Source organism: Molothrus aeneus, chromosome 11 (assembly GCF_037042795.1).
Source record: "Molothrus aeneus isolate 106 chromosome 11, BPBGC_Maene_1.0, whole genome shotgun sequence".
Lineage (NCBI taxonomy): Eukaryota > Metazoa > Chordata > Aves > Passeriformes > Icteridae > Molothrus > Molothrus aeneus.
The window spans coordinates 995,711-1,284,068 of NC_089656.1; positions in this window are offsets into that span (position 1 = coordinate 995,711).

A 288,358-nucleotide genomic window follows, 5' to 3' on the forward strand; every position below is an offset into this window, starting at 1 on the left:
GGATGGTTGTGCTTTGTTCCAGCAGTGATTAATGCACATGGATGGACACTTAACACACTCCCATGGAAATCAGCACCATATCCCAGGCCCAGGAAGCCATCAATAACTTCTAACAATATGTGCATTTCCCTCTCCTGTCTCTGAGCACACCAGGGCTCCCAGAGGCAGCCAACGGAGCAAATCCAGTGCAGGAACTATCAAAGGCTGCTGAGCACCAGCACATCACCTCTGAGGCAGGAAATGCAGGGATCCCAGCAGGCTCATGGGGAGAGCTGGGGAGGTGCTGATGCATTGCTCCTGCAGGATTCCCACAGCCCTCCCCATCCCTGCAGACACTGCTCTGATTCACCCCAGTGCTCTCAAGCAGTTTGGACCAAACAAGTGCTGAGCACTGTATTGGAGCAGATCAATACAAATGATCACTCAGGAACAAGCCCTGTTTCAGGAAGGCCAGTGCTGCTGGGCAGACTGACCCGTCCCTCTGCACAGTTCCTGCATCCCAGGGAGCATTCCCAAACTCCAGCTCCATGTGGTGATGCCTCAGCATTTCAGCTCTTGTATTTTCCATCTATTTGTCATCCTGCAGTTCTTTAGTGTATAACTCTGAACTCCACACACAGTGGGAGCTGCTGCTCCCCCATTTGGGGCAGACACAACAATTCCTCTCCAGGCCTGGAATCAAGGACACCTCACTGCCTCAGGCCCCAGAGATGGAAACAAAAGAGAGTGGGGGGAGCAAACTTGGGGTTAATGACTTCATTACCTGGAGCTGTAATTGGGAGATGAACCCCCAATGTGCAGATGGACCAAACCCCTGACCCATTGTCCATTTTGGGTGTAGCCCCTGGGGAGGGCTCTGCCTGCCCAAAATGTACCTGAAGGCCCTTCAATAAATAGAATTGCTTTTTGTTCCCTTCATTCTGTCTGGCCTCTGGTTTTAGGTAGTCCCAAAGAGGCACCAGTGGGAGCAGGACTGGCTCCCCTGGGGGCTCTTCCCACCCCAGGCACTCGCACATGGGCTCCTGCTCTTTCATTCCATCAAGGCTGAGGGGAAAAGCCTTTAAGGAAGCACCTTCCTTCTCTCCCTGCCAAGGCCAAGGCTGGCACAAACACATCCCACTGCTCCCAAAATTCCCCTTCCTGCCCTCTCCTCCTCCCTCCCTGCCCTCAGGGGGCAGCTGCCCCTGCCAGCAGCTCCACAGCACAGCCCCCTCACAGCTCCCTGAGCTTCTCCTGGAGGCTTCACCACTTTCAAATACTCCAGATGGATTTGAGAGTTCTCTCTTTTAAAAGAAGATCCTCAGGTAGATGTGCCAATAAGTTACACTGGAAATAGAAAAGAAAGTGAATTATTGGTATTAGAAAGTTACCTGGGCAGGCTTGACAGAAGAGAATGTAAAATTCAGGAGAGAATTCCCAGGCCTTGCTCATGTGATGGAGCTCAGCCATTCACACACAGCCACCATTTCTTTACCTTCTGGTCACTTCACAAACCTCTATGATTTCATCAACAATGAAACCCCTCATGAAAAGTAAGGCAAAGCCCAGGCCAGCCCAGCTGTTTGCAATGACTGCTGCTTTTCCCAGGAATAAAAACATCAGACTTGCCCTTCTCTGAGTGCACTTCAGGTGGAGGAGGCAGTTCCACAACTGAAGAACATCACCACTGGCTGTAAGCATCTTCAAAACTGTTTATGTGCTTAATTACTCATTTTAATTTATATTCCATCCTCCTGGCAGCTCTGAAGAGCTGTAGACAGGTGTGCTGATCACAGGAGCTGAGGGGCTTCTGAACACCCAGGCATAAATTCCACTCACCAAATCCCCATTCACAACAATTAAAGGCTAATGGGAGTGGGGGAAAAAATTAAAGTAAAAATCACAGCATAAAAATTACTTAGAGACAAAAATGGAGAAGCAAAAGGATATTTTTGACTCTTCTATGCCATGGAACAACACACAGAAATCTTATTTTGCAACCTTAACAGTGAATGAGTAAGATGACAATCAAAATATCTTATAAACCAGAGAGAAGCAGAGATCGATAGCCAGACACTACAAGTGAATCCATATTAACCTTAGGAACTATGACAAAACCTCAATCTACAGCTCTTCAAAAACAAATCCGCAAGGAAAAGCAGGCAGAAAACACAGCAAGTTTCAATGCCCTAAAATCTATCATATCTTTCCATTTTGTAACTCTGGACAATAATTACTATTTTCAAATATTGCACGTTTTAAATCTGTAAATTAATATTTTCTCACATCCTCCAATAGATCCAGTGGACATGTCTGTGCTCTGTTTATATGGAGTGACCATTTGATTCCACTCCTTCCCACCCAAATATCTTTTCCTATCAGATTTTATCTATTTTGGATACTGTGGGTTTGCATTCAGGTGTTTTAAATCCTGAACAGAAACAGCAGCTTTTGCAAGGGGAGATTGTTTGATGGCTGCATTCCACTTCAATCTGTTTTGTGATTGATCCATGCCCAGCACAGTGGCTGCTGTGGGATGGGTGGTGTTTTGGGATCTGAACCTTCCTGGCAGTGTTCAGGGGCAGCCTGGATGGGGCTGGAGCAGCCTGGTCCTTGGAAGGAGTCCCTGTTCCTGTGGAAGGAGTCCCAGATCCTGTGGAAGGTGTCCCTGCTCCTGTGGAAGGTGTCCCTGCTCCTGTGGAAGGAGTCCCTGTTCCTGTGGATGGAGTCCCTGCTCCTGTGGAAGGAGTCCCTGCTCCTGTGGAAAGTGTCCCTGATCCTGTGGAAGGAGTCCCTGCTCCTGTGGAAGGTGTCCCAGGTCTGTGGAAGGAGTCCCTGTTCCTGTGGAAGGTGTCCCTGCTCCTGTGGAAAGTGTCCCTGATCCTGTGGAAGGAGTCCCTGCTCCTGTGGATGGAGTCCCTGATCCTGTGGATGGAGTCCCTGCTCCTGTGGAAGGTGTCCCAGGTCTGTGGAAGGTGTTCCTGCTCCTGTGGAAGGTGTCCCTGATCCTGTGGAAAGTGTCCCTGATCCTGTGGAAGGTGTCCCTGTTTCTGTGGAAGGTGTCCCAGGTCTGTGGATGGAGTCCCTGCTCCTGTGGAAGGTGTCCCTGATCCTGTGGATGGAGTCCCTGATCCTGTGGAAGGAGTCCCTGATCCTGTGGAAGGTGTCCCTGATCCTGTGGAAGGTGTCCCAGGTCTGTGGATGGAGTCCCTGCTCCTGTGGAAGGTGTCCCTGATCCTGTGGATGGAGTCCCTGATCCTGTGGAAGGAGTCCCAGGTCTGTGGAAAGTGTCCCTGCTCCTGTGGAAAGTGTCCCTGCTCCTGTGGAAGGAGTCCCTGTTCCTGTGGAAGGAGTCCCTGCTCCTGTGGAAGGTGTCCCTGCTCCTGTGGAAGGTGTCCCTGATCCTGTGGAAGGAGTCCCAGGTCTGTGGAAAGTGTCCCTGCTCCTGTGGAAGGAGTCCCTGCCCATGCCAGGTCCCTTTCAGGTCCCTTCCAACACAAACCATTCTGTGATTGCAGCTGCAGGCCTGGGAAGAGCAGGCAGAAATATGAAGGGAAATGCTTTTCAGAGGAGGGTGGAACTCAGGAGTTGCCACAACCCACTGCAGGGGCAGAAACTGCTGCTCCTTCTGAAACTCCCCCTGTGCTTCCTCATCTTGGGGCCTGACATGCAGAAAATCCCCCCACTCAACCCATGTCCTTCATGTGGCTGCACTGCTGTGTTTCTGCATGAATAAAGAGCTTCTCTCCCTTCATCAGCGCCAAGCCGGGCAGGGCTGGAGCATCCCCAGCTCTGCAAAGCAGCAGATGCCCCCCAGGAGCAGCAGATGCCCCAGGCAGGAGCTGTGCCCACCTCTGAGGAGGGATTGTTCCAGAAGGAGATGGAGAATGGGCTGGGAACTGAAGTGATGAGTTCTGCTGCTCCTGCCAATGAAACCCCACAGCAGCAGCTCCAGAGGTGACCTGGGTGACACAAAATACCCTGAGGGAGGGAGAGGAGCTGTGCCCAGGTGTGCTCGGTGGCTGTGGCTCCCAGCATGGCAGGAATTGTGCACACCCTGCCCATTGTCCCCCTTCTCTCCAGGAAAAGGAAAAAAAGGAAAGCTGCCTCCCCTGGGCCTGCTCAGGGCCGAGTGGGCAGTCCAGGCTGCAGTATTCAAATACTGCTTTAAAAGTGCCTTGAGAAATTTGCTGTGTGCTTCTAGGAGAGGGGACTTCCTCTCCAAAAAGGCAGATAAAAGTGAGCTGAACCCCTCTGGGAGCTGTGAGGGATCAATGCACTCACTGCTGCAATTTCTGCAGCCATTTGGGAGCTGAGTCCAAGCTGTGCCTCCACCAGCAGCAGCTCTGAGCTGGTGCTGGATGAGAGATTCACCTTCCCATTGCCTTCTCCATTTTCATGTACACACTGAAATACACAGCACTGCATACCTACACAACACTGAAAATAAAGAGAATTATTCAAGCCCTTTTTCCTTTTATTAGTGGAAATGCTGAAGTCTCCTGCTAATGTCTTCTTTTTCAAGCATTTTCAAACAGGATTTTTTTTTTTTTGCTTTTAATCTTCATGAAATTCAGAACAAAGATGAAGAAGTATCTAATGATCATGATTCCTGATGGAAATCCAAACTAAATGGGACCCATGCAACCTGAAGCACAAAGTTGTCTCCTGGTGTGTAATAGTGAAATTTCAGTGGCATGAGTGAAGGTTTGTCACTTATATTTGAACTCAGAATTTGGTCACACATTTTTTTCAAAGCAGTGCAACTAAGCCTGTTTTTATGAAGCTGCTATACATGAGACAGCTGCCATTTTTTGAGGCAAAAAAGAAAATCAATACAGCATGGAACAAACGAAGACTTGCACATTCTCTTGTTATCGAGGTTTTATACCTCTCCTCTTTTCTACTTCTTTTGAAATTGCTCCCACTTGCATCATAATATTCTTCATGACACAAAAAAATTATATTCTCTTTTTCCCCAAAGTTCTGTTTAGTAGTAAACACCTCCAAGAGTTCCTCAGTTTTGAAGAAAACAGTGTCTAAGTGACACGCCTTGGTTAAAATATGTCACGATCAAAGATTAAGTCCTCACCATGAAAAAAGCAGTTCTTTGTAAGATGCTTAGGAGGATAAAACTTTTTGTGTGACAGATGTCACAATAAAAGAAAGTAAAACTGTAAGATCCAGAAACATATAACAGTATTTTATTCTTGCAGTCACTGATGATAAACGGGGGAGGAAAAGGAAATAACTTACACACGTTTATCTTGACACACCAGCTTGGGTGCATACAACATTTTAAGCACTCAAAATTTAAAGAAAAGAAATAAATAATCTTATCAGGCCTGTATCAAATGGATTTGTCAATGCTTAGATGAGTTATATTACAAATTACTGGTTCAGATTAACACGTCTCCTGAGATTTACTTGTGTACCTGCAAGGCCCAAGGAGGGAAATATTTTATTTTCCCATATGCAGCTGTGGCACAACAGTGCTAATTCTGCCACACTTCACTGTGCCCAAACCCTGCTGCCTGACACCCCCCAGATGGTTTTTCATGTCAGCACAGAGGCTGCACCAAGGTGAGCTTGTGGCCACAGCCCTGAACTCCCATCCTTGTCCTTCCCACAGCCCAGCTCCCAGCTCCTTCTCTCCCGCTGTGCCTCCAGCAGGGCTGGCTGTGCACAGGGGAGCCCCCGAGCCAGGCACCCCCTGCACCTCCCGAGGCTGTCCAGGGCTGCTGAGTGAGTGCACTGAGAGAGGGAAAGCCCAGGGGCTCAGCAGGGCCAGGGGGATGGAGGGGACATCAGGGGGACCCTGACAGCCTCAGGGCTCAGCTCTGCTGGCTGCACGCACCCGGGACGAACTCAGCTCCTAATGACAAAATCACAGTTACACAAATGTTATCCAAGTCCTTACAGCCTATAGCACATGTGTGCCAACAAGGAAAAAATGCAATAAGAATTTTCTAAATTATGAATTTCAAACCTTCTTTTATATATCTCTTTAGAACAGGGGGGAAAAGCTGAACTAATAGCAGCAAAAGCACAGTATTCCAGTGCAATACACTGGCAACACTTGTGCCTTCCTTTTTAAAGGCTAACTTTGCATTTGCCTATCAGCTTTGCAGAAAAAAATTTAGAATAAGAATACATTAATATATTATAGACTATATTATAGAATATACTAACAGTAAGAATACTCTTAATATCCTTATATTCTAATATTCTTAAATTATTATTGTGTTCTCTCCTCTTAGCTGCTGCAATGGAACCATTGGCCTTGCCCTGTTTTGCAGAGAGATGCAAGATGCTCTTCCATCAGAGCAGACACATCCTGAGCCTTCTCCTACAATGGAAGTGGCCCACACTAAGAATATTCAATACTTTTCCCACCACATAACCCCTGACAACAAAATGTTCTTACTCTGAATACAAAAACAAAAATTTAAAATATTTAAGGGGTTTTTGCCTTTATAGCAGCAATCCACCCTGTTGCTATAAAGAACTGCCAAAGGCAGAAGAACTACATGCTTTTTCTTACACACACAGCACCAGCTCCACGATGGAAGGAATAAAACCCTCCTAAGCAGCCCTGCCACCTCTCACCCCACCTGTACCCCCTGCCCCAGGCACTCCTGGAGCTAACTCTTGCATGGAGGCTTTTTGCAGACAGCCACAGCCTCTTCAATGTTTGACTTGTTAAAACAAAACCTGCCTGGCACAGGTCTGCAAAGCTGCTGTGCTCAGCTCACAGCCAACCAGACAGGTGAAAAGAAGAATCTTTCCCTGGGAAAACCCAAGGAAAAGCTGCTCATTCACAAGGAGCCACTGCACATTTTGCCCTCTCCCTATGGCACATGCAGAAACTGCACAACTAAATAACTTTTCATCTAAGGAATTTTTCCTTTGGAGTCAGACAAAACTCTTAAAGCAATTTTTAGCGTGAAAGCACCCAGGACCACAGCAAAGGACAGCCTGACCCTAATCCTTGAAACCTAACCTAAGATCATGTGGTTTATCCCTTTTTCACCATGGAATTAGACACATTTCCGGTCATGGCATGTGTGTAACTTTATTTGCACTTTTATATTTCACATTCTAAACACAAGATGACTTTTCCACCCACTGGACTCTCTTCTCCCTGGTCAGAGTGTGGGCAGCATTGCAGGAGGATTTCTTGGAGAAGCAGGACAAGGCAGGGTGTTCATGGCCAGAGGGGCTGACCCATCAGGTACCCTACATCAGGGATTTCAGCTGCCCCTTGGGGTTTATCAGTGTCCCAAGGCCTGACCCACCCACAGCAGCTCGAGGTCTGTGACACATCCTCAGCACAAGGCTGAAAGCAACAGCAGACTCTGACTGATTAACACACTAATTACTCCTCAGGAATCTCATGGAAAACATGCAGAACCAAAGCTCAGACCTCACCCAATCTGCACTTTTTGCAACCACATAAAACATCCTTCTAGGGACAGCTCGACCCCAAATCCTAGCAAGCTAAAATAGTTCTCCAGCAAGTTTTAAAGTCTGGATGAGTGCTTTGAAAAAAAACACCCCTAAAAAGCAGGAGAGAGGTGCTGTTTGTTTCCAATCCTATTGACTGCAGCCTTTTTTTCCTCTCTCCATGATAAATTGATGTGTCTGTCTCTCATTCCTAGCCCTGTTCACATGAACAGTGAACTTGTCAGGAACAGGGAATGCATCATTGAAGAGCTGTTGTTTTCCTGTGAGACACCTAAAATCCTGTCAATCCACAGATGGGCAAACAGAACCAAGCACTCCTCAGATCCAGGGGGAAGAAAAACAACAAAAACAAAAAGCCACCCTCTATGTTGAGATTCAGAGCAAATACAGAATAAACATTAAAAATTCCTCTAAATCATACCCAAAAATCTGGTGATCTTCTACTGAAACAGTTGAAATACAGCCTGTATTTCTCTCCAGTTTAGGACAAAAAGAAAGATTTGCCTGACTACCTGGAGAACAAATTTTTCAGATGTCAGAATTTAAGAAAAACAATCATTCTATTTCTGTTAAAACTCTTGAAATCACGACTACAAGGATGCCTGCCTTTAAAAGCCCCGTGGTTAAACCCCTTTTGTCTTAGTGCAGAAGTCACCTTTGGAACATAAAACAAATGTTTTCCATTTTTCAGCAGCTGAATAGGGTTTTTTCCCACCTCTCATCCATTCTCCTGCTCTTTGAATGCCTTGAAATGCAACTTTGGTCAACTTCTCCTTTTCAGTGATTTACACACATTTCATTTCCTGATGTGCTTTATTCCTGCTGCTCACCTGAGGCAGACACACAATAGCTCCTCTCTTTTCAAATATTGCTGGTGATTAACTGAAGGATTAGATTTCTGCCTCTGTAACGATTTCATTTGAAAAATCTATTTGTGTGTTCAGACCCCAGTGCTTGGGGAATGGTTTGCCTTGCTGGGGAACAGATGTGAGGAGAGAGCACTGACAGCCCAATTTCTTCATCAATATTAAAGGAGCTGGTACAGAGTGGCTGCATTCCTCAGGTGCACATAAAATGCATTTCTCACTGAATTCTGGAGATCAGAACAACTGAAAATAAACAACACTGGGGTCTTTCAGCTGGAGCCAAATGGAGAGCAGCTCCAGAGCCCCCAGGCTCCAGCACTGCTGCAGGGCAGGCCTCAGTGCACTGTCACAAGCCTCTCCTCTGGGTTATCTCCTAAATTTGCCCAGGGCAGTCTCGAGAATTGTTCCCACCCTGGGAATATTTCAAGCAGTAAAGCAGAACACCCCTGGGCCCTGTGCGTTGGGGGAGAGTGTGGGATGGCCTTCCCCAGTGCCACCAGCACAGCAGGGACCGTGTCCAGCGGGGCCTCTCTTCAGTTAAATCATTTCAATTTAACCAGAGGAAAACTTCTTCACAAAAGGAAAGTCATACCACACGTATCCAGTAACATGGTGTCCACACCTGACCTCTAACACCCCCAGTTTTCCCAATGAGGCAGAAGATTCCTTTCCATCCCTCAAATCCAGCTGCTCCCCTTCCTCTCCTGTGCCATGAAAAGCACACCCAGAGCCCATAGAAAATTTCACAGGAAAACACGGTTCAGAGAAATGATGGTTTCTAACTCCTCCTGACATCCCTGTAAGAACAGGTATGAGATCTCCCTCAAATCTGGGACAACCTAATGTAAATCAGGATGTAAATCTGTTTTCCTTGAAATCCAAACTTTTTGAATTTACACTCACAGGCAGGGCCACTGCTTTAGTTGAAATATAATTGCCAACATTCAAAACAGCTTCACCATTACTCTGAAAGTAACAATTACAAGGGTAATAGTATAAGTGGTTTATTTTAATATTATTTTCACAATGCAGAACAATTAATAAGCTAATTTTTGAACCATTGCACTCCTCCCTTAGTGAGGAGACTGTGGTGCCATTATGTCAGAGATAATTCTGTTTGCATTGTTACTGAAGTTAGATTTAAGTAATATCAAACAACCAATTGACAGAAAAAGCCCACACTTTTGTGCATAGAACATATGCAAACTTATTTATCATATGAATAAATAAAAATCAGAATGTAATTTTGATGAATTATATCTTCAGAATATACTTAATGTGAAATGAAAAAGATGAATCAACATTTAATTAGCTTTGGATGCCTTTTCACAAAACAGCTGATAAAAATTCTCTCCTCCTTCCCTCCCACGAAAGCTTAAAATGATTAAAACATTTTTGGACACTTGGTGGTTTGATCGAAATCTCCCAAAAGGCTCTCCAGTGTCTCCTTTATTTCCTGTACTTTACATCCAGAACAACAACAGAAAATAAAATATTACCAGCTGAACTAACAGAAGTTAACAGCCTTGCTGTAAATTCCAAGAAAATTTTGAGAACAATTCTTTCCTTAAGGACCTCAGTCCTCCACCATCTTAGGTTTGTCAAATTTGTCATATTTGTCAAAGTATTGATTTTTTCTAATAATAAATAATAACAATTAGCACATTAGCTAATGACCAAACTAAAAGTGAGGAAGTAAGAATCCAGCAGAGTTTTTGTTCTGTTTAAGCTCTCATAGATTGCCTAAAACCAGGACTAGTTTGGGCCCCATCCCAAATCATCCCCAGGCTCTGACTAAAGCCAAGCTCAGCTGGCTGCAGCAGGGTGGTTTCATTCCAGGGAAGGGCCAGGGCTGCAGGCACAAGGTGAGGCCATGGGGAGCCAAAAGCTGCTTCCAAAAGGGATAAAGTTGACAGAAATTCCAGTTCCCTGCCAGGCAGTGCCAGATCCCAAACTTAGCACAGAACAATTACATTGCTGGTCCCCACAGCACGCAGAAAACAAAGGATTCTTTTACCTGCTTCTGCCTTATGTGTTTCTGAATTTATATCCACAAACTAAAGCACTTAGATTTATTTTCTCTTTGCACTCTCTTCTGTTCATTTCCATTTTCATCCATTTTCCATTTTACTGACTTAGCCAAGTCACAAAAAACTTTCATTTACAACCACTAAATATATTAACACTTCTCTTCTTCTCCCCCAATCTAAAGAATACCAGATTCTCTCTTTTGGACACTCACCTCTTAGATGAAGGTCAGTTCTAACATTGTCTTATCCACAAGCTGCAAAAATCAAAAAAAGCCAAATATAACAACATTTTCCAGAAAAGTATCACAGCCAAATAACCCTCAGAGAGAGGAGAAAATGCTCTGTCAGGCAATTTGGGATTTGAAGGGGAGTTTTGACATAGTTCTTATGACAGTGTTATCTCCAGATTTTGAAATAGAACTTGATAGATACAGTAAAACTTTGTGTTGTGGTAACAAAACAGAAAGGCACCAGATCTCATCACCTTCTTAACAACCTCGAATTTTCTAGTTGCTGGTTCTATTTTCATTTACCATCTTTAATTGAGAAATAACCTAGAAAAAGTCCTCAAAATAAATTCTCTGGCAAGAAAGAGAAAATTAACCCACCCACCCTACTGGGTGGCAAAGGCTGTGTTTTGGAAACCTCTTCTGATCTCACATAGTCATAAAATCAGATTTTGAACTGTGAGTGGTAGGAGGTCCTACATTGGGAGAAAAACACCTTCCAATTTGGAATGCACTCATTTAGCTGTGCTTCAAAATTTAAACCAAATTTTGCTAATGATTGAAATCCTTGAGCACCTTTTAAATATTCTGATTTAGGTGTGAGGTCACACAACTAGGAATACTTTAAAAATACATCAGATTTGAGATTAAGTCCCACTAAAAGTGAAAAATAGTTCACAAACACACACCCATGATGGCAGCCAAGAAAACCATGCCTGCAGGAAATCTGAAAGGCACAAAGAGTTCTTTCTGCTAAAGTTAGAGAGCCTGCAAAGTTTCAAATAACTTCAGCTTCACATTTTTGATAGAAATTATTCTGATTGAAAGCAGCACAAAAAAGTTGCACACAAAATAATCAGCAAACAAATGTTCAGAGAGATTAGGGCATGTATCAAAGGCAACTTGGACAAAGGGGAGAGAGAAAGATGCATCTGACTCCATCATCAGAAGGCTAAAGAATTACTTTATTATACTCTACTATGTACATTGTATCTAAACTGAATCTGCCCTGCCCTCACTCTTGCTCACAGCTGCTCACCCTGCACTCATCCCTGGTTCTCTGGTGACTGTCCCGTGCCAGTCCCACACACACACACACCTGGCCCTGATAGGCAAGGGAACCAAACATCCTCACTGTGGGTACGCAATCCCCATATTGCATTCTACTTCAGCACACCACAGGCACATGTGTAGGGCCATGAGGAGGCGTTCTCGTGTGGAAGAGTTTTGGATTGATGTGATGTGGGATGGGAGGGTGCCTCACTGTGTTACTATGAATATGTACAGGTGTATGAGGGGGTGAGTGAGATGGCAGCTCCTGTTAGGATGATTGTCAGGGCAGATCACTTGAAGAGTGCGATCACAATGGTTAACTCTGCTATGAGGTTTGTTCTTGGGGGCAGGGCTATGTTTGTTAGGTTGGCTAATAGTCATCAGGTGGCTATCAGTGGTAGAAGGGGTTGGAGTGTGAGTAGAAGGATTCGGCTGTGGGTTCCTTCGTAGTCGGTATTAGCTTTATAGTAGTTCATTCGTAGTAGGTACTATCGTTGGTAGTTGGTATAAGTGAGATAAGAATTGTGTTTTCCCTCTTCTCTGCTTGTCTCACAGCTTCTCTCTGCTCAGAGGGCATGTGAATACCACAAGCATGTAAGAGAAAAGATTTGTTAGTTTCAACTTTTATTATTACAATTTTTAAAAGAAGTATATGACTAAAAGAAGAGTAAAATGAAGGAGGGCATGTTGGATTTCCATTGCAGCTGGGGATATCCCATCCCTGAAGTGCCCAAGGCCAGGTTGGACACTGGGGCTGGAGCAGCCTGGCACAGTGGGAGGTGTCCCTGCCATGGCAGGGGTGGCACTGGAGGGGCTTTAAGGTCCCTGCCAGCCCAAACCACGCTGGGATTCTGTGGCTCCCCCAGAGCCCATGGTCAGGGCAGCAGATTTTCCTCCAGTGCAGAGGGAAGGGAAGGGCTCTGGGGCTGCTGGAGCAGGGAGGAGGATGAGGGGTGCAGGGGCTCTGCCACAGGACCCGCACCCAGCCACAGCCAGGACAGGGGAAAAACAACCCAAGAAAACAGCAGCAGCTTCTTACTCTGTGTCAGAATCATCACCTCAGTGTCCAAGGCAGGCAGGCTCTCCAAATGCAGCAGTGCTGCAATATCTCCTCCAAGTTCCAAAAGCAGTGAAGTGTCTCAGACTGAATCCAGTCAGTCAGGGCAAGCACAGGAGAGCCAAGCAGAGCAGGGCTTGGGCTGGAGAGCTGTGCTCAGCTCCCCAGGCATGGGCTGCCTGCACCCTTGGGACTGCAGCCTCGGAATCCCTTCCCTTGAACAGGGGTTTTGTTCTCTCCCTGCCAGGGAAGATTTTGCTTTTGGTTCCCTTCCTGCCATTGCTGTGGCTGTCCCTGCCAGCGGCTCTGTGCACCCACAGTTGCAAACCTCCTGGTTTTGCAGGAGGTTTAGGACATGAATAATGACATTAATTAAAAAAAAATAGATTAGTTAGGTGCATGATAATATTTGTTTGCAACAAAGACTTAGAAAGGACTGGGTTAGAAGGGATCTCAAAGCCTATCCAGTGCCATGGCAGGGACACCTTCCACTGCCCCAGGCTGCTCCCAGTCCCAGTGTCCAACCTGGCCTGGGACACTGCCAGGGATAATCACACATTTTAACACACACGGGCAAGATGTTTCAAATTATCCACCAAGAAATTGTTATTCAGAAATGGCAAAAATCCACAAGAAGCTTGAAATTCTTCTAAGGTGAAGAACAAGGAAATCTGACAGGCTTGGGGTTCATTTGTCTTTATTGTCATTTATTGTCATTTAGCAAACAAATCCTGCAAAGACGTTCTTCCAGGAGTCCTGAAGCAGAGCTCTTCTGGTTTCTTTGATTGTTTTATTTTGATTGTTTCTCTGTAGTCTATTAATACAACCCAGAAGTTTCACCAGGAAATAATCCTTAACAGCCTTTACCTGATGAGAGTGAAAATTGCACAGAACTGGAACATCCCAGTTTCTGCCATTTCTTCCAAAATGCCTGCCTGTTTTATTGCAAGGCACTCTTCAGTTGTGTAGGGTGTTTTCAAGGCCATTTTAAAGACTTAAACACAAAGGGAATTTTTGCTACTAAGGAAAAAAAAAAAAGTAAAAAATAAAAGAGAAAGAAACAGTACATGAAAATCTAACCCCACCTTTCATTCCAGGCATTTTCCATGCACAGAAACCCTGAGAATCCCTTGAAAGATGACACACAACCCAACAGAGAAAAAATATGACTCTGTGACTCTTCAAAAGCACATGGCCTTTATTTTCCTTTGCAGAAGTCTGTGTTCTTGACCTGGACAAAAGTTTTTGAAAGCTGACAAATCAGATTTGGCAAGATTCAGATGCTCAGTGTGTACTACTGCCTAAGCAATAGCAGAGGAAAGAATGGTAATCTAAAAAAAGGCACTGGATTAACAAAAGTTGATGGAGAAATGTTACACTGTGGAAGATGAAAATGCAGAAAATGAAATGTATGAATTATTTAGGTGAATGAGCAGTTGCTAAAAAACCACAAAGTTCAATTAATTCTAAAACTGTTTCTATTCTTGTGGAAATTTCATTTTTAGGCTACAGGATTTCAAAGCTTTTTAAGGCAAGGACATTCACTTGCTGTACGTAATGCAAGACTGAGTGAGGAACCCAGAAATTGCACGACTACACAAAATACAAATTTTGGATTTGGCAGAGGAAACTTCCTCTACTTGTTCTACATTCCTCAGTCTCTGACTTCTTTGTGGTCCTTTTTTTCTCTCTGTGTTTATGTAGAAGAGAATGTGTATATATAAATATGTATATCTGTAAATTTATATGCACACAGATATATTTTGATATATGTATAAACATTCATTGATTCATAATGACTGAACACTTTACAACTTGTGCACAATGGGCACAAACTTCATTAAACAACATTGACCCATATCCTACAAGTCCACCAACACACAGCTTCAGTAAAGATGAAACCATTCATGACAAGGCCAAACAGAAAACCTGTCCAAGTCTGGCTGGTGCCACTATTTCAGGATGAATGGAGCAAAAATCCTGTTGAGCTCCTGCAGAGCAGAACTCAGCAACTTCCAGTGAGCTCCGCTGTGTCTCAGGCTGTGCCAAATTTGACATGATGTGCCGTGATGTGAGGGCTGTAATGACAATTAAAGGATAGCACAGTGCTTGCCAAGGGCTGCTGTAGGAACTGTCCCACCTGATCTCTGCTGTGTGTTTATAAATTGTGCAAGAGGCTCTTTACTATGAACACGTGCTTGGGAAAGTGCCCAAACCACCCAGCCCCAAAAACCCTCCTGGTGCAAGGCTGTGGAGCTGCATCAATCTCTGCTTGAGCAGATCAGTGCAATCCATTTGTGCTCCTGAGGCAATTTAGCCCAAAATGTCCAGGCTCCAGAGGATGTGGGTGCCTGTTCCTGCAGGGAGAGGGAGCAGCCCCTGCAGCCCCTCTGGCCAGGAGGGTGTGGAGCTCCTTCCCCAGGCAGGGGCTCTTTCTTTGGTCACACCAAGGAACTAAGGGTGCAGAATTGGGGTGGGACCAGAAGCAGTGATTTGGGATGTGGTTTAAATCAGTAGGAGAGTTGCTCACACTTTTAGCAGCACAGTGTAAATCAGGGCTGGTTTTTAGAAGCTCTTTTCTAAGCTAGAACAGCCCCTGGGACTAGCTGGGTTCTTAAAGCGGGGCTGAACAGTTTAATCCAGCACTCCAGGCTCACAGGCTGCTGGCAGACTTGCATATTATAGTGTAACAGAAATAACCAGGAGTTTCAGCAGCAATCCTGCCAAATTTCCTTTAGCCCTTCAGCAATGCCACCAAAAGTGATGAAATTTGTGCAACAAATGGGTGGCACTTTAAATATTAATATTTCTTTAAAAATTACTTTGATAATGTACACTGCTGATTAATTACTTCAAGATTCAAATTTTTAATCTCCACTTGGACATCAGGATAAGTTCTCTTCTGTTTAAAAACAAATTCCATCTCTAATTTCAACGTGGAAGTTTCAATAAAGGAAACCACTGGCAAGCAGTGATCCAGGAACAATTTTTCAACAAGTGTTTTAATTTTGCTGACAGGTTTTCAGGTGGGGTGAAAAGGCACATCCTCATCAGACACCATCCCACAAGGCTCCCAGTTCAAGGCCAGCTTTGACTTTTTGACTTTTCCAAACTATTAGTGCAAGGTGCAACTCTGCAGTGGAGGCCATGCGAAGGCTGAAGGACAAAGCAGGTTTGGCAAGGGTTACCTGTGCTCTGCAGCCTCGTGCAGGATCCCAGGAAAAGGCACAGCTCTTGGCTTTACTCAGCCTCCTTCAGCCCCTGAGTGCTGAATGGGAAGCACCAAGGAGTCCAGGCTGACATGAAAGGTGCAAAAGGCAGCTCTGGAGCAGCAGCCTCCAGTTGTGCTGCAGGAGATGCTGGATGGCAGCTCTGGGAAGGCGTTTGCCACACCAGCAAACAGGGCAGGGGCTGGTGACGCTTTTGCCCCACCTGTGGGGATCCCGATTGCTGACTACAGAGGAGTTTTGCTTCTGGCAGAGGCAGAAGCATCTCCACACCCACAGAGCACGAGGGACTTCTCCCAGGATGGAAGGAGTCACAGAACAATTATCCCAGTCTCTGATTACATTAATAACCTACAAGTTGGCTTTGCTCTGAGGAGCACACCTCTCCCTCATTGCCTGTAACCACCCAAAGCTCTTTGGGTGATTACAAAGTCAGACAGCAGGTTTGTGCCTGGCTCAGCTGTGGAGCAGTTCCCAGCCAGGCTGCAGGGTTTGGATATCTCTGGGTACCCCTCTCACATCCCTGTGCCAGCGTGGGGAGGCTGCTGCATCCAGGCCCTCGCTGACTGCAGATGGCAAAAGCCTTTTCCTGCAGTGCCTCCTCCTGAGCTGAGTCTGAGCTGGGAAATGTGGAACAAAGGACCAGTCCTGCTGCTGATTAAAGAGCTGGGATTGAACTGGTAGGAAGTTTGCACATCTGGTTCTTTGTCTCCATTTCTGCTGCTTGTACTATTGCAGAGATTATGCACTCTGTGAGTCACAGTGTAACTTCTAATATTAACAGCCTGATTTCCCACAGTTGCTGGGGTTTTTTTTCCTCTAGAAGCATGAATTACAAAAGATTTCTCCTTCTCCTTCACTTTTGAAAGCAATTAAAAACAAACTATTTAACAAATCACTAACTGCCAAGAAGTGTTCAAATTAGGTCTTTTCATAGCCTTCTTACTTTTGATTTGGAACAGAACCAATTGGCTTTGAGATTTCTCCTCAAAAAGATACTTCTGCTAACATTTCAGTCTATTGAAAGTCGGAAAACAAAAGAACTTTTAATGTTTTACAGTATGGCTTCAACGAGCTAGAAGAATTTCTAAAGATGTACGTTTACACCAGGTACTGTTTGGATTTAATTCCAATGTCATGTTCCTAGATTCTAAAACATAGATGAAGGTTTGCTAATATCATTCTTTCCTGATTATTCAAATAAAGGTTGATGCAGAACAGAGGCAGCAAAAAAAAAAAAAAAAAAAAAGAATGGAAGGGGAAAAAAGAATCACTCCCTGTTTCTTAATAGTGTGGATAAGATGGATTTGTATGTTTTGGCTTTCGGTAGCAGAAGCAGAATTGCTCTATAAATGTCAGTTTGGGCAGCAAGATCCAGCAAACAGCTCCCCTACCCCCACCACTTAATTCTGATTATTGCCAGACAGAACTGACTCCTTCCAAGCAGCACTTGGAGAATGGTCCCATTGTGCAGGGGCAGAGGGGCTCCTGCTCCAGTGGAAAATCTTCTCTCCCAACAGCTGCTTGCAGTTAACTGCAGCCCAACCTAAAGCCTTTAAAGTCTGCTCCTTGTTTAGTCTTGGATGCATGGGAATGGCTCTGGGGAGATTAACCTGTTGTGGGCTGCTGGGACAGTGCTGTGGAACTGAGAGCTGAGCAGGCTGCACCTCCAGCACAGGGCTCCCAAACCCTGCGAGTGAAATTTCTGCCCTCTCTGCCTTCCACAGCACTCAGAGCTAATGAAAGGTTCAAATTGCCAGAGCTAAGTCAGCAGATGCCTATCCAAAACCATTGAGACAACCCTTAAAAATCCCCACACATAATATAGAGATTTTGATATGAAAGCATGGGAACTGGAAGAAAGAAAAAAAAAAAGTGAATTCTTTTAGTTCTCTCTTTTCTCCCCCAACAAAATAAAAGGCTGCCTTGACCAGTTTTCATTCCTTTTGATTTTAAGCTTTTCCTTGCAGACAAATACCAATAGTTGCTTAGGATTATTTCTAAGAAGAAAAACAGAAGATTTCTTGCCAACAGTACTTCTCTCCTGTTGATTCTTACAAACCTTAAACAAGGAATAATATCACTGCTCAAACTGCTCCCTGCCACTTGGCTGAACTGTGAGCACACCCAGGAGGAGGCACGAAGGTTTGGCTGGAATTGAAACGTGCTGCAGCTGCTGCTGGGACACTGCAAAGGGAGGTGGGAGAGGAGGAAATGCTCACACACACAGGGGAGCTGCAGCTGAGCTGCAGAATGGAGCCTCCAATGCCACCTCACTGCCACCAGCAAGGTGTGGTTTTTCACCAGGACCGAGCTCAGCTCAGACACTGGGGTGTCAGTGACCCCAGTTCCAGGTTAGAAGCCCCAGTGCTCCTTGCCTTAGGCAAGTGCAGGCTGCTCTGGGAAATGTTCAGCACAAGTGACTGCCCCCAGCAGGGGTGGCAGCGTTCAGGGGGACAACAACACCTGAGGACTCTGCTCCTCCAGCATAACCTCCACAGCTATCTCCAGATGGGAAGGAACAAGAGGTTCAGTGTGATTCAGTTGTTCCTCTGCCATCTCTTTCCATATTCATAAGTAAAGCTTTTCAAATTATGTATTTTTACCAAGCAGATCTCATGTGGCCCAATATCCCTAAAAGTTTAGGCACACTCTTGTTACTGTAATAATTTACAAACTATTTTGAGCAAGCAGTTGCAAACAAACAGAAAGTTCCATTTGCTGAGTTTGCAGACTCCTCCTGTGACAAATAAGGAAAGCTGGCTGAGTCTAGCAGGACTATTTCAATTCTTACACTGTAGTATTCCATTGATTGGAGCATTCTTCAGTGCTCACTCCCATCCTCTCCACTACAGCCAGCAGGTAAAGTGGCACAGATGTTTTATTAGATTTGACCAGGTTACAGGGGAATGTTCTCTTCCTCTGCTCCTCTCTCCAGCAGAGCTCTGTAACACACTCAGCCAGGTTTACCAGCCACTGCTGCCCTAGCTTTAGGTTCAAGGTGATCTGGAGTTATTCTGCATTGCTTGTTCTTCCTGAGAATTATTGAATGGGTCAGGAAATTGCCCTGAGTACCTACAAGCCCTCTCCTTACAGTTTGAACATTCTCTTTTGCAGCCTGACATCTGCAGGCACAAAGCTCTGGGGTGCTGGGACCTTTGGGAGAGGCTGAGCCACGCTCAGAGCACACAGCCCAGGGAGCACTGGGGGCAGGCACAGATACTGGGTGTCCACCCTGAGAGCAGAGATGCTGGGTGCCCTGAGAGCAGAGATACTGGGTGCCCATCCTGAGAGCAGAGATGTTGGGTGCCCACCCTGAGAGCAGAGATACTGGGTGCCCTGAGAGCAGAGATGCTGGATGCCCACCCTGAGAGCAGAGATTGCTGGGTGCCCACCCTGAGAGCAGAGATTCTGGGTGCCCACTCTGAGAGCAGAGATTGCTGGGTGCCCTGAGAGCAGAGATGCTGGGTGCCCTGAGAGCAGAGATACTGGGTGCCCACCCTGAGAGCAGAGATGCTGGGTGCCCTGAGAACAGAGATGCTGGGTGCCCACCCTGAGAGCAGAGATGCTGGGTGCCCACCCTGAGAGCAGAGATGTTGGGTGCCCACCCTGAGAGCAGAGATACTGGGTGCCCACCCTGAGAGCAGAGATGCTGGGTGCCCACCCTGAGAGCAGAGATGCTGGGTGCCCACCCTGAGAGCAGAGATTGCTGGGTGCCCACCCTGAGAGCAGAGATGCTGGGTGCCCTGAGAGCAGAGATTGCTGGGTGCCCACCCTGAGAGCAGAGATGCTGGGTGCCCTGAGAGCAGAGATGCTGGGTGCCCACCCTGAGAGCAGAGATTCTGGGTGCCCACCCTGAGAGCAGAGATGCTGGGTGCCCATCCTGAGAGCAGAGATGCTGGGTGCCCACCCTGAGAGCAGGGCTGGCCTGAACTGCAGCCCCCAGCCACCTGCTCAATGAGGAGCTGGCTTTTTGGGCTGCCAAAATAGCCCCAGGTGGGAGGCACGTGCCTCAAAGTCTAACACAGATGTGTGCTGAGCTCTTCTTTCCTCTCTCTTCAGTCATAGCTGAGCACATTTTAAGCTCAACCCCCAGATTTTAAATTTACTTTTTTATTTCTCACACAATTAACCAATGGAAATTTGTATGGGTTACAAAACCCCCGACACAGCACCAAACAAGAAGGACATGTGCACATTTGGGTGTGCCTTTAGGCAGAAAGAGAAATCCCCATTTCTCCTGGGAGTTCAAATAATGCCCCAAAATTGGGTTCAGGTGCTCAGCATGGGCTACCATTAATGCAGAACACTGCATCCTCCAAAGGAATGAATGGCCTTCAAATAGAGTAAAAGTGAAGGAAGTGGTGTCTGATCCAAGAACCAGCACCAGCCACCACCCAGCAGAATGAGGGGAACATCACAAGCCAAGATTACCCCACTTACACAGAGATGGGCTCCAAGGCTGTGGGTAAAAGGCCTAACAGATTTAATTAGAGGGAGCTTTTTCTGAGTACAGTGGGGAAGATTTGAAGGATTGGCCTTCAGCATGACAAAGAGCTGAAATACATCATCAACCCAGGGCACAAGCAAATGAATTGTTCCCAGAAATTTCCTTCCAAGGGATAATACTAAGGATGAGACAGAGGTTTTCTTTAGTTTTCCTTGGACAGTCAGGCTGATGTCAGGCTGCCCCAATGGCAGCTCAACTACCAATTTATTTTCCACAGGCTTTCATACCCCAAGAACACATAAAATCAATTAATTGAGGGCCTGGAGGTCCTGTGAGATCAATGCAAAGGTATCTGCTGACTCCCCTGAGTTTTACAGCTGGTTCTTCAATTCCTTGGCTGCTCCACAGTGAATGTTGTTTACAAGGCAGGACATATTTTTAGTTTATAAATGCAGCTCTTCTCAATATGACATAATTTTGGAACATTTACATGGGGGGAAAAAAACCCAGTGCACTAAATCACTGCAACATCTCCACAGAAGAACAAGATGGATGTCTTAACATATTCCCCTTACCTTGGTGTTGTAGTAATGAACACTTCATTTCAAACACAACCCTTGTTCTTAGGAAACATTTGGCATTGTGGTTAATGGAATTAGGGTTTATTTTAATATAAATAATCTAAATATAAATAATCTAAATAAAAATGATATAAATATAAACATTAGGATAAAATTGGATGCATAAATAAAAATAGAAATATGAATATAAATATAAATTTATATATAGCAAGTGAGGATGCCCTGATTTATTTCACGTGCACAAATTGGTCCAACCCTGTTTCTCCAATGTTTGTGGAGGGATTAATTAGAAAAAGAGGTGGTGGATTCAGAGGAACCTGGTGGATTCAGAGGAACCTGGACAGCCCCACAGCCGGCAGAGGTTGCAGAACATCCTCTAGAGACTCCTGACAGGACATTCCTGGCAGCCTTGGCACCTCTGCTGCTGCCCTGTGGCTGCAGCCAAGCACCTTCACATCCTCTGAAGCTGAGGGGCCCAGAACTGCTCAGAGTGCTCCAGGTGAGGCCACAGCAGTGCTGGCAACAGCAGGGTGATCATTACCTCAGAATGCTTCCAAAACAGAAAGGGCTCTCTAGGATGCAGTTCAATATTATTACAGTGTGTATTTTCATGGCATTTTCCATCACTTTTCTCATTTATCTCATTCTTCCCCCTGTGACAGAACTGCATATTCTATTAAAAACAGTGGGAAAGATCAATAGAGGTTGAAAAATCCTAAAAGCTTGGAGTTTTTGTGCAACTTCTGTGCAAGAATTTTAGCTGGATTTATCTGAATTTTTGAAAAGATTATGGGACTCTTAAGATTGCTCTTATCCTTATAGAGTTACCTCTGCCCATGGATGATCAGAGAAACTTGTAGATTGAAATTTTTCACACCACTCAGATGTAAATTGTGGCAATCAGGGAAATATTCTGAATGCTAAAAGGAATTTTAGTTAGGACAGCTCTGTGAAGCCCAGCAGCCGCCTTGCTCAGGGTGCCCTGCAGGTGAGAGCAGCCTCAGCCCTGGCTCAGTGCCCACATGTGCTCCCTGCCCAAAAACCACCAAAAATTCACCATCAGCTCAACTCAAGCCCTCCTGGGTACCAAGGAGCTGTGGTGTCTCAAAGCTTTGCCAGTGCCACACACAGAGAGTGTCCAACATCTGGGTGATCCCAGCTGTGCCCCAAACCCAGCCTGGCCCTGGCTGGGCTCCCTTTCCAAAGACTCCCATGAACAAGAAGCATTTTCTCCCTTCACCCCTCAAAACCCTCACAGAATTCATTTCAATTGCTGTGTGAAATGGAATCAGGGTGTAAGAGGTCACTCACAGAAAGATGATTTTTGCTTGCAGGATCTCTTTCCATTATGCTAATTCCAAACCTAAGGTCCATGACCATTATTAGCCCACACTTTTTATTCCTGTAATGCTGTGCAGCAGGGTATTAAAGAGCCTGCCAGCTAACATTGTCAGTCTGGGCAAGTAAAATAACTAAAAAAGCATCTTTAATAATGCTATAGTGATCAAAATTCTGGTCAGGACTGTAGAATATATGCAGTCACTAGAGCAGCATCAAGCCATTCAGCAAATCTTTAGTTTTTCTCATCTCTCTGCCCCTGTGTTGGTTTGGGGCTTTCATCTTGAGACCTTTTGATTTTTTTGTTGTTGTTGTTGTTGTTGTTGTTTTGCTTTGGATTTTAGTTCTGTTTGTTTTTAATGAATCCTTTTTTCTAAGAATTGTAAAAAACTCTAAATTTGTTTCTCAGCTCACATTATTTAAAGGAACAGAGTTTAGTTGCACTCTGGGCCTGTAAATAAGTGACAACCAAATTACTACAAAAAGGCTTTCAGATAACATCCCTACAAATATAAATTCTCAGTTTTAAATTCTCTTTGACTGAAACTTAGTCCATATTTTCTTAAAATAAAGCATTTGCTTAAGCTTCAATTCTGTATCAGGCAGTGACAGAGAATTCTGCAAGTGTAAGGTTTGTCCCTTATCCAGGGCTTCTTTCAGGATTAGAGGCCTAAATTAGCAACTCCAATATCAAAGTTGCAGCTGCTCAATTCCATTTCTATGGGAGTTACTCACCTGAAGTGCAAATCCATGCTGGGAGGCAGCTCCAGTGGAAGAATGTCCACCAATGCTTCCAGCTCCATGGAATCCTCAAAGACAGGGACAGGCAGGCTGTGAGGAACGTGTCTGCACACAAAAAGTGTCTGCTTTCATCCTCAGACACAGCTTTGGGTAATCTTGAAAAATGTGGAAATAGCCTAATGAATTGTGGTTTGTTATCCTGGGATTTAACTGCTCAGAAGTGGTAAAATATCAATTAACATTTGCAGGGCTGATTGTGTGTGTTGGCCCTTTGTTCCCCCTCTGCTGGCCTGAGGCAATCCGAAGGCAAGAACAATTTCCCAAGTTAGGAAGAGGGATGGAACACATTAGTAATAAGGTCAAGATTAGAAAGATTGGAATAGAAAGAAAAGATTGCTAAGAGAGCTTGCAAAAAAAAAAAAAAAATCCATGCACCAAATATCACCATTATCTGCTGAACACAGCAATGCACTTTGGGTGGTTGAATTTTGGTTTGTGACAGTGAGTTAGAAAGGAATACACCAAAATATAATTTTCTTAAAAGGCATCAAGAGAGGGAATTATACAGATCAGTCTGTGGCATCTCAGGAATTTAACTTGGACACAAATATATTTAAATAGAGTGGCACCAGCCGTATCCCAGTGCAAGACAAGGTGAGAAATTATTAAAGAGTATGAAAAAAGCCATCTTCCCTTCCAGTTTGAGTGAAATGTCTCCTAAACTAAATGAAGGAAGGAAGGAAGGGATAAAGCCCTTGGATAAGTTCAGATTTCAGAACAAGTATCTTTGATGGCTTAGGGAGCTGAAGTTCTGGAAATCGTTGTTCAGAGTATCCCATGGCTGTGAGAACCCACGAGGGCTCATCCTGACCAAGAGCAGGAGAAATCCCAATGCTGTCACCTCATCCTCCCTCAGGCAGGGTCCCTCCTGCCTGCTCCTCTGGCTCCAAGCTCAGGAAGCACTCATTAATGGGGATAACGAGCACTAATAAAACATGTTTAAGAAAAGTGATTGGGGAATGCCCAGGTTCTTCAGCACTGAGCTGGATTTTGAACCCTGACAAAATCACAAAAGCCAAATTTATGAACAACTCTCTGCAGCCATCACAACGGGCCACACCCCACACCACTGATTCCTGCTGGAAAAGAACATTCCCTTGCCATGCAGCCCCTGGGAGTGGGGTTAAGGAGCATTACAGCCAAACCAGGACTCTCCTGAAACCCATGGTCTTGTCTGGCACCTGCCCTCCCTGTGAGATAATTCTGCTTCACTCTGCTTGTGACAGAGCAAATGTCTCCTCAATCTCTTGGAGAAATCAGAGCGTGTACCAGGATGGCTCAGCCTGGCCTGTGCAGCCTTTCAGGGATGCTTTCCTCTCACAGCTGGGGAGACCAGCACTGAGAGGGCATTAAAAGCTCCTTTCCCCTGCTGTAATACCATGATCTCTAATAGGGACTCATGCAGAAATTAATCTGCTAAACTTATAATCAAGTTAAATCTACGCAAGAAAACCCCAGAGGGCTCACAAACTGCTAAAACCTGATTTTCCTGGGGCTCCCTTCCTAATTGCTGAGGTGTTCCTACAATAAACCTTTCCTTGCTAGGAACACTGAAAACCAATTATGAAGACAGACACTGTACTCATTCCTCCCTGATATTTTACAAGTTTGTGGTTTGGGTTTTTTTCCCATCCCACAGATTTACAGAGTTGTCCTTGTGAAGATAAAAAGGCAGGATGAGTACCTGAGACCATTTGTTTTGGTTGAGAAAATAAAACCCACTAAATTCCAAATACATGATTAAAGAGAGATGTAAGGAGACAGGTGAGAAAGGGATGCTTTAGGTTTGAAAACCAGTTCAAGCTGACAGATCCACATGCAGGATTGCCATGCAAGTGTGTGACACCTTCCCTTGCACTAAGTTCCTGAGGGACATATGGGGGTTTTACAGGGCTTTAAAAATTTATTTATAATAAATTTACTGTTTACTGACGCAGTCTGAAAGGTTTCTGACAGCAATCCTTCAGTTTATTTACACAATCAATAGCAATCTAACTTACCAATATATACTTTCAATCCTCCTTATCCATTCTTCCAGAAATCAAAGTCTTCAGGTTTCGCTTACACCAAGTTTTTCTCCTGAAAACTCTGGAAGCTCTCAACTAATTAGCATTGATGTAAGGCTGTCTTGTTTCTGTAAATGATTTACAAGATGTGCTCTGATTGTTCTTCAGTACCTGATGCATTCCCTTCTACTCAACCCCATTTAATGCATTTCAATAAAGGCACGAAATTATCTCCCCAGGAATGTGACTCAGCCAACAATGTCACGCACTGTAACACTGAAAGTTTTTGCTCCATTCTGCCTTGCTTAATTATAAATGTTTTTTTTCTAATGGATGCATTTTGGAGACTAATGAAGAGAAGGGATTCATTTCTCACAGAGGGTGACAGCAATCATCCTTAGGTGTTGAGCAGACATCTATAAAACCAGCTAGCAACAACAGGACTGTGAAAAGTTTATAGGAGAGTCTTTTACAGATTATTGTCTGTTGTAGCTGCCTGTTTAAAAGATTCCTCGCCTCAGATGTATTCCAGGCAGCCTTTTGAGGACAGAGAGGTTTTCTCACTGTCACAAGCACACAGATCTGACACACAACTTCCTGGCCAGCACATGGAGCAAAAGATGTTTTGGCAGAGGTGACCCTTTGAAACAAGGAAGAGCTTAAACAAAACCACCCTAAAAGCAGATCTGGTGATGGTGGCCAGATGTAAAATGGCATCCTGAAGCTGAAGGATCACTTTTGTCTGAATTTGGCAAAAATAAAAAGGCTTAAATTTTTAAAAAAATATACCAATAAGTGAAAGAGAAAGGAACTTGTAGAGGCAAGGTCTCTTCTACCTTCAAAAAGAAATTGTTCATGGTTTTGAAGGATCAAATGCTGGATCCAGCAGCAATGCTGGGAACCTGTGAACTGAAGTTTCCTGGGGGATGGATTTGGTTACAAAACCTTGCTTTGGACAACTGCTCTAACCAAGATTGTTGTTAGCAGGTCTAAAATCCAGAGGGAAATAAGGAATAACCAATTCCCTGGACTAAAACTGGCTGAACAGAATTTAAAAACTTCAGACCAGCAAATTCATGGTTTTAAACCTGGTTTAACACATTCTAGAATCATGATTATTAAAGTTACCATGGCCCATGTTGCCAGGGATAATAGTGCTTTATGTCCTGTGCCTGTGTTCCCAAATCCTGAGCTAATCCTCATGCCATGCCTTGATCCTGTTTTATCAGCAAGAAGCATGCTTCAGAATTAAATGTATTTGCCAAATCTGAATCTGTCACCACCAGCAGATCATCTGTCTGTCACAAAAAAAACCCATAAATCTTACAGTGAATATTTCTAGAGCATAAACTTGATACAAAAATGAATTAAAAAATTTTAAAAAGACATTTAGGCTGGAGCACCCGCTACTAGGTCACTTCCACCTTACATTCAGTAATTGCTGGTTTACAGGTACAGATCATGCTGGGGACAAAATCCACATTTATTTACTCTTTGAAATGTGTTTTTAACATGTATTGATCAAGGCATCTCCCTTCCTGAAGCAGGAGGGCTTAGACTATAACAAAAGTACATATTTATATCCTGGCAATGCCCTATCACTGCAGAGAGAACAGCAAATAACCAGCTCTCAAATCTCCAAGAACAAGAACTGGTGGGGTTTACAGGCAAAGCTCTTAGGAGAAGTCAGGGAACAAGAGAAACCTCAAATCCCAGAGCAGAGCACAGCGTGACCAGAAAGCAGCACATCCATATCCAGGACACAACCCAACAATCCCTTGTCAGGAGGCTCAGGAGAAGCAAATGCTTCTGCTGATAGGGCACAGGAGAGCCAAGGCACAGCTTTGCCTTAGGAACAGCAAGACAACGAGGGACCAGCTCCATTTCCACCCCAGCACCCCAAAAGTGTCACCATGGGGTGCCCAATCACTGATAAATCCCTACCCTGCAACTGCAAATAATGTACTGTAAAGTTATTGCTATGGCCTCAAATACATATTTATGAAGGAAAGTAAAGAAAATAATACATCATCAGTTTTCAAGAGGTTTTATAGCAACCCCTTATCCCATTAACCTCTGGTAATTTATAACAAGCTGTCATATCATTAACACAATAAGTCAATAATTGCTGCCACTACATTTCCAGCACTGTACTCACAGTGTTCCCCACTTCAGCAAGAGGGATGATTAATGAAGCTTTTGCACAGCCTCTGATACTTGTATTTATCTTTCAGCAAACACTGAGTTCAGTTGATCACAGCACATGGGAAATGACTTTCTTTTGCATCAGTTGCCAAGAGAACCAGGATGGCCATACCTGGAAAGTTATTTCATTTCATACTAGAAGGGAAAAGGAGAATAAGAATCAAATGCTTGCCAAGGTCTTTTTAAACTCACATTTTCCTCATATAACTGTTTTCTGTCAAAACAAACCTTCATTCAAAAATGAAACTAGCTCTCTTCACTGGAGAAATAACCTTCACTATGCAAATCAATTCACTTTCCCAACCTTGCAAACAAATGCTCCCAGAAAGAACAGAAATAGTGAGAATCCTATTAGCAGCTTTGCTGCTCCTTGCACCCAAACCCCCAATAGCTGCAACAAAAGCATCAGGAGCAGAGCAGAGCCCATGCTGAGCACTTGGGAAAGCCAAAGTGGAATCAGTGTTATAGCTCAGATCACCCAGGGCTCACTTCAATGAACAGAAGAGTCAAGCGAGTCACAGCTTCTCCCCACCTGCCCGTCCCAGCAGAAAGGGAAATTCAGGAACTCTGCAAAATAAAAATTGATAAGCTAAACAAATACTGAGATTTCCTTATTGCAGCTTTTCTCCTTTTCCTTCAAGGGCTGAATTTTTAAGTCAATTGAGAGACAGATCTGTTTTTCATAAAGCTGTCACTTTTATTTTGTATTTTGGGGGGTATTTTATGTTGCTGTGAAATTGCCCAGCTTCATTGCTCCAAAGGAATGATGCACTATTCCTAAATTCAGATTCTCATGTTCAAACAGCAGCCCTGCCACAAACCAAGTCATGCCAGTGCTTTAAGCAAAGCAGCCCTCCAGAATGAGCCCTTCCTCATGTTTGAGGAAATTCAGAATATGTCATTAGGGTCTGCTGCAAGGAGCTCAGATGCATAATAAAGAGCCAGACCCATCAATGCCATGAACAAGGAAGGCATGAAAGCACATGTGTGAGCACTCCCAAATTCACTGGCACACCAGGCTTTTCTGCAACAGGAAACGTCAGCTTGAAAAAAGCTGTAGGTATGAGAATATCTCATTAATAGCTTCCTTCTTTACTGGGACATTTAGCATTTTAAAAAACATTGTATAAGCAACAATCAGATTTTACACCCTGGTGTTCAAATATCAAGAGGAAACAAACTCAGGTTTAAAATTTAAATATGATTGTTACTGTGCAGGTGCTGGTGAAATGCAGATCTTTGAAGGAAAAGAACATCACCTACATGAACATTATTTCCCCCTTTGTTGACTGTTCTCTGGAGAATTCCTACAAAGTTTTTATTCAAACGTCTATGAAACACTGATTTTAACAGAACAAAAACTGAACCCCCAAATCACCCACCTCAGAAGCAGCGGTTCAAAATTCCTGCCTAGAGGCCAAAGGTTATTGATCTATTTAGTGACAACATTCATGTGCACACACATGCATTAGAGAAGATCCTTTTCCAAGGCATTGAATACAGTATCCTAGGCATTTGAGTATTTCTTTGACAGACTTTAAAGTACACCAAATTTACATTCTATAAATGCTATTAGAACATTCAAAACATCTGACATTTCTGCAGAAACACATTAATGAGATACTCCAGAGACTAAGATTCCTGTTAAATCAGTCCCCTCAAAGAAAATTCTACATTAAATACATAACAAATACTGTCTCACACAGAAGAAAAATAGAAAAACAATGCTTAAGTGGAAAGCATTTTATTCATTTGCTTTCAAACCCATTTTCTAAACATTATTATTTGTATCAGTAATGTTTTATAACTCACTGTGAATAAAAGCTGCATTTATTGTTTATTCAAAGGTAGTTTTCAAACACTTTTGATCGTCCTTGTAGGGCCTCAGATCAGTCCTGCCAGGAGTGGATCTGAGGGTGCTGCAAATGGACGGGAAGGATGAGAGAGTCACTGCAAGCCTTAAATCCAGCACTGACACTTGGCTGAGCCCTGGGCAGCAAACAAAATGTATTTCCAGGTCAGAAACTCTGCAGCCTCTCTCACCTGCTGAGCATTGCTGCAAATTGCTCCCTTCCACAGAGATGAGACCTGAGAGCAGGGCAGGAAAGGGAAGCAAAGGCACCAAGTGGCCCAGCTGCACCCTGGTGGAGGGTTCCAAAAACCCCAACTCCAAACAGAAATGAGAGCTCCAGCTGAGGTGGGGCTCAGGTCAGGAGAGCAGAGAGTGAGGAGTCAATTCCTCAGAGGGGAGGGAGAGGCCAAATCCCCAAGGCAGCCCCAGGGCAGCCCTGGCTGTGCTGTGGGTCACTGGGAGCCCAAACACACACCCAGGGCTCGCTGCTTCTCCCAGGCAGCCCCAGCAGCTGCAGGAAACCCCAACTGCTCCACCAGCCTGGACCAGAAGCTCCCAGTGGAGCTGTGTCACCTGCTGCTCCAAGAAAGACTCCCGAGGTGGGGCTGCACCCAGAACATCCAGAGACCTTTTCTGTCACATTTTCTGGTCACCTCTGCACAGGGAAGACCCGATAACGTGTTCCTTGTTGCACAGAAAACCCACTTCATGCACTCATCCCTGAGAGTCCTGGCCCAAGCTGGGGAGAGTATTTCTTTTAAGCTGTAATTTAGAACCCCTCCAGTGTCTGATTGTGGGCAGATGTGAACATGTGGCTATCAGGGCCCCATCACTTGTACTCATGCAAATAAAAGAAAATTTTATACCTGTCAGGTGTTGGCTGTTTCTCAGAAGAAAATCAGCATGTTGTCCCAAACTCAAGGAAGATATTTTAAACCCATTCTATCTCAATTAGCCAGACCATTCTGACACCCACAACAGGTCTGACACAGAAACAAAAAGGGTCTATTTTCACACTGGAGGAGACAAGCTTCCCCTCACACCACCTGTGAGGGTGGTGAGCACTGCAGAACAAGTTTGCTCTCATTTCCAATAACATGCAAAGAACTTTGAAACAATTTATAAAAATAAGACAATTCATGTTCATTTTTTCTTATAAAAATAGCATCTCTAAACATCTTGCCACTGCCTATGAGAAGAATGCATGAAAAATATGCAAAAAGTAGGATGGAAAAACAGCATTAGGCATTGGAACTGTACCCCCCAATTCTGACAGTTCTACTTCACTCCAACCAGTCTGTTCCACAAAGTCAGCCCAGAGTGCAAAATCCAGTGGGAAGTAAAATTAATGTCTCTCATGGCATTGGGACTGGAGATAAAAATAGATAGATAGATAGATAGATAGATAGATAGATAGATAGATAGATAGATAGACACATATATATAAATAGATACATATATATATTTAATAAAAGAAGTAATTTAAGTAAGAGTGTTTAGATGTTATCAAGTCTAGTTTCTCTCAGCTTGGAAACCTGGATGTTTTGTGTTCTTTTTAAACTCACTACAACATATCTGTACTGACAAAGAAAGGAAAAATCCCAGAATTTCCCTAATGCAGTTATGCTATAAATCAAAGCAATACAAGAGCCCTTTTCCTCCTAGAATGTCTGTGTCAGCCCTGCTCCACCCCTCACCTTCCACACCTCTCCTGAAGCCCCAGGACAAAGCCCTCTGCAGTAACTGGAAGGTACCAGGAGGTACCTTGGAGGACAAAGCCCTCTGCAGTAACTGGAAGGTACCAGGAGGTACCTTGGAGGACAAAGCCCTCTGCAGTAACTGGAGGTACCGAATTCCCACTTTTGGGAAGGAGGGGCATTGCCATCCCTGCCCCGAGGCTCTCCCTGTGGCTGTGCCCCTTCCCTGCTCTGCCTGGTAGCACCAGACTGGAGCCAGGCTGCCCCAATGACCCTGAGCTAAGGGCAGGGCTTGTGCAGCTGCTCAAGAACAAACTGGCACCTTATTAGAAGCTCTTTTGCTGAGAATTGTGTGCATTTAGCATCACCTTGTGAAGCTTCTCTGCCCCTCCCAGCCTTTCACCATTTTCCATGCCCGCTTTTGGGGCTAAGGTCATCATGGGACTGCCTTAATTATCTGCCAGCACTCAGCACTGGGATGCCCACCCACACATTGCACTTTCAGTGCAGGGCCACAGGATTTCTGTTTTGCTTTTTTTCAGCTTTACAGAGCAAAACAACATGAGTGTTTGCACCTTGCAAATATTATAACCTGATAGAGAATATCCCTCTGCTGGAAGCTGCCAGCTTTTCTCCCCCAGACCTCTACCACACTTCTGAGCCCACTTCAGAAAGTGTTCTGTGTTGGTGTGGATCATGGTTTTGTACAATGGCCACAAAAACTGTGTTTATGCAAACAGAAGGAATTTGCCAGGTAGAGGTAAAATATGGCACAGAGCAGGGTCTATTTCTGTCTTTTCCCACTAGCAGAGCCCACATTTCCTGGGCAGAATGACAGCTTCCTTCAACACCAGCCAGCCTGAGTTTTTAATAGGGAACTGTAATAGCTGTTAACCCCCAGGTCACCTTCCAAGCAAGGAATCCATAAACTGCTTTCAAAAATAACAAAATCATGCTTGAACAGGATTGTGTACTCGACATAGCAATGCTCTGATATAAAATAACTGCTACTTAAAATAGACTATTTCTCCACTTAACTAATAATTATTAATTAGATATTTAGTATTTCACTTTATGGCAGCAAGCCCCAAAACCTAAGCCGTCATTTGAGAGCAGCATCAAATACCCTTCCAGATATTTGGGGGAAAATCTACTTATTGTGTGAAAAATATTTGCTTTTTCTTTTCTTTTTATAACTGTTCCCCTTTCAGATATCATAAGCAGGAAGCTTGAAAGGCAGCACAGTATGTGAATTATCTTGAAAAGAGGCTGTCATCTTAGGTTTATGGAAATGGAGTAAATCTGCAGCTTAAACAGAACGAGAATAATGACTTCCTTTATATTCCTTCAGCATAGCCTTAAGAGCAAACACAAATCATCTGGGTGATATTTCAAAATCAAACTGAAATACAGGCTATATGTTGCAGCCATCATATACAGAGAGGCTGGTGCTGTTCTCTGAAAACGTGATTAACCAGGTTCAACAAGTGAGCAAAGAGCCAGTTAAACAAATACAGCTTTCCCTGCAGGTTCTACTTGCTCAGCTGGGCTATTTTCACCTCGGATTAGAATTGCCATTTCCATGTCACAGCTCAGCAAAGGCACCAGGTTTCAGGGCAGGCACAGCCAGCAGGGCTCCAGAATTCAGGAGCTGACAGCTACTAAACCAAACCTCTGGTGGCTGCCAGAATTGTCTGCTTAATTGGGATAGAATTGGTTTAAAATATCTTCCTTTTATTTGGGACAACACGATGATTTTCTTCTGACAAACTGGCAGTCAACACCTGACACCACCTCAGGGACTGGACAGGGCAGGGCCCCTCTTGCTTTAAGGACTGGGACCTGAAATCTCCAAAAGAGGCTCAGTACTGAGCACATGGCTGAACTAAGGATGAGTCTTGTGCTGCTTTTCCGAAAAAAACCCAAAAGCTTTAGTGCAGTTCAGCTGCACAAAAACTACAGAACAAACCTGGGATTACAGCTATTAGGAACACATCTTGATCTTTAGGAAATAAAAAAGCTGTCAGGTGCAAAGATACACAGAATAAGGTACCTGACAGCCAGTGGTGCCTCCCTGTCCCCCAGGACACTGGGGCCTCCCATCACCAAACATTCAGGACAAGCAGGAGACAACACGAATTCCCTCCCCAGTGGTTGTCCCTTTTGTTGTCATAGCAGCAAGGCTTCTGGTCCTTGCAAACTTGGACTTGTTGCTCCAAAATAAACATAAATAACATATCTGCTGCAAATACAAAAGAGTTGACAAATAGCTGCTTAATGAACCACATCCAGCAGTTCATAATTCCCCATTAAGAGCCTAATAAAAACCACTTATCTCAAAGTGGCTTCACTGCCTGATAAAGACATAACCAGAATTCTTCTGGTAAACTCGAAAGCTTCACCACCCTCAAGGTATCCCACAGTGGTGGGATTGTACATACAGCACCAATTCTGAAAAATGCCATTTAAAATGTGCTTTCAAGAGAACACTTCCTGCCATTTTAAAGATGACACAGAGAGCATTTCTCATTATTTCCCATGCAAGGAGAGAATTTGCATTGCTTGAGGTGATTTCCACTTTGAAAAACTTTTAAATCACTGAGGAGCTGTCCCCAGACAAAGATTTTTACATCTTTGGGTAACTGCTTTCCCTTTGAGAGTTTTCTTGTTATTGTGTAATTCCCCTTTTGAAGATTTGCATATTGATGATGGAGTGCCTTTGAAGATTTCCACATTGTTGGGACAGGAGCAGCCCTCAGAAAAAAGCTCCCATCCTGGAAGATCTACCTCCAAAATAATGTGTACCAACAGCATATTACCCTCTCAAAAACTGTTTCATTACAGTCTTCATTTAGTGACACAGAATGCTCTTAATGCACACAAAGATCTCACTTTGTAAAGCTCCTGGAACACAGATCACAAAAATCCTGAGTTCTTTGTCTCCAGAAGTTCTGACAGGAATTACCAAAGAGAAAACAGGGAGCTGACAAAGTGTTACCAATTTTCTCCTGCCAGACAATAATGGTGTCACTCCTGCAGCAGTGCTGGTGGGGAGAGGAAAGGTCCCATGTGGGCTGGACCTGGAGCTCTGTGCTGGGATCCTTCAGGACAGCTGCACTACAAGCCCCTCATTTAGGTAATACTGCCCTAAAACAAGCAAATGGTGAGTTTTGGTTGTATTTGCTTTTGTTCTTTTTTTAAGGCACTTTTTTACTTAGTCAAACCAACCCCTTCTAAACCACCAGATTTTAGCAAAAAATGCAACAAAGTAATTTGGCAAGCTTGACTTAACAACCAAACTACACCCAAAACCCAATTTGCAAGATGCTTTCCAGTTCCAATTAAGCATGAGTGTCCACTAGCACTTCCAAGTGGAAGAACAGCCAGGAAAAAAACTGGTTTTCAGTATTTCATTATGTAGCTAACATTCTGCACACAGCAGTTAAATCTTCTGGCTTGCTCTATATGCCAACAAATAGAGCAGTTAGTGGTGTAAGAAACTTTCTTCATATACTCTCGTGGAATTCTGAAGTATTCATTTAAGAAAATGCAAGAGAATTCCCAATCAATTACAAAAATATTAATTCCATGTATGTATCAATGCATTGAGCCAGCCTCAAGTCAGCAAAGCCTGAAATAAGCCAAAGTTGGTGACAGGACAATCTTCTGAAGAACCCTCAGTATGCTGAGGTCCAAAATAGCTCAGCTGATGTCAGAGCCACATTTTCAAAGCCTTCTGAAAACCAAATCTGGATGTTTTCATTAACAGAAATGAGGTTTGCAGCCATTGGCTCTGTTGGATATGGAGAACCTGGAGTTTCTCTTTCCACACCTCCTGAAATAATAGAGAATTCAGCCACTGTCCTATTGAGAGGAGAAGAAGGACAAAAGCCACTAATGCAGAACTGGAGACGGGAGGAAGTGGGAGGAGGAATAGCTCCATCAAGAAAAGGAGGGATTGAGAGAGTTTGATCTCTTGATTCAGGAGAAAATGAGGATTACGATCTCAACTGAAGCAAATATCCTGGGCAGGTTTATTCATAGTGATTTTCAATAAATCACCACAGTTGTAAGTTAATTGCTATGAAAAATAACATTATTTTTCCCATGCATGGCCATGAGATGGCTTTGTCACTGTAAGCATGAGCTTGGCTGTCAGGGATAATTTCCTGAAAGCCTCTGAAGGTTTCCTTTGGCAATACAAAAGCAGTCATTCTTAGGGAGCAGGGCAGGGCAAGGGAAGGCAGAGAAATGAGCATTAACAGCCTCCATTCATCAGCAGGAAGCTGCTAAAGGCTGGCAGTGATTAATCAGATTAAGTAACTATTGACCAGCCACAATTAAAAAATATTTAGTGGCCTGCTCTAGAAAGCTGGAAGGAAATATTTCATCTGCTCTCATATAAATTCGTTTCCTTGCTTTAATGCAGCGTGTTTCACCTTTAAGCCTAAAATCTGGATTTTTTAGTACTATCCCCTCAAGTTCATGGCAAATTATTTAAATAATATGATTTGAAGACCCCAGCCCATCACAACCTTGAAATGGACTCTTTGAAGAGGTATTCCTGTGGGAAGTTTCAGTCTCTTTTTCCTCCAGCATCTTGAACTTCCATCATTCCTTACCCAGATATTTCCTCATATTTCAAACTAACACAGCACATAACATTAGTTTTAAATGGCTGTCCACCAAAGCTGAGATCTCTACATAATTTCTGACAAACCAGAAATTCATTTTCTAATAAAGCATCAAATCAAGGTAAAGCACAACAAGAACTCCTGGAAATGCTCCACAGAGCTCCAGTTCCTCTTACTTGGACCTCATCAGTCAGTCAGAAAGCAGATTTCTGTTTCTAACAAAATGCTCCTCTTCCAAGAAAAGAAACACCAAAAAACCTGCCAAAAAAATAAAAACAAACAAAAAACCAAACCAAAACCAACCACCCCACAAAGAAAAACAACAACAAAAAAACCCCAAAAAAACCAAACCCAGCCAAAAAAAAAAAAAAAAAACAAAAAAACCACCAAACCTATCAAAAATACTTACCAAAATCAACCCCTCCCCCCGAAAAAAAGAAACCGCACACGCAAAAAAATTCCAAAAAAAGCCAAAAAAAATTCCACACATAAACAACCAACCAACAAACCCCACAAGAAAAAACCCCTCAACAATCTGAAAATACACATTTCATATAACTTTGGCCCTGATAGTCAGTTGAGGTGGCAAAAAGAACCTTGTTTTTCTGTTATAGTTTTATTCAAATTTTATTTCCAGCACAATTCCCCAGTGGGGACACGGACCTGTCCTGGGTAACCTGAGGTTCTGCTGCAGCCCAACAACCCACAGGACAAAGCTTCTCAAAGCTCCTCAAACACCTGGGCAGCTGTAAGCAGCACCTCCGGACAATTCCCAGGCACAGACAGGGGTAAAAAACCCCAAACCCACAAATACCAACAAACACAAGGCCAAAGAAGTGTCACCCAACCCTTTAATACTCCACTTATGTCAGGGGAAGGAGAAAAGCAACCTGAATGCATCCTAAAGGCTCCTCCTGACTCCCCAAATCCAAACCATTATCCCCAGTGCAACACCTCACAGAAATCACTGCTCACTGCAACCCAAACCCATCCTTCCAGAAAGATCAAAATTCATATTTTGGCACGTGCTGACCTCTGAGCACAGCAACACAGCTCCCTAAAGCTCCACAGGTACTCCTGCCATGAAACACTACAGCCTTAAAAAGGGACCAGTTTACACTTTAACCACTGGCTCAGTGTTCTATGGCAGCAGGTTCAACAGTGCCTGCCCCCTCACAGAGGATCATAATGGCATCTTCTGGCTATTAATTGCTGTTAGTCACATCCAAGGCACAATGGATCACTCACATGAGTGCCAGAGAGCCTAAAAGATGTGAAATTAGGTTTCACTCACTCCAGCAAGGTTTGCAAATGGTACACTCTTTAAGATTCACCATTAGTTCCAAAGCAGACATTGTACTTCTAAACAGAGGTTATGGGTTAAAGCACCCAGTGACTGAGACTGCTCTGAGATATTGCCAGGACACATCAGCTGCTTCACAGTTAACAACAAATGTGGGGACAGGCTTCAACTGGCCAGGAAAGCTGGACATTCTTCCAGAATGCCCCTGAATTGCTCCAGGCTGGGCCAGAGGGGCTGGAAAGGCACCCAGAGGAAAAAGAGCTGGGGGTGCAGTGACAGGGCTGGGCCAGAGGCTGATGGCTGTGCCAGCCTGGGGTGACACAGCCCAGGGCAGGGACTGTCCCCTGTGCTGGGCACCTCGGGGCTGTGTCCAGCCCTGGGCCCTCACAAAGAGGGACATGGAGGGGCTGGGGGTGTCCAGAGCAGGGAACAGAGCTGGGCAGGGGCTGCAGAATCCCCGAGGGAGCTGGAAGGGGCTGAGCCTGGAGCAAAGGAGGCTCAGGGGCCCTTGTGGCTCTGCACAGCTCCTGCCAGGAGGGCACAGCCGGGGGGCCGGGCTGTGCTCCAGGAACAGGGACAGGAGCAGAGGGAACGGCCTCAGGCTGGGCCAGGGCAGCTCAGGGGGGATTCTGGGAACAATTTCCTCACAGAAAGGGTTCTCCAGCCTGGCACAGCTGCCCAGGGCAGGGGTGGAGGCCCCATCCCTAAAGGGATTTAAAATCCATATGGAGGTGGCACTTGGGACATGGGTTAGTGGTGGCCTTGGCAGTGCCGGGTTGATTTAAGATCATGAAGTCATTTTCCAACCTAAGCAACTCTATGATTGCCACAGAAATCCCCTCAGTGCCTGTCCCAGGCAGAGCCCCTGCTGCAGGCAGAGCACCCTGGCTGTCCCTGCTGGCAGTGTCCCTGCACAGACAGAAAGGAAGCAGCTGGAGCTCTCTGCACTGGGATCAGCAGCACAAGGAGCCTCCTCAGCTCTCCAGATCCCACAGGGCATGCATCAGGTAGGTATCCATCTTCTCTTTAGGGTACAGCTCTGGGATGCCCCTTCTGCTTCAAGTCTCCTCACATACACTCCTGTGACAGGACATGCTGTGTTTTGGATTAGTTATTGTCACAGAGAATGTTTTAAGTAATGAAACCTGGAAACAGTTTTACAATTTGTTATCCTGAATACATCCAGAAATTATGTCCCAGCTTGCCCAGCTTTCCTTCCATGCTCAGCATTGCTTTGACAGAACCAGAATTTCATGTCCATTTTTCATAATTTTGAGTGAAGCATGTCCCAGAAATGTTTCTTGGGGTCACAGTGGAACTTGCACAGGGATCAGTGACAAAATCACTACAGGCAAAGTGCTCCACTGTGGGGAACATGAAATTCCTCAGCTTTTTGTCTGTTCTGGAAGAAACAACTGAACTGTGAGCATGCAAGGTTCTCTATTACAAATGTAGGCATTTGGCTACGAAACACTGATGAGTTTGTAGGTAAGTTTGATACAACCACATTTTTCATGGAATTGAGACATTTTTTGGCTCTTCTATTTCACTAAAGATACCCAAACAAACTCACAAAAGGCTTCATTTCCAGCAAATATTCCAGCCAGCAACTGAAGTGAACATTGCAAGACCCAGCCCTTAGTTCATGCTTAAAAAAAATTCTTTGGTATAAATATGGATTTAATTATTTTCACCTTGCTTCCTTGTTCCCTTTAGAAATACAAGGCCATGCAGTTAATTATTCACACAAAAATCTCCTCTCCACACAATTACAGAATAATAATTAGGTTTGTTCAGACATTTGCTTTTTCAGAGTTTACAGACCAGTAAGAAATGAAAATATTTGAAGTGAAATTAGTTTTGTGCTGACAACTCATAAATTACGGGGCCTTCATTTTGAGTTTGGATGACAGAGCACCTAACCTTTCTACATTCCTATTCCAAGGCAGAATCATCTTGAAAATCCAGCCCGGGCAGTGAATTGCCTCTTCCACTGAAAATCAGGTGACTTTCATCGCTTGGGACTGAGGCACAGCTTAACAAACTATTACAGAATGATATCTTTGGTTTTAAATTAAATGTCAAGCACAGTTATACAGTGGTGGAGTAGCCTGGGCTGTCTGGCAAAAGTGCAACATATTGCATGCAGAACGTCAGGAGATAAGATGGAGAAACGCAGCCAAGCAGAAAAGCTGAGCTGCACAGGGATGAGCCAGAACAGGGACAGACAGGCCCTAGCACTCCAATTTCCCTCAGTGCTGCTGTCACTCAGCCCCTCCGAGCCCAGGCACAGGAGAGGGGATGAGCTCAGAGGGGTTTGCATGGCAAAGGAAAGATTCAGATACAAAAGGAGGAAGATTCACATTTTGCTACTGAACAAATTGTTAAGGGAAAAAAAAAACCCAGAAAAATTAATTTGCACACAACTGACCTAATGTTCCAATATATGAAAATTTTTGTAGCATGTGTGGGTTTTTGGGGTTTGTTTTTTGTGGTTTTCTTTTTTTGTTTGTTTGGTTTGGGATTTTTTTTTTTTTTGTGTTTGGGTTTGGTTGGGGTTTTTTTTTTGTTTTTATTTTGGTTGGGTTTTTTGTTGTTGTTGGTTTTTATGGTTTTTTTTTCAATCTGTAGCATGCCTTCAGCATAAGGCAAGGAAAGGCACAAGTGCCTTTGTCTACAGATATGAACACTGCCTTTAGAAACCCAAAACTTCATTATGCTACTTCTTCGTGGTTAGATCTTAAAGCCCTTTTCCAACCTAAGCAATAAGTTGATTCCCAGAAAAATGTGCTCAGTGCTTCTGTGTTCCCAGGAGTCCCCTCTGCAGGCTCCAGGGGAGCTCAGCCTGACCCACCAGACCCCAGACTGTGCTGGTGTCTGTTCCCTGGGGTCACCTGGGGGCTGCAGGGACCTCTGTGAGGAGGAATGGGGCTGTCCCATGTCACACACATTTACAGGTTAGACATAAGCTCACAAACACCTTTCCCTACTGAGGACATATCCCTGTCCTGGCTGCCCTTGGCTCACCCAGAGCCTGAGAGGATGAATGCTGCCTGGCTCCTGCTCCCTTCCAGCAGCACTGCCAGTCCCCAGGAGGGGAGGACATATCCCTGTCCTCTTCTGAGGACATATCCCTGTCCCCTTGGCTCACCCAGAGCCTGAGGGGATGAATGCTGCCTGGCTCCTGCTCCCTTCCAGCAGCCCTGCCAGTCCCCAGGGTGTCCCCACAGACAGCAGAAAGTGAACCCTCACTTCCTCACATGGGGCACCATTGCAGAGACTGAGAGCACGGACCCCACTGTGCCAGCAGAGCAAAGCTGTTTATTACACAGCTTACCACTATTTAGAGGTCACTGCATTCCTACAAAATTCTCTGCTCTGACCCTTTGTCCTGGTCCCCTTTAGAAACACAATATTCTGATTATTCTTCTTAAGCGAATAATGTCCTTTGTTATCTCTTCCACCAGGGAAGTCCTTGTTGCATCTTCCTTGGTCAAAGTGGTCAATGTTAGAGGGACAGAGTGACCAGACATGGTGTCTTCACTTCTGTTCCTGCCTTGAGTTTATCTCTCCCTCAGCTTTCACTGTACCAGGGCCGCAAGGTCTGTGCTGCTGCCCAGCTCAGCTTCTGCAGCTGTCTGATCTCTGACAATGCCAGTGCCACCACAGCACAGGGACACTGCCCAGCAGCAAGGGAGAGAACGAGACACAACCCTGGAAACACCCAAAGGACCAGGGGAGAGCCCTGTTATCCATCAGAGAAGATACAGTTTGTACAACCACAGAATGGTTTGGGTTGGAAGGGACCTTAAAGCCCACCCAGTGCCACCCCATCCATGCAAGGGACACCTTCCACTGTCCCAGGCTGCTCCCAGCCCCAGTGTCCAACCTGGCCTTGGGCACTGCCAGGGATCCAGGGGCAGCCCCAGCTGCTCTGGGCACCCTGTGCCAGGGCCTGCCCACCCTGCCAGGGAACAATTCCTCATTGCCAAGATCCCATCCAGCCCTGCCCTCTGGCACTGGCAGCCATTCCCTGGCTCCTGTCCCTCCAGCCCTTGGCAATTGTCTCTCTCCATCTTTCCTGCAGCTCCTTCAGGCCCTGCAAGGCCACCCTGAGCTCAGCCCAAAGCTTCTCCTGTGCAGGTGAACAATGCCAGCTGTGCCAGCCTTACAGGCTCCAGGAGAGCTGCATTATCCCTTGGATAGGAAACAGATTTTATACAACATGAGGCAAAGCTGGCACTGAGGTAGTGGCAACACCTCACCTGATCAATGGTTGCTGTCTCTTGTCACCCATCACCAGCAGAACCAGGGTGTTTATGTCACCACTGAAAGCTCCACTGCACAGTGGGAACAGCTGTATTTTGGCTGCTTTATGGCATTTAGATTTTCCAGCCTTTGCTAAATCTTGTTGCATAGGTGTGCCAGTAAGTGATCGAGAGCTTCAAATAACAATCAATAATCCATCCTCCTGATAGGCTGCCTCTATCACAACTTGTGACATCTGAAGCTGTCACATGAGATGTTTTATGCAAAGATAGAGAGAGATTCTGAAAGGAAGTTAAAAACCTGGTGTCATTCTCTTGGCTTGTGCCAGTGGGTGCAATGGGGGATTTAATCAGCCCACCAAATAAAAATGAAGGCTTCATGTGGTCGTGACTGATCCACACAGAATTCATTCTCAAGAGGCAACAGAGCAGTTTAAAAGTTTGAACCATACAGCTTTTATAGGTACAGTTAATTTGTGACTTTTTACTACGAAAACATTTTAAACACCTGTCATTTTTAACTTATGAAGTTATTATCAGGTTCAGCTAACAACAGAATACTGCATATTACTGCAGCAATTAGTAACCCATTTTCTCAAAAGGCTGAATTTTTAAAGAACATGACAATAAGCCCTTTCATCTTCTTAAACTTTCAGGATCCAACATTGACAATTTCATTTCCAAAAGTCACAGGTGACAACCTGCTGCCCCCTCACCTGTGCCTGACACAGCTGCCACTGCCCTGAGGATGCTCAGCCAGGTGCTGAGCTGTTGCTTGTTCAACCACTGCAGCTTCTAACTGGAGTCAGTAGCTATGAAATTTTCAGGCTTGAGCTCAAGTTAATTATATATTTCATGAAGAAAAGCTGATAAAGAACTCTTAGAACTCTGATTCCACTTAGCAGCAAACCAAGAAACACTTTGCACTGCCAACCATCCCTCCACTGGGTGGTTTTATGTTCACATCCTATGATGACTTTATTTTAACCCCTCCTGGTCTCATCAGCTTCAGTAAAACATTTGCCTGTATTATAGATATTTGAGCAGGACATTTGCCTTACTCTGCTTTAGGCATCCTGGCTTACATTTACAGCCATAAATGATAGCCCATATATAATTTACTGCATAACACACACTGCTGTCTAATTAGATTGACCTGTGTAAATTAGATCTATAAAGTCTATGTCTGGCTGTTATAAACATTTTAGAGCTATTATCATAACAGTCTTGATTTTTCAGAAAATGCTCAAACCCAGGAACTTTTCTACAAACCCCCACTGGAACTGCCAAACCAGAAGGAATGGCACTGACTTTCAGTGAGGGTTGTGTGCATCGTGGAGCAGCCACCTGAAAATTGTGGAGAAAGCCCAGGTCACCTTTGGGGACATGCCTTGAAGGGATGTGCTATTCAATGACATTACAATAGAAGTGATGTGATACCCAATGTCAATAAAGGGGAAGGAAGCTCTTTTCCTGGGACTGGAAAGAGAGCTGAAGTCAGCAGCAGGTTGACTTCCTACTCACCAGAAGGTTTCTCTTCCCACTGCTCACCAAGGAGAACAAGCCTTGGAAGAGATCCCAAGCACTTTCTGAGAAACATTTAATTGAATAACTCCTTCTGACACAAGGGGCTCACATAATTGACAAATAAGAGGGATGGGAGCGAGACTGAGAATTGATATTTGTGCCTGCTGTCTATACCTAAAAGCATTACTTTAAAACTGTGGCACAAGCATTAAAACCAAGCAAATGTATGTGAAAGTCAACCCATCTTAATTCTGAAATACTTTGAGGCAACCTCTGAGGATCTTCTGATAACAAACCATGATCTTTCTCTTGGCAAGGGGGGATCATGCTTGCAGGAAACTTTTGTGCATCAGGGAACACCAGGAGATCACTACAAAGGGAACATCAGGCCCTGCACAAATATTTCAGGATCAATGAATTTTCTGAAGCAATCAGAATATATTTAACAAAAAAAATTCATCCAGTCCCTTCAGGCAGGCCTTTTTGCTTCAAGGGAGAAGGAAATTATCAGTTGTAAAAGAATAATAAATCTAAATAAACCACTGCTAAACAGGAGGAGTCCATGGGCAGGGACACCTCCCACTGTCCCAGGCTGCTCCCAGCCCCAGTGTCCAGCCTGGCCTTGGGCACTGCCAGGGATCCAGGGGCAGCCCCAGCTGCTCTGGGCACCCTGTGCCAGGGCCTGCCCACCCTGCCAGGAACAATTTCTCCCAAATATCCAATCTAGATGTACTCTCTGTCAGTTTGAAGCCATTCCCCCTTGTTCTGTTGCTCCAGGCCCTTACAGAAAGTTTCTCTGGATCTTCCCTTGGGGCTCCTTCAGGCCCTGCAATGAAGTTCAGGACAGGTTATCACACACTGGCTCAGCTCTGTCCTCCCTCCATTTTAAATTCTCCTGTGCTGTTGTTCTTCAGCTGAGCACATCAAGAGGCTGCAGGAAGTATCTGCATCTGCTTATTCTCGCTCCCAAAAGGGGTGAAAAATTTAACACACTGCTCTGAGAAACTGAAATGCTGAAAAAATGCTACATAAATCCAATTTTTCTACCTACTTTTATTTCCCCCCCCAAAAGTCAATATAATGATTTTTCTTGAAGCAAACATAGCCCGGGCAGTTAGGGGATAAAGACTTTACCCTTTTTAAGTTAACACCATTCAACTACTATCTCCCTAATAACTCCTGGCTATAGCAGTGACTCCTAGATATATTCACTTAATCCCACTTTATCCAGCAGCCTTGGCAGGGAAATGCAGGCCTGTCCTAAAGACACACGGTGGTAAACAAGATCAATAACTCCTCATTTCTCACAGGAGCCAGTGGCAGGGCACACCACAGTCAGACTTTATTTACATGTGAAGCACTGACTGCAACCATGAGGACTCTGGATGTGCTAATGATCCTGCCAGTGCTGCACAGCCCCAGTGGAACCTCAACACACATCCTGTTAGTCCATCATCTGATTATTGCATCCACCAAGAGTAAAACAAGTATTAGAGAGACTGGAAATGAAAACATTTCACAGAATAGCAAGATGCAGCTGTTGTTCAAGTCTAAAAACATAGCCTAAGTGTACCATAAATTCATTATTTTCTCCTATAAATCTAGAGTTGAAGATTTTAGTAAAGCTTTTCTGTGCTCTAAAGATTACATTTTACATTTACAACTTTATTACATGACTGTGTATTTGAGCTTGCAGGGTGCAGATTGGTATGATGGCACAAGAAAGTTGTTTCACTGTAGGAAAAGGTTCAAAAGGGCTCCTCCTCACATGTTAATCCCAAAATCACTTCCCACATGTAAACAAAGGAATCCACAATATTTAATCTGCCCCAAGAAACAGCAAGTGACACAAAAGTGGTTCCTAGAAAAAAGGAAAGGTTCTACAGTAAAATTTAGTGAGGATGTAATTATTCCAGTATCTTTTGTTTAATTTACTTCAAGATGAAGCCCATAGTGGGAAGAAACTGGTGTTTAAAACCCATTTTCCCTAAAGAAAATCCCTTACAGGAACTTGAGAACAGTTTAAAACTGTGCTGACAGTTTTTAGAAGCTGGATTGATTACATGCAGGGACTTCAAACATCCAGAAGTTGCTACTACTGATGTAGATTTTTAAATTATTTTATTATTGACTCATTGTTCAATTAAAACATCTTTACTCTGCATTTTCAGCCTGAAAATAAAAGCCACTTGGGAGCCACAGCATGTTTGGAAGCTAACAATTAGCAACAACAAACTTTTCAAGTGTCTATACCCAAGTCTTGTTTTCAATTAAGAAATCCTTAATGAGGCAGGTTCAGGGTTTTTTGTTTGGTTGGTTTGTTGTTGTTTCAGTTTGATTTTAGGGACACTTTTCCTCCCACCACTGCTATCCCACTCACCACCAGAACATTAGGCTGGACCACATTTCTGCAGAGAAAGTTCAGCTACTCTGAGGACTAATTACAATTTTCAGGCTGAAAATAAGTTTATGTTATTCTCAGTAAACAGCTTTTCATTCTTTAGGGATCACATATCATTACAGTGCTACATCAAAAGGTTAAAATCCAAGCACGCTGCTGGAAAGTTTAAGTGGTGTCCTGAAAAGCCACTGTCATTATTTATAATGGCTGCCCCAGCTGCAAAGGGTGGTGGATGGCACAAATTAAATGTTTGCTGATAGAAAAACCTTCTGAGATGAAAACAAAGCAAACAACAAACTACAGATGGTTAGCCAAGAATTAATTGAGTGTGCCCAGGACTGAGGCAGGAAGGCTCATACCCCTCACTCTACAGATTGCCCACAAGTTGGAGATTTCTGTTTCTCAGGGATGCCCAGGTGTGAACCCCTTTGTGCCATGTAAGCAGGATGCATTCTGCCAGCTCTGCCTCTTGATTTCCTTTGGGGTGCACATGTAACTGCCTCATTAGTGGCCATTTGTAGCTGTGTCCTTTGCAATCGCTCTCGTATCCAGCACAGTTCAGAGCTGCTGCAGGAACAGCAGCAAGGCTGGGCTAGCACAGGGACCTGCTGGGGAGCAGCAGCACAGGCCTGATCTCCTCCAGGGAAGGCAGCACAGGCACTCATCTGTGGGCTGGGCGATGATATGGGGTGCAACTAAACAGAAATGGCCAAGGACTGCAGTTATCATGCTACACAGAGATAAAATCCACCAATCACCTCATCTTTACTTGCAAAATGAAGTAGAACAGACCCATCTTCAGCCATAGTTTTACACCAATGGAGGCAAAAGAAATCCCAAAGCCAAAAAATACCCACATTTTTCTCTGTTTTCCTCTAGTTCTTTAACTCTCCTGGAAATGAAAGAGAAAATGATGATCTGGAGTATATTCAGACACTGAAGAGCAATCCAATCCCAACTGGGTTGAACTTCAGCTTCTATTAGTTCCATAGAGAGAGCAATCGATTTAAATACCTCTTCACCTCTAACAAATGCATTCAAGGCATAATTTATTTGATGAACTGTTCCCCTATCTGAGGGATGCATTCCTAAAAGAGGTATTTAAAACAAACCAAACACCCTCACACCAAACAACACCAAACAAGCATGGGGCGTATGGGAAAAAGCAATTCTAATTATTTCCCTTAACATTCTGCTCCAATCTCTCTTTTCCTTATTATCTGCTTAACATTTAAGCATCCTTAAAGCACCATAAGACTGCTCTGTTTTAGCAACAGGCTCCTTAGACATTGGGAAATGTTCCGGGGAAACCTCGAGTGTGTTTTGACACACTGAGCCAGATAAAATGATTCTGCCACTTGTTTACAGCACAAGTGACAATATTATTTCAGAGTCCTAGCAGAAGTGATAGACAACTGGTAGCCTCGAGGGAGCTCACAGACTTGCAGGCAGCGCAGCATTTTGGCACCACCCTCCAAGCTGTGGACACGACTGTCACCTCCCTGATGGCTCTCAGCCACTGCAGGCTCCATTCAGGCCTCCCACCACTGCTCCGAAGTTACCCATGCTCTGCCACTTTGAGCTACTCACCCTTTTTGGTGTGTTTTTTACTCTTAAATCAGCCATATTATTTTTTATGCTCTGTTTAGCGTTATCCCAGCATGGTAGGAGATTTGGGCTTGTTCATGCAACAGGCAGGGTGTTTGGGATGGTTTACATCCCAAAACCACAGAGTTACTGGAGCAACTCTGTGCAGGTTACTGCTGCCTCTCCAGAGAAACTTAACTCCTGCATTTCAGACTCACTTTGGGGTTTGTGTGTGTGGTTTGAAAAAGGAAAATAAACCAAATTACTTTTGAGCTTTTGAAGTTCCATTTGCACAGCCCAGCATCTCAGAATTTGAACAATGAAATAAATAATTAAAACATTTATATTTCATAGCACAAAGGGAAAGCAAAGATCTGGAACCCCATTGGAAGGCCTCCAAGTCAAATATGAGAAAGAACTATTCACAAAATAAGTATTATTCCTATACTCTTGCAAAGTCTTATAAATTGTTTCTTTCTGGAAATAGCAGTGGAGCAGAGGTAGAGGTAGAGCAGCAATGCAATGACTCATGCCATTTTCTGCAGTGATTCATGACATTTCTGAGAATTCAGCTGCAGCTGAGGCCCTCCATTCCACAAATGCAAATTGCACAAACGTAAATCTGACCTGAACCTCCACACAGCAGGTGTGTCCCACCTGGAATACACGAGATGCTTGCAAAACAAGGACTTCTGAACTCAGCTGGAAAAACTTGAATTACTAGAGTTTCTTTACTTTAAAAAGGAAAAAAACCTTTTATAATTCCTAGAAACAAGAGCCATTTTTGTCTCGCGCTAATCATTGTGAAAGGTGGCAATTTAAAATGCAAACATTGGAGCACATTTCCATTGCTGCCCTGAAATGTGACAGAAGATAGCATTTGTTTTTCAGAGAGCTCACAGACACACTTGACTATATTTTTCATAATTTTTAATTTCTTTTTTTAAACAAAGAAGAAACATTCTCCCTCAACTCCCTCACATGCAGACCCAGTGTCACATTGATACCCAGAGCCATGCCAGTCCTTACTCCTGTGAGTTGGACACCTTTTCCCATCTGAAAACCATGGGTGGTTCTTTAGATCCCACAGGCAGGAGTGGATTTTCAAAGGGCTTTATTGGAGCACCTAAACCATGTCGGGCAGATTTAGAAAATACTCAGCAATCAACAGCTCTTGTTTACAATAGTTGACAGTTAATGAGCCTGGAGATATGATGAAAATATTTTGAAAATTGACCAGGTCCTTACATTTGGACCATTCTCTGTCCTTTGCACCAGGTGCCCTTGCAGCTCCTCAGCAGCTGAGCTGTCTCTCTGTGCTGCTTCCTCTCCTTGGAAGCTTTTGCCATGGAACTTCAGTCAGCTTGGAGTCATCCGCGAGCCAAGGAGGGGGGATCCAGGCTCACATCTTGCAGTTCTGTCACGTCCTGGTGTTCTTTCACTCGTCAGTACCTCCCTGACACTTCACAGATATCCCCTGGCTTCTCCCCAGGATGATCTCATGGACCTACCATGGAGCTAAAAGCTGATGTATTTCGCAGGTCATGTTTGGTGCCACTGCCCTCGGGCAGGAAACATGGACAGAGGAATTAACTCTTGTTGTGGGTTTGATTTACCAGGACATTTTAGTGAGGCTGAGATGTGAGTTAGGGCAAGGCAAAGGAGTATGAGAAGCAGGACCAGACCAGGATAAAGAACTGTGGGATATTTACAGTCTCTCCCTCAACCTTGCTGCAATGGTTCTTTATGAGAGACTATGCCTCAAATTAAAACTATATTTATATTTTCCTTTCCTTCCTGTGCTGCCCACATGTGCTCACTCGTGTACCCAGCACTATGTGAGTTCTACCAAAGCCTTACAGAACCACAGTCATGGAAGGAAACAGAACTGAAGGTCATAAATTGAAAAATAACATAAATCTAAATGAAACCAATTCAGAAATACAATGAGTAAAAGGAATTTCTGAGCTGGAAGGACCTATTTTTGTTAATACAGAGTTTCTAACCTGTGGCAGGAGGTGGGGTGTCAGATAAGGTGGGGAACAGGACAGGCTATGATCTGTGGGTTGGAACAAAGATTTCAAACCATTACTACTAATGAGCTACTCACACTCTTGAGACACATTCATCATTTAACCATGACTTAGAAGGTAGATTATATTTAAATCACCTCTATCTTCACAGTAACTAAGGAAGGAAAATAGTTGGATTTTTTCAATCACTATTAGGTGCCACAAACAAAAGCAACACAATCACAACCAAATAATATATAAAATATTCTGGTTTAAACACACAAATTAAGAAAATATTTGGAGCTGTCAACAGAGAATTTAATCTGAAAATGCTTCAGATGTTTCCATCTTCTGCCTGCTCCAAAACTATGGCATTCCAAGGAATTCTTTGCTTCAACACTTCTTAATGGTTAAAAAGCACAGTTTAGGAAATAAAAGTTTGTAAAAGAACTTGTAAAATTTTCAGAATGCAAATTTCAAACAGTGGCTAAAATTACATAGAACAGTGATTTTAAAAACATTCTTTTCCCTCACTTGTCTGTCATTCTGTAAGGAACAGGGACAAAAGGGGAAAACCAAAAAAATCAAAAGCATTAACTACCACATGCAGCATTCAGCTGATTAAGAACATAAGAAGCCCTCACCATTTTCTGAAACCTTTCCATTTTTTCATCTCTTTCATCCTTCAAAGCCAAATCCAGACTTCTCTGAGGTTAAAGCAATCCTGCCAAAACAAGCTCAAGCCAACTTTAGTGAGGTATGTTTGGGAGCAGGAAGTGCACTGCGGCATTTCCAGAATTCTGAGTGTCTGGAACGTGTGTTCAGGCTGGAAACCCCATTTCAATGTGTGTAACAGGCAAGGAAGGCCTCAAATCCCACAGGATTCCTTTCCTGATGAGCCTTTTCAACGTATAACACATTCTCTCAGCTACATTTACAGGAATAATACCAGAGCACAATAAGAAGCTTAAATTAATTGCTGCTGTTACTGTTAAAAACAAAGATCTCTCCAACTTACCCAACTCCAGCTACAAGAAAATCTTCCCTGTTTTGTGAATCAAGTAACATTGTTTGATATCTTTTCTATCCTTTAGTCATTAAGGATGCACAGATCAAAGCTGGCTTCTAATTATTTTTTAAAACTCAGAGCACTCAAGGGAAGAGTTGTTAAAGATCCCAAATGTCCCGAGCCAGCATTCCTGCTGCCACACTGGGCTCTCTCAGAAGAGGATTCACACATTTTAACATTCCCCTGTTGTACCAAGAGCTCTTCCTCAGGACAATATGACCTAAACTTGGTGTGATGTGGTTTGCCCCTGCCACCATGCCACAGGGATCCATCCCAATCATGTCCAGGATGGAGCTGCAGCCTGGGCATGGCCCCTTCCCTCTCTCCTGGTGGTGCTGCAGCTTCCAGAAACATCAAACATGCCAAGTTAACCTGTGTTCCACAGCTCCTTCATCTGTCAAAGGTGTTGTTTGGGAGCAGATACACGAAACTACAATGGATAGACCTAATGAAAACAGATTGTCCTGAGGTCACACCGGTATTTAGCCTGGAAAGAGAGAAAAATACCAATACAGGATGAAGGATGTTTGAGCACTCAATACCAACATAACCTCCAGTTCAAATTTTCATCCAAGTGTGTTCCTGCCTATATCCAGAGTTTTCCTGTTCCATTCCAATGCCCTATGAAGGAAATTCACTCCAACAACTGGTCTGGAAGAGTTTAGCACTAGAACTCAGGAGCAGTGCTCAGAGAGGGGCAGGGAGGTGCAGGTGGAGCTGTGTCCATCCTCCCCGGGGATCACAGGAGCTTCCCAGGGACACACAGGAGAGCAGCCCTGGCAAGTCCTGGAGATACACACCTTCAAACCCTAGGATGGCTGGGTTTGGAAGAGACAGAGATCATCCATCCCACCCCTGCCATGGCAGGGACACCTCCCACTGTCCCAGGCTGCTCCCAGCCCCAGTGTCCAGCCTGGCCTTGGGCACTGCCAGGGATCCAGGGGCAGCCCCAGCTGCTCTGGGCACCCTGTGCCAGGGCCTGCCCACCCTGTCAGGGAACAATTCCTCATTGCCAAGATCCCATCCAGCCCTGCCCTCTGGCACTGGGAGCCATTCCCCCTTGTCCTGTCATTAATGTGGCACCAGGAACAAGTTGGGTTTTCAGACCTTGGTGAAGAAAATTAGATCTTTTTCAGATAAAATACTGTAAATTACCTGTACTGATGTGCAGAGAATCAATGCTTTTGGAATCATTATATTTCACACTTGTAGAGAATCTTGGATCTCTTCAGGTATTTCAATTTATTCTGGGGTACAACTCCAGTATCTGACTTGCCAAATTGTGCTGAAATATGTGTAAAATATGACCTTTTCAGATTGTATCTGATCTCCATAAAGATTGCAGAGGAGACTGCTTCCCCTTGTTAAGGGACTTTAATTCCCTGCTTTGTTATTTATTTCCCTATAGTGGAAAAAAAATCCAGTTTAAAAGAAAAAAAAAAAACAGCAAAAACATTTTACTACTTACACTGTAGAAAAATAATCTTATAGTAGAAAATATTCAGCATTTATTAATCTTCATTTTACATATTTACATGTTATTTCATCAAAATGTTTGGTAAAAACTAATGCCAAATATTATAATAGGTTTAAAATGTATTGTGCTCATTTTTCCAGAAATTGTCAAGGTAAAATTAACTTGAAGAAAAATCTGGAATATCAATAATAGGGGCTCAAGACCAAGTCTAACAAAAAAACCTGAACACCATAACATTGAACTCAACAGGTATAAAGACAGAAGATCAAAACCACAAAACTGGCTTGGTTTTAATCCAGACTTAATTAAAAAATTGTCATTGACCAAAAGTTATTTTTAATTTCTTCTGGCTAAACACAAGGCAAGATTTCCAGTTTCTCTAAGTACACATTTCAATATGACCATATGATAAAAACTGTACAGAAATTATACTAAAACTTTATCAATATTTTGTGGCTTTATACAATTTTAAACTTTTATTTTAAAATTTGCATCAGTTCTGAAATATGTCCTTTTTTTGTTCTAGTCAAAATAAAGACAGCCCTCATCCTTCCACAGAAGGATTTTGAGTATCTTTCCCTCAGCTATAATCAACAGGTCCTACACTGAAATTAATTAAAATAATCTTTATGTTTTGGTCAAATGGTTCTTCTTCCAAATAAAATTCCATAGAATTTCTAAATAAGATGAGATTGCAATGTTGCCACAACCAGTCATGGATTTGCACCCACCCTGTGTGTGTCTACAACAGAAATTATGGAAAGATGAAATGAAATTTAACTTTAAAAAGTAACCAGGAAGAAAAGAATCTGGTTTTACTTGATAAAAAAAGGCTACAATGAAAACTTAGAGTGGGCTATTAAATAAAAGGTTCTGCAGGATATGATGAAAAGCACAATGAGGGTCACTGCTTTTCATTTTTGCAACAGCACCTATATTCTGCACATGAATATATTTAATGTATTTTAAGCAGATTAGAGGAGGTGATGAGTGGAAGCAAGACAAAAGTTTATCAGCTGTTTAATTATAAAAAAGTTGCAGACCAAAGCGATCATGAGGAAAGTAGAAAAAAAAATCTACTGCCCTTTTTAGAAAAATCTAAAGGACCACAGGCTCCAGGGCAGGCAGGGTTTTCCACACCTGGCTGGGGGTAAATGGGTTGGTCTCTGTCACCACTTTTCTGCCACGGGATGCAAAAGAGCAAACCCATTTCATTGGCAACATCCTGCTCTCCAAAATTGCCTGTTCCCTTCTAAACTCCTGCTCCCAACAGTCACCAACAGCTCCGAGTGCATCTTACATGCAGGAAAACAGAGCTAACAGTGCCTATGAATAAATAAATCATGGCATGCTAAAGCTGAGAAATTCTCCCTAAAATGCAGCAGAAATCCCTGGTGGGGGGAATCAAACAGTCTTTGGAGCGTGTCTGCTCATTCCCAACCCTGCCACTCGTGCCAGCATCATTCCAGGGCAGACTTTTCTCCAGCTACTCAGTTTAACTTCTCTTAATAAATAAGATGTCCTAGAGCACAGGAATCTGCAATTCCCAAAGGAGGAATAAAACAGGGGGTGGAAGGGAAAGAAAAGATCAGTTTCATCCAACACGTCTTCAAAGTCTCGTAACCTGGTTTCTATTTGCTAAAAATGGAAAGCTGAAGCTGCTTCTGAGACAGTTATAAAAGTATAATGTATCAGTTTCCCTGGGCTCTCTTGTTCATTAAAGGCTGGGATTTTTTTCCTCCCTCTCCTGTAAGAAAACTGCCCTACTGCAAAGGGCATTAGAAATAAAGACGGTATTTCAGCTGAAGACAGAGTGAGTAAGAAAGCTTTCCTAATTACGTTGCTGATTACTTGAGCAGTCCTCCATCTGACAATACAATTATACCAAAGAGAGGAGAATATCTTCATTACACTGAAAAAAAGGAGAAAGTGTGGTTTTTCCAGCTTTGAAATTTATGGATTATGAGCCAGACATATAAAACTTTACTTGAACTCCAAAAGTCCAGATAAACTTTCTGAAAACACCAATTTTTCTCTTACACAAATATCCGTGCTACATAATTCATATTTTATGTTCTTTGTAGGAACTCCACCTACAGGGACAAGCTAATCTCAAACTGGAGCAGTAACATTGGCTCTAGGCTTTGGTACTGGTTCCATTCCAGGGTCTCCTCTAGCAGATTTCTATTTATATCATGCAGAAGTCAACAAAAAAGTCAATGATCCTGCCACATCTGGCCGTGCCAGAGGTGCAACATAGCTCAGCATCCCAGAAACACTTCAGCTGCTTAAAAGCAAAGGCAAAGAAAACCCCAGATCAAGTCCCAGCTGTAAACTGGAACTCCTTAAAAAGCTGCTGTGCTAACACCAGGCTGGTGATGACTGCCATCCTGGTGATAAATCATCATCTTCTGACCTCTAACCTTCAAAATAGTATTCATTCTTCAAGCACTCCTTGTCACCCTGTTTTGCAGATGGGTGACTGGGCAGGGTGGGAGTCAGTGCCTCCCTTTGCTGCTGGCAGTGGAAAATCCCCTCTGGTTCCAGTTCCATAACTCACTGATGTGTCTGGTAATGCAGCACCAGGCTGGCTACAGCCAGGACACCCCTGATCATCCCACACAGCTCCCAGTGTCTGCCTAGGTATGGGTTGTATGAGCACAAGACAAGGACAGGCATCCTTCAAGCATGAAAAACAGGGAAAACAGCATTCATCAACAGTTCAGCCCCAAAGAGCAGCTTCCCCCAGCACTGAGGGTGCTGCTGTGCTGCAGGGAACAGCTCAGCTGCCAGTGCTGGGTGTCAAACCCCAGGCAGTGCCTCAGTGGCCTTCAGGAGTGGGGGTTTTATCTGGTTTTGCAGCACATTAAGTTCCTATGTTTATACAGAATATACTGACACTCTTTCCAGCTGCCCCCACAGCCCTCAGCTCCAGCCCTGCACCCCACAGTGACCCCACCCTTCCTTGAGGAACTCCTCACTTTCAGCCATCTCATCATTCCATGTGATGCAAACAAAAGAGAAAAGAGAGCTCAGATACTCCAAGGCCCCTTATCAGTGAATTCTGACTTCAAACCCTCATCATAAACCAGCACTGGATAGACCTTCAAGTAATGACCCAGCAGACCACACCGTTCCCATCTTTAACTGCCATGTCCTTTCCACACTAACTCATTCAATTACTTTAAGATTAAAAGCACAACAATTAGCTGCCATTTAATGCTTTCAATTAATGCTATTTTATGAACAAAGGTATATGAGTAGTGGGACTGAGGAACAATTAAACTTGCTCATTACAGAGCACTGCAAGCTTGTTTACTGGAACTGTGTTAAGCAATCTTTCCTTTCTGCTTTAAAAATAAAAAGACTCATTTACATCACCCCCAACGGTCCAATTTCAAGCACACTTTTTAAGGCTAAGATTTTGAGGAATAAAGCACATATTGCACTAATAGTCCTATGGCTCTGAGGATGCAAATAACAGGCACATTCTTTTGGTACCAGGGCAGGCATGTTTCCACCCTAATTGCCTCCAAAAGGACAAACAACAATCTTAACTTCAGGAAAATATCATTCCACTCTTTTTTTCCAGGTACTGGGTCTATATTAGGAAATAAAAAGCTCAAATTCTAGTATCCAGCCCTCAAAGCAATAAGTGCAAGTATCTCAAGCTCAACAGCCAAGAAAATTCTCTTTGAGTATCTCTCCATTCCCCAGCACCCCTCATCTATCCCTGGGACACTCTCTAAAAGAGGCAAATATAAATGAATATATACATAAATAAAAGATCTATATAATACACATCACTATGTCAAAGAGCAAGGACAGACTGTTTTATTTAAGAGATAAAAGCTCCTTGACCAACTTACCTGAGGGAGCTCCTTTCTTCATGGACAGACCCCCACTAGAGCCCATGCTTTCCTCCCCCAGCTTTCTAAAGGGAAAGCTCAGCCCTGTCCCACACAGGTGACGCTCCCAGTGCCACCAGCTGCTCTCACTGTGCTTTCCCTGGTGAGGTGCAGGGGATGGGAACAGGGTTATGCATCACTACTGATCTCACCTGGACTCAAAACCCAAGGTAACGTCTCGTGCCAAAACATTTCTACCTCAAAGTCTTCCAATATTCAGAAGATTCAAACTACAAGTTCTCTGCAAGGCTGTTACCAGCTCAGATTGTGCAAGGAATTTCTTCGTTCTTGTGCAATACTCAAATTTCACAAACAAGCAGAGAACCACATATGGTCTCTCTACATGGAAATTGTGTCTTTCACTATCGTCACAATCAATGCTCCATCCCTGGATGGATTGGAAGCAAGAGGCAGACACTCCATCTCTTAAATCTAATTTATTTTAATGAAAAAGAAAGCTACACCCATTTGAGACATTAAAAGAAGTGTGGCTTTGTAGCCTTGTGGTTACTGTGTTCTGTGAAATGTGAAACCTGAGTTTCCAGCTATATCTTAAAGGCTCTACGGCAGGGTACAACCAGGGTTGTATGGCAATCAGGTGTGGTAGAACCCCAGAAATTGCCTCCCAGGAAGACACCCTTGGCTTGCATCAGCACTGTCCTCCTCTTTACACATTTTGCCCTAATTCTGCACAGCAACAAAACCTGGGGAGCTCTTCCCATGGAGAAACCTTCATTGCTGCAGTAGGAAGGAGAATTAAATGCAAATGTCCCATTCCAGAGAGTGAAGATTGTAACCAGTATGATTTGACATAAAATCTGGTTGCAGCAGCATTTTCCAAGATGGCATCACTTGTTGGAGGATTTTTTAAACAGACATGGCTCTTCTAAAGAAATACAGATTTTTATTTTCATCATCCCCTCTGGTGCCTGAATCTCCCTTAGATTCATCTTAAATGTTGCCAGTTCAGCTCTGCATGTTCTGAGCCTGGCAGGAGCTCAGTGACTCCTCCTGGCTAGTTCTAAACAGCCTATTTGGATTAAATATTTGGAGTTCCTACCTACACATATCCATCCATTTGGGAAGCAAAAAAAGGTCTCTTGACTTGGAGAGATTTCTACCAGCACGCCCAAGACTTCAGCCAGAACTGAGGGTGCCAGCATCCATTATTCAGCTCAGTGCTTTGTCAGAAATCAAAGTTACAGGGCCAGTTGCCACAAAGAACTGAAATCAATAGGATGGAATCTGTTCCTTTTCAGAGGACTGAACTCCAGTTAGTCTGAACTTCAGAACAGGCAGATTCTGAGTGAACAAGTACAAATAAATGCTGAAATCTCAGAAGATTGATAAGGACACATTCTCCATCCCACTGCAATTGAGGAGCTGTGGAGTTGTGACACCGGTTGGGGCCCTGTGCAGGACTGAGGTAAATCCAGGATAATAACCTGAGCCTTTAAACCTTGCTGCACATCCATGGATAAAAATAGCTCCATGTTCATAAAGAAAACTTTAGAAATGTGGAAAAAGCACTTCAGGTTTTCCTTTGCATGTGTCAGGGTGATGTGTTGTGATGGACACAAACTGAGAGTGAGCACTCAGATGGAGAGTAGAAGCAGAGGTGTGTTCCTTTCTGCTGTCTGCTCCCCATGGGCTGATCCCACAGGCTCAAAAGAGGGAGGGAAACATTCAGGGATGTTTACAATGCTGTGCAACTCCTTCAGTACCCATGGGCACAGCCCTGCTCCCTGGTGTGCACAGATTAAACCTCATTTACTGTGGCAGGGATGGGCACCAAGGACACCCTGCATGGACCAGCCCGACCCAGAGGAGCTGCCAGAACCATCCCATGGATGCAGCAGCTCCAGTCCTGCTTCCCAGTGCACAGCAGCTCATTTCAGCCTCCTCAGCTCCTAATCCAGGCATTCTGCACAGGTGCTCTTCGTCAGCCACTTCCCACATTTTTACATTGGCATTTTGTTGGTCAGTCCCTTAAAAATTTGTTCCAAGGATTTGGAGTGGGCTAAGGATGATCCCACTTACATTCAGTGGCATTCCTGTGCCCCCAGCCTGCCTTGGCATGAATCCCCCCTTGCTGCCCATCCTTTTGAGCCAGCAAAGCAAGGGAGTGGAATTCAACTGAAAACCTGATCAGATTATCCACTGAGCTCTTTCCAGCAGTGAGATAATAAGAGTCTGGAAAGAAGTTGGAGCAGTCTTTATCTTATGGGTATTTCAAAGGTGTTCCACAATTTTTCAGGCTTCAGGTGTTTTTGATGTATTTTGCTGTACCATTTTGTAGTTTCTTGACTCCAAAACCTATCCAGATATTATATAGAGCCTCTTTTACAATGTAATAAAACAACTGAAATTTTCATTTACATGAACAAAAGGGTTCTGAAGCTGGTTTAGAGAAATCTAAAGTTTATCAGTAAAAAGTTTTCTGCTTCTGTACTTCTTTCTTTAGGGCTCAAGTTTGCAAATGGATTGCATAGACCTGCTCAGCTTTCAGCACTTAGCACAAGGGTTTAAAACAAATGGCATTGCTTATGAGACAGAACAGAAGCAAATATTTGTGAGGTGAGGATTTACAGTGGCTTGTTTTCAAATGAAAAGGTTTTTGCTTTATTATTAAGTCTTTTGAATATTTAGTTTTGTAGTAAAGATACAGAGCATATGAAATGCAAGGTAATGCAGCATGTGATTAAGATGGGATTTGGATTTCATTCCAATGAGCTATACAATTTAGGCATTCTTATTCTAAGAGCCCAATTAGATATATTTCACACAAACAACAACAACCTATTTCACTTAGTGGCAACTTGTTTGTGAGCAGCTTACAGTTGAACTGCACTGATCATTTTCAGTCATTAATTTAGTCTATTCCAAGCATATTTATTCCTACAAACATTTTCTTTCCCCTGGTAAGTTTTTTTATTCATAACAGAAGAAAAGTGATCTGAAGAAACAGCTCACAGAGCCACATCCTGATATGATAGTCAGCAACATGAATTTCAAATTACTTTCTGTGAGAGTTCACTGCTGGATAATAGAGCCAGAAACTCCACAAAAATCTCCTGCCAATCCATCATGTAGGGAATGTATTCAGAAACTCCAGATAGGGAGCAATAAAAAGCCTTAAGATGGGGGAAAAATTCTGTCTCCTAACAACATACTGATGTTAACATAACAAAACCTGCTTTTCCCGGCAAGTCCATGTAAACAAGCACCTAAGCCATGTATTTTTCCAGGCAAATGCCCCAGGCTGTGCCAGGAGCCTCCCTTGTCACAGCAGCTCCCACAATGGGAGGCCAGGCAGGAGCCTCCACGCGGAATTTTGGCCTTTCCTTGGTTCTCCCCTTGGCTTTTGGTCTCCCAGCCCCGGGAAAAGAGGTGCTGGGAATCTTTGGTGGCTTTCAGGGAAGGGGTGGGAGGTGAGACAGGCGGGCTGACGGAGCACGGCCGCTTTGCTGGCTGTTTTCTGAGCCCCCGGCCGGCTCTGAACCGCGCCGGGCTCTCTGGAGCTCTCCGCGCTCCCTGCAGGCCCGTTCCGGGATCAGCACGGCCAGAGCCCCTCACACTCGGGATTTCTCCCTTCCTGCAGCGCTGCTGAGTGCTCAGAGAGGGGAATATTGCAGCTCCTGCACAGTCCCATCCCCCAGCACATGAGGGAAATGTGGCTCCCATTACAGCGGGCTCTAGTCCCGGCGCATTCCTGGCTGCAGACCCGCCTCCTCCCATCTGAGGCCGGGACCAGGAAACTCCTCAGATGGCCCTGATCAGCGCAAAGCTCCGTCTGACCCTCAGCACAAAAGTTCCCTGTCAGCCCCAGCCCAAAGCCCTCTGTGAGCCCCAGCCCAAAGCTCCCTTTCAGCCCCAGCCCAAAGCTCTGTGTGACCCTCAGCACAAAAGTTCCTTGTCAGCCCCAGTCCAAAGCTCTCTGTGAGCCCCAGCCCAAAGCTCCCTGTCAGCCCCAGTCCAAAGTTCTGTGTGAGCCCCAGTCCAAAGCTCCCTTTCAGCCCCCGCCCAAAGTTCCCTGTGAGCCCCCACCCAAAGCTCTGTGTGAGCCCCACCCCAATGCTCCCTGCCACCCTCAGCCCCAGCCCGAAGTTCCCTGTGAGCCCCAGCCCAAAGCTCCCTGTGAGCCCCAGCCCAAAGCTCTGTGTGAGCCCCAGCCCAAAGCTCCCTGCCATCCTCAGCCCCAGCCCAAAGCTCCGTGTGACCCTCAGCCCAAAGTTCTGTGTGAGCCCCAGACCAAAGCTCCCTGTGAGCCCCAGCCCAAAGCTCCCTGTGAGCCCCAGCCCAAAGCTCCCTGTGAGCCCCAGTCCAAAGCTCCATGAGCCCCAGCCCAAAGCTCTGTGTGAGCCCCAGTCCAAAGCTCTCTGTCAGCCCCAGCCCAAAGCTCTGTGTGAGCCCCAGCCCAAAGCTCTCTGCCAGCCCCAACCCAAAGCTCTGTGTGAGCCCCAGCCCAAAGCTCTCTGCCAGCCCCAGCCCAAAGCTCCCTGTGAGCCCCAGTCCAAAGCTCCATGAACCCCAGTCCAAAGCTCCCTGTGAGCCCCAGCCTAAAGCTCTCTGTGAGCCCCAGCCTAAAGCTCTCTGTGAGCCCCAGCCCAAAGTTCCCTGTCAGCCCCAGCCCAAAGCTCTGTGTGAGCCCCAGCCCAAAGCCCTTTCTCAGCCCCAGCCCAAAGTTCTGTGTGAGCCCCAGTGCAAAGTTCCCTGTCAGCCCCAGCCCAAAGCTCTGTGTGAGCCCCAGTCCAAAGCTCCCTGTGAGCCCCCACCCAAAGCTCTGTGTGAGCCCCAGTGCAAAGTTCCCTGTCAGCCCCAGCCCAAAGCTCCCTGTGAGCCCCAGCCCAAAGCTCTGTGTCAGCCCCAGCCCAAAGCTCCTTGTCAGCCCCAGCCCAAAGCTCCCTTTCAGCCCCAGCCCAAAGCTCCTTGTCAGCCCCAGCCCAAAGCTCCCTTTCAGCCCCAGCCCAAAGTTCCATTTCAGCCCCAGCCCTGGCGTGTTTCCAGAGGCAAACTCTTGGACTGCGTGTTTTTCATTGCAGCTCACACCTGGTATTTGTTTAGCCCTGGAAGACACTGACTGGATTCCAGTAGAAGGAAAACACTTCTCCTTTGAAGGCCCTGGTGTAATTTATTTCACTATTTCTGGCTGGTTCCTGAGAAACGTGATCCATGAGTGAAAGACTGAAATAAGTTTGCTCCAATTTATCTGGATTTCCATTATGAAGTGTGGCACAGAAGGAGCAGGATTTCCAACTCATTCTGCTGTCTGTGTGTCAGCCAGGAAAAGCCATGGCCCCATGCAGATGGATCTGAGCAGCCCTGCCGTGGGGAGGCACTCAGGAAGGGAAGGGGCTAGCAGTGTTCCCAAAATAGCTCAGGGAAGTTATTAACATCTGTAAATTATGCTCCTGTTTCCCTGACAGCAGCAGCTTTGCTTGAGGATCTCGATGTCGCTGCCAGCGTAAGAACTTTAAGTGCCTGTTGCAGTGATCCCTTCCCAAAAACACATCAGTCACTAAAATAGGAGAGGTCTGAGCTCCCAGGTCAGAGCTTTTATAAAAATATACATGAAACAGCCTCCTGAGCCTCTTAATTCTGTGGAGCTGCAGCCTTTTATTAAAAAAAAAAAAATAGGGCTGGATGAAAATAAAGATGTTTCCAACATCAAAAATGCACATCAGCTCTGTTCCTGCAAATTGTTTCAGAAGTGAATATCCTGGTGATAAAACAAACCAGCATATGATGAACAAAAAAAAAACCTGCCCCTGATAATTATCAAATACCCCTGAGCAGCTCCTTTGAGAACCTTCCCACAAAGCACTTGCCCTTCTCCCCTCAGTGTGTAGAGGGGGAACTTTTTTACTTTTTTAAAACAAAACCAAAATCAGTAGCTCAAATGTGCACACAAGCAGGCATTGCCCCAGGAAACAATTTTTTTATAAAAGCAAAACCCACCAATATATTTTTTAAAAAACAGGGCAATAGGCACCATGAGAGACTGATAGGATTTGAGATCCAGAATTCCAGTGTTTCCCCAGGGAAGGGCACAGAGAGCATCCCTGTAGATGGGCAAGATGTCCCATGGACAAAGGCAGCACCTCAGCAGGAGAATCCTGTGTTTCCAGTGTAAAGAGGTCAGACAGACACATTTTCTACAAACTTTCTGCATTTTAATGTGTTCTCCATTAGCATTTTGGGATGATTTGTCTGCTATGGAAATAATTCATTTTTATGAAATTTGACATCTGTGATGAGAGGAATCTCCTTTATAGGCTTTAGATACTGATACACAGTTACATTTCTGTGGAAGAAAAACTGAGGGAAACTAAGGAATTTACATGTTAAATCTGCTTACACAAATCTCTCTGCCTGCTGAAACAATTAATCAGCAGTGGCTTTTCTCACATATGAATGAGAAAGGATGCAAAGTCTGGAGCACTCAGTCTGGAGCCATAAGCAGCCTGCATATTTGAATTCCTTTTATTAATTGCTTTGTTGTGACACTTACCCCAGGAAAATACTTTGTCAGTTGCCTCTGTTGTAATTTGGTATCAAATCCACTCAATACTTTTTTTCCTTCTTTTTAAAAAAAATCTTTTGTCAGGACCAAGACCAAGTTGTTTCTAATTTAGTGCTGTATGTCATTTGCAACAGAATCCTTCAAGTTTCCTCTCTTAATTCATGACACCTGGTTTTTGTTATTTTAAAGACAGCCAAGGACACTGGGGCATTCACTCCACATATTGTAAAAACTTTAAAAGGGTGGCACACAGATGTATATAAACAGAGGCAGAGAGTCTATTCTGTTCCTGAAAAAATATAATTTTAAAAGAGTTGGGAATGTGAGTGTGTGTCACATTGAAAAGGTGCTTTTTGTGTTTCTTTTTCTCCTTGCTCTGTGGTGTCAGGTCACAATTTAACATGGCTCTCACAAACATAGAAAAAATAATTTCAGCTGAATTTCTGGGGTCAGTGAGGGGTAAGAATCCCACTAGGAAGCAGCTGGGAGCCATTCCTGCCCCTGGCTCTGATGTTGCCAGAGTCCCCCTGAAAACTGCACATCTGGAATTTGAAAAGCCATCAAATTTAGTGGGACTAAATTCTTCTAAATTCATCAGTGATTTTAAGGTGAAGGTTTAAAAGTGTGTCAAGCAAATATTGGGATTGGCCATGTCATTCATTTTACATTTTTTAATTATTCATGTCGAGGTCCCAGAATGAGCCCAGAGGATTTAGGAGAGCCTGGCAGAGGAAAGCCCCATCCTCCCCACAGAGAGATGCTGGTCACACATGTCCTGTCCAGTTTCACACTGCATGCCCTGTGTCCCTCCTAGGGCATTCTGTAGTTCATTTCAGCTGCTTTTAGAATTAGAATCACTGGGAGGAAAGGGAGGTGGCAGGCAATGCCACCTGCTGTGCCCCACTGTCCCATCATGGGATGTAACCCCATTCCCTCAGCATTCCCAGCGGGACCCATGCCAGAGGCCATGTGAGAACATCAGGGATGTGGGATGCCCTGTCTGACAGCAATAAACACACAAGACTGTCATGGGTGGACAGAATAATTTTGGAGAATTGAAGACATCTAATTGCAGTGTTACAGACTTTGATGCATTATTAGAAACAATATTCTGTGGCAATAAATCATTTTGCCCTCATCCAGCAAACGCCACCGCACCTCAATAAATCACTTGAAACACACCACTGTACAAAATTCTGAAGTGACAGAGTGGACATTTCCTGGGGTTTTGTTGCAGATGGTCACATCCTGCATTTCTGTGTCACTCCAAACACTTCCCAGCTTTGCAGCCCTTTGCTGGCCTCACCTTGGGCTGCATCTCCTGCATGGCTGGGTCAGAACAGCAACAGACCCACACCATTTAAAGGTCCTTTGTTTTCTTTTGTTATTTATTTTCTTTTATTATTGCTTCCTAAATAACAGGATTAAACAGAATCCCTGATGCTTGTGGCTTTCCTTATGAAAGGATTGTGGATTTCCTTATGAAAGTCCTTAGGGAAAGCCTTGAAGAAGGAAAAGAAATATAAATGATTCAATCATTTGAAGGTTTGGCCTTTCTTTGCTTGACCGTGGTTTCACCCATCCCTTGCAAAGGGCTGAGCTCCATCATTCCAGCTTCCTGTCCCATTCTGAGATTCTTAATCTGATTTTATGAGCACTACAGCATTAATATACCGTTGCTTGTGTTAATTTTCCCTTCAGTCACTACCTACAACATATGGCCATTATTTTCACACTGGCAATATTCAACAGAGGTAGAATTTGAAGTCCTAATTTAGGTATTTAAAGCTTGAAAGTGTATTTAACTTCAAACTTCATTAGTAGGCCCCTGGCCCTCAGTGAGTGACTGAAAATCAAAGTGGCTGGGTCAGGGATCAAGTTTCAGAAGTCAATTTTCCAAATACTGTTCTTCAGAGAGCGATACATCGGTATTAAAATGACAATTTGGACAATAGCCAAAGCCTCAGCTATTCTGAGTCCCACAAAAATGTTAGTTTATGCAAATCTCCAATAGCTTCAGTGCAGGAATGCAAACTTATATCAGCAGCTAAGAAATTAGAGAGAGACAAGGTTTATTGTGCTATCTGAGATACTTCCTTTCAAATTCTTGAGCAAGGAGTGTAACCACCTTCATCCCTAACATGGGCCCAGGCTGGTGAAGGGAAGATTTTGAGAAGCAGAGAATAAGATGAATATTAAAGACATCTTACATTCTCAAGTGTTTTCCTATATTTCTCCCACTTTCTGCATAAAAACAATTGTGTGCTATGTAAAACCCCTTTAAATTATGGGTGAGTTGGTTATATAAGACTCCTGTAAAATGTACATAAAAAGCATAAAAGAAAAGAGAAAAATTCAAGTATAACAATTTTTCCTTTAAAGATCTCAGGCCAATAATTTCTGACAATATTCTGCAAAATCCATGTTGGGATAGCCAAAGTAAAATTGATGATCGCTAGAAAAGGCCAAAATCTCTTAAAAATTTATTGTGAATCAAGGAACTGAATTTGTGACCCATTACAAAACCTGGTTTTCTCAAAATATTCATCATCCAGGCACTGAAAATCAGGCAGCTGAAATAATTCTGAAAGTTTTTTCTGAAAATCAAAAGCATCTAAACTGTCAGATGACTTTTGACAATCTGCAAAACATAAAAATACCTTACATAAGCTGTTACTTTTTATTATTGCTTTTCCAGTAATTAAACTTGAAAGGGTATGAGGTACAGTCTAAAATGCAAAAAGAACAAAATTCATTATGGAACTACAAACAGACATGCCAAACCCAGAGAATTTTGCCCTTTTTCCTTAGCTAACTATTAAAATATATTTAAATAGCTTTAATTATTCATATTGTTCTTTCAATGATTGAGAAAAACTTATTTCAACCAAGTTTTTTTTAATGGAAGGTAAAACAAACTCGGGTACTTTTCACTCCAGGAGTTGCCAGCTGCTGGTGGGTGAGATCACATCAACCCCCAGCAGAGGAGCACAGGGCAGACATTCCTTCTACAGACACATGTATTGAAATTCTGTTTGTTTTGCAGTTTCATTTCCCAGAACTAAATATTTGAGAGATGTTTGTGTTGGTTTCTAAACAGCTCACAAAGGCCAGGCCTTGAAGGTTTCCAAATGGAGCCACAAAGCTTGTTGGTGATATTAATGTGTCATTTATTTTTCTTGTAAATAGTTATTATTTTTTGTCCTAGACAAATATTTGGATACAAAGTCTGCAATGCTTTTTTGTTGTGTTGTTTGATACTTTTAGCATTAGAATAACAGACCATGCAAGAAAATCAGCCAGGACTATCAAAATATCAAAATAATTGCAGTCACTGGATGATAAATTTGCCTCTGGTCTGATGTATAAAGGACACATCCAAATGTTTCATATTCAGGGATATTATTTGAACAAAAATCACAGAATTGGCTGCCTCAAGATATGTAACACTTACCTGTCCAAACCTTTATCTCTTCAGGAATTCTGAAGTGGGTTCAAGCTCACACAGGATTCGGAGAGAACAGGCCTGGAAATGCTTGAGAACCAATATTTTAATGATGAAGGTGTTAGCCAGCATCTTGCCACTGTCATTGCAATTTTTCCTGGCTATGATCCAGTTATTGAACAGATTAATGAGAAACCCAAATCAGTTGGTGTTGTGCAGACTTAAACACACTTTCTCCAGCAGAAAGCAGGACAAGCAGTTCTGAACTATCAATTACTGTTAGACTTCCTTCATAGGGCTGCTCATGGAAATAGTAGAAACACATTAACTCATCAAAACCCAAACTTTGCACAGAACTTTCTGGTAGCCATAAAAACTCCTGAAGAGGAGAATTTCCCAGTGTATAACTCAGTGCCAAGACAGGACTAATTTTGAGGTACATGGGTGCATCAGTTGTTTGAATGCCAGCTCCATCCCAGTGCTGGAGTCAGACCAAACAACACACAGTAAACAAGAGAGCTGGATTTATTATTTCTATGATGCCATAAAGAGATGTTCTGCCTCCAATTTTTAAAAGATATTCTGGATGGTCAGAAGCACCTCTCTGTTGATATCAAGTTCCTTCAGTGATGTTAAAAGGAGGGAAAATAAATTCTTATTTTATATATACATATATATATATATTACCTACACATTTAATAAATGCTTGCACACCACAAAGAAAAGCAGCATCAGCACACTGACTGGATCTACAGAAACACCAGGGGCAGCAGAAAGGGTTTTAGCTCTCAAGTTCCCAAGTCTCTCAGTAGTGTAAGAGCTGAACTCAGAAGGGGATGGGATGTAAGGACGGAGGTTCAAACCAGAGGATCATCTGCTCCATCATCCTGTCTGTAACACCAGCAAAAACAAACACCTAGACCTGTGTACAGCAGACACATGGTGGGACATTTTCTCTATTTTCCCTATGGTATTTTCTCCCTATCCACCATTATTTGCATTTTCACCAGCAAGCGGCTGTTTCCTCTGTATTTGGCAAGTCTCTGTGTTTGTACCAGCCATGAGCTTCTCTTGAGGCCAAGCTCTCAGCACCCAGAGCATCCTGTGCTGCAGTTCTGCACAGCTCACCCACACATGGTGTGAACAAGTTGCTGGTTGGCTCTGATGTGTTTTTAACCCCTTTGTTCCTCTTTCCTGCTCATAAAAAGCTCTGAACAGTCAATCTCCACAGTGATCAATCCATGGGACACGTCCCTATCTCCCTCCCCAGTCCCAGTCATCTCTCCTGAGGCTGAAGTGCTCCAGCCAGCTTAATTGTTCACAGCCCCTGAGCCATCTCCTGCTTTTGATCATCCCTGTTTCCTTTTCCTGACCCTTTTCCAGCTGTGTGGGATCATTTTTGATGTGGCAGAGCCACACACAGAATTCAAGATGCTGATGAGTCCCAGACTTATAGAGCTGTGTCAAGAGGCTCCTCTGCTCTGTTCCCTGTGCCTTCCTCAATATATAATATCTGACCTCCTTTTTATCTATTACTCTAATAGATAAATCTATTGAATTGTCTGTCCTGAATTTCCATAGATTTACCTTGTTACCGAGAGGTATTGGGCAATATTTTCACTTCATGTATGATGTTTTCACCCCTGTTAACCAAAATGGTCTCATCTACATTTAATTTTGTGTGGTATCTCAAAGCCAAATCACAGAAGCCCTCACAAGATCTTTCTGCATCTCTCTGAAACCAGCCCTCATTAGGCAGGAAAGTCCTACTACTATAGACTGAAGACAGTTTTACCAAGAGGAGTTAAGATGGTAGTTGTTACAGCCATCCTAAAAACTGGAATGAGATGCTGGTTAATAAAGATAATTTAAGGATGTTCACCAGGAAGACAGAGCCAGTTGAAAGCACGTGGAAAAATCTGAAGTACATTGAAATAAAAGAAGCAAAGTTTCTTCCTTTTGTTCTTCTATTTGTAAGGAAAAAATGTAATTTTCACAGTGGACTAAAGCACTGATACTTCTTCTGTTAGGTGGAAGTTTTCCACCAGTTATTTTTCCAGTGACAACCCATTTTCATTTCCCATCCTTGTCAGGAGACTGGAAAAGTTGTATGTGGACATGACAGTCTGGTCAGAGAGAGTAAACCAGATAAACTTTCCCAGGAATTGTTCTGGAGAGTTTTCAGAAGGCTGAGAGAAAGAATTAAAACAATCTTGCAGCTGGTGCCTTGAACAGTTCTTTTCTCATAAGATGTTTACCAAAGGGTGTCTTCTTAATTAGCCAATTGTGTAATGGGGTGTTGATTAAGTGACCAATCAGGTCCACCTGTATCAGAATGGTGTATAAAAGAATGGGTTTCTAATAAACTCAGATTCAGCCTTCTGAAGAGATCTAGAGTCTGTGTGTCACCTCACCCCCATTCCTGACTCAAGTGGGACAGGTCTACAGCTCTTTCAAAAAGCTTATGACCAAAAAACCCCTAAAGAAACAAACCACAACACACACAAAAGCCCCTTTAGATGAGGGTAGCTCCAAATTCTTTTAAAAATTAATGCACTTGCCACTGTTGTTTCCTTCCCAGCCCTAGGGCAGCCTGGGAGGCTGCAGAAAGTGCAGTGCCGGTGGTGCAGGAAGCAAAGGTCACTCTGCTGCAGACCCCTGTGCCTTCCCTCTGCAGGCTGGGCAATCTGAGCTGAGCAAGCAGTGAATGTCTTCAGGCTCTAGCAGCTGAGACAGGAGCTGCCTGGCAGCACTCAGCTCTGAGAATGCTTTAAAGGTGTTTCCATTCCCCTTCAGCACCAGGCTGGGTTCAGCTTCCACCAGCACCAGCTCTCTCTTGGGACCACAGAGCAGAGTTTTAATAAACTACTGAGTGTCCTGCTCAAGCACAGCCACACTTTGTACAGCAAACCTGGAAATCTGGTGTGTTATCAACTCCCACATACCATTAAAATGCAAATCTACCTTTGTGCCTCATCACTGCTGTCCCACAGGTCACAGGCCTTGAAGCCAACAAGAACCAACCAATACCCTGCAACCCCAAATATTAATGTTGGATGGATAATTTAATAATTGCTGTCTGCATCAGCATTGCAAGGGAATGCTGCCATCATCGTCCTGAGCCAAGGGAGGGCTTGGGGGAAACTCCTCTGAGGTGTGATCAGATTTGTTCCAGGTGATTGTAGCTGATATAGTTTATTTAATAAAATATCTCCTGTATGGTCAAACAGGTAAAAATATGTCAGTGCAGTTAGAAGAACAGAAAAAGGAGGAATCCTTTTATAGCAAAATTTCTCTAGAAGCAAATATCCCACTGAAATATAACTGAGTATTCTGCCAGTGGGCACAATTCTGGATCATTAAACAGACAGAAATTAAACATCTCTAGCTAAAATTGAGCTTATTGTCTCTCCCAGCAAACCTTTTCCCTGAAGATTTCAAACAGATGAAAATGTGACCAGCAGCCAGGGATCACAGTGTGTTTGTACAAAAGAGATGAGGATATTCTGCAGCCTTAAATAATTTTACTAAATAGATGAAGATGGAAAATAAAGAATTAGAACCACTGTGAACAGCCTGAAAACATCTTACCTGTTTGAGAGGATCCTAATGACAGACACAGTCATTAGTTAAATTAGATTAAGGTACCAAGGACATCTCATGCATGATTTTATTGCTTACAACCAAATAGAAGTTTAACTGACAACCTGTCACTAAATTAGGCCAGTAGAGAATAAAACCCCAGCATGTGATGACACAAAATATTATTGTCTGATGAAGGGGAGAAAGGAAAGAAAATAATAAATTAAAAAAAAACAACTAGTAAAAGCAAATTAAGCAGCCCCAAGTGCAGAAGCAGCCTCATGTCCTACGCTGCCTTTGGAAATCAAACTAATTTTTAGTTAGGGAAGAGTAATGTGTAAATTCTCCTGTTCTGGATTTGTATCTAAAGCAGCAGAGTCTTCTCTGCTTTTAGGGTGGAGCTGGAGCTCCTACCACAGACCCTCCCAGGTGCCAGGAGCAGCTCATTGTTCCCTTTCTGCATCCCTTTTTCCCTTGGGGCCCCTCTGGGCATGAGACAATGCCACTTCCTCCCAAAGAGACAGAGAGAGACACTAAAGACAAATCCCTCGTTTGATAAATGATTAAACTGTTACAAAGGAATTATTATATTGATACAGAATGGAATGATTTCACCTTTTCACTACAAGGTTTAGTGGCCTTGGTGGTGCTTGGTCACGGGTTGGAGTCAGTCTTGGGGCTCTTTCCCAGCCTGAATGACTCTGGGCTTCTCTAGACTCAGAGTGTGTTTGTAATTCACACACCCAGAGCTTTTGGGAGTGCAGTCAACAAATCACCAATCCACAGCTCCCAAAGCACATAAAATAAAATAATAAAATATGAATAATAAAAACTTACATATTGTTTACCCAATTTGTTTTCAGTAAATTTCTCACACAAAATTTTTACCTTTTTCTGTGAAAAAACCCCAGCAGAGCTAAGGCTGCTGCAGTGCTTTGACTGCCAGCTCTGTATTACAGCACAGGCTTGGAACATTAGGAAGGGTTTAAGAGCTCTTGCAAAGATCACAGTATTAAGAATATAGTGAAAAAGGATTAATTTTGTACTATCTCTATGCTCTTTAAACTGTTTTTAATCAGTCACACTTTCTGTTCTTTCCATGAACCTGTGAAAGAAAAAGCCATCACAATTCTAATTAGTAATATTAGTATTGTGTTTTGTAATGCACGTTCCACATTCTCATGGCCAGAATGCCCCAGAGCTCCTGTTCTCCAAGAAATCACAATTCATTTAATCACTCTGAAATTACAGACCACCACTTCAGCCCACTGGAAAAACATCCCTGGGCTTTGAGAGCAGACACTGCATAAGAGATCAGGGAAATCCCAACAGAGCAATGTGCTCACAGTGGCTGGGACAGGAGCTGACATCAGTTCCACCAAATGTCACCTAAGTTTAAGAAACTAATTAAGAAATCAGAAATGTTCTACATACCCCCTCAGGAGTGCTCAAAAATTATTCTTCTGCAGTATTGGGATGAATTACTTCAGATATGTGCAAGTATACACCAAAAAATTACTTGTTCCAAGCAATAAATTATGCAGAATTATCAATCCATTGATAGAAAAGACCTTCAACCCAGATATGATGTCCAATTGTCCCTTCAGAACAAATCAAGCAAAGATGCTGAACTCCTGGGTAGAATTTAAAAACCAAGCAGCAGGAGTGTGTGTGCTGCTATACAATAATTTCATGTTTGCTAAGTAAAATCCTGTCTCCTCCTGACAAATTAATTCTTTGAAGTGTGCAAAGGAAGATGATGGCAACTGTGTTTCTTTGTTTTAGTATTGAATTCAGTTCAAGTCTCACTGAGCTTATCTTGGTGATTTTTACTGTTTTCTGACATTCCTGGTGCCCAGAACCTGACTTTGGAGAAACCAGTGTGGCCCCTGGCAAACCCATCACTGCAGGTATTCAGGGGAGCTCCCCTTGGATCTTGGTGCTGCATCAATTCATTAAAGCTTCTCGAGGTCCAAGCTGATTTTACCAGGTCCCTTGCCAGTCTCCAAAGCCTTTGTGGGTCACACAGGGGGCTCTGGGGGGCATCAGCTGCTGCTGAGCTGCAGGCACAGAGCTGCAGGCACAGAGCTGCAGGCACAGAGCTGCAGGCACAGAGCTGCCTCTGGGGCCTCCCTGTGTGCTCCCAGCACCAAGGGGCCTGATGAGGGCTGCAATCAATGCACTGCAGCTCCTCCCTGGTGCCTGCTGCAGCATCCCTGCCCCAGGGCAGCAGCAGGGATAAATGAGAGCTGTGGAGGTTCTGTGTGAGCAGCACTCACTGAGCAATCTCACCTCCTTGTTGTTTCATCATGGGCACTACTGAGAAATCTGTCTGATAACCACACCACCCCATATCTGCCTTTTCCCACTAGTTCCACCCCATGATATAGCTCTGCACAGGAAAATGCTGCCTCGTGGCAGCATTTCAGTTCAGTGTAACACACAGCTGAGGCTGGTGGTCTGTTCTAGCTGGAGGTTTTGTCCTGCCAGAATGTCAGGATTTTGGCCATTTACCCAGGAGTTCCCAGTGAAAATTCACTCTTCAGAAAAGTCACAATGACATATCCAGAATGCACTGGATTAGACATGAGGTGTAACCCCAAAATAGGTCAGTCCCAGCAGATGATGTGGATTTGCTGGTGATCCCAGGCAGCAGAGTGGGAGGTTCCCCAGAGCACGGTGTGGAAGCTGCAGTTCAGAGCAGGTGGCGTGTCCTGCCCGTGTGACAGCTGCCACCGCGCGTGTCAGCGCTGCCACCCCCCCGACAGTGACAGTGACAGTGACAGTGACAGTGACCGCCCCGCAGTGACAGCAGATAAAAGGGGTGCTGAAGATAATGCCTGTACTTAGCAGTGTGTGGAGACACTGGGAATTCTGCTTCTCCAGGCAGCCCCCAGTGCTTTGGTCCTTTTGTGCAAAGAACATTTTTTAGTAATCCATATCCGTTCATCTAATGCCACTCTGCCATCAGCTCTGTTTAGCTTCCAAGACATAGAAGCAAGAAAGAGACTGAAAGAAAATAAAACATAAATCCTTTATGTTGCCAAATTACCAATGGATGGCAAATCTCTGTATTTCAAAGACTGTCGCAGACATCCTTGTGTGAAAATATTTTCTTTAGGATTTTCCTGCTAATGTAAACAACAAATGTAAACAATGGTTATCTGCTGCTGTGGAATGCAACAGGTCCACCTGTGATTGGCCCCTCTTGGATGTTTATAATTAATGGCCAATCAAGGACCGAGCTATCTCAGAGTCCAAGAGAGCTGCCTTTGTTATCATTCTTTTCTTTTCTATTCTTAGCTTAGTTAGCATCTGAGGAAACCTGTCCTTCTTTTTCTTTTTAGTGTAGTTATAATGTAATATATATATATATATATATTGTAAAATAATAAATCAAGCCTTCTGGTCATGGAGTCAACATTCTCGTCTCTTCCCTCATCCAAGAACCCCTGTGAACACAGTCACAGAAGACACTAAGAATAATTAAGTACACTGTAAAAATGTCTGGCTGTTTCTACAGGGAGAGTTTTAATTTTGTGTTCAAACAAAGGAATTTCAGGCTATTTAAAAGGGCCTGGAGTGACAGGACAAGGGGGAAAGGGTTCAAACTGCCAGAGGGCAGGGCTGGATGGGATCTTGGCAATGAGGAATTGTTCCCTGGCAGGGTGGGCAGGCCCTGGCACAGGGTGCCCAGAGCAGCTGGGGCTGCCCCTGCATCCCTGGCAGTGCCCAAGGCCAGGCTGGACACTGGGGCTGGAGCAGCCTGGGACAGTGGAAGGTGTCCCTGCCATGGCAGGCGTGGCACTGGGTGGGATTTAAGGTCCCTTCCAGCCTAAAGAATCTTCACAGAGCCACCAAAGGAGGTCCAGGTCAAGAGTAATTAGGGAAAGACCAATAACACAGATCCAGTAACTGCTGTGAATTCAAACAGTAAAATGTCAGGATTTGAAAACCCCACCTCTGCAGTAAGAGCCCCCTGTGTGTTTGCAGATCTGTTCCTGCCCAGTCATTAGGAATTTCTCCAACACAAATGCAAAGACACAATGCAGGAAAGATCAGTTCATATCCAGAGTTACTTGATTTGCTTTGCTTTACTGCAATCAAGTTGAAAGCATTTAAAAACATCAGAAAATAAAATAGAAAATCTTATTCACTGGGCAGTGAGCACCTACGTTCAGCAGCTTTAGCACCACTCAGGCTTAACTGAAAAGTGATTAAGGTCTTGTTGCCATCATAAACTCAGTCTTACAGCTTTAAATAAAACGTTTGACTCCAGTAGCCTCTTAATGAAACCAGCAATTTCCTACAGAATGGAGCCATAAACGTGACAACTTTCCCTGCATTTTGAAAGATTATTGAAATAAAGCAGAAAAAATTAGGTTTTGTGGGTATCCAATATGACACTGACTGCTAAATAGAGAGGTTAAGTTTGCATAGAATACAGTGCTTCTTTCTCAGAAACACTTCAATTTAAGGAATTGAACTGGAATTCCATGCAGTGTCCATGTAAATAGCCTGATGAAGAGGTTTAAGAAGCCTGATACTTTTATAAATATTTTTAAGAAATTTTCCAAAATTTAGCTCATTATTCATACTAAAAGGAATACCACAGGGAATTATAGGAATGAATTTTTGAGGCCTCAGCCTTTCTTTCTGCTTCTGCTTCATATAGGAAGCAATGATTCCATCTAAAATAGTGAAAAATGGTAATTTCACATAAATATTAATGTACAGATATATGCTATGATATATCTCACTATATGCACTCAGTGAGTTAATGGAATTAGCTGAATTTGTCAATACTGTTACTGACTACAGACAACACCAAAACAAGCAGAGTTTTAAAATGACACCATACCATGTAAGAGTCAGCTGTTTTGTGAGGCACCTTTTAGTGCTCTGTGATTTATCATACTGCAAGAGGCAAATTCCCATAAAATCAAAACCTCTAGAACTGTTTTGGTTCAAGCCACCTATACAAATAAGTCAAATGTCTGCCATTTAACAGTGGGGATCTCTGATTTTAGACAAGATAAGTGATGGCACTAGGCACTAACAGACTCTGTTAAAAACCATTAAAAATCACACACTTTTATTCTCAGGTTGGCACCTACACAGGTCTGTGATCTCCCTGGTACCTTCCTTACCTGCATTCATCACCTGGGTCACTGCAAGGCCTCAAAACCTGTCCAGTCTTTGCATTGTTCCAGTACCAAATCATGCCCTGCTGTGACATTTCTCCTCACTCCACATAAATCAGGCAGAGGTTTGGCCTGACAGGGCTCAGATCCCCCTGTCTTGTGCAATCACTTTTATCAGCACTCCCCGCTCCTGCGGGCAGGGAAGGAGCTGCCCGTGCTCCCATGCCCCACTTAGTGCTCCTTGTGTCTGCCTGCAGAGCATCGACCTGCTGCACTCCTCCTTCCCTCTCCTCTGTGGATAAAAGAATGAACTTTCTCTATCTGACACACACATGCTCTCCCAGAATAAAAAATCTGCAGTGGCAGGCCAAGTACCCTTGCCAAGGATAAATAAAGGAGCTGGTTATGCTCCTGCCACATCAGAGAGCTGCTGGGAAAGACATCATTGCTCCCCTTTTCACACCCTCAGTTAAACCTCTGCAGCCTCCCCTACCACAGCGAGTGCAGGAGTCATCCTGTGAGTTTTCCTGGATGCTTTTGACAGCTCTGGCACTGCACAGTCAGCAGAGCAGCTCTCTGGAAAGCTGCAGTGCTGCCTCACAAGCAGCAAAGGTGGACATTCATCTTGGCTCCAATTTTCTTTGGTGCACAGGTTACAGTCCTGCTTTAAAGCTATAGAAATGTGAAGGGAAAAAAATAAATACAAGACTTTGATCATATTTAAAGCTGGCAGCATTTGCTGTGAGAGCTGAGTTCACTCTTAGGAAAATGGGTGCAGTTACCTGGGGCCAAAATCTGTTTATCACTGCTCTGCTGTGGGCACTGCTCCTCAGGCAGAGCAGCTCTGTCCATACTCATTTGAGCAAGGCTTTCCCTGTGTTTGAAGCACTGGACTTGTATTTCACGAGCCATTTTTAGCAGTTATGGAAGCATCTTGGGACTCTCAGACATTTTACAGCCCCATTACAGTTCATATCCAACAGCTGCATAGGCAAAAGTAGCTCCTGATTTAAAGGGCTTAAGCATTTTCCTCAGCCAAACAGGGATCAACAAGTTGGATGGGGTTTCACTAAAAATACTTGTCTGGCTATAGAGCAGATACAAACATATGTTGTTTGTCTGCAGCTAATTTATCCTCTCACTTCTGTAATGTTCCGAGCTCCCACCGGGCGAGGAACAGCCAGGGAGAAGTTAAATCATAATCACATGAGTAAATTATCAGTGACACCTCAAAGCAGTTGCAAACTGCCCTATGGTTTCAATGAACTCAGCTGCCTCGTGTCTGCATTAGTCAGGCAGCACCAATCAGTAAATTATTGCTGAGGCAAACACCATAAATCTTCATTGACCAACAGTGATGGGGAATTTCCTGCAACGTCCCCTAACTGATCCCTGCCCTGGGATTTCATACCCCTGGATGGGAAGCACAGCACTGGAGCCGTGCTCTGTCTGTGCCCATTTCCTGCTCCTGGAAATCCATCAGCCCCTTGGTATCTCTGTTGGTGCTTGCAGACAGAGCCCAGCTTATGCACAAAAGATTAGTGGGAGCTCTTCCCAAGAAATGCCAGCACAGTGCTGATGAACACAGAGGTTTACAAAGCTCACACTCAGAGCCCTGGCCCAGCAACAAGGCAGTAAAACACTGCAAAATCCAGGTTTGGCCCCCTGCCATCTGAAAGTTCCAGGGGACATGAGGAGCAACTCACCACACTTAGCACAGCTTAACACTTGTTCTTACCACATTTCTGGCACATTCGGTGGCACAGCCTCTGCTGGGAGTTTCTGACTTCTCAGAATAATTTTGGGGAGGGTGAAATTATAGCTCATATGGTTGATCCAAAGTCGCAGCTATTGCTGGATCTGAAGATTTATCAGAAAGAAGATAAAGTGCTGAATGTCTGCCTACCCTTACAGATAATATATAATATGTAAAAAAAAAGTACCTACTACTCCTAGGGCTCGGGTTATTTACCAACTGAGCACTTTCAAAGGCCCTTCCGAGGGATAAGTAATTCCCAGCACTCCCACTATGGCCTGATACATAATGTATAAGGTTATAGGAAATGTGTATTCATGAGACTTGTTTGGCTTTTGTCAAAAAGAACTGTGAAAAATTATGATGGAACAATTTTCATTTCTGACACATTGTTTTTATAGCTCATTCATGCCTGGGAATTGAGGGCTTTAGAATTGTGTCTGCTGCAGATGTTGCAGAGAGGAGAGGAGCTGCAGAGCTCCTTCCTCGCTGCTTTGTTGCTGCCAGTGACAGGAGACCTAAAGGAAATACTTTTCCTGACATGAAACAGGAAGAGTAAATCCCCAGGCTGCTCTCCCACTTTGCTGTGTTAGGAAAGCCATGGCACAGGGCATTGGGGAGCACATGAAAAGAAGTGTGTTTTTTCACCAGAACTGGCAGGAAAATTTAAATTTCAATAGAGGACCCTGGAATTGTTTACAACGATAATGGTAACAATGATAACAATAATTATAATGATTTTAAAATTTAGGTAAAATATCATAGAGCTCAGTAGGCCTGGCAAACAAAGGAATATTTTCTTTTTAGACAGAACTTTTACTCAACTGCCTTCAATATGCACACTTACCCTTTTCACTGTATTTCCTTCATCCAGACATTTTTGTCTCTGGTTGCAACTGGCAGCATGACAAATTCAGTGGCAATTAAGGAACACAAAAATCTTTTAAAAAATCCAACTTCTCCTTTAGAAGAAAATAAAAATAAGAAGACAACAAAAAGCAGAGAACCCATTTAAATTCAGAGTTAGTTGTCAGATAGCTCAGATAGCTTTGAACCTTTTGTGGGGGTAGAAGTTCTGAAGAAAGGAACAGCACTGGAAACCTTTCAGCTTTGGTCCCTGCCTGAGCCAGGCATGACCACAGTGGAATTTGAGAACTTCCCTGCCCATGAGTTTTGCCAAGATTGCTGTAACCAGACACAATTTATTTCACTGGAAAATGGAAATATCCCTCCTTTCCCTCTAATGCATGGTGTAACTATAACATTTAGTATAGTTTATTTGCTCCACTCTTTGATTTTGATTTCAGCAGGTATGAAGCCCCCAGCCCAGCTCTGGTGTCTCAGAGCAGCTCAGCCTGAGTGGCCCCAGCTGCAGCAGCCACTGCCCCTCCTGCAGGGCTCCAGCAGGACCAGCCCCACCAGAAGCTCCTGGCCTGACTTCCCCTGCAGGAGCTGCTCAGTGAGGTCCCAGCTGGCTCTCAGGGCTGCTGCAGAGCCCAAAGAGCAGGGAGGGCTTTGTCTCCCTAAAGGATTGCTTGGGCCACTTTTCCTCTTTCCAACAGGCATTGCTTTCCCTGGATCAATGCACTGAATATGAAACAGGGTATTTTATGTATCACTCCAAGTGGCTTCTCATCCATGAGCCCCAATCCTGTCTCCTGGCTGCCCCTACCCTGTCCAAGGGAGGATCTGACATTCCTTTCTCCCAGCCCCAGCCATGCTGTACCCCACAAGCACAGCCAGCTGGTTCATCTCCTCACTGCCCCAAGCCCTCCCACGCAGGGCAGCAATTCTCCTGTCACCCCCCAAAGCCCTGCATTTCGTATCATGAATGTGATCCCAGCAGCTCTTCTACTCCCAGACAACTCACTCCTCCTACACAATTGTCCATTCTCCTTCCTGCTGCTGATTTCAACTTTAGCATGAGCAAACTTCTCTGCTGTGTTCCCACCTTGGGTTCACACCACTGAAAAAAGGACTTTTGTGCTCCCAAGCCCTTTATTTCAAGAACTCTGTGTCTACTCTCATGCAGAGCTCTCCCTGGCTCCCCATCTGTCTCTGAATTCACCATTTAGATTTGGTCAGCTGAAGGAACATTTGCCCCCAGTGCAGCCAAACCAGCTTCCCAGGGATAGGCACACCAGAAAGTTTCTGCCTCATCTTAGAGATCAGATCAATCTACTCTGAACTGCTTTGCATGGCTTTGTACACCACTGTCTTCCCCTCCATTTCCTTCAGTGTTTGTTCTTTAACAACACCTGGCCAGTCAATCCCTCCCTCCTTTTTAATATAAAATATTAATTCTCTACTTTCTGCTTCTGCATCATATCTAGTGATAGCCATATCTTTATACACATTGCTACCAATGTGTATAAATTGCTACCAACCCTTTTACTCTCCTGTCCAAGTGCTGGATTATGCATTATCCTCCTTCCTCAAACCCCAGGAAAACACTGTTTCTTTGATTTTGCCTTTTTTATTATTATTTTTTTCTTTTTTTTTTTACTTTTCTTTTTTTTTTTTTTTGGCTTTGTCTCCTGCCAAAGCAAATTCCTGCCTAGTTACAGCCAGGAGAAGATGGATGTCAGGATGTAGTTCCTTGCACTGATAAAAAGGGATCTTGTGAACACCTGTCCAGAACCAAAGGGCTCCTCTCCTCTCCTCTCCTCTCCTCTCCTCTCCTCTCCTCTCCTCTCCTCTCCTCTCCTCTCCTCTCCTCTCCTCTCCTCTCCTCTCCTCTCCTCTCCTCTCCTCTCCTCTCCTCTCCTCTCCTCTCCTCTCCTCTCCTCTCCTCTCCTCTCCTCTCCTCTCCTCTCCTCTCCTCTCCTCTCTTTTTTGTTTCCTTGTGTTCCCTAGAATGTTATCTCTTAATTCAAGAGGTTAATAAAGCAGGACAGTTTTTTATTCTCCTGGCTGAGAGGGATCTTTTCATCTCTGAATTTTGAAAATGTGAAAAAGACACAGCAATGAGAGAACTTGGAGGGAGATTACTGTGCCAGCTTTTTCTCATCTGCTGCCTCAGGCACTCTGATGTTTATAAAGAAACAAAAGTGGAAATATTAAGTTTCAAGAGAGCAGTGACAAAGCCTAGGAACTATTTCTGTAATGGCACGGTTCAGGAGGCACAAAGACATTGAGTCTTAGCTAAACAGAAATCTGGGGAGTCAAAGACATCTTAATTAAAAGTTCAGTGTAAACAGTGCAATTATTAACCTTCCCAAGGAAGAGGCAATAAACAAAGGGAGCTGTTCTGGACCTGCCTGTGTGGTGCTTGGATTCATTGCTCTGCACCAGCCAAGCTGGGCTGCTCACAGAAAACTACACAAAATTAGCTGGCTCTGCATCACTGTGCTTGCTGTAATGCTCTAGGAATTAATTTTTAAGTGAAAAACTAGAGAAGTTTTTTTTAAGCTTTGCTTTGTTAGAGACAGAAAGCAAAGGCAATCACTAGTCCACTGCCATTTCCATGCTCTTAGCTCATATATTCAGTTTATGGAGATAATTACTGCATGATTATTGAATTCCTTTAAAAATTAATAAAATCATTCTAAATGAGCCTTACTCAATGACTGTTTCACTTTATAACCTGCCACCACTGATTCTCTTGCTGTTCTTTTTGTATTCAATAGCTTTCAATTTTACAATCAGGTTTTATCAAATTCAAAGGTTGGTCCTTTTATATTATTATTATTTTTGACTAATACATTGGCATACATCATTCTCTTAAAGCAATACAAAGCTATAAAGATGTAAAATTCTTTGGGGAAATCCAGTCTGGAAACAATCATTTAAAAAAAAATCTATTTTATCAATTGTTTCAATTATTTTTGACTAATACATTGGCATACATCATTCTCTTAAAGCAACACAAAGCTACAAAGATATAAAATTCTTTGTGGAAATCCAGTCTGGAAAGAACTCCTTTTAAAAAAATCTATTTCATCAATTGTTTCAATTTCTAGTTAAAACCTGAGTAGATTTTAGGAGACTTTTGCCAGATCACAGCAAAGTGTTTGCACTGATAGTCACAAAGTTCAAAACCATAAAAGTCAAATTGTTGTTTTTCCATTTGGTGCAAAAAGAATCAACAGCAGGGCAACAATATAGCCAGTGAGATCTACACTTTGTTTGATTTAAAAATTAAAAATCTCTCTGAACTGCTCCTAAAGGCTGATAATAACACAGACACAACTCTAGCAATATCTACATTTTTCACACTAAATTCCCACTGGCTGGAGTCTAAGCTGCAGCACAACTGCAGGGCTGCAAGGATGAGTTTGGAGCCTGGGCCAGTTGTGCTGGAGAAGAGAAAGTGCCCGAGGGCCCAGGGAGCTCCGTGGAAGCAGCACAAAGACATCAGCAGCTGAGTGTCATCGCTCTCAGCTGTCCCTGCCAGCTGTGACATCTGTGACATCTGTGCTGGGGCTGGGAACAATCCCCTGGCCCTCTTAACTGGATGCTCTTTTCAGGGAACATTATTAACCAGGAGAAAACCAACCCAGAAACAAACCTGACACAACATTAATTGAAGCCTAGTGATTTATGTTTGTTTTCTTTTCATCCAGACCAATTCAATACCTTTCTGAATCTTTTATGATGCTTGTTATAGCCTTTACACCAGATTTATTTCCTGTGCTATCCTCTGAATCATCCCAAATGCAGATGTATTTGTTTTTAAAGATTTTGCTGAGACGTGGAAATATTTTTCCCTTTCTGTAAAGGCTCCATAAGCATTCTCTTAAATTATTCTTTGCACAAGCATACAATGACAGCTTCTGCTATTACAGAGTTCAGACAGGTTAATTTTTATCTGCTCCTGTGGTAGTAAAGGGAGAAAGTACAAAACATCATCTCCTCCTTCTCTTCCAAAGGCTGGGAGGACAGAGAAACTGTTCAGCATTCCTGTGCAGCTGGAGAACGATCCCTTGGGAGAGCACCAAGGACAGAGGGGTCTCTGAGGTGATGTGGTGGCATCTCATCCTTCAGCTGAATTGGAAAAAACTATTCTGCAAGATATATTGGAAAAAACTATTTCTGCAAGATCTGTCAGGTCTATAATTTCCCAATCACCTCTCCTAAAGCTTGGTTCAGTAGGTGTTTATGAATGACTGATTGCTCAGCTCCAGTGGCAGTTCCTTTGATGCAGGTTTTGTTGTATTTCTCTGAGGTTGTTTATGTAAAGAAACTAAGAAATTTTTCTAGTAGATAAAATTAAATAATGGCAAATATTAAAAATATCCTGTGCCTGGCCCTGTCTCATCAGCTTTAAGATGAGGAAGCACTTTTTATGTCAGTTTGATGTTTCAGAGGAGACAGGTTGTCTTCTTGAGAGCTTCTTGCTAAAGACATAATGCTTTTCAAATTAATTGTCTACAATTTCTTCATTTTACAGCAGGAATATCATAATGCATAGATAAAGCATAGCTTATTTAATTATACTAACTGGAGATGAGCACAGAAAATATTCTTTAACTTTTCTGGTGTATCCAGTCCCAAAATACTCAGGAACTGCCCCTCAGTGACACAGAGGTGCCACCAACATCAACTTTGTGATGAGACACAACCTTTCCCTGAGCACTGAAGTGTTCCCTTGGTTCAGAACAAGACTCAGAGTATGGAAATCTCTTCAGTTTGAGTTTTCATGGAGATGCTGTTTGCTGCTGGACAAGCAGCCCTCAGGACAGCTGAGAACAAAACCAGTTCAGGTAACACTTCCAGGAGAGCAGGTGAGGTGCCCTGCGTGGGCAGGCTCACACAGAAATACCCTAAAAAAGGGAGAAACAGCCAGCAAAAAGTGTAACACAATTCAGGAGAAGCTGCAAATGCTGCACTGTGGCACCAGTTGATGCCTAACCGCAGAGTGGGGAGCAGCAGGGGAGGATGCAGAGCAGCTCAGGGGCGCGTGACGAGGGGTGACACCAGGAGCAGGAGCAGCAATCCCGGTGCTGCCCCTGCCCAGCACGTGGCAGACCTCAGCTCTTTTCTCCCTGAAGGAATGCTCAGGACCTGGGATGAGCTCAGGTGGTGCTGGCAAAGCCAAGGCTGTGGTTTTGATCCCTGGTTGTGCCATTCACTGGAGATGGACTCCATGATCCTTGTGGGACCCTCCCAACCCGGAATATTCTGTGAACTCCATGAGGATAAGCTGCCAGGGAGGGCATGGAGCCACCATCTCTGGGAGTGTCCAGGAGGGGTCTGGATGTGGCCATGGGGATGTGGATTTGGGGTGATCATGGCCCTGCTGGGCTGATGCTTGGACTGAAGGATCTCTAAGGTCTCTTCCAGCTTTGGTGACTCCGTGCTCAGATCTGGGCACCAAAAACCACAGAGGGAATGCAGTGAGGCTGACCTAAAGTGATAATGCATTTTCCACAATTCTAATCCCAAATTGCTGCTCAGGCTGTTTCCCACAGCAGACTGAACTGTTATTATACAATATATAATAGGATGCCCATTGCTGCTGTGCTCCAGAACACAGCATTTTTAATAAACACAGGCTTTGGACAACAGGCTTGGCCTTTCAAATGTCTACCAGAGTGAACAGGCAGAAAAGCCAAAGAGGGTAACAAAAAGCCCAGCATTTTGCAAAACAGCTGAAAGCTTTGGTTATTTAATAAAATGTTGCTTCACAGTATATTCTGTGGATGTGCAGACACAGGTAGTGCCTCATGATACAAAGTTTGATTGAAATCCTATGTTCTACACAAAACCCCCACATTCCTCTTCTCCAAAATAAAAGGTTTATAATCAGAAGGTAATCAGAGAATGAAATCATGTCAGTAGGATTTGCAGATTCCTCTCATGTCTACAATGAGGAAATACAGCTGGAGAGGGGAGACAGAGGAAACAGAAGTTCTAAAACATGCAGAGCACCTTTTGTTCCTTTCTGCAACCTCTTTGGGTTCTTTCAAACCCTCTTTTGAAATAAATTAAGTGGATCCACAGGAGTACTTTAGCTCCCCAAAGGATGTTTTCAGTACAATATGTTCTACCCTCATGAGTCACCCTGTGCAACCCACAAAGCCCTGCTCTGGTGGTTCAGATGTTGGACATCCCTCTAATTTATCTTTCAAGAAATGCTTCAAACTGTTTACGGTTTTGTGGTTTTATTTGCAAGCCCACATTTTGCTGCTGCAATCCCTTCCAGGCAAAAGGAGGAGCACAGGCCGCCAGAAAATCTCTGAATTTCCTTGCACTTGGTGGGAGCTGAGGGCAGCAGGAACCTCCACGGCTGCCAGGGATGCAGCTGGGAGGAAGGCCCTGCACTCCCAGCTTGCACACTGGGTGTAAGCCCTTTTCTCACAGCTACTCCTGAATTCACAGAGTAGGAGGGTAGGAGTATAAAGCCTTTTAAATTATTAACATTTTCAAAGCCAATATAACTAACAGAAACAGTCCTTCTTTTGTTTTCACCATCAAAATAATATATTTTCACATTATTCCTCTAAACTACGCACAGTCAGTGTGTAAAATATATTGAATAGAACGGTGGAACATGTAGACTGCAATAAAAACCATCTTAGGTACAAATTAACTCAATATTTATCTCATCTAATATGCAAATCAAGACAATGTATTCTCATTAACATCAGCTCTGCTCCCTTTAAGCTAAAGCTAAATCTCCAGCCAGAGCAGGGAGAAAAAAATGATCTGTGGCTGTGTGTGAAGCCAATGAGGGGGTGCTCATGGGCAGCTCAGCTGAGGCCAGCAATGCCCACAGCCCAGCAAGGACACACACCTGGGGCACCTCAGCACTCATAAAACACCAGCCCAGAAGGGCTGAGCTCCAGATACCTTCTAAAGGCAAATGGAGAAGCACACATTGAGCAGAAGCAGGTTTGACACAGCCCTTGCTGTGAAGCTGGGAAGCAGCAAGAGGGGTTTCCAGGAGAAAGAACATTTTATAAGCTCAGAAATATTTCACTCACTGCAACCAGTGCATCGGCTCTGTGGAGTAACTCTTATTAAACCTGGTTTAAAAGCACACGGGTTTCTGTTCAGAATTATAAGAAAACCCAGCCAAAACAACCTTAAAAAAATCAACCAAAAAGAAAAACAAACAAACAAAAAAAGAAAAGAACAAAAAACAACAACAAAAAAACCAACAACAAACCCAAGAAAACATAAGAATCCCCACTAAAAGTGCACTTCCAATGAATGGTGCTGCCCCCTCCAGCCTCCAAAGATGAATGTGATGGCTTGGTTGCTCTGCTAAAGAGGACAACATAATGTTATTTATTAGCCAGTTTTAATCCATCATTGTCCTTAACGATTGCCTTTGATTAGCAGTCTGAATTCTCCCACTTGCACACAGCCGAGGCAATGAGCAGTGTGGCTCCCAGCAGCCTTGGGGAACTGGAAGGTGGAAATGTTGTGATTCAGGACTGTTCTTACTTTCCACGTGTTGCTGAGAGCCTGACGGGTCAGCAGCAGTGGGAGCTGAGCAGGGACAGCAGAGGTCACGCTGCAGAACACGGAGAAGACAGCGCTGGCTGAAGGGAAGGGGAGCAAAACCTCTGCAGCAGCTTCTGCAGAGAGCTCTGCCTCTGTCAGGGTAACACCAGAGGAGCCCCTCTCCCTGAGGGCTGTTACCCCCAGCGAGGGATGAGCAAAGCCCGAGGGGCCTGGCTGGGAGGGCAGGGACACCGGCAGGGCTGAGCCTGTCCCCGCTGGGGCAGCTGCAGGGCTGGCCAGGGAGGGACACAGGCAGAGCTCTACTTGAGAGAGGACCCAAATCCAGCTGGTCTAGAAGCCTTCAAACATCTCCATGGGCTGCTCCCAGGGTGGATTGGCCAGAGGACACAGCTGGGCCAAGGGCTGGCCAGGGGCTGTGACACCCAGGGGGATGTGGCACGTCCAGGGTCAGTGCTGCATCTCCCACCGTGCCACAGAGGCTGCCACACCACCAGCAGATGTGTGTCCCAAAGTTTCAACCCTGAAACCAGAACTGAACCCACGCAACCTGTAATTCAGTGGCAGTGACTGATCTGTCCCGCTCCAGCTTTTTTGTTCTTATCAACCTCCCACCTGCTTTACTACTACTACTACTACTACTATTATTATTATTATTATTATTATTACTACTACCACCATTATTATTATTAGCAACAACAGGCATTTGCAGCTCAGGTCCTGGGCTTGTTCACCCCTTACACCCTCCAGAGCTGGGAAGCTCAGCAAAGCTACCCCCAGGAAAAGCATTTGGAAATGCAGCTTTTTCCATATTGTCCATGCAATGAGAGCACCTTCCACATCCTCAGCTAGGGCTGGGCATTGCTGCTCTGTTTTACAGCCAGGGCAAGCCCAGTTCCTGCACACAAACCTGGGCAGTCACTCCAGTTTATCCCCCAGGAGCAGCACAGGGGTGTGGGGCACATCACCAGCTCTCCCTGTTTATTGGGAAGCTGTCAGGAACACAGAGCACCAGGACCAAGAAGAACGAAAAAAAAGCCATGTACAGCTTTAAACCCAGCAGCATTTTAAAAACCTGACAGTGCTTTTATGGTTTATAAATCCATTTTGTTTTATTTTCCTTCGTCCTATTTGTGGCAGACTCATGTACTGCTACTAAAAATTCTTTTCAACTCCAGTGTTTTCCCTGTGCAGTATAATCTTGAGGGGGGAAAAAAATCACTTTTCACATTACTGAAAAGACATCTAGTGCATTTTATAGTCTCCAGCACCTGGGAAAAAAACATAACAATTGAGTGATATGACATTTTTGGGAGAACATGAAGGCAATCTCTAAATGAGATTTGAGCTCTTAGGCAGCTTTAGCACACTCTGATACTAATCTGGATCAGATCTTACTTCCAGGAGTGATGGGAATTCAAAGCTAGGGCCACTTTCCAATTATAACAAGGTAACAGGCTGCTTTTTCCAGGTAACTGGGAGATATGCACAGGTCCTGACCCTCCAACATCAAGCTTTTCAGGTAAAAACCTCCATTTAGATCTGTTTTCTAATGTAGTCCAAGTTTTGATTTCCCCCCTGCCCCTGTAAGCCCCCAGGCAGTGTCAGAAATTGCCTGTCCCAGCAGATCCCCTGCCCTGGCCCTGTCTCAGAGCTGTGCCTGCTCCCTGAGGCCTCTCTGGGGTCACCACAAACCCTTGGCCAGGCTCCTGTCCCAGCTCTGGGAGCTCTCTGCTGGCTCCTACAGCATTTCCACCCTCTGACATTCTGGGGATCCATCCCTGTGCTGTGTCAGGAGGAAATCCCCCTTTCAGGACTGCAGTGACCCCACAGTTCTCTCCATGGCCACTGCCCTGGTGCCCACCGCGGTGCCCATGGCCAGGAGCCCTGTGCTCCTCACAGCAGGAGAACATCCCAATGCCATCTTCAATCTGGAGGAGCAGAGCACTGTCTCCTGTGAAAACCTCCCCTTTTTACACCTGGCTTTTACCTCTGGAAATGTCTCTTTAACTCATCAAATGTTGAACCCATCCCCTGGCTCTGGAGAGGGAGCCTGGTGTCTACCCAGGGTTGCACTTTAGAGCTCTGTGCTGAAGGACACGAGACAAGGCACCTGGAAAAGCAGGAAAAAGCAAACCAGGCTTCTCTCCTGGCAGATGAAATCCAGCCACACTTACAGTAGCATACAGAACACATCCAATGCAGTCAGGCATCTAAAAAATGTGTGACAGCAGTTTGGGAGCAATGCAGAAATGCAGGTGTCCTGTGGAATGAAGCCAGAAAGAGAAAAAAACCCCAGCAAAACAACCCACGAGTTCCTCAGTTCAAAGAAAAACACTGGATTTCTTGAGGAATCCAAAGTTTCAATTTGTTATTTTGTTTTTGGGTTTTGTTTTGTTTTGTTTTGTTTTTTTCCTGATGTCCAAGTAAACTCTGGAAATTTGTATTTACCTCCTGAGTTTTCCAGTTTTTCAAAGTCTGTGTTTTCAGCTGCACAACTTCCAATTTGCTTTGGAAGTGAAGTTTTTTTTTGTTTTTTTAGATACTAAAATCAGCCCTACTGAGCAGCAACAATAATGAGGATGTCTTTATATAAACCCAGATTTCTTTGTGACAGACATGATGGAAATTAGCAGTTGATATGCATGTAACATTGTGTGTATTGGCATTAAGGATGCCCAAATCAATGTGCAAATAGGGAATATTTGTATACAAACAATCACACTTGTTGGCTTAGGAAAATGACAGGCAAATAACTGAGAGATCTATTTTCCTGACCTTATAAAAATCACAGAGATTTCAGAAGACAATTTCTCTTCTGGATTCTTTTTGTTTAGTGTATGACAAGAGTAATAGCTTACAAGAAATGAACTGATCAAGCTACTTGCCTGTAAAGAAGATTTCCTGTGTAATTAAGGGAAGTCTCCTATGCTCAGATATCACCCTATTAAATGTGACATGAAATGTAACCAATAAATAATTAAGTCTCTGATTAGTTATAAATAAAAGATCAACAATATGATATTTTAAGAGCCACAATCAATTATCAGTATTAACTGGTAATTACTTAGAGATTAACACATTTAAAAATTAAACTAAAAGTTCAAACAGAAAAAAAAATCTATTTGGAAAGGGCATGATGAAGGAATTTCTCCCATCTTGTGCAATCTGTGACTTGTATCCCATATATTTCATTCCTGGGTGAGCATTTGTTGGCTTGGCTGAAGTGATGAGCTCTGCATGGCAGGAATGACAGGATGCAGTGTCCAGCTCCCCACATCCATGAACCCTGGCACAAGGAATGCCCTTCACAGGAGGCAACGTTTCGGTACCTACAAATACTTGTCAGTGATGCAAAATGGCTCCTTTCTCATTAACTGCTGTCACAACTACACCAGCAGCTCTGAGGTGTCTTCCTGAGCAAACTGTTCAATAGCCAGAGATCAGAGATGCTCCAGACATCCCCTCCCTCCTGGCACAAAGGCACAAAGAGCTGGAGGTCACTGCTGATTTTGTGTTCCTGGGGATCCACAGCAGCAAGGTCCAGCTCTGGTGTTTGTTTCAATGAGGGGGAGCACATGGAGAAATCTCTGTCACCGTGATCTTTTCTGAAAAATCCCTTCACCAGGATTTCTTCTCCTGGCAGGATGAGAAGCCTCAGCTTCTCCATGTTTTGCTGCTTTGGAATGTGATTTGGAGAATTGTTTACCCAGCATGTGAATTGTTTTAATTTAATGACCAATCCCAGTCCAGCTGGGTCAGGACTCTGATCAGTCATGGGTTTTTATTGTCATTCTTTTCTAAGCCTTTTCTCTATTCCTTTTAGTATAATTTTAGTGTATCATTTTCTTTTAATATAATACCATAAAATAATAAATCAGCCTTCTGAGAACTTGGAGTCAGATTCTCATCTCTCACCTCATCCTGGGGACCCTCACAACACCACCACAACAATCCCACTGCTGCAGATGAGTTAATTGTTGTATTCCACTGAAAATTTGTGTTTGGTTGCTCTGGAAAACCAAGTTCCAGCATCCATGGACTCCTGCATATTCAAGTGTTGGGTGAAATATCCAACAAACCAAAATATGCATTTTAGTTTGCAAGAAAACAAATGAAATTATTAATTAAGTACTTTCATAATGCATTTGTTCAATCTACTCATAACATGCAACAAAACCTTAACTTCTGTTATTTTCCTATACTAACAAAACTTAACCTAAACGAAGGTGTTTGGATCTATCTGCTTGTCTTACATGAATTAACACAAAATGACACACACACACATAATTACCACTCTCTTTTCTCCCTAGCTCTGCAATCAAAGGAAAAAAAGCCCAAAAGAGATGCAAAACCCCAGTACAGGGTGTCAGGCATGGTGATAGTCCAGCTGTTGGCCTCCCATGCTCCACATCTAAATTGCACAGCACCAGGAAAAGGCAGCAGCATCAGCCACAGAACAGGAGAGTTTCAAGTTAGATGGACTGTGGGCTGGAATTATATTGAAATTATTTTTAAAAATAAAATTTTATGAATGGCTCTTTTCAGGAAGAAATGTTCTTTTCTCTCAGTAGCTGAAATAAATTCAGACATCAACATCTGCAGTAATGGATGCAGACAAATGAACACTATGTACTAACAGCCTCCAACAGAACTGATTTCAGCTGAACCTAATGCACAATAATTCACCACATAATTATCTAAATCACAGGATCAAAACCCAGGGAGAAGAAATAGTAACTTTTAGGAAAAATAAATACATACGCAACAACACGCACAAAGGGTGCCTTAGCATTCTCCCATCTAAGGACATGACCTAATGAATTCCATCCTAATGATAGGCAATACTTCCTCCAAGAAAAAACTTCTTTGCATAATGAGATGTTGGAATTTATGCTCCTTTTAGCTGAGACAAAAATGTCCCATGAAGGCAGCTGGAGTTTCAGCACTGCCACGAGTTGCCAACATCCACACCGTTGACTCTAAATGTGCTCAGCTCTTTTGAGTGGATTCTGTGTATTGATCCTGGTGCTCAGAGGCTCTGGTGCTATGTATAGCACACATGGAATGTGGTCTTCCTCAGTGCTATTTCTGCACACAGCTGCTGAGCAGAACTAATACATTTAACTGATAAATACATCAAAGGGAGCGTGTCTAAAGCAATAAACATCTTCTGTGGTGGTGGTGTTTATGCACTGCAGGAGGTGTTTTGCTGAGCACTGTGGCCCTTTGATGCACTTACCATTATTCTAATGAAAGCATTAGTTGATCTGATTGCTTTTTAAACACCACTGCTGTCCACCATGGCTCCATTAGACAAAGCTGTGTTCATTAACAGAATGAAGGGCTTTTCCTTTAGGCCTGGCTGGGTTTGTTGGAAGCATGGCTGTCACACCACAAATCCAGCTCTTCTGTTCTCCTGAACTCCTTGTTCTAAGGTTACTGCTGGGAATCAACAAATTTGTGTTTCTACACCTTACACCAGCAGGCTGACCCTGAGCATTCCTGTCATTACAAAAGATTAATCAGTGCACAGAAAGAAACTCATTTGTGTATTTATCTCCCTGAAAGAATTCCCATAGTTTCCAATCATTTCTGATTATTAAAGCTCAATATAAATACAAGCCTGGTAATATGTTTCTGATCAAACTCTAAATGTTGCAAACCAGCCTCAGCACACCAATGTAAGCAGTGAGTGTGTGTCCCCACAAACACCTGCTCACGCATAACATTTGGTGATCAAATATTCATGCTCAGACTTCTAAAATTCCAGTGCTCTGCTCATAGTCAGGACTTCAGGAATGACACCTTCAGCTTCTGAGGAAGGAAGTTTAGACCTAACAAAGTACTTTGCGTTCTGAAATTCTGAAATTCCCTAGGTTTTTCTTAGAAGTCTTGAATGTTGGCCTGAGCAAGCGTCTTGTTCTGGAAATGATCTTTGTAAGGAACAGCAGATCATCCCTCCTGAAGGATGTGGATGAAGAGCACTGGAACAGGTTGCTCAGAGGCTGGATATTCATGCATGGCTGTTTGAGAGCTGCAGGCTGGTTGAAGCTGTGCTTGACCTCATGGAGTGGCTGTGACAGGGCCCCTTCAAGCAGGAGGCTGGACCAGAGCACTCCAGAGGTCCCCGCTGTGACAACGATGGAGTCAGAGCAGCCATCCAGTGCCACTTCAACCAAAACCAGATTTTCACACATGCAGTAATGCAAACCAGCTTCAGACGATGCTCCAGGAATATCCTGGTTCTTCTGTTGTTTTCCAACAGGCACAAGTGAGCCAGTGCAGAAAGACAAACAGCACAGAGCAGGAAGAGACAAAAGCACGGAATTAAGAAAATCCACCTGAATCAATGCCTTGAGTGTGTTCCAAAAAAAATCTTGTAAAAGCATTTCTTGGGGTGGTCAACTTTTCAGGGATGACTGTGATTTCAATGCATGTCTACAGGCATAAATACACCAGAGATAGCAAAGACAGTTTTGGCAGAAGCAACGCTCTCCCTCACTGAAGTTTGGAAATTACTTTCACTAGGTTAGAAACAAGCTGAGTTGAAATTAATTCTTAATGCTGGAGACTGGTAATTGACAGCAGCATGAATGGAATTTATTGCCACAAGAGCTCTAAATACTTAGAATGACAATACTTAAAACTTTTTTTTAAGACAAATTGAAACACTCAAAAGACAACATAATTGAACATCCTGATGTCCAGGCCAATGTGAATTTAAAAGCATGTTTTGCAAAATAGATTCATTGCTTAGGAGAGCAACACAAACAACTTTATATTTACAATCACTGATTTGGAAGAAGTACAAAGAATTCTAAATATTTCCTGGTTAGACAGTAAATTTTAAAAGATTGTGAGGAAGGGTTAATGCACGCCAGACAAATCCTGCCAGTCTGGTTTCAAGATACTCTGGAATTACTCCTTATGTGTATCACTGAGAAGTTAATGGGGGGGATTATTGTGGCCAATTAGGAAAGTGCTGCTTCACGTGGGTAGTTTTCAAGGAAAGTTTGCCAGAAATTCTCCAGACAGTTTCTAACTGTTCTGGAAATGTGAAGAGTACTGAAAATGCACCCAGTGCCAATAACACATTTTCCTTGCTGTGTGCTTGGAACAAATGTCACCACCTGATATTTGTCAGGAAGCCTTAGGTCAGTTGTGGTTGCAGCAATCCCAGTGCCCCAGACTCCCTCTTTTCTCCATTAAACTATTTCTAGGTGAACACGGAAAACATCCCATGAAGCATATGGGAATTTCAGAATTCAGTTTTATTTAGAAATCTAGATAGATAGGAACTCAGTGACTGAGTTTTCCTTAAAAGAGGATCCAACTCTTTGCAATTGCCTGTGATTTGTGTCCTGCAAATGATGAAACAACAGAGGAAACACTAATTCATGGATCCAACGCAATGGCGCCAGAAGCTAGTGGCTGTTCATGAACAAAAATGTGCTGCTGGAAAAGGAAGGTGTCAAAGGCAAATTAAACTGTAAATCAGAGCAAAAACAAGGCAAAGTCAGCCATGCTGAAAAAAGCAGTTTTGCAGCTTGGGTTGCTATATCACTTAAAAAAGTCCAAGTCTGACTTGCTTTGGCTGGGCTCCAGGCTTGACCAGGTTTGCAGAGGGGTCCCAGCCTGCTCCCAGGTCTCTTGAAGCAGGAGTTGGATGAAGAGGAGAAAGGGGAGCACAAGGTCCTAGTGCTCCCTGTGAGGAAACACCAGAGTGCCATCCATCCATCCATCCATCCATCCATCCATCCATCCATCCATCCATCCATCCATCCATCATCCATCCATCCATCCATCATCCATCATCCATCCATCCATCCATCCATCCATCCATCCATCCATCCATCCATCCATCATCCATCCATCCATCCATCCATCCATCCATCCATCCATCCATCCATCATCCACCCATCCATCCATCCATCCATCCATCCGTCATCCATCATCCATCCATCATCCATCCATCCATCCATCCATCCATCCATCCATCCATCCATCATCCATCCATCCATCCATCCATCCATCCATCCATCCATCCATCCATCCATCCATCATCCATCCATCCATCCATCCATCCATCCATCCATCCATCCATCATCCATCCATCCATCCATCCATCCATCCATCCATCCATCCATCCATCATCCATCCATCCATCATCCATCCATCCATCCATCCATCCATCCATCCATCCATCCACCCATCATCCATCCATCCATCCATCCATCCATCCATCCATCCATCCATCCATCCATCCATCATCCATCCATCCATCATCCATCCATCCATCCATCCATCCATCCATCCATCCATCATCCATCCATCCCCTCAGACCAGAAGCCCTCCTCCTCCTCCTGGGGCAGCCCCTCAGCTCTTGCCCAGGCAGAGCCCCTGGCAGGGCCTGGGTTTGGGGCCAGCCCTGGGGAGCACAGGGGACAGAACCTGGGGGTGCCCCACGCTCTCAGCTGGGTCCCCATCCAGGCCAGCCTAGAGTGACAGAATGGCAGGACAGTTCAGCTTGTGTCTGATGGGATGTGCCATAGGCCTCTCTGCATTGCTCAGCACCAGGAAGGAAAAAAAAAACCTCTAAAACAACCCATAAGACTTCTGTGTGAGGAGGAATGTGGATTTTCTTCTTCAATATTGCAGTTGCTTGGTGGGGTTACATATGACTCAAAGCAGCATGTCCAAGGTAAAGCTGGTTGAGCATTCACCAGAAAAGGAATTCTCTTGGGTTGCTCCAGTCAAAATGTTTTAGAAGAACTTAATAGTTTGGGTTCCTTTTCTATCAGAAGTGCTTTCCTGCTGCACACTGGAGTTTCCAGGAAGATATGTCCCAGACACACAGCTCCATCCCAGGAGCAGAAGTCCTGCTGTCCCTGCAGCCAGGCCAGCCCCAGGCAGGTCCCTGTGCCCAGACCCCAGTTCCTGCTGGGACTGAGGGCTCGGCTGATGCCATGTGGGACCCCATGGAAGGATGTGGCTGCAGGTTCCTTGCTGGGCCCTTTGTTGTGGTGGCTGCTTCAATGCATTAATCTTCTCCAGCCAACTGTGTCTTGCATTATCAATTTCTCATTAACATATCCCCTTTTTCCTGAGTGTTGGGGTTGTTTTTTTAATGCAAGGATTAGTGCAGCTGTGTCTCATCAGACCTCTTGTGTCTTTTTCTGGGACTTTGTAAGGGACCCTGATTAAAGACTGTCTCAGCTGTTGTTCTCTTCTGCATTTTTCCTTCTGTGTTGCCACTGAATAGTAAGAATCTCATTGTTCCCTTTTATAATTATGTTAGTGTTTGGGCACTTTAAAGGAAAAGAAAGTATTTTTTACTGAATCCTTCCTTCCCTTCTCACCACCCCCCTTCACATTTTGGAAATGCACAGCATGGTTTCAGAAGCCTCAGCAGACAAAGTGGTTCTGGGTTCTCCATGAACATCTGCTGATCTCATTGTTTTCACAGATTAATCCTCCTTAATTGAGCTGTAGCTTTGAACAGAGCCTCCATTCACAAGGAACGAGCTGCCCACCTCTCACTGTGCTGCCTTTTTTGTCTGTAGGTGCAAGTAAAGACAAGCTTACAAAAAGATCATAAAATTAAAGCCATTAGAGTGACCATTGCTGAATAAACCTACTGGCCAGGTCGATGAAATGCAACCTGAAGAAAAGCCATCTAAAAAAGTCTGAAAATTCTCCTATTCTTAGCAAAAACTATCCTTAGTTTTATTTTTAACTGACTTGTTGACTTACAGCCTTCTCCTGCTGAATACAGTTATCTAATAAGCAGAAGGTAGTGCCCATACAATAGACTTTTAAAGCTATACATTTATGGATATGCATATTTTTCTTAAATGGCATTTTCATATTGAAGCAGCTCTCCAAATTCAGGAATTTTGTGCAATGGTGTTTTTAAAACCTCAGAAGCAGTTTAGGGATCTTTGTCCTTTATATGCACAGACTATCTGGATTGCTCCTGAGAACCACATAACAAAACTTCCCCTTTTTTGTAAGTGACTACTCGTAAAACACAGACATTTTAATTCAATGTCATCACATAATACTTTATAACTTCAGAAAAGAAAATTAGGAAATATATTTGTAATACAAACTGCTAACTACTTTCAGCTGGCAACACTGTGTCCTTGCATAAAAATCATCCTATTACATTCCATGACGGTGCATGAAATGTAAAGCTCATGGCTCCTATAAGAGACAAAAGGTTGAAAAAAAATAAATACCAAAATGATTTGTGTTGCCACAAGAAATAAGGCTAACATTTGCTTTCCTTGATCCTTCTGGTCCCCTCTCTATTACAAGGTAGAATGCAAAATTTTATGTAGTCTTTGCAGATATTTCTATTTGCCCAACCTCTCAGAAAGACTAGATAATTCCTAGAAAAGCATTTTAATTTGATAAACCTAAGAACAGGAGATTGAAAGAGATCATGTAAAGAGGGCTAAAAACAGGGTTCATTTATACTTCAGGGATGAGAACGTGTTAATGTCAATGAGCAGTTAACAGTGCATCTGGCCCTATACAGAAATAACAGTTCCACAGAACTCTAGCCAGGAATTGTATCAATTATGTAGGATCTGAACGTGAATGGAAGGCAAGGAACAGATTTCCAGTGCTCTGGCATGCTCACAGTGTAACATCTCACTTGCTGCTTCCTTCCATCCTTGTGGCCAAATTTCCCCCTCAGGGATGTGGGAAATATCTGAATGAACTTGGGCACCACCTGAAGAGTTCAGCTTATCCACACTGACATGATTTGCTCTTTTGATGCACACAAAAAATCTCTCCAGAAGAATTTGGCAGGTGTTTTGAGCAAGATAATGATTTATTTACTTATCCTTAACAGGTTAAGAAATCCTTTTAACGCACAAAGTTTTCATTGGAAATTTCTCCTTTGCATGTACCAAACAAGAAATTTTCCTTGCAAATGGACAGTGATGCACCAGTGTTCTGAAATACATCAAAGAAACCACCACTGAAACAAGAGATGGTTTATCCAGGAGAGAAGATGGGAGCCGTGATTTGCTCTGTTCCTGGAAACAGCGAGCCAAGAACAAAATGCCAATGGAAAATAATTTTATTCGTGGCCCTTACAACATTCAGCCTCTTTTTGTACACTTAGATTCATATTTTCCTTCATTTTGCACTACATAATTGCCCCATGGGCCACCTATTGCCCTTGATGTCGGAGGGAGTGGTGTGCCCAAACTGAGGACAATCTATTGCTCCTCAGATCTACAGCTGGCTTTTTTCCAGCTATTTCTGAGGCTTGGCCATAAATTCATGGGAAAAAGCCTTGAAATTTACTATCTTGTCCTGAGATACCTGTGAAATGTATGATAGTTTTTACAATTCATAAAGTAAAATAGGGATGATTTACAGCGCTCTGCAATGGCTGGTGACAGCCAAGGACACCCACAGCACGCTGCTCCTGTAGCACAGCCAGAAAAATGCTGCTGGCTCTCCTAAAAAGGAGCCCAGCCCTCCAGAAAGGGATCCCAGCTATTCCAGAGAGGGAGCCCAGCGCTCCTGAAAGGGATCCCAGCTATTCCAGAGAGGGAGCCCAGCGCTCCTGAATGGGAGCCCAGCCCTCCTGGAAGGGATCCCAGCCTGTCCAGAGAGGGAGCCCAGCCCTCCTGAAAGGGAGCCCAGCCCTCCTGAAAGGGATCCCAGCCTGTCCAGGAAGGGATCCCAGCCCTTCCATAAAGGGATCCCAGCCTGTCCAGAAAGGGATCCCAGCCCTTCCATAAAGGGATCCCAGCCTGTCCATAAAGGGACCCCAGCCTGTCCATAAAGGGATCCCAGCTTGTCCAGAAAGGGATCCCAGCCTGTCCAGAGAGGGAGCCCAGCCCTCCTGGAAGAGAACCCAGCCTGTCCAGAAAGGGATCCCAGCCTGTCCAGAAAGGGATCCCAGCCTGTCCAGAAAGGGACCCCAGCCTGTCCATAAAGGGATCCCAGCCTGTCCAGAAAGGGATTCCAGCCTGTCCAGAAAGGGATCCCAGCCTGTCTTTAAAGGGATCCCAGCCTGTCCAGAAAGGGATCCCAGCCTGTCCTTAAAGGGATCCCAGCCTGTCCTTAAAGGGATCCCATCCTGTCCATAAAGGGATCCCAGCCTGTCCAGAAAGGGATCCCAGCCTGTCCATAACAGGATCCCAGCCTGTCCATAAAGGGATCCCAGCCTGTCCAGAAAGGGATCCCAGCCCTTCCATAAAGGGACTCCAGCCTGTCCAGAAAGGGATCCCAGCCTGTCCATAATGGGATCCCAGCCTGTCCAGAAAGGGATCCCTGTCTGTCCAGAAAGGGATCCCAGCCTGTCCAGAGAGGGATCCCAGCCTGTCCATAACAGGATCCCATCCTGTCCATAAAGGGATCCCAGCCTGTCCAGAAAGGGATCCCAGCCCTTCCATAAAGGGACTCCAGCCTGTCCAGAAAGGGATCCCAGCCTGTCCATAAAGGGATCCCAGCCCTCCCAGTGCCCCTGTGGCTGTGGGAGCGGTCCCTGGAGGTGGGGATGGTGTTTCACATCCGTGGTTATTCCTCTCCCTGCTCCCCACAGCCCTGGGAGCTGGCAGGCTGTGCACAAGTCAAGGATTTACCTTCTGTTCCCTCGCCCTCCTGAGGACCAGCACAAGGGCTCACAAACTGGGCTGGAGCTGCAGTGTGAGGCTTTTCCGGAGATCCCCCTCATGCTGCTGCTGGTAAATCCCAATTCACTGCTCAGCCCAGGGAAAGGGGCCCTGTTGGGAGCAGGAACAATCCCAGATTCCCCCATCCATGTCCCAGGGGCTGTAAAATCCCTACACCTACTGCCTCCTGCAAGCTGCATTTCTTTCCTGACCTGAGAATGAAGTGCCTGCTCTTTCCCTGCAGAAATAGTTTTTGTGAGGGACCAGTGGATAGCTATAACTCAGGTTTTATTGGATCCAAACTGCCACAGCCCAGCACCCTGCCCTTATTTATGGCACCAGGGGAATAAACTCCCTTGCCATCCTCCCATGACGTTGCCCCCAGGCTGTGCAGACATTAACCAGACTGCCCAGGCATCTGCCAGCTGCAGGAGCAAGAGAGGCTGACCCAGCCAGAGACTGTGTGCTCCTCTTTCCATGCTGTGCCCCTGGGAAAGAGGAACAAAGCAGGGCCATTTCAACAAAGTTTTTGGGAATCTGGCTGCCCATAATGGCAAAGGAAGGAGCTGCAGGGAGTTCTTCCTGCTTCCTGAGGGATCCCAGGGAATCAGGGCTCCTTGGCAGGGTCACAGCTGGAGGAATGACCAGCCCTACCTTAGGCAAACTATTTTTACCCACTGTTCACTGCATATACTTCCTGTCTGCCATATATTATATTATATTATATTATATTATATTATTTTTTTTATTTTATTTTATTTTTGGCTGTGCATACCCCAATGTCTTCAGGACCCCACTCTTTCCTCCAAGCAGCTATTTCCAATCTGATGAAGAAATGCTACATTGAAACTCCTTCAGGGGAACTTATTAAAAGGATTTCATTTCAGACACAAACCACAGAATTGTTACAAATAATTTCATGTAGTTTACAAATCCACTGACAAGGCTGTGCTTTGAGAACTGAATTCATCCCAGCACCTAAATAAGGTTGAGTTTTCAGCAAACAAATTTGGCTGTTGCAGTCACAGCTGCCCCAGGAGCTGCACGTCACCCCCAACCTCACCAGATGAGCAAAAATTCTTCCTGTTCACTGCCTTCCTTGGCTCGAGGAAGGAAGGATAAAGGGGTTTGAATGGTCACCTAAAATTTATTTTATCTAGGATTATCACAGCAGCACATTACCTCTACATGCAAAAGGAATTTCCAGTCCCAAGACCAGAACTGCCACATGCCAGCATTAGCTCACTCCAGACAAAGAGAGCTGCCCAACATTTCCTCTCTGTTTCTCCATTTGTAAAAAAAAATAAAATAAAATAGTGAAACAAACAACCTTCACTTAAAGCCTTCCCTCCAATTAAGCAACGCAAGGGTTAAACAGATAATATTTTAGTGAGCTTTGAAAACAATGTCTGAGGATCTAATGCTCTCTTTCCTCGACAGATGGCTCAGAAGAAATCTGGGAAGCCTCACCCATGGAAAAAATTACTAGCCTTAAGAACAATTCATATAACATATCTGAACACATGGCTGCCTTTCAACACTTATGCTTAAACTGGGAACAGGATTCAAAAGGCACCATCCCTGAGGAGCTTTTGTCTCTGCAAAGATCCCACGTGGTGGCTCTTCCCCCTCTCCTCAGCACAGGTCTGCCACGCTGTTCACTGAGAGAGGGACTGAAATAAACCCAGCTTCTCCATTACCTTGTAAACTGTTGAAATACTGCTTGGTAATTTCACAGATAAGAACTTACTACCATGAATGAATAGCACCCAAGTATTATGAATATTGGCAGAGTAGATGAAGTTTTTTCAACAAAACCAGCTTGGGGGGAAAATGGACATAAAAAATGTCTCAGTTTACTAGTCAAAATAAAAAAAAAAATTTAAAAATTGAAGCTTCCTGAAACTAATATTTAATCAAAATTAAATTCAGGTTTACATTTAAACAAAATTATTTCAACATAAACAGCATAAAAATATTTCCATTTAATGTCTTGTTCATTGCTAAATAAAATTCTCTTACAAATTCTCACAAATACAAAGCACCAATGACAGTCTGCCCAAGGGCGAAGCATTTGGGTATTTTCAGTAATCCAAGCCTTATCTTCTAATTGCCCTCACCCTTAAACTTTTCCAGTCACTGTGCCATGCCCAGGTGTGGTGCAGCCTCCCCCATCCCACCTCATGTCCCAAACCCCTATTGATCCTTCAGCCCCTTAAAACTATGGAGCAACTATTTGCTGTTCATGAGCTGACTGCTGTGTGTCCCCAGCTGCTGATCTTTGGTGGCCCTGTGAGTGTGGGGTGACCCCAGCACAGCTGTCCCTGGCTGCAGATCACCCCTGTGTGCCCCACAAAGGTGTGGCTGTGCTGCCACAGCACCAGGGCAGCAAACCCTGAGGGACAGGGGTGCCAAAGCAGGGCTCCTGCAGCTCCTGTGGGGACACTGGCCTGTGGGGACACTGTCCTGCCCACTGTCCTGTGGGGACACTGTCCTGCTGGGGACACTGGCCTGTGGGGACACTGGCCTGCCCACTGTCCTGTGGGGACACTGTCCTGCTGGGGACACTGGCCTGTGGGGACACTGGCCTGCCCACTGTCCTGTGGGGACACTGTCCTGCTGGGGACAGTGGCCTGTGGGCACATTGCCCTGTGGGGACACTGTCCTGTGGGGACACTGTCCTGTGGGCACATTGTCCTGTGGGGACACTCTCCTGTGGGGACACTGTCCTGTGGGCACATTGCCCTGTGGGGACACTGTCCTGTGGGCACACTGTCCTGTGGGCACATTGCCCTGTGGGGACACTGTCCTGTGGGCACATTGTCCTGTGGGGACACTGGCCTGTGGGCACATTGTCCTGTGGGCACATTGTCCTGTGGGGACACTGGCCTGTGGGCACACTGTCCTGTGGGCACATTGTCCTGTGGGGACACTGGCCTGTGGGCACATTGTCCTGTGGGCACATTGCCCTGTGGGCACATTGCCCTGTGGGGACACTGTCCTGCCCACTGTCCTGCCAGGAGGGCCCCGTGCTGCTCACCAGCCCTGAGGAGCCCCTGGAGCCCCCCCAGCTCCCCCAGCCCCTGCAGGAGCCCCCGGTGTCTGTGCCCCCCCAGCAGTGAGGTGACACCTGGGGTGACCCTGCTGAGCCCCCAGTGCCACCATAACCACAGCAGGAACCCCCTGGGACCCTGCTGAGTGCCCCACGCCACGGGGCCACCCCAGAGCCCTGTCACAGCCACTGCCACCCCCTGGGGACACCAGCACTGCTGCAGCTGGGCTCTCCTTCACAGCCCTGAACATCCCTGAACATCCCTGTGTGCTGCCACACACCCCATCCCTGTCCCTGTCACACACCCCATCCCTGTGTGCTGCCACACACCCCATCCCTGTGTGCTGCCACACACCCCATGCCTGTCCCTCACACCCCATCCCTGTGTGCTGCCACACACCCCATCCCTGTGCCTGTCACACACCCCATGCCTGTCCCTCACACCCCATCCCTGTCCCTGTCACACACCCCATCCCTGTCCCTGTCACACACCCCATGCCTGTCCCTCACACCCCATCCCTGTCCCTGTCACACACCCCATGCCTGTCCCTCACACCCCATCCCTGTGTGCTGCCACACACCCCATCCCTGTCCCTGTCACACACCCCATGCCTGTGTGCTGCCACACACCCCATCCCTGTCCCTGTCACACACCCCATCCCTGTCCCTGTCACACACCCCATGCCTGTCCCTCACACCCCATCCCTGTCCCTGTCACACACACCCCATCCCTGTGCCTGTCACACACACCCCATCCCTGTCCCTGTCACACACACCCCATCCCTGTCCCTGTCCCACACACCCCATCCCTGTGTGCTGCCACACACACCCCATCCCTGTCCCTATCACACACCCCATGCCTGTCCCTCACAGCCCATCCCTATCCCTGTCCCTGTCCCCCTGACCCCACTCCTGTCCTGCACTCTCAGTGCCCTGGGTTTGATTTCCTTCATTTCCACCCCTGCAGGGCCACGCAGAGGCACTGGGCTCTCGCACTCCAGCCTCCCAGTCCTGCTGGTTTTTCAGGAATGCTGCTGCAGGATGGGATGAGGGAAGCTAAGGGGACTCTGCTGCCCTTGCCCTCCCCACAGCATGCTTTGGCCAGGTGGCTGCACTGCTCCTCGAGGGGACTCTTCCAGGAACAAGGAGACAAGGATGTTTGTAGTGATAGCATAGCAAATAAAACAGGGAGATCTGGGATCAGGAAACTCCCAACCTGTGCTTTAATAACCCTGCTGTAGACATAACACCCTGTTCTGGACCCTAAGTGCACAGGCAGCTGATATAATATCAGATTTATACTCTTATTATTACTAAAACTGCACTGGGTGACATCCATGTGTTCAGCCTTATAGAGAATTCCCATTCCTTCCCTCACTCTGGCCCACTCCCCACATTTTCTGCCAGTCTTCCCCAGATGTGGCCTAATTAGGATGAACCTAGAGTGCTTGATTTATATTTATTTCCCTCTCTTATCTCTTTTATTCATGGCTTTACCTTTATCAAAGTGTTACTATCATTTGGAGACTCTCATCAAATCTTGATTTCCTAAGGACCACCTAAAGTGGTTTTCAGCTCTTCTCATCACAATGTCTTTTTGGGGTGATATCATTTTCTCTGGCTACTGTCTTGTCAGCTAAATTCTTTCAGGACAGATTGAAATCTTCAGCTCCCTTTAGGAAAAGGGTTAGGATATAAGATTCCTTAAGTGCTTTTGTGTGTGCCAATGAGTGAAATAATGGCAAAGCACCTTCAGCAGAGCTTCACTCCCCTCCTAGAGCCCTTTGTTACCCACCAGAACACCAGGAGGTTCCATCCCAGCTCTTGGCTGTCCCCAGCATGGTTGATAGCAGACCTTGGAGCAGGTGATGATTGTGACAATAAATGACACAAATGATGGATGTAGAATAGAGGGGACCCCTCAGTGCCCCTGCTCTTGGCTACAGAGCTCCTTCTTTCCATGTGCTGAGCAGCAGCAGCAGCTCCCATTCCCTGGCAGTGAGAACCATCCCCCAGCATCAGCTTCCTCTGGCTGGGCACGTTGCCTCCTCCCCCTTCCCTTCCTCCTTGGTCTCCAGCAGCTCAGCATGCTCTGCCAGCTCCTTCTTTTCCATATCCTGACTTCCCAAAAGTTTGTGCTGAGGTAGCTGCTTTCAGTCCCCAGGCACTGTGGGGCAGCACAGAGCAAGCCAGGGGAGCTGCAGCTCAGAGGCCAGAGCAGCCCTCCATCCCCTGTGCTGTACACACAGAGCTCAATGACACACAAATATGCATTGTAAATGGATTTTCTCCCTTCTGCTACCCTTGCACAGCATGAGAAAACCCCCCAAGGAACCCATTTACCTCTACTTTGGCACATCCCTATCACCCAAACCTCTCCAGACAACATTTTTCCATGACAAACACCAGTCTGGCCACCATACACCCCATTTTTCTTACCAAGGTCCCCTTTTTCTTCTTTTTAGTCCTTCAATATTGGACTTGTGGCATTTCTGAGTAGCTTGAGAACACAAAGTCACCTCTCACACAGCAATATTGTAATGGCTGTAGGGCTGAACTGTGTTGGCACCTGGTCTGTCAGCTGGTGCCAGGAAACAGTGACCTGAAAAAACCTCCTCTGTAAACCTCCTACAGGATCAGGGGGGATGGATAAGTCTTCTCTTTTCACTAATTTTCTAACAAAAATAGCCAATGGGAAGCATTTATTGCCACAATTCAACCTGCCACATCACGAGCTGATTGCTCCTCGTTCTTCTGAGGCTATCAGAAAACCATTCATTTTTCTTCTGGCATTTCCAAGTGAATAAAAGGACCATCACAAAAGAACAATGACAACATGAAAAGGAGTAGCCAGCATCAAAATTGAATCCCTGGTTTAATTTTGCAAGACTCATCGAAAGGAATCATCTCTTGTTCCCAGTATTGCTGTTTCTTCAGCCAAAACCAAGGGCAAAGGTCTGGGGTGGCAGCCAGGGGCTGCAGGAACAGAAACCAGACTCTGCTGTGGGCACTTCTAACAATAAACACCTCAAAGCAAAGGGAGACACGAGGGCACATAAATCCAGAGAATAAACAATCCCTGGCCTTTGGTTATTCCTCTGACTCTCCCATATTCAGAAAAACACCTCCATCCTCTCCCTGGGGATTAGGCTGGTAGGAATTCCCCAGTGTAGAACAGGGCATTCTGCACTAATCTGCCTGGGAGGGACATGCAGCTCACATCACTAATCTGGGGCAAACAATCAGCTCTGCACCAAGCAGCTGAGGGCTGCAGGGTCCTGGGTTAGCCCACATGGCCTTCTAATAAACACACAGCCAATCTGTGCTTAATGAGTTAGGGCGACCTCTGAAGTACAAAGTTGCCTCTCAGTGGTCTAGTGCAGATTTCAGTGCAATTAAAAATCTGTAAATCACAGGAAAGTTAGAAAAACACAAATTGCTATGCACAGTCAAAGAACCAGATCCTCTTGTACTAGAAACCACATTTACATTTACATTATTTTACATTTATGTGATTTATTTCATTCCTTAGCCATATCATGAGCCTATAAAAACCTTTTCATTAAATTAATGCTCTATGTCTCTTTTACCATGATGTGCCTGATTAAAATGCCACTATATAGTTTTCCCCCCTTTCTTAAAGCCCTAATCCCATAATACTTTATAAAGATCTTATGTGGAGATTGAGCTCTTTTTCCCCCCAAACCTTTCATCTTATTCAGTTTGATTAGGGTCATGGGGCCAGGCTCATCCCAAGCATAATTCCACCAGAGTCAAAAGAGCCTCTCCACTGATCAGAGCAGACCACAGAAGCAAACATTTGGTGCCCTACATTTGGAAACACAAAAGGATAATGTTGTCTTTATTCCCTTTTCAGTCTGAACCACATTTTGATAAATCATTGGAGATGCTAATGAGTCTGACAGCCTTTTCCAAGAGTAAATACTCCAGCTAGAACACACTCCTCAAATCATCTCCCTGCTCTTCATCCTTTCTCCAAACCTTCCAGCCACTGCAGTGAAGGCTTTGGATGTTTGCTGCTTCAGCTCTCAGGATGGAAATGATCTCCTGCAAGTCATTTGAACCAATCCATCTGAGACAAGCAGCTGGCATCTCCCTCTGTATTTAAAAGGCAGAATTCACCAGTAGCATCTTAAAGATCTTTGTCTCCCTACCAAGCTGCAACTTCACAGTAACTTACCCCTGGTTAAAATTGTCCAGTTCTACCTGTACCAATTCTGCTAGCTGTCATTTGAAATAAAGTCACCTAAGGACAAAAGTCACTGAACTATTCAAGGTCAGCAATTTTGTTTTGTTTTTTTTTCATTTTCCCACCCAGAAACATTCGCAAAGTGCTGTAAATTCTGTCTTGCTTAACAAGGAGGCCTCGTACTCAGGGGCTTCACTGAAAATCCAGGGCTCTTCCTCATTTGGGATGAAAATGAAAAAAAATGGCAGCTTAAAGGAAGAAGGGATAAGAAAACTGTGAAAGTCCTTGGAGCTGCACTGTGTCTGAACTGCAAATATTTATAATTTTTATGTCATCCTATAAAACCTGGACGTTGCAATCCATTCTATTTAACATCCTCTTTTAGGAGGTTGATGGCCCCCATTCACTTCACAAACTCCAGGTTTACTGCTTTCCCATTCTGCTAATAATAAAAAGGTGCCACAGATAATTAAAAACAAACTCAGTTCCAGCACTCATTAAAGAAGAAAATATGAACTTCTGAAAAGCTGTCATATACAATAAAGCAGTGTTATCTGCCTAGAATTACTACATTGATTTCAAATGGATAAGTCTGGAGACCAAATCCACCAAAATGCAGTTAAATTAATTGCTGTTTTACAAGGGAGAGCTTAAAAATGGAGTAATTAATTGACCTAGTGCTTGTGACAATTTCCCTGTAGTTAACGATCACTCCTGCAGAAGATGAAAAACCAGCCCTGTTTCATTTGAAAAGAGGTGAATCAAATCAGGGCAAACCAACACTGCCAGTGTTTCTGTGACAGGGGAATTGTACAGGAGAAAATAAAGAATATCCATGAAATGGGATAAATTCCAAACTCACTTTTGTCTTTGCAACTTCACTGCACCCAGCAGCATCATTTCAAATTAGGACTGGGGTTTTCCCAGTGCCCCAACATTGGGAATATTTAGCCCTGGGCTCCCAGTTACCTGGGTAGTGTAATTTGAAATTAATCGAAAAAGTCATTTTAGTAGTGGCGATTCAGAAAAATACATGTGTTTATTCACTATAGGGACATTTTATTTACTTGTTCATTACTCTGAAACAGATTGTGCAAAATACCTTGAAACAGGGTTTATTAACGTAGCTGCAATTGCCTGATTTGTCATGCACAGATTCCGAATAATTTAAACTAATTCTAAAAAAAAGCCCCAGACAAGCAAACCAGAGATTGCACTCATATTCCAAAGACCCCTAGAGCCTGTGAAAATATCCAGGCACATTGTGTAAGGGCTGCTTGGAATGAACAAAAGGCACAGAGGGAATACTGGGATCCATTGGGATTTGGGAGGAGGAACACGTGGGTGGCAGTGCCCCACAGAAGGAATCAAATAGTGACAAATTACGACCAGGGCACCACCTAGAGAAAGGGAACTGCAGCCCTAAATGTGGGGATTTCCATGGCAATGCAGGGTCAGGAAAAGGGGAAACACCCCATGCACAGGATGTGGGCACACAAAGCTCCGTGACAGAACAGAGACCTGTGTCCTGTCCCTCCCCTTCCTGGGGACCCCCAACACCCAGCTGGGAGTTTGGCTGCCCTCAGAACTGACTGATTCTGGAAAATGGGCAATGACTGCAGTGCAGCTCTTCCTAGGGTGTGATTATTCCAAAGCAGCAGAAGCTGGGCTGTTCCCTTCCCTCAGTGTTACCCAAACTCTTGCTCGCTGCAGCTCCTGCTCCCTCACTGCTGCTCCCTGCCCCCTGCTCCTCTGGGTTTTCTGTCACTCATCGAGTATTGGATGGCTCACAGGAGTTCTGTGCCACCTACAAAGTTGGGCATTTCAGTGTCCACTTCAGTCTCCAGATCATCAGGGAAAGAAACAAATCTATTTTTGACTTGTGCCAGAGGGCAGGGCTGGATGGGATCTTGGCAATGAGGAATTGTTCCCTGGCAGGGTGGGCAGGCCCTGGCACAGGGTGCCCAGAGCAGCTGGGGCTGCCCCTGCATCCCTGGCAGTGCCCAAGGCCAGGCTGGACACTGGGGCTGGAGCAGCCTGGGACAGTGGGAGGTGTCCCTGCCATGGCAGGGGTGGCACTGGGTGGGATTTAAGGTCCCTTCCCACCCAAACCCTTCTGTGATCCTCATCTTGCCTTAGCCAGCCCTGGTAGCAGGACATGGACTCTTCCCAAACCAAGCACTGACCATTGCAGTCCTTGTTTCATCCACATCGAGGGCAATTGATTTTTTTACTTTTATTCAACCTTTGGTGCATAAACTCACAACCTTTTAAAACTGCAACTATATTACATGCCCACTGAATCCTTTTCATTGTTATCCCTTATGGAGATCTTCATCCAACTCCAGCAGCCACAGCAGAGAATTTCCCCCAACAGAAGCAAACAGAGCACATTTATTCCTGTGCTCAGTGATTTCAGCCTGTAGGTGAACCCCTCAGCTCCCCAGGGGCTGAAGTTGTGTTTATCAGTCCTTTGTCCCTCTCTGGGACCCCACCTCGAGCCTGCCTTGAAGCCTCAACGTGAGTTCCAAAAATATTAGGGCTGGGATCAACATGGGTGGCAATTCTGGTTTGGAGCCAGCTTTGACAGAAAATTCCAGAAATACAGCTTTGTAAAATGCCTCCTCATATTTGTGAAAGAAAGTAGGAGCAGACCAATCTTTGTTTAATGTAATTTTTCTTACAGTTTATAAGCACCAAAAGATTTCAGATCAAAAGTGGACCCTAATGAAGAATAAAAATCTCACAGGTATGAGAAAAATTCAAGATGTGAACACCTTGTAAATGTGGGGGAAATTCTCTAGATGCTATGGGTTTACCCCTTAAAAATAGTTCTATTTCTATGAACAATGGCATTGGAAATTCTCCCAGTTTCTATGAGTCTTTTTAGTGCTGTGTCAAGGATTTTGATGACATTCTGATTCAGTGTTCAAGGAATATCAGTGTGTGGCTTTTTTGTAATGTAATTCAATATATTTGACTACTAGTGACTCATTAATATGAAATATCATAAAAGTCTCTTAAAATAAGTGTAATTTGGGGGTCTTGGTAGATGTTTGGGGGTTTATTGATTTTGATTTTTAAAAAAGTTAAAGTCCACAAATATGTGAAAAAATGTATGAAAACATCCCAAAGTACACTAGGACTTATATTTTCATGTTTAAATATTCTGTAATTCATTTAATTCATTCCTCCCTTCCACACCCATTTATGACATTATGCCAGTGGATTTTACTTGCAGAGAGTTAGTACAAAATCTGGATACAATGTGATGCTTTTTGGTGGGCAATGGTTGTGGAATACTCAGCACCAGATCAGATCATTCAATCAAACACGAACCTCAGAGATTGCTCCAGCTCAGGATTAATTGCACCCACTTGAGGCAGGCAAAATATATTTTGGCATTGCTTCTGACAGATGAAAATAAAACAAACACTGAGGATCAGCTTGCAGCTAACAATATGCAAAATTAAAGAATATAACAATTTTAAACTTTTATGGGAGTGCTGATTAGCTTTTGTTCTAAAAGCTGCAAGGAGATTTTGCTGTTAATCTCGTACTGATCCAGCCAGCAAAGAGAAGCAGGAGCCTCAGGAGCCTCCCCTCACCCAGGATCACAGACACTGCATCAATGCTGCCCTGCAAAAACGCCTTTTGTTTTAATTGGCCAGAAGTAGAACAGTAAGAAACTCAAATTATCTCCAAAGGCATCGATGACTGTGTAAGCTGATTATAATAGTGTGTCCTATGCATTTTCCATTTGAAGGTTAAATTCTCAATTAATTTTTCAGCTTGTTGCCATCTCAGCTGAGTGTGGTTGCTAATTGCAGTGAAACAATAGTTTCCAAAAGCTTTGAATTCATGTGCTGGATTTCAGACACAGCCAGAGATCCCTGAGAGTGCTGCAGCACAAACCAGAACCACTGCAAAAACCCCAAATTCAAACACTAACACAACTCCTCAGATTAATATTTTAATTTTTTTTTAAATTCTGGAAATTTAAAGATTTATTATTCTTGGTTATGTTTATCCCACATTTTTCAGGCTCATTTATTTTTCCTCTTGAAAGTGAAAAACTTCAATAGCCAACACCTTAAATACTCTTAAACCCAACATCTTAAATATTCTTAAACCCAACATCTTAAATACTCTTAAACCCAACATCTTAAATACTCTTAAACCCAACATCTTAAATACTCTTCCATAAAATGTGTAGAGAATAAAGACAATGCACAAAGTAATATTTCAAAGTTGAGTACCTGAATGAATTTTATCGACAGTAATAGGCTTAAAAATCTAATCTACTGTAAACCCAGAATTAATGAGCATGCTACTGATGAAGAATATTCCAGAACATACTTTTCTTTGTTAAAAGCCTTTTAATCGCTGCCTACTGCACTTTTCACTGTTTTGTGCCAGTGAGCATCATAAATGGGTGGTATTTCTTCTCTTGGTATTAATTTCTTTTTTCTCTTGGTATTACAAAATTCCAAGTACCCATAAAAATATTTATATTCTCTACAGATTCCAGCTCCTTCTCACCCCACATTTCATCCAGGGCAGAAGCAGCTCTGGACCATGAGAACTCCAGGGTTGTTCTGTCCCTCTCTGAGGTTTTGCTGAGCCTGAATAAATACATCCTTTGGTTCATAAATGTCAACAGGGAGCAGTGACAAAACAGCTTCAAACCTGAGGTCATCCTAGGAAGAAAGATTATTTTTGAGAAAGCACAAATTCTGATGGAACCCTCCCTGCTAAGGCTGGAGCCCAGAAGAAAAGCAGCCAACTTAATTCAAATATCTTACTAAAGCCAAAAAATAACATTTCCATGGCAGCACAACTAAATTCTTTCAAAAGCTACAGGTACAAGTGAGGCAGCTTGGAATTTTTATCAACCAAGGAAAACAGTGACAGAGGTGAGGCCTAAGAATCCAAGAGCAACACCTGGCCCAGGTGAGCCAGGCTGGTCCTGCAGCTCCCGAGCTCCCAGCTCTGCCTGCTCAGAACAATTCTCAGAGCTCTCACCTGCAGAGAGCTGCAGCCCCTGAAGTGGACTCTGTCCACTTTTAAATCAAATTACAGGTGAACAGACTGCAAACTACAAAACAAACAGCATTTTAATATACTTAAGTACATTTCTCAGGAGCTCCCCAGAGCACAGGTGCAGAACTCTGAAATCACCTCCCAAAGAGATCCTGGGAGTCAAAACGGGTAAACTGAGGCACAGAAGGCCTGGAGGGATTTGGGGTGGACCGAGATGGAAAGCTCTGCCTGAGGGTGGCGTCTCCCAAGTTCCAAAGGGTCATTGCAGCCCAAAATTTGTCCCCTCTGTCCCCTGGGCACCGAGGCAGCCAAAGCTCCACACACACTCACCCCAAATGCCACTTCCAGTAGACATAAGGAAATTACAGCTAAAAAACATCCAATAAATGAATGTGTAGAGGGCTGTTAATTAACCTAGGGACCCTTCAGCTATGCTGCATCTTTTGAGAGGAGTTGGGGGCTTTTTTAGGTTCTGAACTACATAATTTCCTTACATTTAGACAATGTGCACCAAATTCTGATGCTAAGTGTTAATGAAGACATTCACACTTTTTTGAAGCTGACATCTTTATTATTCGTTTATTTACTCAAATACATTGATGAGGCAAAAAAACCCCATAATCACAAGTAAAGAGTACAAAAGAAGGAGGAAAAAACTCTAGGAGATAAAAAACCATTTAAAAGATTGCAAGGCAGGAAGAGTGGGAAAATTTACCTAAAAATAGTATATCACATGAGGTAAATTTTATATCCAAAGGTGGATTCAAATTTTTGATTTCACATCACCTAAGGATTGAGTTTGCTCTTACATCCCACGTGCCCTCCTGTATAGCTGTGGAAAGGCTCCTCAGTGTCAGGCCATTAATCTTGTGACCCTTAAAACATTTCTTGGTTTAAAACTGTGAAGAAAGACCTTCACTCAAGCACAGTTGCAATCAATGGAGAAAGCATTAATCACCTGAGAAGTGGTGTTCTGAGACTCGTGAAATTGAAATGAATCACAATATGAAAAAATGCAATTAGTTTTGAGGGCTTTGTTTTGTTAACATTCACTCACTCAATCTGCTCTCCCTGCTTGTGTGTTTTGGGGGAGGGAGGGGTTCCAGGGCTGGTTTGGGGCTGCTGCCTGCTCCATCCATCCTGCCCTGACCAATTCCCTCTTCCCACCCTTATCTTCCCTCCCAGCCCCTCAGCTCCATCCCACACACAAACAAGCCTTAATTTCCCCGTGGCACACCAGGATGATTATCTGTCCTTCTGTGAGTGATTTTTTTTTTTGTTTGAAGAGGCTCTGCTTTCCTCAGAGACCCACTAAGACAAGCATTCAACCTTGGAATAAATAAAGAATTCACTTGCTGACTATTTATTGACCTATTAGCTTTGAAAGGCTTGTTTATCTAATAGGTCTGGATCCTGCAAAGGACTCCATAAATTGGTGTTCAGAGGAATGTGCCAGTGAACCAGTTTGCAAGTACAGTTTGGGACAAGATTAAAAGGCAGCTGATGATTTCTGGGGGGAGCAAAGCAGCTCAGGCTGGACAGAAAATCAGCATTGACTTCCCAGCAGCCAGACCAGAGCAGCACATGGGACACCAGTCAAGTGTATTATTGAGTCTGGATAGCTGGATAAATATGGGCTGCCAGAGCTACACAGATGTGATGCCCTGACAGACATATTGGAAAACCACTTGCAGAAAACGTTCAAATTTTTACCAGTGGTACTGATGGTAAATAACACAAAAGTTTTATGCAAAGGGAGAGCTCAATTATTTTGAACAAAGCATTGCTTTACATCCCAGTAAGTCACAAACTTGTTGACCCGAGGAAGGTGTTGGGTTTTGTCTGGAGCAGAACCATCAGGCCATAGTCAGAAAGCAGAATTTTTGCTTTCTGTTGTGGTGTGATGTTGTTGGGACCATGTGATGAGTTCCTGGCTCCCTTCCACGATCCCTGGCTCCTGACAGACAGGGCTTTCCTGCCAGCTTTCCCTGGGGCTCCAGAAGGGATTTCAATGGGCACAGCCTGTCCCTACCAAACTTCCAGGAGTTCTGCCCACAGGGATCTGCTGGCAGATCCATCCCTGCCCCAGGGATCTGCTGGCAGATCCAGCCCTGCCCCAGGGATCTGCTGGCAGATCCAGCCCTGCCCCAGGGATCTGCTGGCAGCCCCCAGAGCACAGGAGCAGCTCAGCAGCTCTGGCAGGAGCAGCCCAGGAACTCCTCAGGACTCCCTGAGTGAACAGCAAACCCTGCCTGGGCCTGAGGAGCACAGGAGAATTTCCTTGGCCAGGAAATAAACACCTCTGAAGAAATGCATCGATTGCAAATACAGATTGAGCAAATGATGCCCTCAGCTGGGAGCTCTAAGGGCTGCTGGCCAGCACACTGGCACCAGATTTCCAGGTGGGGAGGTACAGGAACCTCTTGTCAGAATCCTGAGCTCTCAAAGGCACCAGAGCTGTGGCCACCTGCACCACCCCTCCAACCCCAAAGCAGCAAAGAAGCAAAATAACCAACAACAACAAAAGGAAAGAAATTATTTCTGTCACTATTAAATTAGTCTGCCCACAGACCTGGAATAACCTAAATTCCACAGGAAGACAAGAAGATCTTTGGAATAAGATGAAACTTCAGCCAAATGCCAGAAAATTGTGGTGACACCACCAAGGCCAGAAACCCCTTCAGTTCCCCCAGGCACAGGAGCTGTGGGGGTGGCTGGGTTGGTTTTGGGGGATTTGTCCCCTCCCACTATAGGACTTAAAACTGATTGCACCAAAATAAACATTACAGGTGGCTTAAATCTGAAAGCCAAAAATGGAGAGTACCATAAATGATGAACATAGAAAGGATAAATTAGGAATGAATGTTCTTTGCTGTCTAGTAGAAAAATTCAGATTTGATGACAAACATGGCAAACACCTTCCACTGGAACAAAATTCATTAATTTGGGGGGGTTAGAGTGGTAAAAGTGGCTTTTGAAGCAGTTTCGGTATCTGTAATGTTCATTTGCCTGAACATCTCAGGTTCTACACAGAAAATTTCAATGAAAATGTAAAAATACATAATTTTGTTAGTTCTCCTCCTGGCAAGGCCTTCTACCATACAGGGACTAAACTTCCTCTCTGCTACAAAATTAACTAAAGAAACTCCAGCTGAATGCTGCAGTCATTTTTCATCCTAATCTTCTGTGCAGAACTTTCCTCATGGCTCAAACTCCAGGGTGTCAATTGGAAACCCTCCTCTGTGAACAGCCTTGGTTTAATGGGACAGAGATCTGACTGTGAGCTCCAAACACAGAGCCCCTGTTCTGCTACAAATGTTGTCACCTGATGCTTTTGAAAGCCATTAATTTAAAAACATTTAGATTTCATTTCTTTAGAAGAGGCAAATTAGCACACATGCAGCTATAGAAGTACTTTTGCTATAGAGATCAAAGCAGTATTTACAAAATAATGTACATATTTGTCCTCATTTTTTGATAAACATCCTTTTTTTTTTTTAGGTGGTGCTCAATAAATTCTTACCCTCCTGTGGCTGTACTGCAAATCCCTCCCTTTCATTCAAGGTCTGTGTACTAACCTGGATATTGCTGTCAGAGCTTACCAGGGATTTATAGAAGGCCACATTACATTGCTACAGAGCTGCAGTTTCTAATTTCATTTACACATCACAAAGTCCCCTGTGCTAAAGAGCAGCAGAGAGAACTAGAGGCCAAATCTGGTCACTGAACTAAATGTTTCTCTTCTGCTAATTATTTTCAAATGACATGTAATGGAAATAATTTATTTGTTGGCCTTTTTTTGTCTCATTAGCAACACTTGTAATTTCAATTAGGTTAATTAAGTAAAGTTCCACCAGCCAGGCAGCCTCAATCTTTTATTCCTTGCAAATTCTGCTCCTTCTCTGACGAGTCAAGCAGAGTTTTGTTGTTGGGGTGGTGACAGTTGTTTTGTTAAACAGAGGGATTTGCAAAAGCCTGGTGGGGACAATTCAGCCATCAAATGAGAAATGCAATTCAGAAGAAGGAAAAGGTAAAAGGTGTGAGGAGAAGAAAACCACAGGGGAAGAAATGATGCAAGGGGTCACCAAAAAGAGGAAATTGCTCATGGTGGTTCTGCTGGGTGAAGGATGCTGGGTCTTACATGAACCAAAAACTAACTTTTAGCAAGATATTTTGTTTAAATTGAGGGCAGACTGGATCCTGTAGCACAAACAATTCCAGCTCTGACTTGAAAAAGAAAAAAATCTTTCATTCTTTTCATTTCTTTCTCTGAATAACTTATAGTGCTAACAAGTTTTGTCCTCTGAATTTGTTACTCCACATCCCATTTGGTAAGAACTGCCACTGCATGGGAAGGCACCAAAGATCAGCTGGAAAGAGAAGCAAGGGGCTGCTTTAGGCTGCAGGTCCCAAACCTCAGCTGCAGAGAGAAATAATCCCACTGCTGGCCACAGAGCTGGGGGAAGCTCAGTGTTACTTTGATATGTGACATTATTGCACATACACACATGAGTAACAAGCACAAAAACAAAAATAAAGAGCAATAATACTTAGATAGTGAGTAGATACTTTGTTTAGAGGTTTTTTTCAGATTAATACCTGGTATAACAGGGATTTCACCAAAGCCACCTTCAAACAGGGATTTAAGCAGCAAAGTCTATTTGTGTGCAGCTCTATAATGAGTGTACAGCAGCAGTTTATGCTTTTTAAGGTCACACTTTCACACTGGAAACCCTACAGCAGATCCGACAGGTTGATGTGATTAAAGCAGAATAATAAGGATAATAATTTAAAAAATAATAGCCTATGCACTGCTCTGGGTGAGTGCAAAAATTTAGTCTTGAATACAAGCCCTGCACACTGTTACAAAAGTTCTTGTTAAAGATGTTAAAGATCTTAAAGTGTTTTTCAAGAACTGCTTATTGACTGGCTTCCACAAAATACCAAATTCTGTACAACTCTGCACAAAAACAAATTTTACTTTTGAAGAAAATGTTGGAACAAAGAGGCACTTATTCCTTTGGCTCTTTTCTTCCACCGTGAAAGCTGTAGCCATGCAAATATCCAGCTGCCATTATTTTTAATAAGCACTTACATGGGGATAACTTGGTACTGCTGAGAAACTTCAGACTGCTCTTGGAACAGATGGAAGCTTTACAGTACCTGAACATTGCTAAATACTGTTCTTAATACTGATCTGAATTTTAATTCTTATTTTCATAGCAACCACGTAAACCTGAATTAATTCTATTCTACTCAGTGACAAATTACCAGGCCAGCATTCTGCTTTTATTTATCTTGAGTTTTTTATCCATTTCAAAATTGACAAACCTCCACTGAAGACTATGCTTATCTAAGACATGGATGATTTAACAAAATAAATAATAAGAACTGATATTTTATCTTAGCAGCTCCTGAAAATTTTCTAAACATTCTTAGGATGAGACATCAATTCCATTTTCATCACCTCCTCTTGAAGCATAAGAGCATCACAGTGCAATTATTTGCTTTCTTAGTGGTATTTTCTCTTCTGTCACAGTGTTGTGGTAAGTTCAGACACTCAGGAATAAGGAATTTTAAATCCAGAGGAAAATCAGTGATGAAGTTGTGGTGAGGGGGGACATTCTGGAACCATCCCATCCTCCAGACAGAGCCTCAGCACTGTGGGTGCATCCCAGCAGGACAGGATGGCCGTGGATAATCCTTTCTTTGGGATCCATTCCAAATGTACAACATCATGTAACTCAACTTGGAGCAGAACTGTAGCCCTGGGGATTATCTCAAGGGATTTGATTGAAATTCACTTTTCTAGAGAAACTCCTCAGCGTGCTTTGGGAACCAAACATAAGCCAGCCTTATTTCCCACACCTCTCCCCTTGTATTTCTCTGTGCTCCTAACAGTCTGGCATTAAATGCTCTACAAAGGAGGAATAGCAACCTAGACATGGGATTTTTAATTTTGCTAATGCTCAGTCACAGCCCAAAAGACCAAAAATGCTTGATTTGATGCCACTGCATCCTCACTGAGCTTTTCCAAGGACTGTGCCCTGCAGAATATAATGGACTTCTAACACATTTGTTAGAAATGTAGAAAATTCCAGGATTTTTCCTCTGTGCTTTGTGGAAAACCATATTCCAACATAGGGGGAAAGGACTGGGGGTGTTATCCTTCCTTACCCCCCGTTTTCAGTGCAACATGGAGTGGTTTCATAGGTGCATTAATGCACTGCTACTCCCCTTTGACAAAAGCAGAGCAGTCATTGAACAAACAAATAATGTGCCAGTACTTGTGAAACAGAACTGCCTATGGTACCTGCGAAACAAGCATGATAAAAACCAATTCTCTCCTAAAAAATATTCTAAACTGCATCATTTCTCTATTTTCAAGTCATTCTAACCCTGACTACAAATACAGGGACCAGATATTTATGTCACACAAAACACCAGGGGACATTTATTCCTTAGACTGATGCTGGCTGGTTCAGGAGAGTCTTAGCTCTGCTAAAAATCTGAAATTAGGTTAGACCCTACAAAAGCTTGGACCAGCTGATAAGGATGTAGATAAACACACAAATAAAAAACCAACAAATGCTGAGCCTCAGCTCAAAAGTTCCAAGAATATTTGAGCATCTCATTTAGCTATAAATTAAAAATTTAGATTTTTAACTCCTTCTTCCACTCTGCTTTGCTGGTCTCTCAACAGCAGACGGCTCAAACAGAAGATACAACTCCTGGATCCTGTTGTCACTTACCCACCTGTCCTCAGAGACCTCTGAAATGACTGTAGGACAAAACCCTTTGGCCTTTATCAAGTGGTCTGAAATCTGCACATGAGCAGAGATTAATCAATGTCTTTCTTAAGCCCATGTCATTAAAATACTCAGCCATTTCTTGCTCTCCTTATCAAATGTTAATTATTGACACACAAATACTTCCAGCCAGAGATGCTCTTCAGGATGCCTCAGGGTTGATTCACTCAATATTCCTTTTGGTAAGCAATATTTCAGTGGAATGCTTATTATCTTAGGATAATTAGGAATTTCAATTATTTTGATAATAGAATTTTTAATTATTTTCATAAGAATTTGATTTCCTTTGAATGGCACCTGAACAAAGTAGGTTTGGATTTGTTATATTTATGACTTCTTAAAGGTTTTATTCTCATGTCAATAAGGCTTAAAACTTTCCCATTATCTGCTGTTCTGACACTGAACTTCTGAAAAATGTTAAATGGTTTTAACAATGCCAAATAAGTGCATTCTCACAAAAACATACACAAAAGCAGTAATTTTTAATGGTATTATTATGTAAAAACATCACACTACTCATCAACATTTTAAGAGCTCATTGAAATAATGAAGTGGCTCCAGTTATTTCCATTAAAAGGTTTATAAATAATATCTGCTGTTTGGTGCATTAGGAGAGCATAGCTGGGTAATAATTGAAATGTCAATACATCTTCCTGGTGAAAGTCTCCACTTCTGAAAGCAGCACCTGGCTTCCTGTAGGGAGGACATGGAATTCCCACCTGCAGGGAGGACATGGAATTCCCACCTCGTGCTCCTTTCCACTGCTCCTGATTTGAACAGTGGAGCAAAGCAGTTCTCGCCATTCCCACTCAATTGCTTCTCTATTAAAGAAAACCACATGCGAGGAAAAAAATAACTATTTCCCACTCACTCACATAAATGCAAGCTCTTTAAAGGCACACACAACCTTAGAGCCCTTTTGCCTGATTTTTCTTCCCTTTTTCATTTTGACTCAATGGCAGTCTAAGCAAGGGGGAGCAAACAAGGCAAAGATAGCTCAGACATGAAGCTGCTCCAACAGCATAATAAGAAATGATGAAGTGTCAGGTCCATCACCTCTATTGTTGTGAGCAGGCTCCTCATTATGCGGAAATCTTTCCTTACAAAGAGTTTTCAGTTACATAACAGGATTTTTCATGAGCAATTTAGGAGCTGACATTGTGGAGAAAAAGAGGAGCTTTCAGAGGCTGCTGTCTCTGGCTGTTCCCTGATGCACCTTCTCATTTTCATTGAACGCATTCTCCTTCAGAGCCCCTTGGAAGCCTTGTGGAATCTGACTGGTTATGGAACTGGAATGGTGATTGTTTTCTGTCAGAGACCCGGGGACAAAGAAAAAAATCTGGGATGGAACTTTCCACAGCAAATCTGAGAGAGCAGGAAACAAAAGAAGTTTAATGCCACACACCAAGCTGCCTTGCTGTCCCATCAGTGTCCTTCTGCAGCCAGCTGGATGGTGAGGATTTTTATGGTAAAAACACATTGACCTTCATCCTCCTCAGCTCCTCCTCTTTGCCCAGCTGACCCAAAGCTCTGTCTGCTGCTACTGAAGAGTTGATGAAGTCCTGGTTTTCACCTCTTTCTCCTGGAGCCAAACCCCCAGGTGTTGATGAGTCAGAGGATGTCCTGCAGGAAAGACAGTGAGAGATTTTTGCTATGAAAACCAGGTCTGATTGAAGTCTTCTTCAGTCTCAGCCATGCTGAGCAGATAAGGGCATTTTGCTCCCTGAAAACTGATGAGATTTTTCAAAATATGCCAAAATGAAGTACCCTGTATTTTTTTGATACCTAATCAAAGTCGCACATCAAAGTTTGTGAAGGCGATGAATGCATAAGGAGGGGAAAGAGGGTTTATTATTTAATAGAGTATAAAAGTATCTTAAGTCTTTCTCTACATCACAATCTGTCAGATGGTTTTAAAAAGGAGATCTTACGTGGCTGACGTCCTGATCAAAATTTCAGAATGCCATTTAATCATGAATGTCTGCAATGGCACAACACAGAGACCACACAGGTAGATTTAATTGCTATTATTGCTGCATTTCTGTTCTTCGAGTGGGATTCATAACATGAAAAGTCACAACAGAAAAATTCATCAGGACCCAGCACACTGGTGTGAGTCCAGTCCTCACTGCTGTTGATAAGACAAAAATTTGGTTTCAAGTATTCTTATGCAAATTTCCTCTGCATGAAAGAGTTTTCAATGAATGTAAATCTGGCACTGCTATCAGTGTAAGTGGCCTGAAATGCATCTTCCCCACCTAGGAAACAGATGGCACCACAATGGCACGGATGGGAATGGAGAAGAAAGGAAAACAAGAAGAAAGCAAAAGAGATTTGGGTAGAAAACTGGGGATTTGAAGAGAGGCAGAAGCCCTTGGCAAACAGAGCTTGGTGTTTGACGCCAAGGCATGGAAGAGCAGGGAATTTGTGCTGCAGCACAGCCCTGGGGCTGGGACTGCACAGGAGCAGTTTCAGGTGCTCTCACACACACCTGGCACACCTTGAGCTGCCCCCAGCACATCCCTCACCCACCTTCCCTGCAGTCCTGCTCCAGGGCTGGCCTGAGCCCGGGCAGTGCCTGGCACGGGGGCACTCGGGGTCTGCAGCCCTCCCCAGGCTGCAAAGGGCCCTTCCCTTCAGAGCTGAGCACACGGGAGCTGGGTTTGGGTCATCTGAGCTGTGTACCCCAAGAAGTGTCCAGAAGCACCCAAGAAGTGCCCAGAAGCACCCAAGAAGTGCCCAGAAGCACCCCAAGAAGTGCCCAGAAGCACCCAAGAAGTGCCCAGAAGCACCCCAAGAAGTGCCCAGAAGCACCCAAGAAGTGCCCAGAAGCACCCCAAGAAGTGATGCTTCCCCAGTCCCACCACCCCTCTGTGCTGTGCTCCTGCCAACAGAGGAGGGGTGGAGCAGAGGGAGCTGCACCCAGATCTGGACAAAGTTTTCATTAGTTCAATGGCTTTATAAATAAATTACAAGTGAAAATGTCAGGACTATCAATGAAATGTATTCCATCTTTTTATTTTTAAGAAATGTAGAGGTTTTTTCCTCCTCCAAACTAATTAGGCTGATAACCCATGCTGCAAGGTGCAGCTGTTTTCCTGACACCTCGAGTTCAGCTGACTCTGAACTCCATTTTGTTGAACCCTGTCCACACTTGTTTCAATGGCAACAGCCTGCAAACACAGAAAAATACCCACTTTAATTAACTTTTACTCCTTTCCAGGGGGTGTTAAAAGAAAACCAAGAGCTATTACAGAGACAAAGTGAGCGAGCCTTGCAGGCAGTGAAGGCTATTACATTCAATTGTTTGGCAACACTTCTATTCAAGACTAACAATTTCAGAGACTTATGTTCTTAATAGAGCAGGCTAAAACTCTTCTGATGAACAATTTGCCATCAAAAACTGCTGATTTTCTGGATCAAAACGTTCTCTGGGAATGTTTATTCCACTAAAACTTGTGACAAGCAGGCAGGCTGGCTGGAGGGCTGGCAGCTTGGCTTGGAAGGCTGCCTGGGAGCTGGGCTGGCAGAGAGAGGCAGGCTGCCTGCCCAGCATGTCCTGCCCGGAGCTGCTCCCCTCCTCTCACAGGTCAGACACATTATGCATTATAATCATTTTTATTAGCGAATTTGTCAACATTTCTAAGCAGAAAACACAATAGATCAATTCAATGCAGCATGTTTCAAAACATACTTTGGTACATTTGGCATGAAGATTCTCTTTTTTCTTTTTTTTTTTTTTTTGAAAAGTAGCTTAAATATTTTCTAGTGTGAGAGAGATACTTACATCTTTTGTTCTAATTCAAAGCAATAATAAAAACCCCAAGTGAAACACTGGAGCCTCAGCAGAATGGGAGCTCCTGGTTTCAGCCCCACAAAAAACTCCATGTTCCCAAACAAAAGCATGTTAAGCTATGGTCTTTCTACAGACAGAATTTGAAGACAGCTGCTGCACAATATTACCTTTACTTTTCCAATAATGCAAGGAATTGATTAATTTGTCAAAGCTTAAGGATTTATGGAAAGGGTTACTCTCTCTTCTTATTCATTCTAAGCTGATCTATTCTTTTAAAAAGTGAACTGTTACCATTAAAATCACCATAGCTGACACTGGCAGGACTTGGAAAACCTAAATTCTGGTTGGGGAGATAAAAGGCCTTGCTTTCTAAGCTTATATTATATCCCTTATTTAATTAAACTGTCAGGAAAAATCTTCTATCTCCAAAATCCTGACCACACTTCAAATTATAATAATTATAACTTGAATTCGTGAAGAACTTGTAGATGTTGCCCTTACTAGAATAATCACTCTTAAAATTTCCAATGAACTAAAAGATTATTCAATTATGGCTTAATTTTCTTGCAAGCTTTCAGGGAAAGTCTGGTTTGGGGCGGGGGGGGGGGGGGTTGGTTTGGTTTCTTTTGTTTTGTTTTGGGTTTTTTTGTTTTTTGGCACTGGAACCACATATAGGTGTTGGACATTCTCTCACATGAGATGTATTTAAGCTTTATTGTTCTGTCCAGGCCACAGCCATGAACACACAGAACAGAACCCAGAGAATTCACAGGTTTGCTACCCAAGATATTTTACACCACTGGTGAATAGTTTCTACCAGAAATAAAATGTCTTTTAGCAGTTCAAATCCACCACTATGAACATCTCCACAAACATTCAGCAGCAGCAGTAGAAACCTGGGTCTGAAGAACTAAAAGCTGACTTAGAACTGGTGAACATCTGTTTGTTTGGGGCTCTTTCTGTTCTGAGAACCCCTGGTTTCCATGATCCCCAGAAGTCACTGTTTGTGTTCAGAGCATTTAAAAATAACTTCTCCCTTGCCCCACGCAGCAGCTTTGCTCCCTGCACTGCAAACACTAAATTTAGCACTAAATGAACTCACGTGGGGATGGAAAGGTGACACAAGCACAGTGACAGCAGCAGGACATATAGATTAGGGAGTATTTATAGACCAAAAAACCCAATAAACCCTTGCCAATATTGCCTGACCCACGAGAAAAGGACAAACCTGAAATTTCTCTATGTTTCTCACATAAAAACTGAAATAAATTCCACCCCTGCAGTACCCAATTACCATGGAAAATACAAAATGCACTGCTGATACAATGGCTCTGCTGTGTGAGAAATATCAAAAAGGTCAGGAATAACAGAAATAAAACACCTGCTTGACAGAACTCCCATTGCAAGGAGTGGTGTTGGTGATTGACACAGGTGATGCACACAGCTCAACTTAGAGCCATAAAAATTACAAGAGAAAGAACTCCTAAATTAGGCATTAAAGCCTGCAGGTAAAAAGGTAAATATTCTATTCCCTCTTAGTGTCACCTTCCTTTGAGTCAATATTGATTCAAGCTTCCTATCACAACTGTATTGTTTTATAAAATGAAGCCAGTCTGGAGTTAATCACAACCAGGCTTTCAAAACCTGAAGAAGAAGTGTCATGAACATTTCAAACACTGAAAGAGTCCATAAAACCCAGTTTGTGCTGGGTTTCCACCACATTAAATAGCCTTGATTTCCCAGTAGGAACCGATGTGTGACTTCTCTGGGCACTCTTCAACAGCTTCCATGGGATGCAAACACGAAACCTCAGCTCCCTGTTTCAGTTCAGGACAACAGGACAGGCCCCTCCAGCCATCCCACCTTGTTGCCAGGAGTGTCAGCCCAGCAGAGGGGCTCCTGGGCCCCACCTGGCAGATAAAGAACGAGTTTCTGGTCAGCAAAGCAAAACCCCACTGAGCTGCTCTGCCAACCTTTCAGTAGAGCACATGGCATGGCCAACGTGTGCTTTGTGAATGAAGCTCAACCACAATTACAGGGTGAGGCCTCAGCCTCTCGTGGGAGGTTTTTCTGTGGGTTTAACCACTGCAGGAAAACAAGATGTGACAGAGCTGACTTACCTTCCCCTGGTGGGAACTTTTCCTCAGGCAGACACAGGATTTCTCCAAAGCACCAGAAGGCCAAATGCTCCTTTCTTCACCCACGTGAGGGAAGAGATGATATTTGAGATTTTTGGACTAAAGAAAGCAGAATTTTCCTAAAGGCACCCACTTTAAAAACTGTTAAGCTTCTCCTCCTCCCCACTCCATCCCCCAGCACCTTTTTCCACCTAAGGATCTCCAGCCACCTGCAGCAGACCCTCCCCTCATCGAAATCCCCATAGTCCCTACAAACACCACCTCAGCTGATATCAATCACCCTAGTCCATCCAAACACAACCTGAGCTGATAGAAATCACCATGGTCCATATAAACAAACAGGATTCTGAACTTGCTATCAAATGTAGATCTCCCACTAAACTTACCCAGTTTTAAATCTTGTCCTGGAAAACTCAGAAATTATTTGGAAAATTTGTTAGATCAAGGTGTCTAACAATGCTCCATAAGTTTAAAATTCTGTGCTTTGCAAAACAATTCCCAGCCATAAGGAGAGTTTCACAAGTGACCTTTGGTGAGAGGAGTTCATTAGAACTCAGTGGCTGAGTTACCTGGGAGATTCTCTCCCCTGCAGCTTTAAAAGTGAGGGGTTTCTGCCCTGAACACCATTAGCTGAGGAGCTACAGAGCCTTTAAATGTTGGGAATGACATGAAGGAAACAAAACCAATCAGATTTAGCACTCAGGGCAGCCCACAGGGCAGTGCCAGCTTTCAGAACTGAGACTGTGAACTTCTAGATTTGTACTGTTTAAACTGCACAGGGAGCTCTTGTGGGTCTCTGTCTTCTCTTAATCAAATACAAGTTTTACTGGCTCATTACTGCCAATTAGGAAAGATTTGCCTTTAAAAATTTATTGAATGCTGATGAAGAACAACACAAACTCTTAGGAAGCACAATATTAGTTAGATGTCAGACTCTAGAGTAAACTCAGAGAATGCATAAACAAGAATAAATATTCAAGTTTTCCATCAACTGTGTGAGATCATCAGAGTCTCTACACTTTGCTTATCACTGAGGAAGCATTTTCTTTAACCCACAGGTTCAGGGCTCTGACCTGAACTCCTTTCCCTAGGAAGCAAGGAGCACATGGAGGATTCAGGGATGTTCCCCTGAATTGCTGGAGTCATCATCACATTTCAAAGTCAACCTCTAATCAAACCTCACCCAGAATCACAGAATCATGGAATGGTTTGGACTGGGAGGGGACCTTAACTCCCACCCAGTGCCACCCCTGCCATGGCAGGGACACCTCCCACTGTCCCAGGCTGCTCCCAGCCCCAGTGTCCAACCTGGCCTTGGGCACTGCCAGGGATCCAGGGGCAGCCACAGCTGCTCTGGGCACCCTGTGCCAGGGCCTGCCCACCCTGCCAGGGAACAATTCCTCATTGCCAAGATCCCATCCAGCCCTGCCCTCTGGCACTGGGAGCCATTCCCTGGCTCCTGCCCATCCAGCCCTGCCCTCTGGCACTGGCAGCCATTCCCTGGCTCCTGTGCCCCTTTGCAGGCTCCTGTAAGGGTCCCTCAGGCCTGCCTGGCACAGGGCATTTTTCTGATTACAGCTGCCTTGCTCACCTGTAGAAAACACCCACATACACTCATACTCACATACAAAATGCCTACATTAAAATACCTGTGACCCTAAAATCCTTAAAGGCAGATTTCCCTCCTTCATGATCTTTGAACAAGCTTCTCTGTCCCATTAACAGCATTGTTTCATTTTCTAACGGTGTTTCTTCCATGGAGGGTCTTTTGTTGCTGTTGGGTTTGTTTTGGTTTAAAAAACAAAAACAACTCAAGCCCAGTTACAGTTATGACTAAACATCATTAAACTGGTCTTGTTTCTGGCATTGCGAGTGCTTGGGTTAAAATAAAGTATGGCCTGTTGAAGCCCATTGTATCTGAAGGACCCCCAATGTTCACAGCTCAGGCTTTTAACACACAAATTCTCAAACTCACATAGAATTATTTTATTTACACATTACCTAAAATGCACCTTTGGCATCTTAGACTGGATTTTGTTGCTGTATAGCACACAGTGACAGAGAGAGTTGACCAATTATTTCCCAGATAACCGGAGAAAAAACTTTCCTTTTTTTTTTTTTTTTGCCCACCCAAACATGTTTTTATTCCCCCATCCCTCGCCAGTCCCTGACTTTTAGAAGTCTCATTAAAAGGAACAACTCAGGAACTTTCTGAGAATCCATTTTCCATGCTGGGAAAAAAAAAAAAAAACACTCTACTTTTAGAAATCAGATTTGGAAAAAAGATAACCTAGAAATGTAGTTATGGATGCCACTTTTGTCTGTAAAATTCTTCAGGCACAAGGAAACTTCCAGGCAGAAGTTAAGCCCAGAACAAGGAGCAGCCCAGCAGATAGGTCAGGACATGACCACACTTTCTGGCAGGAATTAGAAGCAGCATTCCAACATTTGAAGCCTCAATCAGTAGGTATATTGACTTTCTGTGGCTTTTATTATCTGCCTTTTCACTGATAGATAAATGAAATTAAAGACTTATTTTATCTTGATGCAGAATGAAAACAATTTAGGGCTTATCAGAAATCTTAGGTTTCAGCCATCAAGTATTCTCTGAATTACATGCTGACAGGATGATGTGAGTATTGCTTATTATCTTTATACTTTTTTAAGTTAACACTTTCTACAAAAATATTGTCATAAACCAAACAACCAAAACAAAATAATAAAAATTTTAAAATCCGACTTCCCTATGTATATATGATTAATCTGCATACACATCCTGAAACCCTCGCTGGGAAAAAAATCATTAAATCTTCCTAACTTAGAAAAGCAGTGCCAGCAATGTTGATGAACACATGTGCAGATGTGTAGTTCTTGTTCATAAGGGCCATTTCCAAAATCAAATCCATGCCCTGGGCTGAGCCAAGGAGTTTCTTTCCTTTATCCAACATCATCACCCTCCCAATATTAGTGACAAGTCATACCAAGATTCCTGGCGACACTAAAGGGCTTCTCAAGAGCAGCCCACAATTTATAAGAGCATTAAGCTGATCTTTAGAGTGTTTGTGGAGTGCAAATGCAAATGGGGCTGTTGCTAATGTCTCATAATGTCCCATATTTCAGCTGGCAGCCCCAGCCTGTGAATTTCCCATGCACCACAAACGCTCTGTGCTAATGAAAATGAGGCAGAGGAAGCTCATAAGTCTCTTGTTTGTGTTCCAGCACGAAACCAACTCTCAGCATTTGCAAAACCCCCAGAAGCACAGCCACTAAGATGTATTTATCATCAAGGAGTGTTATTTGTTCCATAATTTAACACTGAAGCTGCATTTCTAAGGGCAGGCCCCGTTTTTTTCAGTGGTTGCCTCCCCTGCTGCAGCTCCCTCTGAAAGGGAATCTGTTTCTCTGAAGTGTCACATCCCACAGCACAGCTGGGATGGAAACCTTCCTGACATTCTCAGGAAAAACAGAAGAGGCAAAGAAAGGGGTGAAAATCCCTACCAAAAGGTTCCTTATCTACATAAAGAAATAATATACATGGCCTGAAAAACCTTATGTGTCTATACAAACCCCTCAGGTAACCCTGGAGCTCCAAGGAAAAGACTTTCTAATATTGAAACATCAGTGTGGAGCATTGTCATTCATGGCAGTGGGGAAGGCTGGTTACCTTGACCTTTCTGAGGTTTTTACTATGTTTTAAATTCTCTTTCAAGCAATGACTGTTCCATTGAGCAGTAGCTGGAAAGTCAAAAAGTACACAAGAAATAATGTGCATAGGAACACCCAGCTCTGGCTGCAGATGTGTCTCCCCACATTCCCTGGGACTCATCCTCAGTGGCTTTGTACAGGCTTTAAATAGCAGAATCAATGTCCTCCAAACCAATTTTAGCTTCAAAATTTTCCACAGTTTCCTGGCTACTCTCTGCCTAATCTGCTCCCTGTGTCGAGCTGGTGATTCAGTTCAGACCTCCCAGGGTATGAACAGGAGAGAAAACCCTGCTGTGGAATCAGGGGTGGATATGCATTTCTAAGGAGTTTATATTCAGAAGGAAAAAAAAAAAAATCATCCTTTAAGCCATCCTTTGATCAATTTATTCTCCAAGCACTCTGAGTAAATTTATCTGACCTTCCTGTTAATTTTGTCAAACAATATTTTCATGACAATGGCTGTGCTCTTCTGATTATTTCATCCTCTGGAGTCAAATCTTGTGATCTTCCTGCAGAAAAGTCTCATATGGGATTCCAAAAGTGTTTGGAATCCCATAAGCATTCCAGAATTCTACTTAAAATAAAAGGAGAAGCTGCATCACAAACATTACCATAGAAACAAAGTGCCACAGACAGAGTTATTAGTGAGAATGGAAAGGAAAAGCTAATTCATAAAGATAACTCCCAGTCTTCAGTCTGTAACAGACACAATTCTAATAGAATAGAGACAGGTTTCATTAAGCACTGAACAAACCATCAGAATAATATTACTATGTCCTTTATTTAACCAGGGGCCACCATAATTGAGATGAAGCTCAAATAAAGAGCCTGACTCTGCAGCCTTCATAGGCATTCATGCCCTGCTTGAATTTGTCACATCTTTTCATATCAGCCCTGATTTCCTTTCACCCAACCACCCCACCATTGTGTGCATGGCATCCTCTCCATTCACTGCAAATGAAAATGTGATCCCAATAAGTCACCAGGACTGGGAGCAGCAGACCTTATCCCTTATCTAGAAGCTATTTTTCACCAAGGCAGCACTGTGCTCTCTTTGTTTTAATCTCCTTGGTATATTAAAAAATATCTTGCTTTCCTCAAGGAGGAGAAACAACTCCTAGCCCATAATAGTCTGAGATGCAGACACGTCCAAATTAAGGGCACAGGGGCTGTGATGAAGCCTTGTCCTCCCTCCTGCAGCTTTTCCCATCTGCAGCTTTGGAGAAACAACAGCTCAAAGGAAGAACTGGGATCAAGACCCAGACTAAATTCTGCTCCTGTTTCAGATTGTGCTCTGCCTCGAACATCTTCAGGATGCCAAAAATTCATCCCAATAAACACCTTGCCCCTGAGCCTTGCTGCAAATTCCAGGAACCTCCAGATCCCCAGTCCTCTGCAGAGGCTTCACTTTATTTCTTTAGCATCCTGCTCTTGACCTTGATGTTCATGTGCTGATAACTGATCTCCAAACCCATCAAATAATGATTTTTTTCTTATAACTGGGCCTTCAAAGCTTGAATTTCCAAACTAAAGTACTATCTTGGTGTGACTAGGATAACATATTTAAAAATCAGAACAAAACAAATCCACAACAGAGGAATATTCTCCATTTACTTTTATTTGTGCTGACAAAGTCAATTTTAACTTGGGAATGCACATTTGAAAGACTCTAATGGACCAGAAAGTTCAGCTGTGGATTGGATTTATCTGAATGCATTAGATACAAACTGATTAATATATAATAGATGTATAATATAAATTTACCATTTCTTAAGTATTTAATTACTTCTAGTCATTGACAAAAAAACATTCAACTTCTCAATAACAGCAGAACTAAAAAATCTCTTTGATTTAATAATGCTGGTGGACAAATCTTTCTGTTCCCATCCACTGTTAAACAAGTGTTTTATCACTGGATAAATGAAAAAATAATATGAAGAAATCAAGGAAAAAAGAGCAATATGCACTATTTTCTACTTTTGGGAAAGGTAATTCTTCAATCTTGAACACTTCAAATTTGTATTTGTACGTAATTTTTTTTTTCTCTTGGAGATTCTTTTCAAATAATTCTTGTTTGGTACAAGCAAGTTTAAAAGAAGGGCAAAATGAAGACCTGTTTATAATGGTTCAAATTTCATCCCACAATGGCCCCCATAACAGGTAATCCCTCAGACACTGTCATTTCAAGGTGCTTATAAATAGGAACAGGGAGAGCCAAAGCCCTTTTGGCTTTTTTGTTTGTTTGTTTGTTTTTAACTCCCCCACCAGCCCATGGTTTGATCATCACTGTACCAGAAGACAACACCCTGTAAAGCACATTTTCCTTTTGGGAGCCTGCAAGTTCAGGACTTTTTAGAAAAAGAGAGGCAGCTGAGGCCCTGATTCTCCAGACTGGCTCTTTTAGCACCTCTGGCTACGTGAAGTTATAAACAGAGATGAGTTCCCCAAACCTTTTACTGTAGCAACACTTCCACAGTGATTTAAAAATAAAATAAAAATAAAATCATAAAAGTTCCCAAGTAAAACACAGATGTGCAATACTCAAATTCTTGTATAGTCTTGAAGTGCCTGGGAATGAAATTTTTATTGCTCTCCATTAGATCTTGTATAACATTGCTGGTGTCTGCAGAGGACCCCATTAGATCTTTCTCCCACTCATGCTGAGAGCACAGCAATGGAAACCTCCAGGGCTGGGACAGAGAAGTGCCCTGGCCAGACCCTGTTTGCAGTGCCCAGAGACCTACCTCATCACCAACTCTCTAAAACTGAAACAGCAGACGGGAAAAATCATGTATGGAAAAATGAGAACAGCACAAAGTGATGCTTTGTGATGAAACCTTTATTTATGCTGTAGGTGTGTGAAGCACCACTGATATCAATGATATTTTTTCTCCTTTTCCTTCATAGCTATGTATATTCATATATTAAACTCTGAGCAAGCTGAGAACAGCTGGGTGGTTAAAGAGGGTCAGTGTTCATGGAGCAGGAGCAGTTTGAGATCTTTGGGCAGGGCTGGCCAGCAGCAGACAGACTGCAGGACAGCTGAGCAGACAGACTGCAGGACACCTGAACAGACAGACTGCAGGACAGCTGAGCAGACAGACTGCAGACAACAGAGCAGACAGACTGCAGGACACCTGAACAGACAGACTGCAGGACACCTGAACAGACAGACTGCAGACAACAGAGCAGACAGACTGCAGGACACCTGAACAGACAGACTGCAGACAACAGAGCAGACAGACTGCAGGACACCTGAACAGACAGACTGCAGGACACCTGAACAGACAGACTGCAGGACACCTGAACAGACAGACTGCAGGACAGCTGAGCAGACAGACTGCAGGACACCTGAACAGACAGACTGCAGGACAGCTGAGCAGACAGACTGCAGGACACCTGAACAGACAGACTGCAGGACACCTGAGCAGCCAGACTGCAGGACAGCTGAACAGACAGACTGCAGGACACCTGAACAGACAGACTGCAGGACAGCTGAGCAGCCAGACTGCAGGACAGCTGAACAGACAGACTGCAGGACAGCTGAGCAGACAGACTGCAGGACAGCTGAGCAGGCAGAGCTCCTTGGCATGCTGGCTGGGATGCGAGTGCAGCAGGGCTCCCAGGATGTTCCACACCTGCCTTAAACCCATCCAGCCCTGGCACACAGCTCTTGTCCCCTCTGTGTCCCCTCCCCACCGTGGGTGGCACAGCAGGACTGGCACTGCCCCAGGGCACACCTTGAACACCAAAACCAAACCAGCCCTGGGGGAAAAAAATATAAATATCAATGTCAGGGCCCACTCTTCTCAACCTGGGGGGTCCCAGCACAGCTTTAGTCCCACTAAGGCCAGCGGTTCAGGGAGCACAGCTTTCCTCATTTCTGCCAAAAAGCAAAGTGGGGAAGTGAACATGAAAAAACCCCAACGTTCTGGTTCCTTACCATGCTGCCAGGGGATTTTTAATGGCTAAATGTTGAGTTTTTTCTCTGTGCCACAGCACTCTCCCCACACTCACCTTCCTTTAAAAAGCTGAGAAACACAATTATGTTACTATTTCTTAAGACTTTGAGTCATAGAAGAAAACTCACATCAAAGTTTCACAAATCCGTGGGATATTTTGAACAAAAGCCTCCAATTTTATGCCGTTCCTTCTCATTTCTGTTGTCAGATGTAGCGTGGCATTAGGCTTAAAAGGTAGACAGTGCAGGCAACACGGGAAGCAAGAAAAGCAATTAAATTTTGTGTGTTTACAAGTGAAAGTCTGCTGTAAATAACCATGTCAAGGAGATCTTGCTGTGGGTAGGTGGGATCTGAATATTGAGAACTAACTGGAAGAAATGGCAATCAGAAACAGACTGCACAGGGCAGAGCTGGAATGAGAAAAAACTAGATTTAGCCAAGCTGGGGGATGCAAAAAAATAATAAAAAAAACAACAAAAAGCAAAGAAACACTGATAAGATGAATTGGAGAAGGTAGAAGGTGATGGGACAGGAGAAGAGATGACCATTCTGTGGTTTTTTCTGCTGCTCTGGATTTCCTCTACATTTGTTTGATATTCTGCAGATGTTTGATTGCTCATTTATGAAGTCAGGTGCAGCAGTCTGCTCCACACTGACCCTGGAGCAGTCAGGCTGGAGGAGCTGCCAGCTCCAGCAGGAGTTTTACTCTCCAGGAGGAGAAGTGTGCACACACCCTGCCAAGCCTGAGGAGAAGAGCAAAGCAACCCCCACGGCTGGTCCTGCACAGAGCTCGAGGATTCCCACAGGCCTGGGGGCATTTCCTCCTAAGGCTCCTCATCCAGAGATATTCCTTTCTCCCAGGCCATGGCCAGGGGTGAAGATCCTGTTACCTTGCCAGTCTCCACCACCCCAGCAGGGGGAATGTCAGGATGTAAACATGTACAAATGTCAGATGTAAATGTGTACAAATGTCAGATGTAAATATGTACAAATGTCAGATGTAAACATGTACAAATGTCAGATGTAAACATGTACAAATGGTAAATGTAAATGTGTGCACACATCAGTGTGCAATGCTGACAGGACTCCTGTGAAACCCTCAAGGAGAAGTCCCAGCAGAGTTAAATCCAATTGTTCTATCATTCCCATTCTTCTTCTCCCTTTGGAGAAGAGAGCATCTGATCAGGGACGAGAGTGGACTTTTTAAGGGTAAGGAAAATATAAAGTAATATGAAATATCCAGTGCCAAAAGGAGCCAGACTGCAAGTTCTGTACTGATAGTCTGGCTTGGCATTTAGAGATAATACAATAACACAAACAGCAGCATTCATTGCTAAATGTTTTGTCAGTAGACTCATTTAAAATGAGCACATTTTACTTTTTTTTTTTAATACTCATAAAGGCTTTCATACATAAAAGACCCTTCCAGTTCTACTCCAATCTTGCACTGCCTGATAAAAAAATCTCACCACAAGAGAGAGTTGGCCATAGCTCATTCTCTAATCATTGCCTGGCATTAAGAGTAGTGAGAAATCAATTATAATCACTGCTAAATAAGGGGGTCACCATCAATATGCTCAGAGCCTTGACAGAAATGTGTTAAGAGCTCAATTGTTAAATATCATTTCATAAGGATATCTTTCCTGTGATCTGTATAAATGTGGGAAGCTGACGGGAGAAGGAAAATAATTGCTGTATGAAAGTGTAAAATGATGACTAGAAACTAGGTTTATTTAACAATGCCCCACATGGCATCATCCCTGCAGTTAAGGTACTGTCCACAGCTGAAGAGGGAAGATCACTGGCAGCTTTGCAGTCAATCTGATGAGGCTGCAAATACAAATAATCCAGCAATTTTGGGGTCCAGCATAAACACCCAAGAGTTTTAAGGCATCACAGAATTTTGGCTGGGTCAGCTTCATGGACAAGTGTCCATTTGGCTATTTCAACTTGAGCTTTTATTTTCAAAAGTTTCATTAAAATAGAGACTGTTTTCACCCTATAATTACACACAAATATCAACTGCTGCTGAATAAAAAGGGCAGCTGAAAAGCACAAAATGCTTTTTTCCTTTTCCCTCTCTCGCCCTCCCTCCTCAGCCTCTGTCTCGTGTTACATTTGTTGTTAAGTCTCCTCATAGATGTCAGACTCTAATCTTCTCCCTTCTGGAACATTCACCCTGAAATCCATATGACTTCACTGGTAAATTCTGGTTTAGTTCATCCTACTGTTTACAAAGCCTTTAAACAAAGGCCATCTGACAATAATTCTACAATACAAAAAACTGTGCCAGGTGCCAACAGTACCATCACTAGGAAAATAAATCAGGTTATTTCAATACCCATCTTAGATTTTTGCTGATATTCTATTAGAAATTTGAAGTCTTGAAGCTGTCTGCATCCAAATATGCGCCTTCAGAAGAAAACAACAAACCCTAAGGAATTCTAAAGAAATGTAACCCAAGGGCTTTGTTTCACTTTGTTTCACTTCAAATTTTTGTCCACCATACCCTGAGAAGTGTTGGCAGAGTTTGGGGCTTTTGGGGCTTGGTTTTATATTTCCAACTATGCATCCAGGTTATAAGAGGCAGTAGCAAAAGAGAAGTGCCTTATTTTAAGGAACAGGAATTCCCTGTATATCTCCATGGACAGCTGACCCACAGGAATGATGAGAAAGCCTGGATCATAAGGGCAGTTTCTTTTCCTGCCCCTCCCAGTGAATATTTTTCCTCAATATGTGCCCCAGTGCATCCACACTGAGTGTTCCCCCCTCCTGGTGTTCTATTGATGCCATGCACACAGCTCCTGCTCAAACTCAGCTCCTCACCTTTCCCAGGCATCCTCTGAAGAGAAATCCCAGTTCAGAACAACCTAAAGGTGCTTTCTCATACTCCCAAATGACAGAAATACTTCCCTCAGCCCTGCTCCTCCACTCCCACGTACATTCTTGATGTCTTGAGCTACAACTTCATTTATAGAAGACCCACCCTCCAAAGCTGGCAACTGAACTGTGGAGAGCAGCTCCAAAGGTCTCCTGAGAGAAGCAGGGCTGAAGCAGCAGAAGCTGTCCTGCTCTTTGAATTCTGCCTCTTGAACAATCAGCATCTGGAAGCACTAATTCACACAAGCTCCTCCTGCATGAAGGAACAGCAGAACACTTCTGTGCTGGCTGGAACCTCAGCAGGGAGGCTCTGGCTGGGTTTATTCTGCACCCTGGGTGTGTGAGAGGCACTGGTGCAGTGCTCTGTGCAGCAGGACGCTCCAGATGAGTCAGGAGGCAGGGCAGAGGTGCCACAGAGCCACACTAAAGCACTCACTGCTGGCTTTCCTTGGATTGCTTTCCAGCCATCTGTATCTCATCTCTACAGACAAGAATTGTCTCATCTGCCCTTGACAAGACATAAATTAAGACATGCTGCAAACACAAATTCTATTTAAATAATGGCAGAGATTCTCATTTCAAAGGACATTCCAAAGCCATCCTCCCTTACAAAACATTAGCATATGCTTCTTAAGTGCTCCTGAAATAAAATTTGTATCACCACAGTCACATGGCATTACTCTGCCTGCAAAAGCTGCTCTCAGCTGCCTCCCAGTTAAGGCTTGAACCAGAATTTCCTTGCTGCAAGTGTTTTCTCTCTAAGGTGGATAATTTTACCTCTCACTCCTCCCAAAAAATTACAAGACAATCTAAAAACATCCTCCACTCCTGCTTGTGTTGTGAGAATCTCTTTTACACCAGCCCTCCTTCCAAACAGGAAAGCAGCATCAATTCCATAAACAGAGGAGAACAAAGTTCCTGGGTTCTTCTCAATAAATAAATACAAGGTTTGATTTTTCATCAACCTTAAAAATAGTATTATTTTTAGCATGCTTATTAAAACAGCGAATTAGCAGAACAAAAATGAAGGAATTATGTGCACATAATAATTTTTTGTTTACAAGCCCTAATTAATACCAGGAAATCTTGACAAGTTATTGTGTCTCAGCTTGCAGAGCTCTTGACCTTGGCCCTGCAATGTCAAAACCACCATCCCCAGAAGAACATGAGCTTTTGTATTTGGCTTTAAATTACCCAGCGTTTCACCTTCCCAGGATACTGCTGTCTTGATTAAATAAAGATATTCACATTCATAATATTACTTTAAGAGGCAGGGATAAACCAAACCATTTCTATACTTTCAGACTAGTCTCTATTCCACTGAAATTCCAATTATAGCTCATGTGGGCTCGAATTAAACTTCTATTTCCCCACCAGCTCTTTAGGAGAGGTTCTGTTTCCATACGTTGCAGAATTATGCAACCATAATTAGTTTAAATCTTAAATAAATAGGCTTAATTTCTGAGTCTCAAAAGCAAGCAAGAGCACAATATTTACCACACTGTTCAGCAATCAATGGAAATAAGCTCAGATTCTGGTGACTGATTTAGAACTCTGACAATTCCATAAAAAAATAGGATATTCACTTAAAATAGGCAATGTCCCTTGGTTTTTTGTGCTAAACATCAATATGCAGTGGACCTGCCACAAAAACAGCAATGCTGAACAGAGAACCCCCCTGAATTGAGGTGAGTGGTTGGAAAAGAGCCTTGCTATTTAAATATGATAAAAAGGAGCAGGACAAAGGGGAAGGAGCAGGTGATAAGTACAAAAGTAGTTAAGACAGGCTCCATTTGGGAACATAAAATCATATTTCTTTAGAAACAATGTGATTTTGTGCTGCAGATTCAGCCTGGATGGGGGACTTCTGCAGGAGTCAGAGTTAATAAACAGGAGTCTTTCATTGGGAACAACAACCATGGAGCCTCAAGAGCTCAGGAGATGAGAACTGTTCTCCTTTATCTACCACACATCCCACGGGTTTCTGCAGATCCACATAAAACTCCTGCATTTCCTGAGCTGCTCCACTGCCAGGGCTCTGCCCATATTGATTAGGGATAAAACTTTGCAAGGACAGCCAGCAGAATTCAGCAAACATAAATCAAATCAGCAGGGCTGCTTCTGATCCAGGGAAAGATTCCTACTGAGCCCACTTTGCCACTAATAGGGCCCCGTGTCAGCCAGACAATGCCTTGATTTCATGCTCATATAATGAATAAAGACATCAAATTCAGTCCTTCCTGGGCCAGAGCTGCTGCCTCAGCACACCTTTGCCACTCCAGAATCTGGGGTGATAAATTTACCTTCAGACATCGTTTTTCCTAAATAGCCATTGTGTAAAAACACCACCAACATCTGGAATATTTAATTGCCATCACGTTGATCCATAAAGTCCCTGCAATACCAAGGTTCGGTTTCAAATGTATCAGCACAAAGAGTGAGAAGTTTATTCCAAACTTGACTGGTGAGCAGGGCATGGCTTTGAGGACACTCCAAACAGCAGAAGGAAGGTCTCAGAGATGCTGGACTGCTCCAGTTGCAAAGTGAATGTTCCTGGTGAGCAGCTCTCCCCAGGAGCACACACAGAACAAGCCCAGGGCAGGGGAGGACTCTACCACACTTCCCACCACTCTTCCTAAGTCCACTCAGACACTTAGACACAGAAACAGCTCTTTCTTTAATGATAATGACCTCAACTCAACAAATCACAGTTATTTCACCAAAAAAAAAAAAAAAATTAAGCAAGGCACCAGATAGAACAAATAACTGCTCATCTTGCTGGGAACTTCAATGTCCAAACCTCTGCCTTTTCTAACCTGGGCTCACTGTTTTGCTGTTGAACAACTTAGTTTTCATTTTTATCCTTTTAGTCCAGATGGATTGCAGACTTGGCTAACAACATAAACCTGGTTAATCAACTTTCATGCCATATTTATGTTGCAACAGGGAGGTTTTACTGCAGTCTGCAGTTTACCAATGCATACTGTGGAACACAGCCAGTGCTTTATGTACCCTTCAAACTGCAAGCTGGAGTCCACTTTGCCATCAGTGACCCCAAATCAGCTACTGACAACCAGCTCTTGTCTTTGCTGAACACAGATTCAGTTAAATTTAATTAAACAAAACAAAAAAGAAAACAAAAAAAGAAAAGAAAACAAAAACCAACCAAGCCAAACAAACAAAAAACCAAACCCCATCCCTCCAGGAATTATATTTCACTAATGAAAATTATGAATTTTCAAACCTACCCATTTTCTTGTGACAGAGAAACCAGTTAAAAGTCAAGAAATGTCTATTTCCTAATTCATTTGTTTTGCCATCACTACCCCCTCCTTACAGCAAGTTTTTGGCCAAATAAAGAACTCCCTTTTACAGAGGCTGTTACTCTATTTGTCATGTTTTGATGGTGCTGCTTTGGTTTTACTGCAGTTATTTTCCCCAGCAAGCTGAAGGGCTTGCAAGGAAAAAAAAAAAACTGTCAAAACCCGTTCTGGAATCCTGTGTTTCCTAAATCACTCGTGGACATTTATGGCAGCAAGGAACTTGGTAATTAAAACTCCCATTCCATGGCTGCTCAGAAAAGTCAAGGCTCTGATACAAACGACAATTAACAGCCCATACTTGAACCACAGCAATTACACAGAGCTGGCAATTAACATTATTACTCATAAATTATAATGGGCAATGTGTTTTGCCTAACATGAGCAAGGAGGAGAAGAGGGGGAATGACTCATGTTGCAGTTCTGCTGCTCCCCCATCAACCTGGCCTGGCTCAGCCCGGCTGTCCCACCCTCCAAAGGCCACTCAGGGGGGTTGGACCCATCCAATCCAATCCAATCCAATCCAATCCAATCCAATCCAATCCAATCCAATCCAATCCAATCCAATCAGCTTTGCCCTCAATGGCTCTCTTCACCCACATGTGAAACCTGGACAACACCAACTTCTCCCAAATGGTCTTTGGAGTTCGTTTTCCTTCCTTTTTTTTTTTTTATTTTTAACAGGTGGTTTAGCTTTAGCAAGGTGTTGTGGTTTTGTTTTGTTTTGTTTATTTTATACAATGCAGCTTAGCATAAATCAAGTTCCTATGGAGATTCTGTGTAGTATACAACTTTGATGGTTTTTAGGTTAATAACAGTAAAATATTTGAAGATTTAATGCAATACAAGGTTATTTATCATAAACCAAACATAGTTTATTTCATTAGCTTGAAATACAGAGGCAATTGATATTGCCACCATTGGCACTGCAGATTTTTCTCCCAGGAAGAAGCATTCTGCCATTGCTAATGATAAAAAATAAAAGCAGCATCCTATTTCTAGTTTTAAAATAGTTGTTTCATGGGAGGCTATACATTCATAATCAGGACTAAGTATTATTTGCAGGTGTACTGGATTAATTCGATTTTAAGGAAAATGGGAAGGCACAAAAAGCCAAAAATTTGGGGTGGTGACATCAACTGAATTGCCTGAAAATCTGGAAACTCCAGTGGGCTCCAGCAGCAGGGGTTTGGCAGAGAGCAGACAAATACAATGTACTTTTAGTCACAAGGTTCTGAACCGTGAGAGAGAGGGACACACTCTTATCTACAAATTGCTTAAACCCCTTCCTACAGTAGCAGTTCCTGAAATTTCATTTTCCTATTCTTTTCCTTCCTCCATCAATTTCTTATGTTGCACTTTTTTAAGCCAGTTGAGGCCAGGTCATAGTATCTCACTAGCTAATATGAAATTTAGAATATTTTACTGTCATTACAGTAAAATTTGGCCTTTCAGATTTCAAAGATGCACCCGTTTATACCAAACCTGTCATTTTCATAGCTGGATTACTTTTATTGTATTATGTTTCAGTTAATACCTTTCAAGTACAATTAATTCCTTTATAAAGCCTCTAAAAAATTAATTTAAAAAATGTTTCTCAGAGTTACAGTCCAGTCTGAGACACAAACCCAGCTGCTGCTGGTGGCTCCTTGGTGCAGGTTCTCAGGCTGCCACGGTGTTCAGAACTGCTACAATTTTAAGGAAATTTGAGTCATTTTGGGGCAGTAATGCAATGTCCAATCCCTCTGACATAAGCAATAACCCTGGAAAGCTTGAAAAGGATGAAAGCAGTGATGATTTAATCAAGGAGGAAGGTCTGCTTTGCACAAATCCCGTGCTGAGCCCAGAGGTGACAGGTTCAGGACACTGGGACTGGGCTGAAGGCACAGCCCTGCTCCCTCTCCAGCTGTGACTCAGGGAAAGGGGCAAAAATCCTCATCACAGCCAAAATCTCCACTGCAGCATCTTTGTGTGCTTCATTCAGGACCAAAACAAGGACATTCAATATGCATTTATTACTAAAACAAAAGGTGCTTTTATCAGAGTTTGAGTGATGATTCCAGAACAAGTTGGACACCACATCCACACGGAGCAGCACCTTTGTTCAGGGTATGAAACCACACCAGTTCAGCCCCAAACAGGAACAAGATCACTAAATAGTTCCTCAGATCCCTTACCTTCCCTGCCAGCCACCCTGTCCTGCTTTGCTGTGTTTCTGTCGCTGCTGCTTTTTCCCCCAATGGAGTTCCACCCTTCTTCTGTGTCTCTCTCCTTAAAAACACAACCAAAAACAATCTCTCTTTCTTAACTGAAAATTTGCTATTTCCACATCATTTCATTCTTCCACCTCATAACAAACCTGAGCATTGCTCTTCTTCTTTTGTCATTGGTTGAGACATTCAGCTGCTTGCACCAAAGAACCTGAATTTGGGCAAACCCAGCCAAAGACTCATCTCAGTGACAACTTAAATGTTATCAGTGCACCCTTACTAAACTTAGCAGCATAAGTGTGGTTCAGCAAGGACTCAAGTTCAACTGCAAAAATAATCTCCTTAGATTCATTTCATCCTTGTTTGTGAAAGTGAAAAAAATCACCTGCATGCTCTTTTTGGGAGCTGCTTAGTGTTCAGCTGTGGGGAGTGGGTGAGAGACTTCCAGTTCCAGACCAGCAATATTTCCAAGACCAGGATCTACAGAATTGTTCAGCTTTTGGTAGAGGCATCCCTGCTGTCAGTTTTCATTTTTTACTGATCCATTAATCCTAAGAAATCCTATTAGAAGTAATAGAAAACACTGCCTTGCAAGCCCCTATTCTCTTATGCTCCAACATCCTCATTTCCACAACTGCCTAATTGCATCATTTCACACCAAATTCTTTACAACCTTCCTGTAGTAAGAATTCTCTTTTCCTCTATAAATGGAAATACTGGATTTAACCAATATTGAAGAGAATAGGTTCCCTCATGGCTTGGTAAGGAATGAGAAGCATTGGTTTAAAGTTTCAGCAGAGTTTCAGCCATGAAGAATGGTAAATGGCAGGACAGAAACCCAAAGGCTGCATCTACAAGCCTTAGTGGAATAGTGGCCTTACTGGCAGTCTTTCTTCTGCTAAAAATCACTTTTCTAGAACTGAACCAATAAGATCTATCTTCAGTATTGTGTATATTTTAAATTCTCATTTCTTTTGTCTTTTCTTTGATATTTTTATTAGTTCTGCTGAGCTATTTCTATAATTATGACAAATATAATATAATATACTTTGTGTACCTGAATGGGAAAGGAGAGGTACAGAGCTTCCCAAATCATATGTATATCTATGGAACTCTTGAATTTGTAAGATGAAAAAAACCCCAAACTGTAAATTTACAAGGGTTTCTCCAGTGATCCTCATTGCACAACATAACTAGAATCATGAACAAATTAAAACCTTAACTCATATGCCCAGGCTCCATCACATTAACTATTCTAAACACCCAGATCCACAGTATTAGAAGTTTTCTCCTCCTCCTGTCTGAAAAAAAAAAAAAAGGATCAATCCAACAAAGCAGCCATTCAAGGAGGAAACTGGAGCTTTTCAAAGTGTGGTTCTTGAGGCAACATTATATTAAGCCAGACAACACTACAGATACAGTTTCTTTAAAATATCCTCTGTGAGTCTTCATGCAAAGATTTCCCCTGAAATCACAGGAGTTCTGTATGGCTTCAGACCAGCCTGAGGGCTGAACTTTTTAATGGCAGAAAAATACTACAGGAGAATAAAAGCAAATGTGATTTGATTCATCTGAGCATCAAACCCACGGGCCCTGCGTGTCTGGGTGGGGTTTGATGCACAGGCACACTCAGATCCTGAGATTTGGATCAGCAGGTTTAGCATCTCATGTTAGAAGGAAAGAGAATTAGAACCAGAAAAAAAAACTACTCATCCCTAGTGCTGAGGACTAAGTACAACATTTTGGGTGTTTGATAAGGCAGGGGAATTCATAATTAAACATCTCATAAGTAGGAATATTAGTTGCTTCAGAGGAAATGGGCTGCCATGGGAATCAACAAAGAACATCAACAGGAGATGCTGAGATGCCTCTTAAAATCCCCTGCCCCTTCAGAAGCTAAATAATTTATTGGTGATGCAACAGAACCATCAGTTTCAAAAAAGACTCAGAAGTTTGCCAGACTGTTTTTAACCAAGCACCAGTAATAATAATGAAAGTATTGATTCCCTTTTATTAATAACTCAGGATAAGGGCAGAGTGCAGAATATTCATCTCAACTTCCAACAAGCACCCAGCTCTAGGCAGAATGCACTGGACTCTGAGTAGTTCTCAGGTTTTGATGTTGAACATTCTGCTGTTGTACTGATGGAAATATTCTCCTTTTTGTATCACATTTCTGACTGATCCACAAGCTTTGGCATAACACAAACCAGCTGCAAATGGGCCAGACCAAAGCTTACACAGCTACCCATGACAGCTTTTCCTACTAATATGTCAATAGTCATAAACCAAAGAATTTCAGCTATTTACAACCACTTCTTATCTAAAGCAGTTTCAATCAAATTGGTGTTGTTTAAATCATTGATTTATTTAAAACAAATTTAGCCATGACTGTTAAATCTGTCTCCAAGTTATTTTACCATGTTTTATGTAGTCCTTCCCTTGACATCAGTGTCACTGATAGGCTCTAACTGTATGTTTAGGATTCTGAGACCACAAAGTTTTCCATTTTCAGCTATTTGTCTCCTCTTTATTTTGGGTCCATCTTTTTTGAGAACATCACACAGGCCTTAAGAAATACAACATAAGCCATTTTCAAATACAAACTCTGTGTTTTACAAATCCAGCCTATGGGGATGGGGAGGGTTTTCCTGACTTTTCCCTGCTTCTGCCCACCCCCGGGTCTTGGTATTCCACAGCAATCCCAGCCTCCAGCCCCTTTGGAACTATCAGCACTTCCATTACCTGTCCCTGACATGGATCACAGGTAGGCAGCCAGGATTTCTGTCACCCTTTTAACCAACCAGCTCAACTAGAAAAGAAAATCACACTCCAAACCTCTGCTTCATTGCAAAGTGATGAAACTTTCCAGAGGATTACAGCCCCAGAGCCTATAATAACTCTTCCACTATTGCTGCTGGTATTCCATCCCATTGTTTTCCTCCTGGTAGGATGTACAATTCACAGCACTGGGACTACTTTGAAGGAAGCATCTGTTCATAGCAGGGTCTCCACAAAGCCAGTGGTCACTTTTAGTCCTTTCTATGTCCTAGGTTTTTATTATCTATCTTTCTAGCTAACAAGAAGGGAAAATCAAATTGGAAAAGGAGTAAAACCCAATTTTTTAGGATTTAAGCCACCATTAAATAACAGAAATGAGGAGCTAGTCTTCCATTGAAGTGGAAAGTCCCCTGTTCCATATTCTCACAGCAGCACTTTTGAACCTGTCCCTAAAGCACAGCTTGCTCTCCTCAGCATCAGACACAGCTGATTACATATCAAAAGACACTTCCAAGGAGCCCTAAATTATGCCAGAATTTTTACAGCCCATCTCTTCTCAGCATCAAACACATGAATGTCATGAAGAGACCCACAAGTTTAAGACACTTAGCTTGCTAGGGAAAAAAAAAAAGAAAAAATAGAGGTGGCCACACCTAAGTTGAGGCAAGAGCTGGGTAATTGAGACAGGAAAAGGATGAACTTTTAAGAACTTACCTACAGCTATGGAGGGCATTGTCTCACTGTTTGCCAGGCAATAGTGATATTGAGGGGGGTGATTTTTTGGGATTCAAATGTTGTTAAAGGTTTCATAGCTGTAGTAGCACATAATGCTGGCTTCTGTTTGTGACTCAAGAGAAGAATCTCACTTTGGGTCAGAAGCAGCCTTGCCAAATGTTGGTGTTGTTCGGGTGTGGGAGGTGAGCTCTCTAAACACGCGGTGGGAAGAAGCTAAAATTCAGCCAGGAAACCTCTCTCCTGGATTTTAAAGCCTGAGGAGCACAGAGTGTTTCCTGACAAGCCACACACCACATTTCCTGGGATGTTGTGCAGTTTCCCTGGCACAGCCCACCTGGAACACAGTGGATTTACAGCTGTAGAGAACCCTGGATTGCACAGCCCTTGCAGAGCAACCAGAGAGCTCTGCACAACCCCTGAGTGTTCCTTCTTAGGAAGGAACTGAAATTTAGGATATTTGAATGCCTTGCAAAGCATAGCCTTCCTCCTAAGCCTGCCTCGTGTATCTTTACAGCTGATGCTGCAGCCAAAGGCTGGGGTCCCTCCCCTCCCTGGGAGGGGCAGAGCAGAGCAGAGCAGAGCTGGCTTTTGAAACAGAACTCCATCCCAAAGCCTCCATTCCCTCGGGACAGCGATTGCCAATTGGCCTTAACCACAGCTGTGGAGTCTCCCTGTTCTATATGCTCAGGCTGTGAATGATTGCTCAGTAGTTTTCTTTCACCTCTCTGTTCACGAGATGCAGCAGTGAGGGAAGGCAAGGAAATCCTGCTTTCACTAGAAGAAAATTATTTTAAGTTGTATCAAGGTTCATCCACATAAATTTAATGTTATGAATATTTTTCACATGAGACTGTCCCCTGCTCATTCCTGTTCTCCCCTCAACTGAAAAACAACAGCAGGCAGAGGGCCAAAGGGCTTCAAACCCCAAGTTTTACTGTGACATGGCATCAGTTCTCATATCTGTATAAGAAAAAAAACATAGAATATTTTTCAGAATACATCATTTTCTCATTCATTTTTTTTTTCCTTAGCTGAAGAGCTTCCATGGACAAGCAGCCTTAAAATAGGTACTTTAAAAGAGACACACACACACCTTGGTGTGTGTTTGTAGCTCCATAAATGAGCACAGATTTTCTTTTACCCTGACTGTTAATGGCCAGCATAGGGCTGGTAACAATAAATACACAGCAATGCTCAGGAAAGCAACAAGGACATTAAGAATTTCTATATGTGGAAAAAGAAGTCATAAAAAGGGATTTGAAGTCCTCATACCAGAACCTTAAAGTATGGACTTAATTTGCTTCAAAGGGATTTGTTGTCTAAATAAAGCCTAAAGCATCTAACTATGTAGAGCTTCTAAAATACTTGGAATCTCTGATCAGTAAATAATGTGGGTAACCAGACCTCTGCTCAATTTTTTCTCTTTTTCCATATTTATACAGGATTTACTAGAGACTTTTTGATTCCTAAAATTGCTCAGCATCATAAATGGTTTCAGAAATGGGCCCTCCTCCCAAAAAAAAAACAACTCACAAACACTTCAGTACAAAATAAGCAACATTTTCAAAAATACCCATTCTACTCATATTATCTATAAATTACAGAAATATTGGCTTCATGTTCCCATGAAATGCACAAAATTGTGCAAGAATGAAAAATCATGTCTGAATTCCACACACTCCCAAACTCTCTAGTATTAGCAAATACATTTGCTAATTTGGATGTTTGAAAGAAGAAAGTGATTATGAATTAATTGAAAAGTGGGTTTAGGAACCCCCAGTTGTCCAGGCCTTGTGTTTTGCATCATTAATCTATTTATTAAAGACAAATACCTGTGAATACGTGTAACTCATGTGGCACTCATGGAAACTGTAATAGAACTCATGTGCTGTGATTTCCTGTATAGACCATGATTCATTCTGGACCAAAACCAACTTAAATACTTTCTGCTTTCAGTTAAAAGAGCTTTTTGGCACAAGATGTTCAAACTGATTAGTTTTACTGCACCTCTAACCCTTTTCCTCAAAACAAAAAGCCCTCAAAATGCAAGATGCCACCTACAAACTTAAATCTAATTAAAAAGCAAGACCATCACCAATGAAGCTCCAACAGCAAAGTTTATATTTCACTGAAGGTCCCAATGCTAAGAGTTGTGGACTCCTCACATGGCCAAATACTCAGTACAGAATTTAACAAGTATTCAGCTGCAGAGGGGTTATTGCACTCAGCCAAAAGCAAAAAGACAAAATGTAATAATTTGGCAGGGAACACACTCCATTTGTACCTCATGGCACTGAATGTTATTAAAAATGTTTTAACAACCACCTCCACCAGATTGCTTCTGAAAGCAGACTAGAGAGCAGCATAAAACCTTTACATTTTTACACCCAGTCAACATTTAGGATCCCACACCCTCACATTTTTAAACTAAATATTCAGAACTCTTCCCTGGTCTAAAGCCCATTTAAAACTTAGGAGCTGCTCTCTCAGCTCCCAGGAGGAGTCGTGGAGGGTCAGGAGCCATGAACCCCCAAAATTTGTTTCTATCATTACATGGTCAGTGAGCAATGTTGCAAGGGGACCCTCAAAATTGTATTACCATGTCACAGATGAGAAAACAAATACATGGGGGTGCTGTGGATGAAAATCCATAGAAGGAAAAAAGCCCCAAGAGACAGAGACCTATTGGCAAACCCATCCTTTACTTGAACTGATTGCTGGTTTTGTTGATATTTATTGTTACAAACACTGTCCTCACCACAAACAGACACATTCCATTACTCCAGCTTTCCACAGGAAGATCCATGTGCAACCCAAATCTCTCAAGGTTTTGTCTACTAAAAACTAACCCCAACATTGGAGGAATTATTTAATCTTTCATGTAGAACTTTCTAGTTTTCTAGTTTCTCTGTCCCCTCTGATTACTTAAATAATACATTGTTTTATCTTTGTCAACATTTATGTTTCTTCTTAGTATCAAAGGAAGCTGAAATCCAGGGATTTCTAGGAAAGATTTTTTGTTCTTATATAAGCACCTGTGCAGCCCCAGGTTTCAGCTGTAGCCCTGCTGCTTTGATTTTTCACATTAGATTAATAAATAAATGGAATATTTTCCTATTTGTAGTTGGCAAATCTCTCCTGAGATGTGCAGCCACCCTGATGCACAAAGGAAACAAAAGAATTGGAAGTTTATTGTAAACAGGCTCTGACTTTGGACTTGTGCATTCTCTCAGGTTTTAGGACTGCAATTGAACCCCTTGGAATCAATAAAATTTTAATGATTACATTACAGTGAACTAGTAAAAATACATATAATTTGAAACAGATACCTATCAATCTTTAGAGTCTTCATTTCCACCTATTTGTTGTACTTTGTAAATAGACTTAAGTGGAAAAACTAAATTCTGGGTTTAGTAACAATTCAGTAATGTATTGTCCCTATTTAGAGATAGTTTTAAAAGGACTTGAAATTTTTAAAATACAACTAATACAAATAAAATCATATCTTCTTACTAATATAAGTCAAAGGCAACTTCTCTTGCACCATTTATATCTTAGATATGCTCTGCATGCTTCTGTATTGGAACAAGCAGCAAAAATGCCCAAGGAGGCATTTGGATTTTCCCCCATTTGCACAGAGTTAAAATTCTTTGCAGCCTTTATAATTTTTCAATAGCACTTAAAATATTATTTATAGCACCATTAAGAAAATTCATGGCAAGCTTACTTGATAAGTTCACAGTCACAGCTTTGGTTTGGGGTTGGCAAACCTTGTCAAAATCCAGCATTCCTAATTTCATGTGAGGATCTATATTCTACAAGAGTTTCTCAATAAAATTGGTAATCATCAGGGTCTTCCCATTTCAACTATCAAAAACCCAATCCATTTTTAAGAATTACAAAAGCTGGTATTAAAAATAAGTATCAAAGTACTTAAGATGGAAACTCAAGAGTGTTTTGTGCTTGTGAAAGCAAATCAGAACAGGACAGGGCTTCTACACTGGGAGAAACTCCTTGATCTCCAGAAGAGAGAGCCAAGGGTTCTCCCAGACCACATGAGGCATGGCTGAGATGATGATCTTCCATTGTGAGATTCCTTCTGCTGTGGCTGAAGAGCAGTGAGCAGATTGCAGTGCTGGATTTACACAGCTGGATTTGCTGGGTGTGGGAGCACAACACCGTGGGCACTTCCCTGCCCCAACAAAACACAGCAGCCACTGCTTGGTGCCCCTGCCCTCCCTGGCAGGGGCTGCTCACTTGTTGGGAAGGGTCCTTGGCCGGGGATGGTCTGAAAATGCCTCAGCTTGGTGTCAGAAAAAGACTAAAAACACCTTTTTCATTGAGTTTTCAAACTCTTCACATTATTTTTATACACATCGCAATTTGGGCTAGCTCTATGTCCTATTTGACTATTCCATGTACATGAAAGGCAAACAAAACAGTAAAAAAAACCAACAAAGCAACATTGTTACCTTCATTTTCAAATACCTTTGAACACTGACTTTTAGCCTGTACTCCTAAACCTAAATTGGAGCTGAGGAAATGTTGCTAGGTACTCAGAGGGCTTCCTGCTTTGCTTTGCTAAGGACACGACTTTACTCAGGCTTTGGAGACACACTGACAGTCTGACATATATCCCAGTGTTTGGACTGTCTGAGGCATTGTAGTACCATAAATGAAATAAAATTTCTCCTCCTGCATTTCATAAAAAGACCTTTGTTTATGCCACTCTCATCACCATTATTTGTAAGCCATATTACTTGCTACATTACTGGCCCAGAAATAACTCCCTAAGAAAGAAATGAGCCCACTTTTCTAGAGAAGAGCTTCCAGAAGCTTTATCTTACCATTTCCTCACATCATTTGATATGCTTGGCTGGACCTCTGAGTAAAAATAAATTATCACTTGAAGTTTGAAGGTGTACTTTGGTAGCGGATTAAAATTCATGCCTCTTTTCATTTGATTACTGCTTCAGGCTTTCTTTTTAGGCAGCTTCAAAAGGGGGAATTTATATATATATATATATATATATATATATATATATATATATAGTGCTGAGCTGCCTTTTTAAGCTGGACAAATATGAGGTACGATGTGCTTCAAGGGAAACAAAAAAGAAGCACATTAAAAACTGTCACTTGTATGAAGAAAATAACTCCTGAAATAGACATTTCCATGTTTTCAGGACAAATTCATCACAATCAGGAGCAGACTTCTTAAATATTCTTCTTAAGTTTGCTGGGAAAGTAAGGCATCTATAGCAAAAAATCCCAACTGCTTTCAAGTTTAAACATAATTTTACTAAACATCTAACTCATTATTAGGATTTAATGACTTATGAAGCCTAAACAGTTATAGATTTTATCAACAGAAAATTTATGATTTCATCCTGATTCAGCAGAATTACCCAGAAATGCTTACAGTCTTCAAGTTTGTTCCTAATGTAATTCTGTGCATAATGTTGAGTCATCCAAGCCTACAGAGAGAAATTTGATCAAGAGAATTGGGACATAGTTTAGATAACTTCTGGAATCTTAATTTGTTTTGTTGGTGGTTGGAGTTTTCACTGTCATAGAGCTCCTGTCCTGCTTCTGACCCCACAGGGGGGTCAGGCTGGAAGGGCCCACGGGGGCTGCTCTGGTGGCACCTCCCTGCTCCAGCAGGGCCATCCCAGAGCCCAGGGCACAGCAGTGTGTCCGTGTGGCTCTGCAGTACCCCCAGGCAGGAGCCTGCACAGCCTCTGTGCACCACCTGCTCAGGGCTGGGCACTGCCCAGGGCAGGAGCTCTGGGCATGGGCAGGGGCAGCTCCTGGGCTCAGGCCCTGCCCGTGGCTCTGGGGCCATGGCTGGGCCCGGAGCAGAGCCTGGGCCCTGCTCTGCCCCTCCCTGCACACGGGGACACCCAGGGCTGAGGGCCCCTCTCAGCTGGGGCTCCTCTCCAGGCTGAGCAGCCCCAGCTCCCTCAGCCTTTCCTGGGCACCGAGATGCTCCAGGCCCTTGCTCAGCTCCAGGAGCTCCTGGCCCTGCTGTGCTGAGGATCCACAGCTGCACACAGCACCCAGAGGTGCCTCCAGGGCTGGGCACAGGGGCAGGATCCCCCCTGACCTGCTGCCAAGGCTCTTCCCCATGTCCCCAGGGCACCCTTGGCCTCCTTGGCCCCAGGACACTCTGCTGGCTCAGGGACAGCTCTGTGTCCCCAGCACCCCCAGGACACTCTGCTGGCTCAGGGACAGCTCTGTGTCCCCAGCACCCCCAGGGCACTCTGCTGGCTCAGGGACAGCTCTGTGTCCCCAGCACCCCCAGGGCACTCTGCTGGCTCAGGGACAGCTCTGTGTCCCCAGCACCCCCAGGGCACTCTGCTGGCTCAGGGACAGCTCTGTGTCCCCAGCACCCCCAGGGCACTCTGCTGGCTCAGGGACAGCTCTGTGTCCCCAGCACCCCCAGGGCACTCTGCTGGCTCAGGGACAGCTCTGTGTCCCCAGCACCCCCAGGACACTCTGCTGACAAGTCTGTAGAGATGCTTTGCAGTCAAATCAGTCATCCAAAGCAAATGAAAAGGCAGAAGAGCTTTGTTCTGCTGTTTACTGCACTTTTACATAAAATAACAGGAGATCATTCTTTAGCTTGCAATCCAAGAGTGGCAAGAGAAGGTTAAGTATCTATCAGACATTTTATAAGATTTTTCAGGTGTGGCTGGGGGAGTGGTGTCACTAGCCTAGCACTGAACTGCTGAGGAACAGATTTGCTTGACCAGGTTTTATGATGTGCTGCAGATTGTTTGCAGCATTATCAAACCCACAGCATTACATAACGTGCAGCCTGCTCGGAGGGAATGGAGCATCAGAGTGAAGAGATGCGACAGCAAATCATGGAAAGGGAAATTCTTTGATGTGTCTTATTTGTCTCTGTTCTCTAGGAATAGAAATGCAGTGTCACTTATTTGAAGTATCTGGGTTATAAATAAATTTTCTACAAGAATCTTAAACAAATGGAAAATGAAGCTGTTGACTGTAATAAAAGGAAAGTGAGAGTTCATGGTGATTCCTGTGCAGGAGCTGACAGCAGAGCTGTCTGTGCTGCTGCTGCAGACAGGGTATGCAGAGAGATGCTCCTGCATGGAATCTTAGCAGGAAAATGGTGTAAATAAAGATATATTGCTTCCAGTTTAGACTTGTGATTAGTTCTATGATTAAGGATCAAGTTCGAGGATCTTTTCTCTCTGTTTTTGCTGCCGTTTTCTCTGTTGTTTGGTTTTTGGTTTGTTTTTTTGTTTGTTGCTTGTTTTTTGCCCAAGTTTCTGTGTCTTCCACAGGGGTTTCTTTGCTCCCACAGCTGGTTCTGGGTGTGCCCGAGGCTGGCACACAGAGTCCGTGCTCTCACACGAGTACAGCCCTGTGTCAGTGCTGTGCTCCCCGGAGTGCACTGCAGCTGGGGCAGGCTGCTCCCACACCAGGGCTCTCCGGGGCAGGGCTGGGTCAGCTCTCTCACCTTGGGGCACCACAGGCAGTTTGCCTTCGCAGGAGCCCCCTGCCTGTGCTTGGCAATTGTTCACTGTGCACCCAAACATTGTAAGAGCCTTGTCTGCTGTAGCCCTGAAGGGCTTAAATTCCCTGAAATTATTGAAAATCAGTCCTTTTGAGGACACACAGTCAGAGAAGAGCAAGTTTATATTTTGGGTTTTAACAACAAAAAAAAAAAAAAAAAGACCAAAAATTCTGGCAGTGCTAAATGGGTGCTCTGAAATTATTGACATTGTTTTCATCTTTTCTTTGGCAACACAAGTTAATGCCGTTGTAGAAAATAAAGGTCATGTCAGATGAGCTACTCACCCATGGAATTCATAAACTGTTTATGGGTTGAAATTTTGTTGTACAGGCTTTCACTTTTAAGTGCTTTTCTTTCTGCTTTAAAAAAAATACAAAGTTTCAAAGGCCATGATCTTTTTTTCTCTTTCAGGAAATAAAAAAAAGGGAAAAAAAACTCCCTGGCAGACACTGTTAATGATGCTAAATGTCTTTGCAAATGTAATCCTCATCTTAGTTTTGTTCTCATTTAATTGAATTAGGAAGGCATAACAAACTGAAAAAGGTTACTTTCATGGCCTTAACTTTGCATAATAGCTGAGGTGGGATCTGTGTTTCTCTTGTAATATTTTTCTGTGTATGTTACTTGTACTTTACAAAGGACAATTCCTCTGCTTAGGAATTTTAATTCATATTCATGTGCTTGCTTTGCATCCTAATTTTAATCAGTGTTAATTAAAATATATTTTCTTTGTGCTCCTTTTCCTAATCTTAACCTACTAGCACTCATATGGGCTGTTAAACAATGGGAAGTCCTTTTGAAAAATGTCTTTTGCAGCCATAGAATGTTTCTGAAAATTGAGATGAAGTTGTTGTTTGTCTTTGCTGCACACCTGCTGAATGGGCAGAGATGCTCAGGGTACCTGAGCTGTGTCAGGCTGAGCTCAGGATTAGAGACAAACAAATATCCTCCTGTCTGAGGCTCGTGGCAAGCAGACCAGTTGAAAAGAATGTGACTTAATTAAGGCATAACTTTTACAGTTTAATTCACACAGAACTATCTGGCAGAAGTTCATACAGCACAGATCATAATGCCTCAGTAATTTTTGTCAAGTAGAAGAGCAGTGTTATCCTCACAGGCTGTTACTGGGACCGCTGTGCTCTTGTCTTGTGTGAATTTTTGAGTCCTGGCTCATATGAAATTTCAGAGTTCTGTTCTGTTAAGCAATAGAATATCCACATTATTTTCCTCCTTAAAGGGAAATCCTCTCTCAAAACCTTTTCCATTGTAGTTGCACAGGGAGCTGTGCAGAATGTGTAGCAAACGTGCACATATTTTACCCTGCATCTGGATTCTTGCCCTATAGACCAAATCCCAGCAATTATATGGGGAACTACTTTTTCCAGAACCAAACAATAGCAGAAGAAAAAGAATCTTAATTCTCAGGTGGTTCATATAACACCCCCAGCAAAGCAGGATAGGATCTCACAGGGTGAGAGGTGGCACTGCTGCTGGAGGGCTGGGTTTAGGGGGTCAGGGATGTTCCACCTTCTGTTGGCTCACAATACCAGGGTCTTTTTAAATTCCTTTGCCAAGCTCTGTATGGAACACTTAAGAAATGTCACTGGAGCCTTCTTCCACAAGGCTAAAGAGGTGTTTTATTAATTCTCTTTCCCCCTTTCTGAGTTAGCTGTTACATTTCTGAGTCTTGGCTGGCTTGGAGCTGTGCTGGGGCTGTGCTGGAGGGCACACCTGGAACTTTACATGCTGGAAAGGAACTGCTCCTGATCCTACACACTGTTGTACCTCACCCTAGGGAAAAAATTCAACATCCTTCTTTTCCAATCAGGTTCTGAGGGCTGTCTGGTTAATCCTAAAATTTCAAGCAGTATTTACAACTGTGGATCAGATACATTCATAGGAGACTGAGCCTAGATCCTTGCAAAACAGAATTCCAGGTAACATTTGAATAGGAATTGGACTATTGAGCACCTTTTTTCTTATTTTTACATAAAACCACACATGCACACAGATATTTAAGAGCAGGAAGCTCCCAGTGATTGATATGTGCTTGCAGGGATTTATGCTGGGTAGATTAAACTTCCATAAAAGGTTCCTTTTTTCACTTTAATATTGAACATTGAATGACAGTTGTGCTGCTAGCCAAAAGACACAGTTTGCTTATATTCCATTGCTTATTTACAATCAATCAATCAATCAATCAATCAATCCTAATTTTTAAATTTGTTGCTTCAAGTGTTGTCCCTCTTATTTTTAAACCACATGCATCATAAATATACATAGTGATGATAATGAAACCGTCCTAAAGAGTGTTAAAATATTCAAGGCATGGCCATTGGCTTTGCTTTTTGCTTTCCTGTTCTCTCAGCCTTTATTTCTTTCTCTCTCTTGCTATCTTTACTGTGCACCAGCCTTTCCTCAGAACACTTTGGGTTCTGTACAGACTATCACAATCTGAATTTCAAAATAATAGTTCCAGCCGTGGTCTGTGTGTGTGGGAGGAGGGGGAGGAAATGATCCTGGGTGCTGTTGCTAAAGTGAGCTGCAGTTTTGGGGATATTGGCATCACTGGAGAGTTCTGAGGCTGAATATAGGAAAGAAAAGTGTTCCAAATTACTGGCCCAAGCAGATGCAGAGATTAAACCCTTTTATTTAAGCCTGAGCAAAGCTGACTTTCAAAGCAAAGCTGTATAACAGGGCTTGGGAAAGGTGCAGATCGATTCCCATCACTTTCTGTATATATCAAAACCAGAGAAAAATGAGGAATGTGATTTATGGATTTTTGTTTTATTGTAATGGATGACTTTTTCTCTCTATTTAAAATTTCTACCACCTCCCCATCTATTTTTTTTTTTTTTGCTTAACTTTGCTGACACTGTCAGTCACTCTAGAATTAGGTGTATTCTGAGATTTTCTTAGACAATGACACTAAAATCCCCAGCCTAACACCCCATGCCTGAATGGAGTTTCCAAACACGATTTGAGAACTTTGTACAGAATTCTTGGTTTGTTGTGTAGTTGTCTTTTGGGTATTTTTCTTGTTACTGGAACATCTTATTAACTTCTCTAAAGAAATACTTGATTGCTAGTAGTTGTGTGGCCATTCAGAAACGTGCAGGGAAACAGGAGCCCTTTTGGAAAAGACCTACAAGTGTTATGATGGGAATAAAGAACTGGTCTTATTTGAGCAGATAGAAAGGTGTTGACTTGTTTAGGTAGCAAAATAAAGGTTGAGAGGGGAAATGACTGCTGTTTCTGAAAATCCACATGCAATAAACTTTGGGAGAAGGATTACTTTAATCTAAAAATAATAATCCTATGAGATAAACCTATAAAAATTAAGCAGAAATACAGTTATACTGGAAATCAGAATGTGCTTCAATTGCTGTTAGAAACATGAAGCTCTGGAATAGCTTTCTATGCTATTTTAAAAGAAACAATCCAACTTAATATTCCCAATGTATTTATACTTTAGAAATGAAAATTTTAGCTATTCAGAAATTTTTTTACTCATAAATGTTGTGCTTTTTCTACTCTTCCAGCCAACACAATTCAAACGGCTCCAAACTAAAGAAAGAATCTTTACACTTTAATTTGTCATCGTGGAAGCTTTGTGAGAGTATCCAAGTAGGAATGCAAATTTTGGAAAACTGAGGGAAGGGATTTATGCTCTATTTAGCATTAAATAATGAGATGAGTTTACTTATTGGATACTCAGATCCAAACATTAGTTTTCTAATCTAAATTTAAAATTTTAAGTTTTTTTTTTATTTTGATCTTTATATTTTTTTGGAAGATTTTTTAACCAGATTTTCTTATGGTCAGCAATTGTGAAACCAAGACAATGGAGGAATTTTTTGTGGATATGTGGAGTATTCTTTTGATTTGTTTTAGGGGTTTTTTTTTGCAGGAAGTTGGATTCTAATGTTCATCCTTTACTGAATCTTCTTTCAATAAATTATGAGTTGCTTCATCAGATTGGGGTGATGATGATCTGTCAATATTATCCTTTGTTGGAAAGCTAAGGAATTGTCAGCACAGCACCTTTGTCATTGGATAAGGAGCTTTAAAATGTTTGTCACAGGTATTTGTCGAGCTTTCAGGTGAAAGTAGTTGAAAATATCTTGGTATTTTGGGAGTTGTCTCTCTCACAAGAAAGGGATTTCAGTGGGATTTGGCGGTGTGACTGCTGGTGCCTCTTTCACAAAGATGAAATACGTGTGTCAAAGTTGTTAAGAATATTTCTTTGTCCAGTTTCCCAAACCCAAAAATGTTTATTAATCTCCGGTTAAGAACGAGACAATGATCTGATGAGGCTGGACTGTGTGAATGGAGCTCATTGCCACTTTAAATTCCTTTAAATTCCTGGCAGTGTGGTAAACCAGGTAAAGACCTGGACTAGGAGGGGATCAGGCTGAAAGGGACTGCCTGGTGTTGCACCTGCCTTTGTCCCATCTGCATTCAATTCCCCTGCTGAAGCACCAAGGAGGAAAAAGTCACTACAACATAAGAGCAGTGAGAAGACAAAAACATTCCTTATTAGAGCTGAAATAACAGGAGAGGCAGGAGAGGCTTCCAAGTCTCTTGTTTATGCTATAAAAAAAAAAAGGGTAGTAAATAGTGTTTGTTTTGCTTCTGAAAGCACCAGGAGTCATTTCCTAGAGATTTATTCTCCTGAATTGTTGTTGTTGTCACCCTTTTTGCAGGTGCACTGAAATGCAGTGATGTGCTCTCCTGGGTGTGGCTATGTTAGAGGATCAAGAGATAAGAATTTTGGTTTTAAGTCCCAGCATCTCATATCACAGCTCAGTTCTGCTCTAACAATCAGAGTGGGAAGATGATCAGTGAAAGTTAATAGACAATCAAACTGCACTTTATTAATTCTCCATCAATTCCACCCATTCCTGCTGGTAGGACCTTACCCCTGTAACTCTCAGGAGGTGGCACTTGTGACAGGCCAGCCCCCAGCTGAGCAGCAGAGTCACAGGGACAAGCAGGACAAGGTGGTGGCACTGCCACCTTTGGAAGTGGATTTAGTGGTGCTGTTGCCAGTAGACACAGAGATAAAACATTGGAGAGAGTGAAATAAATTCTTGTGTTCACAAGTACAGGAAAGCACAGGCTCTTGAATCCCTGGGAGACTCCAGCTGTCCCAAAATCTGTTGGATAATAGGCTTGGGTGCAGGAGAAGAGAATTTCTTAAGGCAGGTGAATGCTGAGGTGAGTACAAGAAATGTTCTGCTCAATCTCCTCCTCAAAAACAAGGGAAAACTGGCCCAAGACATCAAGGGCACAGCAATCCTTCCCTGCAGGAAACACAGGATTGGAGCTTTAAATCCTTTCAGACAACGTCAGAAAAAGATCACGAGCCTGGATTTTAGGAAAGCGAATTTTGGCTTACTCAGGGATCATCTTGGCAGGCTTAGTGGAAGGCTGCCCTGAGAGTCAGAGGGACACAGGACAGCTGCTTGGTATTTATTCACAGACAGCTCCTCAGAGCACAGAAACAGGCAACTGCAGAGTTCAGAAAGTCAAGCAAGCACAGAAGGAGGCCAGCACAGCTGAGTGAGGAGCTCAGACTCAAAAGGAGGAGGCACAGGGAAAGTGGAAGCACTGCTGGGTTACCCTGGAGGAACACAGAGACGTGTCCTTGGCATGCAGGGAGAGAATTTGGAAATTCAAAGCTCGGCTGGAGCTGAAAGAAGAGAGGGCAGTGAAGGCAACCATGATGTTTCACAGAAGTGCACTGAGAGCAAAGAGGAAGGATGAAAAGCCATGGGCCAGTTGCTGTAGCTGGACATTCAGCTGGCCCACAGCTGGACTGGGTGATCTTTGTGGGGATTGTCTGGCCTACACAATTTGGGGTGAGCTTTTAGCCAGCACCTCCTGCTGGGGAGTCCTTGTGGAAGGAGACCAGCACTGTGACAAAAGGGGCATCACTGCATGGTTTTCACTTTTTCACAGAAATTTGAAGCCAGCTCTTGCAGAGAGCCTAGCAAATGAGTGGATGTACTCTAAATATGTGAGGTGTGTATTAAAAAAAAGATTTATCAAGGTTAAATCTCTTGGTGCAGAGATACCATTCTCAAGGTCATGCACCAAAAGAGAGGAGTTCAGTGCTTTTTGAGCCAGGGAAAGGAGGTTTGTCTTGTAATGTGACAACTGCAATCCAGCAGCACACAGGGACAGTTTCTGGATTTTCCCCAGAGCTCTTCACCTCCAGCAACCCAGAGAAGGTCTCATTTAACGACCATCTGCATGGTGCTACTAGATTAACCTTTTAAATTGTTATTTATGCCATAAAATAATACATTAAGGTCTTCATTTTACCTCTTTCTTCCCCCTGCCTTTTACTGCAATTTGCACCTGTGCAAACTGGGATGATTTCTTTTTATAGTTACAAAAATCTCAGTTCCTCTACCAAAGATCACAGAAGTCAAAAGAAATCTTTAATGAGCTCAGTGGAGTAGGCCCTAAATGACTGCCTGATGTAGAGAGCAGAGAATTTTATTGGGCCTAGTAAAATTAATTTATTCATTTTAAATGCCCGTCTTAGCAGTTTCTTAGGATTTCCTTGTTGTTGATTTTTGGGTCTTGTCAATATTTTGTCCTGGTTGAACCTTTCTAAAAAATGGCTCCACACCACTGGCTTTTCCCTGGAAAGCATTGTTATTTTTCTTTTACTCAGAAAAAAGCAGTGTGTCTGGAGAAAATACCAGCACAACTTTCTTTCTCATCTGTCAGTTCTGTCTCATTACTCCTGGGATAATGTATTAGTCAGGAGCAAGTTGTCTCCCTGTTCTGCTATTCAACATTTATAAAATCAGAACATTAAATGACTCTGGTGTTATCCCAAAGCCTCGTCTGCTTTGGATCTCTCAATTTCAGAGGCTTTTGTGTTTGTTCTGAACTTATTTGCACAAGCCAGCATAGAGAGCTGATTCTAGATTTGTGATGCCTGCTCATGTATTCCATGGCTGCAGCACTGGGAATTTCATTTGGCCAGACCTGGAATTGTTGCAGTAAATGCCTGCACATATAAGCTATATGTTATTGTATTTTATAAGTAGTTATCAATGAAACAACTGAAGGTCACACATCATTTTGAAGATGAAGGGAAAATAATACCAAGATTCCCTGCTAGACAAAAGAATTGGTCTCAGCTAAATTAAATGAGCATTTTTGTGTGCTGTTTGCAGCTGTAAAACAACAGGGTCAGGCATCTTGTCCATGAAAACAACTCCTTTTCTCTGGACTTTGTAGGTGGTAACACCTGTCAGGTGATTCTGTTGAAGGCAGATTATTTTCCTGAGAATTGAAACACGGTAATTACCAAGGTATTTTTTAATTTTATTTTTAAATGATGCTGTTGGGAATTTCTGAAGGCATATATCCATTTAAGGTGGGGGTTTATAATTGCAATTAGATATACAGCAGTGGGAATTCTGCACAGGTCTCTCACTGTGGGGCTGTTGCACCTCATCTCTTGAAAAGAAAATGCTTTGAAGACACTCTCAGAACTTCTGCCCCAGTGTCTCACTAAATATTTTCCTGGAAGCATACCAGCAGTAAAACCAGACAAAATGAAGTTTGCCATATAGCCAAAGAGGTCCAGGATGCACTATTGAGAACTCCAGTTATATTTCTGTTCCTTTGCTGAGGATGGAAGGTATCTGTGCCACCTATAAGTGATTCCAATGAAGATCTTGTAAATTTGGAGTCCTTTAAATTAGAGACAATCCTCCTGTCTGCTTGAACCAGTAATGAATGGAGGTAGAAGCTGATATTGACTTTATTTATTTAATTTATCTAGGGGGTGGTTTTGGTAGAACACAGAAAGAAACAGCTCTACATAGTGATATAATGTTGGTGTGAAATTCTAAAGTCTGCTTCTGAAAAATGTTGTAAAACTGCTGAATGTTAAAATTCCATCTGCTCTGCTGAAAAAAAAGCATAATATTTGTATTAGCTGCCATTAAAAGTAATATTGCATAAAAAACTTCTGAAAGTATAATTCACCTAGAATTTTTATAACAATTTGCCTTCCTAATCTATTTACCAGTTGCCAGTCCTTCAGGATTTTTCACCTCTTTTGCTTCTGATGGACCTAATTCTTAGCTGAATGTGCATGAATTTCTACTGATCAGACCTGTCTGCTTTTCCAGATGTTTCCAAAACATAATTGTGACACTGGGGCTTCATTTTGTTCTGAGAGAATTTGGTTTCTGACTCTGGTTCTCAGTTGCCTTGCCAGTGCTCTGTGCCCCTCTGGGATGTGTGTTTGAAGTAGGTAGGGTAGAGACCAAACATTTCTGAAACATAATCCTGTGTGTTCTTTTTGTGTAAGAGCTGATGGGAGGAGTCACTATTACACAGACTCATCTATGGAAAGTTTTTTTGATAGAGTGAGATAGTCTGGTAAATTCAGAGGAACAAAACTACTCAGGGCACCTGCTGGAGCAGCTCTAGGGGAAGGACCTGGGGGTGCTGGGGACACAGAGCTGTCCCTGAGCCAGCAGAGTGCCCTGGGGCCAAGGAGGCCAAGGGTGCCCTGGGGACATGGGGAAGAGCCTTGGCAGCAGGTCAGGGGGGATCCTGCCCCTGTGCCCAGCCCTGGAGGCACCTCTGGGTGCTGTGTGCAGCTGTGGATCCTCAGCACAGCAGGGCCAGGAGCTCCTGGAGCTGAGCAAGGGCCTGGAGCATCTCGGTGCCCAGGAAAGGCTGAGGGAGCTGGGGCTGCTCAGCCTGGAGAGGAGCCCCAGCTGAGAGGGGCCCTCAGCCCTGGGTGTCCCCGTGTGCAGGGAGGGGCAGAGCAGGGCCCAGGCTCTGCTCCGGGCCCAGCCATGGCCCCAGAGCCACGGGCAGGGCCTGAGCCCAGGAGCTGCCCCTGCCCATGCCCAGAGCTCCTGCCCTGGGCAGTGCCCAGCCCTGAGCAGGTGGTGCACAGAGGCTGTGCAGGCTCCTGCCTGGGGGTACTGCAGAGCCACACGGACACACTGCTGTGCCCTGGGCTCTGGGATGGCCCTGCTGGAGCAGGGAGGTGCCACCAGAGCAGCCCCGGTGGGCCCTTCCAGCCTCCCCCATCCTGGGATTCTGTGATTCTAACATTTGCTGACCGAAATTTCATTCCCAGTACTGGTGGAATTCTGTTCCAAACTCCTCATTCCAGTTCACACTGCCTGCAGCTCTTCAGGACACAGAAGGGTCCAAGCACAGCCCAGGACACAGAGCCAAGGCTCTGGGAAGAGCAGGATGATGTTGGCTGCCTGGCAAGCCCTACTCTGCATCACCCCACTGCCTTGTCTGTCCTTTCTCCTCATTCACTGGAGGCATTTGTCTGCTGAGCAAATCGAGGCTGACAGGGAAGGTCACTGTGCCCAATTGTGAGTCTCAGCATACAAATGTGCCTTTGGCTCCCCAAACAGTGACCGTGTCCTATTATTGATAAAGCCTTGAAAAGACTCTAATGCATCTTCATTTCAGAAAACAACTGCCTTCAAGGTTGCTCTGAGAAAATAAGCAGCCACAATGCTGAAGAATTCTCCAAGTTGGCATTCTCCCGAAGATTAAAAGATAATAACACTTCTATTAGAATCACTCTGCTACGCTGTATTGATCTCATCAGGGAGGCCACTGCAGGTCTAATATGAACAGAGCAGTTTTAGAATTAATCACGGGAGTTTTTATTATGGTTCATAGGGCTCCTCATTCAAATGGCATCGTTTGCAATATTTATGGCCCAGATTGGTTGCCATTATTAAGTGCAAGTGTGCCACATGGTGTCTGGCCTGCTGTGTTAAAACACAAAGTCATTCTTCAAAAGTAAATCTTATCTAAACTATGCACAAAAAGCCAATTACTTTTTGATTTACATTTTAATTTCACATTCAGCTTTCCCCTTATATACAAACCTCTTACTTAATCTTTGTTTTGGATTAACTAGCACAGGCATACAAGGTACACTCCATAGTTTTAAGTAGACTCTTACAGCATATTAATGCACTCTGCTCAAAAAGATCTATTTGGTCAGTGACAAGGCACACTCACAGTGTGAGAGAAGCAAATGAAAAGCTGGAAGAAATAGAGCACCCTGCAAAGTGGACTGGCCACTGATCTTCAAGATAAAACACACTCATTAAGACTCTCAACTTAGACTGTGCACTTGGAAATGAAAAAGGTGTTTGTCAGTGTCAGAACAAGTCCTCAGTGACCAGATCCAGTAGTGATTTAAGGTAGAGCTATTTCATTTCTATGTTCCCTACTTTGCTGGTTTGTTTTTTTAATCTTCTTTGCCACCGCTTCAGCCAAGCTCAGGCTTCAGTCCTGCTCATTCCTGTTTGCCTGATCCCACCTGCACTTTCCTGCCACGAGGGTGACAGAAGTTGAATCTCAGCAAAGGTGAATGAGCAAATACAATCCTGATGCTAAGTTATTAAATTAATTAAAGTCCTGGGAAACTATGAGAGGGGGGTACTTTTTGGTTTTGGTTTGTTTCTTTTAAACCAGAAAGAACTTTAGAGAGTCTGATAAAGTATGTTGAATTTTTTTGTCCTTAATTCTATCGAGTTTTTAGTGAATTTTGGGCAAGAAAACTGCACTCACCTTTACAAGGCCATATAGGGAATGTCCAGAACAATTTCCCATTAAACCTAATCATTAATCTATAATAAAATGAATAAGAATTGCTTGTATAAACATCTCTGTTGACTTTAAAATCCCTCATATTCTCTTAATTCTATTTGAAAACAAACCATTATTATGACATTCATTTAATTTGAGGGACTAATTATATGTGGCAAGCACACACCTAAATGCTTTGAAGGGTGGAAAAACATTTAATGAACTTAGAGAAAATTGTATTTATCTGCTTAGTCAATGCAATAAAACAGGTCTTCTCGTGTTTTTTTCTCCTCACAGCACAAGGCAGAAAGCAGCAATAGAGAAAAGACAAAATAAAAATGAATTGGCAGAAGCCTCCCAGTTTATTAAGAATGAAAGGGATATTCACTTACAAGGATAGACATTGTCTTAGGTTGCAAATGCAAGATGTGGCCGGGGGTGTGTATTCTATTGCCAGCTGTTAGAGGTGGGGCTGTTATCTGCTGTTAATGGGGCAGCTGTTAAAACCAGGTGGGGCAGTTTGCTTTATCTCTCCCTTGACCATCCTCCCTCCAGGAGATATCTTCTGCTAATGGGCCATTGAGAGTCCCTGCATGACTGATGAAATTACATCATCCCACTGGGAGATGCTCCACCCAGGGGGAGGAGCCAAGCATTCCTACCCAGATATAATCTGAGATTTTGGGACACCACGACAGCCTTTCCACTGGATTCCCAGAGAGAGACCAGGCCCATCTACAGCACCTCTGGAGCTTCAGAGGAAAACTCCACCCTTGTGCAGGATCCCTGCTCCAACAGAACCAGACCGGGTGCTGCAGGAGGGCTGAGCCACCACTGAATGGGACTGTGCCATCCACAGGGCGTCAGCTCCTATTCTGACTCTGGCAGTGTTGTTTTATATTAGTGCATTTAAATTTTTTTAATTTTTCCTAATAAAGAACTGCTTTTCCTACTCTCATATCTTTGCCTGATAGCCCCTTAATTTCAAAATTATACTAATTCAGAGGGAGGGGGTTTACACTTCCCATTTCAAGGGAGGCTCCTGCTTTCCTTACTAGACACTTGTCTTTTTAAACCAAGATATTCATTTACAAGGGATATATATTTATAAGGGATATTTACTTATAAGGGATGTAAAAGCTCTTAATTAGGTAGAAAAATCAATGCCAAGTTGTGCTGAGAATCATCTGCTCTGCAGTCCCCACCTGATCCCAGCATTCCCTGTCTCAGAGTGACTTTAACCATGGGATCATACACTTCAGTACACACGCACATTTATTTTCATCCTGCACCTATTCCAACACAGTCAATTCCCATAAATAGCTCTCCCACTGAATTCTTTGCTAACAGAGACACCAACACACCTAATTTCAGCCTGATAGCCAACATCAGTTTATCACAACATGCTAGAAGAGCTGTTTGCTTCTGCTTTCTGTATATTCTGCATTTAGTGTGGAAAATAAATATATTCATATTCATAACTTTGTTGATCACTGCACTTTAAACCAAACAAAATCAGAACCAAGGCTAGAATTCACCCCTTTCCTCTCACAGCATTCTAGGAATCCACTTATGCTCTTATTTTGATAGCTAGTGAAAAATAAATGTTTGGAGTTTTGTTTTGGGGTTTTTTTTAAAGCAACTACCTATCTACTGTGCAGCAGAGCTCTGCAAATGAACTCTTGGATCACAGCACCACCTTATCTACTCCTCTTTACCAGCCAAATAACATATTGACTATCATTCTCACCTCTGACAGATCTAACCCAAGTCTTCTAGAGTGAAAGATTAGGAAGTTAATCCATTTTGAAGCCTTGCTGCAAGATATTAATGCTTTCAAAAACAAAAGTGATGGATGAATATTATTCAGGTCAAATAAAATCACAGTTCTAAGAAGAGCTAGCCAGGTTTCAGTTCCAAGAAACAATGCATGATAAAACCAACCCATGAGATAGGGCATCAAATGGGAATTCAAACACATTTATTCCTAGTTTAGGGAGATATTTTAACTTCATAATTGATTTGATACTAGAATGCAGGTTTCAGCAAGTCTATTCAAAATTTACTATAGGATGCTGTGGCAGAGATAGCTCTGATACCATCTCTGTTTTCAGTATCCTTCTTTAATTTCATTTTCAGTAATTTGCAGCCTCTCCTGCATGTATATTCCTACACACACCATGTGTTTGTATATCCTGATACACACACACATAAATGCAGTCCCTTTTCCACCACTAAATCCAGATTTCATACCTAGATATTCACACATATGAAAATACAGCCTTCTGAAATCCTCCAAGTGCTGCATTTAACACCTCAAGTTCATATTTCAGGCTCTATTGAATTTATGTATTTTTTTAAGTGAAATTGCCTATGCAATACTGTTCAAGTGGTTGTCATTAATTATACACTTGTATTTATGTCATAATTTAGTGTGCACTTGAGAACAGTAATTCAGATTCACTTAGATTTGGTTCCCCAGCTAAAGGGAATGAGACTAATTGATACAATAATAGGGTAAATCTTTGGCTGGCCAAGATGGGAATCCCCAAACAGAAATAACCAGAAGACCTCTCCAGAGGGTATCAGGAAAGGCTGAATACATAGAAACTCTCTGAAAATATAAAGCAGGGCAGCATGGGGCAAATCACCCAGTTCCATCCAAGATTCAAGCATTCTCTGTGCTTTTACATGTATTTAAGGTGTCCAGTGGAGATTTAAGGTGTACAGTACCTGGGGGCCTGCTGTGCTTCCTGCAGCCTCCTAAGGAAGAAGGGAAAACAGGGAAGGAAGAAGGCAGGAGTTCCTACAGAACTGACAGAAGAAATACTACCAGCCAAATATTTCTCTTGCACCAAATTTTAAACAGTGTTGCCTTGAAATTAAATATATTTCATTAAAAAATAAAGAAATCTGCAACCAAAAAGCCCAACCTAAAGTTTGACTCCTAGAAGAGGCATCTATAGAACTAAAGAACAGGTATGTTCCATTTTCCCTTGAGGTTATTCTCTAGATAAAATGGTAAGGAACTGTAGAACAATTAAAGAAGCCTCTCTTCAAAATCCTTCCTTAATTTTCTATTTGTTTCTATGACCCACTGCCTCAGAAATTCTGAGTCAATTCTGATAACTCTGTTCTCTAGAATGATTTTCAAATGACCAACCAAAAATCTGTTTCAGTCAGAAGCTGATAGGCAAAATCCACCCCTCACAGACATGTTTTTATTTTAGTGTTAAAGTAAAATAAAGTAAAATAATTTTTACTGAAAGAAGAAGGAACTTAAGAGTAGCAGCTGTTTAAGTATGGCAGATAAACACAGCGGACACAAGACAACATAAAACAGCACAAGGTTATTGTTCCATGGGGTTGTTGGTTAGAGGCAGGGACAACACAAACTCTCAGAAATCCACAAAACAGCAGCAACAGTTTATTATGGAAGGTTCTTTATCTAGGGGGTTTGAAACTCCCTGCTTTAAACAGCTTGGCTGGGATCTGGGTTAAACAGCTGCTTGGCTGGGGTCTCTCTCTGCACTGATCTCTGGGCACTGGTGTCTCTACATCTAGGCTTGACCAGCCTTGGCTGAGGCTTCCCTGTACAGGTGTGAATCCAGCCCATCCAGGGATTTGTGCTGTGACAGATTATGAACTTCCTTCTGGCAAAATGGTGACTTAACACAAGTCCACAGGTAACAGCATCCTCCTATGAGGAATGACTGACAGCACAATGGTGTTTAAGAAGGAACAGATTCAAGAAACATTTCAAACCCTCAGCAAAGCTTGTTAGCTCAAGTCTCGTGGCAGAATAACCCAGAATCCCAGTCCAAACAGAGTCACAAAATTCAGAACAAATGTCTTTCCCAACCTTCAGCTTTGCAGCCACCACAGGAGCGAGCGTGGTTTGCTCAGTGCCCCACGCCCTCCGTGGGTCCCGTGGGGCACAGGCTGCACCTGCAGCTGGCACAGAGTCCCAGGAGATCAGAGCTGCTGCTGGCACTGCCAGACAGCAGTGATGGGCAGTGACAGTAGCAGGGGCATGGGGATGTGGCCGTGCCATGCTTGGGTATGTCACCTGACAGTGCCAGCTTCAGCAGCCCTGCAGCTGCCACCTGCTCAGCCTGGCATGGCACAGCCACCTGGGCAGCCATGGCAGCCCAGGGACACAGGCACAGGAGCACAGGCACAGGGACACAGGCTCAGGGACAGGGACACAGGCATGGGGACAGGGACACAGGGACAGGGACATGGGCACGGGGACAGGCACACAGGCATGGGGACAGGGACACAGGGACAAGGACACAGGCATGGGGACAGGGACATGGTCAGGGAGACAGGGACACAGGGACAAGGACACAGGCATGGGGACAGGCACACAGGGACAGGGACATGGGCACGGGGACAGGGACATGGGCAGGGAGACAGGGACACAGGGACACAGGCATGGGGACAGGGACACAGGAACAAGGACACAGGCATGGGGACAGGGACACAGGGACAGGGACACAGGCACGGGGACATGGGCAGGGAGGCAGGGACACAGGGACAGGGACACAGGGACAGGCACTGCCCAGCTGCCCTTTGCCCTCCCCAGCATCACCCCCCTCTCCTAGGGTGCTTCCAGGTCCCACAACAGACACACTGGAAATACACATGGACATACAAAGAGCTAAGGTTAAATCTCACATGCAGAGTTAATCCTCATTCTCTTCCCAATTCTGTTTCAAAGCAAATACAAAATACAGCACTACAGAGCATCATGTGCACACAGCACATTACTCCATGAGTTATTTTGTTTTAATTTTGGGGGGAAAAACCCAAATATAAAGTTGGCTTCAAAGCCAAAGGCCACTTTTATATTTGGAAGAAATCCCCGGAATAAGTTGTCTCCAGTCAACTGACGATGCACCATTTCAGAAAAATAATTTTAAACTGTCAGTGATCTGCTTATTACATGCTTGACTAATTCCTTGAACAGAGGAAAGCCCCACATGACTGCAGAACAGATAGAGGAGAGGGATGATATATGGACTCTCCTTCCATAGAATCCAGTTGCTGGTTCCTATAAATATGAAAATATATTTTTGTGATACTAGCAATGGCAAAACATGACTTAGCCTCCTGGTCTGTTTGAAAATGCAAAGATTTTTTCACAGTGAGAAGAAGCCTGGAATGTGCCTTGGATGCAAAGATGAACTAATGCCTCAAATCCCTGCAGTGCAAGTCTGATTATAAATTTCTAACTCCCATCTAGGGTTTTAATATGGCAGAGATTCACTGGGAATACATGGACTGAGATTCATTTTCATTTTCCTACTGGGAGGTGTTTACTGCAAAGAAGCTCAACTTTTTGTATTGTACATTGATATTCTCCCTAATTATTTTTATACCCCACGCCCTCATGAATTCCCTGTGATCTCTGTCGAGGGACCACATCTAAAACCCAGCCATCTTAATCTTTTAGATCAAAGTGTGGACTGAACAGACTCAAAGTCAAATTATGGGATAAACTATTTTCAAAGCTAGAATCATAAATAATAGGCAGGAAATGAGTAGCAGTGGGAGATTACAGGGCACCTTTCAACTGAATTACAGGAGATTTTGTGTGGAGTGCTCCTTGTTAACTGAGCCATGGGTGAGGACCACCTGGTTTAGTGCCCAGATAACAGCACATCTTTAGAGGGGGGAGTGGAGTACTTGGGGATGGGCTGGGGTTAGTTAGACTTTACAAACTCACAGAAAGTTTCCAATCCCTAAATGGGAGTTAGAAATTTATAAACACATTTACACTATGGGGAATGGAGACCTTAGATCACCATTGCTTCCAAGGCACATTCCAGGATTTTTCTCACTGTGAAGACCCTTTGCATTTTCAAAAATGTTTTCCTCAGCTTGGCTTGGAAGCTGGATACACATTTATTTAGGCTGCCTGGCTGCCTCTTCACCTTCCAGTGCAGAAATGCACATGCAAAGCTGTTGGACTGCTCAGGAAAGCCTTCCTGCAGCTCCATGGCCAGGAGCAGAGCCCAGGTCAGGGCAGCACAGGAACTGCCCACCACCTCCCACACTGACCAGAGCATCAGGGGACAGCACCCCTTGCACCTGCAGTAAGGCACTCTCCACCCAAACTGCTCAGCAATCTCTCCCCAGCTTTCCCAACCCCACAGGTGTGCCCAGCAGAACTCAGCTTTGGCTGATCCGAGACCACCAAACCCACCACCTTCAGTATTTATCCCAGCTGAACCTTGGGATGTTTGACACCCAACACACTCAGTCCTCACCACCTGTAGTAGAGCTGCACTGTTCCTACCAGATACAGCCTTGGTGCTGCTGCTGGAATTATTAGATCTTTATAATCTCCCCAATTTACTCCCAAACCATCCCTATTTCAGAAGCAAAGAGCATCTACTAACACACATTTCTAATCACAAGAGATGGGAAAATTGTTCTGTTCCACCTCCAGTTCCTGACAAGGGCATCACACCTTCTGAATTTCAGCTGCTCCTGTTTATCTGGCATGATGAGAGGCACTCACACCCCAGAAATGCTGGGCCTAGGCAGTGCCTAGCTGCATATGTCAAATTATCCACTGCCAATTCAGACTGGTTCAATTCCTTCCATCAGCAATGGTGAATCACTTCTCTTAGCATATGGCTACACATCACGTATCTAACTCTGCTTCTGCCCTCTGAAAAATTATCTGAGGCAGGATTTCCTGAAGTTTTAGACATGGAGAAATTCAGCAGTGAAAATTATTGATGCTTACCATTATCTGTTTGCATACAGAGTCGGCAGGCTGGGCAGGGGATGTTCACATAGCAGTGCTGGATTAGTATTTTTAAACTCTTTCTATTATTGATTTAACCACTTGAAGCTGCTGGAAGCAGAGTTCCTGTCACAGCTGTTAATGCAAGAGGCATTAGGGAAAATCCCTACTGTGGAGGTGTGCAAAAATGTTCACACATTAATGGCGAGATCTCGCTTTTCATCAGCATCACGTACAACCCCAAATCCCCATTTTCATTCTGCTCAGCTAGATAAGAAACATGAAAGGGGAGAAGTTTGGGTTGTTTTGTTTTTTTCTCATTTCCTTTAGTCCTTTCTAAAGAGCAGGATCCTGCAGTCTACCCAAACTGAGCAGCACGTCTTTGCCTCAAGTTGTTCCATTAAAGCTGATGCAGCCACTTGCAGAGCAGGGCTATTCAGAGAGAGCAGTGGTATCAGTGCAGCTCCACATGATCACAAGGCCATTAAGTTCCTTAAAAAAGGAAGAAAATGGCTTTGTCAGAAGCTGAAATGGACTGGACTATGCAACACTGTTAAAAACTACTTTTGGCCAAGGCAGTGAGCAAATTAGTTTCTTGATTTTAAATAAAAATTAAGGTAACTGACTTCCAGACAACATGAATCAAGGAAAAAAAATCCACTTAAAATTAAGTTTTGTCTTCTCTGCAGCTGAAAATTCATTCTGATTGAGGCAGGAGATGGGTTCATGGTTTAAAAGCCAGTCTAGAAGTTCCACACTTGCCATGCCTTACTTTGAACAGTTCCTCTCTTAATTAACCTAAAATAACTCCTGTGCAGAGAAGCTCTTACATGGCTCACAAAGGAAACACTCCAAAAACGCTAATGATTTTCAAATTCATTGATAAGTATTATGTTCTTCACTTATTTTTCATGTTCCTGCATCTCTATTCTGAGTGATTGTTTCATTGATGCCAACAAAAATTAGCACATTATTGCCATGAATCAAGTCTTTTCATTGCCTTGACAATGCTGCCCTTCAGTTCTGTAAACACTTGAAAATTAAAAAGCTCCAAACTATAAACAATAGGTCTAAAAAACCCTCCCACCGCCCAAATCCAAACATATTTCACTTGTGCAAAATATGAAAGCAAGGTAACTCTCATTGTACTCTTCCAGTGCCTTGAGGGATCCTACAAGGGGGATGAAGAGGAACTTTGGACAAGGGCTGGAGGAAGGGAGCCAGGGAATGGCTGCCAGTGCCAGAGGGCAGGGCTGGATGGGATCTTGGCAATGAGGAATTGTTCCCTGGCAGGGTGGGCAGGCCCTGGCACAGGGTGCCCAGAGCAGCTGGGGCTGCCCCTGGATCCCTGGCAGTGCCCAAGGCCAGGTTGGACACTGGGGCTGGAGCAGCCTGGGACAGTGGGAGGTGTCCCTGCCATGGCAGGGGTGGCACTGGGTGGGCTTTAAGGTCCCTTCCAACCCAAACCCTTCTGTTATTCTACAGATAATTGCAAAACCCCATTTCAAAATACCTCTGTGTACTGAATGTTTGGGTGTGTCTGTGCACTGATTAATGTGCTGAGCTGCTTCACCTGCCCCAGCACCATCTGCAGCTCTGTTGGTTCAAAGACCACTCAAAGCATCCCTATCATGGAACAAGGGGCAGTTCATCTCCTGAAAACAGACTCCAGCTTAGCAAAGCTGAAAAGTACAGGGGAAACGCTGGAACAATTTGCTTTTTATAAACATTCTACTCTGGATTTAAATACAAAATTAAATACAAAATTAAATACAAAATTCTGTGGTTCATTGCTAAGGTGCTAGCATGCTCCTCTTAAACCCACTTGGTCTGTGGGTCCAACTGATATGTAAAATAGGCCCATTGCTGCTTACAAATCCACATCTGGCAAAACTGTGAGTTAGAGAATGATTTTCTATTTGAATTGAAAATAGACAAGAAGAAAAAATAAAATTAATCAGGGCAGAAATGAGATAATTGCCCAAATTCAGCTACTACTCAATGAATTTATTATAACTTTGGTCTGGAGAATTTCTAAAAGTGCAAAGTTACAGCACCAGTGAAAGACCAAAATTGGGGATGTTTCAACAGTACTGCTCAGAAAACAGAGCTTCTGAACAGCAGCAGGGCTTGGATTTCTGATGCAGGAGAGAGGCACCAAACCCCTGGCTCTCTGGGAGTGCTGCACTTTGACAGTCCCATGCTTGATTATACTCATTTTCTACTTCAGCAAGCAGCAAAATTTTATGAGAACCACCCCCATAGATGTTTGTTCCCTGACAATCTGGTGTACAGTTACAGAAGTTGCTAAATATGATTATTGCCTGGGAAGCAAGGAGAAAACAGAAATATTTGAACCCAGTATGCTAATCCCAGTGATTCCCCTCTGCCCCCCACCAGCAGCAATGCCATACAAGGCACTGCCACTCAAACCCCACAAACAGGGAAGCACAAACCAGTAAATTAAGTTAATGAGCAGAAAATAATTTAGCTATATTTGAAGATAGCACATGGATAACATTGCTTTCTGTCTTGCTCCAACAGAAGGTGGGGTTTTGTCTCTTTTAAGCAGAGGGCAGAAGGTTTGTAATTACCCAGCTGCAAATGGGGCACAAGTGTCTGCTCCTGTTGGAACCCAAAGCTCAGTCACAAATGCCTCAAAACACACAGGATACAAAATCATTTTTGGTGCAATGCCTACATTCATTATTTCTGTGTCTCTGTTTCAGTCTGTTCTTATCCTGTACACAAGATTATTCCCTTTTTTTCCTGCTTGGCCCCTCAGAGTGATTTAACTGGGAGCACAGCACTGTCCCCCCTGCCCTGATTCCCCCCAGTTATTTTTGATAAATCTGAGGCATTCAACCCCTGCATCAGGCAGGTATGTCTGTCAGGGCTCCTTTTCCCTGCTGCATGGAATTGCATCCTTTCATTAGCAAATGTTGCCAAACAAAGCAGTTCTCCAACAACTTCTCATTTCCAGGCATATTATAGGGTTACATCTTCGACCAGCTTTACTGTTATAGATTTAGATTGAATCTGCCTCACTAAGTTGTCCCATTCTGGGCTGATGACAAAACCTGAGCTATCCATATGCCTAATTGCACTCATAAATGGAGCTCTTAGCAGGCTGTGGTGGTGATGGTGCTACAGTTGCTGTTTATGGAATTGTTCTCTAATTCCCTTTTTTCCTAAGCTGAAATATTTTTTTCCTGGGACTTGCACACATTCTGATGGAGAATGGTATTTTTCATGAAATGTACTTGGCCTGGAAACAGCAGCAGAAGGGAGAGGAAATGCAAGTGAGAAATAATCAAATGAGGGAAAGAAAAGGTAGCTGTGTACCCAGCCTGGGAGGAAATCATCCCAAGCATGACAGCAGCCACAGCCAAACCCCACAAAAGGGGCAGCAAAGCTCCAAGCACCCAAGGAGCCATCTGGGCTCATTCATCTCATCACAAACTCCTTGCAGACAAACATCACCTGCCCAACTCCCTGCTGGGGCATCTCTGCTCAGGCCAGGGGCAGCACCCAGGAGTGGCTGGAGCTGGGCCAGGGCAGGCTCAGGCTGCAGAGCAGGGCAAGGTTCTGCTTCCCCCAGAGGCTGCTGGGCACTGCCCAGGCTGCCCAGGGAATGGGCACAGCCCCGAGGCTGCCGGAGCTCCAGGAGCCTTTGGGCACCAGGGAGGGACAGGGGGGATTGTTGGGGGTCTGGGCAGGGCCAGGGGCTGCATCCATCATCCTGGGGGGATTGTTGGGGGTCTGGGCAGGGCCAGGGGCTGCATCCATCATCCTGGGGGGATTGTTGGGGGTCTGGGCAGGGCCAGGGGCTGCATCCATCATCCTGGGGGGATTGTTGGGGGTCTGGGCAGGGCCAGGGGCTGCATCCATCATCCTGGGGGGATTGTTGGGGGTCTGGGCAGGGCCAGGGGCTGCATCCATCATCCTGGGGGGATTGTTGGGGGTCTGGGCAGGGCCAGGGGCTGCATCCATCATCCTGGGGGGATTGTTGGGGGTCTGGGCAGGGCCAGGGGCTGCATCCATCATCCTGGGGGGATTGTTGGGGGTCTGGGCAGGGCCAGGGGCTGCATCCATCATCCTGGTGGATGTTCCAGCTCAGGACATTCTATGCTTCAAATGATCTTCACTCATAAAGTGGTTCCTTTAAGGTAAATTATCCACATTGGGATAATTCAATGGGGAAATATACAAATTTATATGGGCACCAAAACTTTCAGGCCATATAATTTGTGCTTTCTTAATATTCATTGACATGAAGATCCCCCTTGTTGCTTGCTTTTTGAGTCTTTTCCCTGGTGTACACACAAGCTGTGAAATCGCCCAGGAAATTCCTTAAAGCAACATTTGGACTGATGCTTTGAAACTACATTCCCATTTCAAACAGGACTCAAATAAGTTTAAAATGGCAACAAAAGTTTAAAAAATAAGGAAATCAATGAGTCACTTAAACTATTGTGGGTCAGATTAACATAAAACTTAACAGAAAACATAAAATCAATAACTGGAAATTCAATTCTTGGTTTGGGTAGGGGAAGGCAATCTGGGAAGATACTATTTCTCACTAACTGAAGTGGGAATGACAGAGTGGCTTAAATCACTTTATGAGAATTATTTCCTAAACACTCTTGTGAAAGAGCTCGAACCCTTGAAAAGCAGTCTTCAAATCAAAATTCTTACTGAATTGCTTCACCTGATTAGAATGACGCTTTCAAAGCTTTCAAAATATTTAAAAAATCCAAACAACATGGTCCTTTCTTTGTCTCTCTGCTGTCCTGGCTCCTTCCTCCTCACTAGAGCAATATGGAATTCTATCAGTGTGGGTGTAAATACGTTCCTTAGGGGTGATGAATTCCTACAGCACTAATGGTCTTTGGAAGATTTCTGAAACTATGGCTGTGGCAGAGACTCTGAGAGCATCCTCTCCCCCAGTACCACTCTGCCAGAGGGCATTGGCCAGTCCTGTTCTGCAAGTTTAAACAGTAATTTTATCCCAACTCCCCTTTTCAGGGTATCCCAGCCCACTGACAGGATGGTTATCCTGATGGTTGCAGGCTGGTTCAAGGCCTCAGCCTGTCACTGCCACTGGGAGCAGCCCAAGGACGGGATCCCAGCAAGCCCTGGGTGCCTCAGGGAGAGCTCTGTGCTCATTTATAAGCTGGTCAATGGGCTTAAAGGCACTCAGACATGCATTAAAATCTGTCTGAGACAGGAACTTGAAGTTAATTTTCAATTGATTCTGTCTTGCAAATGCCACTTAAGTAAGAACCTCAGTCTTTTTCTTTTCCCCCCTTTTTTCTTCTTCCTCCAGAAGGCAGAAGCTTAATTAGGAGGATGCCATTCTGCTTTGCTTCTCCCAAAGAATGTAGCTGCCACATTCCAATAATCATTTGCACATGTGGACCATACTTGAAGGGACTTGAAGAATTTAATTCCCTACAAAAGAATGATGTAATACAGTTCACAAGCTAGACTGTAAAACCAGTAAGTCTCATTGTTCATCTATGCCTATTTCACCTCGTAGATTTAATGCATTTCTACTGAGAAAGAACAGGTTAGGGAGAGTCAATTCCACAATTTTAATACATAAGCAAAAAAATAGAAAAATTGCTACAGCCTGAGAGGTGGAACCGTACCGATTTTGCTGTTTTTCACAGGAGTGCAGTATCAATTCTGTTTGCAATTATTTTGCATTACTAATCAGCTCATTACCAGTCAGTCAGACAATGTTAGTTTATGCTACAATACACTCGTGGGTCATTTGCCAATAGCAATAAAATTTCACAACATACCAGGTGAAATTTCGTGTCACTCACGGTACCTGAGGAGGCTCATCTGCAGAGCTGCTTTAGTGGGGATGAGAAAGCTACCAGAGCCAGTAAAACCATGGTGCACATGAGGAAATATGACATTTAAAAAGGAGGAAATGTCTGCTGGAGAGGAAATTCAGCAGCTGAAAAGCAACAAGGAACATCCAGTCAAAGGGGCTTAAATTGAGTAACTATTCAAGCAGCAGTGTGGCTTTAGTAGGAATAATATATAGCTTAAATTTGGGTTCATAACATGCAAAACTCAGGCACAGCCACTGGAATTGTTTTATTTAATCAAAATACCAAGACTGTTAGCAGTAAAAATGTGGCCTGTGACACTTCAAGGGCCACATGGCTACAGCACATTACAAAAATGTAAGCAGTGTGGTTGGGAAACTTTAAACTTTCTTCATAAATGTATGATCCTTACATGCAGTTGGGTTTGGAAGCTTCAGGAACATTTTAAATATGCTGGAATTTTCTATTTTGTATTCCTGCAGTATTATTTTCTCCATAAGTATGGAGCTTTCAGTACAAAGCTATTCTTTAGAATGCAAAGAAGCAAGTAAAAATTGGTATATTGGGTCCTTCCTTATTTCTACAATCCATAAAACTTATGAAAAACCAGTCTCTTGAAATTTATTTCAACCAATGACACAGAATATGAAGTGGGAGGACAAACAGTCCCCTGCACAACTCTATTAGAAAATAAAATTTATGTATATATGTAAATACTCCCCCCTAAGTATCATTTAGCATTGCAGAGTCCTTTCAGCATGAGGTTCGTATTTAGAATTTTCAAGAAGAATTATTTTCAAAGTTGACAGTAAAACTTCTTTGTTCTCTTCCATGTATGTTGAAAATCTGAATTACTTGCTTCAGTATGTATTACTTTTACTTCAACATTTCTAATTTGGTTCCTAGTATGATAAGTATCTTTTGAGAAGCAATTATTCTATATTTCTCCTTATTACCTGCTCAGTTTTATTTATTCCTCTATACTGAATTTGCTTTGTAAATGAACCTCATTGCTGTAGGACTTTGTAGTTTTCCAAATAATTTGTCTTTATGAGAATACTGTGAGTCAGAAAGGTGCTAATACAGAGATTAAGGTAAACAATGAGCACCAGACTATCCAAGACACCTCAAGTAAAAGGGCAACGTGCACTTCCCAGTGAGTAGAAGTACATGAAAACCAGGAGTCACATGAAAACCAAGAACTTTCAGTAATGTTAATACCCAAAATGTCCCGAGGCAGGTTTGAACTCCCAAAACGTCAAACACACACACACAAATCTGGAGCCCTGAGACTCAGCAGACAAATTCTTCCCTTTTTCCCCAACCATGTGCCTTTGCAGGGGCCATCCTGCTCCTGAGGGACTCTTTCCCATGTTCTGAGTGAAGATCAGGGTTTAGTGGGCAGCACTTAGAGCTGCCAAAGCCAAGCCCTGGAAGTTCCAAACCTCTGCTGAGAAGAACAGGGAACATGTTTCTAGAAAAGCCCCACAAGCACATGTTTCAACAAATTAAATAATTTCTTTCTCTGGCTTGGTCCTAAATGTATTTCTGCATGTCCATTCAGGTAAGGTTTCCAGAGTGGTTCAAGCTAAGGCTCACTCCCAAGCAGATGAAGATGGATATTCATCAGGGGCATCAATGTGGGCCCAGCCCAGGCTGTGTCAGCTTGTTAGAACCACAGCAGCTGCCTGCCAGGAGCTGTGGAGCTATTATGGGAGTGTGTAACAACTTCAGGTTTCATACTAAAGTGCCATGTCTTTATTTCAGTCCTCCTCTCAGCTCTTTTATTTCTTTTCCAGGCTCTCCATTTCCCTATCCTGAATGAGGTGTGCTGAGGAACATCCTCAGTTTTCCATCAAACGAAGCAATTTGGATGCCAAAACCATTCACCCAGGTTCCGAGAAGCCTCAAAAGAAGATGCAGATCACACCTTTTCCATCTGACACTGGGCTATTTTGGCCTTCAGACTGAGGCACTCAACAGAAGAGCTGCAGACTGATGTTTCTCATCTTGTGTTTCTTTGGAATTTCTGGTCATGTTCCTGCTGCTATTAAGATGTACTTTTATTGTGCCCTGTAAGACTGCAACTGCATGCTTTACAATACTGTTATATATTTTAATATTGTGATATTATCTGCTAGATATCATCCTTATTAGACACTAGACAGAGCATTTATCACACTTAAATGCTTCGCAGTTCCCAACCCTGAGTGTATTTTTATTAATGTATACAGGTGATAAGAAATACAAAGTACAGCAGAAATTCAACTGAGAACCTACATTACCACCCATTTCAGAGTTCCTAATATTTGTATCCATTGTGATAGGTGATTTGCCCTGAAATGAAATGTTTATCTTGGCTAGCTCTACCTCACAGCAGTAGCCCTTCTGAATGCTTCTTGAAAACACTTACAGATATTATCTGGCTCTTATTCCTCCTTCCCCTGTTAGATTCTAAACACAGATTTGTTCTTCCAATTCCGTGCTCGGCGTGGGCAGGCTGCTGGTGTGAGGAATTCTTGTCCTGCCTGTTGTACCCTGCACAGGGCACCCTGGTGTGTTCCTAACCCCGGCTCCATTCAGCGCTGAGGAGCTCCCTGAAACAGCCCAGCTCCCCCAGGAGAGGGGAGCAGGATAGGGAACAGGGATTTTAAACTTGTTTATGCTCAAGAGGCACAGAGAGAGTCAATAAACAATCCACTGAAGCCTCATATAACATTGTCCCTCTTCCTTTTAGGCAATAGACTGGGATTCCATCTTTGCAAGAACTTAAACATTCAATGGCCCTGCTGCATAAAAATGCCTTTCAAAGGCTCCCTGCAATGTGAGGGCTGAACTATTACATTTATTGTGGAAATACATCTGTTTGCTAATGCTAGTGGGCTAGAACACCCTCACCAACTATGCCTAAGAAAAGAAGACTTTTTTCCACACAGAATTTCACAGTAAATAGTACATTTGTAATTTTCAGATTTTACTCTTTTGGACTTGGTTTCTCTCTCCATCTCCCTTGGACTGTAAATTTGGAGTACACATGTAGAATTTAAAAGGCACAGGATACACCAGGCACGGTTTCTCACTCGTCTTCCCAAGTTCCTGCTTGTATGACACAGTCTTGGATTTTCCATAGCACCACAGGAATAAAGCAGTACAAAAAAACCCACCAGAAAAATTAAATTCATTCCAGATCTATGAAAAAGCTCATTTTAACTTTATCATAATTCATTAACTGGAAACTGAAAGTTGATCAGGTGCAACTTTAGCCTGATCCATGATGTCTTACATGGTCAAAAACAATATTCTCCTAATCAAAATAAAGACTAAACTCAGCAAACAAACTCCCCCGGGCCTGGCATTTCCCTCTGCTGTAAGCCTGCCTTGGGGTAAAAAAGGGAAAAAATAACTTTGTGTTGAGAGGTGTCCACGTGGTGACTCAGTTTTAAATAAATTGCACTGTCACAGCAGCCTCAGCAGTGCGAACCCTCAGCAGGGACAGCACGGCTGGGGACAAAGGGACAGGCTGTGATCACACACCAAGCACACCCCGAAGGGCTGGAATGGAGATGGAGCAGATTACATTGGCAATTCCCAAAACATTCAGCCATGCATCCCCCAGGTCCCTCATACCGAGCTGCCATGGGACAAGGAAGAGCTCCCAGGACAGGAATAAGGTTTAGGTTTTTCCAGGGGCAGGAAGAGCGCTGCAGCAGCCTGGGCCAGTCAGCAACAGCCCCAGGGATCAGGGGAAAGGCTGCACGGGGAGCAAAGCTCCTGAGAATCACCAAGGGTAGTGGGCATGGAACTGCAGAAAGCCCTCCCAGTCCCCCCCGAATGTGAATGCCCTTGGCATTCAAACAGATCATTCAGTGTTCCAGAAGGACAAAAGGAGAAAGCAAAGTCTTAGAAATTAGAAGGGAAAAAGCTACTGGATATCCATCTGCAGTCACATCCCAAAGGCTGTTTATGGTTTGTTCCCCCATCCACAAAAGACTCTGGATTCCCTGGACACACAGAAAGTGCAGAGAAGGGCAGCAAGGACAAGGGAAGGTGGGGAAGTTTCAGTGTTTTGCAAAACAGCTACATGTGTATGTGTGAATGTATGTCCAGAATTAACACATATATCTCACTTCCTCACACTGAAGTTAAGTGGCATATTGTGCCCCTGGATTTTAGGAATGTTAAAAAAAATCCAAAAATCCATTAAATTAGCAAACCAAAAATCTGTCAAGTGCCCTTAAACACAGGCACACAGAAAATCCAGTGCTGAAAGACAACACACCAGAGTCTGGGAGGCCTTTCTGGGGAATCATCACTCCATCTGTATCCTAGCCTCCCACAAGAGAGGAGGAGGCTGTGAGAGGGCAGGAAGCCTTTGGTGGAACACACAGCTGGCACAGCTACAAATGCATCCAGTTCCCCAAGTGCCAATCCACACAATCCTTATTGTTCCTCCTTAATTCATTTTGTCAGAACTCAAGAAAGCCACTCACACAATTAAGGGTGGTTTCACATTTCCCATTCTGTTTTCATTTACCATTCATATGTTCACATATCTGTGCAGGCAGGGCTGCCCACTCCTTCCCCAAATAAAGAGGAAAAATGGGAGGTCTCAAGCAATTAGCTGAGGTACTCTGCCAGTGCTTAAATGAACCATCTGTTCCAAGGTATGCAAGAGCAGCATGCCTGGAGCCATGAGGCAGCTCTGCAGAAGCCAGCCCTGCTCTGGAAAGGTTCTGCCTGCAGGTGTTTCAGAATTGAACCCAAAAAGGGCACCAGCATCAGCTTCATCTGCCACACACAGATGAGGCTCAGCCAGAGGCTCCTTTGGCTTGTGGGGATCTGGGGTTTAGCAGAGTGGGGATGGAAATGAACACACAGAACACCCAGAACAGGGTGGGGAAAGCCACTCCAAAAAGTTTCCTGAATGTATTGTGCAAAAGGAGATGAAAAATTAAAGGTCAAGACAGTGGAATTAACAATATTTCACCATGGCACAAAGGAATTCTTGAATGAAGAAATTTGGCCTTTGCTGCTCAACTACAGCTTTTATCTGGGATGGAAGGGGCAAGCCAAGGGAAGGAGACTGGGGCTTTGTCTCCCCAAAACCAGACCCAAAGCATCCAGTTCCAGGAGTGGTTGATTAGTACATGGCTGACATGTGTGCATGCCAAGGCTGAACATGATCATTAGAACTGTTTATTAGACAAAAGGCTACTAGGAGAATGATAATTAATCACTTGGCATTGATTGAAATTCTTGATGAAATGAAGCATGAGCTGTTGAAAAATAATTGAATGTAATCACAAAATCCATGAATCATTCATAGAAAGCACATTTATTAAACCAGAATTCATAAGTAAGATATTTTGTCTGGCTCTTTTTCTCCTCTTTGGATCCTGTCCTGTTGGATGAACAGGCAGCTGTTCCTCCAGCACAGCTCCACAGAGCAGACAACAGGGAAACATCCCATGCAAGAGCAGAACAGCAATTCTGATATCTGATTTCTTACCACACTCAAGGAGCTTTTGTAAACCAAAAACCTAAAACCTGCTATTTGCCATGAGAATTCAGGAAAACCAAATTGGTTTTATACTAAAAAAACATTATAATCTTAGCAGCCTTCAAAAGGAGTGAGCAAAATTTTCATTCTATAGGCAAAAAAATTAGAATTAAATCAGGATATATCTGGCTACTCTTTCTCAATACCAATTTCTAAGGAAAAATAAATAACACAATGTCACAATTTCAAAAGTCTTGGCAGAAGTGTCGCTTTAGACACAGAAATTCAGTTGCTGGTGGTTTTATTTAAATTTTAAATCTATCATTAACGAAGCACCAAGCCAAGATGAATAAAGCTCCCAGTAGAAAAAAAAATCGCTGACCATATTATCATAGAACAGATATTTAAGACCTGGGATTGGGTTCAAAGGGAACCTCATTTTCTGAAGATTGCAATCAAATAATTTTAAATGAATTCTGCTTTTAAATTTCCTAAGTAACAATCAGTGCAACCATTAAATGAATTGAATTCCCCCTAACACTGATTGATATTCAAGTAAATATGAACTTCACCCTGAGAGAAGCTAAAATATTTATATAACAGGCAAAATTGTACCAGTTAATCCCAAATGTTAGATTATATAAAAATATATCTTTAATCATGTAACTTTACATTTAGCAAACTAAAAAGTCCAACGTTTTAATAGAATTTCAAAGAGAATTTGTTTCTACTCACTGCCTAAAATTAAACAAAAATCCAAACTGTGAACAGACAAGGTGCTGATTTATGTGTTAAACCACAAAAACCTGTATCAGAATGTCTGAAGTACACAAATAGTTCTGCTGCAGGGGATGATTTTTACCAGAAAAATCCTACTTATCCTGCTTCTCCCAATCCTTGAGAGCAGGAGCAGCACACAAAGCCAGGAAAACAATTCCTCCTACAAACACTGAAGGCACAACTGAGATCATGGGTGGGACTCAGGCTGGCAGCGACTGAAACCATCTTCAGCTCTGACATTTCTCCTGCATGGAGAAGCACCTTGTCCATGGGACACAGGCACCCACAGGGAGTGAGACAAAGCCCTCAACTGCCCCCACTCATGGCCAGCCCAAGCAGGAAGGGTAAATCCCACAGCACAACCTCTGACATCCACCAACACCAATTTATCATGCACCAGAATGCAGAGAACTGCCCTGGTACTGCTGCAAAAGCCCTGTGCAAAAATCCCTGTGAACAACAAAATATGGTCATTGTAAGGGCCAGCTGAAGGAGTGGGAAGGAGGGAAAAGCACATCTGGACAAGCCTGTGGCAGCATCCTCCTCTCTGCCACGGGATATCTGCCCTGCTCCAAGGCAGGGATGGGACCAAGAACACCCCCAGCACTGAGATCAACTGCTGGGCTCTCACAGTCCCTGGCTGGTCTCTTACAGGGCCATTTTCCTCTGCCAGAGCAAAAAGATCTACACTTAAAAGGAGAAAGACTTTAAAAGGTCCCGAGCTTACACATTCCAAAGGAAAAAGCATTGGGCAGGTTTTAATTTTCCATTAAATACAAACCCTACCTCTGTAAATTCATTGCAAATTCAGCTGAACCCTACAGAGGTAGCAGTAACCTACTAAAACAAACTTTTGGAGCAAAATCTGATTTTTGCATCATTATATTTCTGCTGCTGAGCTGCACACCCCCTCACATACCCTCTCTGACATGCACATAAACTCTTAAACAGGCAAATATTACCATGACATTATTTGAATAGGATGCTCAGCATAGATCTAAATTAATTCTCAATATGTGACACCCAGGGAACGTAACAAGTTAATTTTTATTGACACAGGTTTTCCTCCAACAATCAATGGAATGGTGACACTGAACTCATTTCAGGGAGACCTGAGGGGACACTCCTCCTTTTATGGCATCACCAAAAGAGCCACGATGGCAGCAGCTGCTGGGATTTGGGTGCTTTTCAGCCTTTTCTGGGAGCAGAGTGATGTGACACGGGGACTTTTGCCCCCCTGACAGAGCATCTCCAGCAGGACACGACGGGCATGGGCTCAGCCTGTGTGCTGCAGATAAAGACAATACAAATGCAAGCTCCAGGAATAACCTCGTGGAGAATTTTATCAAACAGACTTTGTTTCCATGCATTATTTATCCACATCTACATTTCAGTGAAAATGGCCTCATTTGAGTTAATTGATGCTTTCCTAGGGGTATTTGTTAGAAATCAGTACTGCACATCCCCTGGTTTATGTTATATTTGTAGCTTTGTGTCATCACAGGTACCCAATAATTATAAGTTCAGCTATTTAAGGCAAATAAATAGCAAATAAAGACTTCATTTACTTGTTTCAATCATCAAATAAATGTTGTGGGCGGTTTTTTGCAGAATTCTGAGTAAAAAATGTATTGCTCTTTTGGTCCTTCTCCTGCTATTATTTCTGAACCAGTGCATTTATTTAAGATGGAGTGTCCCACAGTGTTAAAAAAACAAAATGAGATAGCTAAGAAATTAAAAATTTAACTTGTGAAAGATGCTGCTATAACTGGAATTCATAAGGATTTAATAAAAGTCTTCATAAAGTTCTTCTAGTATTACAACAGCAATTATTCCTCCTCTTCCTCCTCAGTGATCTCCCCTTCACTTGCACAGCGTATTATTAAACAAAGCAGCCCAGTTTTGTAGGGAAAAGGCCCTGAGAGGCCCCCTTGTCCAGGCTTAATGGACCCTGTGCCACCCCACTGCTTCACCCTTCTCAAGTTCCCTTCCTGCCCCACCACATGCCAAAGATTAAAGTTTTTCCCCAGGTTTTGAATTCATTCAAGGCAGACACGAAGGTGCAAAGGGATTCATTCCCATTTCTGGCCAATTGTATCTGATTCCCCTCAAGAAAAAAGCCTCAGCAATGTCCAGCATGGCTCAGTTGAGCCAATTTATTATCTCTGGTCATGTAGCAGGGGAAAGGAGGCAGCACTGATGATGCTTAAGGAATGATTCTTGCAAAATTAGAGTTCCTAAATGTCAAATTGAGGCCAGACAGAAGTAAAAATATAAATCCATGCTTGCAGCTTTTGAGAACCCCGTATGGGAATGAAGTGATGGACTCACATGTGCCTGGTGCCCATGGCTGTGCCCTGATTTCACAGCCTGCTGCCCTGGATACTGCAGGGGCCTTTAGCTTCACTGGCAAGAGCCAGGAAATCTGGGGGTGTGGGTGGGGGTTTGGCTACCCTGTGAGGACACAGGAGGGAACAGGGGCACACAGAGCACAGCCCCTTTGTGGGATAACCCTGGGATGGGGCACACAGAGCACAGCCCCTTCTCCAGGGGGATCCAGAACCCAGGAATGGGGCACACAGAGCACAGCCCCTTTGTGGGATAACCCTGGGATGGGGCACACAGAGCACAGCCCCTTCTCCAGGGGGATCCAGAACCCAGGAATGGGGCACACAGAGCACAGCCCCTTTGGGGGATAACCCTGGAATGGGGGCACACAGAGCACAGCCCTGGAATGGGGCACACAGAGCACAGCCCCTTTGGGGACAGCCCTGGGATGGGGGCACACAGAGCACAGCCCTGGGATGGGGCACACAGAGCACAGCCCCTTTGGGGGATAACCCTGGAATGGGGGCACACAGAGCACAGCCCTGGGATGGGGCACACAGAGCACAGCCCTGGGATGGGGCACACAGAGCACAGCCCTGGAATGGGGCACACAGAGCACAGACCTTTGGGGGATAACCCTGGAATGGGGCACACAGAGCTGCCCTGAGCAGGGAGGAGAAGCTCAGGAGGAAGGAGGGAGGGAGGGGTTTTATTTGCATTTAGTTGCAGCCAACCCTTAGTGCAGGGCACAGGGCCTGGGTACATTGGTACATTGTGTGTGGTTTCACTGCAGGGTCACAGGGGGTTAATCCAGTCTGGAGATTTAATGCTTGAAGAGCACTCTGGTAAGAGATGGCAAGGGTGCAATGGCTCCTCATGATCCTGCATGGGGCAGAATCCTCTGCATTTGTTTCCAGCCTGCCCTCCCTACAGCAAACATGCTGCCTTTGCCTACCTTGCAGCTTTTGCCCTCCTCCCCTCTCTTCAAGCTCCCAGAGCTGTGGAATTCTGGAAGGATGCTTCCCAGTACAGCACCATCTTCTCCCTCATGCTCTAAAATGCAGCATTCTCAGTGCAGAAAAAAATGCTGTTGTTTCCAGCCTGACAATGGACATTTGGACATGAAAGGATCTGCTGGAGCACCACACAATACCTCCTGTGAAAGCTTCTTGCATTTCCCTGTCAATAAGATGACAAACCCCCGTGTGTGCTTCCAGCCCCAGCCTGTCACAGTGAGGGTGGCTGCCACAAACCTCCCTGGTCCCCTGGCCTGTCAGGACCAGGCTGGCAAAAAGCAAAAGGAGCGGGAATGTTGGTGCTGCCCACAAAAAGAACTTAAATAAGGGGTGAAAACAACAAACAAGAGAAGCTGGGCACAGCAGGAGGGGCAGGATCCAAAGACCTGAAACACAAGGAAAAATACATACACTTGGGAGTGGAACATTCTAGTACTGCAACCATATAGGGGAAACAAGTAACCAAAGGGAAAGAAAAACTTGGACAAATTATACATACATATATATATATATATATATATATATATATATACACGTTATATATATAACATAGCACTAAAGGCTTACAGGGGAACTCTCAGGCTCACCCTAAGTTAAACAAATGATTCCTAGGGCTTGAAACTAATGCCTTGAAACCAATTTTGGGGTAAAATCCAGCTGATTTTGAGTCACAGCTGGGCCAGTTTCCACATCAGCTTATCTGCTTTGTCTTCACACCACCCTGAACTGTTCTATACCTGTTACTTTCCATACAGAGCAAAGATTCAAAGCAGTTCAGTGTTTGTATCTCTGAAAGGGATAAAGGGATGAGGTTCATGATAAACCCCACGTTTCACCTGCACACAAGGCAGGGACAGGCTGTGCTGCTTTGCCTTTCAGGCTGTGTCTAAGCCTTGCAGGGAGCTTTTCCTTTCCTGGTCTGAGACCGGAACACCACAGAACACTGTCCCACTGCAAAAATGCTATCCTGCTTTATCAGGACTTGTTATCCCTTGCCCTTTTGAAGGCTGGAGCAGCTCTCAGCTGCTGCCAGGGTGCTCTGCCCAAGCACAAGGCAGGATTCTGCCTGTGGTGGTGGGAATGGAGCCAGGAAGGACCTTCCACGCAGCCTTCCCACAGCTCCTGTGCTGCACTGCCACTCCAGGTGCTGAAGGAGCTGGATCCCTGCCTCCTGCAGCTGGGAATGCTGCTGCCTCCTGGGCAGGGCATCACCTCTGGGTGAAGGGGAGCAATTCTGGACCCAGGGATGGAATAAAGGAATTGTACTGCTGCTGAAGATTATCTGCATTCCCTTTAGCTCCAGTGAGGATTCAGTACCATCTTTAGGGACTCCTACAAACTGGGAAAGTATCTCATTTTACAGAGCTGATTCTGGTCATACTGAAACATTTATCAAGGGGGTGAGGAAACAAAGAAGTGGCCCCTGCATTCACAAGTATAACAAACATTTCTCTTCTCTAAACAGGGGCAAAAGCTTCCACCAGGCTCACCACATCAGTATCCAGGGGGTTACTGCTTCCTCTCCTTTTTATTTTGAAGGACAGAAATGGAAAATAGTCTTCTTACAGTCCACAGAGTCCAAATCAGAAAAATAAGTTCAATACTATTCATACAGCTGCATATTTGCCTCAAAAAGTGGAGAATGCATTCCTGATAATGGCAAATCAGAAATAGAAAATAAAAAGTCTAATTCTGAACTTGTTCCCTTTATAAATAAATTGCAAGAAGATAATGCATTTCTCCTATATTTTCTAGTGGAAGCGATGCTGCTCCCAGCAAAGCAATGAAAGCTGCAATATTAAACTTGCTGCTTACTCATCAATTTTCATGTGAGAGTCTCATTGGCAAGAGGCCCAGGCACAGAGAGGATGCTATTGTAATCACTATTCCTACCCCAAACAATGTTGACTATTTAATTATTAAAGTATTTCTTTCTAAGTAGTTATTTTCAACCACTAGGTCTGACAGAACTGAGAGAACTCCTCTGTGCACAGGTTTGCTCAGAAAAAGGTTGATCACTGAAAAATAACTTCAATTTTCATGTTTTAAGCTGGCTGTGTCCTTAAATACAAATTCAGTTCCTGTGCCAGCAAGAAGCTGATATGAAGCATTGAACTTGTTATCAGGCAATGAAAAAGCTGAAGTTCCACATCTCGTTCCCAATTTCAGTCATATTTTCTCTCATGTTGCATTTTTCATTCCCCAGTTAAGTGAGGCAAACAGTATTGAGAGTATTCACAAAGGTTTGGAAAACTATTTCTGCCTATTGTGAAAATAGGCATTTGTTTTTGCCTGACAACCCTGTGTGGCTTGGTGATAGGCAGGAGAAAAGAGAATTAAATACACAAGCATGCTATTAATAGACAAAAAAGTTTGCTTTCAGTGCTTTCTGTACCTGCCAGGTAATTTTTAATCTGGGATCCATGCATGTAGTCAACATGGAAAGGGAAGTTTGCAAGCATCTAAAAATGCTTTACACTTGCTCATGTCCTGCTGCCTGGGTCAGTGTTGAGGTGCTGCCCCTGCTCTGGGTGACAGCAAAAGGCTCTAAACCTGAGCAGGACATGCAGAATGCCAGGGACCTCCATAACAATACAGATCTATGGCCAAGAGCTCAGGCTGCAGTGCCTCTGTAGTGTGAGAATCTTATTCCTTCAGTGCAGTCAAGTATTAAATTAGTTCAGCCTCTGAAGGTAGTGGCCACTGTCTTTACAAGAAAATATGTCATTTCAGCAAACTCCACTGTTGCCAAAGAGCCTCATTTATCCTGATATTAATCTGGAATAGACTCCTCATTTCAGGCCTCCCTGGACTGAGCAATTCCAGTAACTAACTCAGCTCCTGAACCATTTTGGGTGTTTGGGGGTGTTTCAGCAACAGCTGAGCAATGTCCAAAGCTCACAGCATTTTAACAACTCTCACTCAGCTGCGCTGCAGCAACAACCAGAGTATGAAATAAAAGCTCTAGGCACTCTTATTAGCACATATATTATAATTACTACATTTGCAAAGGGTTTAAGCTTATCTCAAGCTGTCAACTCGTGCCTTTTGTGTTGTTGTGCATTCTGCTGTGTGAGCCTGTGCAGTTGGGCAGTGCCAGGCACACAACATCAATCCTGAATAAACAGGAGGTCACAGCACTCACGTCCTCAGAGCTATTACAGAAATTGCAGGCTTCATCCCATCTCAAATCCCAGTGCTCACTTAAAAGCTCCAACCATATAATTAAATGTAGGGCAGCTTAAAAGTGGACAATTCTTTTCAGGCTTTGCACAGTGCTCCTCGGTGAAGCCTTCAGCAATTCTGCTCTTTTATCTCCCAGGGCTGACAGATGGTTGTCAAAACCAGGGGCTTGCTGGCAAAAAGTTTTAAGGCAGAGAAAAAGGTACAACAGTGTAGGAGGAGATACTTAAAAGAGAATAAATCTCTAGCTTGCTTTCTTCAAAGCTAGAATCCCTCCCCTGCCTCAGACACACTGAGGATGAGTTTAACCCAGGGTAACTCTTCTGTACTCTAATGGCCTTACACCAATGAGTATTTTGACCCAAACTGCTTGAAGACATGCCTGGAAAAATAACCTTCTGTTTTGCTCACAGAGGGAAATCTTTCTTGTCACTCCCTGCAGCTCCCATGTCTTAAGTTGAGTGTAGAAACTCTCCCCAGTTCCCTTCAGCCCCAGCAGCCACTCCTCAAAGGGCAGCCTGCCTGAGCCCGTCCTTTGCTCTCATGTGCATTGCTGTGGGTGTTGGGAGATCCTGCCCTTGGGCTCCTGCCATGTTCCTCTTCTCCTCACAGCACAGAGACCAGCACAGAACACGAATTCCCTGCCTTGGGGCAGGTGTGCTCACACAGGGCTCCACCTCCACTGCCTGCTGCCAAAGCTCAGGGGCACACAGAGTACTCAGGGTAGGTCCTGCAAGGAAAACTCTTCCTGGGACATGGAGGGGACAGGGGCACACCAAGGAGGAAAATGGAAGCCTGGCTCAGGAACAGACACACTGGGGTGTGGCTTCACAAAGCACAGCCCAGCTGGTTCCTCACATTGCTCCTTCTCAACCCAGACCTGTTTTCATCTCAATGGAACTTGCCTTTTGTCCACTTAGCACAACTAAACCAACTCTATACAATAAATGAAATCATATTCATTTGCCATTCTTCAATATATAAATTTAAGTATGTTTAATACTTTTAGTCATTAAACTGTTCTTGAAATTGCTTTAGTGTGAACAGACTACACTCATTTAAATTCCCTTTTACAGTAACCTATACTCTCTTATCTTTCAAAGGAAAAACCCCAATGTGTTCTTAGTGTTAAGTATTCAGATATTCATTATCAATCTATTCTAGGAGACATCTACACATCTTTTGCTGTGAAATCAAATAATAATTTAATTACTGAAGATTAAAGACTGCCTAATCTAGCTGTAATTTTTTTTAGTCAGTGTAAAAACCAGTGAGACACTGCACCATTAAATCAGAGAATCCAATCCATGGCAATAACTCAGAAACATCTTTCAAACTGAAACAAAGAAAAACATTTAAGTGGACACCTAAATGTCACATATTGAGACAAGTTTTCTATTTCAGATGTTTTATCATTATGTAGTAGGAAAAATGCATTTTCTACCCAGTTTAGCATTCAGCTAATTTTCAGGCCAAAGAAAAAAAAAAGACAAAACCAAACATACCCAAACCACAAAGGTCCCTTGTACTGGACAATTTCCATTTCCACAAGGAATTTCCATGTAACTCCAGTACTTAAGACATTTAGGGGCAACAGATTATCCAAGGTAAGAGCTACAACCGAGAAAAGAATCCACATTTAGGCACTTGTTTCTCACTCCCCTTTGCTCTCTCCTTTTTTGCAGTTCATGGCTCTCCTTCCCCTTTTTGCAGTTCATGGCTCTCCTTCCCCAGCACTTTCACTGCAGCCAAATCTGCTCTGGATCCTGTGCTACCACAGTGACTAACCCACATTACTTCTGTATTATTTAAAGCAAATTCCATGTGTTCCACATATATGGGCACGATGCAAATCTCCCATGTCATCAGCAGGATGATTTAACCCAAATTCACACCAACTGCAGCTTGATTTTTTTATTCTTGATACAAATGCCTCTTATTCATGCAAAGAGATCAAATTTGAGGAAGACTCCATTCCCCACATCTGTGTCCAGGACTTTCCAGAGATGTGTGCAAACAAGGAATAAATCTGTGCAGCATTTATCTCACTCTCAGAGTAGCCTGACAGTCTGGATCTGTCCATCATAAGCCAGCACAGCAGGCTCTCCATTGCCCAGAATTCCTGAAAATCCTGGAGAGTCAAGTCCAGAGTCCAGTCCAATTGTTGGCAGCAGGACAAACTCACCTGCCAGTGCCAGGGGAATGCTGAGTAATAGAGAGAGGAACATTTTATCCTGCCTCTGCAGCAGGTTTGGACAATTTTATTACTTTAGAATTAGATTCCATCTCCCTGCTCTCCTCTTTTTTTTCTTTTTTTTCTTTTTTTTCTTTTTTTTTTTTCACATCAGTACCAAAACACAACTCAGAGTTTTCAGCCTCCTTGGGTACGGCAGAGTTGCACAGCCTGTGCCACAAGTGGGACACCTGAGGTGACACCTCCTGCCTTCAGCCTCTGGGACAGAGATGAGACATGGGATATGGGGTTGGAGCAGTGATTTCTGCTGGCTCCAGAGGAAAAGAGCCAATTTCTGGCTCTCCACAAGTGGAGCAACTCCATTCCCCACCTCCCAGCAGCCCACAGACACAGCTGGCACTCTGCTGTCTGCCACCCTCCCTTCCTCAGTCACACATTCAATTGAACTGAATAAGCTCGTGTTCTCTGCATTCCCAACTGGGAGTGCTTTCTTCTTCCAGACACCTACAATTGTACATAATTCCAGTCATAATTCTGAGCAGCCCTTCCTGATAACAAACAAGCCCCAGGAATATTACCATGAAGACATCCTGTGCACTGAGCTCCAGATCTGCTCCTGACCACACTCCCACTGCTAGAGGGGGAGAGCAGAGCTGGAGCTGGGGCAGCTCAGTCAGGCCAAAGGGGAACAGGCAGTTATTGATGCTATTACACAGCAAATACTGAAACCTTGAGAGGAATGCAGGTCAAAGGTAGGACCTGTAAAGCAGGACCAGTGGGTTCTGCTCACCCCTCAGATGAACAGAACTTTATCTGTCAGGATCTCTGCTGCTCACAGTGACCCCAAGAAGAGTTCCAAAGTCTCTTTTCCCAGCCCAGTGCTTGAAGAAGCACTCAGGGCTCTTCATTTCTCGGTCTCAAGGTTGTTCATTGTTCCTTATCTATAAAATTCTTTCTCCTGCCCAGCTGAGGTCTGTCCAGCAGGACAGTTCCAGGCACTCTGCCTGCCCCCAGGGCAGGGTTATGTCTTTATACTAAAAACTACCTGTACAATGTTTACAATTCCTTCCCAATACCCATCACCTGTGTTAGACACTGAGCTTCTACTCTAAACCAATCCAAAAGTGCCACCATCACAGCAGAAGATGGAGGCCAAGAAGAAGAAGGAGAAAGGCTGGACATGCCCAGATCCCTCCATCTTTCCCCCTGAACCCCCATACCAAAACCCCAAAATCTACTTTTCTACCCCGTGATAACTTCACTATTATTCTACTTAACTGTCATGGTTTGCAAATCTCAGGTTGATAATTTGCTCCACGGGTCATGATCAAACCCAAACAGGGGCATCCTGGGGTCTGTGCCAGGGTCTCTGAGCGCCCTGGCAGGGTCTGGGCTGCTCAGGACAGCCAGGGGGATGTCCTGGCTCCTGACATTTGTCAGTAGTAAATTATCTGTACACTCAGCAAACACCCTGGGCAGGCCTTTCAGAAAGCAGCTCCTCCTTTAATAAAGCAATTAACCAAATTTAAACCATCACCCATCCCTTCCAAGTTATTTTTGCCACTGGAGACATAAATGATGAAAACTTCCCAGCGCTGTTTGCAAATACTGAGCTTGAATTTTCAAGTTAGGCACCAGTCCATGGAAACAAACCAGTGCAGAACAGAAATCCTTGTGATGTATCCAAACATCCTGCAGGCAGCAGGTGTCCTCTCAACTGGTGTAGCATCATTCACACACTTACAAGAAAAAACCTTCTCATGTAGTGGATATGGGCAACAATTTAAAAGAGTGGTTCTGTCACTGCTCACATGCTGTTCACCCTGCACTTATAGCCACAGGCACCTGGGAAAGCTCGGAAAGCTCAGTATTTGGGAATATAAGTGAGCTGGAAGCTGGGTAAGCCAGAAGTAACAGCTGATATTAATCTTCATTCTGATTCCCAGGGAATTAATACTGAAGAATGTGTATTACTAAGATTTGCTAATTTGGGATTTCTTCTTTTCTTGGTTCTTCATTGTTCTTCAAATATCTTTGGAAAAAGACATATTCTTCCTGTCAGAATTAACATCTTTGTTTCAGCACAGAGCTGAAATTATCACAAGGGGAGTAAATTAAAGTCTTAGATTTTTGAAAACCAGAAGGGAAAACCAGAATTTAGTAGCAAGAGACAGATCCCTTCTTGCCTCCCTCACCTTTATTTATTTCTTTAAGAGAGAGCAGAATCTCTCATAGTCTGTCTTTCCTGTTGTATTTACAGAACAGGGTTGGTGTCTCCAGACTCATTCCTTTGGCATTCTCCTTGGGACACACTACAGCTGGCAGGATAGAAATCTCATTAGGAAAATATTTCATCTTATGGAAATGAAAAGTCAGATGCATAGAAGCACAAACATGAGCTGTATCTGTATTCCAGCAGCCAAGCAAGCTTCAAGGAAACCTCTGAACCAGAGTAACAAAGGTAAATGAAAACTAGAAAATGGATTTAGGAACCAATATTTATTTTTTAAGAGCTCCTGAGATTCTTTTTGAAGACAAAGCAGCATTTTAATTTAAATTAATAATTAACATCTTGCATGTGACAACTCTCTCCAAAATCCGGGCTGTGTGGTAGAGCCCAGTTATGTTTCCTCTGACTGCTGCTATCACTTAATCTCTTGGAATCTTCTTCAAAACACTGGGAATTGATGATCTCAGAAAACTGGTTTAGCATTAAGTGTCAACAGCAGAAAGATTAAATTATGATTAGGTAAACATAAACAAATCATAGACTCTGCAGCAGTGGCTGCTGTGCCTGCCTGCCAATTTGCAATCAATTTTTCAGTAATCTCCCTGGGCCTTTTTGCAATTTTCCTGACACACACCTGGCGTGGTCTGCAGCCCTGAGCCTGCTGGGCACTGCTTGTGTCACCTCCAACAAATTCCACGTGCTTTTCCTGCTAGCATCAACTCCAAGGGAATCCTGAGAGCACCCCAGGTCCCACTGATCTGCACAGGTGTCAAAGCCAGCATCAAAGCCAGGTGAAAAGGACTGCAGTTTCTCCAGGAGGAAGGAATTATGCAAGCCCTTCCCATGGACTCCATTCCAGCAGGACATGAGGTGTATATTACAAACTATTCAGTGTTCATTCCTCAAAAAATAAGTGTTGGGGAAGATGAAACAGGAAAGCCTTATAAATATGATTGTCTGGCAAAAGACTTTGAGAATATGGAAACTATAAGCAAGACTGAAATGAAAGCAAGCTTTGAGATCCCTCAGTTACTGAAAAACTGGAAAACAATGGCATGGCCAGCTGAAGGTGATCCCCTTTTGATGGAACAACACCCTCTGCTTGCAGACAGGCCCAAGGGTCAGAGCAGACCCTACAGCTTGGCAGAAGGGGCCCAAAGAGGAGTTTATAGGGTTTAAAATGTAACCCAGTGTGGTAATGTAGTGATTCTTATAGGCTGTATGGAAATGCTATAGGATTTGTATATTGTACTAGATTGGTTAGTGAGAATTAGAATATTCAACATAGAAGATGATTTATTGTATTGTAACAGGAACCTCACTCTCCTCCTCTTTTACTCTCTTATGCTTTTGCTCTCTCACCCTCTCATCCTCTCTCCCCCTCTCTTCTCTCAGTCCTGCTCTGAGCTGTGTTTGGCAGCTCCCAGCAGGGCCCTGCCCCAGGCCCTTTGCAATAAACCCCAAGTTCCAGACCTGGCTGCAGAGATCTCTCGTGTCCGTCTGTCCCGACCGTGCAACCCCCGATGCTCCAACAAATCAGGAGTGGAATTTTGATGGTGCAAAACCCCACTGAATTTTTCCTATTCTGTATATATGGTGCAAACAGAATTGTTGCCAGCTGCATTATTGATTTTATACCTAGCACAGCATCATGGAATGGTTTAGGGACCCCACTCCAGGGGCACAGCAAAGGGAAAGCTTCATGGAAGCCTCTCAGGAAAAGTAAAAGAGAAAACTACAGAAATTTAGTGACCCTAAACAACTGCACTGGAAGAAAGGATCCATTCTGAAAGCTGGGAGGATGATTTCCATGGAGTCTCAATTTAATCTATTTTCATTTTCTGTGGTCTACTTCCATTCCTTTTGCTTAGAGCCCCAGACAGTTCAGTAGTTTCTGTTTCTCAACACCAAGGAAAAAAATTCTATAATTCTACTTTAAAGTTCTGGTAAAATTGTGTTTCAATCATCACAGGGAAAAACTTAATTTATTCCCAGGCCAAAAGGAGCACAGGATGCACTCAGAGTGCATTAAAGTTCCATAAAATGGGCTCCATATTCAGCTCTGCAGGAGCCTATTGATCATTGCCAATAAATGACCATTAACTGAGTCTCCAATTAATTCTTCAATGCAGCAAAAGCAAGTGTTCTTGTCACCACAAGAGAAGAATCCTCCTGCACCCCTCCATCTAAAAAGCAGAGCACAAAAGATTGGCCACAAATTATATTTGAAGAATAAAGGAAAATATCTACTTCCAACAGAGAAGAATTTCTATTTTTTGTTCAAAAGATTATCCACCAAATTTCTGTTACAAGTATTAATACAGCCCAGTATGGCCAGTAATAAAATTATTCTTATAGAAGAGAATTTTTAAAAATATATTTAAAATCAAAGTGAAAATACACAAAATTAAAAAAATTATTTTCAAACTATTAAAAATGTGGAAAAAGAAAAGTCAAAGTCGAGATTCCATTGATCAGCCAACACTTGTGAGGTTTTTGCTTCAATAAGTCTGTGGATGCCACCACCCTGAGAGTTTTAAGAAGCCACCAAAGTGTCCTGCTCAAATGAACATTAACCTTAGTCCAGCTGTGCCTCACCATGGCCAAGCTGGGCTCATGTCAGTCACTGCTGCAAATCAAAATCTTCATGGACCCTTCCCAGCACAAAACACAGCAGAGAATATAGGAAGTTCAGTATAAAGATCAAATTAGGAAATTCACACTACTGAATTATTGAACATTCCTCTTTAACACTGTGCAGTCACCCAGGACAGGGGGATGGATTGGAGAGCACAGACAACCACCACTGCTTTATTTCTGATATTAAAGAATAACTTTAAATACTCAGAAGAAAAGAAACACTGGAAATGGAACAACCTTCAGTATTTGGAGTTAAGTAATATTAAGTGACAAACTCAGTACTTATCATTCTTTTTCCCCTGCTCTAATACCAGTGTGACTGACATTTTTCCATTTCCACAGCGTCAAGTCTGTAATACTTAAAATATCTTGTGAAATACAACGCTCAACTTTGTCAAGTCCTGAGTTATCAGCATACAGGGAAAATAATGCCTGTGTCATCAGCAACCTTGTGTATCACCCAAGGGTAAAACATCCTGCATTCTTCCCTTTCTCCACCTGCTTGATAAATTAAAAAACACAGGCACTGCTCATCAGTTTCCCAGAATTATTTCTCTCTCCTCTATGGACTTGCTCAAGAGTGAGAGTGAGTCTGAGGTATTTGTGTGCTGCAGACCAACCTGCCCCAGCTGGATCCACTCAGACCCCTCTTGCCATGGGACACATGGCAGGCACAGAGCAGCACCAGCTGTTTTTTCACAGCAGAGTCAAAAAGGTTCCTCTGCAAGCTAACAGATAATTCCACCCACTTTTCCCTGGGAAAAAAGAGTGACAATGCCACCCCTGCTAAAGGCTGCTTTCCCAGGCCTAAGCGCTTTATGCTGCATTTTCCCTCACCTTCTGTCAGAGGATGCAGATGGCTGGGACAACAGGAGGAGGGGAAAAAATTAAAAAGAAAATGAAAAGAAAAATATAATTTTCCTCCCCAAAATTCTCGTGTGACCTTCATGTAGAGGGAGAGGCCTGTGGGAGGCTTGTGCAGCACAGACCAGGGCCACACAGCCTCCCCTGCAGCTCAAGCCTGAACTGCCCTGGGGCAGGGGCACCCTGGACAGTGGGAAGAATTTCTCCCTAGGAAGGGTTGGAATGAACTCCCAGGAGGGTTTGCAGTGCCCATCCCTGCAGGTGTCCCAGGAAGGGCTGGAGGTGGCACTCGGGGCTCTGGGCTGGGGACAGGGTGGGCATCGGGCACAGCTGGGACTCCATGGGCTCCAAGGTTTTCTCTAATTGAAACAATTCTGTGATCCTGGAACACAGCCACGAGCCTGAAGCCTGAAAATGTTTCTCTCACATGGAAACAGGATTTGGTCCCTAGAAGGGCTGAGTACACTGAGCTCCTGGAGATTCAAATCACAAATAACTGAGGCCAGCCTTTCTCCTTCTTCTCCTCCTTCAGCTTCTGCTTCTGCTTCTTCTTCTGCTTCTGCTGCTTCTTCTGCTTCTTCTTCTGCTGCTGCTTCTTCTTCTGCCTCTTTCTTCTCCTTCTTCTTCTCCTCCTCCTTCTTCTTCTTTGTCTTCTTGTTTTTTGTCTTCTTCCTCCTCTACACCTTTTTTTTTTTTGTTTGATTTTGGGGTTTCCTGTCTTTGTTTCTTTTTTTTTTTTAATGTATAGTGCTGCTTTAGGCCTGTTTTCCCTCATTTGCACACAAATTCTACTTCTCTGCAGTACTATTCACTACAATTTGCCATCCAATGACAAAGAAACTGTCAAGCCACCTGATACGAGTAGAAGTTCTCCTAAACCTGTTTTAAAACTTTCTTAAAGTTAAGTTTTAAAACATTTAAAAACTAAATAGCCTAATAACATTTTCTTCCTTTGAGTCTCCATTCCCCATGAACACCCTCAACCTCTTCTCCTCCCATGTACCTCAGGATGTGTCCCCTGTTCAGAGCAGAAAATCACAAATGGGAAAGGGAGTCTTGTGCACCTTAAACTGTGACCAAAATTATTCCCTTTTTTCCCTCACTCCCTTTCCACCAAGTGCAGCTGGAAGTGTGTCCTAAAGGTACAATTGCTTCAGGAAAAATAATTCCTTGTGCTGTTCACACACGTTGGGCACAGCTACCTCCACTGAGGTTTATTTCTGCCTGACAAGGGAAGGTGAAGCACATCCTCAGAACAAGCATCCTCTCAGAGGCTGCCTCTGGGCCCCTGAGTGCTGCATTGCCAGACCTGAGTGCCACAGCCATCCTGGGGACACCAGGGGCTGATTGCCACCGAGATGAAAGGAGCTGATGTGACAGTGCTCGTTTCAGCACACCCAGAAATGCATTTTAAGAAGATTGGTAGGAAAAGGAGCACCCTGAAACATCATGGGAGAAATTAAATACTCCTCTCCCAGCAACATTTGGTAAATAATAATGAAAGCTTAATTACAAAGTAATTATTACTACTAAAATAAAAAAATAGAAAAGTACCATGTCTGTTTCAAAGGTCCAGGTGTTATAATTTTCCCTTACTCAATTCAGATTGCTTTAATTTTTGTTAGCTGACAACCTAACACAGCTTCAATGCTTGTAGTGCATTGATAAAGATTTTTGCAGCAGTTACAAAGAGTCCATCCTATCCAGACTCCAGGCATGCTCACATCAACAGAACTGGCCTTTGTTCCAGAACAGCTCTTCACTGCTTAATCAGAAATCTGCAAAAATTTATGAACAAAACATTTCACAGGACATCTGCATTTGGAAAGTGGTTTTCCAGCTTTTACACAACAGATTCTGTTTCCTGCATGGTTTTATTTCATTAGAACCAGAGTGGTTTGGGTTGGAAGGACCTTACCATGAGATCATCTCATTCCAACCCTGCCAGAGACTTCCACCAGACCAGCTTGCTCAGAGACCCATCCAGCCTTTGACAGCTCAGTTTCCCACATTTTTCTATAAACTATCTATAGTTTCACAACATAAATGCAAGTTATAAAGGGGTTTTTTTAAAGACTGTGCACAGAACAAGGATCCCCCACATGGCACACTGCAATGCACACCTATTCTGTTTATTGCTTCCAGCCCAGCCAAGGATTTTCCAAGAGGAAAGAAGGTGACAAATTGCCAGTGAAAGCCCAAGATAATCTTTTCAGTAATTCCTTAAACAAAACATTAAATTTTTTTTTCAAGTAGACGGAAAGATGTCAAAGTTCATAAAGGTGTATCACAATGTCAGGTGAGAACAGGAGAACAAATTGTAGACAAAAGGAATCCAAAAGGAAACCTGAACTAAATCCCCTGTCCTGTGGCTCAGCAGCTGCCTGTCCTCACCAAGTGACATTTCAGTTCTGCTTTAGCTGGGAGAGGCAAGGGAGGAGTGAGGCACACATGAAATGGAGCAGGAACTCCTCAGCCTGGCTTGCAGCCCTTGGCTGCACCAACTGAAGAGCCAAAAGCATCGGCCTCGATCGGGGGTGCAGGAGGCAGCTCCTCCCCTGTCTGCAGGAGCACAGCATCCCTGGCACTCTGCAAGCACCAAGAGCTGGGAAAACAAGGAAAATCTTCCGAGCCTCAGCCCTGCTGAGCCCCCAAAGCCTCCCAAAGCTTCTGGGGCCCAGCAGCTGTGCAGTGAGTTTATCTCATTGCAGTGAGTCTCAGGGGAGCACGTTTCATTTCAGTCCCTGAAGTTAACACCATTAGAAGATACATTTCCTTGATGATTAAAAATTAACCACAGAAGTATTTCAAAGCTTTTGAAATAACTCTGAACTAATGAAGGACTAATTGCTTCACTACATGTCTTCATATAATAATGTATAAAAAATTGGTGTCAACTGTCTTATGTCAACTCCTGCATCAGTTAATTACATGTTTGCCATCAGTCATCCACAGCCACAATTAAAACAGGAGAATATTGTTATAATTAGTTTTCTGGTTTGAAGCAAGAGACAACTGAAGGAACTGTTAAAACTTGGTTTACCTTTTTTTGTTGCTAAGTTGCCACAGTCATTAGCATTATTTTAGGAATCAGCTCCATGGGCAGCTGGCTGAAGGGAATTAAATCTCTGAGCCTTGATTCACCTTGAGAAAACTCTTGGACTTTACAAATGAAAGTTCACAAATTCCAATTTGTTCTCTTTTAGCTTTTGAAATATCATGAGCAACATCTAGTTATTTATCAGATTAAATACACTGAAATTTCTTGTGGCAAAAAGTCTAACACATGAAATTAGCACTGCCTCTGCTATTGTGGAAATAAAGACCAAATAGGAGGAGAGGAGGAACCTTCATCCCCCCTGACAGATGGGGGGAAATCTGCATATCAGAAGTTTGAAATCAGATGTAGCAACTGCCCAAATGCTATTGTGGAAATAAAGACCAAATATGAGGAGAGGAGGAACCTTCATCCCCCCTGACAGATGGGGGGAAATCTGCATATCAGAAGTTTGAAATCAGATGTAGCAACTGCCCAAATGCCATTTGAGCCCTACATTGTGAGCAAATTCCACGGGAACAGCACCACTGAATTCCCTGAGTTTCTTACACAAAAAAATTAGCTTGATTTTAAAAGCTGGTTTGCTTTGTTGGATTTTGGTTTGGTTTTTTGTTTTTTGGTTTTTTTTTTAACCAAGTATTAATACATCACAGCATCTCTATCTCTGCAGCTTCCTGAATACAAGTAAGCAATTTCAAGGGAAAAAAGCCCTGGTCTGTTAGAATTAGAGCTGCTGCTCTCTGGCTCCAGACTGAGGTTACTGCTCCAGCAAGGCTGAAGTCAAACCCAGCTGACATCAAACAGGTAAAGGGAGACAGAGAGAACAGCAGGAGCTGTTCCAGAGTCAAGGGAGATGGCGAGACACCATCTTGAACTTTGAAACATTCCCCCCAACCTTCCAGAGAATGAAATTCTTACAACAGAATAGAACACAGCACAAGGACAAAGGGGATAAACATCAGCAGGCAGAGCCTGTCTCACATTTTACCCCATCCCCAGCTGAAATCCAGGAAGAGCAGTTTGATCACCACGTGCACAGGGAGAGCCTGGTGGGTGCTGGTTCTGCCATAGCACAGCCTGACCATTCCAGCACTGCATGCTGGGCCATTCCCCCACCTCCTGAAGCACAGCAGCTGCTCCGGTGCCATTTCTTGTTGAAAATGAGTTTGAAACTTTCAAAAAGGATGAAAAAAAATCATCAGAGTGTGGGGAATGTCAGAATGAGGCCAGGGGAAATCCCTGATGTGACTGAGCACACGACAGCCTCAGACACTCGCGTCCCTCAGCCCTCTCCTGGTCATTGCCTAACATGTTCCTGTGGAGGTAAGGCTTCAAAATCACAAACATGATTAGAAAAGTTGTTTAAAGCGCTCCTCTCAGCCTTCCCTCATGTTTTAAAAAGCTTCTCTGAAGAGAAGGGTTTAAAAAATCATGAAGAAGCTTTAAACACTAAACATTGTCTCTATTTAGAGTTACAAATTATTCATTTTGCCTTCAGAACTGTACATTCACTGTGAAGGTACAGTACATAAATCAGTTAGAAATAATGCTCTCACTCTGTGAGGTTGCAATTCAGTAATTTGAATCACTTTTAGGAAAATGCACCAGTTTTTGTTAGTAGGGCCCCAAAGAAAATGCCATAAAATTTGTATGTAAAGATCCATAGCCCTGGCTGGGATTTGTGCTTGCCATGGAGCACTGGGGGTGCTGATTCCCCAAGGGAGCAGGGGCAATCCTGCTTTTGATTCTGCTGTTGAGGATGGGACAGTCCAGGATGGAATTTCACACAAAATTCATTGATGACAATTCTCTGTTGGAAGGATCTAAACAGAGGAAATTTCTTGGATAAAAACCTCTGATGGCTGATGTTGCAACAGTGGAGCTGAGGAGAGTTTTGACATCTTCATTTATGAACCCAAAGTCAGATGATTCTTCTTTTTCTCTCCCTTTTTTTGTATTTTTTTTCTTTTTTAGCATGCAAGTCATAGAAGTTGTGCCAACAAGAACTGCCAAAAAAGTGTGCTGAACCAGTACAGGCTCTACAGAGAGCCCTGGAAACTGTAAATACATTAATCAAAATGGGTTTTTTATGCTGAGAATATATAATTGAGGCAGGGGAGAACAGAAAAAATGAATGTCTTTGCTCACTGCTTGACAAGTTAAGAACCTCATGCCACCACGGCCAAAAAGCCAGAGATGCATCAATCTTTATTTAAAAAGAAAAGACACTATTGCAATGTTTATAAAACTGAAGAGATGTTAATAGCTTATGCCATTGGGTTGCAAAGAGGAATAAAAGAGATTTAAAGCCAAAGAACCAGAGCTGCAGTGTCACTGAAGCCCCAGGGATTCGCAGCCTGGGCCATGCCCTGCTCCAGGGCTGCAGGGCAGCTGCAAGGGCTCCCAGTGCCTCCCAGTGCCACTGCATCCCTGCTGCTGGGGGAAAGCCAAATCGGGAGCAGAATGAACATCAAAGCTTGTGCTCTGGAGCCAGGGCAATAAACCACATTAAACTGCATCCAGCACTTCCACCAGCAAAACTTCCTTGGATTGCAGGGCCTCACCCCATCTACTAGCTCTCAGTAACTTGAATTTTACTTGAATTTAATAAATGTCTGAATGAAGAAAGAGAGAAACAAATACACACAGAGAGATTTAATAAATTAAGCTGGAAACATCCCCAAATTAATGCAGTTCACAGAAGTGGGAGAAAAAAAAATAGAGAAAATACATCAATCATTTAATGTTATGTATAAGAACAGTGAGATGGAGTTGTGTAAAAATAGATCTAACATGGATCATTCAACTACCCAGCTTAAAAATGTTATGTATAAGAACAATGAGATGGAGTTGTGTAAAAATAGATCTAACATGGATCATTCAACTACCCAGCTTAAAAATCCTAATAATAAATACAATAGTTATCCCAACTTGCCCTGCTTTTAATTGGTAAGTCCTTTCAAGTAAACATCACCAAACAGGCAATAGAATTTCCTCTGTATTTCTTCTGAGAACAGTTTCAAAGAGCTGTTTATTGCTAAGGAACAATTTGGTGACTAGAGATCAAAATATACAATAAAATTAAAAATTATGATTAGGTAAAAGACAAATATACACTATCTTAAAGGTCATCTTTTGCCCACCAAAAAAGAAGAAATCCCATAAAAACCAAGCCTGCCCTATATTTTGTATTTATTTACATACCTGACTGCATCTGCTGTCAGAATTATCCTTTACAAGTAAAAGTCCTTGGTGTCAAGGCTACATCAAAATGTCAAATTTGATGTCAATTTTGAATGTCAAAAAAATGCTACAAATATTAAATGCTGATTTTCATGTCCTCCTATCAAAACTAAAAATATCATCAGTAAATATATAGTTTGAGATTTATCAGTCCAGTCCTGGTCCTGTCTGCAGGAGTTACAGGACAAATCCTCATCCTCCTGACTTCATTCAGGATTTGGAGGTTGATTGCAGTGGGAACAGGGGGCCACAATTTCTTTACTCCAGTTTTACTGATAGTCTTTGCATACACAGGATTTGGCCTGTATTTCAAACTTCCAACTGCTCCAGTGCTCAGGACAGTTCATTTAAGGTACATGAGCCCAGCACCAACATTCTTCCAACTTTTGGCTTGATCCTCTGCAGTAAGATGCTCAATTCCTCATGGGAACAAGGTTTCTTTTGCCTCCTAATTTAGAGAGATGCAAGGCCCTGCTGTGAGCTCAACCCTCTGTGTGCCCATAGTGGGGCCCTGGCACTTCCTGCAGCAGGAAAATAACCCCAAAACCAGCCCACAACTGCAGCTCTGCATCATCCCCTATTCCAGTAATTCACCCTCATCCTCCCCCTTAATAAATAAATTACAAACTGCAGAGAACCTGAATAGGAAATAACAAAGTGAACACTACACTACTTAAGGGACATTTCTTCATATACATTTAAGGTTACTGTGAGACCAGACACGGGTGGCACCAGGACAGTCCCAGTTTATTTGACTAACAAATTCTCCTCTGAACAGCAAGGCAGATTTGCTTCCAGCAGAGACACATTTAAGTAAGCCTTGATGTGACATAGCTGTTGCCCTCAGGTGCAATTCCTTAACCTTTCTGAACTGCAGGATGTGAGGCTGGGATCGCTATTCTGCAATTAAAATAATTGCAAAATAGCGTGTGTGCACAAAGAAGTGGCTCAGGGTTACAAGGGCAGGCTAAGATTTTTCTAATTCTTAACCTTTAAGACCTAACTTTCAAATAACTTGTAAGGCTGCAGAGCAGTTTTTTAACCTTGATATTAGGAAGATAAAAGACTTTTCCTAATATGTACTTAGAGTTGGCAGAATACCTCTATCCAAGCTTATCTGCTGCAGCCCTGATTGGAGATGAGATGTTGTCCATTATTTGAACACTGCTGTATCCTGCAGATAAGTGTTGGCAAAAGTGAGCAGACCCAGCTCCAGGTCCCAGCTGAATTTTGAGATGAGGGCTCTGGAGCACAAAGCCCAGAAGGGGCTGGGACAGGTCCTGTTGACAAGTGTCAGACATGGATTAAAGGCACCACCCCCAGCCACCTGCTGCCTCACTTCCAAACTTTGGGTTTCCAGAACTTCTGCTTCTTCCAAGGGCTTGATAACCTCTCCAAGGAGTGAAAAGGAGATGCCTTAGGCTTGGCAACAGGCAGCAGGAATGAGGACAATCTGCCATTCCTGCTCTGAGCTGCTTTTGCTGCTGAATTCCCGCTCAGGCGGCACTGGGGGAATGGCAAAGGAGCTGCAGCTCCTGCTCCTGCACAGGTGGGAGGAGAGGGGCACCGTGCACATCCCACACAGCTACAGAGTCAGCAACAGAGCCACAAAGGGGGGCTGTGGTGTTTATTCCCTCCCAGGAAGGGAACAGAGCTCCGTTTTAATTCTCAGGCTGGAGCAGCTGAGTGAGGTGAACATTGAAGAGCAGAGCTAAGGAGTGCCAGGGCTCTCCTCAGCCACACACATCCCCATCTCCCATCTCCCTCACTGGGGCTGTGCTGGGGCAAACAGCACACTCAGAGAGCCAGGATGGGAATGGTCCAGTAGAAAATAACCCATCAAAAACCAAAACCAGTCAGGCACCTCCCTGATTTGTACAACAGCTCTCCTTGCACTACCAGCGAGGGCAGAGACTCTGTGAGAAGGAAGGGAGAGCAGGGCCAGGGCTGCCAGAACTTCCATCAGGAGTTATTTGTCCCAGTGGATCTGGTAATCCTGTCTGGAACCATTATATTTCAACAATATTCCTTAAAGAACATAATTTTGATGGGTTTTTCTCATGATGAGTCAGGACCAAACTCCTGATTGTAAGTTTGCTTTCACCTGTGCTTTTAGACCTGGAATGGTTATATTCAACCCTAAATATCCCAGAACAGTCTCAAACCAAGCACACCATCTCAAAAAAATCTGGTTAGGAGACCTTTCCCACCTCTACCTGCTTAACATCAAGAAATGTATTTTTTTATAAAATGTTTTGAGGGTATATATGTATAAAATAAACCATAGAGGAGTTTTCGGAATTATCATCTCACCATCCTAGATGTGTAGAAGTTAAAGAAACTTCTTAATTCCCCTCTCAGACATAATTTTTGGAAGTACCCTCTGTTTTGGCAGTTCTAATCTTGCTTGGGGTGTGTGCTGGCAGCCCTTGAGCAGGTCACTGTGGGATCAGAGTGCTGGGATTTCCAGCAATGCAAACAAACAGGGCCAGGGGCTGCTGTCCCTGCCCTCCCCGGGCAAACAGACATAAGGTCAGGCACTCCTGGTTCCAGCCCCAGCCCCAAGGAGTGCAGGAGGTAAATCTGCCTTCAGCTGCCCCAGCCCCAGCTCTGAGCCTGGCTCTGGGGCCCTTCCCTGCTGCAGCTGCCAGAGCAGACAGCTCAGTGTGGCTGTGGCTGTGCATGGCTGTGCTCTCAGCTCAGAGTGGCTGTGGCTGTGCATGGCTGTGCTCTCAGCTCAGAGTGGCTGTGCTCTCAGTGTGGCTGTGCTCTCAGTGTGGCTGTGGCTGTGCATGGCTGTGCTCTCAGTGTGGCTGTGCTCTCAGTGTGGCTGTGGCTGTGCATGACTGTGCTCTCAGCTCAGAGTGGCTGTGGCTGTGCTCTCAGTGTGGCTGTAGCTGTGCTCTCAGTGTGGCTGTAGCTGTGCTCTCAGTGTGGCTGTGCTCTCAGTGTGGCTGTGCTCTCAGTGTGGCTCTGGCTGTGCCCTCAGTGTTGCTGTAGCTGTGCTCTCAGTGTGGCTCTGGCTGTGCCCAGTGTGGCTGTGCCCTCAGTGTGGCTGTGCCCAGTGTGGCTGTGGCTGTGCCCTCAGTGTGGCTGTGCCCAGTGTGGCTGTGGCTGTGCTCTCAGTGTGGCTGTGCTCTCAGTGTGGCTGTGGCTGTGCTCTCAGTGTGGCTGTGCTCTCAGTGTGGCTGTGCTCTCAGTGTGGCTGTGGCTGTGCTCTCAGTGTGGCTGTGCTCTCAGTGTGGCTGTAGCTGTGCTCTCAGTGTGGCTGTGCCCTCAGTGTGGCTCTGGCTGTGCCCTCAGTGTAGCTGTGCTCTCAGTGTGGCTCTGGCTGTGCCCTCAGTGTGGCTGTAGCTGTGCTCTCAGTGTGGCTGTGGCTGTGCTCTCAGTGTGGCTGTGGCTGTGCTCTCAGTGTGGCTGTGGCTGTGCCCTCAGTGTGGCTGTGCCCTCAGTGTGGCTGTGCCCTCAGTGTGGCTGTGCTCTCAGTGTGGCTGTGGCTGTGCTCTCAGTGTTGCTGTCGCTGTGCTCTCAGTGTTGCTGTCGCTGTGCTCTCCCAAAGGCACAAACACAGCCGGGCCCCTCTGGTCTTGGTCCCTTCTTGTAGGAGCATCGGGGGTTGCATGGTCAGGACAGACGGACACGAGAGATCTCTGCAGCCAGGTCAGGAACTTGGGGTTTATTGCAAAGGGCCTGGGGCAGGGCCCTGCTGGGAGCTGCCAAACACAGCTCAGAGCAGGACTGAGAGAAGAGAGGGGGAGAGAGGGTGAGAGTGCGGAGTTCCTGTTACAATACAATGAATCTTCTTCTGTGTTGAATATTCTGATTCTCACTAACCAATCTAGTACAATATACAAATCCTATAGCATTTCCATACAGCCTATAAGAATCACTACATTACCACACTGTGTTACATTTTAAACCCTATAAACTCCTCTTTGGGCCCCTTCTGCCAAGCTGTAGGGTCTGCTCTGACCCTTGGAGCTGTCTGCAAGCAGAGGGTGTTGTTCCATCAAAAGGGGATCACCTTCAGCTGGCCACACCATTGTTTTCCAGTTGTTCAGTAACTGAGGGATCTCAAAGCTTGCTTTCATTTCAATCTCGCTTATAGTTTCTATATTCTCAAAATCTTTTGCCAGACAATCATATTGATAAGGCTTTCCTGTTTCATCTTCCCCAACACCTCCTCCCTGCTCAGAGCTGAGCTGACCCTTCCTGACACTCTGGGTGTGTTTCCTTCCAACACTGCAAGGGACGAGAACTCTGCAGTGGGTCTGAGAGGTTCAAGATAAGTTCATTAAGCCAATTTGTTAATCATCCCCATGAACTGTGCTCTCATTTCTTACAAGGATTTGTGTAATAGATTTTATAAAAGCTTAATGAAAATCTAATTAGAGCCAAAAGTCTTAGAAAGATTTCATTATTTTTTTCCTTCTTTCTCCTACTCGTCCTATTTTTTCCTCCCTTTTAATTATGAATTGGAGGCATGGACAAAAAGGGACAGTAAAGGATGGGACAGTAGCAAAGAACACTGCAGATTAAATTTCAAACTTTCAGCATTTTTTTTTCATATTCATGTGCATCCACAGCAGGAAAGTTGATAAAATTTGTGCTGTTTCTCTGCACTGATATTGCACTGCAGGGATGGCTGTGATGGGAGATACTCACACCAGACTCTCACAGCTCTTCTTCAAACAGGTCAGTGTTCCCCCCAATGAACTCGCTGAATAAATAAAAATGTCACTTTTCAAAGATGCATTTCAAGGATGCCACTCCACAGCTCACTCTGGCCTCAGCAGCTGAGGATCAGTCCCTTCCAAAAGCATCTCAGTCATTCCCCCTTTTCTCCAGCCACAGACTCTGCCCCAGGTTTTAGGGGGGAAATCCAAGCAAGCAGACCCAGCCTGAGGATCCCAAACTCACAGCTGTGGGACACACACCATACAAACCACCAAACTGGGTGAGCTGGGGTACCAGGAGGTGTCCCTGCCCATGGCAGGGGGGGGAACAAAATGACTTTAAGATGCCTCCTAACCCAACCATGCTGTGATTCTGTTTGAACAGGTAATTCTATATAATGGAAAGAGACAAAGCTGGTGATTTCACCTCAAAAAAAAAAAAAAAAAAAAAAAAAAAAAGAATCAGTGACAAATTCAGTCTTTAAGACATTGATTTTGCAAAACACCAGTATTTTGCAACTGATTTAAGTATCAGCTCACAACATGATTCACCAATGCACATGTGTATGCCAGGAGATACAATTACTTCAAATATTTGCAGATTCATGTAAATACGGAGAGTTCCATATAACATGGGTTCTATAACATAATTCTATGTGTCATTGTACCCAAAAATAAAAGCACAAAGTGACTCTTTTCTAACTCTTTCCTCTTTCCCTTCATACCTTTATTTCTAAACATGAAAACACAGATTATTTAAAAACACAAACTGATTTGGGACTTTTGGGGTTATTTTTTCCCCTCTATGACACACTACATCTCTATGACACAGAGTTTTGTCACTTGTTTTATTTTCTTTGGAAGATTTTCTCCCCACCTCCCTGAAAAAGCAAGGTTTTCAACAAGTTTTTATGATTAAGAAGCTACAAAGTAGACTCTTCAAAATATCCAAACATGCATTTATAATACAAATACAGCAACCTTAATATTGCTTATTATTAAATATAAGAAATTAGAGAGAAAACTTTACACCCCCCTAAACAGTATGCAGGATGTCAAAGACCCTGAGGGACCAAAATAATTAAATCAATTTGTCCTATGATTCAATAGAAAAAAAATGACAAATAGTTTCAGCTGAAAGGAACAAACAAATGCACAGACAGGGAACCAAATCCTGAGGTCTTTGTTCAGTCTTAATCTGGCAGCTCCTGCTGATATCCCCTGACTTTGCTGGGAGATGCAGGAGCTGAGACTGAGCAAGGCTGGGAGGATTTCCCTGTGAACAGATTCCATAGAGGAGCATCACAGGCACAGAGCTGGGTGTCAGACAGGATAAGGCAGCAGTGGAACCCTGGCATGTAAAAAGTGTACAAAGTGTAAAAAGTGATGCTATTTGGGTCACAGCACCGAGGATGTAAAATAAGCACGATTATCCAAGTGCCATTAGATCTCAGCCTGTGCTTGGGAGCAGCAGGCCTGGGAGATGGACAGATCAGAGGCACCTCAGAGAAAAGCATCTCAGATGATAAAAGCATTGCAAAATAAAAACTGTGCTCTGTGAAAACACCACATGTTGAGGAAACTTTACAAAGACTCTGAATGGGAAAAAGGAAGGAAGTTTTTGCAACAAAGTTATCAGGTTTCAACTTGATACAAAATTATTTTCTAAGCCATTTCCAGCATAAAAAGTCACTCATGCCACACAGGAAAATATACTAATATATATAAAACATACAAAAAATTTATCTACTGCCCAAAGTATCATAGTTCAGTTGTAAACTTGCAAATTAAGACTAGCTGGTGTTAATCCGTCCTGTCCCATCCAATCTACCAATTATATGGATGGAGAAACACAGCATTTTTCTGGAAATAATCTTACAGAACACCAAGTGCAGTAGACTGGAGCCAACTAACCTCCCTCCACTTCAAAATCATAGAATCATTTGGGTTAGAAAACTCCAACCAAGGCCATCAAGTTCAACTATTGACCCGGCACTGCCAAGGCCACCACTAACCCATGTCCCAGGTGCCACCTCCATATGGATTTTAAATCCCTTTAGGGATGGGGCCTCCACCCCTGCCCTGGGCAGCTGTGCCAGGCTGGAGAACCCTTTCTGTGAGGAAATTGTTCCCAGAATCCCCCCTGAGCTGCCCTGGCCCAGCCTGAGGCCGTTCCCTCTGCTCCTGTCCCTGTTCCCTGGAGCACAGCCCGGCCCCCCGGCTGTGCCCTCCTGGCAGGAGCTGTGCAGAGCCACAGGGGCCCCCCGAGCCTCCTTTGCTCCAGGCTCAGCCCCTTCCAGCTCCCTCAGCCCCTCCTGGGGCTCCAGAACCTTCCCCAGCTCTGTTCCCTTCTCTCTGTTACTCTTTCCAGGTTTTTAAGATTTACAAAACCTCAGAAGTTTAAAATTCCTTTGAGCTCATTTTTGAATCTCAAGAATGAACAAACCCCTTATGGCAGGGCAATATTTGAGTGCTGGAAAAACAGAGCTTTAGATTTATCCTCAACAATTTTGGTGTGCTTAACCCATGAGAGCAGCAGCCACCCTGACTGCCCCTCCAAGCCCTGCCAGCTCCCAGCTGCAGCCCTGCTGATCCAACACAGGGAACACGAGGCAGGCACCCAAGACAGAGCTACTGGATCTGCAGCAGCATCCCACTGGCATGTCAATGCCTTGCCTGGGCTCTCAGGGAGGTCTCTGCAGAGCTGCAGTGCACAGGAAAGCAGAGAGAGGCTCCTTCCCAGGAATGAAGGGATGTGGATGTGCAATAAGGAACTTTTCTGATGAGGTGAGAGGGACTGTTGCTATATTTTTTTTTTTACAGAAAAAAGCAAGGCACTATTCTTCTCAAGAATATTTTTGGGTTTCACATTCTCTGAACCTCAGAGAAAGAAAAAACAATTCTTATCTCATTTGCTGTGCCTGTGTTGTGCCAAAATAGAATGCAATATGGAGATTGTTCACCCACAGTGATGGTGTTTTGTTTCCTTGTCCTGTCAGGGCCAGGTGTGTGTGTGTGTCAGGACTGAGGGTGACAGTCATGAGATTCTGTGCATTTGTGTGCAGTTGAGTACTTGGCAGATTCAGTTTAGATGTAGTGTAACACAGTGCAATATAGTATAGAATAATATAGTATAATAAAGTAATTAATTAGCCTTCTGATAAGATGGAGTCCTCCTTGTCATTCCTCCCTGCCATAGGGATGCCTGCAAATACTCTAAGAGGGCAAACAAATCCAAACAAAAATCAGTCTGCACACATTTTAAGAGTCAGGACAAGCAACCAGCGGTAAACTACCAAGAGAGATGACTAGAGAACTTCAAGACATGGTTTCCTTCTTTTTCCCCCACAAGCAGAGTTGCAAACTCACACACAAATGTCCAGCCAGGCTCAAGGCAGCGATAACTTACAGATGAAGTCATATAAGAAGTGATAATAAATTTTCTGCTCCTTCTGGCCTCAATACTTACTACCCTAAATTAAAAATGTATTTGATGCTGTGCTGCAGGTCTGGAAAATGTAGAGCTTTTGTTACATTGGCTGCAAGCACAGGGAAGTGTCATACTGCTTTTTAAGTGCCCTTTCAGCTGAATCCAGGAACATAACTGGGTGTGGGAGGCAAATTGAGAACACTGCAATATGCACAAGAGGAATAAACAGCAGCTGTCTCCAAACACACAAAGCCCAGCACCAAATTCAGTAATTCAGTGCAGGATCCCAGGCTGCCCCCTCTCCCTGCTGGGCTTTGATCCTGGCTGTGCAGCGTGGAATGAGGAGGTGCTGGGGTGGTGCTGGCACAGCACAACCAAACACTTCATTCCCTAGCTATGGATGGGGAATTGTGTTATTTGCACTGTGCTGATGACACACAAGTCAGTGTCATGACCTATTTTAGGATATGTGCAAGCCCATCAGAACTTCTCCATGGCCAGACTTTGCTGCTTTACTGGAACTCAAGGGGCTGAAGTTGGTTCCACCTTTCCTCAGCATTTCAGAAAGTTTTCCCTGTTTGTGCTGTGCAGACTCTGCTGGGATTTTATTGATCAGTGCTGGATCTCTCTGCTCGTCAGGCAGCTGCTCCCTCACACAGCCAGGGCCAAGGGCAGAGGGGCTGAGCAGCTCTGAGGACGAGTTCAGCTCTCCTGGCTGCTGCAGGCACAAAGCCCAGCCCAAAGCCCGGCTCAGCCCAAAGCCCAGCCCAAAGCCCAGCCCAAAGCCCACAGCCCAGCCCAAAGCCCAGCCCAAAGCCCAAAGCCCACAGCCCAGCCCAAAGCCCACAGCCCAGCCCAAAGCCCAGCCCAAAGCCCACAGCCCAGCCCAAAGCCCACAGCCCAGCCCAAAGCCCAGCCCAAAGCCCAGCCCTAAACCCAAAGCCCAGCCCAAAGCCCAGCCCTAAACCCAAAGCCCAAGGCCCAAAGCCCAGCCCAAAGCCCACAGCCCAGCCCAAAGCCCAGCCCAAAGCCCAGCCCAAAGCCCAAAGCCCAAAGCCCAGCCCAAAGCCCAAAGCCCAGCCCAAAGCCCAAGGCCCAAAACCCAAAGCCCAAAGCCCAGCCCAAAGCCCAAAGCCCAGCCCAAAGCCCAGCCCAAAGCCCAGCCCAAAGCCCAAAGCCCAGCCCAAAGCCCAAAGCCCAAAGCCCAAAACCCAAAGCCCAAAGCCCAGCCCAAAGCCCAAAGCCCAGCCCAAAGCCCAGCCCAAAGCCCAGCCCAAAGCCCAAAGCCCAGCCCAAAGCCCAAAGCCCAAAGCCCAAAGCCCAAAGCCCAGCCCAAAGCCCAAAGCCCAGCCCAAAGCCCAAAGCCCAGCCCTAAACCCAAAGCCCAGCCCAAAGCCCAGCCCAAAGCCCAGCCGAGCCCAGCTCTGTGAGCCGGGCTGTGCCGCCCTGGCCCTGCTGAGCTGCCTCAGGGGCTGTGCTGTGGAAGGAGCAGGACAAAGGGGTTTGGTTCTTGTTTAGTTCTTGGCCCAGCTTTCTTTAGGCCAGGTTCAGAGCTCAGAGGTCAGGAAGGCTCTGCCAAGGGCTGGGTCTCTGCTCCCCATCATGGTCACTGCTTTTGTGGGGTGAGCAGTCAGAGGAAAAACACTCCGACTCTGATTTGTCTTTTGGAGCAGTCTGGGAGAAGGTCCAAGGATCCTTGTGCCAATATTGTGTACTCACAAAGGTACACAAATACAGAGGATCTGCATCTCAGTTTACACCTACAGAGTGACACCTGTCAGAAACCCACAGCTCATGTCCCCAAATGACTGAGGGACAGAATAAGAAGTCCCAGTTTTAAACTTGAAAAATACACTCATAAAGGGAAATCTGTGTTTAAAACTTCCCCATAATCCTGTTCATACAGTGTCCAAGATTGGAATTAACTCCATTTTAAACTAAAGCTGACCCAGGCCTGCTGGCTGTGATCAGCCCTGGAGTACACATCTTTTGAAACTATTTTCTCCTTTTCAGTAAAGACCTTTGCCAAAAAGCAGGTGTTCCACATTTCCTGGGGATGCAAATTAGCAATTTCACAGCTCCTTTAACATTTCAAATGCAAAACCAAAGGCTTGGATCCAAGGAAATATATATTTCATTATTTTATTTTTACCACCAAATTAAAATTTTACAGATTATTATCCATAAACATCTCCCCTATAATAAGCAGGAGTATAACTACATCATGTCTTCTGATAAATCTTGCAAGATTAAAAGAAAAATCCCAATTATTAAGATTCTGAGATGCAGCTTAGATTTGTGCTGTCTTTTGCACACATTTTAATTTTAGGAAATGTTTTACCTATGTGCATTCATGTATCATGGACATTTTTCTTCCACATTTTTCAGTCTGCTGCAAATTAGCAAAATACTCCTACATAGAGGACCCACACAGATCCAAACCAGACAGAAACGTCAGTGAAAATGCAGGGGAAGTTTGACTTGCATTTTCTCCAGTCAAAAAATATTAATATCTAAAAATAAAAATGAGAATTATGTGCATTTATGCAAAAGTTTCACTGTGATTTCAGTAATTCAGCACTAGAAAGGCAAAGGGCCAAGTAATCAACATTTCTGCTGCTTGCCACTATTCCCAGAAGCAACATCACACAATGTTACCAGTTGCTACTTGATTAAGTTATTTTAAAGATTACCTGCTGGTACAGTATCTGCCCATTATTCACAAGATATTTCAGGTAACATGTGATGAATATTTCAGTAGCTTTTTTTTCTTTTTTTTAATATATCAGGTGTTTCTTGGAAAGTTCTCTTGAAAATATTTAAATATTTGGTAGTGCAATGTGTCTATGCTAAGTGCACTGTAAGAAAAAGCTTAGAAATAAACTTGCTTAAAAAAAAAACAGAATAAATAAAAACAAACAAAAACTAAAAGAAAACCAAAAAACCCAAAAAAACCAAAAACCAGCACAACAACAAGAAGACCAAAAACTAAACCAACAAAAAAAAAAAAACCACACCAAAGAAACCAAACCCAAACCAATCACAGAATTAATCCCAAAAAATCTTTTCAAAATTGTTTTCAATAGCAAGAAAACTGCTTGTTGTACCTCAGGAGCCTTAATCTCTGTAGGTCAGATGGGGTTTTCTAACAGTTTGAAATAAGCTTGTCAAACTTGGGGAACTGGAAAACAATTTACTGCAAATAAAGGAAAACACCGAAAGAAGCAATCCAGCCAAAAAAGGCATATCCCAAGCTAGAAAACCTGTGCAACTTTGGTTTTTTGTGGTTTTTTTTTTTTTATCAATATTTTATTAACTCAATGAAAATATGCTGAAACAGCAGCAAGTGAGATGGGGCACAATGGTGAAAGGCAGCTCTGTTTGGGCACATCACTGGTGCCAAATTTAAAGCCTCATTTTTAGGTTGCACTGAGCTGGTTCCAGGTTCTCTCTGGAACCACTGAGGAGCCCCTGCACAGGAAGGATCAGTCACATCCAGGAGGTCACAGTATTATTACATTTTCCATTTCTGTCCAAGTGCAAGTGTGTGATCCCATACCCTCTGGATTTCAAAAAGCCATTACATTGAACCAAACCCCAAGAAGGCAGATTAAATATAAATAACAAAGTGTTTTAACACAGCTCTGAAGGAGGGCACAGGGTCTTGAAATATGTTGTTTTCAGTTGTTCTAGCTGTCACTCAAAGCCCTGAGGAGAGCAGCAAAGCTCACATGAGGATGGTGCTGCAAGTACAGAGACATCAGCACAGCACCTGCTCAGGTCTGCTAACAAACCTGCCAGGAGGGAAGACAGAGAACACCTTTGAACTGGAAAATGCCACAGAAAGATGGAAAGCACTTCCACAAACCCCTGTGCTCTGGTTAGCAGCAGCCCTGGTGGCTCTCACATCACAATTTGTGGTGGGTTCACTGCTGCTTGATGGATTTAGCAAACTTTAGTGCAGTAAGATCTTTTTATCCCTATAACAAAATGAGGACCTCGTTTTATTTAATTTATCTTTTTTTTTTTTCTGAATTTTCAGGCAGCTGTTGCAGTTTCCCAGCAGACAAAAAGCTAGCAATTTTCTTTGCCAACAAATGAGTGCTTTATCCAGTGGGATCTGCTGCTCCAGCAGGGAACGAGCAGAACAAAGGGACAAACCTGCAGTGTCCCTGGGCCACACTGACCCAGCTGCAGAAAGAGCATCTCTGCACAACCCCTGGGTGCTCTGAAGCACTTTCATTCCCTCAGACCTGTTCTCTCTGTTGGTGAGCCACCACTCCCCATGGAGCCTCTCCTGAGCAGGAGGGACCCTGCTCACACCCTGGCAGCACCACCTGGGCTCTCCTGGGAGCTCTGCAGCACCAGCTGCCCTTGTCACTAAAACACTGAACTTGTAATCCATAAAGATAAAAGAGATGCAAAAAACAAAGCAAAGGAAAAATTGGACACAACGTCGACTACAAAAAGCAGGAGGTGCTCAGCACCCCATGCACAATCTAAAATCTCTGTGGGGTTCCAAATTATGCTCATTAGGGTTGATCCCTGAGCAATCCTGTGACTGAGCACAACTTAAAGAAACATAAGCACATAATAATTATTGACAGAATTTTTCTGAGAGAGATTTGAGGAGGTTGTGGGTTTGGGGGGCAAGGTCTGTGGGATTAAATTTTCACCAATTCCATTGTCAGGAAGTCTTACACAACAGATAGTGAGCAATGTGTTATATTCTTTAAGGAAAATTTCCAATTTTTTTTAAATTTTAGAGCTGACACTACCAACTTTGATAAAGAAAGCAGCAGGAATGGGAGATATTGGAATGCTGAACCTATCCAGTCAGATGCCCCTTCAGGACCAGATTTGAAAGGAGTTGAGGAAAGTTAATCAGAGTATCAGCAGATGCTAAAAAGGAGAATTCTGCATGGGTGGGAGAAAACACAGGAACGGGAATCCAATACCTCAGTGCTAGCACCTCTTTCCTGGGAGCTTTGGACCAGCAAACCCTCAGCAGTGCAGCAGATAAAACACTGCAGATAAAGCTGAAAATTGCATGAAGGGTTTCTGGTGGGCAGGAGGAATCTGTACATCTGCTATTGTGACCAACCTGCTCCAGATGCTCCCTGTAGTGACTGTTGCAGACAGTGGGGAATGCACAGAGACACAAAACAGCTGCTAATTCCTCACCTCTCACAGCCCTTGGACCCTTCACTGGGGATTCCCTTGGGTCTCAGTGCAGTTGCTGCCCTTTCCCTTTGCCATGCCCACCCCTGCACCCCTCAGCACCCCCAGGTTTGTCCCTGTCACCCCCGAGGTGCCCTGGCCTGGGGCAGGGCTGCCCTCAGCCCCTACTCTGCTGCAGCCTGGTGCTGACTGCCTGCAGGGAGAACTGATCCCTTAAAACTGATCCCAAAGGGCAAAAGGAACCCCAGCCCCACCCCACTCCTGCCTGGTGGGCCTGGCAGAGCCCTGCTGCTCAGGGAACACATTTCTGAGCAGCTGCAGCCTCACCCAAGGCTCACCCCCTGCCAGGACACCCTTCCCTGGTGAGGTGCAGCTGGAGCAGCGCTGGCACTGCTCACAGGGTGCAGGATATTAAGCATGAATAGCTGAGAAATTTATGAGATTTAAACCTGAGGTTGAAGAGCTATTGGCTGGTTCTGGGAGCTTGGTAGGCACGACAACTTCTTTTGTGATTAATTCTAACAATAACTTAGTTTTAGGATCCTCTGACATAAAAGTCTTGGCTGCTACAATATTAAATAGGAGATAAATCCAGGGAAATGTATTTGTTACTAAATCTTTTCTTTTTTTAAAACCATCTTTATAATATTGCCAGATGAAGATCTCAATTTGGAAAGCATTGACGCATCTGGAAATTTTATCATTTTTGTCAGGACATGGCAAAAGAAATTTATGATTCCTGAAACCATTTTTTGATACCCATGTACTATATTTTCAGAAATTCTCCAGGTAGCACACATTAAGGCTGAAATTTTACAGCTGCTTCACAATGTAAGCAGAATTCCAAAAGGGAATTAGCTGCAGCCATCACAACTGGGGACCTGCTCGTCAAGGACAACTCCTTGTGCTGGTGCCCAGTGCTCTCAGACACTGTAATTGAACAATCCATGGCTTTGTACCCCCCTAGGGACTCACCAGCCATAGAGAGACTACAGCTACAATGAATTCAAGGCAAACTCTATCACAGGCAGCAGTGAGAGGGAACTTCAGTGACAAAACAGACAAGAGATCCCTCTCTAGGGACTGCCTCACCTGTTTTCACCTTTCTACCAGAGATTTTTCCTGGGTACATCATCTTCAGAAGCCCCAAGCACAGCTGTGCCTTCCCTCCCTTGGCATGCTGACACCTGGAATTCAGTGTTCAGATTTAAAAATGGGGCAAACACTCAGCCCTGAAGGCAGCAGAGAAGCAGAGGCTGTCCCTGGGAGCACAGAGAGCAAACAGAGCCAACACCATGGGGCACAGAGAGCAAACAGACCCAAGCCATGGGGCACAGAGAGCAAACAGAGCCAACACCATGGGGCACAGAGAGCAAACAGACCCAAGCCATGGGGCACAGAGAGCAAACAGAGCCAACACCATGGGGCACAGAGAGCAAACAGACCCAAGCCATGGGGCACAGAGAGCAAACAGAGCCAAACCATGGGACACAGAGAGCAAACAGACCCAAGCCATGGGGCACAGAGAGCAAACAGACCCAAGCCATGGGGCACAGAGAGCAAACAGACCCAAACCATGGGACACAGAGAGCAAACAGACCCAAACCATGGGGGCAAAAGGAACAAACAGAGCCAAACCATGGGGCACAGAGAGCAAACAGAGCCAAACCATGGGGCACAGAGAGCAAACAGACCCAAGCCATGGGGCACAGAGAGCAAACAGAGCCAAGCCATGGGGCACAGAGAGCAAACAGAGCCAAGCCATGGAGCACAGAGAGCAAACAGACCCACACCATGGGGCACAGAGAGCAAACAGAGCCAACACCATGGGAGCACAGAGAGCAAACAGACCCAAGCCATGGGGCACAGAGAGCAAACAGACCCAAACCATGGGGCACAGAGAGCAAACAGAGCCAACAGCACTGGGCACAACCAGCACACAGTGGCTTGAGGCAGAGGCTGGAGGCACAACCAGCTTGGAGCAAAACATCTGAGAGCTTTGGCCTCCTCAGGCTGGAGAGGCTGAAGGACATTCCCAGTTGTAGGTGCCCCTGTAGCTCTGCTGAAGCCCAGCTGGATGAAACCCCATGAGAGCTGGGGAGGGATGGTCCATTACTCCCACCCTGCAATGAGAAGGGAACAGCAGAGGTGACAACTTTGGGTGCTTTGGGTGCTTTGGGTGCTTTAAAGCACACCAGTGAGGCTTCCAGAGATATTGCAGGCCAAGGTGACTGGCCAGCACTTTGTCCAGTTGTCTAAGAATTTATGGAATCACAATGCCAGCACCTCCCAGTCTGCTGGACAACACAAAAAAATCTAAAAATCCTAAATACCTTAACAAAAGAGATGGTTTAACAAACCCTGAATCCTACAACATTTTAGATGGTAATGATACACATCTCTCTGAATTGCTATTTGTTGCTCCACAGAGATGATAGGCCAAAGGGAGAGAATTGGAATAAAAAAAAAGAGAGAAATTGCATGTATAATTAATAGCTTAAAGCAATTTCTTGTTCAGAGATGGCAAAAGCTGAGGAAGGTTTATTAGGAGAAATTACTAAGGCAGAAACACCACAATGATAGAGGAAATTTTTGGTTTGCATCCCCTACTTTAGAGATAACAAGAAATGAAATAGGTAAGGAAAGGTGTCTTACACACATTTTCTTATTCTCTCATCTATATTTCTTCTGTAAAAATAAGCAATGCTATTAAAATTCAACATGTTTTGTTTCTTAATGCATCAAGAGATCAGTTGGTTTATTATGACAATGCAGTAAACCAGATTTTAAGGAAAATTAAGTTTCTTTGTTTAGACTCCAGTAAGAGGTAACTGAAGTGTGAACATGGCCCGAGCCCTGCTCTTGTAAATTCTGTAAATGTACAGTTTTTGCTGTAACATCCAGACCCCAAATGAAATGATCTGTTCCCAGTACAGACCAGTCTGGGTGACAGAAGGGGGAGAGCGTGATCAAGCTCTTGTTACCTCAGGTTCTGAAAGCTCCCCTTCTTTGAATTGAAAGTGCAGCATGGGCTAAAACAAACAAGCATATTCATTTGATTTCAGTGCAGCTACTGAGCAGGATACTTTGAAATCTTCACTTGGTGTTTGGCTACAACATTGAAGTGAGTGAACAGCAAAACCCAAGAGCCAAAGTTTCACTGCTCAGAGTTTTTCTAAGGAATGTGGGTGGGATCAGCTGCCAGTACACAACTACACACAAAGACAATAAATTCCTTTTTTTTCCCAAAGATTAAATAATTTTCTGAGATAGTAAGCACTAAGAACTGTAATCTGTTTAATTTAAAAGATTGGAAAAGAAAATAAGGGCACTACTGCTTTGATTAAAGTAAAAGCATAAAAACAAATTTAAAAAGCAACACCTTGACAATCTAACCAACCAAATTAAAAAAAAAACAAACCCAAAAAGCCAAACAACAGTAAGGGGGTTGTGCTAACTATCCTATGATAAACACAAAGTGTTGTAAGCTGACCCAAAACCTGCAGGGGCAATGCCTTCCACCTTGCTTTGAATAGTCATAAGAGCTCTCAGGCCTAAAGAATCTATTTCATTTTAGTTTATGCAGATAATTCAGTCCTTTGCAGGTCTTTAATAAGATGAGAATTCCCCAAAACACTGTCATTTAATCACAAATTAATTTTAATCTCTCCCAAACTCCATGAGCAAGTTTATAGCTATCACTGATCACTTTAGAATTCGTTTATTTTGTCACTAACATTCAGGCAATAAATAATACTGAACTTCCGGAACATTTTCCTAATAAGAGCTGAAAAGAAAAAGCCATTGTAAAGTCCTCTTGCTGTAAAAGGAGAAGGGATACAATTAGTTTGTCCACAAAGAAATGGCCCCACCCAACTCAGGGGCCAACAGCCGAGGCACATTTTGGTTTTCACACCCGGGAGTGTGTTTTGTCCTCTGTGCTAAGCTCTCTGTCAGCTCTGCACTGGCTTCTGGCCAAGCACAGGTGGCTGGGTCAGAACAGCTTCAGAGATGTAAAAATAAACCCTCTCCAAGGGGTCCCAAGGATGCCCAACACCCCCACCAGGACCCTCCACAGGGACAGAAGGCTCAGAGCTCCTGAGCTGGCTGAGAGAAACAGTCCTGACCCTCGGGCTGGGACCTGAGGGGACCCTGACAATCCCAGCAGGGCTTTCCCAGCAATTGTCCCCTCAATGCCAGGACAGTTCCCACCTCTGGCCCCACCCAGAACTACAGCTCCTCTCAGCTGAGAAACTGAGAGTTGAACACCCACCTTTCCTTATCTTCTGGCAAGTCCCTACATCACCCCTGGCCAGCAGTCAGGCATCCCTGAACGATGGTCCTGCTGCAGGAATGAGCCTTTCCTGCTGCAGGAAATGGTGAATTGCTGAAATCCTGTGGCACCAGAGCAATCTGAGGCAGCACTGCTCATCTGCCAACACCATCCCCTCCCTGCTCCTGCTGCTTGAGGGACATCTCAGTGAACAGGAGGAGCTGGTGAAGCACATCCCTCTGTGGCCTCAGGGATTCACTGCCTTGGGGCTCATTGCTGGGAACTGGGGGGGGGTTGGATGAACAACTTTGTTAAGAGAAGCTCTGTGAAAACAGGTTTGATCCACTGCCCCCTGCAGTGCTTGCAGCACAGCTGGGCCCAGTTTGCAGACAGGTAACACAGGGATGGGGACAGAGCCTCATGCCGAGGGGTGGCCCAAGGATGAGAGCAGCATTGGCCCTGCAGAGGCACAGTCTGGGGGCCAGTAACAACTCACAACACAGCAAAAGTGTGTCCATGGGTCCCTTGAGAAGACACACATTTCTACCAGTAAATAAAATGTCCAGAAATGCTTGGCTATCCAAGCATTAAGTGTGTACAATCCTAATTATTCATTGAACAGTAGATTCTGACCTTATATGCAGAATAAGTTGTGTTCATCCATTTTTAATGCAGAACAGTCCTTGCACTCTTTCTGTGTCCTACAGAGTGCTGGGGGCACTCTGCTCTACTCCTGGTAAAGGTCAATTAGTTAAAATTAGTCACAGTCACAGATCACAGCCACAGACCTTTCTGAGTTGAAGGGACCCACAAGGATCATCGAGTCCAGAGCTGGCCCACACAGGCTTGAACCCAGAGGCTTGCTGTCATTAACACCACACCCAAATTTCACTTTTTCTGCTTTTACTTTTATGTCTGTCTTGTAGGTTTTTTCTGTTGTTTGTTTGTGGGTTTGGGTTTGTGGGGTTTTTTAAAGGAATGGGTAAAATTTGGCTTCCCAAGGAAGGAGATAGTGACCCTTTGTGTGCAAGTAGATGAGGACAGATGGGTTACATGGTCTGGATTTCACGCTCACGCATCACATAGAGGGAGTCAATCACCAGGGATCCTGTACCACAGAGCAGAGCTTCCACACACCCCAAAACTTCTCTTGCCTTCCCTGACTTCTGACAGTTGCTCTTTCTCAGACACCAGACGAGTGGAGACACAGCACAGAAACGAAGCAGAAGAAAACTCAAAGATCAAGAACATTTCTACAGCTTGCTTGAGAGCCACCCATATGTACTTTTACATTCTTGGCAGGATCCTTTTTTTCAGAATGCAAGCACTTCCACTTTCCCTTCCTAGGGTCTCCAGATGTCACCTTCCTTCCCTGTTCTCAGCTCTCCATCACCCTCACAACTGCTGCTGAGCTACAGCAGCAAATGAATGAGTCAGCTGTGCTCCCACCACTGCTCAGAGCACAGTGCTGGACAGGAGGGACATCTTCTGTGCTGAGCAAAGATTCCCCTCACAAAGAACTGTAAATGTTCCTCCAAAGACAGTCCAGGTTTCTGAGCAGCATGTTTACATCCCTCATTAACCAAATGTTTAACTGAGAATTGCAGCACCTGTGCGCACTGTGCCCACAATGCCCTTCAGTTCTAGGGACAAACCAGGGCATATTCTAGGGGGTCTTAACTGTAGCAAAAGGTTTATTTTGTGTGGGTGCACACCTACACCTTTGCCTTGAAGTTATTCTGAACTGTGGTTTGAGCCCAGGTCTGCAGGTGTCAGATGTGGGGTCAGAAGAGAACAAAAACTGCAACTTCCTTCTGTCCTGTCCAGTGTTCTTCAGTGTGAGGGGCACTATTCTCTTTGTGGCACCTGCAGTACTTCCCATCACCAGAGCAGACCAGGCTTCTCAAACCTTGCACAGAGCTTATCATGAGGTACCAGCCCTCTCTGTAGAGAGACACGAGCCAAAACTCTACCTGACTCTTCTCATAAAGAGCCAGTATTTGGTTACACCTTGGATTTTTAACATTTCCCAAGTCCTGAATGGATAGAAATGTGTGTGAAAGTCTCTGGAGGAAAGCAAAACCAGCCGTTCAGACACTGGAAAGCATTCACCAATTTGGAACTTGAATCCTCCTACAAAGAACTCAGCATGGAAATACCCATTTCCTTAGCTGAAGGCCTCTGCTGACACCACCTCACCCATCCCTAACTCTCACAGAACTCTGGTATTAGCAGCACAACACTTTAAATAATCATGTGTGTGCTTGCCTGAGCTCTGGAGCATCCCTCCCTTCTTTGCTGAAGCTGTGGAGTGAATCAGCTGAGCAGGAAAACGCCTCTGGACTCTGCTCACAGCCTGGATGTGCTGCTGCATTCCCAGGCACAGGGCAGTTCTAAATCCAAATCTGGATCCCTTAAACACAGACCAGCACCATGCTTCTGAACTGTCAACTGATTCAAATGCAGCTGCTGAAAATTTCATGTTGTAGGCGAGCTGTATCACAAAGTGGCTGGAGACCACTGGTCCTGAATTATTTGAGGCAGACAGAGTGAATAATAGAAGAGGTTTCATTGGTTACCCCAGTTCAGCAGAGATCAAATGCCTGTAAATGCAGCCCAATCTGCTCAAAGGCTGCTTCCCACCTGCCTGCAGTGGAGACTGACCAACAGGGAGAACTGCCTCCCTGCAGGACTCACTCCTGCAGACACTCAGCTTAAGCTTAAACCTCTTTAGTTCTGACTGGGAAAAAAGAAACATTAGCACTGCAGAGTACTTTAGATGGAACACTAGTTTAAAGAAAAAAACCAACAAAACAAAATCTCCCACAAGCCTCACATACCCCACTCCAGCGTAGGGGCCTGAGCTTACAAGGACAGCCAGTTCTGGTGCCTCTCCAGCCTCCAGGAGCACCTGGAGGCCCCAGGGCAGCTCTCCTGCAGCTGTGCACCACAGCTGGCACAGGCACAGCCAAACCCCTCTTGCTGTGCACGAGCCTTCAACCTCAACAGCCTTAACAGCAAAGGTTGCAGAGAACATCAGAGGCCTGGCAAATGTCTGTAGGACTTATGGCACTGGTCCTTCCCATCCATTTACATCCCAGACATCTGTTTAGTTGGAGGCTCATGGCTTGATGAATTCGTTTATTATTTCAGATGCATTCAAAAATAGGATAATTGGCATTTTACATTGTAACTATTCACCAGCTTGACATTACCATGCATTTTAATTAACATGAATACCTAAAGCTTGGGATTGAAGAGAGAGATAAGTCATATTAAAGTCTATAGCTGTCATCCTTCAGTTCAAATCCAGACACAGAACAAAACTAGACGTGTCTATCAACGCTGACATTTCAACGGCATTGGTTAAAGGGGACAGGGCTGATGCAGTGTTTTTAAAGAGGCTTTCACTAAATTCAAAAGCAGTGCTCAGTCCTCTTTGAAATAATCTTAGGTCAAGCACAGTGCCTGTGCCCATCACCTGAGCTCTGCTGAACTGGACTTCAGGCAATAATGTCAGCAGCAAGGCAGCCAGGCCCCATTGATCAGAGCTTAGGCCTCACAGGGCAGCTTGGCCAGAGGCACAAACCCCAGGCACGGGCTGAGCCTGGGCTGCCCCCCAGGATGGAAGCAGAGCAAACCCCAGCACTCCACCCTGCACCTCCCAAGGCAGCCAGGATTGCAGCAAACAGCTCTGAATGTCCTCCAAGAATGGATGTATTTGGATTTCTCCAAAGGAACACTGACTACTTGCTTCAGGCACAGGATGTTTACATCTTGTGTTTATGTTGCCCTGAGCCAGCGTTCCTCAGTGAAATCCAAATAAATCCTTTGGGAAACCCTTCAGCTTTCTCCCATTGACAGTGCCATTCCACTCTGGATCGTTTTTCTCCCTCAATAACTGTTCCAAGCACAAATCCACTCCTACTCATTAAGGAGGTGTTTGGTTCCAATTGGTGCTTTAACAAACAATCTTTAAAGGTAACTTGATAACCATGCCAGTTAAACATCACAGGAGAAAGATGCACATGCCCTCGTCTACAGTTCATTATTTAAAGGGGAAAATAGAATTCTTAAAATATAAATTTTAAATAGCAAAATAAAGGAATTTTTTGTTGTTAAGATGTGTTGTGCCATCATTAGGTTTCTTATGGAAATGTAATTTACTGGAGGTAAATAATAAACTTATGGAAAGAAAAACATCCAGTGGTGGCTGTACTAAATTTTCCATAGAAACACTACTATATCTAATAAATTCAGATATAAATTAGATGCTTAGCATGCTATTAAAACATATAAATAAGTAAATATAATTAAACAAACACCAAATTTGCACTGAGAGCGACAGGGAGGAAAGAAGATCAAGGTGGCTCCTTTTAGTTTAGGACTGTAAATTGGTAATGAGACTGGAGAACAACTCTGGCCAGTCTGTGCTGTGGTGAGTGGGCTCTGCCATGCCCAGAATTCCAGTTTTCCCTTCAGCATGTCCCCGTGGCAGAGCACTCTTACATCACTAACTTAGGGAACTTGCCACTGAATGAAGCCATTGTGATGCTGCAAAGATAATTACAGAAATAAATGCTTTCCAAACACACCAAAATCTGTCTCTGAGAAGCCCTGAGTGCAGGCCAGGAGGGGTTCATGAAGCAGGAGCAGGGTCCCAATCCCCACCCCATCCATCCTCCAGCCCTGTGCCTGTCCCACAGCAGCTCTGCCTGTCCTCGCTCCCTGGTGGCTTCTCCCAGCAAATCTGATTTGATCAAATTTGTGATTCTGAAATCCCATTTAACCCAGATCTGTCCAGCAGGAGCCCTGAGCCAGGCTGTGGTCTCACCCTGGGCAGGAGCTCCCCTCTGATCCCTGCTTCCCAGGGCAATAAATGAGGCTTATTTCTATTTATTAATGGCTTCCACCAGGAGGAAATGCTCAGCAGGGTAAACATGTTCCTTCCCCAGAGGAAGAACATGGGAGGGCCCCAGGAATATTCCCCTGCCTTTTCTCTTGGGATAAAGATTTATTATCCACTGACATAATCCCAATGTTGTAGCTCCAACAGCCCTGACCTTTTAATGTTCTTTATTTTCTGCTCTGAATTCCAGGTTTGCTCTCCCTGAGCCCAGGGTGGTTTTTTTGCTTTCAGAGCATTTTTCAGACTTCTTATTATCCATTCTGCTCCCAGTTCTGCTCCATAAGAGTGCAAATCACTTGTGGGCAGCAAGGTTGGTGGAGAGCAAGATAAAACCTGCTCTCCAAGGCTGAGTGATCATGGCTGGAAGGGGCTGCTAATGAGGATCTGACTCTCTGGGCACTGGCTGGGCTTTAACCATGTTTGCTTCCACCTCTTTCTCCAAATGGCTCAATCATCACAGCACCAGTGACTGCAGCCTGCAGGGAGGGGGGCTACAGAACACCCTCTCAAAGGACATCTGGGATGGAATGGCAGCTATGAAATCCCATGGTTTGTACTTCCCACCTGAAGGGAAGTCTGAGCACAGCCCCATCATATCCCAGCACAAAACCCATGCAACCTTAGCATGAAAATAACTTCCAAAATGACAACAGAAAGCAAATGCTGCTGGTGGAAAACAGGTGAGGTTTTCCTGCTAGTCAAACAAACAATGACAAATAACCCACATTTACAAGCATTTCTTGAATAGCTTGCCAGGTAACAGCCCTGTGCATTTTGGAGTAGTGCAAATGGAGTCGTTCCACTAAATTCTTCCAGTCAGTCGGTTCAAATCTTAAACATCTCTTGCAGTCCAGATGGAAACCTCACCACCAAGTGACAGCAAAATCTGGGAGCAAAGAGGTTGTCATTGCTGCTCACATCAAGGCCAGGCATAAGGCTAGCAGTGTGCTCCCTTCCCAATTAATGTTTCTGTAGCCAGGGGCTGCCAGGGGCTCTTTGCTCCTCTCTGGCAGCAGCTGTGATCCCCCACAGCCCCACAGACACAGCACAGCTGCCAGGCTCCAGAGGCTGCAGGAACAGCTCCTGCCCCAAACCAAGGCTTATTTCCCCTTTTTGCCCAGCTGTTTCACACACATTCATGGAGGGAGTCTCAGGGCTCCCCAGGTGTACATGGATGGCATCAGCTGGATCAAGAGCCAGGAAACAGAGTGCAGCTGTCTTAGCACATGCCTCACACTCAGGCCAAAATCAATTTTTTTTCTTTTACAATTTAGAAGACTCTGGTCCACTGCTTTGAGCTATATTTATTATTAACATTTAATTTTAACGTTATATATTTTATTACATTTTACTTAAATGTTACACCAGAAGCTGACACTTCCCATAGACCAAAGGAAGCCTCCAATTAGAAATCTCTTGTTACTATTTACCATGACTGTGGTGTTCTCTCTTCAGAAAAGACCTGTAGGTAAAACCCTGTTCATTATGAGTGAAGGAAATTGGGAATGAGGAATTGTTCCCTGGCAGGGTGGGCAGGCCCTGTGGCTGCCCCTGGATCCCTGGCAGTGCCCAAGGCCAGGTTGGACACTGGGGACAGTGGGAGGTGTCCCTGCCCATGGCAGGGGTGGAAGAGGGGCAAGGCCCCTCCCACACAGATCATTCATTCACAGCTCTTTGATTCTGTGAAATTCAATCCTAAATCACAGGTGAAATGGAACACTGAATGTTTATCTATGTACTGACCTTAGCTGGTACTTACTTTCTGTTCTTACCTAAAGTACATACCATACCTACACTCATACATACATACATACCATAAGTACAGCAGACCACTACCCTCCAACAAAATTTGGTTTAAAACGTCCTCAGTGGTTCTGCATGTGCTGGGACAGACCCTGAGAAAGGCCTGCAATGCACAACCTCGGGAGCTCTCAGCCCCACAAACACAGATATTTATTTCTCCTCACACCATTTTTTGCTGCTTTGTTTGCATCACTGTCTAATGCAGTAAAGAGTTGGCTAAATTGGCCATCCTAACACTATAGATAACTTGTAGAAATGCAACATATTGCCTTCCTTTAAATTGGAATGCTTTTTAAAATTAATTGGGTTCTAATAGTGACACTGTGCTCTGAGTAATTGAGTGAGAATTGCTATTACACAGAGCCTGCCATCAGCAATAATTAGTGCACTCCCACTCCCACTCCCGGCAGGAATCTCATCCTGCAGGCTGGGGTCAGGCTGGCAAAGTGGCTCTGCAGAGCAAGGAGGCTCCTGTGCCAGCTGCCATCCCTGCTCTACACCAGGCATTTCCTGGGAAAAGGGGAGAAGGGCTGGCCTGGAGCTCTTCCCTCTTCCAGCCAGCCCTGGAACTCCTCAGGCTTTGGTTTCCTTCAGCTCTGGCCCTTCTCACCTGCCCCTGCTGTTCCAAGTGTTCTGATTCTGAAATCCCATTTATCCCAAAGAATTGGAAGTCCCAGATGGGGATGAAACCCCATCATTTAATCTCAGCTCTTTTTTTTTTTTTTTTTTTTTGACCAAACATCTTCCTTCTAACAGCCTGCAGGGAATTTTCATTGCATCCAGCTTAAAATTATCCAGCTCTGTTTCAGTTCAGGGCAGCACTCAGGTATTTCAGCAAAACTGATATTTGTTGGTGCTGATCTGGAAATTATTTTTGAGATGTCTGAACCCCTTGCCCTGCACAATAGCGTGTGAAGCATTAAATGAACTTTCTCTCATCCCACCAAAGTCTAACAGCATTCTTCAGCCACCTCCCTCAGACCTCACTGTGAAACAACCAATGTTTTCCACAGGAGCAGAACAGGATGCTGGAAAACTCCTGTCAGCACATGCCAGGCTCTGCTGGATATATTAGAGTCCTAATAAGGTCAAATTATTTGATTAGCATGTTATTATTATGATTCAGTTTATCTGTGTATTTTCAAAGACCAGTTTGGATGCTACCTCACTTTTTTTCCTGCCTCTGCCAGACCAAAATTTTGCTTATCTCACAAATAAAAAATAAAACAACAACAACAATACTACTACTACTAGTACTACTACTACTAATAATAATAATAATGATGATGATGGCCAAAATCATATTTTATCATCTCCAAGCCCAGGAAAACAAAGTGATTTTCACGGGAAGGAAAGCTTAAACATTTTGGAGTGCCCAGCACTTCTCTGAATGCCAGAAACACAATACCTCAGATCACTGACCCATTTACCAAAAGTGGTATCAAATTAATATAAGCACAAAAATGCCCTCACTCCCAAAGCACATTTTTTCCAGGTTGACACAGCAGATTAAGCACAAATTCACTTACCCCACTGTTCTATCAATACAGCAATTATTACACACAGCAGGAATTTAATCACTCTCCTGATCAGCTCAGGCTGTGCCCACCACTTGTTGGGCTGAGTTCCACGCCAGCCACACACCAGGAGCAGCTCCTGGCCCTCCCTCCCTTCCCCAGCCTGCTCAGGCAGCCAAGAGCCAGCCAAGGTTCACAGAAACATTTTAATCATTTTATAAAGCCCAGTAAAAGGAAATTTCTGTGTGGACAAACAGACCCCTGCAGTCTGTGTGGCAAGTTTTACTCTACCAGCAAGCAAAGAAAATGTAGACCTTTACCCTAAGAGTGTCATTGAGTTCTTTCATTTATCAAAAAAAGTTCTTCAGTAAACATCCACCTGTAAGAGCAATTAAAATTCTGGATAGCCAATGCAAATATGCCTCTTACATAGCTGAATAGTCAAGTGTTCTGGTCTCATTTTCAGATCAGATTTGTTTCCAATCCTTCAACACCAGAAGAGATTTAGGAAATCTGTAGAAGTTTTTTATGGAGAAAAGATCACTGCCTCTTAGTATCATTGGATGTCCTCTGTGTTGAACCATGTGCAGGTATGGCTGTTTTCATTTCCAGCACCCTGAGGTCCCCAAACAATCACAAAAATTTGTGTTTCTAAATGTGGAGTTTTCTATACAGTCAGAAATAGTGAAAAGAAAGAAAACCCTCAGAAAAATGGATCATTAACTTCCAGCAGGATAAATATGTCTTTGCATGAAATAAATGATGGGAGTGACAAAAGGAATTTGTACCTGTTTATCTACATGAAATCATCTCTGTTTATTATCACAGAACAAAAGAAAAGAGTTCTGTAGATAACAACTACAGAAACTCAGCCCAGAACTGGGGGTCTCACCCAGAGCTGTCTCCCACAGAAAAGACCAGAAGCACAAAAAGCACTGTAAAGTTTTAAATACAAACACTGGAGCTTTTCCTGCTGTAAATTATTGACTCTGAGGAGCTTCGACAGCTGCAGAGCAGACTCAGTGTAATGAAATTCTGCCAAGTGAGACCCACTGAAATGCTAACCAATAAATATAGATTTATCAAATCACAGCTGATAAAGGAATTACTGCTTTTGACAAAGGGATATCAGCCGTGATCACGCTGCTGCTTGCTCCTGAAGCAGACACCTCTGCAAGGAGCTCATTCCAGCCCTGCTTTTGCCTGGCTCCTGCTCTGGGCTTTGCCAGAGCTCACTTGTGCTCACGAGCCCCTGGTACAGCCCTGCTCTGCCTGGCTGGCCTCCAGCAGCAGCTCATCTTATTTCCTTGCAAGCTGCTGCACTGCTCTCCGTTTCCCTTGGAAATAGAGCCCTTGTCATTCTTCCTTTTGATCCTACAGGTAGGATTTTGAGCAGTGGAGCTGTGGGATACAAAAAGCATCCCTCAGACCTCGAGACCCTGCCTGCAAAGCTGGGCTGCAATGCCCAGCTCCTGTTGCAAGAGTTCTGCAGGAGCTTGCTCTGCTTTCCAATATGGTGTTAATTAAAATGCCAGATAAAGGCTGCTCTGGAGAGTCAGTTAATTGATTATAGATATCCTTTCAGGATGAGCTTTAGAGGCTATATTGCATTTCATAATAATGACTGGAAAATTTTAAGGTGCCTATCTGGTAAAAATATGCATATATATGTATCCATGAATATGAAAACCATCCTAAATGCATTACCATAGCTGCTGTTTATGAAATAGGAGCCACTTGAAATGGTAAAATAATGAAAATCCAAGTGCAAATCAAGCCTTGCTCCTCTTTACGCAGTCCTGAAAGGTACATCCTCAGTGTATCAATCATCCCCCCATAAACACTTAGAAGTGCAGATCCATAATCAGTAATGACTTGTGGAAATTCTGAAGGAGCCCTCCTGAGTGCATCCTTCTGTAACTATGCCTTGGGGCCATGATAATCAGCGGGAGCAGCACAGAACAGATTTAAGAGCTTTCATCTTGAAGCTGATTTATATTCTTGTACTTATGTACAGTTCCTCCCCAGGTCTGCATCACCCTGTGCTGGAGTGCCACGGGAAAGCACAGCTCCAGAATTCCCACCAGAGAACCCCTCCATCTCCAAGAGAGCCTTCCAAAAATGCATCAAAGAGCAGAGGACAATCTGAGGACACTCTTGACTTGTTTTATCCTCCTCATTTCCCTGAGAGGTTGCCCTGAGACCACACTCACATAATTCTTTCACTACACAAGGGGGAAAAAGAAACCCTTACTGCACAATAATTTATAATAAATCACTCATGAACCCATCAACTTAATCTTCATTACAATCTATTGCTACAAAGATTTCTATAGTCTGACAGAAGACTTACTGAGTATAAAAATTTGCCTCAGGGGCTCAGTGTAATCAGAGAGGGACAGAATAAAAACACAATGGGCTTGTTACTACTGCTATATAAAAACACATGAGGAACTCTTAATAATGGGGAACTCATGGCAAAAGATGGATTCCTCTTACTCACTTTTCCCAGGACAGCAAAACCTTGCCACATTCAATTCATTTTTCACAGGGACATTCCCACTGATTTGGAGGAGAAATCTGGTTTGGGCTGTGGAAAGTTTCTATTCCTCAACACCTGCTTTTTGCAAAGTCCAGGTGAATTTAATAGAGTTAATCAGGGAGATGACAATGAACAAATGATCTGAAACTGCAAAATAACCTTTTCCTTATTTCTTCAGTCAAAATACCCCTCAAAAAATCCCAAACTCACCACAAGAGAGCAACAGACAGGTGGATAATAAATAATGCTGGTGCTTTTGTGAAGTCTCTCTTCCCTTCTGCAAGTTCCACTCCCTGACCAAGCCAGGTCCAAGCAGTGAAGGACAGAAAGCTGCTCCTGACTGACAGATCACAGTCTGGAAAAGCAGTACAATACTTCCCTCTCCAGTACCTGAGGACTTAGATTTATAGGTTTTAACCTTATTCTCATGTCCTGTCTTTCTAAGTGACAAATGCAGTAAAACACTGGTTCTGTAGCCCATACTCCATTTGCAGCATGGAATGACTCCTTTATTGACTGCCCTGGAGTGATCCCGGCCCCAGGAACACAGGCAGGGCTGAGTCCCAGGAATCCCAGGGTGGGCAATGCCTGGGAAGTGCCATTTGCTGTGGCACAGGGATGGGGCCGCGGTGTCCCCACCTGGAGCCGGTGCAGGACGAGGGGCAGGAACTCAGTGGCTGCAGCCCTGCCTCCTCCAGCCCTGGGCTGTGCTGCCTTCCCAGCCCCTCTGGAGAGCCCTGCTGCTCATAGCACCGAGCTAATTGCACTCATTAACCCTGCAAACCCCCGCCTGGGGAATGCTGCTGGTGTTGGGGAGGAGTTTGGTGGGAGCTGCTTCCCCAGGGAGAAATCCCCCAGCAGAGGGGGGGAAAAGACCCTGCCAGAGCATCCCTCAGCCAGACTGAGCCCAACCACAGACACCTGGCCTTGTGAGTGAATTACACCCTGAGTGCAACTCATTTTAATTCTCCACAAAGTAGGGGATTGGTCTTTTCACAGCACAAAATGGGATGCTGCATGAATGAGGCTGAAAACAAACAAAGGAAACTGGAGACTGGGAAATAGTGTTTATCAGGAGGAAACAGGGAAAGCAAGAAAACAAAATCCAACTGCCTCAAGAATGAGACTACCTGAAGCAGGCTACCTTTATTCTGACTCCTGTCTGTTACATAAAGATCAGAGTTTATATTGGTTTTTTGCTGCTGCTGGCTCAGAGGGCTGGACACTCCACATCAGCTGCAGCTTTGGGGGATAAATTACCTGCTAAAATACATTCTGCAACACACTGGAGAGCGAGAAGAAATGATGATTTCTCTCCTGCCCCTTGCCAGACAGGCCCAGGCTCTCCCCAGGTGTTCTTACCCATGCAATGACAGCAGGGCAGGTGCCAGCTCTGGGCTGTCCTGCAGCTCTGGTGACAAGGTTCATTTTCCAAATGGCCTTACAGCTGATCAGTTGTTTGCAAGCGACCACCCTGTCCTTTACAGTCCTGTACCACAGAGAGAATTTCATCCACTGAAGTATTTTTATTATGCACAAAACAGGCCAATACATTACCCTTCACACAGACACTTGAGTTGGCACATGTATATCCCAACAGATTTTTCCTTAGATTTAGCTCTCAAATTCTGCTTGCCCCACCCATTAAATTCCATTGATTTCTTCTCCCACTCAATCTACCACTTCCTGAATGTTTCTGAGCTGTTTTACAAGGAAATAAAAAAAAAACACTTTCGGTTTTCACGCCTCTGCACTTTCTACAACTTCCTTCATAAAACTGTTCAACTTCTTTCTCCTCCAATTTTTATTTTTTCAGACGCTGAGCTGAGTGCCCAGCCTGACCTGTGGCTGCCCAGCTCTGTGTCCTTGCCTGGCATCCATCTCTGTCTGAGTCTGGTTCGGCTCCCTTCCCCCACACTCATTATCTTGCCATGGATTGAGCATTTCTTGGAATACATCATCTCGTTGCTATCTGTCAGCCCCAGCTGCCTTCTGCTGAAGACATATGGAGAGGCATTCTCTCTCCTTGAGGGGTGACCAAGCAGACAAGGCTTTGGAGCAAGCTCTCCCCAGTAAAAACGGGAATTGCGAGCCAGGGGCACCCGGCTGTGGGGCATTGCACAGGCCCGGACAAAAACATTTCTCCCAGCTGACCCAAACAGTGTTTGCTGGGGCTGGTGATTAATAGTGCTCCTTAGAACAGCTTTTGCATCATCACTTTGGGCTAATGAAGCTGGCCTGCTGGAGTGGAGGCAGCTGAGCTCTGTCTGCAGCTGGGTCAGAGACCAAAGAGAGCCAAGGCTCGGGAGTTCTGCTGCTCTGCCAACTGCCTGGGCCAGCCAGCTGCTAATCTGCTCCTCAAGATACCAGGGGCACACAAGACAGCATTCAGAATTCCATTAACCTAGGGGATTTCAGGCACTTCTCCCTTCCACCTCACCAATAAAAGTAAATGAGATCAAGTGTCGCAGACATCTTTCATGAAAAATCCTTTCTTGGGATTTTTCCTTGTGAGAAGCTGCAGTTTCAGCAACCAAAGTAAACAATGGTTATCTCTGCTGTGGAATGCAACAGGTAGACCCTTGATTGGTCTCCTGTGAGTGTTTGGATTTTTTGACCACTCATGGCAGAGCTGGCTCTTGCTCTGTGTGAGGACAGATCCTTGTTATTCATTCTTTTCTATTCTTAGCTTAGCTAGCTTCTGAAGAAACCTTTTCCTTTCTATTGCTTTTTAGTATAGTCTTAATGTAACATATATCATAAAATAATAAATCAAGCCTTCTGATCATGGAGTCAACATTCTCGTCTCTTCTTCATCCTGAAAACCCTTGTGACCACAGTCACAATCAAGTTTCTCTTCGCGTATTCCTCTCACCGCCTTTGTCGTGCTTCAGGTCTGTTTCTTGTCTCATTCATTAAAGTGCCTTGATGCACAACGGATTAAGTACTTAAATAAATAGTTCACTTTTCCTCTAAATTGCAAAAGCGATTTCAATTTTTTAAGCTGTTCGCAGAAAACATTTTAAAAAGATAAACATCCCATTCTTTGTGCAAATACAGAATATTTTTTTCATGGCCCAACTTTCCATAAAAAACATATATTAGGACAAAAGTTGTAAAAAAGAAAAAAAAAAAGTTTGAATTCTTGCTTTGAAAGACACAGCAACAGTTTCAGATCCAATGGACACAAGGCTGAGCTCCTCAGAGCCAGACTGGCAGCTCAGCCACGTGTTTTTAATCAACCCCTGCAGGAAAGGGTTCTGCTGGAGGAAACAACCCTGCCTGTGTGGGCTGAGAGCACCCTTGGGAGGAGAAAGGAGCAGCTCCACACTGAGCTCACTGCAGGCCCAGGTACCAGGATGGAGCAGCCCTGTTCCAGCAGGAATCTCTTGCCTGCCAGAGTCTGCCTGTAGAAACAATACAGGAATATTTGCTTAGACACTGCTTATTTCAGTATGAAACACGCTGGTCAAACATTTCCCTTATGTTATTTTCATGCCCCAGGGCAGTCTCAGATGGGGATTGATGTCATTTTCTTGAAATATTTGCTGTAAAATAAAAGCTGCTTGTTTTTCAGCCAAGGAAATCCAGCCTGGGAAATAGAGAGAGGCTGAACTTGGCATTTTCTCCCGTGGGCAGCACATCCTGGCCCTGGCTGCACTTCCCAGCTGGGTTTGCCCTGCAGCCCTGCCACAGCTCCAGAGTCTCATGTGTGATTTCTGGAGTGCTTGGAGCCTGAGGCAGAAGCCAATCACTCTGGGCTCCCTGCAGAGCTAAAGCAGAGAATCCATCCTCTCAAACAGGTCCCTCAGCCCACGGGAAATACTGACCGGGCCTATTTTTACCACCACCTTCACAGAGCGATTGGACTCCTGATTTGGGAGACTTATAAAGGTGCTTAAGATTAGACACAGTTAAATCCCCAAAGCCAGCCCAAATCAAGCACCAGAGAAGCCAACATTGGGCCCCTGTGACCACAGAGGGACCTCTTTATTGAAATAAATCTCTCTGCATAAATCTGTAAGAACAGTCAAAAGGAATCATTGGGTAAAGATCCAATTTCCCCTTTTATAATCCCAACTGAAGTTCAATCTCTTCTTCCAATTTGCCCTCCCCTGCTGCTGGGTGTCCCAGCTAATGGCATTTTCCCTGACAGAAGGCCCTGGCCCCTGGTCCTGCTGGGCTCAGGGCAGCTCCTGGCCCAGCCTGGCTCTGACATCCCTGTGCATCCAGCACGGGGCAGGCAGGTGGCTGCTGACAGCTTCCAGACACAGCCATGCACTTCATCCTTCAGAAATGTAACACCAAAATGTGCCCTGTATTGAGTTCTAGGTGCAGTTCAACCTCACCATTCCATCTGCATCTGCTCAGTGCCGTTTGCCAAGAGAATTTTGTCAGTCCTGCCTCGCTGCCTGCGGCAGGCACTGCCACTGTCAAAGTGCCTCTGTGCTTTGGGCTGGCCTCAGCTCCCAAACCAGGCAGGAGAACAACTCCTCACCACCTTCTCCAAAGATGAGGTTTTTAAAAAAAGTGATAAATTCTCACCCGTTAGAAAAGGTTGGAATTTTAAATGCATTATCAGTAGCCCACACCTGCATGTTTGATTTCAGAAAGACCACTAAAATACCAGAAGAAGCATTTCTGAGTGTTAGTAGAGAGAGACAGAACCCCAGGAATGAAGGGATGGAGGGAACTTTTTCCCTGAGAGCCTGAGTAATCAGCTGTCCATATTGCAGGTAAAATGAAACTCCAGGATGGGGAATGCAAAGTAGATTCATAAGTGCATTAAAGGAATCCAGAGTGTATTTCAGGTGAAGGAACACAAATAACAATTAGGAAGGGGTAAAAAAGCTCTTGGCTTGAGCATGTGAAACTAAGCAGTGATTCCTCCCAGTAAATCTCAGAATGTTTCTGTATTTTCAGCTCAGAAATGTTGGTGTAGCTGGTACATTTAGTGACATCCACAGGTCTTCCTACTTTATTTTTTAATATCTTAGGTTGCCTTTGCCAGACATTTCTAAAGCATTCAGGGCCATCTTCTCCCTCTCTAAATAGCTAGAAAAGCAAACACTTTTATACCTCTGTCATAACAGACAAAAAATCCCAAGGAATTTCATTTGACAGAGTCTCACAGCATGAAGGGTCACTTCCCATGCCACTGACTAGAGAAAAAAATAGTGGATATTTCTCTTTTCTGCCAGCAAATGGACAACCCAGGAAGGCAGAGATCTCCTGTAGCAGCAATACAGAAAAGGTCCAGTAACTTGATGAGAAGGAATTAATTAAAGCAACAATACAGAAAATGGGTATCGTGAGCTGATAGAAACCAATCACGACCTGATAAATCAGCATGGAAAAACCAGAAAGGTTACTCAGCCCAAACACAGCCTGGGAAAACAGAGCAGAGTTTTCCTAAAGAGCAGAAGGGCGCTGATGCAGAGCTGGATTATTGGGGGTGCAAGAGGGACAATCATCACGTACCCCGTGGAACTGCAGAGGGGATGTCAGGGTCAGGCAGAAGTGAAATGAAATGAAATGAAATGAAATTAAATTAAATTAAATTAAATTAAATTAAATGCTGCCAGACATTCAAGGGACCACCCCGATGGAAGAAGGGATCCCAAATTTGAGAAGGTGCAAAGGCAGCACATTAACCAACAATGCAGTGATAGGAAGATTTCCTCCATGATATTTCTGTAGAATTTACAGTATTTTTATGTTGGCTTCTTTTTTTTTTATTAAAAAGGAGGGGTAAAATGGTCAAAACAGTGATTTTTCCTTAACCCTTTAGAGTCATCCGTGGGTTCTTGGAATACAGTTCTTACTCTGCCAGCAGAGTAATAATGCCAGCATTTAACATAATGCCAGCAATTCAGAGAGATGCTATCCTGGGGCCTTTCTCATCTCCCCTTTCCTTGGAATTAGACAATATTTTCAAAGCTCTTCCCAGGATGAATGCTGGCACAAGACCCTGGCCATGGAGCCTGTCCTGCCCATGCAGCACAGTGGCCTTGCTGCTCCCTCTGCCAGGAGATGGGGGCCTCTGCACCCAAAACACCAGGAAAACATGACTGAGTTCCTCAGGGCCTGGAGCTGATTTATGACTTGAGAGAGCTCTGAAAGCTCCAGACATTTCCTTAGAGGTCACAATCCCATTCATCCACTGCAGCACAGCTTTTGTTTGTTTAACTTTCCTTGTATGCTTTGCATTCCTTGTTTGTCAGCCATGAAAGCTGCTTGGGTAACCACAACTTGCAGCTGACGTGGCAATTTCCCCAACATCAGCCAGGTTCCATTAAATCCCCAGGTTTTCTTCAAACCCCATGGTGGAAAAGATTATGCTCCACAGTGAGGTTAATTCATGCACAACAGCACAAGTGCCTGACCTGCACTGGTCACTGCCCCAGCTGCACAGCAGTACCAGAGACATGGCTATGATTAAAACACAACCAGAAGCATGTTAATTAGGCTATGATTAAAACACAACCAGAAGCATGTTAATTACACCTGGTCATTGGAGGCATTCACAATATTTGTGCTGCAGCCTGGGGCCCTTCCCGGGAAAGCGCTCGGGGGTTTGCAGCCAGCCCTGCCCCAGTGCAGAGCAGTGCAGGGCAGTGCAGGGCAGTGCAGGGCTGAATTTCTGTGTGCCAGGGCAGTGCAGGGCAGTGCAGGGCTGCAGTTCTCTGTGCCAGGGCAGTGTAGAGCTGCATTTCTGTGTGCCAGGGCAGTGCAGGGCAGTGCAGGGCTGCAGTTCTCTGTGCCAGATCAGTGCAGAGCTGCATTTCTGTGTGCCAGGGCAGTGCAGAGCAGTGCAGGGCAGTGCAGAGCAGTGCAGGGCTGCAGTTCTGTGTGCCAGGGCAGTGCAGGGCAGTGCAGGGCAGTGCAAAGCAGTGCAGGGCAGTGCAGGGCAGTGCAGGGCTGAATTTCTGTGTGCCAGGGCAGTGCAGGGCAGTGCAGGGCAGTGCAGGGCAGTGCAGGGCTGCAGTTCTGTGTGCCAGGGCAGTGCAGAGCAGTGCAGGGCAGTGCAGGGCTGAATTTCTGTGTGCCAGGGCAGTGCAGGGCAGTGCAGGGCTGCAGTTCTGTGTGCCAGGGCAGTGCTGGTTTTTGGCATTTCCAGGTCAGGTGAGGTCATTCCAGAGCAGCAGAGCCCGGGGCTCTCTCTCTCCCTGTGTTTCACAGCCCAGCCTGGGCTCCTCCAGCCCGGCCTTGGGCAGAGCTGAGCTTCCAGGGAGGAGAGAGCAGGAGGGAGACTGATCCCAATAAATGATAAACCCAGCTGACTAAATGCCTAATACTTGCAAATCAATTACAGCAGGGCAGAGATGGAATGATACATGATGTCTGCTGACAAAGACATGCAAAATATTACTCTCAAAGGCTTCATTTCCTTTTCTGATACCCTTGCAACAATATTTGCTTCCTCAAGGCTGAAACATGAGTCCAGGGCAGGAACATTCAGTCACATGAGTAGTTTTGACAACATTCATTCAGACTATTTCTGTGAATGCAAACAAATTTCAGAAGTGCACTGGGGCTGTGGGAAAGGTGTGTTTGCCTTCTTCCTGATTCCTGGTTTATATATTCATTGCATTTAAGAAGAGTAGAAAGTTCCCAAAGGATTGGATGGAAGGCTGAGAACAGCACAGGTCGATTCCAGTGTGACACAACATCCCCACATCCACCAGCTCTGCCCCTGCAAAGAGCTCCCCTCACTGTCCTTGCAGAGACTGTGATCACTGCAGAGCTGAGCAGGGAAGGCTTTTTCCTCCTTGAAAGGTGTTTTTCCAACATGTACCTTCAAGACGATGGTTGGATTATTTTTTCCTTTTTTTTCCTTCGTGGTAAATCCTGACCTTTCACCCAGACACAAGTACCTAAATGAAGCTTCAATGCAACTGAAGATCAAAAATGTTTTCTCCCCTTAAAAAATGAAGTCCTCAAGAAACTGAAAATAATGATTTTCTACTTTTATCTTTGCAGAGAGATGAGACTTGAGGCTGTCAACTCAGTATAAGCCACCAGCATGCCCTCAAACAGCCCATTTTCACCCCATTTCCTCACACTTCTCAAAAAAGGTGTTAAGTAAGATTCTGGCTTTCTGTTCACAGGGATGATAGGCCATGTATCTTCATTCAAATTTATCTCAATTTGTTTCTTAGTCTAAGGAGCAAGTTCTTGAGAATAAATGTTAATTTCAGCCCACTTCAGCAGGGAAGTCAAGGCATTAATAACTTAAATTAAGCCAGAAAGATATTCAGACCTGCACACAAAGTAGCTGCCAGGAAAAGATATGTGTCTCTTCTTCCTCACACTGAGAATTTATTATTTTCAGCAAAAATCTTTTCAATAATCCCTCTCTTCTAAAAATACTCTATTTAAATATTTTTTTACCCCCCAGAGACCCAATCCTGCACAGACTAAGCCCCATCTCAGTCGAGTGGCACTGAAGTGTTGATACCAGCTTAACCCACCCTGCAGAGACTCCCATTTCCCACTCTGTTCAGAATTCTGCAGGGTAGCTTCAGTTCCCCAAAGCAAACGGCTTGGAGTTACAGAAATCACTTCTTAACAAACAAATGCATTCTCATGGAGATGCAGCTTCCCATTGTCTCCACCCGGCATTTCCCAGGATGCTCCCAAATCTCAGAAGAGCTGTTAAATATTCCTCAGGAAACCAGGGGGTGGTTAAAGCCCTTCAGCAGGTACCATGGAAATGAGACTCAAGCAAAAGATCAGCTGCCACAGGGGCAGGAGACAGGAGGAGCCAGGCTTTCCATAGCAGCCAGGAATTCTCCATCACTGAGAAGTTTGCAGAGGTAACCTCAGCGCTGTAAAACAAGTTCCAGGCTGACATTCCACAAATGAATTTTTAGATTTCAGCTGACTGCAGTGGAGTGGCTGCTGCCCCAGCATGCAAAGGTTAATAACATCCTCAGTGTGCAAGGCTGTGTTCCTGCAGTGCAACGTGGTGGCAGATGTGGGAGATGAGTGACACCAGTGGTCTGCCTCTGCAGCTCAGCCCGGAGGATCTCAGGGCCTTGGGAACCTCCTTTGGAGGTCCTGAAAAGCCTGAAATAACCACCTGAAAAGCCTGAAATAGCCACAGCTCACACCAGCGAGGCTCTCACACTCCTCTGCTCTCCTTGCAGCAAGGGAAGCTCGCTGAACTCATCCCACACATCCAAATCAAGCCGGGATTCCAGGCTCAGCCTGGTCCTCTCCAGCACCAGCCATTGCACAGAACAAAGGGCTGCAGGCACAAGGAACAAAGGGCACGGATGTTTGTCCCTCTGGCTGTGCCACAAACCCTTCCACCTCTCTAACTGTGCTACAAACCTTTGTCCCTCTTCATTGTGTTAACAAACACTTCCCCTCTTATGGTGTTAATAAACGCTCCACCTCTTTAATTGTGCTAACAAACCCTTAATTGTGTTGATAAAGCCTTGGGCCTTTAGTTGTGCTAGAAACCCTTGTACCTCTTCAACTGTGTTAACAAACCTTTGCACCTCTTTAATCGTGCTAACAAACCCTTGTCCTTCTTGATTGTGTTAATAATATATAATATATAATAATAATTGTGTTAATAATAATAAAGCCTTGGGCCTTTAGTTGTGCTACAAACCCTTGCACCTCTTCAACTGTGCTAACAAACCTTTGCACCTCTTTGTGCTAAAAAAACCTTGTCCTTCTTTATTATGTTAACAAACCCCTGTCTCTCTTTAATTGTGCTCACAAACTCTTCTTAATTGTGTTACAAACCTTTGTCCCTCTCCATTGTGTTAACAAACCCTTGTCCTTCTTTAATTGTGTTACAAACCTTTGTCCCTCTCTGATTGTGTTAACAAACCCTTGTCCTTCTTTAATTGTGTTACAAACCTTTGTCCCTCTCCATTGTGTTAACAAACCCTTGTCCTTCTTTGTGTTACAAACCTTTGTCCCTCTCCATTGTGCTAACAAACACTTCCCCTCTTTAATTGTGCTAACAAACCCCTGAACCTCTTTAGCTTTGTTACCAAACCCTTGTCCCTCTTCGGCTGTGCCACAAACCCGGTGTTTCAGTGCTGACAAAGCCAAGTGACACCAGTGACACACCCTCGACAACATCAGGTCCAAACCAGTGGAACTGAAGAGCCATGGACACTGAGCAGCCCTCACTGCTCACATCATCTCCTGGCAACAAGGGCAAGCCACTTCTGGAAAAGAAAATTAAAATGCTCACTACAGGTAATTAAAGATCATAGGCCAAGGCTCAGAAAATGATGATAAGGTTAAACAGCTGGTGTGAGTTACTCAGAATTTATGTGCAGTAGATGCACTTTAAAGTGATGTTCCAACACCAGAAAAGATAAAGGAACTGCTCCTGAGTTAAAAGGTTGAAGTACATTTATACCTCATGGTTTTGGTGGAAAATGTGGAACTATATGAGAAAGAGAGAAAGAGAGAAAGAGAGGAAGGAAGGAAGGAAGGAAGGAAGGAAGGAAGGAAGGAAGGAAGGAAGGAAGGAAGGAAGGAAGGAAGGAAGGAAGGAAGGAAGGAAGGAAGGAAGGAAGGAAGGAAGGAAGGAAGGAAGGAAGGAAGGAAGGAAGGAAGGAAGGAAGGAAAACACTCAAGGACAAGAAATTGGTTGTGTTTTGCACTGGACAAGTGATGATATAAAATGGTCTGTCTGACACAAGCCCAAGGCAGCTTCACCCCGATCCAGGCAGTGGAACCAAGGTAACCAGCTGAAAGTTAACTTTACATGCAGATTATGAAGAAAAACATTTATTCATAATTTTTCCCTTTCCCCCTCTATCCCCTGCCCCCAATTTGGACTTAGAGGAGAAAACTGTAATTTTATCACAAGCTTTCTGAGGGGAAAAAAAGTTTTCTCTGAAATATATATTTTATATATAATAAAGTGCTGTTAGAATAGACACACTGTACCATCTCAGAAGAGTTATAGCTGTAGAACAGCTGTCAGATTTCCACTGCATGACCCTGCCAAAGCCTTACATGCTTTCTTGCACGCTCTACCTCAGAGGTTTCATAAATTTCTGAATTATTACATTCTTCTTGTGTTTTTCCTGTCTCCCTCGTGCCACCACTGGAAAAAGAAAAATAGAAAGCTCCCCCAAAAGGGGTCCTAAAGGATGAAAACCCCCCAGCTGTAGGGAAGACAAGGAGATTCCAGAGAAGTATCATAGCAGAGCCTGGAAATAAGGGGGAAGCTGCTCAGTGCCATTATTTTCGGTCTGAAATGTGGGTATGGCTGCCCCAGCAGCTTTGGGGTTCATTCAACAGCAAACAGGGGAGGTCTCACGGGGGTGGGAGGAAGAAAGTTCATTGTTTGTGCACATCAGGCTGAGAACTCACTTGCAAGGGAAGTAATTTCACAGGAAAGGCTGGATGGGAGCCCTGGAGATTTGGGTTCTGTTCTTGTCTCTCCCACAGCCCCTTGAGCAGCTCCTTAGGCAAGACTCGACCCTGATGCCTCAGCATTTCAGCTCTTGTATTTTCCATCTATTTGTCATCCTGCAGTTCTTTAGTGTATAACTCTGAACTCCACACACAGTGGGAGCTGCTGCTCCCCCATTTGGGGCAGACACAACAATTCCTCTCCAGGCCTGGAATCAAGGACACCTCACTGCCTCAGGCCCCAGAGATGGAAACAAAAGAGAGTGGGGGGAGCAAACTTGGGGTTAATGACTTCATTACCTGGAGCTGTAATTGGGAGATGAACCCCCAATGTGCAGATGGACCAAACTCCTGACCCATTGTCCATTTTGGGTGTAGCCCCTGGGGAGGGCTCTGCCTGCCCAAAATGTACCTGAAGGCCCTTCAATAAATACAACTGCTTTTTGTTCCCTTCATTCTGTCTGGCCTCTGGTTTTAGGTAGTCCTAAAAAGGCATCAACCCTGCCTGGAAATGGCAGCAATATTTTCCACCCTCTCCATTCCTGCAGCACATCTGTAAGGACAGGGAGGGCTCCCACCCCCAGCACCTGCCAGGGCCATCTCCTGCTCCCCCCTGGGGCTCCAGGGGCACCAGAACAGCCCCTGAGCTCCAGAACAGCCCCTGAGTTCCAGAACAGCCCCTAAACACCACAACAGCCCCTGAGCTCCAGAACAGCCCCTGAGCACCAGAACAGCCCCTGAGTTCCAGAACAGCCCCTAAACACCAGAACAGCCCCTGAGCTCCAGAACAGCCCCTGAGCACCAGAACAGCCCCTGAGTTCCAGAACAGCCCCTAAACACCAGAACAGCCCCTGAGCTCCAGAACAGCCCCTGAGTTCCAGAACAGCCCCTGAGCTCCAGAACTGCCCCTGAGCACCAGAACAACCCCCGAACATCAGAACAGCCCTGAGCACAAGAACAGCCCCTGAGCTCCAGAACTGCCCCTAAACACCAGAACAGCCCCTGAGCACCAGAACAGCCCTGAGCACCAGAACAGCCCCTGAGCACCAGAACTGCCCCTGAGCACCAGAACAGCCCCTGAGCACCAGAACAACCCCCGAACATCAGAACAGCCCCTGAACACCAGAACAGCCCTGAGCACCAGAACAATCCCTGAACACCAGAACAGCCCTGAGCACCAGAACAGGCCCTGAACACCAGAACAGAACAGCCCTGAGCGCCAGAACAATCCCTGAGCACCAGAACAGCCCCTGAACACCAGAACAGCCCTGAGCACCAGAACAGAATGGACCCTGAGCACCAGAACAGCCCCTGAGCACCAGAACAGCCCCTGAGCACCAGAACAGGCCCTGAACACCAGAACAATCACTGAACACCAGAACTGCCCTGAACAGCAGAACAGAACAGACCCTGAGCACCAGAACAGAACAGCCCTGAGCGCCAGAACAATCCCTGAGCTCCAGAACAGCCCCTAAACACCAGAATAGCCCCTGAGCACCAGAACAGCCCCTGAACACCAGAACAGCCCCTGAGCACCCAGTGCTGCTGGTACATCCCCACTGCCTCCTCCATCCCCAGCCAAACCCTGCAGGCAGCAGCTTTGGAGATCCCACCAGCACCTTGGTGTATATAAAGCTGTATTTCCCAATCATGAGTCCTCTCCCTGGCCTCATGCCTTTTGACAAAATTCCTCAGCTCCTGGAGGAACACTCAGGCAGGTGGACTGGCTGTGAAGAGCCCCTGTGTCTGCAAGGGAGCTGTGCTGAGTTAACCCTGTAGAATATGAATTACCTTCCCATGTCGTGTCCTCACCAGTCAGGCTCACTAAATATGATTCTCAATAATACAATTAAAATTGGAAAGAGCCTAAATAGATTGGATTTCACATGAGACTGAGCACCAGAAGAGTTGCACTATTAATCTGATTCCACAAAAATGTGAATTTGGAGCTGACACCCTGCATCCATCGGTCAGAAGCAGCAGCCATTCATCACTGTAAGCAATGGCAGCTGAGCTTCAAGTTCAAATGCAGGCAGAACTCCCTGGAAAATTGTTTATTCTGTGCTGAGAATGGGGATTGGCGCAAAAGAAAAGCTATTTAAAGAAATACACACTCAGGATATGAAATACACAGACAGATACCTGGATCTTCAGGATCAGTGCAGAACATGTGAAATACAGGAACACAGCACATTTATTCAGGAAGGAACTGGCTGCATCAACCCTAGGCCCAACTCAATGTTTTTAACAAAAAAAACCACCCTAAGGAAAGAATAAATATAATAAAATATAATATAAATATAGTGAATATAATAAAATTTATCCTGACCTTATCTTCTACTAACTACCCCTCTTTTCTCCTATCTTGTGGTCTAAAAATTGGATTGGACCTTATAACTTTATTAATTGCTATTTAAAAAGACATTTTAAGCCTCTTAACCTGAGTGCAAAAGAGCACTAAAAGTATCCTTCAAAATTCAGGAAGAGATGACTTTGTAAATATGAAATGTTCTAAAATTACATTCTGTCACAGAGCTCACATAAATCTAGATAGAACTACCATATTTCAAGACTTAAAGAAGGGTTTAATTCCATTTCAAGCACAGAAAATACGTGTTGATATTTTCATATCTCACACATCCAGGTATGTGTGGATCTGTACCATATTCAAGATATTTTTCCCATATAGGGCTGATTTTTCAGTGTGATTTTTATGCATGATAACACATGCTACGTGCTCATCAGCACGTTTGAAATCACAAATAATAATTTTAAAAAATCCCTCTATTGGAAGCCTGCTCAACCATTGTCAACAAGCTCTGGGGTCATTTAATGCAATGTGTACATACAACTAAAGAGCATTATTTGCATTTTAGAGTAAAAGCATTCTAAGAGGATTCCTCAGCTTTCAGTTACACAATAGATTTAATGTCCTGTCTATCCATAGGATGTGTTATGAAATTGTACAGATATCACTCCACATGAACTCCAAAAAAACACGAGAGAAGGGAAACAGCTGAAGGAGGCTGTTGCATTATAGATTTACTTCTGGGGTTTTTGGTTTGGTTTTTTTTTGTTTGTTTGTTTGTTTTTTGTTTTTTTTTTAATTATACAAAGTGAACCCAAATGTCTTGGAGAATTTTAAACTCTACAAAACCAAAGTAATGCTACCTTCACATTCCAGTTTTGAATGGGGATGAGTTTTGGAAAACCTGAAAAATCTCTATAAGGCAGAATTTCAGGTCTCCACAGAGCTCTGCTGACCTATATGTTTATTCCAATACATGACATTTAACTGGCACTTTGCTGTATTTTTCTTGCAAAAACTTCAAACCATTTTTTGGCAACTGGACTTATTGAAGGTTGGCAAGATGCAGATCTGAGCCCTGAGGCGCCTCTTTGCAGAGGTGTTTCCATGTTGCTTTTGGTTTGGGTTTTCTTGGGGATTGGTTGGGGTTTTTTGTAAATACCAGATATTGTAAATATCATATAATCACCAGCTTTTAAATATTAGCAATAATTGCTTCATTTTCCTTTTAGTACCGTTTAGAAATCATAAATTAAACTGATCTATCCCACAGGAGTCCTAAAATCTAACAAAAACCTTATTCAGAAGCCCATGTTCACAGGAGAGTGACACAAAGTGTCACTAAAGTGAATTTACAGAAACCCTTTATGAGCCAATTTCTCAATACTAAAGCTAAGAAAGTGGTGAGGAGGAATTCTAAAACTGTAGTTCATATTTTAGGTTTAAAATATCCTCTTGAAAGAAGGGGTCAAGGGGAAAAAAAGAGGGAATTTTTGTGAGCAGAGTGGCTGAAGCTCCTCGAAAATAGAGAATGAGCAGGATGGAGATTTCCCTTCCCTCTTTCTCCTTCACTCACATTCCTTGTCACCTCTGTGGGTGTCCAAGCAGGCAGTGCACCCAATCTCACTGAACTTCAGAAAATAATCCGAAATGATGGAGAGAGAATCTGGGATTTTATTTATTGTATTTTCAAAGCCCAGGGAAAATACAGTTGGGGGAAAACACTTGGATAAATTCCCAATACCACACCTAGGATAATTCCTAGAGCAGTGTGATCAGCAGTTCAGTCAGAAGCTGAAAATTGATTTGGCAACAAAACATCTTGTGAAGAGCAGACCAGAAAGCTCAACCATCCCTCTTTGATCCCACAAATTCCACATCCAGAGAGCTCAACCATCCCTCTTTGATCCTACAAATTCCACATCCAGAGAGCTCAACCATTCCTCTTTGCTCCCACAAATTCCACATCCAGAGAGCTCAACCATCCCTGTTTGCTCCCACAAATTCCACATCCCAGCTCAACCATCCCTCTTTGGTCCCACAAATTCCACATCCCAGCTCAACCATCCCTCTTTGCTCCCACAAATTCCACATCCAGAGAGCTCAACCATCCCTCTTTGCTCCCACAAATTCCACATCCAGAGAGCTCAACCATCCCTCTTTGCTCCCACAAATTCCACATCCAGAGAGCTCAACCATCCCTCTTTGCTCCCACAAATTCCACATCCAGAGAGCTCAACCATCCCTCTTTGCTCCCACAAATTCCACATCCAGAGAGCTCAACCATCCCTCTTTGCTCCCACAAATTCCACATCCAGAGAGCTCAACCATCCCTCTTTGATCCCACAAATTCCACATCCCAGCTCTTGCCCTAAACCCCAGTAACTCAACCACTTCCCAACACTCGCAGGTTTTACATCTCTGATACATCACACACAGAGAAAAAAATCACAGATGCAAAAAATTTCTTATTAATGAGGAATTGTCTCCATAAATACAGTGCTGAAACAACAGAAAAGCTGGAGCTTTGTCAGCCGGGACAAGTGAAAGGATTTGATTTCTGTGTTCAGGTTTTTATTGATGGGGAAAAGCCACAAGAGCCTCTTATTGCAAGGTTTGATGCTATTTCAGATGCAATTTATTATGGGATTCTTTGTGATTAGTTTTTCTGTAGTTCAAGACTACACATTATCTGGAATGTATCACTATCCAGCTTTGATACCATCTTTGCTGTTTAATGTTTGTTTCATCTAGATTTTAAGTGATCATGTAGGAATGCAACCTTTTATTAACTTTATATGTACTTTGGATTAGAAAAAAAGGAGAAACATTATATTGCATTCTGGGAATTAGGATAATACTAAGAAAATTTTTAGTTTCAATATAACAGTAATTTAATTTGTTATCAAAAATTGCTGTTGCACTTGAAGGGACAGTTGCACTTGAAGTTGTTTCAGATATTCAGGAAAGCAAGGCTCCCAAGTGCTCCCAAGTGCTTTAAATCAACCAGTCAAAATGAGACCAAAAAATCTGTGAAAATGCCCAGTTTGGTGTCCAAGCAGGGCTCCCCCTCAGCAGAACATCCCCAGCCCTGCCCAGTTCCATGAGCAATTTGTGCAGCTTATCATGAATTACAGCCACTAAGTGAATAAGATGCCTCCTTTATTTGTTCATCATGGTCAGGCAATTTCTTCTGTAAAGAATCTTCACAAAAAAAGGGAAACTAGAATTTTATTTCTGAAGCAAAATTCAGGAGAAAATAGTAAAGGGGAACACAAAGAGACAGAAAACCCAATTCAACCTCAAAACACACCCCATATTTTGAAGAACCACCACATGAAAAGGGCTTCCTAACACTCCTAAGCTTTTTAGCTCCTCATTGCAATGATATGGTGGCTATTGAGAGCCTCATTTTAAACTCTGTGTGCATGTATATGGGATGGAAATGAGAAAGCTGCTGTTTAAAGGAGGTGCAACAATGAACTGTGACACTGACCTACAAACAATTAATATTTTTTTTTTTTTACAACTGATTGAAATTTATAAGGCCAAAAGTACATGAAGGAAGCTACTAGAAACTTAGAAACTAAGAGAAAAGGGTAACTTCCAGCAGGCTTGTAATGCAGCAACATTAGCTAAATTAACAGATTTCAAGTTGGGTTAGTCACAACATGCAGCCCAAAAGAGCTGAGCCTGCAGCCCAAAAGGTTACTTTACATTGCTGTAAAATAAAGGAAAAGGGGAAAAAACAATTTTAAAAATCCCATTCATGAAGTTATATCTCTCTGAGGCTTTTCTCTTTCAAGCCACACTTTGCAATCAGTGATTTATCAGCTGCAAGGCAGAGAGAACTCACCTAACTAAAGCCCTGCCTAAGATCCACCCGTGTGGGGATCAACCCTTGCTGGGATGATAAAAAACTGACCCATGGGGGACAGAAAAAATGCCAGAATATTGGCAACCTCCTGCCAGGCTGCACTTCCCACTGAAACTGGGATTTCATGGCAGTGTGCCTGAGGAACAGAGGCATTCCTGCTTCCCCCCATTCCTTCTCCTGCTCAGGGAGCCTGGGCTCCAAACCTGGCACAGCAATCCCACAGCTCCAGCTGCACTGGAGACAAGGGGTTTTTTGTATTATAGGTTTTTTAGGAAGCACAGTTGAAATTTTTTTGTGGTTTATGTTACACGTGGTACTGTTTAGAGAATATTTTTTATTGTGATTTTTTTTTTTATGTACAGTGGTTTTACTACTGTGTATGGATTAGAGTTGTTTTTAGGGTTCTTTTTTTAAGGATGTTTTGTTTAGTTTTAAAAAAAGTAACATTTTTTTACTTTTGGGATGTTAGGTTTTTTTAAATTTACTTTTTGGGGTTGAGGAGTTTTGAGAACAGAGGGGGTTTTTTTACTGAAGATGGGGGGTACTAAATTTTTTATTTGTTTTTGTTTATGTACTCTTTTACATAACATTATTGCACTTTTTTGGTTTTAAGTTATTGCTTTTTTTTTAAATGCAGTTTTTGTGTTACAGTAAAAATAGTTTTGTTTATGGCTATATATAAGAAAAGTTTAGCAAAAGGTTACTTTATTTTTTTTTTTATTTAGGATTTCTTTAAACTTTTTTCTGCCCCTGCTCCAGGGTGCAGGCTCTGTTTTCCAGCCAGGACAGCAGGGCTCACCAGGGTGCTGGCACAGGGCACAGTGCCCTGTGTGTGGTGGTGAGCAGGGCTGTCCCACTGTGTGTGGCATGGCAGCCATCCCCAGCCCTGGCAGGGGACAGAAAGGCTGGCAGGGGACAGAAATGCTGGCAGGGGACAGAAATGCCTCCCAGGCTCTGCCCAGTGGCCCTGACATTGCCAACTCCTACGAGCACCAATTTGAGATTAAATTCCAGCTGTTCCATACTACAGGAAAGGTCATATTTCACAAACAAGTCTCAGATTTCACAAACAATGCTGCTCCAAATGAGAATGAGCCTGGGCACGCTGAGGGTTCCCCTCTGCCCAGCCAGCACCCTGCAAACAGCAGCAGCAGCAGCGGGAGGTGCCAGCCCAGGGCTGACAGTCTCAGAGCTGCAGCGTTTCACAAAAGGGAGCTGGAGGCAGGAGGGATAATTTGGTGTCACAGAGCCAGCACATCACCCTTCCCATCGGGGAGAAAGAGAATTAAACACTTGTTAAGCATAGAGAGGTCAAATAGAAATGTGGATTTTCAGACTGCCATCATCCCTGACCTTTACAGCTCGTACAAGACTTCAGGAAAGAACATTTTCTATCCAATATTGATAAGGCAGGCCTTGCAAAAGCTCAGAAAAGCTCAGGAATACATGGCCAATTATTAAGGATAAGTCCAGTCAGGAGAGGGGAGGTTTTTCTGAGAGCTGCAGCATGTCTGGGAGCTCTTGTGTATTCTGCAATACAATGGCCAGCTGCAGCTCAGCTACTCCCTCATCACCTCACTGAAGGGAAAAATGGAGCACAATTCAAAATGGCAATATTCCTACTAACAAATCCAGGAAATAAAACCCACAGACTCGTGGAATGCCAGAGCTGTAGAGCAAATACCCACAAGAAAGCACCTTGTGCCAGGGGAGTCACTCACACTGTCCAGTTGTGCAGCCTGGAAACTCCTGCAGGAGAGCCTTGGTGTCACTGCCCGTGCCAGCATGCCAGGGAAAGAACTTGCTATTTTCCACCACTTCTGGAGATTAGCCTTTTTTCTTTGAGTGTTCCACTAATTGTTTTTTCCTCACTTGCATCAGCAGGAGAGCCAATTATAGCTCCAGCTTCAATTTGCAATAACCTCCTTTTTAAATAGCATGAGTCACCTTTTCACCTTTTATTACAGAGATAGCACCAAGGTCTGATAGAGAAATAGTGCAAATCCTAAACTCGATTTCTCAGAAATGGGATTTTATAATTGTTGGTCACTTTCCTTGATTTAATTTAAATCACATTTACATCCTAATAGGACTTGGAAGAAATTATTTCACAGACACAGTTTTCCATATGTAGCTCTAGTCTTCTAACACCGTATAAACTCTCTCCTATTTTTACTGATTAAAATATTATTTTTTCCCCTCTCCAGAAGCCCCAGCATCACTGAATCTATTGTCACTCACTGAAAGTAATTTTGTTTAATACCTAAGTAGGCCATCTATCCTTGGGCAGGCAGGCTGCTAACCTTGAGAGCTGCTGTGGGAGGTGACTGATGTGCACTGGGTGCACCGAGAGAACAAACTGCAGCAGGATTTAGTTGGAGGAAACTCCCAAGACACTATTAATTACGATTTCAAACAGACAGCTCTCACTTCCACCTGGCAAGTGCAATTATGCAATAGAAGGGGAGTTCAGCAAAACAAACAACAGCTCAGACCAGCAGCTGACAGAGCGACGTGCACTGTCTGCTTTAAATATGTTTGGGGAGCACAGCAGTAAATCACAGCCAAGGGCTCATTCATTTTGGGAACCTGAGCCTCCAGGACACAGCGCAGTTGGCACTTGGAAAACAATCCTATAATCAGGCAAAGGCATAAAAAACATTTTAAAATAGGTTCTGTAAGCTGAATCATGGAGAGAGCCATTAACAATAATTAATATATTGGAAAAAGAGTTTTGCAAGCTTTTAAGGAAAATGAGCCTCACTGAACCACTCAGCACAAACTCTTTCAACTCAGGATAAACCCAGAGAAAACAAGGCTGAGAAGGGATGGGACTGAAATTTTAGGATACCAGAGGGACCAGCAGGACAGCAGCCTTGCTTTTGAGGGGCTAAAGCACTGAAATAATGGCAGAGGCTGGAAGGTCACTGCTAGGGCTGGCACCTCTTCACTGAGGGAAAACAAGTTTTCACCTGCAGAGAATTTGGTTCTAAAATGGAAGACTCATTTCTAAAAGCTGTGCATATTTTTAAACAAGTTCATCCCTTCCCTTCCCTTCCCTTCCCTTCCCTTCCCTTCCCTTCCCTTCCCTTCCCTTCCCTTCCCTTCCCTTCCCTTCCCTTCCCTTCCCTTCCCTTCCCTTCCCTTCCCTTCCCTTCCCTTCCCTTCCCTTCCCTTCCCTTCCCTTCCCTTCCCCAGGCCACCAACCCTGCCCTGCCTGCTGCAGCTCCCTTGGGGCAGGAGGACTGGGCACTTTCTGGTCTTTGCCTACTCACAGTCACAGCTTAATTTCAGCAGCAAAACAGTAGCTATGAGTGAGTATTTTAAAGTATTTTAAAAGAGGAAAACCAGTGCTTTAAACTAAAAACACAAACGCTGAACTCTAAAATCCACAGCAGGAATGAAAGGCACAAACACAAGCCAAGGATCCAGGAATCCACCTGTGCTCCCTGGTTTAGCTGGAAAGAAATGAAGCATCTGTCCTGCCACACTTACACTCCAAATTAGTAGTGACAGGTCTGTAGGAGGGCAAATAATCCTGTAGACTGTGCATCAAAGCACTTCATCATCAGAGCCACACCAGGAGTGCAACCCAGACATCCTGAGACTGCTCCAAAGAAGGATTGGTTTAACTCTATTTATTTTAACATCCTAATAAAAGCTTAAAGCATTTCAGTGTTGAGAATGGCACTGGAGGCAGGGTGTGCCTTCCAAAGCAGCCCACTCCCTAACACCTGCCTGGATTGCTCCTTCCACTGCAGGCCAGACTGGTGCAAAATGCACCAGGGCAAGGTCTGTAGAGCTCTCATCACTAACAGGCAGCAGCCCCAGCACTTTGCAGCTTCGTGGAAACAACAATTCCATCCTCCTGCTGACTCAGGAGCTCTGGGAACCTCCCCTGCATTTTCCTCAGGGGCAGCCAAGTACAGGATCAGCTTTTGATTCAACTGCTCTGCTGTGCTTGTTTTGTTCCCTTTAAAGAGTTCATTTGTGTGTTACACAGAGTTAAATTAATTATTGGAATTATCTATTTCTTGTGACTGAAATGCCCGTCCTGGCTGTGGCATCTGAGAGCCTTAGATGAGATTTGGGAGCATGGTATGTAGGAATCAGCTTCTGTGCATGGAAAACCAGGATAGATGGCACATTTCAACCTAAAAAAAACCCAAATATCACTTTCACTGCCACTGTCAGTATAATTCATAAATAACACTTACCAGATGATGACATGAGGACAGAAGGGCTCAGCTCAGGAAAGCCAATGCACCTGGGTGGTCACAGTGCCAGGGATCACCTGGAATGAACCTCAGGAGCCAGGGATCACCAGCAGAGCCCACAGGAGCCAGGGATCACCAGGAGTGCCCACAGGAGCCAGGGATCACCAGGAACAGCCACAGGAGCCAGGGATCACCAGGAACAGCCACAGGAGCCAGGGATCACCAGGAGTGCCCACAGGAGCCAGGGATCACCAGGAGTGCCCACAGGAGCCAGGGATCACCAGGAACAGCCATAGGAGCCAGGGATCACCAGCAGTGCCCACAGGAGCCAGGGATCACCAGGAACAATCACAGGAGCCAGGGATCACCAGGAACAGCCACAGGAGCCAGGGATCACCAGGAACAGCCACCAGAGCCAGGGATCACCAGGAACAGCCACAGGAGCCAGGGATCACCAGGAACAGCCACAGGAGCCAGGGATCACCAGGAACAGCCACAGGAGCCAGGGATCACCAGGAACAGCCACAGGAGCCAGGGATCACCAGGAACAGCCACAGGAGCCAGGGATCACCAGGAGTGCCCACAGGAGCCAGGGATCACCAGGAGTGCCCACAGGAGCCAGGGATCACCAGGAACAATCACAGGAGCCAGGGATCACCAGGAACAGCCACAGGAGCCAGGGATCACCAGGAACAATCACAGGAGCCAGGGATCACCAGGAACAGTCACAGGAGCCAGGGATCACTAGGAACAATCAAAGGAGCCAGGGATCACCAGCAGTGCCCACAGGAGCCAGGGATCACCAGGAACAATCAAAGGAGCCAGGGATCACCAGGAGTGCCCACAGGAGCCAGGGATCACCAGGAGTGCCCACAGGAGCCAGGGATCACCAGGAACAGCCACAGGAGCCAGGGATCACCAGCAGAGCCCACAGGAGCCAGGGATCACCAGGAACAGTCACAGGAGCCAGGGATCACCTGGAATGAATCTCAGGAGCCAGGGATCACCTGGAATGAATCTCAGGAACCACGGATCACCAGGAGTGCCCACAGGAGCCAGGCATCACCTGGAACAGCCACAGGAGCCAGGGGTCACCAGGAACAGCCACCAGAGCCAGGGATCACCAGGAGTGCCCACAGGAGCCAGGGATCACCAGGAACAGCCACAGGAGCCAGGGATCACCAGGAGTGCCCACAGGAGCCAGGGATCACCAGGAGTGCCCACAGGAGCCAGGGATCACCAGGAGTGCCCACAGGAGCCAGGGATCACCAGGAACAGCCACAGGAGCCAGGGATCACCAGGAACAGCCACAGGAGCCAGGGATCACCAGCAGAGCCCACAGGAGCCAGGGATCACCAGGAACAATCACAGGAGCCAGGGATCACCAGGAACAGCCACAGGAGCCAGGGATCACCAGGAACAGCCACCAGAGCCAGGGATCACCAGGAACAGCCACAGGAGCCAGGGATCACCTGGAACAGCCACAGGAGCCAGGGATCACCAGGAACAGCCACAGGAGCCAGGGGTCACCAGGAACAGCCACCAGAGCCAGGGATCACCTGGAATGAATCTCAGGAGCCAGGGATCACCAGCAGTGCCCACAGGAGCCAGGGATCACCAGGAGTGCCCACAGGAGCCAGGGATCACCAGCAGTGCCCACAGGAGCCAGGGATCACCAGGAGTGCCCACAGGAGCCAGGGATCACCAGCAGTGCCCACAGGAGCCAGGGATCACCAGGAGTGCCCACAGGAGCCAGGGATCACCAGGAACAGCCATAGGAGCCAGGGATCACCAGCAGTGCCCACAGGAGCCAGGGATCACCAGGAACAATCACAGGAGCCAGGGATCACCAGCAGTGCCCACAGGATCCAGGGATCACCAGCAGTGCCCACAGGAGCCATCAGTGATCTGGGGTGGCCACAGGAGCCAGGGGTCACCAAGGATGTGGTGTCAGGGTACCTTTTTTCAGGATATCTTCTCAGAGGCACCAGTTCAGGCTGTGATTTTGTTCTTACAGCAAGATTAAATTATTTTAAGGATCAGGACATCTGAGACTCTGCCATGGGAAACCTGGAGCAGAGGAAAAGCTGGTGTGAGTGTGGGGCCTCTGTGCCAGCTCAGGTGCTGCCAGGGCACCCTTGGAGTGGGTCCTGCATGGTCAGGATGGGAATTTTCCTTTGCCCTGCTTCTATTACAAACAAAAGCAAAGAAACTGCTGCGTTTGGGGGAGGTCGAATTTTATTTAGGCCAAGCTATCAGCCATTATTAACACCAATTTCAGATCCCTTGGTGAATCCCTTGGCCTGCCCTGCACCTGCAGGCTGTCCATGCAGTGACTGAGGTCCCAGTCAGAGGCACATTCCAGGTGACCCCTGCTCCTCCCTGCAGCCCCAGGATCAGCCCACACCAGCCTGGGGGTGCCTGTGAGGTTGCACAGGGCACACAGCACTGCTGGCAGCCAGGAAGAACTCCCTCTTTGGCCAAACCCTGCATTTGTGGAGAGGAGACAGCCCTGTCCTGCTGAAACCTCTTCCATGGGTCCCCCTGATGAGGAGACCTCTAAAATGTTTGTGTTAGGAATGAGAGATGGATGGGATTTGGGGTTTTTTGGTTTTTAGGTTACTGTTTATTTTTCTCTTATCAGCAGTTCTGCACACCATCTACATATCAGACTTAGAGTACAAAGAGAAGGCACCAAAAGTCACAAGACACGCAGAGTTACAGCCTTTTAAAGCTGTTTTGTTTAATTAACTCTTAGAACATGCTTTATAACTTTATAACTTTATAACTTTATAACTTTACCAATAATTATTTGTCTGTCCACACAACATCTGTATTGTGGTTTTTTCTAACCAATCACCCTGTGCCACCAACACTGCCAAAAATGGAGTAGATAAAGAACAAGAAGGAGATCAGACAATGCCTAAAATCTTCCATTTGGTCTCCTATCCACTTCCATGCTAAAAACCCAAAACTCTTAAGTTGTTCACCCTGTGATAAACTCTACTACTATCTATTTTACACACTTGCAGATTTTAACTCATCCCAAAGTCTTGGCAGCTTTCCCCATGGACAAAGGTTAAAAGCAGCATTCTCCTGGGGATCTCAGGACAGGCAAAGAAATATTCCCTGTGCCCTGGGTTCCAACACAGTCCTGCAGTGTTGCAGCAGAACAGAGAAAGCCCAGCTCCAGCCCGTCCTCAAAGGCAGTCCCCACAGCTCTCACACCTGGAACAAGAAAACTTGGCCATCAGGGAATCACACACCAGGGGTGACCTTCCCAAGGCAATGACAGCACTGTGGCATGTGCAACAAATAGATTAAAAGAGGTGGAAAACCTGCTGAGCCTAAGGAAATACTGCCTGTGCTGGGAATGGCTGGCAGCTCTGGGTAGGCTAGGGAGCCAGGTAAGCCATGGGGATTTAATCTTGGATTCACTTTTGACTTGTAGGAGAAGCAAATTCCCAAGGAATTCCATCCATGGGCTGTTTCAGAACCGGTGTGTGTGTGTGGGTTCCATTTCCAAGGCTCTCTGGGCTGTTGTGTCATTTCAGCTTCCCCTTGGGGCCGTGATCTCAGGAGAGCTCTCCAGGAGGTTTGGGGTTGTGCAGTGCTCCTGGAGTTCCCCTTGAGCAGTTTGGGAAGGGGTGAAGCTGTGGGCAAAGGCAGAGCTCACTGTGCTCACTGAGGGGCTGTGAGAGGGCCCTGCTTTCTTCTGGGGCACAGAGGGACACTGCTGTCCCCAAACCTCACAGACATCCCCCACAGCCCTGGCCAGGCTGCCTCCCCATGACAGGGACTTGCTGCACACCCAGAAAGTGCAACAGGCCAAGTCCTGCCCAGCTTTATCCTTCCTGGACCACTGGAGCTCCATGACATCCCCAGGCCTTATTTCAGAGCCTCTCCTGGGTGTCTGTGCCCCCACAGGCCCAGCAGCCCTGGCAGCAGGCAGGAGCTGCCAGACACACACACACACACATCCAAACCAAACCCAGGCTGGAATCCTGCCCACAGGGCTGTCATCCCTGCCTTCTTTATCTCAGATTTAGCAGGTGTGCAGTGCTCTGTTTGGGTATTTTAACAGGTGGAAAATGTCAGCTTGTCATGAGAGATTGGATGTAAAGCACTCCGTGCTCTGTTGCAGTGGTTTCTATATCTCATTCTCATCACCAGGAGATGGAATAGCTTGTTCCAGTCCCTGACCCAGAATTTAGTTTGTCAGCTCCTGGCAAACACATTTCAGTCTTGCACCCCACAAATATGTAAAAATATCAAGTGCATTGTGTTGTTAATAACATGGTTGGAAGTCATTCACAGCAATTAAACTTGCATTACAATGAAAGCTCTTTGACCACAATGATGGTCCTGCTCTGCCATTTCATTACTGCACACTGAAAGGTGCAATTAAATGTATGCAAGAACATGCACTGAGCTTTACTCACTTGTTTTAAGTGCTTTTAAACATTCTCTTTTGGAAACATAAACTGGCATAAAAATACGTGATATAAAGATTTCGCACCAAAAATTTCTTTATTCTCTTTGTTTATATTTCTCAACCAATATGCCCAGTTACTTTGCAATACTAGATATTTTATCTAGCAGATATTTTGAGCTTTGGCAGGAAATTTTTTACTGTGATTTCCCAATTGAGAGAATCAATGAAATGTTAGTAGTCTCAGAATAGTATCTCTGAATTCAGCCCCTCAGCCAGCAATGCTGCTTTGCAAGTATTATTTACCATTCTGTTGGGTTTGTCTTCATAATCCACTTTCTTCCCTTAATGTATCATTGCCCACGCTAGCAAAAAGCAGGAAATTGCAAAAACCTTAGCCAGCAAGATTTGGAGACCAAAACTTCTTTCAAGTGACAAAATAAAGAAAACTATTCATTTCACCAAACCTAATCCCAAGCCTTTCTTTCCAATAGTTCTGGATGTAGAAACTTCTGTCTAATTCACACTTGAGAAGGAGGCAAAGGTTACTTTATGAGGACCTAAACCCATTTTTTTTTGTGTGTGTGCTGGAATTCTAATGCACTTTAACCCCACGATCTAGAAAGATTAATTCAAACTAAAATAAGCAGAGACAAGGAAACCTGGAATGATGGAGGATCTATTGCAGAAAATCAAACCTTTGGCATGTTTGGTCTCAGTGGATCAAATGCTGGGTGTTATTTATAGAGGGCAGTCATATCCAACTGGAAAAATGAACCTAACCCTGCAAAAACTCTGCTTGGAAGGGGAAACTGAGGCAGAGATGGGAGGGGCTAAGATGCTGTGGTTATCAGTTATTACCACCAAATAGATTTATTGTCCCACAAGGCTTCTCGTGGCTCAGTGCTGGTCCCTTGCCATGACAGGGGAGGGCTCAGGGGTCCCTGGGGTGAGGAGGGCACTGAGCCAGGGTGCAGCTTCCAGGGACCCCCCTGCAGCACAGCAGCCACCTGGTGTCCCACCACCCCCAGCTAAATGGTCCCTTTTTTCCCTAAACTGCATTAATTACACAGCCTTGCCTTGCAGGGAGCCTGAGTTAGTCATTAAAGCCCACTGGTAGGAATCATAAGGTTGGATTATCTCTTAACTCTTTCAAAGCTTCATTGTGGTTTTTTTTCCTAATCTTCTGCACTACTGGAATGGTTCTTTTGCTGCCTCTCACAAGGGATCTGGCAGATAACTGATGGATTATTGAAATCACTTTCTGAAAACTCTCCAGGCACCTCTCTGCATCTGGAGATGTCTAAATGCATTTAAAAGCTGCCCTGAAATTCCTCCAAGCACGGCTAGAGAAGTGCTACCGAGGTGCAAAGCATTATCTCAGTGATTAAGTATACATGTTTCCTTGGATACAAGTCAAGCTAAATCATGCTTTTTGCTATATGCTAATAGGCTTCTGCAAATTAATTAATGAAGGAATTGGGCATGCTAAGAGAATTACTTGAATGATGCCTGCCTGAAGTTTTTTTACTTCATTTGCTTGAAAATTGGAAAGTAGGCAAGAAATGTCAGGTTGTGTGTCTGAGTCTTTCTATTGCATCCCACAGAGAAAAAAAAAAAAGGCAAAAAAAAGCCTTTTTTTCATGTGCAGAAACAAGCAGAGTCACCAGAGAGCTTTTCAGTATTCCATGTTATTCCTGTTGCTAAGGAAACTTTCCTTCATCTGTGCTCAGTAAAGTATCCTAAAAAATTCCTGCACAGAAGGATGGCATTACAGATCAGTGTCAGAAAACTCAGCTGACAATTAAGCACAGAACCAGCCACTGGGAAGTTTTAACAGGACAGTTCCTGGCTTCTCTGGTAAAGCCCAGGGTGATTTGCAGCAGGGAGGAGCCTGGGGGAAGCACAGCCAGTCTGTAGGATTAACCTTGTCCCTACAGAATTCCCCTCAAGAAGCAAAATAGGAAAAAACAAGAATCACACCAAACATTTGGTTGGGTTTTGTTGGCACTGTGATCCTGTTCACTCTTCACTGCGCTCTCTAAAAGACAAAGTAAAGATCCCCCTCACAGAGAGACCTGGAGATGTTCTCTATCATCTCTATTTGAGAGAGCTTCAATAAAGAGAAAAAGAGCTGCAAATAAAGAAATGTTGGAGATCTCTGCAGGCTGCAGCAGTTCTCACTCTGTTGCATGTGTTCATGTCCAGTCCATCACCAGGAGCCTTTAACACCACTGCTCACAAAACAAGGAGCCACTGCTGAGGGAGGGAGCAGAGGTGTCTCCTGCAGCAATAACAGGCAGAGTGTGCCATCCAACTTCTGTTCTGGATTTTCTTCTTCTTTCCCAGCAAAGATTCATTATCCAAGCCTGGAAATCCAGGCCAGCAGCTGTCCTTGTTATGCCCTTTGATAAAAATCAAATAATACAAAAACACTGCATGTCCTGGGGCAGTTTGGAATCCTGGTTCTGTCACATTCCATGACACAGTAAGGAAAGGGGGTTTGGTGTTCCTCTCCTCCTGATGCCAAAGGTCTGCTGACCTCCAAAGTGTCTGGCTGACCTCCTTTCTCCCGCAAAATTTCACCAGGGATAACAGCAGAGTGCAAGAAATGGGGCTCACACCCTTCCCAGAGGAGGAGCTCCACAGTCTCTGCTTGGGGACATTAAACCTCTTGCTTTACCCTGTCCACTCTCTCTCACAGTCACTAATGACCTTATGCTCTGTGCTTTTGTCTGATTGCTTTTGGAGGCCATTTATTTGCACTTTTGCCTGGTGCTAAAATATGGATATTATTGATCCCAGTAGTGCTGCTCTCACAGAAGCTGTAACACAGGAGTCAGTAGACCAAGCTTGCCTTTGATGCACACTTCTGTATGGGGAAAATGAGGAAAAGGGCAGACTGAGAGACCCCTTCTGTCCCTGAAGGGAGCAGTGGCACTGGCAGCATTCACCTGGAAAATGCTGGCTCCTGGAAAGATGAACCTTGTGTGCTTTACCCTCCTGGCCCTACTCCTGCTCTGCCCTGTGAGGATTTCTGGGCACACGCCACCATCTTTGGCAGAAAATCTATTCCCAGAACAAGTTTTTGTTTTCCTTTGAAGCCATTTATTTCAGCATGCAATTCCCACCTGTTGGGGAACAGAGATGGATGCAAGTTCCAGCAGAGATGGGGTTCCCTTCTCCCCTCACTCACCCCTGTCCCCAGCAGCTTTCCCCCAGGAGAGGGACAAATCCAGTGGATGCAGAACCCTCTTCCACCTTCAGATCCAGCCTGATACAAGTTAGGAAAAATGTTTGCTTTCCTGTGCCATGCTTCCAGTGCGTATTTCCTAATGGGGTTTTTCTCCTTTAGATAAGGGATTTCAATAATATTAGTTTCCTATTCAAACGTATTTGTTTTTCAGAATCTCAGGATTTTTTGTGATGTAGAACTACTGAGAACAGCTCCTCTTTCCTTATATATGTGGCTGCCAGCCACGTGATTATATAGAGCTACTGATATATATATATATATATATATATATATATATATATATATATATATATATATATATATATATATATATAATATGGATATTTCATTAACATCATTTATTCTTGTCTTACAGATAAATCACCAAGTCCAGTCCACTCCCAGGCCAATTCCCTCTTCTGATTATTCCAATATTTTCTGGTTTTCCTCAACAGCATGCACAGCCCTCAGTAAGAACTCTGTAAGAACTCTGTGTATATGATTTCAAGCCATAAAATCTTCTTTCTTATTCCTTCTTTGTCTCCTGGATGAAAATGCACAAAACAATCTGAACATCTGCAGGAGCTGTGTGTGACCTTCCATCCTGACGTTCCTCCTCTGGAACCTGCCCTAACAAGCCTTGTGCTGTGATGGATGAAACTGAAAGCAATTCCCTCTTCCCAACGAATTGAGACTCTCAAAGGGATCCCATCTCTTTTCAGATGGCCCAGGTTTTGCTCACAAGACCTTGGCTTTCATCTTGGCTAGCAGTTATTCTGAAGGAATGAAAACACCAAAGTGTTGTGGTCTGTCTGGAATATGAAAGACACTTTCTGCTGCTTCTTTGATGTCTCATGAAAGAAAACTGAAAGAATACAAATGCAATATCATTAAAACATGTTACTAATCCTAGAGGAATGGAGAGGCTTGAGCATTAGAAATTTTTGCTCAATGCTACTTCAAACTATGATTTGTAATCTATTAAGGAAACTGTCATGAGTAATGGCTTGCAATGTGACAATGAATTTTAAATTTTCTCAAGTGAAATATGGATGACAATTTTTTTACACCATTTGGAAATAACTTGAAGTAGCAGTTGCTGGTTAGAGAACAAAAAGCCAAATGGCATGGTTTAGATACACAGAAAATGGAAGATAATGATGCATGAAATAAATGGAAAAGAATTGAGGAAAACACTGGAAAGAGGAAGGGCAGAACAGTTTGACCCACCAGTGAGCCTGGCTCTATTTCTATGGAAATGAGCTCATTACTGCTAATTTTTTTTTTTTTAAGCTCCTACTTGATTCGTGAAGTGCTGTTTGAATTCCGATAAGGGCTTCATGAATCACTGAAAAAAAACATTTGAACAAAATATCCAGAGTCAAATGATAACCAATCCCATAGATTAATCAGCTGTCTGAGCACTTTATATAGCAGAGCAGCACCAGGAGAGCCAGCTTTTCCCCTGGCACCATCAGTCTATAATGGTCCATTCTGCAAAGAAAAGGGATCGTCCTTCTGAAGTCCAATTCTGGATGGTTACTCCATCCAAGAGCCTGTACTAAAAAGCAAAGATGTCTTTGATTTTTTTCCCCCCCGCTATTTCCATGTTTGTTCTGTTTTAACAATCAGCATCCTGAGCATTGGGCCTGGAATTGCCTCTCCTCCCTCAGAACCAGGAGGCTCTGTGGCGTTCATGGTGCTGCCACGTGTCACCCGTCAGGGTTGGCTGGTGTTGGAACCCAGGACATTCCTCTGGCTGCCCTGGAGGACTCCAGACCCTGGCAGGGGGCTCAGAGACCTTGGCATGGAGTCAAAGACACCTGTGCCTTTGATTTTAGCCCATGGAAACAATTCCCAACTTTGTGTGAAGATTTACAAGCCGTAAGAGTTTGAATAGAATGGTAGTGAATTTGTCACGGAGTGAAAGTGTAGAATTTTGGGGTTTTAGAATGGGGGTTCAGGAGGCAAGGTGGAGGGATTTGGGCATGTCCTGTCCTTCTTCTCCTTCTTGTCCTCCATCTTCTGCTGGGATGGTGACATTTCTGGATTGGTTTAGAGACAGACTGTCTAACATAGGGGATAGGTATTGGAAAATTATTGTCAATAAAGTCCAGTAGTTTTTAGTATAAAAAGCCAACACCACCCCAAGGGCAGGGACTGTGCCACAGCCCAACCAGCGGGACAGATCTCAGTGGGTCAAAGAAAGAATGGAACAGATAAGAGAAAATAAACAACCCTGGAAAGCAGAACCAACGAATCTCAACTTCTTCTTTGGTCACAGGGCTGGAAAAAGAGACTTTCTGATACCTGGGGGTCACCTCGACAGGCTGGGACACCCCAGTGTGCTGGGAACTGCTCCAGGGCCAGGGCATGGCTTCCTCCTAAACCTCCAGGATGCTGAAAAAAAAAATCCAACTAAGCAGTGGATTTAAATAGCATTTAAACTTTATTTATTTTATAAAGCCATCAATTTTTAAGGCTGTCTTTGGGCAGGAGCAGAGTCTGCCTGTGACAGCTGGATTTTTAACTGAACAGCACTGATCGACTTTGTGTGTTATACATGCAGCATCTACACCCCTTATTAATTCTCCAAACACTTCAAAAAGGATGCCCTTGGCAAGTTCTGTGACTCACTGCTAATTTGCCTTGTACTAATTTTCAAGGTGTGCAGAGGTCACTGCTTCCTCCAGCTTGCAGCTTGTAACAATGCACACGTGAGGAATTACTCCAAGCAAAGCTCAGCCTTCTGCCTTGGTGCTTTGTGCCTCTTGCCAAAACCTTCCCATTTTGGGAGTGACTCAGTAGATTGTACTTCAGCCACGACAAAGAGAGCAGCAATAAGCAGTCCTCACTGGAGATGCACAGGGCAGGGCGTCCCACAGGTCCCTTCACCACTCCCAGGACTCTGCTCTGCTCAGCTCCAAGGGCTTAAATTCACATTGGAAGTGCAACTACCAAGGCCAGGCTGGACAGGGCTTGGAGCAACCTGGTCTGGTGGAAGGTGTAACTGGATGGGCCTGAAGGCCCCTTCCAACCCAAACTGTAATGGATTCTAAGAATTATTTGGATTGTTTTTAAAAAAAATTATCTAGAGAAGGATGGACATACAGCCCCACCAATGTGCAGTTATGACAGACCTTAGATAATTTTCCTTTTAAGACCAACAGGAGGTTGAGAGATAAATTTCATTATAATTTACATGAGGAACTACAGTACTACAAATAAGAAATAATTTGGCATATATGATTCTACAGAATTGGTACAGACTTATACTGATTTCAATTTTCTAGAATGCAGAATTAATTTGGGAAGAAGGTTATAAAGTACTTTGCTATTCAGTTGATAGCATTATTAATAATGCAAAGACAGTATTTCTGTTCTGGATGTTCCCATACATTCAGACAGGACTTTGTGAGACACCAAAGCTGCTTTGTGAAAACACTTCCAAGGCTTTCTTTTTGCATCTCACATTTCTACACTTCTCAGAGCACCAGGAGCAGAAAGGAATCAGCATTTGAAGAAAAACAAAGACAGAGGATTGATGTGGAAAAGGGAAATCTCCAAAGCTGTTTCTCTGCTGTGAACTCCCCTGGCACAGCTGTGGGGGTGGCTGCAGCTCTGCAGTGCCAGGGCTGGGGCTCTGCATGGGAGGTGCAAACTGAAGGTCCACAGCACCCTGGCACTCCTGAAACCTTCCCCTCCCAGGCTTTTTACCTGCACTCTGAGTTCTGGCACTCTGAAATCTCATTTCCCATGGCCTTCAAGGCAGGACTGTGGTGTAGGACAGAAGAACAATAATTTATTATGATTCTTTAAAGGAAAAAAATAACAGAGATTATTTTCTCTTTTTTATTTTCTCTGTTATTATTTATACTTATAGTTGGGAGTAACGATATTTCTTCCTATTCAGTTCTGATTTCAAGATGATGAAATTCCCATTTAAACTAAATAAAAATATAATAATATCATTACAAATTAAAAAGGATGGGTACTCCCTCGTGGTAGGTACAGTACAGACCTAGGCCAACAGGTAGTTCTTGTTGCAAAATGTAAAGAACAGGTGAAGCAGAGGGAAGCAGGAAAAATACCAGAATATCTTGTTAGTCCTGCCTATCAGACATAGAGGAACCCCCCTTACCCTTATTTTGTCTTTATTTTAATTATTTATCTGGGGGTCTTGTAAGAGAGACAAAGAATTGAAAGAGTGAAAACTAAAATCACTGGGAAGAGGGGATATGATCCTGGAAAGGAAATGAAGAGTCTGAGGCAGAAATACTCAGAGGAAAGCTGCTGGAAGCAGCAGTCAGTCAGCACAAGGGAAAAACCCCAAAGCTTTATTGCTGTTACATCTCAAATTAAACTAATCCCCTTTCCCAGCTCAGATACACAACCCCATCTCAAGTTACCTTCACCATGAAAGTCCCCATAGCTTTTAAAAAGGTGTGCAAAACACTATATGTTTTAATTGTATTGGATTTAGGTAAAAAAAAAAAACCGGATTGTATCACTTCATATTGTAAAGATCACATAAATTGTGCAAAGTGGAGTTAAGAGTTTGATTTACAGATTGCACAAACCCTATTTGAATGACAAAGTTTCCCTGTCAAAATAATTTATAGTGCCTTTCCTCACTGAAGTTCATCAACTACAAGTTCTTTTATCTGATTGTAAGGGTAAGAATCCTGTAATGCAGAAAATTCCCATTGCATGGCTTCATATAATATGAGATCAAATCATTGTTGTGGAAGGAAAGAGAGCCCAGCCCCACTGAAGGAACTGCCCCAGACAAAATCTGCTTTGTGGAGTCCTGCCCAGCACAATTCAGCAAGTGGAAGAACAGGATCCAAGTGCTCTTTGCATGGCTACAGTCAGTTCTTCTCCACAGATTTAAGTAGCTGGACCTTACTCTCCTATTTGACTGGATTTTTCTACTAACAATTCATATTAGTTTGGCTTTTCCAGCAAGAAGCCATTTGACTGGGTAGGCATCACACTTCCACCACTTTGGTTTCAGTATTTTAATAACATTAAATCATTAAATAACATGTTTAAAAAATTGGTTTGCTTTCTCCTAGTTAAAAAGAGTTAAATCTACAGAAATGTGAAATGATTCTTTGTGCCTTTTTTTCTCTCAAGGGGATCTGAGATGTGGCCAAACAAACCCTACAGGATTCAGGCTGTGACATGGGCTGAGATTCCCATTCTGCTTCTGTGACAGGGGAAGGCCATTGCCACAACACAGGTGCCCAAACCCACCCCTGACCCAGCACAGGTGCCCGAACTCACCCCTGACCCAGCACAGGTGCCCAAACCCACCACTGACCCAGCACAGGAGCCCAAACCCACCCCTGATCCAGCACAGGAGCCCAAACCCACCATTCCCTGCTGGCCACAGGGATTCTCTGGAGCTGTGCTTCGTGAGCAAACATCTGTTTAACCATGGAGCAGAGCTGTGCTTTTGGAGGACCATCAGAAACCGTAAAAGCCTCAATGCAAACAGAGTAAATGGCTTCCTGATGTCCCCTTGGCTGGCACTGCCTGGTGACACCATGCAGAGACAGAGATCTGAGCCTGGGCAAGGCTCCTGGTGTCACACTGGGCTTTGGCAGCTCTGACATCACAGCTCTCAGTGAAGAAGCTTTGGTTGCTTCAAAGAATCATTTCCAAACCCGTGCATGCTACAAAAATCAAAGTCTAGAGGTTCCCATTGTTCCCACTGTTAGGCAGGATAGCTCCACCTGTGTGCCACAAAGGGCAGGGGCAAAGCTTGGTCCATCCACAATACTCAAGTCATGCTCTGCAATAAGTTACAAATGCTTTATTGAAAGGAAATTCACAGAGATGCCTCGGTGCTGTTTCCCTGCTGTGTGCACACAGTGTATTATTCTTCCAGACTCCTTTCTTCCCCCCAGGATAGACACATTCATGTTCACATTTTAAAAAACCATATAGCAATCCATGGCCAGTCAATACAAAAGCAGCAGAAAGATAAAACCATTGATCTGAGTGCTCAGGCCTGATAAAGTCAGTGCCCTCAGTGACTGCAAAGCCTAAGCAAGCCAGAACTCAGGTGGTTTTCCTTTAATTGTATTGTGCCTTCTCTGCCCTCCTCAGGAACCCAAAACCCACTGCCCTGCCAGTCCCTGTGCCCTGTCCCTTCATGGCTTGGAAAGCTGCACTGTGACACTGAAAAATTCACATTCTCTGAAAAATCCCTTCACCAGGATTTCTTCTCCTGGGAAGCTGAGAAGCCTCAGAGAGAAATGAAAGCACTAAGTATCTGATTGCTTTTCCTGTGTTTCCTGCTTTGGAATGTGGTCTGGAGATTGTTTACCAGCTGGTCATTGTTTGATTGGTTTCATGTGAATTGTTTTAACTTAATGGCCAATCACAGCCAGCTGTGCCAAGGCTCTGGAGAGTCAGGGGTTTTCCAATATCATTCTTTGTAACCTCCTGTCTGTATCCTTTCTCTATTCTTTCATATAGCTTTAGTAGAGCATTTTTATTATAATATAAGTACAAAAAATATTTATTTTTTATTATAATGATATTATTATATTATATTTAAAATATTATATTTTTATTATAATATAAGTACAAAAAATAATAAATTAGCATTCTAAGAAACATGGAGTCAGATTCTCAATTCCTCCTTTGTCCTGGGGACCCCAGCAAATACCACACCACTGCAGTAAATTCAAACTGCCTAAAGAAGCCTGCTGAATTAAGAGTATGTAATCAAAACCCTTCTCCTGATTATCAGGAACATTTTAAGCACATTTCACTTTTCATCCTTTATCAGGACATTAATTAACAGCAGGTGAGGGAGGCAGAGTGACTGTGACATGCTGTTACTTCTGCTTGGTTTCAAGGCTGCTTGGGAGACTTTCTCTCAGCTCATGGTTGAAATTGTCTTATCTCATACATTCCCAGGATTACTGTTTCATGTAAATGTCATTTTTGCTGTCCAAAACATTAAAAAAACCCACACCAGTGTGAACTAACTCCTGTCTCCTTCTGAGAGACATGAGGGAAGCTGAATGCTTTTGATCAAAGACAAGATCCCAACTTCAAAGTAACACCTCATCTGTAAATATATTACACCATGCTCTTAGTACAGGAAGGGGGATCCTTTATTTTAAATAACCTGAGGCCAATACCGTGGGGTTTGCTTGCCTTTGCAGAGTTCAATCCTGCTCCTCTGAATACCAATAGAAAATTAGACAAAAAGGTTTTAAAGATCTCCCGTCTCCTCTTATTTATCAAAGTCCAATGGACCTATGTCCAATATTTCACTGGAAGAACACGCAGCTTATGGTGAACTGAGAGAAGAATATAGGAAAAAACCTGCAAAATTCAGTAGCATCACAGATTTTTTTAAACCTAAGACCTAAATCTTTCTTCTAATGACAGAAGCAAACAACGTGTTACATGCCTGCAGATGCTCTACCACGAATTTGACTGGAATCTTTCAACATTTTTTGGCCACAAGAGCACTCCTTGAACACGAAAAGAAAGGTTTGGGTGGGCACATAGGGTCAGTTTTACCCTTGGGTAGCAATCAACAGTGTCAATGTGCAGGTGTCACTCCTGTCCCTATGCACTCTACAGGAAACAGCCCAAGACACTGAAATCAATGACATTTTCTGCACAAACCCCCATCATTCATTTACCTAGATATGGTTTTGAAATCATATAATTATCATTACATCTTATAAAAGAAATAAAATTCAGCCATCTGAAAAAATCAAATTTTAGTCTTCAGGAATCTAAATTTTGAGGTTATTCAAAATGTCCTGTCGTTCTACTAAAACATTCTGTGTCTCTCAAAAGCGGGAAAAAAACTCCATTTACCTGATGTGAATATGCAATGTCAGAGAAATGAGCAAAGTATTATGTATAATTAGGGATTAAAACCTCTTGAAGGTTCAAGACTGTTAATAGGTTAAAAGAACCCTTTGTTTCTGTTATATTTACTCTCAAGGTGTGCTGCTTCTCCTTCTCTCTGAATGTGGTTGCTGCAGTAAATGCAGAGCAGAAAGAGCTCAGAGCTCCTTCTCTGGGCCTGGGAAGGATCAGCTCCTCCTGGGTTTCCACACAAACATTTTCACTGCTGAGCAAAGTAAAATCTTGTGTCAGAAATGTAGCTCTGCTCCCTTCCATCCCACCCAGAAAGGGTTTGCTCCCCATGGAGGGAATGGTGCCTTTCTGGGACTACCTAAAACCAGAGGCCAGACAGAATGAAGGGAACAAAAAGCAGTTCTATTTATTGAAGGGCCTTCAGGTACATTTTGGGCAGGCAGAGCCCTCCCCAGGGGCTACACCCAAAATGGACAATGGGTCAGGGGTTTGGTCCATCTGCACATTGGGGGTTCATCTCCCAATTACAGCTGCAGGTAATGAAGTCATTAACCCCAAGTTTGCTCCCCCCACTCTCTTTTGTTTCCATCTCTGGGGCCTGAGGCAGTGAGGTGTCCTTGATTCCAGGCCTGGAGAGGAATTGTTGTGTCTGCCCCAAATGGGGGAGCAGCAGCTCCCACTGTGTGTGGAGTTCAGAGTTCTACACTAAAGAACTGCAGGATGACAAATAGATGGAAAATACAAGAGCTGAAATGCTGAGGTGTCAGGAAGAGCACAGCCCAGAGGGACTGAGATGCCTGCCCAGCACCCTGGGACTGCCATTCCCACTGCTCCATGTCCTTCCCACCTGCAGGGCCCCTCAGCAGGCCCTGGGCAGAGCCAGCCCTGCCTGTCCCTGTGCCACACTCCCAGAAGGGCTCTGGCTGTTCAGGCTGGTGCAGGAGGGATGGCAGCCCCAGCCCTGCCTGTCCCTGTGCCACACTCCCAGAACTGTTCTGGCTGCTCAGGCTGGTGCAGGAGGGATGGCAGCCCCAGCTCTGCCTGTCCCTGTGCCACACTCCCAGAAGGGCTCTGGCTGCTCAGGCTGGTGCAGGAGGGATGGCAGCCTCACACCCTGCCTGTCCCTGTGCCACACTCCCAGAACTGTTCTGGCTGCTTGGGATGGTGCAGGAGGGATGGCAGCCTCACACCCTCTCTGTCCCTGTGCCACACTCCCAGAACTGCTCTGGCTGCTCAGGCTGGTGCAGGAGGGATGGCAGCCCCAGCCCTGCCTGTCCCTGTGCCACACTCCCAGAACTGCTCTGGCTGCTCAGGCTGGTGCAGGAGGTGCAGGAGGAATGGGCAGCCCCAGCCCTTCCCAGGCCCTTGGCATCCCCAGGGAAGGTTTGTTAGTGTTGGTGTGGGTCTGAGTCCTGGCCCAAAAGCAGAGCTGTCCCTGGGGGCAGACCTAAGGCAAGGTGCCCCCAGTGCAGGTGGTTGCCACCCTTGTGTGCCAGCTCTGCCCAGCTGGAGTGGAACTTTCCCTGGTGTGCAAGGGCAGCGTGTGGCAGGTTCCTCACCTGCTGGAGCCTCCAGCCATGGAACAGGCAGAACACCCCACAGCCCTGCAGCAGAGGAGCTCACAGAGGTGTTCCCAGGTGCACACAATTCCATCAGACCCTTGTGTGCTGGTGCTGCACGGAGCTGACAGCCCCTGCTTGTGCCATTAGCACCGAGCACGGATCCTCTCCCATGCTTGGCTGCCTCCTGCCAGCTCCAGCCCCGTCTGCTCTGGAACTCCCACCACTCCCAGCAGGGGAAAATTAAACACTGCAGCAGGCAGAGAGGGAATCTGCAGTTTGTACAAGCTCAGACCGAGCCCGAAAAGCTAAGGGCATACCTGGAAACACTTTTAAAATATATAAAATTCATGAATACTTTTCAGCTGGCAGCTGAGACATAAATATGTGTAATGAGCATGTAACAGACAACTTCCCTCTGCAGCATGGATATAGATCTGCTGCTGTTCCCTCCCTTGGAAGCAGACTGATTTAATGTGCTTTGCTTGGTAAGTCACCCTCCAGCAAAATAAATTTGATTTCTGCTGCAATCAAAAGAATTTAAACAAAATCACCTCTCAGTTCTCCTTAGGTTCATTTATCCAGACATCCATTTCAGTCTTCATTTTCAATACAGAGAAATTAAACAGGGTTTGTTTGAGGCAATCTTTATGATTCTCTGAGGAGAGGTGTGAAGTCTGGTCTTGGATGGGCACATCCTTCACATGGGTCATATTTCCTGAGCTTGTGCTTAAATGCAGCTCTCTCTGAATAAACCACTGTCCCAGTTATGGTTATTTGCATCTCTCTGTCTCCTAAAAACAAAGAAAAAGGGAAAGGGAAAAGGGAAAGGGAAAGGGAAAGGGAAAGGGAAAGGGAAAGGGAAAGGGAAAGGGAAAGGGAAAGGGAAAGGGAAAGGGAAAGGGAAAGGGAAAGGGAAAGGGAGGAGACTCTTCCCCACAGCTCTTCCACCATGCCTACTCAGGAATTTCCAAGTACATCCTTCTCCAGGTGAACAAGGAAGAGAGTGGCAATGAAGCAAAACCAGCTTTTGGAAGATAGAGTTTTCATTCTAAGCCTGCAGTTGAAGATTGAAATAATTCCTCCTGCCAATTTGTAGCCCCAGCTTTGGTGCTCATCCAGCAGCAGCATGGAATTGCAGAGGTGATGGACATCCTGAATTCCCCTTTCCCTGCAGGATGGCTCACTGCTCTATGCTCCACATAAGCATGAAAACCTTTGCAGAGAACAGCCTTTTGTTTCAAAAAGAAACTTTAAACCATTTTTCTCTTCACAGTATTGAAACCATCAACAGTAACCTCCTGCTACTTAGTTTTGTCACATGATTGATCAAACAATGGAATTTGGATCCTTGCCATGAAAGAGAAGTTGGAAATCACATTTCTTAAGTCAGGACCTGCACAGTTACTAGTGCAGTGTGATAGTGCCATGTAACCACGACTTTCCACCAGTCATTAGTGAACAAAGCTGTCTCACAGCTCTGGCCACCACTCAATGCTCACACAGAACAAGTCATGAGTGTCTTTTTCTCCTGAAGTGCTGCTGTCGTAATGGTAAAATGCTGAAGACAAGGACCTCTCAAAGGATCTTTCATGTGAAAAACAAGCTTCTTTTTCACCTACATTACTTAACAAATTACTTACCCCGTTCAATTCCCACTGAAATTTTAAAACACCATTTCTAATAAATTTTAGACAAATACATTGAAATTTTTATTTCCCATGTGGAATGTACCACTTGCAAAACTGCCTGTCACAAATTAAAAAAAAAATCTCACAAGGTGCTCAGAAAATACCAATTTAGCAAATGTTTCACACCACTACCTTCATCTCAGCAAATGTCCAACTTCAGCATGTACTGTCACATATTTTATCCAGAATGAGGGAGACTCACCTGCCCATAGAGATCAGGCTTTGGAGGCAGCTGGCGGAGGTCAGAGCACAGCCCTAAATCAAGGAATTTGAATCTGAAATCTTGCCCTGGTTTGGCATCTGACAACAATTTTTTAAAAAATGGGGTTATCAGAACCCTCAGGGAAGTGGGGCAAAGACTCCATGACTTTTGGGAAGCTTTATCCCACAGCAAAAAAAAAAAAAAATTAAAAAAAAAATCCTCTGAAATCTGGGGAACTGTGTAAGATCTGTAGGAATTGGGGGCTGAGGAGTCTGGGAATTCTGTTTCAGTTCCAAAAAGTAAAGCTGAATAGGTAGAAGTTTGTTTGTATGATTGGTTGGTTTGCTTTAATACCTATTATTCTAATTGTTCCTCTATGAGAAAATTCTTAATAATTCCTGTTAAGGTTGTGTAATAATGAAAGCCTTTCCTAAATTAAATTTCCCCAGAATATGTCTATCAAAGTTTGGCATCTCTCCTTTAAAGTCAGACATAATCTTGGAAAAATGAGGTCACTGATTTGTTTCCTAATTGAACGTTTGAGAATCAAGCCTCCATTGCCCAGGAATTCAATACCAGTCAAGTTCTTTTCCTCACCCCTCAAATATCTTATACTTCATCTTGCTGCAACAATGAAATCAGATTGTACCTGGCATTTACCACCAGTATTCTGCATCTGTTTTCATAAAATATTTTACCACCAATTTGGGTTAAAATTTAGCTTAATTGTGCCAAATTATCAACAGGCCATCTTTTGCTTAAAATCTTTTTCTTCTCTCCCCTGTCATTTTTACAGGCAGCTCAGCAGATAATTTTATGCTACTGCAGTCACACAAGGCAGATTCTAATATTGATCTGAATTTTTCCCTTGAATATGATTTGCATTCCCAGCCTGATCTGCTTTTTTTTTTTTTTTCTTCCCATAGAACATGATTTACATTCTTAGGTCTTGCTGCTTCATTTTAAAGCCATCTTGAAAAAGTCTCTTTCTAATCATCCGTCTAAATTCATGTGGGAATAACTCTTCCTACTGATGCTTAGGAGAAGAAAATTTCAGATAAATTGATGCTATTCTTGCAGACTATAATGACTGGAAACTGTATTTGTTGATGGAAATTAGAGAATTTTTATAGCTTACTAATAATCCAGCCCTGGGACAGCTAATTACCAGGGCTTGCCATGTCTGAATACTGAGGAGGTGCATTCAATCTTCCAGCTCCTGTGAACAGGGAAAAACCACCAGGAGCAGCCAAAGACCATCCTTGTGCCACAGCAATCTCCAGCACAAAACCTGTCCCACATGCAGAAAATAGAGAGATTTTCTTTGGATTAAACATGGGTAGGTTGGGGAAAATGAATTTCCTCTTTCAGTTTGTCATCCCCACTGGAGGGACAGATTGATCGCAGAGGGTTCATTCCATGGCCTCACCCCTTTGGGCTCTTCCACCCTCCCAAGGTGCTCCCATGGCTGGGCTGCTCTTCCACCAGCCAGGGAACTGCAGATTCAGGTGCCACAGCCATTAAATCCCCTGCCAGAACCACAGGGTTGTCTCATGCACTGTGCCCAAACTTAAAGCAGCTCTAGGCAAGAGCCAGTGATACTTTCTGACGTCTTACTCCTTGGTTCTAAGTTCATTCACTTTATTATCCCTGCTTCTAAAAGCAGCTGTGTTTTAAATTTTGCTTTTGCTACAATGAAAGATGCCTGCTCAAAATTCTTTGTTAGGTCTTAATGACAAAAAGGAATTTACCTTGCAACTACACTGTTATTCTCTTATCATTATTACATTCCTCCTTTTCCACATGTATTTTACTCACTAGAAGTAGTAAATATTGCACTTACAGTTTTGAACACTGCTGACATGTCACAGTTGTCCAAAAACACTGGAAAAGGAAAACATGAAACCACATTTCCCTTGAATTTTTTTGTAGCAGAATATTGTATCACACTGGAAAGACACAATGGGGAGGTTTTCTACATTACTATTTACTTGATTTTAAGTTTGTTATTACAATGTATGGGAAAAGGAAACTCAGATTTTAAGGAACTCCAGGCAGGACAGACTCAGCCACACACACACACAGTGACTGTCTCAGCAAACATCAAACATTGGAGTGGATCTTGATTACTTAAAAGCTCCCCTAAGTTGCCAGCATGAGAGTTGTAAATATATACTAAAACATCTTTAGCATCATGCCCAAGAGTTTTAGTGTGACCGTGCTCACAGGGTCCCAGGATGAGGGAAGAGATGAGGATCTGACTCCATGTTTCACAAGGCTGATTTATTATTTTATGATATATATTATATTAAAACGATACTAAAAGAATAGAAGAAAGGATTTCATCAGAAGGCTGGCTAAGAATAGAATAGGAAGGAATGATAACAAAGGCTCTGTTTCAGACTCTGTCTGAGCCAGCTGGGCTGTGATTGGCCATTAATTACAAACATCCAACATGGGCCAATCCCAGATGCACCTGTTGCATTCCACAGCAGCAGATAACCATTGGTTACATTTTGTTCCTGAGGCCTCTCAGCTTCTCAGGAGGAAAAATCCTAAGGAAAGGATTTTCCATAAAAGATGTCTGCGACAGTTTTGGGACTTGAAGCAAAGAGAGTTCTTGTGACAAAAATTCATATTGCTTAAAGTATTACTGACCAACAAAAATTTAAGTGACAGGTAAATCATGGAAAATCTGTCATATTTCCTGCTTCTATTAACTGAGTACTACTTTTTGCAAGCCAAATGAAGTTCCATTCCTCTTTAAATAAACAAACAAGAGATATTAGTGCATTCTATGTTTCCCAAACAATTTGAGTAGTGCAGACATTTCTGCTGAGCTTATTCCCCACTCACAGCTGCCTTTATAGACCAGCAGCAAAGATAAGTGGGCTGAAGAGGAGCTGGGACCCCAAACTTTACAAAAGAAGGGAAAGGTGGCCCAGGACAGTGATTGTGGGACTGGCAGGACATCAGAAGCTTTCTCTCAGTGTGCTCCCTTTAGCTGTGACCTCTGTGAGGATGCTCAGCCATCAGTGCTTTGAGTGGTGGAACTTGGTAGAGAAACCTGCAGATTCCAGAGTGTTCACCTGAAAAAAACCCTTTGATTACAGGACATGCCCTTAACCAGACAACAAAACTGCAGCACGTGCTTTTAAGGTGGGATTCTTCATATAAAACATAACTCTGGGCATTTACAGGGCAATGGGTTTGCCATGGAACAAACAGTGAACAATGCAAGGTGCTCAGAGTTTAGTCCAGCACCAGAATTAAAGAGCTGATCTCACACAGCACTGCACTCTGCAGATTGCTCACTGGAAGGGAATCACATTTGCCTGTGCCATAATTACCAGGGTTGGTGCCTTGCTGGGCCTGTGCTTGCCCAAAGAGAGCTGGAGCCCAGAGGTGAAGCCCTGTGCCCTTCACTCCATGCAGGATAAGAGCTGCAGGAAGGGGGCTGGGGTCAGGACTCCCCTCTGAGATGCCCATCCCTGTGTTGGTTAGAGAGTGATGGGGGATTTGGCTCCTAAAGTGTTCAATTTAGCAGGGATGAGCCTCTACCTGCGCATTCTTGGGGCTTGGCCTTTAAATCTGTGACACTTTTTACATCACCACTTTGTTAATGATTTTGTCAATATGCTCTGAGTGTTTACTGAGACCACAGAAACCAAAGTGCAATATCAGAGTTACACTTTTTCTTTCAAAAGTACAAAAATTAACATTTGGCTACAGCTACACTACAGAGTATTTCCGACTGTTTCTTACTGTTTCAGTAAATTCTGATTACTGCTGTTCTGATTATTGATCTAGTTTTTCATTGCTGTTGTTATGACCTCTATTCTCACATATGGAAGATTTTTTTTTTGCTCTTTCCTTTTCATCCAGAGCCATTTTTTGGTGTTTTTAACGCTGTGGCTGCCTATGTCTATGCTTTTGTTTCCTGGTTCTGTGCCACCTCTTGGTGGATGGAGGTCATATAGATTTTTTTATTTGATTTTGCATTTTGAGATGCCTGCTTACCTCACTATTTTAAGGTTTCAAGTAAATCCTCTCCTCCTCTAGCTCTCATAACACAATTAATGGGCTGATTTTCTACAAAGGTCAGTCCCTTGAGCAGAGCAGGACAAGCATGAGAATAGAAATGAAGCCAGTTAACTGCCCCCACATCTCAGCCAAAAGACACTGCACATTTCTGAAAAGACTTTACCCTGCTAATCAGATTAGCATGGAGACATAATCCTCTGAAATGCCAATTGCCCCAGTACTTCCCAGATAACCAGCAATAGCACAAGGGGAAACGACCTCAAGTTTCACCAAGAGAGGTTTGGATTGGATATTGGGGAAAATTTCTTCACTAAAAGGATGGCCAGACATTGAAACAGGCTCTCTTGTTCAGGAGGGAATTTATGTGTCATTTATGTGTCATCACATTATTTTTATTTATTTTTATAGGTATATCTAAAGATAGATATAAAATACCAAAACTACAGCAGCTACATACCTGAATATGGCAACATAGGGTTGCTGTTTGCAATGGGTCAGCAGTTTTTAGGAAATCCAGGGATTCTGGAAGAGTTTTGATCCATGCAGTTGGTAGTCTCACATGTCAGCCCATCTGCATGAGTGGCACACCAATGTTTTGCCAAGAATTAAAATATCAAAAGTCTTTTGGCACTTCTGAAATCATCTACAGATTTGACACTTGAGATTACAGTTGCTTGAGGGAAAAAAATGAAAAAACAACACTTTTCTAGAGCAGCATCAGAATAATTTCAGAAACAGCTCTTAATTTGCTATGATGCATGAAGGGAAGAGAGGGGCTAAGGCCCCAGCAGCTAAATATTCAGTTTAGAGTTTGAAAAGGCTCCCGGTGCTGCTTGTTCCCCTGTCTGTGCATTATACAACAGCTCTGGAGAGCAGCCCCAGGGCAGGCTGGAGCCATCAGCTGAAGGAGGGAATTCTCATCTCCAGGCAAAGCCAGAACTGCTGCTAATACCAGAATTCTCACAATGCACCACCAGAGAAAGAGGCTGGCTGCAGCAGGGAGGTGTGAGAGACAAGGCACGGGGTTCTCTCTAAAATATGCAGTGACAATTCTGTTCTTGCAGAAAGAGAGAAGTGTTAGGAATTACTAGATTAGAAGACTTTTAATAACCTTCAAAGGGGGAGTAAAAAAAGGACATGAAGAGGATGCCTTCAGTATGAAAAACAAATTAGATTGATACATGAATTAGTTAGGACACTGGAAGACAATCTATTTTAATTTGGGAAAAAAAGCTATGAACACTTGGTACATTCCCTAAAAGTGATTTTCATCTGCTTCAATGGTAGCAAAGTTGATTCTAGGAGGTGTAGTTAGATCTTTGTCGGCTTCAAATAGTTCCCTTGCACCTTTGTTCTGTTCCACTGTCACCTTGGCCATGCAGAGCTCGTTTATGCACACACCCCCAGAGCAGGGCTGGGTCTGCTCTGCTCTTCCCCTCATCTGAGGGAGGGAGGTTTAACCCCAGGGAAACAGCAGCAGCAGCAGCACTGACCCTAAATGGCTCCTGCAGCCAGAGACAGACAGGAGAGACAGCCCTGGCTCTTCTCTGGGGACACAGGAAGCCCAGGGGACAGAGGAGCTGGGGGATGCAGAGCAGGGCTGTCCCCAGGAGCACCTGGCACTGCCAGCAGGGGACAGAGGAGCCCTGTCCCCAGGAGCACCTGGAACAGCCTACAGGGGACAGAGGAGCTGGGGGATGCAGAGCAGGGCTGTCCCCAGGAGCACCTGGCACTGCCAGCAGGGGACAGAGGAGCCCTGTCCCCAGGAGCACCTGGAACAGCCTACAGGGGACAGAGGAGCTGGGGGATATAGAGCAGCCCTGTCCCCAGGAGCACCTGGCACTGCCAGCCCAGGGGATGCAGAGCAGGGCTGTCCCCAGGAGCACCTGGCACAGCCCAGGGGATGCAGAGCAGGGCAGTCCCCAGGAGCACCTGGCACTGCCAGCCCAGGGGACAGACCCACAGCAGAGCAGCCCAGGGGATGCAGTGGGATGGGAAAACCATCCCCAGACAAACCCCACAGCAACACACAGCAACAACAGGGAATTGCATATTTAGACTTACTCAAGTTTTCTGAGGCACAAATTAGCACTTTTAAGAGCTGATCTTTTTCCCAACTGACTTTAATCAAGTGCTTCAGAAGCTGGAAAATGTTTTAAGTGAATAGAGCTCCAAAGCAGAGAGCCCAGGGAGCAGGATAGCAGCAATTTGGTGCTCTCTTTCAATGGCTTTGCTTTGCTTTTTTGCTTTGTTATTGCATTTTTACAGTTTTGAACACAAGAGAAGCACCACAGCTGTAAGTTTCACAAACAAAATGAGGTGCAGGAAGAAAGAGACCCTGAGGGGACAAGTTTAGGTGAAAAATTAAGAGCATTTTCTTGACAGTGTCAACCTGATGATCTCTTAAGTGTCCACTTTGCTCTGATCTCTAATGCACTTCATGAAGACAAGAGACTGAGATTCTCTAAATGACAGAACCCCTTTGTTTTCCAATATATTGTATGCAAACAAAGTCACTTTTAATGTAGAAATAATACCTCAGGGAAAAAAAACATCATAATGAATAAATAAAATTTCATAATTTATGTCTTAAAAGAGGTTTAGTAACATGAACTCAGACAATACCAGTTACATTTTAAGGCAAATGGTCTTGGAAATTATTAAAAATCTACCACGAAACAAACATCCTGTCTATATCTGCATGGCAATGCCAGAGAACAGCCTGACAGAATTTCCTACCATAGAAGGCTGATGAAAGATCTGGTTTTGTTGGCAAATATACTGAAGTTATGCAGCCAGGGTCTCTGTAGCTCCTTCTCCCAGTGCCTCCTGAGCCTTGTTCATTCCCCCTCCCTCACCTGTGCCCCAGAGCTGCCTCCCTGCCCTGCTCTGGAGCTGTGAGCCCAAAGCCACAGGAGCAGCCCTGCTTGTTCCACCTCTCCCTGTCTGTGCTTGTGCTACAGGGTGTGAAAGAATGGTCAGGGGATGGTGGGGAAGGGCTGTTGGAGCTGGCACAAGTGTGGAAATGTGTTGGGGAAGATGAAACAGGAAAGCCTTTTCAATATGATTGTCTGGCAAAAGATTTTGAGAATATGGAAACTAGAAGAAAGATTGAAATGAAAGCAAGCTTTGAGATCCCTCAGTTACTGAACAACTGGAAAACAATGGCATGGCCAGCTGAAGGTGATCCCCTTTTGATGGAACAACACCCTCTGCTTGCAGACAGGCCCAAGGGTCAGAGCAGACCCTACAGCTTGGCAGAAGGGGCCCAAAGAGGAGTTTATAGGGTTTAAAATGTAACACAGTGTGGTAATGTAGTGATTCTTATAGGCTGTATGGAAATGCTATAGGGTTTGTATATTGTACTAGATTGGTTAGTGAGAATCAGAATATTCAACACAGAAGATGATTTATTGTACTGTAACAGGAACTCCGCACTCTTACCTCTTGTCTCTTAGCTCTTGCCTCTTAGCTCTTACTTTTTTATGCTCTTACCCCTTTTACTCTCTTATGCTTTTACCCTCTCACCCTCTCATCCTCTCTCCCCCTCTCTTCTCTCAGTCCTGCTCTGAGCTTATTTGGCAGCTCCCAGCAGGGCCCTGCCCCCAGGCCCTTTGCAATAAACCCCAAGTTCCTGACCTGGCTGCAGAGATCTCTCGTGTCCGTCCATCCCCACCATCCCACCCCCCAGCTCTCCTACAGAAATTGTCAGGGATGGTGGGGAAGGGCTGCTTGTGCTGGCACAGGCTGTGCAGATGCTCAGGAATGGTGGGGAAGGGCTGCTTGTGCTGGCACAGGCTGTGCAGATGCTCAGGGATGGTGGGGAAGGGCTGCTTGTGCTGGCACAGGCTGTGCAGATGCTCAGGGATGGTGGGGAAGGGCTGCTTGTGCTGGCACAGGCTGTGCAGATGCTCAGGGCATGGTGGGGAAGGGCTGCCTGCTGCTGGCACAGGCTGTGCAGATGCTCAGGGCATGGTGGGGAAGGGCTGCTTGTGCTGGCACAGGCTGTGCAGATGCTCAGGGCATGGTGGGGAAGGGCTGCCTGCTGCTGGCAGAGCCTGGGAGCCCCAGCTGAGGCTGTGCCCATCCTGCAGAGCACCCTTTAGCACAGCCCTGCCCCAGCACCACCCTAACAAACCCTGTCTCTGAGGATGCTCTGCCTGAGCAAATTAGTCTGGGTTTTTCCTCAGAAAAGTGAGGAAAGGTAGATATCAGGTGACCTCACACTGCCATCACTTCTGCTGCTTGGCAGTGCCAGGAAACAACTCCTACAACCGAGGGACTGAAAGTGAAAAAATCGTTATTATTACAAAACAACTGAGTCTTCCAAAACCTTACCTGCAAAGAGATCTGGGAAAGGCTCATTTCTCAAAACACAGAATGCCTTTCATGAGCTTGTGGGAATAAAAGCAGGGACAGAGCTGACAGGAGTAGTGACCAGGAGTTCAGTGCAGTCACTGTGCCCAGTGGAGATTGGGAATCAGAGTTCCACCACAACCCCAGAAGGGTCTTTTGAAGTCATTAGGATTTAACAATTAATATAGAGGTTTGTTTGATAGCTAGATGCAGCCAGATACAAAAGCCATTCCATTCCAATTTCCCATTATTTTGCCTGTAACACATTAACAGCATACTTTGATGCATTTTTATATCCAAACCTGAATAATTGAAAGTGAAAAAATTCAATTCACTCACTTCACTACATTTAAAAAAGAATACTGGGTTCTCTTTTAATAACAAATGTGCAAATAGTCATGACTTTGAACTGAAAGGATGAAAGATTTAAGTGAAAACCCAGGAATCAATGATGATAATTTCCTATGTTATCAATTTTAATACTTACACAATATTTCTATGATGGTTTTCAAATATTTTACATTGCCTGAATTGGTATATATTGAACTAGATAGTAAACGTTCATCCCACTGCAGTCAGCAGCAAAAATCTTTCTTTTTTGAGAGTTATTCTTTATTAATTGGGTCTCTTGATCCTGGCCCTGTTAATTGTTAACAGCAAAGGGATCCAGAGACCTGGGACTGTGTCTGATCTGAGTTACAGCTACTGAGTGTGCTCTGAATATTTCATCACAAGACTTAATTTTGCACCACGAGACAACTTTAAGTAGCTATTATTTTTCCTTACCTGCACTCCCCATTTAATGTTTAATGCTCCTCTCTCTCCCTTCTTAAAAAAAACCTTAAATTCTCCCCAACTTTCTTTCAAAACTTCTCCTATTTCACAAAATTTAGAATGGATTTCTACTATGTGTTCTGTGTACTTCACAAGGTGTTTTTCTGGCTTGCTGCTTTTATTTTTCAAGTGCCTCCCTAGCAGGATTTGTTTTAATTAAAAATATAGTTTTATTAGCATGTAATTCCATTGGCTGACTATAGAGCTACCCTTAATTAACTTTTATCCAAGTTTAACGTGTGCAAGCAAACTTCCCATGGCTCTCTACACAAACTGGAATATTTGTTTTTCCCCCTACAGAACTTGGGAATTACTTTGGTGAATCCCTATGTGCTTTTAAGGAGAAAAAATATGATCTGAGTATTTTACAGTTTTTCACAAACCTCCTAAATATCTGCTAATCCAAAGTTCTGTACAAATCAGGGCTGGCTGCAAACACAAACACTGGCAAATAGCAGAGGACGTGGAGTTGCAAACACAAATTTCTCAAATTCTGGAATTGGTTCCCATTAATTGAAATACATTTTTCATTACTTTGCTATTTTCCAACTTGTTGATCACGTTTGTATTTTTCTGAGTCACTCACAACAGTGATGCTCTTCCTTTGAAAGATAAAAGTTGGTCTTTTTTATAAATTTGTTTGCCTCAGGTTTGAAATCTTATAGAAGACATCAAATATTCCACCACTTGACAATAAAATCCAAAGTGGCAGTTTGGAATATTTATTCTGAAATAATCAAAGGAATTCTTTGATGCATACTTCAATAATTATTTAGTACATTTTACTCCTATAAATATGTTTCTTTGCCTTACAGACAAAATGGAAAACTCTTAAAAGATATTTCAAATGAATAATTCAAACAATGACTGACAGTATAATTGTTTATATTTTTTCCAGGTTGGCACATTCACTTTCTTCCTTCAATTTATAAACCAAGTTATCACACTCTGTGATATTTATAACATTTGAATAAATGAAAGAAAATTTATAAAGATATCTTGTCTTTTTTTTTTCTTACAGTGAATCTGCTCCCATTATTTTAGTTCTTTAGTTGAGAGCTCCTGGTACCTCTTGTATCCCACCTTTGGTGGGATTTTAGCTATTCTAAGAAAATGCATAAGCACTGGCAATTAAATTGCCTTTTCAATTTTGTACAGCTATTAAATTGTTTTATTGTGCAGGAAGATTAGTGTCTTCCATAGAAACAGATATTTTGTACCAACCCACTTTCTGAAGGAGCTCTGAAAGAGACAGAAGTCAATTGAAGTGAGAATGTAAGAAAAGGAAATAAAATCAACAAGAGTGAAAATACTAAGATGGAATTGGCAAAATTTCCATATGTGTGGAAGAATCTTTTAGGGAATGAACCTAAGGAGCAAAACTATCTTCTTTTTTAAAATCTTAATTAATTCGTGAAAAACAGGAGAAAAGTAAGGCTACAGAGAGAGGTAAAAAACCTCACTGTCAATAAAAATCTGTTTGGGGCAAAACAAAAGGCTATGGGCAGCCACAAGAACCAAGCAAAGAACAGTGACAAAGGAGCAGGCAGGGAATGGAACCAACACATGGAATTGTCATAATGGAATTGTGGTCAACAAGGACTGAATTTCTGAGCTAAGCAGCAGCAGCAGCTCATACAAATGGGAAACACAGAGAGCAGCACAAACAAATAGGAAATATGGAGAGAGGCACTTAGATGTTAGCAAAGGCACCTCTCCTTTTAGCCCTGATTTTGCACTGGTGGCTCCATGAGGAGCAGGGGGTGATGCCCACGGTGGGGCTGCAGCACAGGGATCCCCCAGGCCCTGCCCACACAGCCCAGCACAGCAGGGACTCACTCTGACACCCCCGGGGTCACACCTGGGGCAGAGCTGCCCCAGCACCCCCAGATCTGGGGAGCAGGGCAGGGGATGGGGATGGAGCAGGGCAGGGGCATGGAGCAGGGCACAGGGGATGGAGGATGGAGCAGGGCACAGGGGATGGAGCAGGGCACAGGGGATGGAGCAGGGCACAGGGGATGGAGGATGGAGCAGGGCACAGGGGATGGAGCAGGGCACAGGGGATGGAGCAGGGCAGGGGGATGGAGCAGGGCAGGGGATGGGGATGGAGCAGGGCACAGGGAATGGAGCAGGGAACAGGGAATGGAGCAGGGCACAGGGAATGGAGCAGGGCACAGGGAATGGAGCAGGGCAGGGGGATGGAGCAGGGCACAGGGGATGGAGCAGGGAACAGGGAACGGAGCAGGGCACAGGGGATGGAGCAGGGAAGAGGGAATGGAGCAGGGCACAGGGGATGGAGCAGGGCACAGGGGATGGAGCAGGGCACAGGGGATGGAGCAGGGCACAGGGAATGGAGCAGGGCACAGGGGATAGAGCAGGGAACAGGGAATGGAGCAGGGCACAGGGGATGGAGCAGGACAGGGGGATGGAGCAGGGCACAGGGGATGGGGATGGAGCAGGGCACAGGGGATGGAGCAGGCTAAAAGGGGATGGAGCAGGGAACAGGGGATGGAGCAGGGCACAGGGAATGGAGCAGGGCACAGGGAATGGAGCAGGGCACAGGGAATGGAGCAGGCTAAAAGGGGATGGAGCAGGGCACAGGGGATGGAGCAGGGCACAGGGGATGGAGCAGGGCACAGGGGATGGAGCAGGGCAGGGGGATGGAGCAGGGCACAGGGGATGGAGCAGGGCACAGGGGATGGAGCAGGCTAAAAGGGGATGGAGCAGGGCAGGGGGATGGAGCAGGGCACAGAGGATGGAGCAGGGCACAGGGAATGGAGCAGGGCACAGGGGATGGAGCAGGGCAGGGGGATGGAGCAGGGCACAGGGGATGGAGCAGGGCACAGGGAATGGAGCAGGCTAAAAGGGGATGGAGCAGGGCACAGGGGATGGAGCAGGGCACAGGGGATGGAGCAGGGCACAGGGGATGGAGCAGGGCAGGGGGATGGAGCAGGGCACAGAGGATGGAGCAGGGCACAGGGAATGGAGCAGGGCACAGGGGATGGAGCAGGGCAGGGGGATGGAGCAGGGCACAGGGGATGGAGCAGGGCACAGGGGATGGAGCAGGCTAAAAGGGGATGGAGCAGGGCAGGGGGATGGAGCAGGCTAAAAGGGGCTGGGGGAACGAGCTGGGCAGGCACCAGCACAGGGCTGGGAGGGAAGGGACTCTCATTATTCACAAATAAAAATACAACTCCAATGTGACCACTGCAGCCTCTGGGTAGAAATGTGAATTAGATCAATTCCTAGAGTGCTGATGAGTTAACTCAGCTGCCACAACACTGTCACTTGCCTACAAGAATTAGCAATAATTTCTGAAGGTACTTCTAAACAAAAGCTTCATCTTGGGAAAATGGATGCTCAGAAACATTTAACTCATTCACTGTTGGGAGACCAAGGCACACACTGAGGCTCTGAGGAAGTTGAATGAGTAATTCAATTTCAGCAAATCAATTATGATTAAATCACTATGAATTTTTAAAGAGAAAAAAAAAAGGCACTACCAAAAAAATTCTCCTGGGATGAATGCCACCTTCCTAGTTTCCAGCCAGACAGTTATGTTTTAAAATATTTTGCTCAGAATTCAAACATCTGCTTTACTGTGTTTGTTTTGCAGGTTTTGTGGCAGAGGGGCTGGCAAGGGATGAGGTCTGCTGTTTAAAATGCTGTGCTGCCTCTATCTTCTCTGTTTTCAATTTTTTACCTTATTTAACTGATTGAGGAAGATATTTTAAAAATTGCTAGATATCACTGCAATGCCAAATAAAATTAAGGATGTGCTTAAGTACTTAATGGCATGGAAGGAACAGTCATTCTTCTATTTTCTTTTTTGTTTACTGGAGACTTGCACTGGGATAAGTTCATTGCTTTAAAAAAAAGAAAATAACCAACACAGAAAACCTTGCTAATTCAATTAAGGAGCTGCAAAATCCATGACTTTTCTCTTTCATGGCAGCAGAGCACTCCAAGGTGAAAGAACACAAAGGGTGGCCACTGCATTCCAGGGAAAAGCCTTCCAGGCTGGCTGGGACTCAGAGAAAACAAGAGCAGGGCTGGGAGGTTCTTTAAATTGATCTCTAACGACTGGCACAGGACAGGGAGAAGTCACAGCAAATCCAAAGCAGGGGGATGAATCTGTTGGTAACAAAGCAAGGGGCTGCTAAACCTTCCCTAGGATTAATAAAGTCCCTGCTGCTCAGCTGGGGGAGCAGATCCTTCTCTGGGGAGCCAAGAGCTTCTGAGCACTGAGGTGTTGTGCTGCTCTCAGAAGTGATGCTCTGCAGCATTGATTCTGCCAACACTGCTCCTAATCCTGACATTTCCCGACATTTTCGATTTTGCAAAATAAAAAGAGTTTAAAATGTTTAGCTTTGACCTTGACATAATGAACTGATGGATCACAGCAAGGAAATTGAGAGAGTCTGAGCATATTTGTTCCAATCTTGGCTTCTGCTGCTATCCAAACTGCAGATTAAATTATATTTTTTTTTATCAGAAAAACTACAGCTGGAAAATTGATGTTATTCCTGCAGTGGGGGGGGAAGCAATAAAAATATTCCATCTTATACTGGGATAGAAATCCCAATTACATTTTAATTCAGGAAGAGTTTCCAGAAGAAAACACATTTAGACACAAACAATTGGATACATTTTTTTTCAGCTTGCCCAATTTAACTACCTGCCTATAAGCTAAAGGCATGTGAATATCCAATCTAAAATCCAGAGATTTTGATTTGGTGACATGAAAAAAGTAAGATGTTGTGCTCACCCATGGACAGGCAAGAGCTTGGTATGTTTAACTATTAGAACTTTTCTCCTACTAAGAATTTGAAATAAAATATTGAGAAATTAAAATATGGACATTACTAATGGTCTGTTCTGTGTGATTCAGGTGCCAATCAAGTCAAAAGGCAAAGCAGTTTCTCTTCTTGCCTTAGTTTCTCTCTTCCTACTGAACACACATCATAAAAAGAGCAGTGAAACAAAAACTTGAGATGAAATCACAGGTATGACACAAACACTCTTGTTTCTGCCTTCCATGAGTTAAAACAAATGTCACTGTTTGTGTTGTGAGATCAGCTGTGATCACCTCCTCTGACAGCATCACTTCATACCACAAAATCAGCTGATTCTGTTGGATAAGTCTCTGAAAATCCCAACAGCAAAAGGCATAAGAATTGAGACTGGGGCAAAGGGAATCTTAACTTGCTTAAGCAAAACAGCTGGCTTGTCATAATATTGCTACATACTCCTTTTTTCTGTCTTCCCTCCCTCATTTTTCTTTGAGGATCACCTCAGAAAGGCTTTATGTACTGAAATTGAAATCTTTATTCTTTTTAACCTATCTCATACTGCCTTCACACATCAGTCAGAGTGAGGAGAGCATCACAGCCAGCACCCAGACAGGGCAGAGACACCTCGGTCACCCAGGCCTAAAGAGAGGTGTTAACCTTGGTCACCCAGGCCTAAACAGAGGTGTTTGTTAACCTTGGTCACCCAGGCCTAAAGAGAGGCGTTAACCTTGGTCAACCAGGCCTAAACTGAGGTGTTTGTTAACCTTGGTCACCCAGGCCTAAAGAGAGGCGTTAACTTTGGTCAACCAGGCCTAAACTGAGGTGTTAACCTTGGTCAACCAGGCCTAAAGAGAGGTGTTAACCTTGGTCAACCAGGCCTAAACTGAGGTGTTTGTTAACCTTGGTCACCCAGGCCTAAAGAGAGGCGTTAACCTTCGTCAACCAGGCCTAAACTGAGGTGTTTGTTAACCTTGGTCACCCAGGCCTAAAGAGAGGTGTTAACTTTGGTCAACCAGGCCTAAACTGAGGTGTTAACCTTGGTCAACCAGGCCTAAAGAGACGTGTTAACCTTGGTCAACCAGGCCTAAACTGAGGTGTTTGTTCACCTTGGTCACCCAGGCCTAAAGAGAGGTGTTCACCTTGGTCAACCAGGCCTAAACAGAGGTGTTTGTTAACCTTGGTCACCCAGGCCTGAACAGAGGTGTGCAGTCCAGGCTGTGGGATCTGCATCCCTGCCCATGGCAGGAAGAGCTCTGAGGAGCTGACAGCACCATTTACTCTTTCAGGAACCACAAGGATGTCTAATGAAGAGCCCTCAGTCTGTGGAGCATGGCCTACACAGGAGCAGGCCATGAGTCACATTGCACAGAGTGACTCCAAAAAGGCTTTGCAGGGATGTGGTTGGATCCATAGCTCACCCTTTAAAAGTGAGCTACCTTTTAAAAGTCACTGTGCCCCTGAATAGCTCTTTCCAGTGGGTTCCTGCAAGAAAGAAAAAGGGGGTGCCAAAGGGAAAAAAGATCTGAGTGGTGGTGGTTAAAGTGGGGAAGGGCAGGAGCTGAGCAACTGGCAGGTGAGGAAAAAGGAGGGAGCACAGAGAAAAAAGTGGGAAGCAGCCAGAAGTGGAGGTTAGCAGAGGTGGGGGACTAGTGATGTACCTAAAAATCAGAGAATCATGGAAAGGGTTGGGCTGGAAGGGACCTTAAAGCCCATCCAGTGCCACCCCTGCCATGGCAGGGACATCTTCCACTGTCCCAGGCTGCTCCCAGCCCCAGTGTCCAACCTGGCCTTGGGCACTGCCAGGGATCCAGGGGCAGCCCCAGCTGCTCTGGGCACCCTGTGCCAGGGCCTGCCCACCCTGCCAGGGAACAATTCCTCATTGCCAAGATCCCATCCAGCCCTGCCCTCTGGCACTGGCAGCCATTCCCTGGGTGCTGTCCCTCCAGCCCTTGGCAATTGTCTCTCTCCATCTTTCCTGCAGCTCCTTCAGGTCCCCACACTGAGCTCAGCCCAAAGCTTCTCCTCTCCAGGCTGAACAATGAGGTGGTAAAAATATTTATTGCTGCTTTCTGTTATTTTAGACATTTCAAATTCATCCATGGGTTTCTCCCACCTCAAAAATTTAATTGGAGGGATTAAATCCTGGCTTGATAAACAGAGACCTTCTCTCTTTTCTTCCCTGTAAGACTACTCATCTTCAAACCATTTTGGAAGGGTTGATGTTTGCAGATCCTGCACACACCAACAGCAATGCCTGTGACTGCCCCAGCTGAGGCCAGGCCTGCTCTGTCCATCCCTGGGACCTGTCCCTCGGGCAGGGTGACAGCAGGGCCCTTCCTTCAGCACAAACCCTGGCACACAGAGCTGGAGAGTGGCACAGAGTCTGAAATGATAAAAGAGGGATCATCCATAACCCCCTCCAGGGATGTGTGCCCAAAAATTACCAGAACCTTCTGCCAACTAATCAGGCCTGGGTTTATCTGTGAGTTCCTCTCATGGAGAAATCTTGTAGAATTGAAATGCTGATCCAAGACAAGGAGCTCAGAGCCATCTGTCCACTCTGCCACCTCTTCAGACAGGCCCAAGGACAAGTTTGCAGGAGGCTGACACTGCTGCTTTCAACGTTGCTTATCTCCAGCATGATCCATATTGGCAGGTTTAACTTCAATCTGCTGCTTTGTCTTCCAAAGAGGGACAAGCGCTTTAAATAAATCTTCTCCTCCTGCACTCAGGGCTAGCAGTTAATTTTCTCTAAATTCAGTGAAGCATCTATCCTGATTTAACAGACATCTGGGAGAGACAGGAGCAACAACATTGGTCGTGAAAGCTCCAGGCCAGCTCCAGAGCACCTCGTAGCAAATGTCCTGGGTCAGTAGTTCAAGCTACACTCAGAACAAAGATAGATTTTTAACATGTTGCAGGCCAGTTTCTTTATGTCTTAGTCAAATCTTATTGGAGTCAAAGAAAATGACCTGGAGTGGGCCTTTTGCTTGTCAAAGGCAGCTTCTTTCCCACGCTTTACAAGCCTCATATTTCTTTCTGACTGCTCGATGGCAACCAGTGAAATCTGAGGAGGAGCATTCCAAACAGATCTGTCTACCTGCACCTCACCAACCAGCCTGGAAGGGAAAACAGTTATTTAGAGTCATCACATTCCATTTGTGAGAACACACCATCCACTGCAGTGAAAAAACCCTGAGAACCAATTCCCTTTAAAATATTTCCCAAGAAAAATCCAACGTCCCACAAAGGCAAAGCGCGGCTACGTCAGGAGCACGAGGCAAAAACCACTTTGTGCTCTAAACAGCCACGTCAGTGGGAAAAGGCTGTCTGCTTATTTTTATTTTCCCTCTACAATTGCAACTGTCATGTAAACTCTTTAATAAAGAGATCAGAGCTAGTCACTAAAGTGCTAGTCAGAAATGCCAGGCACTGCAGAAATCATCATTTTAATTTGAGTTTTGAACAGAATGAAGCCTTAACATAGCTCTCAAGCTATTTAAATATGGGAGAAATTAGCTGAATGAATGAAAGAAAATAACACAGCTGGCAACTATTTAAAAAGAGCAGACTGACTTTTGTAAGCTCAAACAGGGCTGTTGAGAAATAACTTCTTATAAACTATGCAAAATCAGATGTTGTACAAATATATATCTCTATTTATCTCTCCAGATCAAGACTTTGACGATAATTAATCATAATGAAAGTTTCTCCAAGAAAACTCAAAAATACTTAACTCTGAAAGAGCCTGCAAATATTTGGTTAAGATATATGTGTGTATGTATATATACATATATATATATATATGTAACTGTGTGTAAATATGTGTTTATATGCACATGGTTGGAACTAATCTACTGCAAAGTTCTTTTAGAAGCATCTCTTCTTTCTGTACATTATTTATCTTCACTGAATTATTCTGTAGCATCTGGGAAGACTAATTTAGGCAAAGAAAATTTCCAGCTAAAACCAACATCCAAGTTTTTTCCATTTTTTTGAACTCCAGTAACCCAACAGCTACTCAGAGATTACACAGAGGCTGCTCCACCCTCTTCCTGGGCTGGCTCCCAGCAGCTGTCCAACATATGGCTCCAAGTTCTTGAGGAGTTTATTTTGCCATCAGAACGTTACAAAATGTGAAGTTTTTTCCCTCTGCAGGCAGAAGCCTGGAGTGGGACAGGAGCTCCTCTGCATCCAGCAGTGTGACAGAAATGTTCCTTGCACACAGGATCCCAGCTTTGTCCTGCAGAATTCAGATGGCAGAAATGCTGTAGCTCGTATTTAAAGAGAGAGAGAGAGAGAATAAATACAAAGGAGGCATAATAAACTCAGGAGCTGTGCAGATAAAAAGCTTCCAGCCATTCAGGTGCTGATAAAACTGGAAGACCAATGGAAGTTGTGTATCTGTCCCCACTTCCCACTGCCTGTCCTGACTCCCACTACTGCCAAGAGTATGGATAACCCAGGCCTTCTTGTTCTAATAATACACAGAATAGAGCTCTTTGCTTCATGTTTTCACAATTTGTACAGGTCTGCTTATTTTTTTCAGTCTCTTTTGCAAGCCAAATAATTTATTTTCATAGCACATGCTGCAGGCCTTCCCTTGGGGTTTTTGATTAAAAAACCTGCCTTTTTAAGTTTGATGGGTTTGCAAAAGGGTTTAAATTTCTTTGATTTTTCCACTTACACCTTTGCTAGTGCAGTCCCACAAAATCCTTCAGTGGTCAACAGCTCCAAGATGAGGAGAGAGGAGAAACCAGACTGCTGACATTGTCTCTGCTGCCATCCCAAGACAGAAATGCAACCCTAATTCCCCCTCCTGGCACAGGACCTGGCTAGTGCATTGTCCAGGAAGCAAACCAGGATCACATTTGCTGCCTGTCAGCCAAGGAGTGCATTCTGCTGTGGCTGGGGGCCATGGGAGCTCACCTTGAAGATGGTAATTCATCACTTCTTTAACAAAGCAGAGGAGCCCATGCCGTGGCTGGGTCTGTCCAGCCTCCCACTGTGAGGAGCTTTTAATGTGTTTCTGCTTTTATTCAAACCTGGGCACATTTTCCTTCCACCCTGAAGGATTTCTCCTTGCCAGTGCCTTTGAAACCCATTCAGCAGGTGGAATGTTCCAGGATATCACAGCTTTAAAAGCCCAGGCTCCTGTTTGAGGCTCTCGTTCCTACAGGATTGAGTCTAATCATTTCCAGTACCCCTGAACAACTTAATAAGCTGCAAAAACTTGATAAGACAATGTAATTGCCAGCTTTTATGTATATTCTTAAAATAGCTCCGTTCCTCATAGAGGTTGTGTGGGATATAAGTGTTAGCAGGAACAATTAAAGTGAAACAATTGAAGCAGATTGGAGAATTATAGCACGCAAAAACTGTAAAAAATTCCAAACAAATTGTCTTCATTCCTTGTCTCACATAAACAATAATTTCAGGGACTGGAACAAATTACTCAAAACCAGAAAATCACTATGAGAAATAAAGATAATATTTACCCATACTGCAGGAAAAATAGGTATAAAGACCCTAGTAGCAGTTCAGGTAATTGAAGATGCTGGAATGAATGAACATTCTCTCACACATTTCAGCTATTCAAGTCAGTGGAATAAGACAGTCATTTTCTTATTCCAAATACTGGTGTTCAACACATCAGCAGGTAGAAGGTGCAGTCCTTATGGTAAGTTATTTCCATCCCCTCACCCAAGACCAGGCTCCTCCTGTTGTGTGGAAGCTCCAAGGTTCCCCTCTGTGCCCTGGTCCTGCCTGCAGGAGGCTGGACAGAAGCTCAGTATTTCCAGTATATCTGATACAGCCTCAAACAAAAAGCATGGTTCACATCTCTCCTCTGTTTTATTCCAGTAATTCCACCTCAGTAACTCCAGGGCTTACTCACAAACTCCCTTTGGAAGTTGCTTCCCTTTCTCATCCAAAGCCAAAAAAGCTCAGCTCCCTTGAATACTAACACAACTGTGGAAACACAAATAGGATCACAGAGGAGTGGCTTTCCTCTAACCTTGACTGCTATCAATAAAGCATTTTTTCTTCTCTCTATCACATTTTAATGTATGCTTTGCACCGACACTGTCAGCAGTAATATAGATTTGCTGTTCTATTATGCATCATATTAAAAAGATAGCAAGGTTTTGGCAGGGCAACCAAAGGGTAAAATAAAAGGATTTGTAGGAAAGTGTTTTGGAAGACACTAAATTAATCTTGCACTCCAATCAATCTGC